This window comes from Melospiza melodia, chromosome 2 (assembly GCF_035770615.1).
Source record: "Melospiza melodia melodia isolate bMelMel2 chromosome 2, bMelMel2.pri, whole genome shotgun sequence".
NCBI classification, from domain to species: Eukaryota; Metazoa; Chordata; class Aves; order Passeriformes; family Passerellidae; genus Melospiza; species Melospiza melodia.
This window is the reverse complement of record NC_086195.1, coordinates 116863498-117104791: the sequence shown is the minus strand read 5'-3', so window position 1 is coordinate 117104791 and position 241294 is coordinate 116863498. Positions and strand designations below refer to the sequence as shown.

The 241294-nt window shown below is 39.4% G+C and overlaps 8 protein-coding genes and 1 long non-coding RNA gene across 21 annotated transcripts; 5 read left to right on the top strand and 4 right to left on the bottom strand.

The window, feature by feature from the left end:
* Window positions 1-24884: 24884 nt before the first annotated feature.
* On the top strand, window positions 24885-57425 carry CD99 (CD99 molecule (Xg blood group)). The gene is made up of 12 exons (XM_063150342.1): window positions 24885-24948; window positions 26451-26855; window positions 43598-43636; window positions 43955-44005; window positions 44475-44507; window positions 47842-47883; window positions 48026-48058; window positions 49444-49518; window positions 50973-51014; window positions 51529-51639; window positions 52436-52489; window positions 55716-57425. The coding sequence occupies exons 1-12, from the start codon at window positions 24885-24887 to the stop codon at window positions 55739-55741; spliced, it is 975 nt and encodes a 324-aa protein (XP_063006412.1). The 3' UTR covers window positions 55742-57425.
* Window positions 57426-61858: 4433 nt separating this feature from the next.
* XG (Xg glycoprotein (Xg blood group)) lies at window positions 61859-81585 on the top strand. The gene is made up of 9 exons (XM_063149667.1): window positions 61859-62203; window positions 72126-72167; window positions 72503-72559; window positions 75067-75102; window positions 77527-77592; window positions 78497-78544; window positions 79158-79196; window positions 79491-79610; window positions 79809-81585. Exons 1-9 carry the CDS (start codon window positions 62143-62145, stop codon window positions 79823-79825), a joined length of 486 nt encoding a protein of 161 aa, XP_063005737.1. The 5' UTR covers window positions 61859-62142; the 3' UTR covers window positions 79826-81585.
* A 1511-nt stretch (window positions 81586-83096) lies between these two features.
* GYG2 (glycogenin 2) lies at window positions 83097-104924 on the top strand. Of its 5 annotated transcripts, XM_063149661.1 has the most exons (10): window positions 83115-83249; window positions 83791-83962; window positions 89609-89750; window positions 91459-91633; window positions 93271-93433; window positions 93933-94059; window positions 94948-95170; window positions 97424-97564; window positions 99285-99395; window positions 101147-104922. In XM_063149661.1, exons 2-10 carry the CDS (start codon window positions 83956-83958, stop codon window positions 101306-101308), a joined length of 1251 nt encoding a protein of 416 aa, XP_063005731.1. In that variant the 5' UTR covers window positions 83115-83249; window positions 83791-83955; the 3' UTR covers window positions 101309-104922. The 5 variants fall into 5 exon arrangements, with proteins under 5 accessions (XP_063005732.1, XP_063005730.1, XP_063005734.1 ...); XM_063149662.1 differs by lacking the exon at window positions 83791-83962 and having other exon boundaries at window positions 83097-83249; window positions 93373-93433; window positions 101147-104923; XM_063149660.1 differs by lacking the exon at window positions 83791-83962 and having other exon boundaries at window positions 83097-83249; window positions 101147-104923.
* A 990-nt stretch (window positions 104925-105914) lies between these two features.
* On the bottom strand, window positions 105915-133248 carry LOC134414695 (arylsulfatase D-like). 3 transcript variants are annotated; one of them, XM_063149656.1, is made up of 12 exons: window positions 126591-126812; window positions 123864-123933; window positions 122815-122955; window positions 121950-122071; window positions 120918-121040; window positions 119692-120115; window positions 118689-118825; window positions 116971-117105; window positions 115388-115550; window positions 114461-114582; window positions 111402-111478; window positions 110369-110675 (listed from the first exon to the last, which is right to left on the bottom strand). In XM_063149656.1, exons 2-12 carry the CDS (start codon window positions 123914-123916, stop codon window positions 110571-110573), a joined length of 1602 nt encoding a protein of 533 aa, XP_063005726.1. In that variant the 5' UTR covers window positions 123917-123933; window positions 126591-126812; the 3' UTR covers window positions 110369-110570. The 3 variants fall into 3 exon arrangements, with proteins under 3 accessions (XP_063005725.1, XP_063005724.1, XP_063005726.1); XM_063149655.1 differs by lacking the exons at window positions 111402-111478; window positions 126591-126812 and adding an exon at window positions 132844-133248 and having other exon boundaries at window positions 105915-110675; XM_063149654.1 differs by lacking the exon at window positions 111402-111478 and having other exon boundaries at window positions 105915-110675; window positions 126591-126811.
* A 4429-nt stretch (window positions 133249-137677) lies between these two features.
* Window positions 137678-152076, bottom strand: LOC134414696 (arylsulfatase D-like). Of its 2 annotated transcripts, none has more exons than XM_063149659.1 (11): window positions 151540-152076; window positions 149642-149761; window positions 148971-149120; window positions 146945-147066; window positions 145413-145535; window positions 141920-142343; window positions 141052-141188; window positions 139701-139835; window positions 139160-139322; window positions 138747-138868; window positions 137678-138049 (listed from the first exon to the last, which is right to left on the bottom strand). In XM_063149659.1, the coding sequence occupies exons 2-11, from the start codon at window positions 149665-149667 to the stop codon at window positions 137679-137681; spliced, it is 1773 nt and encodes a 590-aa protein (XP_063005729.1). In that variant the 5' UTR covers window positions 149668-149761; window positions 151540-152076; the 3' UTR covers window position 137678. The 2 variants fall into 2 exon arrangements, with proteins under 2 accessions (XP_063005729.1, XP_063005728.1); XM_063149658.1 differs by having other exon boundaries at window positions 149642-149691.
* LOC134414700 (uncharacterized) lies at window positions 151784-173635 on the top strand. Its single transcript, XR_010026820.1, has 3 exons — window positions 151784-151910; window positions 154698-154957; window positions 173431-173635. It is a non-coding gene; the product is annotated as an uncharacterized LOC134414700 (long non-coding RNA).
* Window positions 163445-180820, bottom strand: TNFSF13B (TNF superfamily member 13b). 2 transcript variants are annotated; one of them, XM_063149665.1, is made up of 7 exons: window positions 180710-180820; window positions 175189-175601; window positions 175000-175105; window positions 167359-167415; window positions 166895-167007; window positions 166653-166803; window positions 163445-164990 (listed from the first exon to the last, which is right to left on the bottom strand). In XM_063149665.1, exons 2-7 carry the CDS (start codon window positions 175513-175515, stop codon window positions 164878-164880), a joined length of 867 nt encoding a protein of 288 aa, XP_063005735.1. In that variant the 5' UTR covers window positions 175516-175601; window positions 180710-180820; the 3' UTR covers window positions 163445-164877. The 2 variants fall into 2 exon arrangements, with proteins under 2 accessions (XP_063005735.1, XP_063005736.1); XM_063149666.1 differs by having other exon boundaries at window positions 180651-180741.
* A 5024-nt stretch (window positions 180821-185844) lies between these two features.
* Window positions 185845-195096, bottom strand: ABHD13 (abhydrolase domain containing 13). Of its 3 annotated transcripts, none has more exons than XM_063149652.1 (3): window positions 194993-195079; window positions 193305-193340; window positions 185845-189231 (listed from the first exon to the last, which is right to left on the bottom strand). In XM_063149652.1, the coding sequence occupies exon 3, from the start codon at window positions 189194-189196 to the stop codon at window positions 188183-188185; it is 1014 nt and encodes a 337-aa protein (XP_063005722.1). In that variant the 5' UTR covers window positions 189197-189231; window positions 193305-193340; window positions 194993-195079; the 3' UTR covers window positions 185845-188182. The 3 variants fall into 3 exon arrangements, with proteins under 3 accessions (XP_063005722.1, XP_063005721.1, XP_063005723.1); XM_063149651.1 differs by lacking the exon at window positions 194993-195079 and adding an exon at window positions 194202-194326; XM_063149653.1 differs by lacking the exon at window positions 193305-193340 and having other exon boundaries at window positions 194993-195096.
* A 109-nt stretch (window positions 195097-195205) lies between these two features.
* Window positions 195206-199432, top strand: LIG4 (DNA ligase 4). Of its 3 annotated transcripts, none has more exons than XM_063149648.1 (2): window positions 195206-195277; window positions 195805-199432. In XM_063149648.1, the coding sequence occupies exon 2, from the start codon at window positions 195817-195819 to the stop codon at window positions 198553-198555; it is 2739 nt and encodes a 912-aa protein (XP_063005718.1). In that variant the 5' UTR covers window positions 195206-195277; window positions 195805-195816; the 3' UTR covers window positions 198556-199432. The 3 variants fall into 3 exon arrangements, with proteins under 3 accessions (XP_063005718.1, XP_063005719.1, XP_063005720.1); XM_063149649.1 differs by having other exon boundaries at window positions 195218-195293; XM_063149650.1 differs by lacking the exon at window positions 195206-195277 and adding an exon at window positions 195521-195676.
* The last annotated feature ends 41862 nt before the right edge of the window (window positions 199433-241294 follow it).

Here is a 241294-nt window from a genome sequence, read left to right as displayed (position 1 = left end):
AGTGTAGAGAGCTGGGCAGGGTTGTATTTCTGGAAATTTTATTTTAAATCATTATTAAAAAAAACTTGTCAGTTTCTGCAACTTATTGGTAGCCCAAAGGCATGCTCAGGAAAAGGGAGATTTTATTTATATGCAATATAAACTGTGAGGCCAGGGAGAGAGGCATCATAGGGTATTCTTAACAATGACAAAGAAGGGATAAAGAAAGAAAGCACTGCTGATATGACACTTAAGAGTATTAATTTATATTGTTTGCACTGGCCTAGGTATACTTTCTTCTTTCTGCTGTAACTAAAATAATTCTTCAAAATTTACTAGTATTCCTATTGGAAGCAGGGGGAGGTTATAACAGTGGAAAAATTAATTCTGGAAGAAAGAAACTCTGAGTCTTTGGTGTGAAGCCAGTTATAGTTTGGAAAGCAGAGGCTGAATTATGGAGGAAGTGGTTTTTCTGCTGGTTTTGGCTGGTTTTGGGGGCTTTTTTTGTTTGTTTTTATTTGTTTGTTTTTAATTTAATCTCCAATGCATAGAGCTGGATCAGAGCAGCTACCACTCAAAAATCTTCCTTAAAAGATGAACAGGACTGTATATATTCCTTTAGATGTTGACATCAGTTCCCCCTGCTATGTTTCTACTTTGCAGCCTCATCATAAAATTTCACACTGGGGTAAATTCTGGCATGATTCAGAAGAAGATGAGCCAGGAATTAATGAAGAGGAAGATTCAACAGCATGATAACCAGAAGCTAATGCTACTACTGCTTGAAAAACTGGGGTAGGGGAAAAAGAAGAAAGGGAAATGTTATGAGCAGAAGATATTTGCTATTCTTCATTTCTTTATAATCTATTCCTTTTAACTGCAGTTCTCCAAAGAGATATTTTTATCAGTCCTTATTGTTAGCAACATCAGTTGCTTCTGTGATTTTCTTACAGTCTAGTTATGAAAAAAAATTGTGAAGTTGTTGAATATCAACTGCTACCTAGAGCCAAGTTTTGCTTATAAAGCCAGTTAGATGAAAATGCCAGATTCAAAGGCTGAATACAGAAGAATTTGTATAATTGTAAGTTGAGCTCATCCAAAACAAATGTTAGTAGAGCAGATCTTATGTTTCCTCATCCAACATAGGCATTCACCTCTGTTAAGCCGTCTTGCTACATCTCTTCTACCACTGCATAGTATTAAAAAAAAAAAAAAAAAGAAGATCTTATAAAAAATCCAGCAATTATTTCCTTGGGAATATGCATTCATTACAGTGATTGCATAGTACTCTGACTGTGTGTCATTTTGCTCTTTACTTGCTCTCCAAGGAGCTGGGATTAGTGTTAACATGACATCCCAGCTAGCTCAGCAGCTAGTCCTTTATTACAGGTTCTGCTCTGCATCTGAGATGAGACTGCATGTCTTATTAAGCACTGGCCTTGTGATGCATGCTAGTAAAGTCACAATTTTTCTATTTATAAAAGAAAGAACAAATTATCTTGTCCTGGAGTTCTCTCATAACAAGATTTTGCTGTACAAAATCTAACTAGTTTCGTCCCTCTATCACTCTTCTTAAGTCTCACCTAAAAGGCCACTGAAGTGATTTGTTAAAGGCTTGTTAACAGCTGTTCCCTTCCTGTGACTTTCCCCTCATGACTGTTGTATGAAATAACTTTCTGTAAGAGAAAAGGAAGTTAATCATGATTATTTTTCAATGTATCTCGCTCATCATAGGAGCCATCAGTGTTTATCATGTAGGCCCTACAATCATCAGTGATGACAAATGCAAAGACAATGAAGTCATCACCTAATTTTGAGGCTCATTACCTCTTTATCTCTAGGAAAAATTACCTGTCTGGAAATAGAGGGATTTTTCATTTTATACATAAGACAGGCAATTGTAGCTGAAGTACAACAGAGCCTTGGGAAGCATATAAACATGGGTATACTTGCTCCCCCTCATGATGTTCTAACGCTTATACATACTTAATACAAGGTAACAAGTAAACATTTCTGCATACCCAGTGCTGAAGCAAAAGTGTGTGCATAACTAGTGGTTTTCATCAGGATCCTAAATACTCAGTCTCTGCCTGTCCAGGTTGTTACAAACTGCTCTGTGAATGGTTGGGCTATGTGACCTCTGTACCATGGCTGGGTGCTTTTTTCCCCCAACAGATTGTCTTTGTTATCTTCAACATTCTCAAGAGTGTTTTCTGATTAGAGATCTAACATTGCCAGCTGTATCTTCCTGATAACCTCAGCATGCTCTGCAGTCACTGAACAGGTCACATGCACTTTTTACGTGTCCACAGCTTACTAATAAAATTCATGTCTGTACTGCTTTTGGCAGCACCTTTTATTAATACATATTAATATATATGACATATATACATTAATATATTTTTATTAAAAATATGCTAGTAGTGATCTCTTCAAGTTATAGTTCAGAGGTAGCCATAAGAAGATAGTGTGACCACAAAGGTAGGGGCTCTTCAAGACATCCCTTGAGGAGATGTGGGAGAGGAGGAGTGAGAAGCAGTCTCCTACTCTGCCCCTCCACTGCCTGCTCTCTGAGAAATGGTGTTCTGGGAAGGAAACCGAAGCCACCCATCCTGCCAGTGGCTTGCCATGTCCCACCACCATGTCAAAAGTCACCATCTGCATCTTCACCTCTAGCTCAGACACATCACATGGCCCCACAAATGCCAGCCTCTACAGTGACCAGAGACGCCTTCCTTCCTTCCTCCCCTGAGGCCCAGGAGCTGTGCATTCATTTAAAAGGGAGATCAGTGAGTGGTTTGTGTGCAGGTGGCTCTCATGTGAGGGTTACTTTGCTTGGGACAGGGTGTTGTGCCATAGCCAGCTGTCTTCCCATTGCTACGGCAGAGATCTGGAGTGCTGGTGGTTCAGCTCCTGAACAGCTGCAATTTGCAGCATGGATTTTTCTGGTTTATAACCAAGATCTGTCGCAGTTTTCAGGTTTGGAAAGGACAAGATGGGTTCAATGCACCAACTATATCCAACTTCAAGCTGTCTGATGAGAGAAAAGACACAAGCAGCTCACTAGTCCTTCTCTCAGGCTTCTGCATCCATTATGTTCCTTCCAGTCAGATGGAAACAAGATGAAACTTTGGAAGACTCAAGTGGTATTGAAAAGAAAAGCAGTGCAGGAGCACTGCCCAGAGGAAAAAAGATGGAAGCACCCCTAAAACAGGGAGATGACAAAAAGGAACTTTGCTTAGCTTCCTTTCTCCTTTCTGAGAGGCCTCAAGAACCTTCCTCAAGATTCACATCTATTGGACAAGCTATTCTTAACAGGAAAATTGAAGGACCTGCTCCAGGAATTAGGTATACATTCCAGCTTCCTGGCAATAAATAATGGAAAAGGATCTGAGTGAAGGTATCAGTCAACACATAGGGGTGATTTCTTCCTTAAAGCCAGGAAGCCCAGTCTATATTTTCTGCTGCACTGCAGTAATGGTGTAACCACAGTCACTAAAAATTACCACACAGCCACTGGCTCTGTTCCCACCCCCAGTGGGATGGGGAGAAGGATCAGAAAAAGATGAAACCCATCAGTTTAAACAAGAACAGTTTAATAATTTCATTAAAATATAATTAATAATAATCATCATCACCGGAGTGGTAATGGAGAGAAAAGGAGAGAGAGAGAGAGAGGAATAAAGCTACAGAAAGACAAATGATGCACAATACAATTGTCAGCACTTTCTGACTGATGCCCAGCCCATCCCCAAGAAGCTATCAGCCCCTCTTGCCCAACTCCCCCAGTTTATATATTGATATTCTGTGGTATGGAATGTCCCTTTGGCCAGTTTGGATCAGTTGTCCTCGTCATGCTCCCTCTTTGTTGGTTCTGTACCTGCAAGCTGGCAGAGAGGATGGGAGCCTGAAAAGTCCTTCACTTAGTCTAAGCACTACTGAGCAACAAAAATCCAAAACACAGCACTGTAATTTAAATTAATTTTGTCCCAGCCAAACCCAGGATGTCCACTCTCGTGATTTGAAGTATCGTTACTCCTTCAGAAATATTGGGAGGCTGTCTTTTAATTTCACTTGGCAGATCACAAACTTTATTATAAAATTTGTCTATTAAAATTGATGATTTCTTTATTTTTTTAGTAAGTGTTTATTGATTATAATTTCTAATTTTCTCCTGTTCATTCAACTCTGTCACAGCTGTGTTTTTTGGTCAATATCCACTTTCTAGTAGCTAATCAACTTCTACTTGCAAAGTTCAGATTTTATTGATTGGCTTTTTAATAGCAGTTTTCAAGGAAAAAGAAAAGACTGTAAACATTTCAACAAATATTTTTAATACAAAACTAAACACTCCAAAACCAAATCCAAATTAACCTCAGTAATCCTGATCACCATGTAATATTAATTATTTGGTGGCCATTATCCTTATTTTTATCTGAACTCTGCCCCCCTGCCCCTTGTGCTCTTGCCCAGCCTAGAAGCCTCTTGAGGTTGTGCAGTTCTACAGTTCAGGTATGGATGGGAGGGCTGCCAGTACCACTGCAAAGACAACACTCAGCAGTGCAGTAGTTCTGTAACAGACTATAGAGAAAATAAGAATATTAGCAGATCTCTCACAACTCTCTCCTTTCGGTATTGTGGGGTTATGCATTAGAGCAGTGTTCATCTGCAGGGGATCTATTTGAAAAAAACTGAAGTCAGAAGAAAAAAACACAGAAAATCAGATTTTAAAAGAAGCAGCTTTTAGAAGATGTATTTCCCTAAACAAAGCCCAAGATAAGATGCCCTGTATCTGAAAATAAATAGGAATAGAAAATAACCTACCAGAAGTAGACCCATTTTTGGTAAAAAAACCTCCTCTAGGTCATCTTGTAAAGTCAGATCAGGTTTACTTCAATAAGAGATAAAAAGCCATTTTCAAGGTCAATAGCATCTTGTTGAATAGAACCCTTGATTGATGCCTACTGGTAGCTGGCAATGTGATGTGAGATGAAGGAATTCATAGTACCCATGGGAAATTTTAAAACAGTGTCAGCTTTCTCAGAAATGACATAGTATGCTTGTAGAAAAGTTAGAGGAGCAAAAAATTCAATTACCACTACTGACTCCTGCAGCCAAACCAAGCCCATCAGAGGATCTTTTAAAAAAACCAACCACCAACCAGCCAAAGAATCTTCTGGCTCTACCTGTTCATTAATTTTAATAAACCAACCTGGTTGGATCCTTTGAAAATCCTAGATACATCATGCCTGTGACATTACTCACATGAGTAGGAAAAAATCTCCTGTCTCCAGGACCTTTATGGAGTACTTAAATGAGTAAGAACACGTTATTTTATAAACAAACAACCTCAGTGTGGGGTAGATGTAAACAAAGAGGGTGAGAGTTATGACAAACAGGAGATGGGGATGAATCACTGAAAGTCATGTGATGGAAATGCAAATGACATAAGAAAGAATTTGAAGCTTCCAGAAGAAGAAAGCAAAGAATGCTTATGACTATTTGCAGATTTCAAAGTAATTTGTCAACATTTCCCTCTCCTCTTCTGTTTTTGAAGCAATCAGTCCTTGCCAAGAACAAGTGGAGTGGCCCTTTCGTTAAAAAGTCATGAAGGAAGCTGAGATCAGCTGTGGTTTGCTGAAAAATTTGCTAGTTTTCACCCCTGAGATGAGCAAAGCCTTAGGGAAAAAAAGCAAGTTCTTGATTATAAAATACATTATTTTCACAGTACAGGGACTTAATTCATATCAACTGCTCTGCTCAAGGGCTGGATGTTAGATCTAGATTCTATACAGCTTTGTGTGGAGTCTAGAATAATGGTGACATGCTGTTTGCATAATTAAAAAATCTCTGCTATTTTTTTGTCCTAAAATTTCAGCTCTTGAAATAATGGGATTAAGAACAGACCTTTTTGTTTTCTCAACAAAACAACTCTTCACTGTCCGGTTTCAGAGAAATAGTTACAAACAGGAACCATGAATGTTAAGTACAGAATCTGGTAAGACAAAGTACACGATTTTAATAAACTACTGTAGTTTTTTTAATAATCTTGTATAATTTGATGATCAGTATGAGGTTTGTCCAGAGCAGCTTGCTCTGGCTGACCTTGCTTCAGATGGGGTGTTGACTAGAGGATTTCAAGAGATGCCTTCTGATTTTAATGATTCCGTGATTCTGTGTTTGCAATGTCAGTCTTCATTATGATTGTAGAAGGGTTCATCTTATAAATAGCAAAAAAGTCTTATTGTTTTCTGTTGCTATGTGCCAGTCATTTCCCAAATGTTTCTCCCTGTAGTAATGAGTGTGTGAATGGAATACCCTCACATACAAACACAAAAACAGACAGTCCTTGCTCTTATCTACTCTGTATGAATAATGACTTAGGTATGATAAAAAGTAGAATTGGAATTTATTTTAAATACCTGTGTCAGAATGATAATTTGAGCCAATATGAAGATGACATTACATTAATTAAGTCAGGGACAAGTTGAAAAGTATGCAGGTGCCCATCTCATAATTCTCTCAAAAGAATGCACCTCTGATGTGTCACATCTCCACCCAGGAGGTAGGAAAATCTGAGAAATGAGCCTTCATATGCAGCCCCCATCTCCCACTGTGACCATGCCAGTGTGGGGATGTGTGAGAGTCGTGGTATTTCAGAGGACTCTTAGGATGCTGGCACCATTCCTAAGCAGCCATGTGTGAACATGCCTTGAGTACATCACCTACAGAGCCTGAGCATTGTAAACCTGAAACACAGTAAGAGATCAGTAGAATCAATTGTACTTTCATTCTACAGAAAATAAAAATCATAGAGTATTACTTGCATTGAGACAAGCAATCACACGTTGCCATTTTTTTCAAAAGATATATTTCATGGTGTCTCTTAAGTTGCTGAAGCCAGTGCCTTCCAGAGCTATAGTGAAACTGTAAACAATAGTCCAACATGTACCAGTAGTTTTAGAGCAGCTCTTTCCAGCATTTACTTTCTGCTCTGAGCACTGCAGGACTAAGGAGAGTAGTCTACTTGCCTTTTATTAGTCAGTATTTTACCAGGAAGACTCAAAATATTTTTTTTTAAGATAAAAGCATGGAGAATTGTTTTGAATGCAAACCCCTCTACGAAGGACACTTGAGACTGTAATGTACTTTTGGAGGACAGTGGAAAGAAATCTTATTAATACACTTTTTTTTTTTAAGTTTTCCTTCATTAGAAGCGATTACAATATGTTCAATATACTGACTGTACAGCAAAGAAATCCTGCAGGAGAGAGAACAATAAATCCAGTTACCAAAGACTTGGAGTTCAGAACCCATAGGTATCATACTAAAACTCAAGTTCCTACACAATACTGTGAGAGAATAGAATACATTAATTGAAGTTGCTTCCACCCTCTTTTTTATGGAAATCTAGGCTATTACAAAACTAGTCCTATTTGTAAAACAACTGAGTGTCAAGGGCACACCAATGAATCATCACTCTGCCAGAACTGATGCCAAGAGAGGCTGATCTGGAACAGAGACTAGATACAGTTAAAGGAATAAAGTAGGTATTTATTAAAAGCATCAGAACCACAAACCTCAGGAATGGATGGCTTGCAGGGAGGGGGAAGCAGTATTCACAAAGCTGTGAAGATTATTTTGCACTTGCTGATCACCTTTAATGGATGCATTTTACCCCTTCTCTCATTCAAAATGAAGGATGTTATTTCAAATTCTCAAGTTCAACTAAATAACATCACAGAAGGAAAGGTCACAAGCTGAGAACAAATGTCAGTCTCTATCAGCATTCTCACTAGCAGTTCTTAACTGAAAAGCTACCCAAACTGTTTCACACAACTGCTTGCACTAATAATTACTTATGTCCTTGCTGTGTTAGTTTAAATGCTTATTGAAGTTGGCCACAAAAACCTTATATCTAAACAAAACAGTCCTTAGCTTATGGACTGTTTACAAATGAATGTGTGTCTGGGACATCAAGACTAACATTTCCTTCATGTAGTACCCTGTGCATTGCTGAGCTTCAACATGGAGATTATACAAAACTGACTTAGCTGGTACCTCAGTAGCAAGTCTGTGGCTGGAAATGCTACTTGTCTGAGCCTTCCAATAAAATTTTCATATTCAGCATGTGGAACAGCATCAACTTCATCTGGCTCTTCCAATACAAATCCAGCAAGGTGAATGCAATGATCTCTTTGAAAACCATTGTCTATCAAACAATAGGTTGTTTTTCTTGACACATTCAAGCTATCTGTATGGAAAGTTTTGCACAATGACATCTTCCTTATTTTCCACTCATCTAGTGGGAATGTTCATGCATTATCATTTTACTGAAAAACAGAGCAGTTATTCTAGCTGCAAGGATAACCTTGTTCTCTAAACTGCTTAAACTCTTTTTGCATGTCCTTTTGCCTTCAGAAAACAAAGTAGTGTAAATGAACAAGGACCACAACATTTAACAGAACGTTTGTCTCTTGTTCTGTCATATTAATCAAGTGCTAATAATGCACTCGTAGTAAATATTTACAAAATGCTTTCTCTTGTACTTTGGGAACACATTCTAATTGCTGATGCAAGCCAGGAAGGATGTCACTGGGCTTCTTACCCATCCAGGCACACTGCTGGCTCATGTCCAGCCAGCGGTGAACACAAACACACAGCTCCTTTTCTGCTGGACAGCTTTCCAGCCACTCTGCCCCCAGCCTGTAGCTCTGCCTGTGCTTGTTGTGACCCAAGTGAAGGATCCAGCACTCTGCCTTGTTGAACCTCACACCACACATCAACCCAGATCCCTCTCAGAGCCTTCATACGCTCCTGCAGATTCAACACTCCAGCCCAACTTGGTGTCATCTGCAAACTGGCTGAGGGCACACTCGATCCCCTCATTCAGATCCCTGGTGAAGACATGAAACAGGACTGGCCCCAGCACCGAGCTCTGGGGAGCACCACTGGTGACCATCTGCCAGCTGGATGGAACTCCAGCCACCACCACTCTCTGGGCCCAGCCATCCAGCCAGGTTTTATGGAGTGAACAGTGCACATGTCCAAGACATGGACTACTAGTTTTTCCAGAAGAATCATGTGGGAAATGATGAGAAAAGTTTTGCTAAATTCCAAGCAGACAACATCTACAGTGTTTCCTTCATCCACTAAATGAGTCACTCTGTCATAGAAGGAGATCAGGTTGGTCAAATGGGACATGCCTTTCCTAAACCCATTCCAGCTGGGCCTGATCCCTCAATGTCCTGTGTGTGCTCACAATGACACTAAAAATTATCTGATCCATGCTCACAATGACACTCAAAATTATCTGCTCCAGCATCCAGGTCTGGCTGATAGGTCTGATAGGTTCCTGAATCCTCCTTCTGACCCTTCTCGTGTAAATGGGGGTCACATAAGGCCCGGTCAACTGGGACCTCCCTAGTGTGTCAGGACTGCTGGTAAATGATGGAAAGTTGCTCTGTGAGCTCTTTCACCAGCTCCCTCACCTGTATCCTGGTGGTGACCACAGAGACAATGAGGAACAGCAGATATATCATGTCTTACTACTCCAGAATGATTTTGAAAGCATCACAGAGGCGACGTACAGAAAAAGATAAAAGATAAGAAAGTAAGTATATTTTAGTTAGCAAATTACCTCCATTTTATTTTCTCCAGCATGAATTTTCTGCACAGGAATCAAAATTAACTCTAAAAGAAGGTAGCTACACTCTAATTGTAAAAATTTCTTTTTCAGGGCAAGCAGGAAGCGGGATGATTTCTGGGCATCTGTGAGTCATAACATGCAAACAGAAGACAGATGGGCATGCTTACTCAGCAGAACTTTTTTATAATTCAGTGTAACTATTATTTTAGTTTTTTTCCTTAATTACATTTACATGAGGTGAAAAGAATAACAGGTCCTAGGATGTTTGACTTGGATTTGCCTGATTTGCACAACTATAACAGACAAATATTTCAGGATTCCAGAGGCTAGGACCAGATAAAGCCAGAGATTTAAATAGGCCCATGCTTAGTACTCCATTTCTATGAATCACATTTACAAAACATTACATTAAAAAGAGGACTAGAAAAGCTTGGACTTAGTGCTGTTTGTACTAAAAATCTGCTAAAACCCTGTCTGTCACTGTAGTTTTAAAATATATTTTTAGTACTGTGTTTCACTAGTCTCAACAGTATCAACACACCAGAAAGCCATGCATGCACGGAAGAGCTGGAGGCCCAGGAATAAGGTTTAAATGTTATGATTTTCCATGAGCTGAAAGGATCTGACCAGTTCAACTGCAGTGGAACTAGGTTGCTACTGCCTAGCCCTGCCCCAAGCACCAAGTTTTTGGCTTGCAAATGCTTCCAAGAACCTAGGCTATTACTTAATATCCTATTATCTAAGAGCAGTATTTTTGTATTCTGCTCAGTGTGCTGCATGCTCCTCCCAGAAACACAAAACTAGCTTAGCTCCAGTTTGAGGGAAGAAAGGTTGCAACATGCAATAAAAAGTCCACTGGGCAACAGATCCCCTTTCTCTCTTTGCAAGTCCACACCTAGACACAGACATTTTGATTTTCTTCTAAACCCAATACCTAAGATGGAAAAAAAACCCAAACAAACAACAAAGCCAAACTACCTATGATTTTTCCATGCTACAGGTGGTAATAAATTAATTTTGTTATCTGGATGATGTCTGGGAACAATGAAAATAGGAAGCCTCTGGACTGCAGCTGTGCTGATCTTCAGCTCTCTTCAGAGACCATCTATGGCAGCAGGGCTAGAGACTTAAATTGTAAAGATTCTTCACAAACCACAGGTGCTGTAGCAGTTAGAGTTTTGACATACATAAATACTGCAGAAAAGAAAGAAACAGTACCTACAACTTGGCAAACTTTCTGGGCTAGGCTTATTTGGAGTTTGTTGAGTATGCAGTCTTAAATGGATGGCCCATGAATTCCTGTTATCTGTTTTTTTAGCCTCTATGAATAAATAAACCACAAACCATGAAAAGATTAGCAGCGTTTTCTCACTGTTGATAAGTCAGAATCCAGTCAACCAGTGTAGTACTCCAGGTTTCTGCTGATTAAAAGGCTCTCAAAGACTTAACTGATAGAAATTTAAAGTCCCTTCGTTTCACAATGGACCAAATCTCCTTCTGAGGGGATGATAAGATAAACTGTAGTGCTTGGCATAGTGCCATTCAGCAGACATTTAGTCAGTACCAGCTAGGACTCAGCAAACAGTCAGTCTTGACTGAGGTTTTGAGGTCTTGCTCTGTATTTTACCAAATCCAGAGTGTGCGGAACTCCTGTGAGAAGTCAGATCCTCCGCCTTGTCAGCAGAACGTATACTCCACAGTTGCTCTATTGCTGAGTGAAGCTCTCGGGAGGAAGGGAAGAAAGTTCAATCTTTGTTCAGGCAGAAAGTTTGGACCCCTCCACAGATGCAGCTGGGGCTGTACACTGCCCTGCACAGCTGCATCTGGCCTAAGCAGGCAGCTGGGATCTGCCAGTGTAGGAGCACAGAAAATACCGATGACTAATACTTGCCACTCACACCCTTGCATTACTTCCAGCTTGACTTAGACAAGGCTGCCCTTTTCTGATATTTTGTCTTGCCATATTTTCAGTCACTTCCAGAGGGAAACGTATCTGACATTAATTTTTGTTATTTAGCATTTGATCTTTTGACAAAAGCCAGCATTTGGTCCCCAGCAGGCAGTTTGAGGACAGCTGAACTGCTGTCTAAGCAGTCACAGAGGAGCTGGTTATATCACATAAAAGCCTTTTTGTGTCATGACTAATTTCAGATCCTCCCTGTTTCTTATGCAGATTCCAGCCTTGTTTCCTCATGCACAGAGAATTAAATTCTATGCCTGCATCTCCTTCTGGCTTCTCCTCTGGGACACAAACTTATTCAGACAAGCTCAGGAGGCAATAGAAAGACATCACCAACAGCACTGGCTACCCACCCTGCAGGACTCCTTTGCATTTCAGTGCATGACTGCCCATGGCACTGTAGGGCTCCAGGAGCCAACCTTCTTCCTCTAACTGTACTCTAGGTCAGTGGCCCTCTTTTTCCTTACCATTTCCCAAGAAAACTGTCCTGCTAGGTCAAACTCTAGATTGCACTCTCCTGCTCACTGAGATTTTAGCTTTCCTGACTTGGGTAGGACAAGAGACACCTATGTCAGGTGAGTGAGTATCTCTGAAGTTCTGTTAACTACAGCACTCCTGACTAACATCTGCTGAAGATATTCCTCTTCACAAGTGTAGCAGGGCTTGTTACATAATTTTATCTGGCCTTTGCACCTCTGTAGCCTCATACATGCAAATGCCTGATACTGGTAAGAAAAATCTGAGATGAGGTAAAGGGAAAGTATGATTGCCTGCCCTATTTTAGGTTAATTTATTCCCTAAATGAAATGAATGCACACAAAGGTGTTCTGTCCTCAGAAACCATACTCATTATGAAACAAAATTCAAATATGAATAATTAACTTACTTTATTGTGTCAAATTTGGGGCAAAACAAGGCTACAGAGAGGAAACAAAAGACAAACAAGCACATAGACTCTACTGAAACAAAGACTTCACTTCTATTTTAATTCTGATGAGACAGCTGTCTTGCAGCTTCTGCTGCTCTGAGTAAATCTGGCAATTTTCTTCACTCACAGACTACTGCTTTCGGAAGCAAAACTTATTTTGGTTACAGCTCATTACTCACATGTTTCTGTAAATATTTTATGAAAGTGACATCAGGTGTGTCAAAAGGCACTCCTTATGACTGCTTCTGCAATTACAAAGCAAGTCTCCTAGATGCTATTTTCTCTTTATCTGGGTAGATGAACTCCTTATGTAATAAACATGCCTTCAATTTCTGAGCATCTGTACTGTATTTACCTCAAAGGACAGACATACTCACCAGAAGGAGCATAACATATTGTGATTCCCAGTCACCCTGATTATGGGATCTCCTGAAAAATCCTGCAACTTTATCCCATGCTTAACTTTTCAGGAGATATGTATATCCAGGTCTTCACCTTACTCAATACAGAAAGGGTGAAGAGAGATACATCTGAAGCCAAGGGGTGGGAATCACTCCCAGGTTGCCCTGGTAGAAATGCAGCTTGTGCAACTGTTGATGGAATTTTCCCATCTATTTGAGAAGAAAGCGCATGTTTCCAAGACAATTTAGGTATCTTTCTGTTGTGTATATCTCTCTATCTGCCCGCTTTCCCAAAGATAGACAGCAAGAATAACAACATATAGCCTTGGAGTTTGAAGAAATTAGTACTGCTTTTTTAGGAACACTGGAATAAAATCTTTTGCACTCCATCCATTACATATTTAATAGTAAGGGGGAAAAATGCTGAAGAACCCAAATGTTCTCTGCCAGTGTTTTCCCTGAACTATTTTCCTTTGCATCCTGTTGCTTTTGCTCTAAGTTTTCTCAGATTGCAGCTCCATAACACAGCACCACTGCCTGTGATCTCTTCAGGTTCCCCATTTCTGAAGAAGAACAAAAGGTCTTGGCTTTGCAGGTGACATGTCAGCTTTTCTTCTCAATACAACACAAGGTTCTGGTTCCTTCCCCAGAACCTTGAGGACCAAGCACCAAGCCCAAATCTCTCTGAGCCTTCTTGTAGAGCTCTGAAATCCAAATCAAAGCTGAGGTTGAATTCTTCATCCTGATTTTCCCCTAGACAGCAGAAGCTAACTTCACTCAGCCAAGAGCAGAAACACTCCCTCAGCCCTATCCTCATCTGAAATACATTTGAGCAACCAGTCAGCTGCTTTGAGCAAAACAATGTTAAAAGCAAAGAAAATATTTTAAATTATATGCAAAGCCTATAGAAATAATTAGTAAAGTATAATCAACATAAAAAATCACACTGAATATGACTGTTTGAGTATGCACCAGAGAAAACAAAATCAAAATTATAGATATTCTAGCACAGAATTTATAAGAGAGATACATAAATAATCTAGCCAAGCACTTGCACTGTGGGAGTTGCCTTCGAGCTAAAGATCTGAAAATGCTTGGTCTTTAAACTAAATATTTTGTGACCAACTGTTATTTGGGACCAGCTTTGTTAGTAAGATTCACAACAATTTAAGAAGAAAGGTGCAATAGCCTGAGGCTAGAATTCAGTAATTTTCCCCTGCAGTTCCTTTTTCATACTGCATTTAGTCAAAATATTACAAGTCCAGTGCAGGGAAAAAAAAAAAAAAAAAAAAAAGAAGCACAGAAATTTTCAGCTTCAGCTGCTCACAGCACAAACTATGCTGACCTTTTCCAGACAATTACATAAACCAGCAATGATAAGCAGTAGGGATCCCTATTAAAATACAACCCACGGCTTTTGTGTGTGTGCATGCCTTCTTTTTGACCCACTGTTGCTGGCTACACAAAAGAAGATCTTATGAAGAAAAACAACAGATATGACAAATTCCAACAGAAATCAACTTCCAAATATGAGCAGCAAGTATAATCACAGCTGAATCCAGCATTTGCTTAATTCACCAGGGATGGTCTGAGGCGGTTTTTATCCTTCATATTCAACTCAAACTAGGCATGCCAGTAAAACCCCATTCATCTGTTTCATGAGTCATAAGCATCTTTGTTCTGTACGCTTTGCTGACTGCTTCCTCTGTCTGAGGGTGGAGAATGTGCTTTGTGAAAAATTTCAAATTGCATGTAAGTTCTCTCTGGCAGAGTGCATATGCCCTACCCAAACAACCACCTTCCTTTACCACATATTTCTGCAGCTGAAATTAGCTGAAAACTCTCAGGCAGGAAATCCCTCAACGCGAACTACAGAGTTGTGCTTCCTATAGCTCCTATTGCTCATTCATTGTGTCTGCTGGAACTCCCAGCTCCTCTTTGCCCAGACATGGTAAAAAAAATGGAAATAACTGAGAAGGTCATTGGTTGCTTTGGTTTGGTTATTTTAACAAAAGGTTAAATAAGAGAGTAACATCTAACAAAGAGAGTAACTCAATCTAGCATCGAGCATTAATGTTGCCTTGTTGGATCACCAATACAGTGATTGCGGCTGGGAAATAAGGTATGGTGGGTTTTTGTTTGGAGAAAGCACCTTTCCATAGAAAAAGAACAGCAACCTTTCCTGCACAGTTTGGAGGAGATCAGGTATCAGCTCATGGCTACTCCTCTTAACTTTTCCAGCAAGAGTGGGCATTTCTCAGACATTCCCCAAACAGTGTTTGAGGATGACAGCATAAATGAATGATATTTTCTTCTTGAAAACAAGCTCAAAACCACAATCAGTAAAGCACTCATGGCAACATAAAACTGCATCCTCGTCTCAGCAAAAAGAAAAAAAAAAAGTTCAACTTAAGCTTCTGAAAAAGTATACTTCTGAGGATGTGTAGTTAAGTTTTTTCTTCCACTCTTCCCTTCTCTACTAAGGAATGTTTCTGAGCTCTAAAATAGCTCCACACAAAATTAATATTGTTGAAATAATGAAGGGTCTGCAAGCCAGATGCCTGAGAATTTGATCAAGTGATCAAGTGTTGATTTTCACCTTCCTATATGATAGACTAGAACACTTGAAAGAGGATGTAAAAACTTAAGTGATGTAAACTTAATCTAGTTAAACAACATTATATTTTGTTTATATAGCAAATTAGTTGTGTCTATCAACCTCATCTTTTATGCTTTAAAATCCTTTATATCACTATAAAAATGCTTCACTGAAGACATGCTGAGCACAGAGCAGAAGGCAATATATATTTTATTGTAAATTACACTGGTAATTAAACATACTTGTAAATTCACAGAAAACTTAAAGAGTAGTATAAAAAGATTAAAGTTGTATAAATTATTATTTGTAAATAAAGACTAACAGGCATGTGCAAGAACAGCATAAACTTGACATTCAACTGTTGCCAAAACTGATGTGCTGAGCTGATGTTTTTCTGAAATCCCATTGTGTTGAGTTTAAAAAGTTCACTGCAAAAGGGCTGGGTGAGAACAGAACTTGTCGCGTCAGATGCATGATTGTCCATTGCTTCACCCTCTTAATGCATCCTCTCCTGCCCAGCATTACTTTTGAAGCAGAAAATTCACTACTCTAAGACAAAAAAGCAAATCTTGATTTTCCTTCTCATTAGCCAATCTTAAGATGTGAAGACTAAGGCCAATGAGTAGAGGTAATGCAGCAGAGAAAAATGCTGTGAAACCTGAAGGCGTTTCAAAATATTCTCAGCAGTGCATAAGACAGTAAAGAAGAGATTCTTCTACCTCCATCTCAGTGCTGTCTTCAGAAAGTGGGCTGGGAAGGTAAAGTAGAAAATAGCTGGCAGAGCAGGGAGGAGGCCTTGTACTAAGTTAAGCCTCTGGAAATCAATGGGTTGTTGCTGCTATGTCAGAGATTGTAGACATCTGCTTTTTCTGGCGGTATCGGTTTCGTGATGCCAAGTTCCCCCAGCACCAGAACGTAACACAGCTGAGGCTCAGTGTGCTGCATGCTCCTGCTCACACAGCCTCTGCAGGAATGTTGCAATAAAGCTTTGGTCAGTTTTTCAGCTGTGCTAATTTCAGCTGTGCAGCCTGAAACATATCCTTCCTGGTTCTGTATCCAGGAAGACATAAATTATGTTTATGCTACCTGTGGTTTGTTCAAGTCATCCAATGAATCTGCATTAGCTGTATCCAAGGTCAGCACCAGGCACATTTTATCTTGTTAAAAAAATCTGAGCTAAATTTTGGATGTTTTAAGGGTGTCAGTCCACAATTAGAGATATGGAAAGAAATTAGAAACAGAGATTCTGGTGTTTCAAGATCACAAACCAGGAATAGAAACCTCAGTTTGTAACCTCCCTATTTGCATCACTAAACAATCACTGCCTTTGCTCAAAGTATGGAAAGTCCTCTTTGAACCTTTACACAAACCAAAAATAATTTTGTACATTCTCTACCCTAATGTAGCAGTGGAGGTCTGTAGGACTGGGCTACTTTAATTATAAAAGACAATTCATTTCCCATAATCACAGAATATTCACAGAAAGAGGCTAAGGGCACCTTTCTCTACCTTCCTGCAATGTTCATCTAAACCACAGGCTGCAGCTGTCCCCAGTGTGCCATCACATGGCAGTCTCCTACAGGAACCCATGCTAACAGGATGCATATGGAGGGAAAGGCAAAATATATATATTTAGCATACAAAGCACAGATGTGAACACACAATTAGTTCTTACTAATAAGCAGGAGGAAAGTAATTACAGACTTCTGTAATGTTTTTTACCTTTAAAAAGATTCTCAGTAGCACATACATCAGCAAATGCTAAGTAGAACTGGGGACCACCTATAATAAAATATATAATTAAGGAAGAAATGCCCTTTGCAGATCTATAAACATTACTGCCCTTCTGAGATGTAAGATATGATCAACTGATGTGTTCCACTTTCTTATCTGGTTTTGAAGTACTGAAGTCTGTCACTGCATTTAACACAGTACAGGCTGAAGCACAACAAACCATCCCAGTCATTAGGGCTTGGCAACAAATGAGATGCAACGTAGTCAGTAGCAATGCAAGAACTCATCAATACACATTTGTGTCCTGATCCCTACTCGACATCTGATATCACTGTGTAGTTTTAGCTTCTTTTAAATCTTGGCAAGCAGATTTTACATTAGAAGGCTGCAGGGGAAGGGTCTGCAGTTAATCTCTCTCTCAACATGTTCTCCTCTCTGACTTCATGGCACCAGGCATAGCTGGGGGTGCTTAACATTAAAGCTGCGGTGAATTCCTTTGCTGGCTCCTGTCTAGTGCTTTCTGCTGACAGCAAGGGCAAGTCTAATTGACTTTTCCTATTACCCAGATGCAGAAGAAGGAGACAAGGCAACAAAATGAAACAGCATCTGAGGAAAATAAGGCAAAGCAATGATAAGAATAGCAAAGAATAATAACTGAGATTTTTAAACCTGGCAATAACAAGCCCCATAAGTGAAAATCCCGCTCTATAAGGACAAATAAGACGTCACTCCAATTCCCCACTCCACTCCTGACAAAAAAAGGCAAGAGGATTTGTTGTAATTTGTTTAAGCTTTCTGATAGCACTCCAGGCACTTAGGAAAACAGCAGCATAAAAATAAATGAGTCACAAAAATGGATGTGGGAATGACAAATGCAAGAGCTATTTTTCTCAAGTGACGCTTGCTTTCCACATTTCCTACATTCTGTGGAGAAGTTATTCACAGCTAGTGTTCCCAAGGCAGGAAGAGTTATGCTAGCTTGTTTTATGAACCCAAATTTTATGAGTTCAAATGGAAAATGCTGTATTGTTTGACTGAATGGCTTTTCTTAAATTACACAGGCAGGAAAAGGGGGTGTTCTAGCTGTGTGGTTTGTGTTTCACATACATGCCAGTTTGCCATTTTGCCTTGTATTTATCATTTGTTTTGGTTTTTTTTTTTTTTTAATTTTGCAATGTATTAAAATTTAGACAATCAAGAACATTATAATTTTACTTTAGAAAGCTGCACTTTCTTTTTTGCTTTAGATAATAAGAGGAAAATATTCTAAAAATACAGTTGTGAATGTTCTTGATAAGAATTAAATTGCAGATCTGCCTCCCCAGATCCCAGCATTAGCAACAAAACCACATATAAATATGTATATTTTTATTCATAAGATATCCTTTAAGGGAAAAAATAAAAGAGAACTTGAATTATTTAGTCATACTAAGTCCCCTTCTGTTGTATATGCTTTTATTTTGCATGCAAAGGGAGAAAGGCAAAAGTGAAAAGGAAGCAAATAATTAGTAGAGAATAGGAGGAAAAACTATTGTCGTCTGTATATGGAGAAAACTCCCAACCTGCAGTTTTACTCTTGACCTTCAACTAAATTTAAATCACTAGTTTAAAAAAAAATTAGAAAGAAAGTCCAAATATGAATGAACTGATTAATTTGTGAAACAAATTATCACTCCTTGCAAGTTGAATCATGTAATAATTTTAACTGCTTTTGTTTTCTTTTCAGCTGGACCACAATGTCAAAATCAGCAACTCCTCAACTCTTTGTTTTCTCCGCCCAGAGAAATATCTAGACTTTCCTATCATTGCACTGTTCTTTCCACCACTGTAGTACACACTGCAAGGGAAACGATACTAACAGCCCTCCTCTGGGAGCCAAACTCAGGAAACCAACTTCTTTTCACCAATGAAATGCACAAGAACAGCCATGTATTTCTGTGTCATGATCTGAAAAAAAGCTCTCTGGGCTGGGGAGGGAACCTCGTGAGCTGGCTCATCAGTATCATGGAGCACAAAGATACAGAGTGTCATGTGCTCCTAAACAGATGAAGTGATGAACCACGAGAAAGATGCTAAAGCAGAAAATACAGTGCAATGCTGAAAACGATTTTTTTAAAGGAGAATGTTAAAGTTTTCAAAGGGAAATAAGAACTATGGTTTCCTAGACATCTTTTCAAACACCACCCCCACTGAGGGGACATTTGACTGTTTGGATTCTTTTGTTCCTCAGACCATCCATGACTAGCAATGTGTTCAGTTCTCTTGTGCATGACAACAGATCTATTCTGGGTATTCCAGTATTTAAAGCGCTGCAAGTTTCTCACAGCCATGATTTTGCATTCATGTTTATAACTATGTTTTTTCTAGATCAATGTCTTCCTGTCTTCATGAACAGGCACCAAATGGAGCATCTTTCCCAACACATACATGACTTGAGTTTCTTTTGGTCTCTTAGTCCATAGCCAGGCTATGCTTTGACAAAGACCACTTTCTTTCAAACTGTGCTAGGGCTTGCAGCATTAATTTAAAAGCTTTAATCACAAAATGGTTTAGATGGGAAGGAATCTTAAAGATCATCCAGTGCTAACCTCTTGCCATGGTCGGGGACACCTCCTGCTACTTTGCGTTCTCCTAGGCTACCCCTTGTCATCTCACTACACTCCCTGACAAAGAGTTCCTCCCCCTCTTTCCCATAGCCCCTTTAAGGCCAAGGGCAACAACAGTGCACTTCATAACATACTGGAGCAGCTGCAACACAGGACTAAAATAGTTTATTCCTGTCAGACTGTAGATGGCTGAAGTTGCCAACAGCATTTGCCACAGCATCTTAATGAAGGAGATCTAAGCAAGGAATACAGAGATGGTTTTGTTTTATCCGTGGAGCTCAAAAGATTTTGCCCTGATGTGATGCATCTCGCGTGCACATACAAAAGTCATTATGAATAAAATGCCTTCACAGATGGCTGCTAAATTCTTGCCATGTTTGTCAGATCTGCTGGCCTCTTTCAAGAATCCAGCTACACCCTCACCGTGTTTACGAAACGGAGCAGTCACATAACTCATCCTACATAACAGAGGTGGAGATACAGAAGAACAAACCATAGAAGAATAATTAGCATTCATTAAACTTTAGTTTTCTTCCTTGTTCTAAATCAGTTTTTTTTTAACCCAAGCCATCAACACAGCACATAACCTGGGATTATCACAATGGAAATTCCTAAATCCTGGTTATCTTAGAGTTCATGCAGTTGGTATCCAACTAAAAGCCCCTCAAAGGCCACTGATGCAGCTCATGTCCCTGGGCCAGGTGGCCTTGTGGCCCACTGCAGGAGGCTTTAGGTGCTTGGATCAGAGGCCATGCAGGAAAGAAAGCCCTAACAAGCCCTGGTTACACAGAGCTGCATCCCATGCAGTGACATGTATGACTGCTTCCTTCCATTCTTATGGGAAAGATGTTTTAGGCAGCTTGATTCTGAAACAATGAGACATGCAGACTTGAGCTTGAAAGGAAGATTTTCAAGAATAAGGGAACTTTTTTTACTGTCTAGACAATGTCAGTACTGGGAATACCACAAACATTGCTCTGTTACTTAATATGAAGGCATTCCAGCTCTGTTTTACTTATTGTGAATATAACAGTTTATGACAATGAGCTATTTTTCCTTTGAGGAGAAAATGCAAATGGGAACAAAAGCCTTAAATAGGAAATGTTTAGATAATTTGGCAAATGGCAGCAGTACTTGAACAACTAAAACATAAACTCACATGCTCCTGTTTTATTTGATAAAAGACCTCTAATATATGTCAGGAGTGCCAAAATCACATTCACTTAGACTTGGAAGGATGCAGCTCAATCAAACTGTATAAACTGAGTGTGACACCTGTTTAAGAACAGCTTCAGTCAGTTTTCTCTTTCCTTTCTCTCTGAAGAGCAGAGACAAACAGAACTTAGTATCAGGAGAGACAACATACAAAACCTGCATTAAGTTACAATTTTAAAATTTAATTATTTTCCCCTTGAAACAAAGAGAAAGAAAAAATTGGACATCAGATGTTTTGCAAAAGGAACAAACATTTCATTACTAAAAACCTCATTTTGCCAAAAAGAGAGGAAAGGTATTCCAGATTTTTTTTTCAGCAAGTCAAACATTTATATTAAACAAAAAATTACTTTAAATACTTAAAACAAAATTTTTATGGTAAAATGAAGAAATAGAAGAAACAGGTTTGAAAAAATATGTAGTAAGCCACTAAACCTGAATGTCAGCAGTTAAATACAAAGACAAGTTTATACAATTAGCATAAATTTGAAACATTATTAGAAGAATCAAGAGCTCCTATCAGCAAAAGGAAAAATTTCTCCTTGGAAAAATTTATACTACAGCCTACTTTAAAAGGCTTTATCTTAAAAAAAAAAACAAAAAAAAAAAAAACAAAAAAAAAAACCCCCCAAAAAAAAAAAAAACCCAAAAAAAACCAAAAAACCAAAAAGCCCAAAAAACCCCACAAAAAAAAAAAAAAAAACAACAAAACAAAACAAAAAACAAAACAAAAAAAAATAACAAAACTCAAACCAATCTTTTCATTATAATTTATAGGCCTGTGTAGAGGTCTATACCATCTACTGCTACAACCAGACTACTTACAGCATTTATACTAAACTAGATATTTCTAGCTCACATGTTATGAAGAAAAACTGCCATAAATGTCTCTCTAGACACCAAAAAGCTTAATTTTCTAGAATTCAGTGACGATACTGTAGTCAAGAGTTAAAGAGAAAATATGTTAAGGGTTGTTTTTGAAAGGAGTGCATAAAAAACAGTATCTGATTTAGATAAAATGCAACATTACTAAGAAAATTATTTTAAGAGATACAAATTATTTCATTAATCAATAAATTGCATATTCTCTTATGGAACTAATCTTTGATGGCATCCATGTCATAAAATAACAGTTACTTTATAAACAACTTTTTGCCTGATATCTCTTCCAATTCAGATCAGTATGCAGAAAACTGATCTAAAAATCATATTTCCTTTTATGAACTGTTATGAAAAAAAAGGTGTAATAGATTTTGGACATAGAAAAGTATTTGGACAATTACTGAAAGATAAAAACCAACAAAACAAAGTACAAAAATGCCTGTGGAAAAATCTGAAAAGGAAATAATAGCCAGCTGGTATTTATAGTGGGCTGAGCTTTAAAGGAGATGGGCTTTCAGTTGCCATAGATCTTGGTACCAAAGCACAAAAGCCAGTGCTGAAAGCCATGTAAGCACACTGCAATTACTGCTGCTACGGGAGGGAACAAGAGGTACCAACAGAAAGAGGACATTTACTGCAGGAAAAGCTCAGGGTGGCAAAGATCAGGTAATTTGCAGAAGTTGTTCAGAACCACCTGCAGAAACTCCTTTCTGAAGCACTATTTGTTATCAACCAGCTGGTTTTAGAGGAATATAGTTTGCTTCCTTGGGAAGAAACACTTAGGCTACAACTCCCTGAAGGTGGCTGTAGTCAGGTGGGGTTGGTCTCTTTCTCCAGGCAGCAGCTGACAGAGCCAGAGGACACAGTCTTAAGCTGCACCAAGGGAAATACAGGCTGGTTATTAGGAAAACATTTTTTTATGGTAAGAGTGATAAAGTACTGAATGGTCTGCCCAGGGAGGTAGTGCAGTCACGTTCCCTGGATGTGTTTAAATGAAGACTGGAAGTGGCACTTGGGTGCCATGGTTTAGTTGAGGTGTTAGGGCACTGGTTGGACTCGATGATCTTGAAGGTCTCTTCCAACCAAGTCATTCTGTGTCTTAATGTCTGCTCTCTTGCAAAACAAAGAGCATCAGAAAATAGCACCCAAGGGGGAGTCAGCAGAGATTCTGGAGCCTCTTTGGACTCTTGCTTATTCTGAATATATCTTTAGAATTGGGAATACTACTGTCACTTTAAAAAAACAAAACAAAAACCAACCAAAACCTAACCAAACAAAACCCAAAGAGAACTGATAATGTTTTTATAATTTCTGACCAAAGATTAAATAGGGCTTAACAAATTCTTTAAAAAAAGAGTCATTATTGTATTGACTGACTACCCAATTGCTTGTGGCCCTAAAACTTCCCTTACTGATAAAATATTACAGGAAACTTAGCTGGTGGAACTACCCTCTTGTCACAGCTCAAGATGAAAACACTGGGAGAAAATAAGGTGCTACATGTTTGAGTTTAAGTTAAAAATACATACAAATGTAAACATTTATATCCTCACAGTGAGAAGAAACCTAAAGACCAGAGCATATACTTCAGTAGATGCCATGACAGAAACCAGAGATGAAACTCTGCCCTTCAGTTTGATCTCCAAATGAGTAAAAAACATGAGATACTTATGGCAAATATTCTTCTAATACATGCTGTTAGATGGAGCCACAGCATCAACACACCCAAATCCACTCAAATGTGTGTTTTTAGCCTCAGAAGAATTGTATCTGAAATATAGTCAGTACAGAGTATTGCCAGATTCTGGTGAATTGTAAAAGCAAAAAAGACAACATAATTCCTAGGGTTATTTTCATGCTCATACAAATTTTATAGCATGTAACAGAACACAAGGGTGAATCAAAACTTAGTTTGCCAATCCTGCCCATCTCCTTTATTTTTTCCTTAGCGCTGTATTTGTCCATCTGCTTCACCATCCACAGACAGTGGCCTATTGCAGCAACCTGTTAAGGTCTCCAGTGTGAGAGAAGGATGAGAATCTTGTTTCTTGATCAGAAGACTGGATTTATCGATATATGATATATAATACATTATAACTATACTAAAAAGATTAAGGAGAAAAGTTGCAGAGGCTTGCTAAGCTAAGAATAGAATAGAAAAGAATGAATAACAAAGTTCTGTATCCAGGGTCTCTATCCCCGAGCTTGGTCCTGTGATTGGCCCCCAACTGTAAACACGGAACACGATCCAATCACAGGAGCACCTGCTACATTTCACAGCAGCCCATAACAATTGTTTACATTCTTCTCCTGGGGCCCTTGCTTGCCAGAAGATGCACAAATCCCAAAGAAAGGATTTCTATGAAAAAATGTCTGTGACAGTGGCCCTCTGATTGCAAAGGGTGTCCCTGGGGGACTGAGCAGTAAGGTTTTAACTGCACCATGAAGATCTGGTTTTTAGCAAATAAAAACCTATTTGTCTTTCCTTTGCTTCTTTGGACACCTGGAGAGCTATGATGTTTCGACCTGGCAAGGTTGAAAACTCATAAGTAAAAGGGGAAAAAAATTAGAGTGAGACAGTAAAAGAGCTATAAGGATCTTATTTCAGAAGAGGAACTGGGGAATCTGAGAAGAAAGAACATTTACCTTCATAGCTCAGAGATAGCTCTTCAGTTGTGCACACCACAGATTTTATTCAAATTTGAACAGCTCAAGCTAGGTTTACAACTTCCAGCCTTCATTGTGATGCTGTGTAAGTCACATTTTTATTCAGGTCAAACCACAGACCACACATGCCTTTTTAAATTCCATTAGAAATAAGCCATTCCTATTTCATTAGAAATAAGCCATAAGGCAACCTCTTCTCCTACTACAGCATCTTCAGAACAGGACAATGCCCACACTTTCTGCAGAGACTTCCTGGCAGAGGCTATGGACAGTACAGAGAGAGTAAAAGACCTGCTAGGACAACCATTGCAGGCTGGGCAAGACAGAGGTGGGTGCTATTAGAAGAAGTGGGTCTCAGATTGTAACTATTACTCTCACAATAGGAAAAACAGCCTTATTACTAAATGATTTTGATCTTTTACAGATAAGTTTGCTTTACGTGTGAAACAACAAAGCCTGGATTTTTTTAAAATCAAGTCCACACATAGAAGACCTGGTAACAACAAATCAGGAACCTCATTTTCACAAAATATCAGTGAAAATTTCAGATCATGAGATTATCATATATCATTATATATCATAGGATTGAAAAAAATTACCAGATACCTATAAATTTGGAAAATTTATTAGCCATAAAGTGGCTAGTGCCAGCTAGCTGTGCTCCTGCCTCAAGGACTGAATTAAGTGGAAAACACAAGCTGTAGTACAAAGTCTAGTTATCTCATGTCTGTTCAACAGGAAGTTGCTTTTACCTCATCTGAAGAAGGTAGCTTAGATGAAGAGTAATTTTGGCTACAGGAAGCTACAGAGCCCCGTTCTGACACAGTAATATCCGAGAGATAACTAGGTTTTCTCTGTTAGCTCTGCAGCTCTTAGGCAGGTAGCATGTTTTGGTATGATGTGATTAAAGAAGTGTGCAGTAGTCTAAGGAGTCAGGTTCTTTTTGGCAAGGCACCAACTTCTTAGGCAATTCTTAACAACCACCATAAACACTCTGTTAAAGGATATCCATTGAGCAACATTAATAATTTCCTGTACATAAGCACATAGCATTAATGGCAAGATACACACTGATGGATTACACAATGCACATATTCAATCTTACCTTCTAGGCTTGGAGTTTGGCAAAAATGGGAGCTGCTAACCACTACACAATGTTGACTTCAATACTACTCCTGCAAAACTCAGATATTTTAATGAAAAAGCTTATCCTTAAATTAAAACAGCATAATTTTAAGTGTTTTTATTAGTACACTTAAACTCTTTTCTGCCTTAGAGTAAATCTAAAAATAACCTGATTAGGCACTGTCAAAAAAGAAAAAATAAACATTCATCAATTTATGAACTGGAAACAATGATTTGACATTCCACCTTTCCAGCTGGCAAGGTCCTACAAATGTTAAATAACAGATATGGACCACTCTGAGGAAAGTATAGGGCTATGACTATGAATCCAAGTCAGCTACCTTCTAAATCACACTGTGTCACTATATTGTTTATTATCCAGTGCATACCTGGGAATTGAAGAACCACATTTGGTGGCAGAGTATTTCTTGATACATAGCCCTCAACACAGCTCAGCACAAGTGCCAAGTATAAAACTCAAAACTATTTTCTTCTAACTAAAGAAAAAGCAAGCCTGCCATGGGCAGCATTATTAGGTGCCCTGGTGTGTTTTGCGATGGGTGACTTTTCCTGAGGAAAAGCAATGAACGGGAGCGCCTGGTTTAAGAGAGGGCAGCGGTACTTGAGCACCTGAGCATTCATCTCTGCTATTAAAACCTGGGACCAGAATTAAGCCCCGTAGCCTCCTTTCGGAGCTCCCTTCAGTTCGTAGGCAGGCTGCACGGCAGCGGTCAGGGCTGAGCAGCACGGCGAAATTCCACTCCTTTATCTCTGCCGGCAGTGAAAACCCGAAGTTCCACTCCTTTATCTCTGCCGGCAGTGAACACCCAGGTCCCGGCCCCAGCCGCCGGCTCCCGGAGCTATCCCGCCTCCCAGCTGGAAGGAGGGCCCTGGGGCGCGGCGGCCCGAGCGCGCTGGGGCGGTGCCCCGGCCCCGGGGCGGTGCCGCCCTCGCCGCCACAGGAGCAGCTGAGGCGGTGCGGGGAGCGGCTGTGGGCAGCGCGTGGTGTGTGTCTGTCTGTCTGCGAGTTTGTGAGGCGGCCAGCCATGTGGCGCTGGAGGTTCCTTCTCTTGCCGGTGCTTCTCGCCGTCTTGGTGGTCTCCGTCAGAGGTGAGGAGGGGTGGGAGGTGCGGAGCGGCCCTGCCGCGGCTCGGGGAGGCAGCGCTGCCCTGCCCTGAGCCCCTGGGGCGGGGGCCGGGCGCTGCCGCTCGCAGCAGTGCGGCTCGGCCAGGCTGTCCCGGGAGCGAGCCGGGCGGGTCCCTGGCTGGCCATGTTTCATAGACCGGGGAAACAGCGCTCTCCCCCTCCAGGCTTTTATTTTTCCTTCTTTTTTCCCATTTTACTGGCTGGAAAAGTATTCCTGAGCTTTCTGCCCGCCTTCCGCACTGGGAGCTGACTAGTTGATCATCCGCGGTGAATTGCATGGTCCTCGCCCCAGTAGGGCCCTTGGGTGCAGGGTGGTCCTGAAGGGGGTTCGGCTCCTGGGGAGCTCGGCCGGAGCGCAGCTTCCATTTTAGGAGAGAAAGCGGAGTCACGGCAGTCCCAGGGCATCGCATGGTTACTCACCAGAAAGTCTGCCGTCACGCGACCGCCTTTAAAAAATAATTATGGCAAAACCGCGCGGTGAAACACACTGGTATGTTTTCTGAGGAGCTTCTTGTTGCTTCAGTTTGTATCAGGAACAATTTTCCTGAACCCTGATCAAAAAAGTCTGCATGTAATAGCACGTTGGTATTTGGTAAAAAGAAACATTTGGGGGTGGAGAAAGTAGTAAAGTCCCGAGCAGGAAGGTGTTTTTTCCAGGCAGAGGACTGCTGAACTGGAATATGCAGTCCAAACTGTCATTTCCCATTCATATGACTTGTTTTTAAGACATTTCTTTCTTCTTTTTACTATAATAAGCCTACTTGTTGCTATGTCTGAGTTGTTGGGGTTTTTTTTTTCAGGTACTTCATAAAAGCAACACCTAAAATCTTAAATATCTACCTCTTCACTGTGAAAGAGAAGGAGAAATGCATGCTCTTAACGTTGATTGGAAGCCGTAGGTAGTGCACACGTGATGCCAGATAAGCAGTTTGACAGCAAGGCTGCTTGAATTCAGTGCTCCTGGGGCCCTGTTGTGGTCTCGATTTGCAGGTTGAAAAAGATGAACTCTTGGAAAAAAACAGTACAATTTTATAGAAGCCAGCTTTAAAACTGACAGATGACTCAGGCTGCTTACATTTATCATCTTACTACTTGTGTGGAACATTTCCTCCTCTACTTCTGCAAGCAGTCCTTGTGGTTGTAAACAGCAAGATCTTTGCTGTGATGCTCTTAACAGGTGGAAGTACTTGGGGACACTAAGAAACAGTGTCTTCCTATACTTTTTGCCAAGAAGTGTGGAGATGAAAAGAGATGTCAGGATTGTGTTTTACTGGAGGGAAGGTGCACAACAACTGCCTCTAAGGTTTTTGTTTTGAATTCTGAGGAAAATTATAGTACTACTAAAAGCAATCTAAAAGATTGCTTTTAGAAAGCTAGTTAATTTATACGAGTGCTGGTTAATGCCAATAATGCAAACTGAGTAGGTAGGTTATAATTAGTTTGGACACTTTTTCTTTAAACAAAATGTGTAAGAATTTGAGAACTGCAGAGAATGTCAGCCTGGAGAGGGTGGGGCTCTCCAGGGGAATTTCAGATTTGTGCTCATGCCATCTTAAATGACAAGAGCAAAACCTGAATTACATGCATTTGAAAAACTCAATTTCACTGTTGGTGGACTGTCTGTAGTCTGAATTTACAGAACTACTATGGAAAGTTAAGCATCCTGCTTTATCAGCAGTTCAGCTGTTTTGAAACTGTGTGGAGTTGACTATTTTCACTGGGGGACTGCCTGCTTTCACGATTCAAGCAGAAGAATCTGTGCTCTGGACTGATAACTTCTTACAGGATCATTCATTTTAGGCATAGCAAAGTTGCTAGTGTTAAATCAATGTTCAACATATCAACAAGGGTTTGAATGTATTATTAAGCAAGGTTTTACTGTGTTATTTGAGCTTGCCTAGAGAAAGAGCTCACAGTTTTAACCTTAAAGCTGCAATTTAAGTGTTGTCTCATCTGCAAGTATGAACTCTGCCAGTCTGGCAGAGCTGGAATTTAGATACCGTTGGGGCTGTATCCATAGGAAGGTAAAATACGAGTTTTTGTATCACGTTTCTATAGGCAGTCTGACAACTTGCCCCTCCTGAGAAGCGGGATCTCTGCTTCTCTTCTTTCTTTTTTTTGGTCTGGTGCCCAGAGGCGTGCACTGAGATGATTCAGCAGATGACTAATGTGCACTGAGTTAGCTCTGCGGAGTGTTTGATGGGTGTTCCTGCCGGCACAAGGGAGTGGCAGGGCCGTGCATGGGAGAGTGGAAATGAGCTGGGGACAGGGAAGAAAGGGCAAGAGGTTTCCTGCTGTGGCTGGCTGTGAGGTGTGAGACCAACTCAGCCACCTTATGCCTGCAAAATCATCAGGTTAGATCTGTATCTAATTTGAGGCATGTGGTTTTCAAAATACAATGCAAAAAAAAAAAAAAAAAAGGATTAGGCAGCATGACTTCTGTACAATGTGTATGAAGACCACAGCAGATGAAGAGTGAAACAAAAACAAAGCCTTGCATGATACTCTACATGTGAACTTGATGATCTTAGAGGTCCAAACCAAGCTCAGTGATTCTCTGATGAGCAGCAAGAAACTGCTGTATTCAGACACAAGGCTCAAAAGTCTCCCTTATCTACTGCAGAATGATCAAAGCATGAAAAGCTGTCTGCTTACTGTGGGCCTGGAGTTTGGACTGGGATATATGGTTTAAGTATCTGTTGCAAGTCCTGGGGAGAGCTTGTTGATTGAAACACAGCTGCCAAAAGGAGGTGAGCAAAATACAAGCTGGAAAATGAGGTACCCATGTTGTAAGATCAGTAGCCTGGGGTGAAGTGTGGGTAGAGGTCCCTTCTTTCTAAGACCTCTGTCATACAGGGCCCTGAGGAAGGGAAGGAAGCACTTGAGCTCCTGAATTCTTGCTGAGGCAATTCAGTGTTGAGAGAGATGACTAGTTGGGTGGAAGATGGTGAAATGATGCTGTCTGTAATCCAGTAGATGGAGCTTTCAGCTGGTACAGGGAGGTGCTGTAGGGACTCCTGGAGACTGAGCTCTGCTTTCTGGGCTCTGGAGCTGTTTGCCTTTTAAATCTGATTTTAAAAACCTCAACAAAACCGATAATTAGCCAACAAGCCACCCCGTAGTTTTTCATTGGAAAAATTTCAGTAGCAGTGCTAGAATGCATACATGGCAGCATGAACATGAAAAACAAAGTGCTTGTTTCTCCATCTTTCTATTTTCTCTAATGTGAAACAGCTAATAATTTTTCATGTGGTGTTATATAAAATGGCCACTGCACTGTTATATCAAAGTGATGTCACTGCAACAATCCATAAGCTTTCCTTAAGCCATAACTGTTAGTTACCGTGATTTAACTTGGCAAGAGCTCAGTGTGACTCAGCCTACTGCCGTCTAGCCAAGACCGATTTCAATATTTTCCTGACGTTTCTCTGGTTCATGTGATTGGTTTGCCTGTGCTTGAGACTCTTGCCTACTTTGACTCTTGCTGTCTTGAATTTCCCACTGAAACGACTGTATTTCATCAGGTGTCAGCTGTGTCAGAAAATGCAACGATAGTAGTATTCATTGGTTAAGATCATTTTGACAGGAGCATTCCACTTTCTTCTAGCCTTCTGCAAACTGCTTTTGGCACAGGAACCTGCTCTTTGGAGCCTAGTAAAAATGTTTTGAGAGAATATTATGAGCAAAACAGTCTCAACTCATAGGACTTTTACTTAACTTACTGTCAGTTAATGCAAACTTCTAATCATGGGTTTGAGAATTAAGAGAAAAAAGTTGATCCATCAAACCCTAAAGGTTTTAATTTTAAGCCCAAACAGTCCTATCTACTCTATATCAGCTTCCCTGGTTTTTACTGCAGGTTGTGCTCAGCCCATCTTCTGTTCCTTTGCTGGGGTAACATGCAGAGCAAGGAGGTTGTAATGGGCTTAGTGCTGTCTTTCTGCTTCTCCTTCATGCTGATCTTCTTTTGCGCCTCTTCACTTTTTAGTGTTCCAGCCACTATGAGGGTCACTTATGGTCCCTCAGGGCTGTCACTGTTCTGTTGTGGGTGGTCCTGGTGTGAGTGGCCACACTCCCTCAGGGGTGTCTTTGCCATGGTACCTCCAGCAGGTCTCCTGTTGGCATGGACCCTCTACTATCCAGAGCACATTTACAGCCACACGTTCCCTCTCCAGTCCCCCTCTGAGTCTCTCAAACCATGTCTGCCTGTGTCTCCTGTCCCTGCTGGCTGACTCTGTGTGTGCTCCAGCAGGAATACTCTGTGCTTCTGAGACCAGTAGAGGGTTTGGTGTTATAGGAGATTAAGATCTTTCCTATTGCTTCTTTCTCTCATGGAATTTTGTCCCATCTGTCACTAAGAAACCATGACTAATACTTAGGAAAAAAGTTTCCACAGGAAGGATGTAGCTGGCCACTCTCTTAGCTGGGGGATTTCTCTTGGAGGGGCAGAGATACCACACAACTGGGCTGGGGAAAAATGGGGCTAGGTCAGGTCCTAGCTTTCTTGCTCTCTTGACTTTGGAGAAGGATGGTTGAGCTGCTGCTTGGTGGGGGAATTTGCTGCCAGAGCCTCAGCCCTGCTCTATTTGCTCCTGCCATTGCTCATGAGAGCAGCCATTGAACTGGGACCTTATTGGCACCCTGCCTCACTGGAATGGACCCTTGCCATCTGCTCGGGTGCCTCAGGGGAAAAAAACCGATACCCCAGCCATGTCCCCTTTCCTGGAGGGTGTGTTTGTCTGCCTGGCTGCATGTGGCAGCTGCTGAGGAGGAGCCCGGCATCTGCCCAGCCCTGCTGCTTTCTGCTGCTGCCTCAGGCTTTTTCACTGCACTCTAACCCACGCCCCTGCCTGCTGGGACACCCCATGGCCCCTGCAGCAGCCGTGGAGTTTCTGCTGCCCGAGCTGAGCCCACCCTGGTGTCCCAGCCGCCTCTCCGAGGTTCCTGCTGCAGCCCGTTTTTGCCGTCCCCTCCATCCACCATTACTGAGGGTGACATGGCTGAGCTGTCCCACAGCGCCCCCGCTGGCTGCGACCGGAACTGCAGCGAAGGGGAAAGTGCCTGTGGCCAAGATGGCCGCGATTGGATTCCTCCCGGTTCTGTCTGCTGTGGCTGCCGCTGTGCTGGCGTGCTTGTCTTCTTATCCACACACATATGGGAAAAGGCAGAAGAGTCCTTTACTATCTTTGCCTGAAATCCCTGCAATTTCCAAGTTGTAATAATTCAGCGGGAAGGGGGTCATGGTCTCTTTTCCAAGGGAGGTTTCCTCCTTTTCAAACCAAGGCAGTTGTGCACTAGCAGTGTCAGTGCCACTGTGACATAACTGTAAGTGGCACTGGGCAGTTCATGGCCTCTTACCATACAGGGCAACCTGCTGCTGAAGCCCTGCCAAATTCATGTCCTGTACTTTCATTGACCAATGGAAAAGAATCATAGGATGGTTTGGGTTGGAAGAGACTTAAAGATCATGTAGTTCAAATTCACTGCTGTGGGCCTGGACACCTTCCATAAGACCTTCAAAGCCCCATGCAACCTGAACACTTCCAGGAATGGATCATCCGTGCAACACATTCTTGAGCAGCCTGTACCCAGGAACTGTTTGGATATAAATCTTCAGATACCTACATCTTCTGTCTCCAAAACACATGGTATGCTTTTGAAGTAAATTAAGACTATTTATGGTACGTAACAGCACATATCTAATTTCTTTATAATTTTTCCAAAGGCCTCCTAGTAGGTAATTCCTGGTCCTCAGGTGATGAAGACTTCTTCCTTAGGGATTTCAATGGCTGTTGGAGGATAAGTTGTGTTCTAATTCTGGCACCCCAGGGGCTGGCTGGTACTTTGTCACCCAGTTGAAATTGAGATAAATGGCTATTGGTGAGACTGCCATGATGTATTCCTGCATTTGTGTTCACTGGCTCCCCCAGCTTCATAGAGCTGAGGTATGCTCTTCCTGGAGTGCAGACATTGTAGAGTTCTACCTTTCTAGATGCCGGGGGATTAGAAGGAATATGATACACCATGTCTGCTCCACGATCTTTCCCTCATTCTTCGATAGCTGTGGTTTTGATTACTGCTAAGCCTAGCCAAGGCTGCATTCTGTCATGCCAACACACGTGTTTGTTGTATCTAGGGTGCCACCTATGTTATCTTGCCATGTAGAAAATCTTCTGGCAACTCCTGTCTGACTTTGCTGCTGCATGGATTGGTGTTGTGAACATAAAGGGGCTGCTCTACTTGCCAGGCTTCTTCAAACTTTCCTCTCTCCCATCACATTTACTGTTTCAACAACCTTCCATGCATGTCCTATTATTCCACTGATTTCACACCTCCTGATGCTTGCACTGTGGCTTCTGAGACGAGTCTAAGCTGTGTTTTCTCCCTCAGTACATAAGCAGAAATTTCATGGACCTACTTGGCTAAAAATAGCTTTCTTTTGTGCCCACACCATAATCCTGTACTGGCAAGTCTGGTTAATTGATCAGCCTGGTCACTATGTTTCTTAAATTGCCTCTGAATTTCAGATGTTCTTATTTACAACATATGTTCAAGTTATTTCTCTGAATAGCTGTTGTATTACTTTGCATTCTTGTGATGTTGGAAATGGTTTTCCTCATTGCTGATGATTAACATGATTCCAGTCTTTGAGCCATTTCTGGACTGCATTAGTGATCACTCAGGAGGCTGTGTATCTGTATTCTCAGGGCCACTGGGGCTCCCAAGTGTGTTCTAAGGCTAACAGAGGCCATTGCTTCTGCAAACTCATGGCAGCCTCTTCAGCAAATAACTTGTCATATTTTACAGCCTTCGTGTTGATGTGCTGGCTTCAGATTAACCAGTTCAGGCTGGGGAAAGGCAAAGATTACGCGGTGCCCATTCCTTAGTACTGTTTTGGAGGTTTTTCCTTCAATCAGTATAGCATCAGTACCATGGAAAAATTCTCCAGAGATGTTGAACCTTTGTGGATGGTGCCATGGAAGATGGCAGGGTTGCATTCCTACCCCTTGTAACAGCCAGTTCCAGATATATTGCACACCATTCCAGGTGAAGGCAGACCCAAAGCTAGTGTTTGGAAGGTTGCTTGGTATCATACAAGGTAGTTTTGTTTTTCATTTAAAAAGAATAATTTATCTATATGTTTGTAAATTCCAGTCTGGAAAGATTTCCCAGCTTGCTGCAGAAAATTGGTTGCTCCTTCCACAGGTACAGTTTTCACCCGTTGAAAATAAATGCAGTGGTACTCATCACAAATTCCTTTAAAACTGGTTTAGCCTCTGCATTTGATGTGACTGTGAAGCCCAGAATAATAAGATCCAGAAGATATTTTTACAAAGAATTCCAGAAAGTCATAAGGCAAATTCCTGTGAAAGTACACAAACTTACATCTTTGTGGTGTAAAGCTGATTTACAATAGTGTTTCTAAATCCTAAGTGGGTTTTTAAAATGTAGAACAGTGCCTTTAAAATATATAGTTGACATGTCAAATGCAGGAGTAATTCAAACATGTTTTGGGAAAAAGATTATTTCGACTGGAAGCATTTACATTTTAAGTCAGCTCTGATCACACGGCATCATTGGTTGAGTAACAAATGTATTTGTTTTACTCCATGCACGTTTCAGCCACTTGTGAAGTGTCCACATGCTATAAACACCTAAAATTGGCATCCTTAACAGTACTTGTAAAAGAAAAGGAAGGCCTCTTGACTGGAGCAATGGTTAGTTAAATGCAGATGTTAATTCTGCTCTACTTTTCTCATAGCTTGCATCCTGTAAAACTCCCATTGGATTTCTTCTTGGTCCCAAATTTTTCACAAGTAATGGTATCCATTTCTTGATGTGAGTAAAGTATCCACAAAGCTCATTTCACTCTGAGCCCAAGAGTTTTAATGATGGTAAAATCAAACTTTTTTTTTTTTTAGGATAACAGTCGTTCTTTCATTGGTTAAAAGTTAAACTCAGTGTACATGTTAATATTTCCATGAAATAGAAGTTCTTTTCAATTAAACACCCATCAATTTAATTGGTAAAAATCTGATTTTAATTATCAAACTGTCTTTGTATGCTTTTTTGCTTAACCACAGAAAAATATTTCTTGTATATTTTCTGTGTGTGAAGAAATCTAACATTCTGAGGCTAGCATAAAGTGAAAATTTTTGAAACTCCACTATTTCCAGGAAAGCAAATTAAAGTGATATTGGTAGGATTACTGTTTTTATGACTGGTGCAAAAATATTACACTCTAAACCTTCTCTTTCTGGAAAAAGTGCAGTTAGAGTGTTTAAACATATGTTTTACCACCAATTTTTTTGTTCCCTGTGATTTGGAAGAGAAGAGTAAACTATGTGAAGATGAAAGGAACTAGTAGTGATAGTAGCAGTGGTAGAAGTGAGGCTGTTGTGTTGGGTAGTATACAGTGTTTATTAGAGCCGATGCTATTGTTGGACAAACCAGGCAGCTCTAGAGTCACACAAGTCCTTGTTAATTTTAGAAATGAGATTTTGGGATACGCTTTGGGGGAAGGGCTTGGGGAATTCTTTGCAGAAAGCTTTTAGATAAGTCTGTCTTTTTCTGCATTTTATATCATTATCTTTCAATCTACGGATTCTTCCCTCACCTCCAGCTACCCATACCTGTCTGTGATTTTTCAACACCAGAAATGCCTTCCTGCCTACTCTGTGGTTGTCAGTCCACCCTGGATGCCAGGTCTCTTGCAATTTGATCCCAAATTCAGTGGTTACTTCACCATCTATTCCCTGCTCTCTCCCTCCCCAAATGTTGCAAATGGTTATTGAGACATCTCTTCTTCACCTCAGAGCTGTCCCTGCTTGTCTTAGCCAACGAGTTTGCAATCTGATGTACAATATTCTTCTCCACTGTTCTCACAAAAACTTTCAACTTTCCTTTTTTCTAATTTGGCCTTCTGCTAAGGTCAAGGTCTGTTAAGGTTAAAGCAGAGATGTGGACCTTTTTTCCCCAAACTCAGGCAAGACTTGTGATTCTGAAGCTTGTGGCTGTAGTGGCAACTCCTCTGCATCCATATTTCTCCTCTCTCTCCCTTCCCTGTCACTGTTGCTTCTACTCCTATCCCTTGGGCATTGCCATTGTATCTTTGTCACTGGCTTCATTGCAGTTCTGTGTCCTGGCACAGCTTCTTCAGCCTGCAGTTCTTACCTCTCCTGCATCCATTCTTATTGCTTTCCTGTGATGTTCTATTAAATTATTACATTTTTTAAAAATAAGTAAATTTATAGTGCAAACTAAGTCTGGCATGTGAAATGGCAGGCTGCAAGTGATTAGCATTGGAACATAAAATCTAATTTGATTTTAGGAGGTGATACAGAATCAAAGTGAAGATGATCCAGATAATTCTTAGAGTGGACATGCAGAATTCTTGTTAAAGGTTTTGTCTAAATATAGCAGTAGTACTTTCACAAGATGCAGTTGAACTGGAAATGCTTACAGTTCCACTGTGAACACATTCCAGCTGTTTTTCTGGGCTCATGAACACCCTGAAGCTACTAAGAACATAGCCTTGGTACAAAAGGGAAAACTTGCCTTTTTCCTCAAGTACTAAAGGATAGGAAGTGGAAAGGAAAACCTCTCAACCTTATTTTAAATGAGAAACAAAACTTAAACCATGTTTCTGGCTTGCCATGTATTTGTGCAGACTCCTGTGATTCAAATCATTGTAAACACTGTGCTGAGTCTGGTTTCCTCAACCCACACCTTCCCCACAGGAAACCCTCATCATAAAACCCAAAGTCTTTCTCTTTCTGTTAGCACAGGAGGTTGTAGCTCATTTCAAGTACACAGCTTAAAAAGCCTGAAGAGTCTTTTTAGCCATAACTGAACAAGCCACAGTTAAAATGAAGAGCCTGGAAAACCAAAGTCAGTTTTACTGTTCAGTTAATGTTTCTGGTTAGATTACAGATTTTGTTTGGACTTTACTATTAGCACACAAACTGTATTGAATTGTTAAGAATTGTGGTGAGGAAGGTAAAAGAAACAAGCTGTGAAATTGTCATCTTAGAAGTGTCAGCAGACATAGGAGTTCTGCTTTCTGTGAATCTTCATTTCAGTGTGCTGCTATAAAAATAACAGTGTTGATCTGGCTCTGTAAGCATTGCAAGTGTATATTTCAAATACATTTTATTTTAAAGAAGGAATTTGTAAATGAAGATCCAAGTTCCATTAATTTGTTCAACATAAATTATAATTTGACTTATTCTCCTTGATCAGAGTGAGGATTATTTACCAGTCCAACAGTTGAGGTTTTGGGACTGGTGCCTATGCCAATTATTATGTCTGCCAAATCACAAATTTTGGGTTTTTAGTACTTCATCATTTCTTATGCCAGAACTTCACCATACTTCATCCAATGCAGATTGCCCCAATCTTTTGCTCCCTGAACCTTGCTGCTAGACTTTCTTTTTTTCCTCTGAGCCCCCCATCACACTGGGATTCCTCTTCCATTCTTTCCTGCCCCAATCCAAGAGGCCACCTGAGATGCAGAGTATGAGGATGCAGATCAAACAAAATGCTGATTGATTGCAAACAAATTCCTGACTGTTAGTTGTGGAGTGAAACCTTTAATTATCATCTTACACACTTTATTGCTGTATGAAGTGTTTTACTGATTTGGGATGAACAGAAAAAGCACACAGCCCTTGAAGTCGTGCCCCAGACATCACACAGTTGCCCCGAAGACACTTCTCCCTTTCTCTGCCCTGGACTGGGCAGGGTACTGAGCTCTAGAAATGCATGAAGAGGTTTGGCTGCTTGTGATGTGGCCGCTGTTTTGGGGTACACACTTCAAGTCAAGAGGCTGCCTGGAAGTCAGTCAGAATGGTTCTTATCAGGAACTGCTGAAGCTATTGCTAGATGTAAGTGCAGAAAACCTCGAGGAGTAACAAGAGTCCTCAACACTGGAAGAGGGAGTGGTGCTGACACCATAATGGCTTTGAACTTTGGAGGATATTACGAAAATTTGCAAGGATTGCACTCCTCAGTCCTTGAGGACTGAGATGCTTTCAAATGTTGAATATAACACAATTTGACTAGTCACTGACACCCACAGTACTGAATATTAATAATGGTAGAACTTTGGAAAGCACCTGTATTTCTTACTGCTTTTCAATTAATCCAGACATTCTTGGAATCAGATTCACTTTAATTATCTGTGATGCCAGCCAATACTGGGAAGGTTTCTTAAAGGTGTTAGAGGGGTTAGGATGCTGCCATTATGTTGGTTGCCCAGGCATACATTTTATTACCTCTAAGCTTCTAAGAAATAAATTCATTATTTACAGGGCCAAGCTGTCCTTTGGTTTCTTTTTACTTTAGCATGATCAGTACCAAAGTGTCCTGTAAAATTCCACTACCACAGTACAATGCAATGTAAAATGTGAACTAATATACATTAACAAAGTTAATATATTTTTATGCTACAAAAACTGATTGGTATAATAGTTAGGGAAAGAATATTACATAACAAGAGTAAATGTGAGCCTTGTGGTCAGAATGCACCCGGTTATGGAAATTCAGGGTGAGTAGTAGCTGCAAGGCTTGTCAGCTTTGTGAAAGCTTAAAATCCTGTCTGTTGAACAGCTTCAACTTTGAAGCTGTAGACTGTGAGCAACATGTAATTAAAGAATTTTGGTGTCTTAGGCTTATAAAAAATGAACTACTGACATTTCTTATGCCAAGACAGAACTTCAAAAGTGTCTGAATGCAAAGCAGGTGCACAGTCCTTATTGATCTTGGTGAGATTTGGGAACAGGTTTTCTTAAGACTGCTGCAGAGCTCCTGATCCAGCCCCATGATCACAGAGGCAGTGGTGGAGATCAGAGAGGTCTTGGCCCACTGTGAGCCTCTCTAGAGGGACGGTGATTACCCTGAGACCTGGGAGGAGGGGCAGGGGTCCTCCTTGCCTGCTCCAGGGGGTAAAGGACAGGGCTGGCTTTGCCCTGTTGGTGCAAGAGAAGGCAGTGGCAGCAGCGGCTCTGGGGCTGGCCTTGATGACATCAAGGAACTTCATGCTTAATGCACAGAGTGACCTCAGCCTGGTTTGGGGTTGCTGTGAGGAAGGTGCCGTGAACTGCTGCACACAGATGCTGACAAGCCCATGTTTCTGTCTGCCAGTTGTGTGTTGCTTTAGTCCCTGAATTGACACAAAAGGTAACTTAGTAATAACTGAAATGCTCACTAATTTTAGTAATGCATTTATGTTTGGTAAGGGAAAGTACATAGGTGAAATAGCATTAAGCATAGTATATGATACTTGCAGTCTTCAATTGCAGTCAGGCCCTCCTGAAATTACCGGTAAGAAGAATGGAACAAAAAATTCAAATAAATACATCCAATGACTTTTGATTGCTTGCCGTGTGGATTCAGTACCTTTGCTACATTTTGCAAAACACTTTTCCTCTCCTTCTACTTCACATCCCAGTGTTCCCAGAACTTGTCATTTCTTGGTGGAAGTTTCATGCTTCCATCACCCAGATGTTCTTCTAGCAGCTCTTGTTAGTGTAGCTTGGGTTTCTGCTTACAAACTTCAGGAAGCAGAGCAATGTATTTCAGTTTTCATTTATAAAAAGAATTGCAGACAGAGTGACTTACTTTATTTTTAGTTCTGTGACTTTGCAGCACAAGGAGTATAGTCCAGTGGCTAGGATTGGCCCATGTCACAGAACCATAGGCTGCTGAAGCTGGTGCCCTTTCAGTCCCACCCTCTGCTTCAGAAGGGTCACCCTCTGTAGGTTGCCCAGGACTGTGGTCAGCTGGGTTTTACTTATTTTGAGTTTGTGTAGGTGGTGCTTTTCTGCTTTCTGCAGTGGAATATGAATATGACCAATCTGTAGCAGAAATATCTGAGAGCAGTGACAGGTCTTTGCAAAGGTCTTGGCACTATTATTTGCTTACTTGGATCTCTTGGATACCCTCTAGTTCATCAACTATTCAAAGCCTGTGTTTGCTCTTTTTCTTCTACCTACTGTTTTCCCCCCAGTTCACACAAACTGTGTTGGTTACTAGCAATGGCCTGGGGGAAATTCAGGACCCCTAGACAGCTAATCAATATGATTAAGCAGAAGCTGTCCATTGTTTACATTGTGCATTTATTTATACATTCTAGTTCTACTGCCCATGCTGCTCATGCATTTCTTATTGGTGCCTTTGCTTGTCCTTGCATTTTGCATGCACTTCTCAGAATATGTGATTGGTTACAGTCCAAGTGACTCACAGCTCTCTGGTATCTCCTTCTTGTGGTCTTGGAATTCTGTTTCTTAGCCTCTTTCTTATTTTAGCACAGTTTATGTCTTAGTAACCTTGATGAATTCCAGAGAGCCCTGAGAAGATTCTGATAAGAACAGTTACAAGTGAAATGGCTGGTGCACACTGTAGTCTGAGTGGTTCAGGTACTTTGCTACAGATCTGTCTCTTGAGATCCAGGTATTTGAGATACAGAGGTGAAAGGAAAATAGTGTAGACACTTCTAAAGTATTCTTGAGTCTGCTCATGCTCCTAGGAGCTAGAAATACCTGCTGTATTGTTCTTCATATGCAATACAATATCTGCTTTATTTGTAAGTATTCTTGTTTAGACTAAGAAAATGCTCATAAGCCCAACTGCTCTGGGTGTTCCATAAATCTGTAGGGAGTGCAGCAAATTCTTGCTGACTTTTCCTTCTTGGGCCCTGATAGTACCTTTTGTTCTTTAGCTTTATCTCTTGTTTTATAATTACTTTTTTTCCTGGAACCAGCTGAATCATACTGAGCTTTTCTCCTTTAGACTAAGTTAGTGAACTTCTACTTTAGTTGGACCCACCCTTACCAAAAGTGGAGTGAGTACATTTATAAAAGAAACTGCTTTAAAGACATAGGAAGGTTTGTCATGAACAGTGGAGAAATAATTTTGTTTGATGGGAAAGCTCACATCCAGCACATTAGAGGGCAGATTTTTATTGTAATGAGTTCCATAACCTAAGTTTTGACATTTTTTGCTACCTTACCTCAAAAAAGTAGTGTATATGAAAAGCCTGATACGCTTGCTGCATGCTTGGAAAGCAGAATTTTGGTTTCAGAACAGTAATTCCAGTCAATAAAACCTGATTATATTTTTCTTTTATTGACTCTCAATTTTATTTATTCCTCTGTCAGAGCATTTTTTTATGTGGGCTTGGCAGTGAGCAATCTCATCCTAAATTATTTCTCTGTGAAGTTCATTTGCAAAAATCCCTTAAAATAACAATGTCACTGAGCACATTCTTTTACAAAGGTTTCCTCCTCTTGAGGGAAACCACTGCAGCTGAAGCCATTCTGAGTTCCTGGTCTGAGTTTTATGCTGGCAGTGGGAACTCTTCATGTAGCGTCTTTTCTGCTCCAGGTAAAATTTCAGCTGCACCAGCTTTCTGTAAAGTTGAGTGTATGTGCTTGTTTTTCCATCTGCCTGGAAAGAAACAGGGTTCTTGAAGTATACACAAACCAGTGTGATGTTCATTGTGTTAGTGCTATACCTTTGACTTTGAGACAGATGGTGTTGTCAGTTCCTGATGGTCCCTCCTCTGGGTGCTGCTCTGGTGGAGTGTTTTGAGGAGTGTGTTTTCAACAGATTCTTCTGCCTGCCCTCTTGGAGTTAGACTACCAAATTCTGAGCAGGTGCTGTCTTAGGCATGCCTCCCAAGGACTGTAGCCTGAGAGATGTATGTGCTTGAGAACACAAGCAAACTAGAACTCAGGTTTGAGGAACAGCTATGCCTGTTAAAATTTCTTATGAGTGCTTTGACTTTTTTTTATCTGTCGATACAGAGGTTTCTTGGTGTAGTCTAACCAAAGGAGTAACTTCAGAAGTAACTGGCATTTGTGTCGTAGCACCTTCTAACTTCACAGAGGTTTGTAAAATTGTATTGCAAGTTGATGTAGACTTCAGATAAATGACCTGCTAATATATGGCATTCTCGTGATCTAACAGAGCTTATGGTCTCCATCTGAAATAAGAGATACCAAGTAAAATACCTTCTTGCTTTCTATTCAAGATCTATGCCTACTTATTTTATCCAGGAGATTTTAAGTGTGCTTTGCTTGTGCACCACAATAAAGCCATCAATCACCTCTGTTTCCATGAAAGGGCTTTTCAGAGACCAGGTAGGCCTGTCTCCTTACTTTCTCCTTACTTGGCTGTGAGCAAGGTGGTTTTAGTTCAAATGTTACAGTATAGGAATCACTTCTTAGACTTCAGATTTCAGTCTCCGCTGTAGCAGTTCAGTTGGCACATTTTTTAAATTCTGTTCCAGTTGCTTCCCTATTCCAAAGGGAAAAAAAGAAAGTATCTTACTCTCCTGTCTTTTCTTTAAAAAAAAAAGCATTATTGATGCAGTTACCTGAGAAGGAAAAGGCATTTCAATTTTGACCTTAGTTACATCAAAAGATATCACCAGGTATATAAGCATCTATCATTCCTGATATTAGACTCATGACTTAACTTGGTCTGTCATGTAAGTGAAAGGTGCATTTTGCTTCTAGTTTGATTTTGACGTTTGTTTTTATTCCTCTCTTCAGACTTTGCAGTAGCTGCTTCTGATGCCTCTTTGGTGGTTACACTCTTAGAGGAAAAGCCAGACACATAATGCTTTATGCAGGTATCTTCTGAACTAAGGTAGTTTCTGTTTGGACATAACTTTTGCTCTGACTGGCTTGATCCTCAGTAGGTAGAAGTCTTCCGGCTTCTGTGGGCTGAAGCAGTATACTTAGTTGTCTTTTTCTTGAATGGCTGATAGCTACTTTCAGGCCTTTTTCTTTTTCCATGCTTCAGTGAAGGTAGGGATGGTGAAAAATCAGAAACACCCCAAACAGTTGCTTTAGCTATGCACTTATCTTACAAGGCTCTGCTGTTGATCACACCACCACATTTGTGCTGTGAAATCAGTTTGTGTCATCTATGTCTTGAGTTGGTGTGTTTGCAGTTGGCTGGGTAAGCAGCAGTAACTCTAGCACCTGATTTAATACAATAAGAGACAGTGTTCTTTTCCTAAGGACTGAAAATAGAATCTGATCTCCCTGTAGTGGAGACCCCATGGTGGTGCCAGCTGCCTTTAGCTGTGTTTTAGGAAGTTGAAAAGGTGCTCAAGATCATACATGCTAATATCTTAACCACCTTCATACTGCTAATCCTAGTTAGGAGGAAAGGTAAGTCATACAAACCCATAAAAATTAATTTTTAATGCCAAGGTATTAACTCCATTACATAACTTCCATAATGGCCTTTGTGCTCCGAAGCTTTTCTTCACACTTGAATCTTGTATGCTCTCATGCATTGGAGCTGTCCCCCAACTTATTTTGTGGTTCAGTGGAAAGAAGGGTGGGAAAGAATATGCTGTGGGTGGCACTAAGGAAACATGCAGTAGCAGTGGCAAGAATAAAGTGCATTATTGGCTGCAGGAATGCATGTTCCAACCCTTCAGGTCATCTCTATAGAGCCAGTTTTTAGTGTGGTTCCTTTTTTTTTTTCTGAAAAGACATATGGATAGTGACCTGGAGAAATGGAGAAGAATGTCTGTCTTCAACCCTGACTCAGAATATTCTTCTAGATTGACTCAGGAAGCAGAAAGCATACTTCAAGATTGATCACAGACATGTTTATGACTTTATTAAATGTTGGGTTTGAGTAAGAAAAAGCAGCGTCCTTACTGTTTCTTTTATCGTCTACAGGCCAAGATGACTTTTCCTTAGAAGATGCAGTTTTAGGAGGTAAAAAAGTTTCTTTCACCTGTTGATTTCTTAGTATTACTGCATGACCAAGCATGACAACTTTGCCACGTATGGTTTGTTTAAACCTCAGTGGAACAATTCAGCCATGTGTTTGTCAAGGTGTTGACCACACAGCACTCAAATTTGTCTTTTGAAGACTTAAAGATTTCTCTTTGAAGTGAAATTGTCTTGCTGTATAGATTTGATCTTGTGCATTTTGATGTATAGGCATGTACTTAGATTTGTCCTTTGTCCTTCATGTAGCTTCTGAACTGTGTGTTAAATAGTATTTATTTTTTCCCTAACCATACCTGACAGAAAGTACAAAGAAGCCTCTTGTAACTCAGAAGACACCATCATCAAATAAAGGTGAGATCTAATTGGCTTGTAATGCCTTTTACTGTAAATCAAGTGTAGTATATGTTCCGGTTTGAGATCCTGAATTTTTCAATTTAGTGGCACACAGGGTTGTGATATTTCTATAAAAGACAGCAGTCCCCTAACAGCAAAAGGGTTTCTTCATTTTGGAATCTGCTCTCAGAAATATGTTTTGTGATTTCTCAAAAAAAACTGTGAAAATTACTTCTGTGGGCTTTCAGTCTACATGTTTGGAGCTTGCTCACCTTGAGCTGGCCCTTGACAGGTCCCATCATCTCCAAAAGCAGCAAGTTGCTTGGCAGGTAATGCTGGTAACTTTGTAGGGCTTTTCTGTGACTCTCTGATGAGTAAGCACATCTTTCATTTGTGGAGAAAAGGTTGTGAGGTCCATTTTGTTTATAAAGTAGTCTAAGAGTATATATTTTATATAACATTTAAAACTTCCTTTCTTTCTTTGTAGATGATTTCGACTTGTCTGATGCTTTTGATTTTGGTAAGTATTCTGTTTTCCTGGATACTGCTCAAATGTACCTGGTGCAATGTCTACCTATCCTTTATGACCTAAGTATAATAAGGCACTGAGTTTATTAGGGTAGCAGACTGTTGATAAGAGTAACTGCAGCCTAGTTTTGTTTGTTAATCTTAAGGTTCTGGATCACCAAAACTGTCGGAATTTCAATAATTTCTTAGCCTGCTTCTACTTGTTTCATTGCTGTTTTTTCACTAGATGGCACTGACTCCATAAACTATTACTTATGGAAGTAACTGTTAATTCCAAAGTAATCGCTCCCATTTCAGGAAGTATTTTTAGTAGCACAAGAAACATTAATCTGTTATAAATAATTTGAAGGAAAGTACTTTTTCTAATGTGAAGGTTGTGACAGAACTGTACAGAGATAATTTCTAAGACCTCTTATTTCCTATTTTGTGGCAAGCCAAATGAAATGTCATTGTGGGGACCTATATTCCCTGACCTTTTTCTATTTTACAAGTGAGATACTAGACTTTATATTTTATTAAAACCTGGTAATTTTAAAAAAGAAAGCAGCCAAGTGTTGCATTTACATTGCTGTACAATTATATTTCCTGAGCCTCGTACCTTCTCTCGATGGTTTTCCCATGGCAGATCTTCCCAGCAGTGGTGTTGCTGCTTCTCGGTCAGGGCTCCTCTCCCAGGCTCCTCTCCCCTGGCTCTCCCTGACCACCCCACCCCCTTTTATCTCGGTTACCTGCATGGGCTACAGCTGCTGCCCAATCAAGGACATCACAGCTGCAGCCCATTTACAATGACTAGAACCAGGGCGGGGTCACTAATACAATAGAGAGATCTTCAACTGCCATACACACAATACATAAGTTAACTCAGGCCCCCAGATACACATTCACTCAGCCCCCTACATTTCCCCCTTTACTTTTACTTACTTTACAATTACAATATGTATATCTGTCCCAGCTCCCAGGCTGCCACAGCTCGCAGCTGTCTTTTCTTCTGTTCCAGCTCTCAGGCTGCCACAGCTCATACATAGAATATATACATATCCTCCTTTTTTTTCCTTTTTTTTTTTTCTCTTTTTTCTCTTTTTTTTTTCTTTTTTTTTCTTTTTTTTTTTCCTTTTTTTTTCTCTTTTTTCTTTTTTTTTCTTTGTTTTTTCCTTTTTTTTTTCTTTTTTTTTTCTTTTTTTTTTTCTTTTTTCCTTTTACTTCAGCTGTCCTGAATACATACTTTACAGTCCCAGCTCTCGGCTGTCCTTTCTTCTGGAGTCTCAGCTCTCGGCTGTCCTTTCTTCTGTCCCAGCTCTCTGGCTGCCACAGCTCGCAGCTGTCTTTACTTCTCGAGTCCCAGCTCTCTGCTGTCCTTTCTTCTGTCCCAGCTCTCTGGCTGCCACAGCTCGCAGCTGTCCTATCTTCTGGAGTCCCAGCTCTCTGGCTGCCCTTTCTTCTGTCCCAGCTCTCTGGCTGCCACAGCTCGCAGCTGTCCTATCTTCTGGAGTCCCAGCTCTCTGGCTGCCACAGCTTGCAGCTGTCCGGGGGATTCCATACCTTCTTTCCTTGGCTGCATGTTCGAATCACGTCGGGGTCACCAGATGTTGCATTTACATTGCTGTACAATTATATTTCCTGAGCCTCGTACCTTCTCTCGATGGTTTTCCCATGGCAGATCTTCCCAGCAGTGGTGTTGCTGCTTCTCGGTCAGGGCTCCTCTCCCAGGCTCCTCTCCCCTGGCTCTCCCTGACCACCCCACCCCCTTTTATCTCGGTTACCTGCATGGGCTACAGCTGCTGCCCAATCAAGGACATCACAGCTGCAGCCCATTTACAATGACTAGAACCAGGGCGGGGTCACTAATACAATAGAGAGATCTTCAACTGCCATACACACAATACATAAGTTAACTCAGGCCCCCAGATACACATTCACTCAGCCCCCTACATTTCCCCCTTTACTTTTACTTACTTTACAATTACAATATGTATATCTGTCCCAGCTCCCAGGCTGCCACAGCTCGCAGCTGTCTTTTCTTCTGTTCCAGCTCTCAGGCTGCCACAGCTCATACATAGAATATATACATATCCTCCTTTTTTTTCCTTTTTTTTTTTTTCTCTTTTTTCTCTTTTTTTTTTCTTTTTTTTTCTTTTTTTTTTTTTCCTTTTTTTTTTCTCTTTTTTCTTTTTTTTTCTTTGTTTTTTCCTTTTTTTTTTCTTTTTTTTTTCTTTTTTTTTTTCTTTTTTCCTTTTACTTCAGCTGTCCTGAATACATACTTTACAGTCCCAGCTCTCGGCTGTCCTTTCTTCTGGAGTCTCAGCTCTCGGCTGTCCTTTCTTCTGTCCCAGCTCTCTGGCTGCCACAGCTCGCAGCTGTCTTTACTTCTCGAGTCCCAGCTCTCTGCTGTCCTTTCTTCTGTCCCAGCTCTCTGGCTGCCACAGCTCGCAGCTGTCCTATCTTCTGGAGTCCCAGCTCTCTGGCTGCCCTTTCTTCTGTCCCAGCTCTCTGGCTGCCACAGCTCGCAGCTGTCCTATCTTCTGGAGTCCCAGCTCTCTGGCTGCCACAGCTTGCAGCTGTCCGGGGGATTCCATACCTTCTTTCCTTGGCTGCATGTTCGAATCACGTCGGGGTCACCAGATGTTGCATTTACATTGCTGTACAATTATATTTCCTGAGCCTCGTACCTTCTCTCGATGGTTTTCCCATGGCAGATCTTCCCAGCAGTGGTGTTGCTGCTTCTCGGTCAGGGCTCCTCTCCCAGGCTCCTCTCCCCTGGCTCTCCCTGACCACCCCACCCCCTTTTATCTCGGTTACCTGCATGGGCTACAGCTGCTGCCCAATCAAGGACATCACAGCTGCAGCCCATTTACAATGACTAGAACCAGGGCGGGGTCACTAATACAATAGAGAGATCTTCAACTGCCATACACACAATACATAAGTTAACTCAGGCCCCCAGATACACATTCACTCAGCCCCCTACAGCCAAGTAACCTGTACCTGCTAGAATAATTAAAAGAAACTCAGCCTTTGAAATCAGATGTGCAAACTAAAATGCTGCATAAGACTTAATGAGTTTTTCTGTGTATGTTCCATCCTATCAAGGATCTGACATGCTGGTTAATGTAGCAAGAAAACCCTTATTGGCATTAAAACATAGTTTCTTTAGCTAAAATAGCCAAAGAAATACAGCATTGGCTAATGAAAAGAAAATTACATGGGGAAGTTTTGATATAATATTTTAGGTCAGATCATCTTTCAATTTCACTCCATGCTCTGCTTTTGGTTTCTTCACACTAGTAATTTTGCTCAATTTATTCTAACTCTTACTTGTCTACATACAGGTGATCCCAAGCCACAACCTCCTGCAAATCCTAGAGAGACTGGTAAGACTGATCTAACAGGAATTTCTGAACAGTAAAAGAGTATTTGTTAATCTCTCCTAGTCCCTTTGAACATAACTGTGTTATAGTCTGGTTTTGTTATCTTAACATTTTTTTTTCTCCTAAATCTCTCTTCTGTTTTTAGATAACCCCAAGAAAGATCCACCTAAAGAATCTGGTAAGGCTTCTAGCACAAACTCTTGGTTTTACTGTCTCAGTTACACTTCCAGTAATTGATCCTTGTTAATTGCCTGCTGTGGATGTCAGGTGTGGCATACATCAAACACTGAAGACTGAGAAAAAGTTGTCTTGCAAATAAGCTTTGCACCAGTCTTGAAATTCCATAACAAACCTGTTGAGTCACTTTCACTTAAAAATAGGATGATGTGGGGAAGAGGCAGGATAAGACTCTGTGTGCATCTGCTTGGGGCAATGCTGTACTTGGCTGCCTGTGGTTAAGCATCCATGTATTGCATTGAGTTCTTTCTTCTCTACAAACTGAATCCCTTCTAGTCATGCTCAAAATTAAGTAGCAGCTGCCTGTGATCTTTATTCTTAAAGGATCTAAATTAAAGGGAAAGCTCTAAGTTAAAGGGTTGCCTTTTTTTTTTTTTTTTTGTTTTATTTAAAGACTCCATTAAGAAATACAGCTCTTTGTGTTTGAAAGATAGGTTTTAAATACATGTCCTTTCCTGCATGTTCTGCTTTAGAGGTCCTCCCTATCTTTGCCTAACCTAGAAAAAAAAAACAGATTCAGAAGGATGCAGGTGTGATGATGCCATTATTCACACACATGGTGGTAAAGAGCCCTGGAATGCAAGTCTCAGTTCTTGTTCTTTCACCTGATGTGCAGTAGATAACTTGGATTTGATTCTTGCATGCCTCAATACAGTGCTTTTGGCACCCAACTAAAACATCCTCTGATGCAATACTTTTAGTTTTTCTGCCTGAAAAAACTGATTTGCATTGTGTAAACTAAATATTCATTGGGCAGCATTGGGAAGGAGGAGAAGGTGCCATGAGGGAGACAGGAAGGCTCCATGAGGTAGGGTTCATACGGAAATGAAGAGGGACTACTCCAATGTCCTGCAGTAAATCAGAGAATGGAATTACACTTGGACTGTTTGAGACTTAAGAGACTCAACTCTGAAGAATCATTCACAGTTGCAGCCTTGAAAGTTAATGGTCCTTTTCTGTCCACATTGTTTCTTTGCTTTCACAGGACAGTGAATTTGGGCTTTTAGAGTTAAGCAGCTTATGAGGCTCCATGCTTGCTTACCCTGATTTATGCAGTGCTGCCTGCTCTTGGACAATGACTTCTCTCAGTTGTTGGAAGTCCAGAGAGAGGAGTGCTGCTGTCAGACTCTGTAGTGCTGGGCTGAAGGGACTTGACATTGTGAGGTCTTTTTCAAAGGTTAAATGCTCTGACTCTAGTGCTGAGCCTAAAGCCACCACAATTTCAGTTGAATGGTCTTGAGAAAATTTCCATGTTATTATATATGCCTTGATGTATCTTATTCACCAAACTTAAAACTTGGTAATGTTATTTGTATTATTTTATAGACAAATTTGATGATTTAGATCTATTGGATGGCGGTTTACCAAGAGAAGGAGGAAGTGATGGCAGTGGCAGCAATGGTAAGATAGCAGCTTGTGCTTCCTATTGTTTCTGTGCCTACCTGAGCTTTTGATTAAAGCCGGCTCACAAGCTGGTTAGACAATTAGAGACCTGGTTAGAGCTGGTTAGCTCTAATTTGTAATGCATTTGGTTCTGGTATCTGAAACTGAAGAGCATATTTTTGAGTTCAAAAGTAATGTGTTCTGTCTCTGCCAGAAAAAAAGCCCCAAATACTTCAGGGGTAAAACTTATCTAGAGCAAACATTTTCAGTGATTTTTTACTGTTATGCTAAGAAATATGGCTTCTAAAACTGAAATGTGAATGCACTGCTTACTTCAAAATTGACCATTAATGTAGTTTTTAAGGTCATCCAAGTGCTATTTTTGATCTTCTATGACATACTCTTAGTTTTTTTAGTTATTGTGGGTAGGAAGCCTAGGAGTGGGCCAGAAGAGGGTCCACCTTATGTTCTCAAAGATTTCCTTTGTTCCACAGGAAGAACTGTCATTTACACTTCCAAGTGATGCTTAGCCTTCACTTCTTTACTGTGGTGGTAGTGAGGCAGGTGAGGAAGTGAGAAGTGGTAGATGTTCCATCTCTGGAAGTGTTCAAGACTAGACTGGATGGAGCTCTGAAGCTCTGAGCAGAAGGTGTGCTTAGTGGAAGGTGTCCCTGCCCATGGCAGAGGAGTTGAAGCTTGGTGATCACTAAGGTCCCTTCACCACCGTATGATTCTATACTCTGAACAGTATAAAACCATTTCATAGCTTGCCACACTTTTTTGGTAATTTGCTATGCCTAAAATTACTGCTTTACTGCAATTTTAGTATTTCCAAGTCAGAATTAGTTTTAAGTATCTTGATGGGGTTTGGGATATGCTAGTGTTTACTCGACTTCTCTGAAGAGCTGTCCTAGGTGGAGACTATTGATGCCACTGTTTTGGGTAGCTTCCTCCTTCCAAGGTGCCTTTGGGGCAGTACTTGAAGATTGGAAGGGCGAAGAAACATCTGTGGAGACTTGTGTAGTGGTTTCATCTGCACAGGTTCCTGCCTCAGTGGTACGAGCTGCACAGTGACAAATTTAGAGTTAGCATTTATAGAACTTCTGGCTTGCTTGTGAAGAGAATTGCAAAGGTTGATGAGGCTGGGATTTTAGGAAAAGATGGGTCTGTGGAAATACAGCTGAATGTTACTCTGAAATTATATGAGTTCTCTGTGGTGGTGCACAGGTTTATTAAACTAGATTTCACAAATGTTATTAGCTCATTTTGTAGAAGTGCTGAGCACTCAGGGCTGGAGTTGGCACTGCTCTGAGCCATGCTTTGAAAACAGAAAGTTTCAGCACCAATTTAACACTGTATGGATATAATAGATGGCTTGTATTTTTGGATAATTAATTGACAAAATGTTTGTCAATTATGATGTAAGTGTTCTTTAGACATATAAAATGTAAACTCTCCATTTATTTTTACAGAACGGAAAGGTCCAGCTCCAAATAGTGACCAAGAAAGCGAAGGTAAGTGCCTGAGTGTGTGTGTATGATGTGTTTAGATGTATGAAGCTTGTTTTCTTGGGGTTTCTGATTGCTAATCTTCTGCTAGAATGGTCACTACTGGGAGTGGGTTACAATTAAAAAGCTTTTGTGCAATCTGGAATTCTTTTAAGCTCTGCTTCCATAGCCCTTTAACATTTCTATGTTAAAAATGATTCCCAAGTGTTAAGGTCTCAGAGATGCTGGTGCAGTGACTGCATGCATACAAAGTAGATATGGCAATGAAGGATTTGCTTTTTTAATTAGTGAAACTTAAAACAGGCATGCTTAAGTTCTTCAACAATGGGCACTGCTAAGAAATCAGTGGTTGTAAAATGAGAGGATTCATTTTTCATTGTGCACAGCGTTGATTATTACAATTTCATGTAATTTCAGTTTAATGTTTTTTTGGAAGTGTTCACAGTATTTACTTTGAGACAATATTTTGATGTGGCTTTCAGCTCTGAAAAATGTTTATAAACATCTCTGTTTTTTTCAGGTTCTCAGGGAGTATTAGCTGGAATTTTAAGTGCTGTGGGTGCTACTGTAGTTGCATCAGTAGGTAGTTTCATTGCTTACCAGAAGAAGAAACTCTGTTTCAAGCAAAGTGGTAAGAGTTCCAAATTAGTTTTGGTTCTTACTGTCAGGAGAGAGGCATTTTTGTATTTATATATGAACTATGAATTGATCCTATGCATAAAGTAGTTGTAATACCCCAGTGAATTTATGTTCACAGGGGGTAACCTTTCCTACTAGTCATCTAAGACTGAAAATTTCTTGCCCAAAAACTAGGAAGACTCAAAGCTTTACATTTCCTAAAATAAAAGCACTTCTGGCTAAAATTAAGTAGGAGAGACTGCAAAGAATACTTTTTAAGGAGAATCAAGTGAACGTTAGGATTAGAGATTTTTCATGTTGAAAAATACTTGGTAGTTTCTAATTTTGTAAATTTTGGCTTTGTGTCTTCACAAGATGCTTGCCTACTTATTAGTTTTATGACAGCTTACCCCAGTATTCATCCCCATATTAATCTGCAGTGATATACTGCTTGCTTCCTTTCCACCTAAATAAGATACAATTTGGATAAGAAAACTTTGGGAGTACTGTGGGTGATAGGATGGGCAGAAGCTTTGGTTTTGTCTGTTTCAGTCTTTCTGACTGTTTAGTGAAGGGATAGAGCAGTCATTCAGCCAGGCACTGCTGTTTTGTAACTTGGTAAATTTGGAAACCAAAAAAGATCTCTACCATGTATGTTAAAATTAATGTGTAGACGAAACAGGGCAACTCAACTACTGTCAGTAGCCCACTTTTTCATTCCTGTTTCTTCTCTCAAATTATCTCTATTTATCAAGAACCTCAAATATAAGGGAATTTGAATGCTAAATATCTGTTTTTTTTCCCAGCAGATGAAGAGAATGTGAATATGGATAGCCACAGGGGAGCACAATCTGAGCCACCTGGTAAGACAAGAATCTAGATGGAAGATCAGCTCTTTGCTGGGGATCCTATAAAATGTACTTTATTGACCATACTAGAGAAGATGAATTGTGCTGTTTTGTTAAAAAAGAAACAATTAACAATTTTGGGAGAATATGAGCTGACAGTGTGCCTAGGTAGCCAGGAAGGCCAGTGCCATCCTGGGCTGTATCAGCAATAGTGTGGCCACCAGGACCAGGGCTGTGATTGTCCCCTCGTACTTGGCTCTGGTGAGGCCACAGCTTGAGTGCTGTGTCCAGTTCTGAGCCCTTCACTTCAAGAAGGACACTGAGGTGCTGCAGCATGTCCAGAGAAGGGCAGTGGATCTGGGGAAGGGCTGTGAGGAGTGACTGGGGGAGTTAGAGATATTTAGCCTGGAGAAAAGAAGGCTCAGGGGTCACCTTTTCACTCTCTACAGCCACCTGAAAGGAGGTTGTAGCCGGGTGTGTGTCAGTCACTTCTCCCAGGTAACAAGTGATAGGACAAGAGGAAATGGCCTCAAACTTTGCCAGAGGAGGCTTAGATTGGATATTTGGAAAAATTTCTTCATGAAGAGGTTTGTCAAGCATTGGAACAGGCTGCTCAGAAACTCTTCAGGAAAGCACAAGAGTTGTCATCCATGGAGGTATTTAAAAGATATATAGATATGGCACATAGGGACAAGGTTTAGTGGCGGACTTGGCAGTCTTGGGGTAGGAGTTAAAATGGATGATCTAAAAGGTCTTTTCCAACATAAATGGTTCTCTGATTCTATGGTTTTACCATGATGACAAACTTAGAACTGAATCAAGCATTCATTGCCACTTTTCTTGAGCTTTTTATTGAACAGATTTGTTTATTGCCTTGAGAGTGCATTGAAATGCAGCAGCTTAGAGAAAGTGAAGAATTGAATTTTCTTTGCAAAAGCATCATTAGAGGCAATTGTGAAAACACAAGCCTGCTCCATCGGTGTGATGTATAACTGCAGTTGGAAGCTTATCAGTACATATTTTTTCTGATTAGAATCTGAAATGTTTTCCAACTATAAACTGATACATAACACTGGAAGAACGTATAGTAAAAAAATTGTGATATTTGGACAGTGATGAAACTACACTGGAAACAAAGAGGACTGAACTCACTAGCATGTTGTAATTAAAGCATTCTCTGTTGTGAACGTAGAGTGATTCTTGTATGGAAGAACCATCACATGATTAGTCTTTCTACAAAGGTGAGTGAAGCAGTCCAGCTGGAGAAGGACAGTCCTTCTCGGACGGCCTGGCTGGCTGTCCAGCACCGCTGGCGGTAGGGGAGCACTATCCTGATCTCTGTGGTTCAGGACAGAACCTGAGGCAAACGCTCTGTGCTATGACAGCAGCGTTACCTTGTGGTAGGACGTGGCTGGGCTTATGGCTACAGTCTGCAGAAATAAGAGAGCGCTCTCCAGCTGGGGGGAATGCAGTTTTATTGGGTCCCGGGGAACCGACAGCCAAAGAGGCAGAACCGGAAGTTAAAATAGCTTATACAGAGGGAAGGACACAGGGGAGGAGTCAGTCCTTGGACAAATAGGGTTTCAGAGGGGAGTGGGATACAAAAGATTGACTTAGGGAGAACACCAATGGGGATAACTTGAGGGTGGGGCCTGGCCCCTGAGCCAATCAGTTGACACTCTAGCTGGAAGTTTCTAGAGAGTTCTAGAGAGAAGGGTGGGGGCGCTGAGTGACGACAGGGCACCAGGGAGGGATTTGAGAAAGGGTACATTAATCTCCAAGGCAACTAGGGAGGAGTTGGGATAACTGGCAGCACAAGGGAGGGAAGGGGGAACTAGGGCAGAACCATTACATGATAGGGGGGAACAGAACAGTTCAACTTACACAGACACAACACAACAGGTTAGAGCTGTGGAAGGATCTCATTTAAAGCAGCAAACACTGAGAACCTCACCCTTCCACCTATGGTTGTGTAGGGGATTTGGATGATGGAGCAGGTGATAAGCTCCAGGAATCCATGGACAGAGCTGGAGGAAATGGTGTAGGGGAAAACTTGGCCTTGTGCCTGGTCAATAAAGGAAGAAGCACCATAACCTCATGCTGAAGTTCATTGGTTTTGAAGTACTGAGTATTAAAATCTCAAAGCAAGATATATATTTGCAGTATATTCTTCTGTGAGTTTAAACTTAAGCCTGCAGAACTATTTCTGGGTTTTTTTATAATTGAAAAATAATTATGCCTTAATTCTCTTGGGTATTTCATCAGTTTGTTATAAACTTCCACCTGATTCATTATCTTCTTTATAAACACTTTAAGCTGTTAAATGTATAAAACTCTCAAGTACAAAACATTTTCTTGTGACTGGCTGTAAGCACTGAAGGGACTCAGGTATCCTCAATTCAGCTGTGCATTAGGGAAGCAAGTAGCATCATTCAAACTCCTCTACCAAAGGCAGTTAAAATATGAGCTGTAGTTGGGTTATGCTAAATTTGTGGCCAAGATTCACCAGAACTCAAAAGGGAAATGCATCAGATGATGCATCTCTTATTTTAACCAGCAAAGTCACACTTGGGATGTTGTCAAATATGGTTACTTCTGCCTATTGATCTAATCTAATATTGATGTCATATTATGTCCCAGATTTCATACCTCTGTTATATTTTGCAGACAAGCATGGTCATGTGTTGAACTAAGGGACTGGGCAGCCATGGTCATCATGGTGCTGCTCCTGATCTGAGTTCTGGGAGTCAGCACATGTTAGGTCTGCTTCTGGTAATAGATGTGCCTCCATGGCTTCCAGTTAGAAGCAGTCTCTCATTAAGCCAGGTCAAATGGCATAGCAGAATAGATCTGCTATCTGTGTTTTTAAAATCTTGTGTAAACCTATCTTTGACTTCCTGAACCTAGGAGCTTACTTTGAGTAGCTTGCTTTTTGTATGAGCAGCCTGTTTGCATCTGCAGGACCTGCCAGCCTGAACTGAGTGCTGGGTTACAGTGCAAGTGTAGATAGCTTCCCTGTATGCAGTAGGATGTGGTTATTTGTATGAGAAATCTGGGTGTAATATTCCTTCTGTGCAGCCTGTTGGCTTCATAGAATCAAGGCTCTGCATTCCTAAATTTATCACAGGGTATCAAACATCTGCTGAGTGTTGTTGACTGCACAAACTGTTACATAGTAATGTATAACTTACATTGTATGCTAACTCGGTGCGCTAATCTTGAATTGGTTTTCACTTTTCAGTTCAGCGCACACTTCTGGAGAACTAAATAAAAAGAAGAGTGGTGAAGAACAGACCTTTGGAACTGGATAAACAACCTGCATTCTGTCAAAAAAAAAAAGAAAAAAGGAAACAAAAAAAGCATAGCAAACAGCAGAGCCTGAAGTTTCATGAGAAAACATGAAACTTGTGTGAAACACCTCTGGGACTGTGACTTAGACCTGAGTACTTCTGTATGGTTAGCCCTGTGAAGCATTGTTGCACACCAACACATGGCCTTAATGACAGGAGTGTAGAAGTATGTTGTGCCTTTACATTCTTTCCTTGACTCCTCTGACAAATAGGTGTGTCTTAAGTGCATTCAGTGTATTTAACTTTTCCTTACCTCTCCAAAACCAATATGCAATTAAGGTTTCTGTTATGTTATTGCTCTCAGGCAATAGAAACATTTTTTTAAATAACCTGAACTCAGTGAGTGGACCAACAAACCAGCTTGGTGTATGTTGTGGGCACCTGAAAGCAAACAGCTCACTGTGTATGGATGGTGGATCTGGGTGTGGGTGCTGCTGGTCCAGTCTGTGTGGCTGCCTGGGCCAGCTGTCAGGGAAGAGCTGCTTGTGCTTGAGCATACAGGAGACAAGCATTCTGTTTTGTTTTTAGATTTTTTTTCATTGCATCTGTCTGGTACAGATTGAGAAAACCCAAAGTTAATGCACACCAAGCCTTCATCCTTTCTGGCTCTTCCTGCTTGGCAAGTACTGAGCTGGTCAGTTGTGGAAAAGCCTGTTTTGCAGATTAGAAGCATAATTGGACTTTGTATTTCTGGTGACATTGATGTTTAGCATCATCTAAAAAGTTGTGGATGAAGAACTTGGGAGTGGGGATTAACATTTTCAGATTTCCATAGCCAAAAGCTTAAGTAAAGATAGTGCTGAATTCAGAAGGCTTATCATACATGTATAAGGGACAGAAACAGTGCCACAGTTCCAAACTACAAACAGCAAGAATGACCAGAACAAGCCAGTCTCACTCCACAGGCATCCACTGAACAGTAGAAATAGCAAACACGTGAGAAGTGCTTTTGGACTCAGGAAGGATTCCCCTAGGGTTATCACCTATGGTTGCATCCTCCTCTGAAAGCACTTGTGACCAGTGCTGTGGCTCTTGAAAGCAACAGGAAGGTTTCAAGGATCTGTGGAAACACAGAAAACTACAACTCATAGCAGATAAAGGACTAAATTTGGAATAATAACTAGTTCTGTCAGGAAGGAATGGTCTGACCAGTTGTGTTGGCTTTCATTCTAGTTGCTTTAAATTTTCATGCAGTTTTACCATTTGTGTCTTATTATTGGGCTTCGGCCACCTGACAAAGTTCTACAGGAAGATGGCATTTCTTGGAATATTTTAGAACTTAGAAATTAATGAATTTGGATATTAAACCTGTAAATATATCTGTACATTCAGACGTGAATGTATGCCAAGGATAATTCATTTGAGAATTTCTTGTACATGTTTCTTAGCTTGCAACAAAGCTTTACACAAATTTTAGTATTTTCTTATGGAATTAATTTGTAAGTCTCTTTTTGCCCTATGTCTGCTTTTAGTATAAAAGTGCTAAAGCTTTTAAGTGTGTTTGAGTGTGCAAAAGTGATTCCTACATTAGCATTTGATTTATGTAAATACAAAGAAATGTACTGCTTGCCTACATGAATAAACAGATATATCCATGCCAAGTGTTGAATAAACAAAAATAACTGTTTGTTAGGGATAAAATGACAGGAGGAGCTCAAACTAGCTTTTAGCTAACCAAGACTGTTGAATCCGTTTTCAGCTTTTGTGAACCCAAAAGTTACTTACTAAGTCCTATCAACATTGTGGTTTTTCTAAAAATAAATTTAAAAAAAAAAGGTTTGTGTGTTCTTCTCCTCAGTACTTCTGAAAATAAAAAAACTTGGTGCTCACTCTCCTAGGGAAGGACCCTTTAAATAGTTTCACTACCATCAGCAGCTCAGGTTTATTTCCTAGAGATGTTTTAATTATTTTGGAATGAAGTTGGCCAGAAGCAGCAAAGCTTTATGCTGCTTACCTGTGTGAAGTGTAGAGAAGACATCTGTCTGTGAAGGACAGGCATGGCTTTTGAAGAAAAAGATTTGGAAACCCTGAAGAGATGCACTTAGATGTCTTAGTATGGGCAAACTTAACAGCATTCAATTTTCCTCATCCAATTATCATCAGATCCTGGAGCAGTAGACACTTTTGCAGGTCCATGTGTTTTCTCACCTGTTGATGTGAGAGGACCATAAGAGAATGAAAAGGCAAAGCAGGGGTTGCCAAGTGCCTAAATAGTAACAAATTTACTGATTTTTCCAACTTACTGATTTGTCCAGTTGTGGTTCCACAGCCTGGAGCTGTGGAAGAAAGAAGAAAGGCTGGCTGCTGCCACCTGGATATAAAAGGTTACACAGAAGACTTGAAATTTCAGTCTGTTGTTCTTGTGAGAATGTGCCAGTTTATGGGTTTCTGTTACTTACCTGTGGATAAAACAGCAGTTCACTTGCAGTTACTGGGGTATTAATTGTTGCATTGCTATTTGCCTCACTACCCACAGAAAATTTGATCTTGTTTCTTTCTCGCTCAACTTCCATTATGTTACAGAGCTAAATATTCCAATTCATTATTTCTCCCACACATTGGGACAGGAAATATAATCAGTTAACCATTATTGACCACTCTGCTGAAGTGGTTTTGCAGTCACATCCCACAGATCAGCTGCTGCCCATCATGGTCTAATGAGCTGCCATTGACTTTCAGATGTGGGAATTAATGTAGTTTCTATACAGGTTTCAATCAGACTGTACAAAGGAATGAAAAAAATACTGCCCTTTCTGAGTCCAACTTGATCCCTGTGAGGTACCTTCATGATCAAGCTGAGTTAAAATGGCTGGCAACAAAGAGCCCTGTCCCAGTCCTGTGGTACACCCTCTTCCCTTCCATTTCTTACTCTAGTCTACCTCCTTTGAGGATGAGGAGGGGTTACCATCAGTAGTAGGAGGAAAAATAATCAAAGCAGGATCTTATTGTAGAATAATATATCACTTTAGCTTCTACAAGGTAGCTGCAGTGGCAGATTATTCATCCTATTGGTGGAAAAGACTGATTGAAAAGTGGTTTTCAAATGCAATGTTCATTTCAAATACTTATTCAAAGTTATCCAAATTAATTCATTGGATTGTGCAAATGAAAGCAAGCACATCTTAATCATAACATTTGGCAGCTTTTTGCTGTAGCTCTTATTTGTGCATATTTCAGTATCTGTGCCAAATTTTGAATGCCAAGGAAAACATTTTAGAGCACTCAGTTTTCAGTATATCTTGGGCTGAATTACACTTTCAGTGCTGCTTTTCTGTGTTGGCTTTTTTTTTTTTTCACTTTAGGCCACAATCTCAACCACATGTTCTAGGTGTGTTTTTCACTTGAGAGGCAAGTTGAAAATGTTACTTCCTTTTTGCTCTTTTCTGTTACACAGATACAAAGACACCTTTAAAAGGAAGTGAACAGATTATTAGAAATGGGAAAAGGACTTAAATGGAGAAAACCCACAGTTTCCCCAAATCTCTGTATTTGGAGTAAATTTAATAACCACAAGAATAAAATACATGTTCCTCCATCTGCTTGTGAAGTCATCGAACCTTTAGCTAGTACGTAGTAATTTTAATCTTGTGTTGCCAAGAAATTGTATCACCAATTCACTTGTGTGTTTGGCTTACATTTACATTAATGGCTTATATTACTGGATGCTTCAATATTTTAATTAAAGCACTTCTGTTTTTATTAAAAAAGATGAGTGGTGTAGGATATTAGTGGCATTCCCAAGTAGTTCTAGTGTATAATTCAGTTGTTTCATGTCCAATAGACACATGCAGCAGGTTCCCCACACCAAAGAGCAATGTCTGACCTCTCTCCATGGGAAGATGGGGCTGCCACTGCGATGAGTTGTGACTGAACTTTTGTTTCCTTTTAGCTTGTCTCATCTGAAAAAGGCGTCGTGGGGTAAAAGTATGTGGTGTAAAGAACAGACAGGCACACTCTCTCCTTTTCTGCCTCCATTTAAGTTTCTGAAATATTGGAGTTTTCCTTAAAAGACAAGTAAAAAAGTAAAAAAATGTAGGCAATTCATCCACCTTGTCAGGTGAATAATAGACAGAACTTTGTTTTCCTTTATGCAGAAAAAGATGGGTCAATGATTTTTCAAGTGATAAAACTGCTATTTATCATCAGGTATTAGCTCATATATTTCTTTTTAATATACAGTATTTTTTACTTGCTATCTTGGGCAAGCTGTTGTATGCTTTTGACAGCACCGGGATTAGGAAGTTCCTGTAATGCTCCCAAGAACAGGAGAGGGATAAGCATTCAAGACATCCTGACTCCTACACTAGATCCACTCCTTCCAGTGCTGCCCACTTTCATATTGTTATTTAGCTAGACAGGGCAATAGAAGAACTGAACAAGATGTGCATCATCTTCAAACTTCATTTGAGAATGTTCCATATCACATTGAAGTTGTATCAGCAGGCAGGTGAGACAGTGCATTTTGGGAAGACTTCACTTGCAAGAACAACTGTTCTGAAGTAAAGCTACTGGACACGTGTAAGCTGTTCAGACCTGCCTGGGACTATTCCCTAACCTTGCCAACATTCCTGTTCCCTTCAGGCAAATTCATCACTTGGATGAAGATCAGCACGTGTGGCCCTGCTTTTAGCATTCTGAAAAAAACAAAACAAAACAAAAAAAAAAAAAAACCAAAAAAAACAAAAAAAAAAAACAAAAAAAAAAAAAACCAGTGGATTTATGGGATTGCTCATTTCATGGTATAGTTCTTGTTTTCAACTGACTGAAAAAGTCACCTCTTCAGCCTAAGTGTCCTTAGCTGTTCTGAGACTGACCAATTGACCCTGACATGGAGAATGATGATACTCAAATCAAACTGTAGAGCTTCTATTCGTAGCTTTAAGCCAGACATTTATAAACCATTGCTGCTTCAAATTTGGGCAGGGCAGAGGGAGGCAGTTGACTTACTTGAACATCAAGCTTCTTGAGGACCCAGAACCACCAAGTTCTATCAGTCCATCTTATGCTGCTGCACCTGGTTTTTGTAGTTTCCATAAAAGCATGAGAGCTGTTGTATGTTCTGGGTAACTCAACAGAAATGCAGCTGGGGGCAGCCTGTGCCCCACACCAGACTGAATCACCCTGCAACACCACAAGTGCTCAGACTGGCCACTCAGGGTAGCAGAGTCCGGAGCTATTTGCTGCCCTAGATACAAAACAGCTCCGACAAAACCCCCTGCAGCTCGTCCCCCAGCACAAGGGAGGATGCACAGCAGCCACCCTGCTGGTGCTGGGCACCAGGGTGATGGCTGCAATCCAGTTCAAAGGACAAGGCTGGGTTTGCTAGAGAGATGCATGAGATAGCTATGATGCTATGACAAAACTGGATTTAAACCACATCGGTAATTTTAAATTAAGTCCATGTACAGACAGATGCATGATTTTTTTGGTTTTTCATTTTCCAAAGCTTTGTATCATCACAGTCAGCACTATCTGACATCTCTCCCCATGAAGGATATGCATGGATATTTGTATTGAAAAAAAAGCAAAAACAACAAAAACCAAACTAGATCAATAGAAAGAGTCATGATGGGCAATGTTTACCTCTGAAGATAAGCATCTACCGGGGAGCAGAGCATGCTTCAGTTCAGTAATCCAACATCACATTCTAAATTTATGAAACTAGTTTTATTTGCCATCCCTCTGTAGCCAATTCCAAGCTGCTGCAAAGTGGATTCCTAATCTCCATCCACTTCCTTTATTTGGTGGCCTGAGTGAGGGGTTAAGTCTGACATGATTTTATCAGCTATTATTGCTGAGCCAAGAAACAAGCAGGAAAGTGCTGCTTTGAGGACAGAGTATGTCTGAGTGATCCTTTCAAGCATGCTTCACAGAAAGACAGTCTCCTCTTACAAGCTACCTGAGCTCCCACAGCACCACACCCTACTTGGAAGGCGAGGATGTCAAACAGGTTGGCTTTCCCCTCTGGGAAGGAGGTGGATCCACAGTGTTCAGGCACCCTCCTCATTGGGTGCTGCCGCTGCTTCCCCAGCTCTCTGTGCTTCCTGCCTGGACGATAAATAACTTTCTTGGAGCACAGGTGGCACCTAATGTGCTGCTCACGGCTTGGCTCTAGCAGGGTTGCTTGTTTTCATTACTTGCCCTGTAAGCAAGAAGGTTTTTCTCTCTCTTGCAGAGCTTGGGTGTAGGGGTAGGAAACTTTTTTGAACAGAGGTGAATCCAAGTGCCTCCCTCAAACCTTGGCACTGCAGTTGCAATATCTACCATCACTGCTTGGAAAAAACCAACTGGTGCAATCAAGGCACTGCACAGAAGAGCATGGAGAAATTCAGAAGTATTTTTCTTTTGTGCCTTGGCTTCCTCCTAGTCCATGTGAGAGGTAAGTGACCTTCACCTTGGCTTATTTCAAAGGCTAGATCATTAAAAAAGAAAAAAAAACAAACTTCAAACCAAAAAAACCCAAGCTCCCAACCCTTAAAAGAGATGTTTGTTTATTTAGAAATGCTTGCTAGCTTTTTTTTTTTGGTCTTTTTTTGAGCTACTCTTTCATGAGAAGCATTCAAAAGTGTTTATATGTGCTTCACCAGTTTCTAAAGAGATACATGTCTCCTGACTGATTGTTCATAATAGCTGTGCTAGTTGAAGTTTGCTTATTACAATTTCTTCTTTTCTTGCTAGTGCTGCTTCCCTAAAATAATTCACAAGCTTAGGCTTGAGTATAAACTTTTTTAAATGGAAGCTGTAAAATGAGAGCTTCCAGGGAAACTTAAGTTTCCACAGAGATCTGTGGTCAAACAATGATTTAATGTCTTAAAGCTTTTCTTGGTTATTGGTATTTTGAAATCTATGAGTTTTATTGTAAAAACAAATTCTGATGCAGTCTAAAGGTGTTCATGCTTTTATATTGGTGCATATGCTTTAATAATTATAAACTAATATTTCAGTTACCTTAGTAAATGTATTCCACAAGCATACTTTTTCATGCAGGACTAATTAAGAATTTAATAAATTTTGCACATATTTTTGATGAATGAATAGCAACAGAGAAAATGTAGCCTTTTCATACTGAGTCACTTTATTATATTCAAACATAATTTCTTTCAGCACAATATTCTTTAAAACTTTTGTTGAGGTAAAACCAAATAGAATTATTTTTGTGTGCATCTGCCATGTGGTGTAACCTTTTCTTTTTTGTATATTAGCAATACTGCAGAAACTTTTTGTACAGTGTTGGCTGCAGGAATCATTCATTAATCACTAGATCATTAATCACAAATACATTAATCACTAGTTCCAAAATAGCAGCTGCTGCTGATCCTCCCACCACCCCTGATTTAAATGAAGTCCCTAGGAGATCTTGCAGTGATGGGCAGTGAAAAACACCTTGTCTTAATTTAGCTTAATAGTTTGACTTTAAGAAATGAGGAATTATTCAGAGGTCTTCAACAATTAGCGTGGCATAGAAAGAGCAGAGCAGAGACCGTGCTGGCCTGCATGTTGTGTTGTGAGCAGTGATTATTCATGCAGTTTCTCACCTCTTGGCATGCAGACTTTCTTGTTCTGTAGCTGTCATACGTTGAATAGTTCTGTTCAGACAACCTGAGCATGAGCAAGCCAATTTGCATATACTCTGCTATTTTAATTAAAAGGGTAGTTAGCCTAATCATTCTTCATTATACATGCATTAATTTAGAGCTAGTTCAGGCTCTGCTTTGGGGGAGAAGTCACTGCTGAAAGTTGCTGTGGGCTTTGGGCACAGTCTTATGACTCTGGAAACTATTTAATCCACTTTAATTAAGCAAACTTAATTATTTTAAGTCTGTGGTAACAGCCACTGAATTTTATCATCAAAGTATTCACCATGTTTCTGGGATATTTACAAGAACTTCCTCTCAGACCTAATCAAGACGCGATATGAGAAATGCTTGGCCACATTGGTAAAAAGCTGGTCTAAGTACTTATGAAGGGAATGTCTATGGCATGATTCACCCTTTTATAGGCAGCTTAATTCTCTTCTAAATTGTAATCCTCTGTGATAGCATCTATAAACTACCGGACAACCACAGCCAGACCACATGACATCATTACCCTCTTACCATCCAGCATTTCCTTTATGTTCAATTAGCTTGAGTTAGTTAGCTAGACTACCTTGATGGACACATCTTGACAGAAGCATAACAGAGCCAAGAACCATATTGCACAAGGAAAGTGAAATCTGATACAGTTCAGAAACATATATGCTCATTGCAGTCTTCGATTTTTAGCTACACTCTAGATTTTGGAATTTCCAGACTTAGGTAGGTTACATGAAGACTCCTATGTATTTGAGCTTCAACAACTAATTGTGAGGCTTTTAGCCCAATCTAAATGAAATAAACTTCATAGAAACTTCTTTCACTGAATTTCATGGGAATATCCCTCGTGAGTTCCTACAGCTTGGCTGATCTCTGGTAATTCAGGTTTGGCTGTGTGTACACTGCCCATTAAGGGCTCAGACACAACTGAGGCTGCTCCCCTGTAACTGAGATCATGAAACTTTGAAACATGGGTCCCACCTGGGCCACAAACCTGCATGCACTCCTGCAGTGGGGAAGCTGTGCAACCTGGGGGCTCTCCCCTTTATGGACCTGGAAGGCAGCTGAGACTCCCACTCAAACCTGACTGCTCAGAAGGCTCCTCAGGCTCCCAGAGTAGATATAATCCATATATCCATGGTCTTTAAGGTTGACTGATGGATCACATGTTTAGCCAGTAACAAAGAGTGCAAAGACTGATATGTCTGACATGGTTTACATTTACTCCATCAGGTATTGAATGGTACACAGGTAAAGGGAACAACATTTGCTAGTCAGTAAACCAAGGACCTCTGTTCAGCTAAGGCTTACAAAGCTTTTGACTCAGTTGTAGTCTCAGTTAATCAGTTGTAGTCTCACTTAATCAACTGTGCCCTTTATGGGGAGAAAATTGTAGACCAGTTTGAATTAGAGAGCCTGTGTGACTTAGTGCTGTGAATAATGTAGTTTTCACTGGAGTTAAAAGACAGAACAGGAGAGATGACAAACACAGTCCTGTTTTTTCTTATACAGCTCCATGTATCAGCAGCCCTCACTGTTCTGTGTGAGGTCCCTGTGGACGTGCTGAAGCACTTACAGATTCAGCAGGCAACAAATTGTCTTCTGCTGGCTGCCAAAACTATTTCACTCCCAAGACCTGAACTGCAATTATCCTCAAGCACATCAGTGCTATCAGCTAAGGGTGGAATTGCACCACATACCTGAGCTGGTTGAAACACTAACAACCACAGAACTGTTGCAACACCAGAGCTTGGGAAGAGAAAACAACTGGTGCAGTTACTCAGCTTCTCAGGTTCACTTTTCAAACATTGCTGCCATGCTGCAAGCCTGGCAGCAGTGACCAACCTGCCTGAGTATGTATTATTAACTTAGTTGCACCATCAATTGTCAAACCCTTTCCATCTCATTGCGGGTAATAAAAAACAAATAAATGTCAGAATTCTTTCAAGATTAGAAATCAATATAAATAGACCTTTCTATGGCATTTTTGCCTCATAGTAGGAGGAGATAGATTCAATTTGTTTTGATTAAAGTCTCCCTTTCCACAGGCTGATATCTATAAACATTATGGGAAAATATAAAAATACTTAAATCTGACCTACATTATGGGAAAATACTAAAAATACTTAAATCTTACCTGTAGCCAGATTTACCTGAAGGCAAACACACCATCTCAGCTGAAAGAATGGGCTTGGATGAATTATGAAAATATAACAGTCCCACTTCCACTGAATAAGCATTGCCTGTTATCAATAGATTTTTCATTTGTTAAGAATTCATGCAAAAGTTAAATCACAGCAATATATTTTCAAAGGGCAACAACGCTACAGAAAAAAGTGAATGCAAAGGCATTAAGTAGGCACTAAGAGTAGCAGACAAGTTGAAGTCCTTCCTTACATCCCTGGTCTAATTACACCAGTGGTGAAGGAACCAGGAGCTACTGAAGGTCAAGAGCTCTTTTGCATGCATTTTACCAGTGTACCTGGTAAAAATGGTGTGAAAGTGGGAAGGGGAACATTAAAACACATTCTGAGAGCAAGAGAAACAGCAAAGCCTGGCATCCCTCCAACTACCTATATTCCATTCAGTTCTCTCTCTTGTCTCCAAACTACTCACTGGAGAAAGTGGGGATTGGCCAGCTGGTACTTAGGCAGCAAGTGGCCACTCTGAAAGCGCAACCCAGCTGTTGTCTGTGCCACACTAAGGATTTCAGTAGGAATGCTCATACAGGTCTCTTGCTTGAGTACAGCTCTCATGTAATGCGACCATCATTAAGCCTGAGACTCTCAGACCAAATGGCTGGTGGCTTCATGAACCTGTAGTGACAGAGAGAAGCTTTGGATGAAGAGCCCACACCATGGGCTAAGCTCTTCTGCCTCAGGACACAAAGCTGAAAATCTGAGTAAGGTGCACAGGAATATGTATGTTGTTCCTTCCTGGGAGACCTCAATTCTTTTGCTCTGCCTGCAATTTTGCAGCACACACCATCTCTTCTACTCTTACTCTCTAGCAAAATACAGAAAATCATATCTGTTTTATTTTATGTATGCAGGGCATAACAGATCATAAAAAACATCAGTTATCTTTGAACAGAAAGGCAAATGTAATAGAGCTAAAAGATTTTTGTTTGTGTTTGGTGAGACGATGTTGCACAGAGCTAAAGCAATACTGCCACTCCTACTTTATTAGTGCATCTTAGTTGCTGGTAATTATTTAAATGTGTTCCTGTATGAATAAGCAAAAGAGTCCTTTTCATTTCCCCTGCATTTAAACTAAAACCAGAAATGGCCTAGCAAAAAATAAGAAGCCAATAATCAGGTCCATATGTTGTGGTGTATATGCTGGGCCTTGGATCTTAATTATAGATTTTAAGGCATACTCATTTTCCACCCCAGCATCAAGAAGTTGTAATGGCAATCGTTGTTTATGAAACTAAAGGTCCTTGAAGGAAAAACAAGCTACAGTAACATCATCAGGAAATATGGATCATGCGGCTATGACATGAAAGAAATAGTACCTGGTCATCGAGATTTTGTCCAGAGTGCCCACTCTGGGGCGTAAACCTGTGTGTTCTCCCAGAAATGAGTAATTTCCTTTAAACAAACGTAATTGCTTCCTGAACAAAGTTGGACCAGTACATGGGTATGTTCCCAGTCCCATGCATGGGAAAATACATACTATTTTCTCATTATAAAGTAAATAGGTTTCTTGATTTCATTATAATCAGAAATGGTATGTGCAAAGAATTACTTACGTTTCAGCTAGAAAAAATCATAAAATGAGTTTCATGAGTGATTTTGGTAACATTTTGTTCCCTTTTATAAAATTTTTGTTCTCATTTTCAAGTCACAGACTTCTTTCTCTGTCTCTTTCAGCTTCATAATGTTTTAAGCACATTGTATTCACAGAACAATTCCTTTTTAATTACACTGAAGAAATAATACTTGTTCAAGTCTTTAAATACTGTAAAATCAACTTATTCTCCCTATCTTTCTCAAAATTAGAAATTAGTTGCTTCTAATTTATTTGTCACACACATAAACTCATCCCAAACCCATGACTACTAGCAATGCACCAAAAACCAATTAATTTAATCATCTAAATGAAAAAATTATTAATCTAACACAATGCACATAAATGCATTTTAGTTGTGTGTCCAGAAACATGTACAAACACATTCAAACACATTTTCTCATGGATTTTAGCTTCCTTTTTAATACTAGACTATGCACATTAAAAATCTGAGAAGTTCATTTCATTTGTCGCATAACCTGATCCTCACTTAGAATTATTCATTTCTGCCTTATTTAAATCTGCATCATTTTAAGAGCCACAAGCTGTGTTCAACTGGAGATTGAAAATTGCAGAGAGATGTCGTGGTTGCCTTTTGTCAGAAAACTCGACTGTGTTGTCATGACAAACTGGTAACACTCACCTGCAGAATCCAGCCTTGCTCCTCATGAATTCAACTCAAAAGCTGTGGGACCTCAGACCCTTGTGATCAAACAGATACGTGGTTAAAGGGTGGTGAATCCACTCAACATTTAAATAACAAATTAAACCATGGACAAAAGACGCTACTGTCTGCATTTTAGTGACTGGATATTTGGGTCACATTTTCAGAAAACTAATATTCAAAATTTGTGAACACTAAATGCAGATGTGCCTGAGGACATGAGTTTGCAAGCATTTTCTGAAATTCTCTGTTATAAGTCATTGAGGACCACCCACAAAAAACATTATTACAGTAATTTTATTTCTTTGTCAAAACACGGATACTCCCAGAAAAAAGGTTAGAAGTAATGCCAAGAAATAGCATACTAGCTAAAAAAGCAGCGATAGCAGAGGTTACTCTGAGATAACACCACCTGCACAGCTAAATCTCTTCACAACTTTATCCAGATTAAAATAAACAACAAAGACAACAGCAACAAACACAAAACTCCCAACCAAATAAAAAAACACAGTAGAACAAAGCTCTTTCTGCCTCACTAAAATTTCTTTCATTCTTGTTATCATCAGTATATTTCCAAGTCTTTCTATTATGGAAGCTGATAAAAAAAATATACGGAAAATTAATTTATTTCGGTCTGTTTTTTCTGTGGAGAGCTTCACTAATTTATTTCTTTTGTCATTTATCTTCAGAGTTCTCTGAAGTGACTGCAGCTCCTATTGAGCTAAATATTTTCTGAGACTCTAATGTGGTTTTGTTTTTAGACTGACCATGGTATGTATAAAGTGTGAGCTATTCAGCTATTTAACCAACTATCCTCTTAAATTAGGCTCTTAAAAATGTCTAGGTACAGTCTCAGAAATGGTAATTAGCATTTAAAATTCTGTTTCACAGAATCTTACTCCTTGTGGTCATTTTTTGATGTTATTATCAGAGGAAGCTGGCATTGAAATCCAAGCAGTCTTTAGGTTTATTGCAGTATAATTTACCATGCTGCACAGATGTCCTCATCCAAACTGCCCATCTGCCAAGGTTTATGTTTACATAGTCAAAGAGATTTCACTGTGGACTCCTGTCTTACTCTCAGGCAGTCATTCTGTGCTGATGTCCTTTTCTTTTTATTGTTTGGTTAATAATTAGAAATATTTTTTTTAAATCAATCTGAATTATTTTTGAAGATTTTTCAGTCCTCTTTTTTCTCTTAGAATTTCTATAGCTTTCTTCTGTTTCTCACTTGAAGCCTCAAAACAGCACCTTTTGTCTTTTCCCACCTTTTCCATAAGAGAACAGACATAACAATAGGAGAGGGAAGTGTTGGAATTGTCCAGAAGGGCAGGTGTCAGTAAATGTTTCAGTCTGTTGCTTTAGTTCTCATGCAATTGAAAGCATCTGGTTCATCGTGCTTGAATTTCATAATCTGATTAGATGCCACCTTCTATTTTTGTTTTTCCCTAACTTCAAAGAAATATTCTACCTGAAAGTTTTCCACAGTTTTCCTTCACAAAATGATTTTGTCACATTCTCTTTGCAGCATTAGGACCTCAGTAGTTTCTTTCCATATTGTTAGTTCCTGCTTGTCATGACCTGTAAAAAGAAGCTGGTTTGGCCAGCTTTGTTATTACAAAATTATTTTTCCTGACTCTTATTCTGATTATGGTTACAAAATTATTCCTGATAACTCACTCTAACAAGAAAAGGTTTAACCATTGATTGTGGTACCCTGAGGCAATGGGGTTTGGGTCAGGCAGCCTCCTCCAATACTCAGGATGCTGATAAAAAATGAGGATTTTGCCAGAGGTCAAAATCAAAGGACTGTCAAGCTTATGTTGCTTGTACTGCTGGTACCAAAGAAATGCTTCAGAAAAATATAATTTGACCATAAAAGTTAAGGCAATGCCAGGATGTCTGCCTGTGCATAGCGTGTCTGCATCAAGATCAAAGGGTCCCATGGCTGGGGTGACAGCCCTTGGCAAGAAGCTCAGGGCCAGTAAGGGCTGGTGGTACTCAGGGCTCAAACAGAAAATATCTTCTGATGAAGCAGCTTGTTTATTTCATAGATTTATGTATTTAATGGATTCGTATTTAAAAACCTGTCAGAGTCTTAGATTATGGCTTTAATAATGGCTTTGAATTTAAAGAGTAGTTTTAAATTAGATATGAGGAAGACTTGTTTTTTACTGTGAGTGTGGTGAGGCACAGGAACATGTTGTCCAGAGAAGTTGTGCATACCCCACCTTCAGAAGTGTTCAGGGTTGAATATGTCAGTGAACAATCTGGTCTGGTGGAAGGTGTCCCTGCCCATGGCAGTGAGAGTGGGAAATAGATGGTCTTTAAGGTTCTTTCCAACACAAACCACTCTATGGTTCTATGGTTCCATGAATATTATCCACCTGAAGACCCAATCCAAAAGTTATTCAACTTGGCAATGTTGTCTGAGGGGCCAAGGCAGAGGAGGGAGAGGTGGCCAGATGAGGCAGCACTCCAAGAACAAATCAAATAGTAAAGAGATAACCTACCACTCTGCTGGCATTACTGGGAAAGTCTTATGCTGTTACATGTTTTTACTTACCAAACATATTCTTCTTAATATTTTATTGGGACAGTTTTGCTTCAGAAGCCATTCCTACTTTGCATTCCAGCCTTGTTTTATCTCTTCCATCAGACCCCGTCTATAATTAAGTCCAAAGACGTACATTGAAATCCTCGTGGGAATCAAAACATTTCCACTTTATATTCCAGCACTGACTATTATTTGAGGATCACACAGTGTTTCACCACTGATAATTAATCTTTCTGGAAGCTCTTTGACACAGACAAGAGCTATTATTCAGGAACAGTGATTAATGAGAAGAAAGCCATGAAGATGTACAGGACCTGTCAAGATGAAGGAGCTGAGCTGAACCCTGAGCACTGCTGTGCTGACAAACCTCTGGCAGCCTTTTTCTTCCTCAGTTTCTTCACTTGAACAGTGATGCCTTTCTTGCTGTGAAGTGTTCAAGACTTGCCAAGAAAAACTCCTTAATGAACAGTTAGGTATTAAGCCTTTTAGAAGGGATAATAAACATATGCAGATCAAGAGCAGCTTGAGGCTTACTCGATAGAGCTCAGTAATGCATTTCTGTTTAGGGAAGTCATAGCATGTCATGACTTTTTGTGGGTTTGTGTAGGCTGGTCTTATGTTTGGAATGCAAACACAAGGATGATGCACCACCCTGGATGAAAACCAGTGGATACATGTTCACCAAGTATGTGCTTCATGAAGCCTGTATATTACAAGGAAAGTGGCAGATTGCAGAGTTAAAAGCAAAACTCGCATGAATAATTGTGTGTTTTCAGTTCAAAGTCATCTATTTCAGTTTATACATTTAAAATATTTCCCAGTTTTCTTTGCTTGCTAGCTTCAAAAGTACAGATGCTAATTACTCTGCTGTGGCATTCAAAGATATTGTGTTCAACTAACAGAGAACAAGAAGAAATTGTTTTTCACTTTTCAGCTTTTTTCATTTACAGAGGAAAATAAGTTAGATAAACACATCTTAAAATATTTTACTTATGGCCCATGTTAGAGTAAGAATTAAAAAAACAAAGTTGATTTGTGTTGCAAGTGATCACAAGGCAGGCTTGACATTAAAACTGCTTGCTAAGCTGAGCCAATAAAATAATAATTAAGATATTAAAAAATATTAATATATATGTTATATATTAATGAAGATATATATAATATATATTATATATTATATGTATATTATATATACATATAAAAATGCATATATACATACAAATATATTATATATTTATATATTATATATGTAATATATCTCATATAATTATATATATATAACATATAAAGTTATATATATTATATATTAATGAAGATATTAAAACTTCTCACCTAATGATTTTGGTTCACAAGTACTATGCTGAATGCTACTTTCAGCTGTCTCCTGGCAATAGTCTTGTGCCCTCTAGCTGGCAACTTGTGTTCTTCAAAGGACTGTTTGTACAGCAGCTGAATATGATAACAGAGGAGAGCAGCTTCTCTTTGGCCTACCTGAACAAATAACTTCCCTGGATTAAATGAGCCCATCTCTCACAGTCATTCAGGACTGTGCTGTGCAGAGATAACAGCTGACAACTTGTTCTGTGCCTGCTGCTGTCTGGATGGGTCTTTCTTTTGCCTCTTACTGGTGTTCTGCTTCTGTACTGAGCCCTCAAGTCTGGAGGTGATGGAAACCTGCCTGCTGACTTAGTGTCTTCTGTCACATTCCTTCTAGGTCAAGATGATTTTGATTTAGCTGATGCCCTTGATCACCCTGGTATGTAAATTTTATATCCTTATTTTACTATGGTATTTACATCTAATAGTAAATCTTAAATCTTTTTCGTTGAGGAATGGAATATGAAGTGGCTACTACTTCTGTTAAAGATACACAGAACTGAAGCACGCTAGGTTTCAATGTTTCTATCATGAAATGAAAATCTTCTTTAAAAAAAACAAACAAAAAACTAGATTTGAAAACATATTCCTTCATTTTTGGCTTCTGTTGTGATACATAAAGTTTTATGGAAAGCAGCTCTCTACATTTGCTCATACCTGCTTTGGTTAAGTTGAAGCTGTTAATGTCTATTGGCATGTCATTTTGTCCAACAGATGACATCATCACCAGGAAACCCACAGTGATCAGAAGACCGACAAGACCTGTGTACAGTGAGTAATAAATAATGGGTCATAAAACTGATTTTGTGCATGTAGGAAACTTTCACATGAGGCTCTTTATCATATTTGCTGCTGTGCTTTAGCTGAGATAATGTGTGATTAACAGCTGTCTTCTTAAAGTAAAAGAAGTGCTCTTTTTACAATTACCAGTTACATGTCTTTACTGCTTCCAGTGAGGCAATCAAGCATGGCTGGCCAGTGAGAGTATTTTATTTCCTAAAGTCCTTCTTCACCCTTTTCTAGATGGTTCTGAACTCCCTGGGGAGTATAACAATGGGTAGTTGTTGCTAAAATTGGCTGTTTCTCTACTTTTTTTCTTTATTATCTTTATTTGTTGTATATTTATTCATGATGCTTGATAACAGAGTTGGAAAAGAATCAGAACAAAGACAGGGCTCAACCAGCCACCCCACTCTTTTATAGCACTCTTCTTCTCATTGGTTACAGCTGTGGCCTGTTAAAGTCAGGCCTGTTCCTAATCCTTAATAATTGGCCCAGCTGCAACTCCTTAGGGGTAAGATTACTTTCTACACTATCTTTATTTTCTTATAGTCTCTCCCCCTACACAGCTGGGGCCAATTACAGCCAGTGTCCTCTGGCATTCCATGCACCTCTGCCTGAGTTAAAGCTCTGCTGTAGGCACCTTCCTTGTGTAGCAAAATTCATCACAACAGTTAGTGGAAGGTAATGTTTATTTACAAAATCTCAATGTGTAAGTTGATATTTACCCACTGACATTGTTCCTGCATTCTGTTTAATTCAGCCATGCCCTCACATCCACCTGCTCATGAGCACCAAGATGTGTGTGCTTAGGTGGCCTGGTGAGCATTGTGGGCAACATGAGACAAAGCCTGCCAGCTTCTGAGCTCTTATCCTGTCTCTGTGCTTCTTCTTGATCAGAAATGACAAGCAGAATCCACAGATCTTTTATATCCTTTAGCAGTAATCAGGTATTATAGAGAGGTCCTTTGCCTCATAATATTTCTCACTCTGGTGCCTCTGAACCCTTGGTCAGGTTGCTGCCCACTATATTTTTTTTCACTTGTTTGGAGTTCACAGGCTGTGTGCACAGACTTATTTTCTGGGTGGATGATCAGAAAAGTAGTGATATGCTGCAACCTTTGGTGTTAGAATGCCTTTCTGCTTTTCCTCTGCTGAGAAGTCATCTGTGCTGTCATCAGAGCACAGGCCTGTGACAGGTAATGGCATTTTTGAAATGCAACTCTCTGCCGAGCAGACACAGGGAGGACCTACACCTAACAAGTACAAACCAAGTCATGTATTATGAATTTGTTTATTTTCCTGCCAGATTTCCTGGTGACATCAAAGCATTTCTGAGTTGTTACTCAAATGAGACTAGATATTGTGCTAAAGCAGCTTCCCAGTCCTCCTAGGTATAAAGAACAGAAGAAAACAGATTTCTGCATGGTGATTTTCCTGTGTTTCAGGAATTCTGACACGTCTATAATGAAAAAAAACTTGTTTAATTGAGGATCTATCTAACTGTCTGTGGCAACAAACACTGTTACAAAAATTTAGTTAGGTTTTGCTATCCTCTTTGTTCTGATTCACTCTACCACTCTACGCATATAAGCATCAAGAAAGGGATTCTTGGAGTGAAAACATCCATCCAATGTATTTCTTTCAGAGCTCACCATCATTCCATACACACCTTAAAATACCACCCACTCACTCATATCCACACCTGCATGTTAGAAACAGAGTTCCTCTTTATGCATCTACAGCTCATGGACAAATTGTTTATTGCATGGGAAGATTCCATCCCAGGTACAGCGAGACACGTGTGTGGTGCTGGGCAATGGTCACAGCCTGGTCATTTACTGGGAAACTTTTGCATACAGACATTTAATTCTATCTAAAAACCTTCATGGCTCAGGCAAATAAAAACAGACTGTCTCTCAACCTCAGACAGATGCATATGATTGCCTGAAGCAAGGGGTCATCCTGACCTTTACATAGATATTTGATTCAATATCTCCCCAAGAAGGTTTATTGCTCCCTAGTATTTGCTCTCAAAATGGATATTCAGTTTTCCTAGTTCAATAAATAACATTTAAGCCAAACATACATATACAAATTTTAACCACAGACATAAATGCTAATTATTAAGTATGTTTTAAAAATTAGTACAGTTACATATCATAACATAGCTAATTTTATTTTTGTATTTGCAGGTATATTAAAGAGGTATTGATCTTGATTCAACTGTAAGATTTATTTTGACATAATTTAAAACTGGAAAAAAACTTTGTATTTTGAATAGAAAATACTGTGCTATTTGTCAATTAGTGTGTGGGAAAATGTTACTATAAGACTTTTCAAGAAAAATGTTATAAGTTATTTCAATTTGTGGCACTGACTTGAAAAAGGTGCTTGTCAAACATGCAGTTGTACACGTTCTAATGAGAAAGCATTTTATTTCCCTCAAGTATTGTGTGTAACTCACTTTTCTATATCTTCCTCCTATTCATTTTTAGACAATGATCTACATTTAGGAGATGCTCTTGGTGGGGGTGAGTACTCCCTTGTTTCCTTGAATACAAGGGGATTTTTTTCTTCCATAGCCTTTTCCTGAACTCTGCCTAATTTCTAAAAAGATATTTCAGTACTGCAGGAGGTGCAATGGCCATGAGAGTTATTAGAGCTCATGTACATGCAGCCCTTCTGCCTGAGGCCGTCACACAGAGTGGGGACAGCACCTGGTCACCAGTGACCTTTGAGAGCCTCCAGCTGCCCTGCCTTGCATGAACTGGAGTTGGCTGGGCTTGCTGTACCATGGCAGAGGCTGGGGAGAGCAAACGTCACCCATTCAGCTGGGATGGCTCAGGGTGGAGTCCTCTGACTCAAGCTGGAAGAAGGTGATGGCTGTAGTTTCTTCAGCCACCAAAAATGAGCCTGTTTCAGAGATCAGCACTGGTGAACACAGCTTAAGCTTGAAGCAGTCAAGCTGTTGTAACATGCTGTTAACATCCAGATATTCCCATAACACCCAGACCTGACCTCAGAAGTATTCTGAGTACAGTACTGTACAGAGCTGTGCAGACATATGAATCCTTGAGGCTGGGAATTTGTACACCAAATTTCATTTAGTGTGTTTAGAGATATACCAAGCATGTGAAGAACACTAGAAAGGTTCTTGAATACTGCAGTTACCCAAAATGCAATTAGTATTCAATTAAAGCCTAAAATTCCCCTTTAATCACAGCCACACAAAAGAAAAATTGCACAGAACCTCTGAATCAGCTGCAGTGGTCTGGTTTGCATGTGTTTCAGTCTTAGAAAATGACACTTTTGACATTGTTTCTTTTTTTTCCATTTCTAACTTCCCCTGTGGCACTTCATGCCTTTGTATGAATGATATATTAGTCCAGATTCAACAAAACTGGATCTAATTTTGTTAATAATTCCCATGTTTATAATTTCATTTATTCTTCTCCGTAATAATTCTTCCATTCTTGCAAGCTTTTATTGAGTACTGTTATTGAGTACTGTTATGAGAGGATAGGTTAAATATGTTGGCTAAATTATTAATTAATAGCTTAAGTATCTTAACGAAACCACATCTATTCATTCCAAGGATGGAAAATTGTATTTCCATTGTTTTTGATTTCTTTGTTCCATTTTCTGTTCAGGTTCTTAACTGACCTTCATACATGGTATAATAAGGTTAAAGTTATGTTTCTCATTATCAGTATTTCTGAAGACATTATGTTTTCACCAGCTGTGCCACACAGTATGTCTTCTTATGCTTATAGAGAAGACTAAGTGCAGCATCATGATAGAAATTAAATGTGGAATTGGTGGTTTTCTGCTTTTGTGCCACAGTGAGTCTTAGTTCATTACACAGAGTCAGAACAGAGCAAGTCCTTCCTCTGCTGAATATAATTTATTGGGAAAAGTCAGATTCAGCAAAGCTTTATGACTCTACCTAAAATCTGTAGGCTAAACTCACTTGAAGTTAAGCATATACCTAAATAATTTTCTGGATCAGAACCTAAATGGTGTTCAGAAACAGAAGAATTGTATTTAGCAGCTAGGCAAGAAGAAAACATAAAAAAGGGCATCTGGCATGGTTGGAAGGTGAAAGATTTAAAGAGGGTTGGGGAAATTGCTGTTTATTTCTGTGACCTAATTTTGATTTATGCAGAGCAAAATGCACTGTCTGGCATTTTTAAGAACAGTTGAATACCTCGTTGAATTGGTTGACTAAAGGGTAGCAAGAGAAAACTGACTCTATACACACAGAGCAGCAAGCCTAGATATTAAATTTGGCAGGCTTTGATCTGGGTGAGCTCTTCAGCATTGTATATGCAGTTTGGAAACTGCCTTTAGTGATCAGATCTCCTGCTCTGCCCAATGCATCTCTTTCTAATCCTTTGGCAAAAAATTAAGGTTAAATGCTAGCACAAAGTTCTGAACAACAGCAAAGCTGAAGTCTGAGATAATTTTGCACTGTTCAAGAGCAGAAAATTCATTATGCATTAGATAAATTCAGCATCTGTTAAATGAAACTAATCTGCAGGCCTTATTAAAACCTGCTGATGGCAATGAGATAACCTGCTGCTTCCTGCCCAGCCTAGAACACAGCTTCTCTGTTGGCTCTGAATAACTGCACCACTGACACCCAGAGTGACTGACACATTTTGCCCCCCAGCTGCCAGCTTTAATCAATGTTAGCACTTGCCAGATATATGTAAAATATTTTCCCTCAATGTTTTTTGTGAATTCTTCTCTTCTTTCGAAAATATTCCCTATTCACTTCCAAGTCAGTTTTTATAGCTAGCTATTTGTTGATATAGAGCTTAAATCTTCTTAACTACTGAAAAAGCCCTTTTATTAATTCATGGGACGGCAAATTAGAAATAGGTATAAAATGCTTTTATTTAAAGTTCCCAGTTTTGCCTGTTCAATCATCTAACAATATTAATTATCGATAGGTGACATCTCAAGAAAACCTTTATACCCGCCTCTTCCACCACGCCCAGGAAGCTATGGCAATTCTGGTAAGACTACTTGCTCACAAGAAAATGTAGTGCTATCAGCTGTTCAGAGCAGACATTTTGAATACTTTAATCTCTTATTTCTCTAGTAATAGCATTTATCATCCTTTTCCCACGTCTTCCTTTTGTAATCATTGTTTGTGAGCCAGGGGTGAGAAAGCTTTTTTCTGAATGTTAGTGTTGATACCATAAAGTTTTTCTGTTTGTTCAAAATGTGGACACTGCATATTAAGTGGCATGAGACTGACATTTAATCTTGTTTGTGTTTTCATTTTGGGCGTGTATACACTGAACTATGCAAAGGCTCAAATTTGACATCTAGCCACAGGGCAGGGATAAACCTGTGCTCAAATCAATTTGAGATGTGCATCTGAGATGGCCCTGGGGCATACACCAGATGGGGCTGGGCAGCCTGTATTGCTTTTGAGTTTGGTTCCAGACACTTCCTTAAATAAAGTAAATGTGGTATATCTATTCTGGCTGTCACCCTGCACCTGTACTTACTTTGGGTATGGCTGTAGTGGTGAGCCATGGACAGGTCCTTCTGGAGTCCTTCCTGGAAAAGACCCACTGACTCTGCTTCAGGGGTCACTGGCACTCAAGATGCCCATATTGTACAAGGATTTGTGTTACTGGGAGCTCAAGCCCACATATCCCACAAGTGCCCAAAACAGACACAGAATACATGGACACCAATGTGTCTATGTATTCTGTGTCAGTACTTCAGCTTTCAGGTGAATTTTGGTAGGTGACTGTTCAGTGTAAGACATGTGACCCATCCACCATGACGAGGCTGGGATTTCAAAGGTCCCTCACTTTTCCCTAGAACGCTACAAAAGGAGTGGACAAGGGAGCTGAAGGGGTTACCATTGTATATCATTTTGAAACTGGAATCTTTATCTTGCAGGAGGTTTTGATGACTCAGATCTGATTGGTGGAAAGCCTTTACCACCAGGTAACATTTGCCTATTTCCCTTCCAACGAGATCCTAACACCTGTAAATTGGAGCTGCTTGGTTTTGTTTTTTGTGGTAATCTGTCTCAGGAGGTATAGGACCACACTGCACTTTTTTATTTAGGTTAGTTATCCTTCATGAAAAAAACATGGGTTTAAGCCTGAAGCTAGAACTTGAAACATATTCCAAAACATTTTTTAGATGTCAGAAGCCTGCAGGTTTTATCCCTTTGAATTCAGCAAGGAAAGTCCAAAAACAAGGGATATACTGAAATAGATGGACCAAGACAAAGATCTTGATATAAACTACTGATAAATGAGCTGATTGTCTGGGAGTAGAGAAGAGATAGAATATTCTGTCCTCCCAGTGAAATCAGCTTGATGTAGCCTATTACAGATGGTCCTTCTTCCCCAAAAAGGAAGTTTCAAGAGGATGAGCAATTATTCCTCTGGCCAGCACAGCCATCAGTGGGGAGTGGAAGGGGAGCTCCTCTCTTGTAGTGTTGTTGGGCCACGCTTTTTGCCCTTTGTACATCACGCTTTGCTGAGTAAAGACTTAGTTCTCAAAACAGGATGACAAACATTCTTTGATGAAGCTTCACCCTCTATTCCAGGAGATCAGGAGCACCATTTCAATCATGGAGCGAACACAGGTATAGTAAATAATTTACATTATTCTGCAATTGATTTCTGATCTTTATGAAACACTAAAACAATTACAGCCTTACAAAGTAGCAGATATAATAAATTAGGCTTTAACACATAATTTTCACATCAGCTGTAATATAATACAATTTTTTATTCATCTGCCTAATTCTATAGTTTCCCCAAACTATTTTCATAATTTGGTAAAGGCACTCTTTAGTGGACTATATACTTCAGACAAAGCATTTAAGTGCCTCTGAAAAAAAAAAAAACAACCACACCTTCTGTTTCTTTTTCCACAGATTCAGGTCTAATTGCTGGAGTTACATCTCCTGTAATTTCTGCTTTTGTGATACTGATTGTTGGATCCATAGCAGCCTACACCGCTTACAAGAATAAGAAACTCTGTTTCAAACCACGTGGTAAGGCCCAAACAGTTTTCCACTGATTTAGTGGTGAAGTTGGTGGGAACTTGACAAACAATTGTCTCTGCCAGCACAGAGATGCCTGGCAGTTATGGCTCTGTGTGAAATCAGCCAGGGTGGCCTAGATCAGCCTCAGAAAAGCTGGCAAAGAACACTCACAGTGGAAATACTCAATGTTCAATTTTCATTTTTCAGGTGGGGCTGCAGTGTAAAGAAGAGTTGCTGTCTGATCACAGGCTCCTTTGGTTGGTGACACTCTACACTGCCATTCTGACAGAAGAAAATCTTCCCCTAACGAATGTTTTCTTGAGACATTGCAATCCTGCTCTCTCTAACCTGATGTCACTTTTGCACCTAAAGCTTTATGTCATCAAAAATATGCTTAAGACATCCAGGGATTGTATTGCACTCTCTGACCTGCATTCATAAAGGCTGGATACAGATTTTGACTCAGAAGTTATCATAAACAACAAAGAAATCAAGTTTGATATAAGCTAAAAATCAAAGGATTCAGGTTTGTGAGGATTCGAGTCACCAAATATTTTTTTTTGTTTTCAAAATTAGCCAAAAAAACTCAGTCCTTCTGACAGAATAGGAATAAGGAGTTTGCCATTTCCTTTCACACCTATTGGGTTTCTCCAGTATATTTCCGTAATGTTTATATGTTTAAAGAAAATTTGTCGTTGTCTAAAGAATTAAAAATTTGAATGCCTTTACTTTGTGTTTATGTCTGAATTTTAGCAAAGTGAAAGGAAGTCTAGCTAGAAAATTCATTCTTAATTTTACAATATACTGAAAAGATTATGTACATTGATAAACCACTGTTTAAAATGAAACAGAGAGGAATACATGCTAATTTTATTTATTTATTTATTTTATTGATTAATTACTGAACTGGTGTTTAGCTCTTCTCAGGAACTAGAATTTTACATGAGTTTCATTTCTGTTCTTGAAAACTTAGGCCTGACTCTAGCAACTTTGAAGGTACTAATCTAGAAAGATTTTTTTAAAAATATTATTTATAACTTCTGAAAAGGGAAAATGGGTACAAGGATTTTTCTGATTCATTTAGAATGAGTTTGGGATGCTTCAATCTCTAAAATCTAAGTCACAATGACTTCTGAGCTTCATATTATGTGGAGGTGTGGTTGACATAGTTTTTCTAGTTAGACAGTTCCACTTCTTTCCTTCATTCCTGAACGCCCTTGCTGTGCTAACAATATCCTCATGTAGACAAACCTATAATGAAAATCGACACCTTTCCTGTCTCTCTGCCCTCATTTAGCTAACTGGATCAAAAAAAAAAAAAAATAGCAAGTGAATGAAATACAGATGAGAGCTGGCAAAACTAGCAGTTTACTGACATAATTCTGCAATAGAGACATTTTAACTGACATTTAAAGCATAAGGAAATTGGTGTGGTTTTGTCCTCATTTTATATCCAAAGCACGGTTTTTGTTACTGCAATTCCACATATATGGAGGTGAATATGATTTTGTGCTTATTACATCGAGAGGAAGGCATATACTAAAAAAGTAATTTTTCATATAATAAAATGCTATTTAACTGAATTATATTTTCAATGGATATATATCAGTTGCTTGCTTAGACTACCACTTTTTTTTGATCCTGAAAAAAATTATAATGTACATCAGTTTAAACATAGAAACATCTCAACAATATACAAATAAATCAACACTTTTGTGGCTATCACTTTCAACTTATAAATGAGAAAATATTTTGACCATGGCTTTCAAGGACATTTAGTATTTATTTTTAAATATTAATTTCCATGTTAAGAGTTAAAACAGATTGTTGCATATTTTGTCAGACAGACATAAAGATTTGATTAATGAAATGACAAGTATTTTGGTGTTACAGCTTCAGTTGTTTGTCCCACCATGAAAATATATATTTCACTTCTTTCTCTTCAAAATTTTCAATAAATAAAACTGTGTTTTATCGAAGATGACCCAGGTTTTGTTTGTTTTGTTTGCTACTTTCTGGGACATATGAGAATTGATACATTCTGTATACAAGTTCAAATATGTCCCACTAGAGAAAAGGAAATGCTTCAAACTAAGGAAAAATTATAGGAAAAAAATGAAAACAACTATCTATTATTTTTCTCTCTCTCCCTTTTTTTATTTTACTAAGGGTCTAGAGAAGTATCTATGTGCAACATTTTTAGTTTAGCTATACTATGACAATTTATTTTAAATTGTTCATAATATTTTCAAAATAATTTGTTACTTGTGTTGATATTAATAGCCCAAAATCAGATTTATTATGGAGAATTTGAGCAAAACCCATGAATCTGAATGGATAAACCCTGACTACCCAAGTGTTTGACCCTCTGAAGCTCTTTGGTCTAATTTGTCAATATATACCAATATGTCAATATACCAGTGTGCAGATGCACTTTTAGGTGTCAATTTCCCTTTTCATGAGAATGATGATGATAGTAAAAAAAAAATATAATTTTTGCATTAACTATTTCTAGTATTATTGTTTCCAGTAATTGAGGGGAAGGGAAGGGAAGGGAAGGGAAGGGAAGGGAAGGGAAGGGAAGGGAAGGGAAGGGAAGGGAAGGGAAGGGAAGGGAAGGGAAGGGAAGGGAAGGGAAGGGAAGGGAAGGGAAGGGAAGGGAAGGGAAGGGAAGGGAAGGTTGGTTAACTGGCTGTTAGAACATTGAACTCTAGCTTGTGATACTGGCTCTGATACTTAAAATTTATTCCATACTTAAAAAATAATTGCTGGCACACAAGTAATACAGATTATCTAAATATAGACATCACTTTTATTACCAAAGAGAAACTTTTTCTTAGTCTTCAAGTCCCCCAACTGAAATAGATCTGCTAGTAAAATTATCTTAAAGAGTAATTAGGGTACTGATAACTATGTTGTCTAGTTGATATGTCTACGTAAATCAATGGTGAACACAGATCCGTGAGAATTTTATTTCTGTGGGATAAATAAAACTCAATTTCCTATGTGTTTGTGTTTATGTCCATCCTTCTTCACCATTACTACAGAGCAATGACACCCTCTTCTCCAGTGGACCTTTAGGATTATTATTATCCAGGGTGTAAGAGAACAAATGCTGCAGCTTGGAGTGGCAGCAGAGATCTCTTGCAAATGGTTGGAAATGAAGTTTATATAGCTGAGTCGTACCACTAGGCAGTTTTTTCAGTGGCACATTCCCTGAAAGTTGTTTACCTCTGCTGCATAGATATTGATGTTCACAGCAGATTTTGAAACAGAAATGCCTTGGCTAAACCACATCAGCCTAAAATTACTTTGCAGAGACATTGTATGGCTGAATTACATCACAATTACATGACGTCTAGGCTAGTGAAAAAAGCATGCTGTGTGAGAAAATGTGCATTTATTTATGCACTTGTGAAAATATTTACAGCCCTCTGAATAGCATGAGCTTCCTGACACTGGAAACACCTCCTTGCTTATCCGGGTGACAAATGATCAGACCGATTCTGTAGGGGATACGACGGCCCCAGGGAGTTAGGGGCAGACCCCCTTCATTCGCGGTGAATCCCGGGTATGTGTGTGACCACATGCCGCGCTGGAATCACCCTACTCATGCTCTGAGACCCTTTTCCACGCTCCTTCATAGAGGTTGGTGTTTTCCTCTGGGCGCTGCGCGGCGGAGTCTCCCCGGCCTGTGTCCCTTCCTCTCGGGAAGCGTGTGCGTGACAGGGAGGCTCTGTCGCAGCGCCTGAGACCCGGGGGACACCCGGGACATCGGGGCAGGGACGGGAGGGAACAGGAGGAAGGGGAGCGAGGGTCTCTCCCATCCCGGGGTGGGATCTCTCCCATCGCGCGGCGGCCAATGGAGCGGGAGAGCCACTCCCGGAGCGGGGCCCGTGTCGGGCTGCGGTGCCGGGCCGAGCTCCGGCTGTGCCCGTGTCGGGCTGCGGAGCCGGGTCGAGCTCCGGCTGTGCCCGTGTCGGGCTGGCCTCTGGGGTGTGCCTGTCCAGGGAGAGGTGCCGGGCCGAGCTCCGGGCCGTGCCCGCCCGGGAGCGGAGCGCTGAGGGGCAGGGAGCGGGCCCCCCTCACAGCAAAGCCGGCGCCCGGGGCGCAGCGGGGGCGGGGTGGGTCGTGCCAACCCCCCCGCCGTGCTCTCCGCCGCTAATGCCTTTTCTCTGCCGCTGCGCAGGAGTCCCTGCGAATGTAATTCACCTGCCGGTGCCTCCAGCAGAAGGAGGCTAATCCCATTGTGCGGTTTAGCGGCCCCCCCGCCCGCAGGTGAGGCGGCAGGAGCGGTGGGCGCCGCGGACCGAGCCCTGCCCTGCCCTGCCCGGCCGGCCCCCGCCTGCCCAGCATGTCCGGTGAGTACCCCCGGCCCGCAGAGCCCCGCCCGGCTCGCCCCGAGCAGCGATCGGGAACGATCGGGAGCGCAGCCTGGAGCCCCCCGGGGCTTTGCCCTTCTCACATCCCGGTGCGGGAGAGGGTCCCTGCTGCTTTCTTATCCGCAGAGTGCTGTGCTGTAATGAGCAGCTCCAGAGGAGGGTTTTAACTGTCTGGGTGATGGGGTGAAATAGGTGAGCTCATTTATGTATTCTGCTTGTATGTACAGCTTGGCCTGCTTAGGTCTGTGTGTGCTTTCCTGGTGGATCCCCAGGGTGACAGGCTGGGGCTGGCTGTCTCAGTCCAAACCTTTCTCATGTCCCTTCTACATAGCAGCGGTATTGGTCTGAGTCAGTTATCCTTAAAGCCATGAGGTGCTGCTGCTTTTAGGGTAATCACAGGGGTTAAGTGCAGGTGCTACTCTGGTTCCTGAACATAATCAACTTTTTTTCCTTTTTTCTCAGTTTTGAGAGCAGTAGCTCTCACAAATCTTGGTTTCTTGAGCCATTTGAAGGGTGTCAGTCATGTGGACTGAATGGTGCCAATTTTGAATTCATTCAAAGTATGTAGCACTTCAACACTGGAAAAATGCAGAAATCTGCAAATTAAAGGATTAGAGCACTGGGATTTTGTTTGGTTGAGGTTTTTTGTTGTTTGTTTTTTGTTTGTTTCAGTTTTTTGGGGTTTTTTTTGTTTTTATTTTATTTTATTTTATTTTTTTTTCTTTTGGTTGACAGGAAGGTGTGGAAAGACTGGAAACATCTAACTTGATATGTACCATAAACTTCCTTGTGCTACCTCTGGATTGCTTAAGCAATTATTTCTAATAATTATTACTAATTATTACTAATTTTCAAACTGGTATATTACTATTTTGGGACTAGTTTTGGGTGTTATGTGTTGTACTTGTTTGCATCTTATGATATTGTTGTATTTGAGTTTTCATGAGGATCATTTACCATCTGTTGAATAACAATACTGCAGAGTCTTGAAGCAGAATGCAACAGTTTTCAGCCGAAAGACACATAATAAAAGCTACAAAACCTTGGAATCAAGTGCTCTTCCCACACAAGAGCAGTAATCCTGCCTACTAAAATTCAGCACTGTTTTAATAAAAGATAAGACTGAATCTGTTTTTGGATGAGGCAGAACTTCATTAGGCCAAGAGAATTATTTTATACCATTGAATATCATTAAATTTTGTTATAAAAAGGTTTTTGTAAAGTGTTGTTGTTTGTATTCATTAGTAACATCAATGTTTCAACTATTAGATCTAAGAAAGCATGGAAATTAAAACTGCCAGCTGTCATTTGTGTACTAGGGCAAGAACTGCCTCTCTGCTGGAAACTTGCATAATAATTTTTGATAGGGCTCTGACTCAGGTTATTGTCTGACACTATTGTTCATGTTATCTACTTATAACAAAATACTTCTTGATGGCTTATAAGATTGTGGGTGTCAGGAGGAGCAGAGATTTCTGTTCCAGGACATGGCTGTGCCAGGCCAGAGTGAGATGCCTACAGCTTGTGTTCTCTTTTTTGGCAGTCTAACACACCTTCATGGGTACTTCTGGGGGAAGATCCACAGCGTCCTTGTGCAGGAGAGGGAGTAACAGAATTGGAGTCAAGAACTGTGCTGTGATTTGGAGCTGTGCCACTGTCGCCCGGGGTCTCAGAGAGGTGCTTGGCTCAGTGGGTGCGGGTGGAGGCTGCAGCCTGCTCATCCTGCAGATTGTCTCTGGAGTAGGAGGGGGGAGGTGACAAGAGAGCAACAGATGGCATCAGGGAGGAATTTAGGAAAGCAGTTGTGCTGTGTTGGTGAGTGTGAATGGCAGGAGGCACTGGGGACATAACCAGCCTGTTGGAAGCTTTTAGCTGTTGATTTATCTGCTCTTATTTTTATGCATAAAATGACAATGTGTAACTTAGAATGTTCTTACAGAAAAATCATAACATAGGAGTGTCTGGTCTCCTGTTGCCATTTTGCAGTGGGCAGCTTGGCAAATTTGAATTGTTACGTTAGGAGTTACAGCTGGACTAAATTTATGCTTCCTCTGTCTATCAGAAGAAATAGAAAACTATTATTTAAAAGCTATGTCTAATGGATTATGAAAAAAAACCCTCCCTACCCTACTTAAACTTGTCTTGAAGTTGGAACTTGGGTGACTCAGAGCTTGCTATTATCAGTCACTCCTGAGTCTCAAAAGGGGTATCTGGTGTTTTTTAATCCTCTTTTTCTCTTTGAACATGAAAGTGAGCACCACCCTGTCTGCTTGCTCTGTTGGTATTCTAAATAAAGCTTTTAGGTGCCCTAGAATTATTTTCCACACCTGTCAAGGAATTTTGCCTCTGGCAGTGTCAGAGGTACTACTTCTGTGAGTAAGTAGCATAAAAAGTCAGTGATCTTGGCTAAAAAAGCTGTTACAAGTTCCACCTAAGATCACCCTGACTGTAGTGGTTCACATGACTTTTGCTGTCTCTTTTGTGTAGCTGCACAGCTGGTTCTAGGATAACTCAGCAAGTCAATTCCTTGAAGATCCTTGTTTTGTTCTCAGAAAGTATTCTTAGGTAGTAAAACTGAAGAGCCACTACTGATGATAATTTCTTAATTTGCATCATCATGTGCTTTGTGGTAATCCAGACAAGAGAAATGAGCAGATTTATAAATTCATATGACAGGATTTTAATAGGACTCTAAAAATTTGCTTTCTTTTCTCATAGCTCACTTATAGCCAGTGGTATTGTATTAGCCATAAGGGTCCTCAACTTGAAAACAATTTGCTTGAAAACTTAATACCCTAATCAGTAGGTGCTGTCCATAAAAAAAGTGTTGTCATTCAGCACAAAGAATTAAAGTTAGGCTTTATGGTCTCCTTGACAATTCAAAAAAAGAAAAAAACCCCCAAAACTGAAAAAAACACCAAACCAAAAAACAGTTGCAATGAATTTAAATATCTGCACCTCTGGCTTTCAAACTTAAAGAAGATTTGGTCTTTTAAAGTCAGTGAGTGAAACTCTGTATGTATTAGATTTAATGTGTCAGCTAAATGGAAGCTTTCAGGAAAACCATTTACTTCCAAACGTGTATGAAAACCTGACCCTTACTTGAGTTATAAAAATAAAATATTTATTTATTAGGCTATATTCCAAAGAATTTTATAAACAAGGCAAGACAAATAACACTCCTTTCTTGAAAGCAAGGGTTAGATGAAAGGTAGTGATAAAATATTTTTATTTTTAACCCTCAAAGGATCCTTAATGAATTAGTGATGCCTCTGTATGATTTTAAAATTATTAGGATTTACTTCTCTCTTAGCACAAGAAATATTTTAATGTTAAATATTTTCAGTCAATAGTTTGATTATCTATTCAATTATCTCTATGATGGTTCACTGTATTTAGAAGGCTGTAACAGGTATCTCACATCTGATTCTCAAATAGCTTCTGTTCTTTGTGAGGTATCAGAAGAGTTTCTTAGAAGCAGCAGTTGTTTGGCAGTTTGCTTCCTTGGGGTTATGACCACAGGGGTACAGGGCACAAAAGCATTTGGAGGACGTGGTAATTTTCCATACCAATTTGCTGAACCATTTAATGAGTAGTTTGTGTATTTTTCTATGTATTACTTAAGTAAAGATTCAGCTTCTGTAGCCAAAAGAGTTTGCAAAAGCTATGTGAATATTGTGTTCAGTTTTGTGGTTGTTTTTTAAAATAGTATTTTAAGATAGGAACTCCCACTCATTTCACAATTTTTTTTTTCATATTAACCTAACTCCCACATTCCTCTCAGTAGTTGTTTTATTACCTTTCTTTGGCTGAAGATGCTTGTTGCCTAACATAGAACTGCTTTGCTTTCCTGATCTTTTGCATCTTTTCTGAGTAATTTTCTTGCTGAATTAGCCTTCAGTGGTTTTCTGGTTTACATTGGTTTTTAGGGATGCTTATATTTATGCCTTTAACCCTCTGGGAAACTGCAGTAGGAGCAGTTTACTTCACATCTGTTGTTTTAAAGCAACTCCTTATTCACTGATTTCTGGAACACCTGTAACATGCTTGAGCTGTTATTATAATGGGACATTTGAAAGTTCAATTCTTCATTTGCTTTGTCTGGAAATTGTAATTGGAAATGTTACTGGAGTTTGCTCAGCTGTGGGCTATGCAAACTATTTTAAGTTGATGATTTGGGTTTTTTTAGCCAAGTCTGTCACTTACTAGGATTCTCCTGAGGTGCAGGGATGTGTGGCAATGTCAGTGAATGTAAAGTATTGTGCTTGAGATCAAGCTGGCTGGCTGGAGATGAGTGAAAAAGGGGCAAAAAGTCGGGGGGAAAGGCAGCACACCAGTGGGCCTGTGTTTCATTCTGGATTTGGAGGATGTGAAAAATAAAAATGCTTAATATCTGTTAGCTTATTGTGGGCATCAGCCATGCTTTACTGCAAACCTTGATGATGGTTAGGGGCTAGAACTCACTCATTTTGTCAGCCTCTGGCTGAGGCAGCCATGAGGTCATTTGTTGAGTTCTCTGCCTGTAGCTCTGTGAGATTCTTTCCTGGTGTTTCTCACAGGCCCTGGAAACTGTATGACAGGTTGTTTATGTTGGTATTGTTTGGTTGTTTTAATTTATTTAATGCAATTGCCTGTCCCTTAAGATGATGGTGGTTCTAAACAAGTATTTCAACACAAGTGTTTATTGAAGTTTCAGTCGAGCTCAGTGGAATTCCCTTCATGTGTGTGACCTGCTCATCTTGTTCTGGTCAATTTTGCAGCCTAGAGTGTATCACCCTTCTGCTCCAAGGAGGCTGTTCACCTTGCTGAGGTATAGGTCCTCCCCAGAAGAGCTCTGACAGTGGTGGTCATATCACAGGGCAGAGCTGAAGAAGCAGCGCCTTATGATCCTGCTATGGGAATGGTGTCTTTACAAAATCAATTTTCTCCTGCTATGCAGGAGCGTAGGTTGCTTTCTTTTTTATTGTAACTTGTTTCCTCATATATTTCCTGACAATAAGGAACCCTTCTAAATTTCCTGGAGTTACCTGAGGTAGGGATTCTCAGCTTCTGGGAGATGTACTGATCTTGGTAAGAATTTCTCCGCACTTGTTCAGCCAGCCCCAGGTACCCCCGCACAAAGAAGGCAGAGCAAAAATAATGTTGGGTTGATTCAGTGGCATTATGGAAAGAACATTTCTGGCTAATTCTCAGCATCTTGTTCTTTTCCTTAGCTGTTGGCACTGTATAAGCAAAAACATTTTCCTTCTTGGTTGTATTATACTATGTTTGTTAAATATAAAATCTAAATTTTTACAGATCACCTTTTTTGATTGACATTGTGTTTCGGCAATAAGACCTAGGGAATTATCTGTTTAAAGCTAGTGCAAAAATTTTATACCTGCTATTGTGTAAATGAGGCAAACAAAAATAATAAAAATCAGAATCATACATTCTGCCCTCACATTCACTGGGTTTTCTATTCAATTGAGACTTCTGGGGGGAGTCTCATCACAGGAATAGTTTTTATAATCCCAATGTAGTTGTTAAAAGCCACATACTGTTGTTTATCTGGAAGAGGAGGGAGCAAGCTAAAAGGGCTTACCTTAAAGTTGTAAAGTGACTCTTCTGAATACTTTTTTGCAGTAACAGATCAAGCCTTTGTGACCCTTGCTACTGATGATGTGTACTGTCAAGGTGCTCTCGTTCTTGGACAGTCATTGAGGAATCATAGGACATCCAGAAAATTGGCAGTTCTAATTACTCCAGAGGTTTCCAGTGGGATGAGGTAAGTAGTAATGAGCATTTGGAGATTTAAATAGTGGAAGAGTAAGAAACAGCATGAAAGGTTTTAATAGGTTTCTGTGGATTTCACGGCATTATGCCTAGAACTTCCCTCTTGGCTAGTGATTTCTAAGAGGAGTCTCAAATAAATTCCATTATAAGCTCCTTAGCCTACTAAGAATTCACTTGCAGAAGTAGAGCTTGTGGCTTGAATTTGTATTATAATTGAGAAGCTGAAAATTTGGAACTAAAGTTTTAGTTTCTTGCACTACTGTTGTTTTTCTCCCAATTTTTTCTCTCTTAGGATGAGATACATAACCACCTGTGGCATCAGAACTCTCCATAAACCTAAGGGCTCAGTTTAACATGACTAATGTTCTTAAAATCATGATAAGAAATTAATTTCTTTTTGCTTTTTTGTATAAATCACTTTGTAATTTGTGTTGTGATTCTACAGGCACTGCAGAATAGCCTTTACAGAAATCTTAAGTCAGAACTCAAGCCCTGTTATTTGGAGGACTGTGACACTTCTTAAAAGATGTGTCATACTATAGCAACTTAAACTCTTAGTTCTGCTATATCTTAGGAAGTGTGAAAGCTCCTGTTATCTGTAGTCTGTTTGAATGTGTTTGTAATGCATCTGGCTCAAGATATATATTTGCACGTTTTTGCTATGACTGGATGCACAAAAATCTATTTTTACAGACTTTGGAAGTATGGACATTATCAGAGCGCTGTAACCTTCCTAAGGGAATACTGTATCCATGTGATGCATGGGTGGATACTAAATCTGTAATTCTTTTCACGTCCATTGAGTAGGAAGAAAAGAATTTATATTATGTATTTTAAATCAAGGATAACATTAAAAAAAAAAAAAAAAAGAAGAAGAAAGCAGATCACTGAAATAAACTTCTAATAATCTCTTCATTTAGTTCTTTGCCAGTTAGTTCCTGTTCCTTGAAGATCAATCAGGCGAAAGCTAATGATCCTGAAATCTAGATTTTGAACAGAACAGGTTTTCTTTTTCTGTGTTTGTGAGACATTGAGGACTTTGATTATAATAGCATAGTGTAAGAAAATTAGCTGTGTTTTAAATACTTTTTTTCTTGCTCCTTGAAGGAAAATTATCTGCTTTGGTGTTACCAATAGAATTCCCATAAAATATATGCATAGAAAAATAAAATATTTAGCTTAAAGTCTCATTTGAGATGCTACATAGTAGTGAGGAACTATATGTGGTGAGCAAGTACACCTTATAAAAGGTGCAGTTTTGAAGCAGTGTTTACTTGTGCACAGTAGGTACAAATGAGAGTGCTGGCATGTCTCATCCTGTAAAATGCAGAGGGAACACAGTATGGTGCTGTTCTTTGGAATCAGTTGTGCAGGATGAAAGCTGCTTTAATTTCTGTTGGTGTTTCCATAAGAGATAAGTGAGTAGAATGAGGATTGTTTTTTCCTTCAAACAGCAGCTCTCACTTTTGAGATGTGCTGGCCCCCATAGTGGAGAAGACAGTATTTTATGGCTTGATAGCTACCTCTTCAGCAGGCTGTGTCCAAAGACTTTTCACTTCTGACTTCTTATATAAGCAATCAATCTAGCTTTGGTTATTGTCATAATTAATGTTATGCTGTGTGTCACTGTTGTCACGCCTGGAGTGAACTCTGATGAACTTGTCTAAATCCCTTTCTTTCTCTCCACTGCTCTCTGGCAGGTCAGTCCTCAGCAGTGTATTTGATGAGGTGATCGAGGTGGGTGTGCTTGACAGCGCTGACTCAGTCCATTTGGCTCTGATGCAGAGGCCAGAACTGGGTGTAACCTTCACTAAGCTTCATTGTTGGACTCTTACTCATTACAGCAAATGTGTCTTCATGGATGCAGACACTTTGGTGAGTGGAGAGGGAGCCATGGAAACATTTGTGTCTGTCTCTGTCTGTGGGATGCTTCCTTGCCAGGCAGCCTTCAGGCCTCTGAAGTGACCAGATTTGCTGGCGGTCACAAGGTCGCAGGAGCTCCATCCTGGCACATTTTAGCAATTCTCAGAGTTGTGCTGGCTGCATAAAAATAAATTCAGTTTGGAGAGCAGCCTCAGGACTGTCCTCAAAGGAGATCACAAACTCTATGTACTGCCTCTCCTGACAGAAGTTTTAAATAGATCTTTCTCACATGTCACAGACATCTTTTGTGAAAAATCCTTTCTTTAGGATTTTTCCTTCTTCTGGGAAGCTGAGGCCCCAGAAAGAGAATGTAAACAATTGTTATCTGCTGCTGTGGAATGTAGCAGGTGCACCTGTGATTGGCCCATGTTCCATGTTTACAATTAAGGGCCAGTCAGGGGCCAAACTCTCTGGGACAGATTCACATAGAGCTCCCTTGTTTATTCATTCCTATTCTATTCTTAGCTTAGCAGCTTCTGAACTTTTCTCTCTATTCATTTTAGTATAGTCTTGATGTAACTTATATCATAAAATAATAAATCCAGCCTTCTGATCATGGAGTCAAGATTCTCGTCTATCTCTCTCACCCTGAGGAACCCTTGCAAGCCTTGCAACACTCACATACTTTTTTTTTTTTTTTATTATTCTGTCAGGAAGGCAGGATGGTTTTAAAATAGAAAAAAAAAAAAGAAATTCCTGATGTTCCCTTTTTTTTTTTTTTTTGAGTTTTTAGATGTATAGAGATAATTTTGGTGAGGACAATCATGTCAGCCTTCCCTTGTGCTTTCATGGCTCACTCTGAAAGACTGGGATGCATTTTAATTTAATAAGATTGTATTTGAATTAGAAAACAAATTAAGTTATTCTTCTTGACGAGGAAGACTTATGATTTCTTGCTTTACATTAATGCTAAAGGAGGAAGGCAAAATTTGTCTTTTTTAAAAACTCAATTAATTTTATTTGTAAAAAAAATTCTCCTGTTTTTCACAGTGGCTATGAAAGGTAGGCGTCCTGACTTTCAATGACTGCACAGCTGTCTTTCCACAAACTTTATCTCTGCTTTAACCTGATTGATTTTCCCACTTCCTTGTGAAGCTGAAAAGAAAGCAGAAAAGCAAATATCTTATGTTACATCAGAAAACTGGCAGCAAGAGGCAGTTTTTCTATTACCCTTAGTCTATTGCTTACTAAAATGAATTAGATTCCCAATTTTCATTCAGTTCTGTTGTAGTTATTAAAAATAATTGCCTATGGAAAGGTGAGTTAAGAAAGAAGGAAATTGTGTGTTTTATTTATATGTGTATAATATTTAAAGGGACCTTGGATGGTCTCCCAAGCCTCATGAAATAATTTCATAGGCTTTTCATTTTATCAGAGAAACCATGGAGAATCACAATTAATGTTGCCTTATTATATCAAAAAGAGAGGTTCTGACCTCTAGCATATTTTACAATGGCACTGCTTTTATGCTCTGCAAGCCATGTACTAAGCCAAATCATCAATTTACTCCATTGGTACTAATATGGCAATTCTTGCTCTATACAAACATTTACTCTAGCATCTTTTTCTCTTTTCCTACTCTCCATAAGGTACTTTGCAATGTTGATGAGTTGTTTGATCGAGAAGAGTTTTCTGCAGCTCCTGATTCTGGCTGGCCTGACTGCTTCAATAGTGGTGTGTTTGTGTTCCAGCCCTCCCTGAAGACTTACAACCTGCTGCTCCAGTTTGCTGCTGAGCACGGCAGCTTTGATGGTAAGGGGCAAGGCATAAGGAATTAAATGCTAGACAGTTTCCATGCTATCAGGCAGAATGGAGGAGTTCTCTGGGCTCTGTGTAAGAATTCAAGGTGCAGAACTTTGCCTCTTAGACTGTATTTAAGACCTGCTGACTTGCTCTGGACTGTGCTCCTCAGAAAAGGGCAGTGAAGGGACATTGTGTCTGAGTCTTGCTAGGTTAATTTTGCTGTCTGGCTTAGGAGAGAGAAACACACCTGATCTTCAGTCTTTTGCTCTGAGTGACCAAACACTACTCCTTCCTTCTTGTAGTACAATAGGACTTCATTTACACTGAGGCTGCATTGGAATGAATCAGGTGTTACTCACTTGTACATACTCACATGGCCATATTATCAAGTCCAAGTTGTAGTCCCATGAACACACCAATCTCAGGCTCCAATCTCACTCCCATCCAAATTTTGATACAAATTCGAGTGTACACATGTTATGGTAATACTGTTTTGTGTATTCTTTAGGAGGTGATCAAGGCTTGTTGAACAGCTTCTTCAGCAACTGGGCAACAGGAGATATTGGCAAACACTTGCCTTTCCTCTATAACCTGAGCAGCAGCTCTGTATACACCTATGTTCCTGCTTTCAATCAGTAAGTAATAACACTTCTGTAAACCTCTGTAGTTTGTTAAACAACATCCTTTTGTAAGAGAGACTAATAGTGGCATATTCTCTTAATTATAAATTACAGTATCACAAATGATCTTATGTAGAAACCATGCAATGGAAGCTTAAATTTAATGTGAATGTCTGGACACAGGGAGAGTCCCAGAGTTGGCTGCACTGTCTTTTATGTTCTTTCAAAGAAGCTTCTTTCATTTTTGACAAAATGGAATTACTTTGGCATTAGGTTCTGGCAGGTTTACTTTTAGGCTTGTTCCTTTGTCCTCAAGTAATTTCTTAGAGAAACAATTGGCATTGCTTAAACTTTTTGAGACATTCCTTCTATGAAATGAAATTTGTGCTACTAATTATATGATTCCAGACAATGCAGTTGAGAATCTTATCTGGTAAAAGGCAAGTTGGATTTAGGGTGTCATGAATTTCCATTCTAGTTGCACAATACACTCTTATTGGAAGATGAACTTAGGCCAGTGTATTTATTAGTAATTTTTAATATGGGATCAGTAATACCAAGTTTTGGTGATTAAATATTTCAAGTGGTATGTATTTTTTTTGTGAATAGAGCCTGAAAGAGGACTGGAAATAGTACTGCATGAGACTGTCAGTTTCCTTCATGAACTTTTCCACTAGAATTAGCAGCTGGAAGCAAATGGCAACGTAACTTTTTGTTTTCTGTATGTGAAACAAGGTGAATTAAACCAGGAAGATAGAAACAAAATATTAATAAATATAATCTCAAATGTGTTGCTCTTGCAAAATGCTAAATTTTGCAAGAGTGAGTAAGCATGTTTCTTCTAGGAGTTTATATAAGCTAAGAAATATTTTATGTATAGACCTCTATGTTTGATCTCTACAGTTTTGGTAGAGATGCCAAAGTTGTTCACTTCTTGGGAGCAACAAAGCCCTGGAATTACAAATACAACCTTCAAACAAAGAGAGTTATGCAGGATGGCACCACATCTGGATCTTCTCATCAGCTGTCATTTCTTGCCCTCTGGTGGAATATATACAGTGCCAGTATATTGCCTTTGTTGGAAAAACTTCAAAAGATGGAAGAATCAGAATCTGAGGAATGCAAGGTAACTGATGAGGAGTTAGTGGGAATGTGTTGGAATCAAAACCAAAAATTCTGGAAATTGGTAGAGGAAGAAATTATATAATGTGGTGGGCTGAGTCTGGCTGTATTCCAAGTGCCCACCAAAGCCACTCTATCACTCTGCTCCTAAGATGGACAGGGAAGAGAAAATCTAAGGAAAGGCTCATGAGTCTGGATAAGGACAGGGAGAGATCTCTCACCAGGTACCATCCAAGGTGAAACAGGCTGAACTTCAGGAAATTAATTAAATTTATTACCAATCAAATCAGAGTAGAGTAACGAGAAATAACCCCAAATTTGGAGCACCTACTGCCATCCCTCACTTCTTCCTGGATTCAACTTTACTCCCTCTTTTCTCTGACTCCCCCCCACCAATGGCACACAGGGATGGGAGGTGAGGACTGTGGTCAGTTTTCTCTGTGGTCATGTTGTCTCTGCTGCTCCTTCCTGCTCAGGGATTGGATTCCTCACACTCCTTCCCTGCTCCAGGTGTGGAGTCCCTCCCAGAGGACACAGTTCTCCATGGATTTTTCCAACCTGAGTCCTTCCTATGAGCTGTGGGATGCAGTCCCTCAGGGACTCCTGCCCCAGTGTGGGTCCCCCATGGAGTCACAAGTCCTGCCAGCAAACCTGCTCCACTGCAGGCTCCTGTCTTCATAGGTCCAGTGTTGCTGCCAGGAGCCTGCTCCATCCCAGGCTTTCCATGGGGCCACAGCCTCCTTCATACATCCACCTGGCTGTGGTGTGGAGTCCATCATGGGGAGCCCCTGTGCTCCACCAGGGGCCTCCATGGGCTACAGAAGGACACCCTGATGCACCATGGGATGCAGGGTTATCTCTGCTCTGGCATCTGGAGCACCTCCTGCCTTTAGTTCTTTAGTGACCCTTGTGCATGCAGGGTTGTAGCTCACACATATTCTCACTCCTCTGCCTGCAGTTGTCCAGTTGCAAGGAAACTCCTTCCTCCTCACTTTAAGAAGGAGGGTTTTCCTCCTTCTTAAATCTTATCCCAAAGGTGCCACCACCATCACTGATGGGCTTGGCCTTGGCCAGTGACAGGTCCATTTTGGAGCCACCTGGCATTGGCTCCATCGGGTTTGGGGGAAGCTTCTAGCAGCTTCTTACAGAAGCTACTCCTGGAATCACCCTGCTACCAAAACCTTGCTGTGTAATGCCAAAATGTGTGGGAAAACTTACTATCTGTTGGTTGGTAGGAGAAGTGACAAAAGTGGCAGTTTAAGAAGGATTTCTTGTATTATCTGCTTTCCCAAGATATCCTGCAGCCATCTTCTTAATTGATAGAGTTTTTATGGTAATGTACGTGCAGAATATGATACAAATTAGCCAGAGAAGAGATAACCTGGCCCATGAAACAAACAGACTTTTGTTTTTCTTGTAGCTAGATTGATATAGACCATATAACTAGGTCTTGAACTGTAATAAAATTTACCTTTTCAGTACTACATTTTAACTTGTTTCATGAGGTCATAACAAATAAATGAGGTTTGCAAAAGCAGTGTTAATTGTATTTAAGATGTTATGTACAGTACTTCCATGTCAAACATTTTTTGATCTCTTTATGGGTTTTTTTTTCCAAAGGATATGCAGCAGTGTGCTTTTCATGAATAGAATAAAAAAAAATCTGTTTATAAATAGATGATTTCTTAGAAACCAGTAGCATAAAAAAATGTGTAGAAGTACAATTTTTAATTTTGTATCCAGACATTACAAATTAAGATCCCATTTATGCATATGTAAATATTTTCTTAATGCCTTATAATATTAAATTATTAACATAATTGAACTAATTGCATAATCCCCTTAAGATCAGTTGAATATTTACCATCAAAGCCCCAGAGAATAGTTTGGCTTATTAACCTCATGACAAATTGGAAAGCAGAGAAAGGAGTGGGTAGTTTTTGATCTTATACTTTAGCATGCTTTCATTTTTAAGGCACTGCGTATTAAAGAAATATTTCAACTATGGTAAATGAAGGTGGAAATACCTGTTAGATTTACCTCATGATGCTGGTGTACTCATGAGTGAAAAAAAAAAAAAAAAAAAACAAACCTAAACTGCAGCATGCTCTGAATCTAGGAACATATACTTTTTTTGCATTTATTATGTTATTGCTTTAATGGTGAGAGTCCTCTAAGGAAGTGCAACTGTTATAAATAAGTTATCCCCGTCCTGAAAAGTTGTATTTCAGTGGTGAGATGTTCTTGTTTTCATTAGCACTCTTTCAATGGAGTGGAAGTTACCCTGAAGAAGGTCAGTCCTTACGTGGACAGTTCTCTACAAAAGCCTGAGCTCCCAGAGCAGACAAGTGAAGTAAATCCCACAGCCTGCTCACCCGAGGAACTCGCCTTCAAAGCTGTGAGTGCGTTGTTTATTATTATTATATGCAGAAACAAAGTCTAATTATATGCTAAAAGGAGATTCTTTCTGATTTGCAAGATCATGTCTTCAATTTGGCTGTAGCCATTGAATTTTCTCACTAGCATTAAAAATAATCTTAAGCCTATGTATTTTCTTTAAACTTTAGTTATGCATGTATTGTGTGTCTGGAAGTTGAAAGAGTTTGCTTTGCATTTAAGGAAGAGGTTATTTATTCAAAGTTGTTAAGTACTTAATCAAATGTAATATAAAAAAATCTGCTACCAAAGCAATATTTTGAATATTAATACTTTTGCAAATTAATATATTTAAAGCTACAATCCTTTCTGTCATTCCTCTGTAGAAAGCTTTTTCCCACAAGTGTTGACTCGGAAAACTGTTCCTCAAATTTCTGTGACTTGAGCAACAAGGAGAGCCTTGAAAAAATCCAGTAATGAATATTGCAGTCTTCTAAAGTACTTCTTTTGTCACTTTTCTTTTATTTGTGTTTCTGTTGCACTGAATCTCCTTATTTTATTCAGGAATTAAGTTGGACATAATAGCACAATCTCTGCAGGTGTAAGTCACTACATATTGCGTGATAAACCACATTACCCCATGGTACAACTGGGAGAAAATGAAACTAGTGTTCTAATGTCATCTGCATTGTAATTTGTGAATTACTCTCTACAATGATGAAGACAACTTTCAAGATGTTCTTCCCTTCATTTCTTTAGCCTGTAGTTACTCCATAAAGTTAAACTGTAATTTTCCTTTCCCATTTGCCCTCTTCCTCCCCTTCTTCCCTTTCCCCTCTTGGTGTCAAGGAGCTGAAGGAAAATTGCAAAACTCACAATTCCATAATTTAAGAATAATTTATTTGCAAAGGATGTATTTTCTTGTGTGCCTTATGCATCTGACTTCATTGGAAAGGCTCAAACTAAATAGGGACACATTATCAGGATGTTTGTTTAGGGTAAAAAAATAATAATTTTTATCTAAAGCAGATTCATTAAAATTTAAATTTCTATTAGTATTTTGATTAGTAGGATTGGCTTATCAGAAGACCATATTAATTGGAAAGTAATAGCTTGGTTCCTTTCTTACTTAGGAATACCATCATTCCACTTTTTGTTGCCCAGCTTCAGTATACTCGTGGAATTGTTTTGGGGGAAAAGACTTAAGAATGAGATCTGTCCCTTATGTTTTGCTATCTGTCAAAAGCAAATATTTGGGACAATATTTTTTGGGCAATCTATTTTACCTCTGTTTTGAAATACTTTGTTCTGTTCTTATTTCATACATATAAAAAGCTTATGTGAGAGCAAGCTATAATCCTGAAATGAGATTTTTCTTGTTGAAATTTGGCCTCATGAATGGTCGGAATCATGAATGGTAAGCTTGTTTCCCAGGCTGTATGTGTACTCACTGAAAAATGACAGCCATTTTGAACCTATTTTAGGATGAGATGAGCTGCCCTCTGGAGGTACTTATCCTAGATGGATTGTAGTAGGAGCTTTGATTCAATGCCATTTTTGATACTAAAACTAGGTGACATGAATTTTCTCCTTGTTGATAATGTGCTTCCTTGCTTTCCTCCCATCCATTGCTTTACCCTCCCCCAAGACTGAAAGTGATTGTACTGTATTTTATGAATTCTCATGAAAAGGCAATTGTGAGAAAATATTCCCCTAATAAAACCTCAGTGGCTGTATTTTAGCAAACTGTCCATGAAGTCAAACCAAGAGATTCTAACGTCCATCCCTCTGAGCCTGACAGCCCTTCAGAACAACCTGCATTGCAACCTGCACTTCAGGAAACCTCAGAAATGGTACATGTAGCTTTGTGCATTCAACATCTATAGATAACTGCATGTGCATCTTTGCTGCCAACATAATTTCAGGAAAGCTCAACTAATTATAATGCAATGTGCAAATGAATTCCTTAATCTTTTAGCCATGTAATTCCTTAATTTTTTCTAATACTGTGTTGTGATCCCTTTGTAGTTGTCTTTTCAAAACTTTGGGGTTTTAAATATGTATTTTCCTGTGCTAATCCCCGAATAATCAGTGCATGGTGTTAATTTTAGTTCTCCAATACTAACACAAGCAAAGCTGTTTGGGTATTTTGTTTTTCTTAGTTCTATTTTGTTTTGTTGTGGGTTTTTTTTACCTGCTGAAGTGATGTTTCCAAGCAAGTGGAAAAGGAATGTGCAGGAGCCTGAGTGACCACGCTTTCCTTTGTGGTCTTGCACTGCATTTATGGACACTTGTACATGTGGGCAGTGTGAGAACAGAGGCAGACTTGGTGTGGATGGGGTTGACAGGGTGTCAAGGATTTGTAAGGTTCACCACACAGCCATTTTCCTAATGAGGGGTTTTGTATGATTGTGATGCACTGTAGTGAAATACTTAAAGACTGAGAAACAAAACCGTAGCTCCTGTGCAGCCAGAGTTGTTTGGGCCCTAGCTAAAATTCTTAATTTCTAAAAACATTATGATTCTGGTCATCTTGTTAATGGCTTCCAAAGATGTTGATAAAACTTGCCAATGATAAAGAAATCTTGACATCTTACTGCATGTTGGTTGTATGAAATACCTGACCTTGTCTTCCACAAGTCCTATTCCTTATCTCCCCCAAACTGGCAGATGTAATGGATATTCCAGGGCATTTAGGCAGTTTAAGACATTGATTCCTGCCCATTAAATTCTATTCTGAAACATTTTTACCTTGAATTTGTGAAGACTTCACTAGAAAGCCATTCTTGTTGATTTCAGCTTTGTTTGCAACATGAGATGGGTTGTTTTCCTATGAGCCTCTTTGAGTACTAGTGAAAGAAGGTTTTAGAGGCTGCTTTGATTAGTCCTTGTTATATTTTATCTTTATTACAGGTTATAATTGTGGGGATGTTCCATTTTTTGCTGGCATTGGTCAACTGGAGACGCAGTTTTGCTTTTACATGGTAGAAATTATCACTAATAAATTGTCTCACATTTGTACACCTATGATGACTTCACTCTGAATCAGCATTTATAATTTTGGAGTATCATTCAAAATGAACTAGCTGTTGGTATAATGAATAGTGTCCATATTTTGAATTAATTTATTTAAAAAATGTGTCTCACATCTGCTAAATATTTATCTCACTGGATTTCAAACAAAACTAATTACCAAAAATTCTAGAAATGTATGTTCACAATGTATGTTCACGAATGTATGTTCACAGCTTGTTGGAGACAAGATTTGAACAGATAAATGATAAATTCTTCCTTGTAGCAGATATTCTACTCTAACCAGGCAGTATTTGTAATATTTTCATTGTATTGTTGTTGAGTATGCCAAGATCTGAGTTAAGATCAGTAAAATAAATGTTTTGTATGTTCAAAGATGCCATGGAAAGTAGTAAAACCATAGGAAAATGAGGTCACATTATCAAAACAGGAGTGAACATTTGAATATTGTTTATTTCATTGTTTTAACTGGGAGTCTACAGTGCAGAAGTTTACCACATAAGGTTTAGCATCACAGTATTGAAATAAGAAAAATCAAATAACAGTTTTCCTACTCTTCTTCTCTCCACAGAATGAGGTTGCACATTTTGCTTCAGAGCTGTCTATTCACTTCAAACCAGCAAAACCAACTCCAGAAGATGAACGGAGGAAATGGGAGGAAGGGCGCATGGACTATATGGGGAAAGATGCTTTTGAACATATCAAAAAGAAGTTGGATGCATTTTTACACTAAGACAGGGTGTACTGTTATGCCCATCATGATAGATTTCTTTATAAATGCAATTCTTGAATACTTGGCTGTCTTAACCAGTTTAGGTGACACCAGTTAGAGGTGATTATGGATCCTCATACATTTTTGGGGGACCTTAACAGATGCAGAATCTTGGTTTTTAACTGATAAATGTGCCTCGACTTCATTTTTCCATGTGTGTCATCTTCATTGTTCTTACACAGTGCCTTCTAAAGAATAATGAACGGTACCTTCTGAGTATAAACTCTCATGTATTTATCACTCTTCCCTGATGCACCCCATCTGCAGAAACATTCATGTGTAGGAAACATGTTGGAAGTTGAGACTGTTTTGGAAATTGAATTTCTCCCAAACTGAGATTATTCCCAAAGTACATTCAGAAGTTGCTATAAAGTATTTAAATAAAAAGAACTTATTCTTGAAACCAAATTAACACCTTCAAGGGTAACCATGATGTAGATTTCAATATGAGAAAGAAGTGATGAAATCCTGACCTCATCGGAATCTGCGACAAAACTTTTTAATTTAAACACATTTAGGATCAGAGGAACTTCAGACTTCATCTGAGATCACTAGTGGATGCTCTACCCAGTTATAGGCAGCTGCTCAGGTCCATAACTAGTGTGAGGAAGCATGGTTTAAAACTCTTTAGACAGATTGATAATGTATGTTAACCTTTTATAGTGTTGCCATAGGATACTGATGCTTTTTAAAATATTGTAAGCTTTAGTTGCATATTCTGAATTGTGTGGTCAGAAGAAGAAACACTGACTGTGTTCTGTAAACCTGGTGCTTTTTATAAATTTGTTTACAGTACTTCAAACTGCAGCTGATAAAGGCTGTCTTTGGCTTAGCATTGTTGCCCCTTACTGCAGGCAATTTGAGTGCAACTGAAAACAAAATTGGCACTCATTTTAGTAAACAGGCCCTTTGAAGATCTTTTAACAATAGCTGTGTGTGGGAACTAATAAATCTCTGAATTCAAAATTCCAGAAAAAAAATCTACTGATGAGACTGCATTATATTAAGGACACTTACGGGAGAGTGTTTTGTGCATTTGTGTACTTAAGTTTGACTTATCTCAGTCAGTTTACTTTAACAAAGAAGTAAAATACTTTTTTTAAAAAAGAAAAAAAAACTTTAAAAGAGTCTTGACATTTATGCTAGTATAGATTTGACAGTTGTTTGTGACCTCGTTCAATATTGGAATAAGAGTTCTGCAGTGATGTTGCAGGACTTGAGAAGTTTTGATCTAAATACATCACAAATTTTGGCAGAGAGATACCTAATGAAATTTCTTGGGAGTTCTTTCTAAAAGCAATGATGTACCATTATGCATAGATGCTAGCAGGAAAAACAGATAGCAGGATAGGAAGGACAAAGAAAATTTTATTTCTTTTTCCTCCCATCAAAAACGATGAGAGAGTAGGGCAAGGAACAAATGCACAAATCAGGAAAGGAATGAAAGAGTCAAAAGGTCCCTTAAAAGAAGAAAAAAATCTTTGAGTATCTTAGAATTACTTCCTAATATTCACATTAGTGAATTTCCTTTCACTTTTTATGATATTTCTGATTTTATCTAGTTCTCATTTATCCTTAAACTCTTAAATGGGGAATCCCACTGGTGTGTCTGTTGAACACAAGCTTCTAGGTCCAGTTAGGTGTTTAGGGGCAGCAGAGAAATTGAGAACAGGTCTCCCTCTGCCTGACCCTGGCACCCTGTCTATCCTGTGTTCCTGGGGAGGTGACCCTTACACTTTAACACAGGTAGGTGTGTTCTACCTCTTGGTGCTGTGGCCCAGTGCAGCAGCTGCAGTGTGCCCTTACTCTCGTGGCATTTGGTTATCCCTGTTTCTTAGTCATCCTTATGCACTTCTGAGAAAGTCCTCTGTTTTATGAGCATTGCTGCTAATATACTCCTAACAGCTTTTGAAGACTAGGTAAAGCTGTGGCCAGCAATGTGAACTCATGCTTCATGCAGCTGTACATTTTATGTTAACTACTAGATCTTACTTGGTACATTGATTAGATCCTGGAAGAAAAATTACTGATGTGAAATTAGTAACTTAAAGGTTTTAAAAATAGCATATGAATTTACTCAAATGTGTCATTGAGTACATTTCAAACTGTTAATATGTACAATGGTACTCTGTGTGGCTTATACAGTGTTTTGCAAAGAATTGTAGTACAATAATGTAATGGAAATAAAGAAATGGAGAAGACATATGAAGTCATGTCCTTAACAAACAATGAAGAGCTACAGGTTGTTCACATGATGCCAGGGAATATTACTTGTGAATAACTATTTACTTTAATTTATTTTTTAATTTTATTGAATTGCTTTCGAGACATTAGCATTATCTGCTGAGCAGAATTAGAAGTTGAGAGTAATAATTATTTCTACAGACATACATAATTATAATGTTTAGAATCTCTTGTATTACCAAACAGTAGTTGGTTTATTGTATTTCATGGAAAAGTATAGCTGTTAAGAGCCCTGCCCTAATTTTTTTGTCCTGTCTTCACACATGAAAAATTTAACTAGTTACTGGTAATGTAGTGTTGCAGTGGCTTCTAGCACACAACTCTTGCCACCAGGGTGTGAAAAGTGAGAATTTTGTATGTGAATCCAGTGCTGTGCTTCAAGGAGCATTCTGGGCTTTTATGACCATCAGTTCTGAGCTCCTGGGTCTGAGGGGTGTTATGGGCTGCATGAGCCCATGAACCACAGTGCTGAGCTTTGCTAAGTCAAAATGTGTCTTTAGAAATAAAAACCTACCAAGCTTCACCTGGAATTTTTTTCCCACATTAAAGTGTGGTATAGCCTCGAGTATTTTTAGGGTAAAGAAAGTTAAGATGTGTAGATTTTTTGGTGGCACTATTCATCTTTGAACAAGGCTAGACTATGACTTAGAGTTGTGGGGTAGACTTTGTGTTTAGAGAGGACAACTTGTGTTTAAAACAAAACATGCTAATTTTTCTGTCATGTGCCTGTAGGTATTCACAGCTTTTATTTGCCATACAACAATTCTATTGGGTGCTCTTCATGTATAAGGAGATAGTGTGGGTGTGCCACAAGGAAAATTCTTGAAAATTTTAGACATGTGTGTTAATGAACTTTGCTAGCCTACAGGAAAAGGAGATTGGTGTTCTTGAAATATCATTTTATTTACTGTCTAGCGTTTTGTGAGGACATTTCCATCTGGGTTGTTCTTGGGAAATAAGTTTTCTTTGTCCCTCTATATCAGTCAGCTCACAGAAATGTTTTTTTTTAAAGCTGGTACTCAAAAAATTGCTTTGTTTTGTTTGGTTTTGTTCACCTTGATTTTTCTATCCATGAATGGGAGGCTGGGTTAGTAACAGGTGCTTGGGACTTTTGTGTGCTCCCATAAACAGCTTGGTTCTCACCAGTAAGTCTGCAGTATGTCTATTTATTTCTTAATGGATCTGATTCTTTGCTTTCCTAATCTAAACTGTTTTGATTCCTATGACTTTGAACATAACATTAAATGGACATGTTTTCTTAATTCATATCTCATTAATTCAAATCTCACATTCCAGTTCCCCCCAGTTTTCTTTTTATTGTTTTGAGATTTTATTTCTGTGGTATGAACTTTTGTTGGTTTGGGGTTATTTTGTTTGTTTGGTTGGTTTTTTTATCAACCCAATAGATGAGATTAAATGCATGGTAGTAAATTTTTAAATAGCCTCCAAAAATACATGTCAGTTAAGACTGCTCACTGAAGTAGTCTGCATTTTCAGCATATTGGTTGCAAAATCTTTCAGCTAAAATTCTGTTCATCCTAAAACGGGTGGCTCATAAATAGTTTATTTTGTGCTAAAAATTAAAAGCTGTGACACTCAAGTTATATTTTGCATTCTTGTATAAACTTTCATTTTGTAATAACATTATACCATAATTATAGTAAAGGTAACTAAAAAAAAAATACAGTGATAGTAATTGACTTAAACTTATAGATAATAACTGCTACAAAAATGAGAATTATATTAATAAAGGGGAAAGAAATACAGTTGCAAGATTTTTTTTTCTTGAATTTTACTCTCTTGTGAGAAGCCTTTCAACTTCAACAAACTGGAGGTATAAAAACCCTAAAATTCCAAGACAGCCAGTCTCTTAGTTGTGATTATTTTAATACTTTTCAGAGCGGCATAACATTTAACTGCCTTGGAAAAGTGTTTGTTCAGTTTTATGGCACTGTGTATCATTCTGAACAATGACAAATACATAAACTAGATAATTTATTTATTTTAGAGCAATAAGATTTTCAGAGCCTTCTCACAGGATTAAGTACTTGGAACAGAATTAATAGCATGTCATGGATGGGTACCTGTTTTGTTTAGTTTAGTTTAGAGGCTTTTTTTTTCTTTCCAAACCTCCATAAATTCTTTCTGTTTACAAACCTTTTACTTACAGCTTTTAGAGAAATGGCAGAGCAGAAGCCAAGGTTGTTTGGATCCTCTAGTAATCCCATTTATCTCAACATGGAGAGTTGCCATTTCTATTCTGGCATTCAAAAAATCTTAGTAATGCAGTAGTAGGGTAATTAAGTGAGAAACAAGGTTTTGAATAAATCTGAGTCTTTTTAGTGGAGTTGATTAGATGTAACATTACAATCAAAACATCCTACAAAAATCTTCCAGGGTCGTATTGAGTTCAACACTATATATATATGCCTGTATTTGTGTATATTAACCTAAAATCTGTAATGAGCAAAAGGTTTTTTGTTACTCCTTGGTCATTTATGTAAATGCCTCTCAAATATACTCAGAGGGAATTTCAAGCTGGACAAATTTTGAGCTCAAATTGCTTTTCTCAGTTTATTTGTTACACAACTATTTTGCATCCTTAGAAGATGAGATCTTGTGATCTGTGTGCTGGCACTCCCTTGAGTCCCAGCAGGGAGCAAAGCAATGTGTCTAATATTTAAACATGGTGAAGTGAGGCTTCTGAGGAGCTTATTGTCTCACTCCTGTGAGACTTGACAATTACTCTGTTGAGTCAGTCTAATGCAACAATTCCAAATGTCATTTAATAATGATCAAAGGAGTAAAGTGGAAGTCAGCTTCATACAACATGAATGTCAAACATTTACACAGTACAACCACAGCTCTTTCAGTAAAACAAACTTCATTTGTTACAGTGTAATACTTCCCTCTCTATGGTGTCTATATTAAGCCATGTGTAGGCACATTCTTGTATGGCTTGGAGATTGCCCAGTGGTTTCCGGTTTTCCTAACAGGCCATTTTATGTAGTCCTTGTGCCTTGCTACAAAGGGAGAAAACATACAATTTAGGGTTTATTCTTATATTTATATATTTTGAAAAATATCATTATAGATGATTTTCCAGGGAAACCTATGGAACTGAATTAAGAATTTCTTCCTTCCAGTCTTATTCAAGAAGGTTTTGTGACAGAATTTGTGCCTGTAAGTGCATTTTATGTGAAAGGGCTCATGAGGACAGCTTGAGTGTGATGTTGGGTTCATCTGCTTTATGGGCAATATACATTTGCCAGAAGATCAGAAGAACAGCTTCTGCAGAGCTTACATGTCCTTTTTAAAGTGTATACAGACAGAAAGATTTGCAACCAATCCACGGCTAGGATCTTCATGAAACACATTAAATAATTAACTTCCTTTTCCTGCTTACCACTGTCCCCTCAAAATTTGTACATTTTAAGATACATTTAGCTTTAGACAGTGAAAAGAACTTAGGGGTGAAAATAGTTTTCTCTCCTGTCCTCTGTTTTTTGAAGTGACATGCTTCCAATTCAGGAATTTCCTGTTGCTTTGCTCTCCTTCTTGCCTGCAGATCCTCTGTGTGCATTGTCTGCCCTCTCCCTCTCTGTGTGGGAAAAGCACTTTTCCTTGTGCCTGGCTGAGGTCTCCTAACAGTTGACAAAAGCTGGTTCTCTATGCTGCCAGCCCTAATTTCTCCTCCTCCTGCCTGAAAGTGCCTCTGGTTTTCCACGATGCCAGCTGAGATAAAATTATCTGTTTGGATGTCAGAAATTCAACATGGGTATCTACGTGACTCCTTAGCATCTGACTCTATACAGCAGTTCAGCATATTTAATTTGCAGAGGAAAGAGGAGTTAGACCAATGTTTAATGTTTAAATTTATACAGGGTGATTTTTTTCACAGTGTGTTTAGAGGTTGAGTTCTGGGTCTTGCTGATGTACTGGCCTGCCTAGTCTGGCTTCCTGAAGTTTGGGTCTATGCTTGCATGTTGAGTGGGTGCATGATCACCATCCCACCTCCTGGTAAGTGCTCTCATCATGGCCTAGTGTGGGACTGGGCATGTTCTTGTGTGAACATGCTGAGCTGGAAAGGACCCAGCATGATCACTGGCCCTGTGCAGGACATCCCAAGAGTCACACCATGGGCCCGAGAGCATTGTTCCAGTGCTGTTTGAACTCACAGGCTTTGTGCTGTGACCACTTGCGTGGGGAACCTGTTCCAGTGCTCAACCAACTTATGTATGAAAAACTTTTTCCTGATATTTAACCTAATGATTGGAGTGGGTGAGTGGGGAAGCCAGTGAAGCGACCTGAGAAAAGACTTATCCTTGTACTTGAATGATAATGTAGATGTTACTGAGCAGGCTGGCTTGAGAGCTTTTGGCTTTGTTCCCCACTGAGTGGTAGGATTTGTCCTCCATCTCTGAATCAGCCAAACTGGCTTTAAAACATGTGGTCTTTTATGCTCTTTTCTCACTGCATGAATCCAGTGAAATGCAGCTGCTCTGGTTTCAGTCCCTGTCAGCCACAGAGAAGTGTCAAAACTGACAAGTGTGTAGCAATGCTGGTGCAAATTTAAACACTGTCAGGAAGTGAGAACAAGCATTGTTTTGGATGCTTCTATTAAGTGTGACATTGAGGCATCCAATCAGTTCATTTTCATGCGTGCTCTATGATTTATGTGGAATGTTTTCCACATAACTTTCTTGCTGACCTTTTAGAGAAAAGGTGAAATGGCAAATAACCTGGAGAACTGCCTGGTCAGCTATTTAGAGACTTACATTTGGTGTTGCATCATGGTCACAACCTATGCTGTTTAAACAGCAGTGACTCACCCCACCACAAACTAGCACACTAAGGTGCCAGTCAGGGGGTTCCCTGAAACACTGCACAGGGTGTATAATCCAGACATGCATCCTCTTTTGTCCCAAATCTGGTGAAAGGGATCTGCTGGGGCAGCTCAGGAGCTGAGAGAGAGACTTGCTATGGGCCTTCTTGTCTCTTCTGTTTCTAAAACAGAAAATTACACACAGGCAAGCTTGGTCCTTAATAGAGCTGCACAGGTGTGGTGCCTTAAGACAGCAAGCTTTAAGGAAACATGTCACCTGCAGTACCTGCTCTGCAGCTCTTACCATCCCTTGAAACTATTTAAAGCCTGAGTGACCATTACCTGTATAGCAGGAGCTGAATATAGAGCGTTCAGGAAGACTTTGAAGTTTGAATCTGAGTCTCTTGCCCACAGTCTACTTTTTGGGGGGAGGAAAAAATACAGGAAACTCCATTTGAAAATCTCATTTGACACAAAATCCCTGCAAGAGCATGGTTAGGATTATATCTTGAGAGATGAATTTATTTAACCTAAGGGCAGCAAGAGAGGATTAGGTATTTTAATACCCTCCTTTCCCCTAATGACTGTACAGAGTGCTGACGCTTCTTTGGCTTGGGGAAGATGACCTGTATACAGAAGTGATGAGACTGTGAGGTGAATTTTTTTTCAACACCTTCTACTGAAAACATAGTGTTATTTCACTAAACAAAGAATATTTTTCGGAGGTATAATGGCATTCCTATGAAATCAGGAATGAATTTCCTACTCAAGTAGGGCATGCAGGCTTATGAAGTGGTCTCACAGATAGGTCTCAAATTTTGCAATCTTCTCAAGGCAGCGGGGTGATGATTTTCAATGCTCTCACAAGTGAGATGACCTAACTACATGGAAAACACATATCAGTAAGAATTGCTGTGGTTTAACATTTCAGAGTAGCTAGGTACTGTAAGGGGACAGTATGTAAGAAAATAAAGATAGTGCAGAAGGCAGTCTCACCCCTGAGGAGTTGCAGCTGTACCAATCACCAAAGATTAGGAACAGGCCTGCCCTTAACAGGCCACAGCTGTGTCCAATAAGAAGACAAATGCTACAAAACAGTGGGTTAGCTGGTTGAGGAGAGTTGGAGTTTGTTGGTTTTGCTGTGAAGAAGAAGGAGTCGGTGCTGTGAGAAGCTGCACATGAGAAATCACTGAGAAGGTAGGGGAGCTGTGCAATAGGATGACAACAAGGTATTTTGCTACTGCTCTTGAGATGCTAACTTTAGCTATCTAATTTTTAAAACATCCTTGTCAGTTGAGTTTTCCCTGGGAAATCTTGCATGACAGACAAATAAATGCACAGATAATGAGGCAAAAAAATGCTGTAATTTAACAGGTGCTTATTTCTGAGAGACCAATACGTTTTGGTATATTTCCAAATTAAATGTGCAATTTTATTTTTATTTTTTTTTCATTGTCATAATCCTTTCATTTTTGTGCAAAAGGTTAATTTTCATTAAAAACATAAGGCCTGAACAGGGATACCCTCTTGGGCTCAGTCCTGTTCTCTCAACAAGCATATTTCCTATAGACAATTGCTATTGAAAATTTGCTTTTCTATCTGTCATCATTTGCTTGAGTTGTAAGTCAGTAAGAAAATAAATTTTGATTCATTTATTTGGTATTTAATCCTGAATTATTCACTTGACAGATTATACAGATGACCCCTAATTCTTTTAAACCACAGCCTTACTTAATTTCCATGGATAAGCGAAAAGGTTGAAAAAAACCATTAGTGATTACTAATGTCCCTTTTAGTTATCCCAGTATAATTTAATCTTTATTCTCTTTATGACTGTAGTCATGTGAATGTGAAAAATTACCAATTTCTTTAAAGCTAGCTGTACTTTGACTTTAACATTAGACTATGTTTTGTTATTTTCATTACACCAACAGAACGGGAATGTGCCACAGCATGGCTGCAGCCACGGCTTCCATATATTATTGTAAGGAGAGAGCTGTTGTGGGACTGGAGTCAGAGTCTTGCAATGCTCTTCCACAGCTCTTCTCATTCTCCTCACCACAGTGTCAAACAAGGGCTCAGTGTCAGCTGAAAGAGGATTTGCCTCAGACGGATCTTGTGAGAGATTGAACAGTAGTGGAGGGTCATGATGGATTACCCCATCCCCGAAACATGGACAAATTCCTCTTCTGAAACAGGCCCCAGAGGCTTCTGGCTGAAATACTGGAGTGGCATAATGAGCTTTCCATACAGTGCCACCTGTCACAGGAGAAGCACATTTGAACAGCTTAATGTCATTAGGAGCTGGGGGGTGGTCCCTGAAAGGCTGGTTCATGTTTAAATGATCTCATTTGTTGTTCCAAGGAGAGTTTTATGTCATGGTTATTACATACAGGGAAAAGGTGTTGTGGAAGCTGGCAGGGATTCAAGTGGTTTTTGTGGTTCACAGGTACACCTTGGCTCTGGGTACCGTGTGCAGCATGTGGGTGGTTAGCCCAACAGCTGCAGTACAGACGGAGTCTGCCACTTTCTTGTTCCCCTTTAAAACTTTTCATGCCTCTTAGAGGTGGGAAAATGGAGAATGTAGTCCCCAGTTTCTGGGTGTATATATTGATAGATTGTTCTTCTTCTGGCTCTGTACATCTGAGTGAAGAAGTATATTTAGGCAGAAACTGACCACAGTTTATTTCTCTGCTCATGTTCCAGCACACTTCCAAAAAGGGTGGTAAGTGCAGGCTGTAAATCTGAAGTCTGGTTTTTAAGTTAACATGAAGAAGGCAAATAGCTCGCAGCTTTAGAGCTTGTACTTCATCAAGCTCTTCTACTGACCGTGGGATAAGCACAGGTTTCTAACTTGTGGTGAAGAAGTGGTAAATTACTAGGGCTACAGCTGAATGTAGTCCTAGTACATTACTGGGACTTACTTTACTTTACATCAGGATATTTTACTTCTCCTTCCCTTCTCCTTTTTCTCCTATTCCTTACCTCACATTTAGAAAGCACTACACTGAACTCAGAGGCAAGGATGTGCCCAGCAAGAAGACAGAAATTAGACACTATGTCTGAAAAAGGAGACAAGAAGAAAGAGGACATTCACCACTTGGAGTCACTTCTGTGCTCAAAGCATTAAAGAGCTGACAACTGCATTGTCCCTACGTGGAATTTTCTTTTTGGTTCAATGGACTCAACTGAACTTTTCTTCCTTTCTTCTCTTGTGTCCAGAGCTGTTCTTTATATCTGGACCCTGCAGCTTTATTCTTCAGTCTCTCTCTTGTCACTACCCTAGAACAATTATCTTGTGAATAAATAGAATTTTAAAACTTCTTAAAAAGTGAAAGGGAACAAATAAGACATATTAAGGTTTAGGTAGTATCTTAGATTAAAATATCCAGTTGCTGGCTAGCTGGCAGGTACTGTATTTCTTTATTTTCACCACACAGTTTCCACATCCTGCTTCTGCACTTTCATGGAGGGATGCTCTCTCAATGGTTCTGAAATGTTTACATGTAAGGAAATGAAAATAAATTTTAGATATCCCCATTTCTGAAATTGTGAAAGGAAAAAAATAAAGTTTTCTGAAAGAAAAAGGGTTAGAATGTGGTGGTGATATTGCTAAGGTTGTGGGTTCAGTCCCCAGATGGGTCATTTCCTTAAGAGTTGGACTTGATGATTCTTATGGGCCCTTTCCAGCTCAGACTATCATAGATCTGGAAATAAGGATGAAGTCTTTCAACTTTCTGACAGCTTATGAGGGCAGACAGATACCCCTTATGTCTGTTTGAGTATTTGCTTTGTTGCTGGCTGGATGTCCACTGCATCCTCAAGCGTATCCCTGTCTTGTTACCAAAATAATGTTTGTTTTGTGACAGAAGTGCAAGCATCCTCTGTGATATCAAGGTGCCCAGGGCATGGGATTTGCTTCTTCTGTCTGTTGGTCAGGCAGCATAGATATTTCTTACAAGGTGTTAAACAAGCACTCCCTGGGACATGCATTTTTTTTCTGATTATCTAGCTCTAGTTGGAGTGCTGTTATGATATTACTAAAATAACCCTTTATTACATGAGATGGACACATGGACTTCCCTAGATGTACATAGAATTAGTGATCAGTGCTCAGAAAAACTGAACTAAGTATTCATTCTTTTCAATAAATAATTATTAAGCTGAATTCTTTATAATCTATACACTATATGGCAATTTGGAGTAGTGAGTGTAGGGTGTCTGGAGAGAACTGTTCTGATTTTGCTAAATTTTAACATTCAATTTTCACAGCTGCAAATTACTGGAGTTGCAGAGTGGGAGACAGACAAGTCCTTGTTAGTTCACTTAGAAGGACAGAGAGAGGCTGATTCTAATTAACCTGTTTTGGTGAGCTGAGTAGACAGCTGGGTTACAGAAGGATAAAAGAAAAGAAAAAAGATAGTAGAAATCAGTGCTGATAAAAGCAGTGGGGGTTTCACATATCTCCAAGAGGCAAAGAGGGATATACAATTTTCCACTGACAGAATCTGAAGGGTGCATGTGCATGTTGGGGCAGTGTGTTGATTTAATATATCCAAGGGAAAGGAAACCTGCTGCTTCAATCCAAACATGTCTCAAACCCATCTCGTAAAAATCAATCAGTTTAATGAGCAGAAAGAAATGGACTGTCACTAATAAGACTTATGGTGCAGAAGTAAAAGAAAGGACTCTTTTTAACATAGACACAAAGGATTCTTCTGGCTTCAGGGAAGGCCTTAAATGGTGGGTCCTGCCTGGGTGACATCAAGACACAATGGCTTGATATCTAGGCATCTAGGCTGCTAAAGAGACAGATGTTAATGAATAAGTGATGATAATAAAAGATGATAATAAATAAGTAATGTGAGTGTGACATACTTGTAAAATGAACTAAAACAGCCTGGTCTGTCAGCCCAATCAGAAGAAACTGCAGTTGCAGCAAAAAATCAAAATTTTTGGCCTGGCTGAAAGCTGAGCTACATATTTGATTAGCTGGTGTTTTATATGCAGAACATGGTATTGTTTTTAGGCCCCTCAACATAAACTGCTCAATGAGAAAAAATGTAGAAAGGCAGGCATAAGAAATCTAAATGTGCACATGGCTTCATTGGAACATGAAATGCCACAAAATTCACCTTGCATCTGCATGTTGTATGCATAGCTACTTAAGTAGAACTCATATAGTTTAGAAGAAGAAGCAATGTATTTTAGGCAAGGAAAACATCAGGAGAACCTGAAAAGCAATTCTTCAAACACCCCATCTGATTGGAGTATGAATTTGGTCTCTCACTAAGGAAGTGAGGCATAATATTCCTCTTCCAGCAGGAATATTATCCAGGAATTAGGGCAGTCAGACAGATTTCTCTGCCAAGAAACATTCCATGTTCTCAAAAATGGTGTGCAATACAGAGAAATAAAGAGAGATCTCTAAGAATAGTAAGAGATTCTTGAGGCTCTACTTAGGAAGCAAATCCCTTCATCTCAGGTGAGGCAAGACAACAATCAATGAGGCTTTGCAGAAGAACTGAGAGTTTGAGACAATGAATGAATTCCATACATATATATGTGTATATGTACATTTTAACATTATATTCCATTGGAAGCTAGAGGATGTTGCATCATTTCTGGCCTGCAGGAGGGGGATGTTGTCATGGACGTATTTTATGAAAAATCCTTTTGGTAGGATTTTTCTCCTGAGAGGCCTCAGAAATGAAATGTAAAGAATAATTATCTGCTGCTGTGGAATGCAACAGGTGCATCTTTAATTGGTCCCATGTGGTTGTTTTTAATTAATGACCAATCACAGTCCAGCTCTCTCAGACTCTCTGGTCAGTCTCAAGATTTTATTATTCCTTTCCTTTCCTTGCTAGCCTTCTGAAATATTTTCTTCTATTCTTTAGTGTAGCTTTAGTATATAATTTTCTTTTAATATAATATAAATAATAAAATAATAAATCGGCCTTCTGAAACATGGAGTCAAGATTTTCATCTCTTCCCTGGTCCTGGGCCCGCTGTGAACCCCAGCACGGGATGTTTGTACTCACTGTGCTTCTGGTGCCAGCGCACGGCGTGCAGGAACAGCCCGCAGTAGTGGAACAGGAACTCGTGCCTGGAGCGCTGCTCTGTGCCCTGCAGCAGGGGCAGCAAGCTGTGCCCGTCCACGGCCCTGATGGAGAGCACCAGAGTCACCCAACAGCTTCAGGATTTTAACTCTGCAGCTGAAGCATGAGCTGTACTCCCTCTCTGTGTGCAGCATTAAGATTTCCAGTGTCATCACTAAACCAAGGTGCTGTTCAGCTAATGAGCCCTGAGATTTTTAATTGGATGAATGTGTGGAGCCCAGTAATTAGCAGCTACTAGAAGTTTTTGCATTTACAGCTGGTTCACATATCCTGCCTGGGGAGATCAGACACCATTACTGTAATTTTCCTGGAAGTGATAACAATAGTGAAGGCATGGTTCACAGGTTTTAATTTTGCCACCTGAAATAGAAAGCGCTGACAGCTTTGTGAGCTCCAGGTTTTGTAAAAATAATTTTAAAAAAAGAAGACACTTACTGAACTACCTAGCCATTCAATTACAATCTGGGTTGTCACTGGGTTTAGTTGCAGTCTACTAGTACTTCTATGCTTTTTGCTGAAATGGCTTAGCCACCCATGTTTTCACGTGTCCTTTAGAGAAGCCTGTTTTTTTTAGTCATCCTTGTGTCTCAAACCAACCAAGTTGCTTTTCAGTGATAGGAGAACTGAGTTATCTAAATGACCCTTGATAAAACATATGGGTTTTTTTCTTTGCCTTTTTCACTTAAGCAGACAAGATGGGGAAAGCTGTGCAGAAGTAAAAAAAACTAGAGAATTGCCTGGTTTAGAAACAAAGAAAATTTAAGTTGTGGCTGTTAGATACATGACACAGTCAGCTTCTGTCTGAACAAAGGAAGAGAAGCAATATGATTTATGAAGCCACCTCTGTACCTGTCCTGGGGCACTGTCCCTCCAGCCAGTTGAACTACTGTAGGATAAATGTCCATGAGGCTCGTGGGTTCATCGATGACTGTCCCCGCAGGCAACACTCCTGGCCACCTAACTATGCCTGGAACACGGATTCCTCCTTCCCAGCCTCCCATTCCTTTTCCACCTGTTACAGAAGGGGGAGAGGTATCAAAAAGATAAAAGAATAGAAGATAACAGATGTTTATTGTGCATGTATAGGAAAATGTTTTAAAACTTTTAGGGTATTTCATGCACTTTTAATGAAAACACACTAAATCCTGGAAAACAGTAGACTGTCATTCAGCAGTGGCTCTTCTCATTATTTGTATGTGTGTCTTATTTATCTGCTTGTTTTTAATATGCAGTTCCCAACAGCAAGAGTGAGTTTTAAAGACATTTATTAACTAAACTGTATTTTTAAATTTTGTCAGTTTGTCTTACTGGGATATCCCCTGTTCTGCTGTATGTGGACATAAATAGTAATGTCTTTCTATTTTTGATATCTAAATTGATATTGTATCCCCTCTCGCCTTCTCTCTAAGCAGGCATGATTTCAGCATTGTCCTCTCATCCTGAACTCCCCAGGCACATTTCTCTTTCCCTCTGGACTCTCTTGTTACTAATACACTTATGTTCAACTAGTGGAAGTGAATTCCTTAGATTAGTTTGTAAGCTATTCAAGTGAGCCTCTTTTGCATCTGTTACTGGCATGGAATCTTCAAATCAAGAACTGAAGGCTAATTTTACATTTAGGACTGTGTGTGGGAGGATCCCAGCTGTATCAAACACTGCTTGTGTGGCTCATCAAGTAACTTAGCACTAGACAATGTGCATTGTGATGCTGAGCAAGGTCAACATGCATATGACTCTTCTTCTGTAGGGGAACTTGTGATGGATGCAGCTTTCAGTCTTCATTATACAGTAAGTGCCAAGCTGCCCAAGATGTCACAGTGGCTTTTCAAGGTTTAGTAAATCTGGAGGAAGCACATACAAGAGATTCTAGAGAGCTTTTTGTCACTGTGTTGCAAGCCAGTCATAGAGAGCCTAGAAGAAACTTATATAGGATGGGTGGGAAACTGGAGAACTACAGTAAGAAAAATAGGCATCATGATATCTGCCAGTGTTGACACAAATAAGCAGTAGAGAGGAACCTTCTGAAATTCAACACAGGTAAATGCAGGAACCTGCATCTTGAGAAGAACAACTCCATGCCCCATTACAGGCCGGGGCTGACCTGCTGGAAAGCAGCTCTGCAGAGAAGGATCTGAGTGTCCTGGTGAAGAGCAAGTGCTCCCTGAGCCAGCAGTGTGCCCTTGGGGCCAAAAAGAGCAAAGGGTGTCCTGTTGTGCACTAGGAAAAGCATTGCCAGCAGATTGAGGGAGATCCTGCCCCTCTACTCAGCCCAAGTCCTATGAATAGCAGATGTTATTCTTTTTTTCAGCCCTACAATCCAAGATTGTAATCCCATCGTATAATTTATTAAATGTAGTATTTTTGAATATATTTTTTCTACTACTCTTTTTTTAATAGGAAGTCTTATGCATGTATAAACTACTAAAATTTACCTTTATATATCCCATTCCATCCACCCAACTGAGAATTTCCTCTGTGAGCCTCTAAGAAACCTCCATGATCAGATGCAAAATAAATGAAGGTGGTATTCTTCAAGTTTTCTTTGTCAATAACATCCAGAAGCCTGCCTATAAACAAAGCAAAACATCAGCAGATGCAGTCAGATTTTTTAGGTCTTGACTCTACATTCAGTGAAGACTGCATCTTTCCATTTGCCAAGACAAAGCTGATGAATGTTTGTAACATTTGTATCTGGTGTCTATAAAAACAGGAAAATAAAAAAAAAAATTGGAAAATAAATGAGTGATACTTTTATTCAAGCTACTCAAAATACTCTGTCAGCTTTGTTCTGTAGATTCTGCACCAAGAATTGTCTTCACTATGCAGCCTCCAACATCTTGAAAATCATAAATAATAGTGCTGCTCTGATTACTAACCATAGAAAACTGCTGTGTCTCACCAGGAACTGAACAAGGGCTCTGAGACCAGGCTGCATACTGTCGACCCAAATAATTTCCTGATGTCAACAATAAAAACTTCATAGACTGTAATTCAAACCTAACTTCACAAGGAATGTTTTCTGTACCGATGCCATCAAATGTTTATATAGAATGTGATTTATCTTCAATTAATTGTTTTCATCATCTTTTGCATCAAATATATTTGCCAAGGACAGCTTCCATACCTACAGGAGCAGCAGCAAAAGCTGAACTGCACAAGAAAAAAGCACAAGCCAGTGATCACCACTTTTGCTCAATCTCTTTTCCTTTCCTGTCTGTCCTTGGTGAAACTAGTTGTTGACCTTAACAAACACAAAAAAATGTTTCGATTGAGACTAGGCATATTGGTTCTGAATTAGATCCCAAATCAAGAGCTATCCAACTCTTTCCAATGAGGAAAGTTTTGTCCTCATTAGCTGCTGTCATGTTTCAATTATATGTTATTTATATCTTGACTTCTGCTATCCATCTCTGCTTACAGAGCCTATGTTTGAAGGTGGCTGGTGCCAAAAGGGGAAAGAGAAGCATGGCTGAGTACTCTAGTTCAACTGGATCTTGCAGGAGTTTTCAGCCTGTCCATTGAAAGCAATCAGGTTCCTCTCAAATTACGATTTTGTAGACATGGTTTTGGGGAAAAAAAGGTTCAGGGACTGAATTGTGGCCTTGACAGGAGGCAATTACTTTGCTAATAGAGCCTTCATTTTTGACAAAACAGAAATAGCAGCTATCTCTCTCTCTCTCTCATTGAAAAGAACAAAAACTAAGTAAAGGTTAGGTTTTTAAACCAAATTACCCAAATAGAAATTTAACCTGCTTGGTACTCAAGAGCCCAGATTATTAGCTGAGTTAATACAATTTATTAAATGAAACTCCATATCTTTCAAACTTTTGGCTAGGAGAGGGTTCATATATTTTGATTAACAACATGATCAGAGACACATTTGGTTATTTGACTGCATTTAATGCTTCAATGTAGAAGAATGTCATTAAAAAAAGATAATGAAGAAATCCTTACAAGAAAAGTTTAGGCTTTCATCTTAATAAAATAAGAAAGATGTATTGTATGGTTGTGGTATGGCAATCTCTGAAATCAACTAAGTAACCAAGGTGAGTTCACTGATTTTTACATATGCCAAAAGGGAGTTTGGTGATCACCCCTTTAATGCCTTTTCCACATCCAATGAATAATTTTCTTCAAGACCAGCACTTACCCACCATCCAGTCCATCTCCTCTACATTATCTCCATACAGGCCATGCCTGCTTCTTCCCTGAAACTTCTCTGTGGTAATGAGAGGGGTGTGAACATGTAAAAGGGAAACAAAGAGAAGAAATGGTCTATGCTTGTTTCTGAAATAAAAGAAAACAACAGTCATTTCTCTTCAAACTGTCACTCAACCCAAAATATAACAGTGGTATTGCAGTTACTCTCTCAATTTATATTTATATTGTTGAAATCTAAACAATTTTTATTTTTACATCTTTTTCACTTTGAGGTTTTGAGAAGCAGAGGGGATTAAAACATACCCCTCATAGATGTTTTTTTTTCTATGTTAAGACCAAAAGAGTAATGGGTCATTTCTTTTTTCCCGTTCCAAATTAGACAGGCAAAACATTAAATAAAAAGCTAGAAGAGGTCATAGCCAAAAGACTGACACATTCCTAGAAGCAAGAACAGGACTCACTTGCCTAAACTTAAACATGGATGAGCATCATGAGCACCTGAGGTGCCCTCATGGAAGAGGTAGATATCACCCACAGTGAAACTGTATTGCTTCAACATCAAGCCAGGTAGGACATCCTAGGAACCTGAGATGACCTATGCTCAAAGTTTAAGAGAATGAATTTATATTACCTCACATGTCCTTTAAAAAACAAACACACAACCCCTAAATCCTGACAGAAATATGGATATACTCAGATTTAACACACAAATACTTTTAAAGACTTAGCATTTTTTTTTCAATTCCAGTTGAGGTTACTGATAATAAATGAAGGACACCTTTGGGGAAAAGAAAAACCCAACCCAAACCACAAAACTCACTATCACTCTCCTGTTTGTAAAACATTAACTTCATATGCCACTTTGTATGACAGTCCATTCATCACCCTAGGATAATTTTTCTGTTCCTCCTGGCAGAAGGAACAGTATTTGGCCAGGACCCCTTTGTATTGCTTGTTCCCCCCCCAGCATGCTCCTCACCTCTGCTGATTACCTTTCAATGAATGTAATTGCCTCCTTCAGCATATTAGAAGTAGTTTTTTGTAGGTTCATTGGTTGTTCAGTGATATCATGGTTTCTCATCAGGATGCAGTTCCAGTGCTTGGTGAAACCATAGCTGGAGAACCAGGAGATGAAATGAAGGAGACCACAGAGGGCCAGAAAGATGATTATTTTCCATTTTACTGGGAATAAATTGGCAAGTTTTCCAATCACAAGAGTAAATACTGCAAGGATGATCATCTGAGTGTAAAACCAATATGTATCTTGCAAAGACTTGGCCAATTCAGGGTCATCTGAGCCTTGACACTCATTGAGAAGGGTAAAAGGCATGCCATAAAAATAATCAAAACCATGATTTAAAGGATGGTGGCAGTGATCATGGCGAGTTTTGCAGTTCACACCCATATGCCACTTCCCTGGAAATAAAAAGCAAAGATCTTAAATCCTGTATTTCTCTGTTAAGGTGCAGCCAAAGGAGGAGCTGGTGTGGAATGGGGACAGACTGAGGGAGCAGTAGTGCAGTGACAGACATTAATGAGGTCCTCTCTCTTCTCAAGGCTGAGCAGCCCATCTCCCTCAGCCTTTCTCATAAGAGATACTCCAGTCCCCTAATTATCTTCATTACTGATGAATAAGTTAAACAATACTGGGCTCAGTGCTTAGGGACACCACTGGTGACAACTTTTCGCTGTGCCACTGATTACAACACTCTGGGATCAGCTGTTCAGCCAGCTCTCAACCCACTTCCCTGTCCACTCATCCAGCCCACACTTCTAGAGTTTGCCCATGAGGATGTTGTGAGAGACAGTTTTAAAAACCTTGCTGAAGTCAGCAGTATCATTAAGACCACTGTGCTGAAATTGATAAAAATAAGATCACTGTGGTGTCTTGTTGCCAAATGGCAGATGACATTTTTCTGCTCTAATGCATCAGTAAATATCTCTGCTGGTTCATCCTAAAGCAATCTGTACTGGGCAAACAAGATTCTTTCCTTTGAATTTACTTCCCTTTGCAGTGTGTATTTATGTATTACATACACCTCATTTTGGATTTACCAGATATGCTGTACTCACATTGGACTTGTGGAAATGTTCTAAAAACCCTGCTGATGTTGAAAGTTATGCATACAAGAAAATCTAGTTTAACTGTTCCTGGCAATTTAACTGTTCCTGTCCAGCAGCAACCTAATTAGAATTAGGCAACAACTTTGTTTCATACCTACAAGTGCTGTAGAATAACCTTGCTGGTGGAGTATTCTGGCAAAAGTGGTTTCATTTGGTGGGAGCCCCCCTGAACCACCGTTCCAGAAGAGAACCTGATGCTCAGTGCTGGATGCCATGCCTAGAGAGGAATAATAGTCTTTAGAATTAAATAAGACAGACTTCAGATCTCCAGTCTTCTGAGATTGTGCTTTCTAATGAATGGGACTCGGCTGCCTAAGCCCAGTGCCTTTTTATAAGCTATTTCCTCTGCCCCAGGATATCTTGCTTGACCTCCAAAATTATGTCTTTTCCAAGTTCCACATCATCGCATGTTAGTCCAATACAGATGCCTCAGCTATGCTGGAGTGTCTACAAATGACAGGAAGACACCTACATCTGGACATTATTTCTTAGAATCAAAATTCTGTCAAAATATGATGTTAACAACAAGAACAACAAAAAAGCAGATCAGTTTTATCCAGAACAAAGGTTTACAGGGTTAGGGGAACACACTTCTGAAATGTACAGTTCATAATTGAATTTCTCTTTCAGCAAATCAGAGTCACATCAGAAATTCAGAAACTACACTGATTATTACTGCCATATGCAGTGCCTGAAGTCTTCTGTCATAAATTAACATGGCTGAAGTAAATCTGTTTTAAGACAAAATTGCTGAGAACTATTCTACAGCCTGGCACATTTCACTGGGAAAACGTTTGCCAGGATATTAAAAATACTACATTTAATATTATCCTAGCGCCACTGAACACAACATCACACAATTTTCTTCCTTCTTTTTCTGCCTCTGGGTGCTATACAGTGTTTGGATTTTTGCCTATTTCTGTGTTGTCATTTAGCCGGACATAATGTGTTTTATATGGGGATTTTGCCATAGAAATCAATCATTAGTCATGTCTAACTTTTGCCCATTTTACTGAGACTCCAAATCCCAAGATTAATGGTTCTTTAACGGGGTTTATTTAAGGGGGATTTTTAATATCAACACTGACTAGACTAACTACCCCAAACCATTGGAGAGAGGCCCAACCTGATCTGATGGGGTATCTGCCAGTCAGGAAAGCAGCTCTGCTTGGAGTACAGACAGCTGCTGCAGCAATGTGCTGAGTGAGTCTCACTCCATCCTTTGCCAGGCCATCAATGTTAGGGGTCCTAAAGAGAAAAACCCCATCTTTTTATTACACAGAAATTCATGGCATGCTGCTCATCCTGATTTTGTTGAGCATATCATCATCAAATTTACAAAAATGTCAGCTAGAAAGGTTCTGTGTTATATATATATTTTAGAGATGTCTTGACTACTTAGAAATGAGACTTCCATGGGCATATGTGCTTTTATTAATAACTAAAAAAAAATATGTGTGGGTGGAGAAACAAGGTATCTCATGTATGTCCCACACCAAAATCCCATGCAGCAGAGGGAACAAGAGTCTGTTCACAACACAACATCCAAGAAAATAATAGGCTAGAACAAGGACACATCATTCTCTCAATAAATCAATATACAGGTTGAAAACTGCACTAGGGATAAATATATTGCATAGACTGACGTGTCATTTCATAATGAATCTACTGGAGTTATTAACTGATAATAAATTCTAATCTCATTCCTCCATATTTCAACCCTGGAATTAAGGGAATTTATATATTATACTCATGCCTGACAAGTACAGTGCACAGACAAATTTGGAAAGTTCAAAGTCCCAGAAAGTTTCTCAAGCATGCCTGGATAATTATGACTCCAGTAGGAATTACTGTAGAACATGCATTTTGAACATAGTTTGAAAAGAAGTGTATCTAGATAAATGAATAAATTAATAATTAATTTAAATGCTAAGTATCATCAGTAGGTTTTTTCAATGAAGTTCACCAGGAAGGGAGAATTTATTTCATACCTTATTGTATCATTGCCATAGCAACCCACATCTCCAATACCAAGGTCATCAGCCAGTATCAGCAAAAAGTTAGGTTTGGAAGGATTCGATACACAGGTTCTTGGAAACAGGCACAAAATTAGCCAAATTTTTAAGTATCTCCTAAAAGCAAAAGTAAAGAAGGTAACATTACAAAAAAGCAGTTGTAAATTTTAATGGACTTTAAACTACTATTCTTAAAGTTTTATGGAGACTCAGTATAGGTGCAAACAGCAACCAAAGAATGCCAGCAGATGGAGCTCCTGAATATGCACAGAAGTCCTTGAGTTTTATAATATTAGTATAATTTTCTGGGGTTATTATTATTATTACTATTGTTATTTCACACAAGAATTTTGTCTCTGACTTTTTTTTTATTGACATTTGCACTGATCTCTGCAGATGTTCCCAGCAGAATGAGTGGTTGGTTAATTACAATTGTCCTGAGGCATCCCTGCATGGGGGTGTAGGATGCTCCTGTTAAGGCTCCTGGAATGAGTGGGACAGGAGCACAAAGGTGATTGGATTGCTCATTATGGCAATGGCTTGATTGTGGCATTTACTGCAGCCCCTGCTACACACAGTGTCTGGAAAGTGCTCCTTAAGCCATGGACCACCTGCAAATTTAAGGTGCAGCAACAGGCTTTAACTTGATTGTCTTCCTAAAAACATCTCTGCACATTTTAGTTTCTCAAAGTGTTGGAAGCTTACAGATCCTCACCTGAGGTAAAATAAATGTGCCAGAACACATCTCCTGACTGCTAGTTCATCAGCAGATACTACATTAGTTCATTAGCAGATACTACAGTATGATCAATTATAGTGAGTGTATATACCATACACTATATACTCCTAAACTTCCATGTCTTATAAAAAGTAGACTAATATGTTTTGGAATACCAATAGAGCCAAATCTGTATTAGCTGCTGTTGGGGTGGTGGTAGCAGGAAAATGTAAGATTATCTGCTTATATTTTCTTGAGCAAAACACCTAAAAATCCAAGGAAGGTCCTCAGTAAATTTCTTTCTTACCGTTGTTTTTCCTGGTAAACTTCATTGTTTTCCATTTTATGAAACAGGTACATAGTCAGTCATATAAATTCTGATGGAAAAGGAAAAGAAAGAAATCCAAACTCAGAAGTTCTGTTGATTTTGCATGCAAAGTCTGGTCTGTTTACAGCTGCTGCTAACTCCAGGGGGACTTGTGAGAATTTGGAAAGAAGGCAAAATGTTAATGGCTTTTAAAAAGTGCTAGACATGCCTATTACTCAATACATGCACAGAACTGTTGGCATTCACTGAAAGGAATGTTTTCATCATTTTACAAATGAGGCAAAACTATTATCTTACTTTTTACTTAACCTCAGATCAACTTTAAGAAAAAGAATCTAACCTTTACTGTGAGCTTATGAACTTCAAAAAATATATCAAATTAAAGTAATCCTGGAAACTAATGTTGTCACTGTCATTCTTAGGAGAGGGGCTGTATTGGTCTTTGGTTTAGATGCCATCTACTACATTCAAGAAGGGGTTTATATCTGAATTGTTACTAAAAACTTCTAGAAACCAGAAGTTACTAGAAACATAAATACCTTTACGATTATTTCCTTAAAGGACTCCAAACCTTAATGTAAATTTAACAGGCCAGTTTTTCCACCTGCCGACTCTATGAAGTCAACCTGGACTTTAAAAATCTGGAAATAATCTTTTTATTTGTTAAATATTTATTTTTGTCAGGCGAAGCAAATTTTATGAGTGGAAGTGATTTTCTCTGCTTGCTGAAATAGAGTCACTTTGGAAAAAAAAAAGGCTTGGGAAAATACTTCTTTTCCTTGTGAATGACCTAAGTGATCTACAGATAATGTAGAATTGCACACTGGAATTGTGCAGTCCTGCAGAAGTACATGGTACTTTTCCACACTTCTTGCTATTTCTAAAGAGCACAAGAACAAAGATGTTGGCTGTACCAAGGAACAGATTGAAAGTAATAGGAACATTTCCTTTCTATAACAACTCAAGACATATTTGTAAACACAGAGTGAATTCTAAACACAGAGAACTGAAAAGTTCTATCTTGCCTAATGAAAGACTTGGGTTATTTCCTCCAAAAATAAAATATAGCATTTTCTGAGAGCTTTTTTTCTGCTTTTTAGTACAAAAGAGTTTGCCTGGAATGTCTGAGGAATACTAAGCTGCTCAGAGCAGAGTAAATCCTGCCTTATGCATTTCAGAGGATGAGCCAGATGACAAAAAAAAATTGCAGATATTGTTATTCTGATCAGGAAAACAGTATTTAAAGAGTCAGAACTTGGGGTGCCTTGATGATTTTTCCAAGCAACATCTAGAATCTTGTTTGGCTCTGGCTGAGACAATAAGGGAAATAACAAACCTGAAAAGGCCCCAAGACCCACCACCACCAAAACAAACAAACAAATCCTCCAGCAAAACAAAAATAAGCCCCTCAATCAAACAACAAAACCCCCAAGAACAACAACAAAGCAACAACAAACCCAACAAACTTGATCATTGTAAGTTATGGCATTTTCTACAGTGTTGATGTTTCCCTTTGCTGTTGGAAAGATCCCACAAGGCAGGACTGGAAGCTCATCCTCCCTGCCCAGTGCATGGGTCAGAGATTAATGGGAAGGCAGCAAAGCCTCTGTGAGTCAGTGCAGCGGCTGTTGGAAGAAAGACCTTACTGTGAATGCAGATTCCAGGACCCCACTATCCAAAAAGGCAGGCTGTACCAATATGAAGCAAAGGACTTGCTGCTGGGATCTCAAATCTTTTTGAGGTGGCAGTGTAGTGGTGCTTCACTGCCACAGCCTGGATGCAGCTCCCCTGGGGCCCCAGTGGGCCGGGGCAAGGATGAGGCAAGTGCTGAAGCCACTAATCTGTGACAGCAAAGGATGACTGATGGCTCTGGTCATCCCCTGTAATGGCAATATCTTCATGGTGCACCAACAACAGGCAGAGCTCTGCCCTCCCAGACACTGTTAGGCAACAATACATTTAAGGAGCTTGTGGTTCAGGATTAAGCCAAAACTATTAAAGTGAAAATCTTCAGTCTACACCAAGTAGCTGAGGATCATCCCCTGTGAGCTCCTTTTAGTGGAGAAAAAGAACCAGACAGATCTGAACATCTAAGAAACCCCTTGACTTCACTAAGGGTGTTGTTCAGCTTTCCCTTACAACAAGCTCTTACGACAGCTCTGCTATCTTCCACTTTCTCCCCAGAGGTTCTTGCATCACAGCCAGCTGGTCACAGCAGGCACATCAGTGTTTGGACAGAAACTTATGAAGAGTCTCTCAGAAAAACCATAAACTTGAACTGAGTACTGCTGGTATTCTAAAGATCTAAGTACCATTGGATGTGGCACCATCTGATTTACTGCAAAGCCATTTTAGGAGCACTTCTCTTACTGAAGGACTACAAGAATGACCACACTTACTAAAAAAACCCACAATTTAAATATTCATATTCACATTTCTTTTAGGGTTTGATTTCTTCTGAAAGCAGAACTCTCTCTGATTCTGTCTGTGATGAACCCACTACTGGACCCTAGGGCTTGTCCAGTTTCCTTAGCTATTAAATGAGAAAACCCAACCTAACAGCAGCCTATAAAAATCAGCAATCTCTTACAGAAATCAAATAATTCATCAGACAGCAATCCCCTCTGTAAGCCAGTAAGCCACAATAAAATGATCATCAGGACTAATAAAAAAGGCCAGCCCCTTTTAACAACGTGGAAAACAAACCCTCTTCTGAGTTATTCTTGCTCCAAAATCCCTCTTGCTCCTGGATGTGCTGAGCAGTCCTGATTCTCTAAAAGGTGTGGGGGTGAAAGTGGGCAGGAATTGGCTCCTGATCTTCCTGCTCTCCCTTCCCCTCTCTCCAGCGTGGACACACTGGGATCCCTGTCAGCAACAGCCAGTAAACTGAAACAGCCATCAGACGGGAACAGCTATGCAGGTTTTCATGAATTCCAGGCAAAGTACAAAGTCCTCACTGTTCAAATATTAGCACAGCATGGCTACTGCCTCTTCTCCATTTCCTATCTGGTTAATTCTGAGAAATTCTGTATAAAGTCTGTCGCTGCTCTATTTCAGTGCTTCAGAAGAGATGATATAGTAACAAAATACACTACAAATGGCTTTGTTTCTCCCACACAGCTTTTCCAGCCTTCCAAATGAGATAAAAGGACTAGCTTGTCCTCCTTTTCTTCTGGGATGTTGTTTTTTCTGTTTTCATTGCATTTTCTAAAAAGGTAGGCATACCTGTGCTGAAGATGTGTTAATTTCTAGTGTTTACTATCCATCCCCTTCTTTCAGATCTTAGCTCTGCTGTAATACATTCTACAATTCAGAAGGTCTTGAGCAATTACTTGAAGTAGCCTTATTTATTTGCTGACATTTTGATTCTCTGTGCTACTTGAATACAGCAATTGCTGAATTTAAGACTGTGTTCTAGAGAAATCAGTAGGAATTGGTGAGATGGAAAGATGAAGCAGTTAAAACTATCAGATTCATATCATCTACTAGCAGGGATAACCAGGGATGGAGACAGTTTTTTATTTTTTTACCTACTTGCACTTATGACTATGCACAGTTATTTTTATGTTGTGACATTGGGCTACTGTTATTCACATCTATTTGACTGTAATACTTATTTTCTATGACTGCTTAACAGCTTGTGATGCTTCTGGTGCAGACTTGAAAAAGTAATATTTCTCAAAAATTACATCATGCTTTGGGAATGGCAGCTCTTTAAAAACTGCCAATAGTACAAGTATGAACTTTCACTGGCTTTCATCCAAATTATGACTAAACTTTTCTTTGACTATTTACATCTTTCACACCATGTGTTCACTACTGAAGATGGGCCCATACTGCTGCTGACATGACTTAAAAACGCAAAGTGAAACAAACTGCACTGCCCCTGCCACCTCCACCCCCCCGTTCAAAAAAAAAAAAAAAAAAAAAAAAAAAAAAAAAAAAAATATATATATATATATATATATATATATATATATATATATATCCCACACCTTCACATTTTTCCCTGCTAGCAAAACTCTATCGGGAAGCAAAGACCTCACTTTCTGTTTCTTACCACTAGGTTACTGACCTAACACAGAGTTACCAGCCCTGATTACTTATTGTATTCCACAGAATTAAATGTTAAACAAACACTTTTTCTAACAAAAAAAAAGTAAAGTAAATAAGTAACACCAAAGGAGAAAGGGGGATGATTTTTATCTCTGCAGCTTGAGCCAAGCAGTATTTCCTTCCCTTCAGCTAATCAATTTTTCACTGCACCTGAGCACAGAATGCTGCTGTTTACTCCCTGCTGTAAACAGGCAACAAATTCTCTGGCAGGAAAATTTTTTTTTTTGAGTCACTGTGTGTTTTACATTGTTGTTTCTTTTCTGGATTTTTACACATGTCTGAGCACTAAAATCAAACACTAGCATTCATTCAGCTCCTTCTCCCTTTGACAAGCTTTCTGAGTGAATGTAGAGTGGTGAACATAAATACTGATATGACACACACAAAATTTCATAAGATCACTTCTATCTCAGATGTTGGGGAAAAAAAAAAATCTGTTTGCCAGTCTTGTATCTCTTAAGAGTGGCAGGGAATTACAGTGGCACAATGAATCCTTTCAGAGCACTAATACATTTAGGTAGAGTGGCAGGGGGAAGGTCTCTAAAAGGACCTTGGAAATAAGCAGTCCCTGAAAGCCCCTTTGAGTCACTCAGGCATTCTTCCCTCCAAGATGGGGACAAGAGGAATGCTCTCCATCCCTGCCTGTCTCATATTTAAAAGAAAAAAAGATGCAAACCATGAAATCTGCTTTTACCTATGTCTTCAGCCTCATCCCAGCACTTTATTTTCTCATGGTATTAAATGCTGTGTATCCTGTGGTGATCCTGCTTGTGGATTAAGATAGGGTCAAGGACAAATTTCACCTGAGGTAACATACTGCTTACTGTTCCAAGTCCATATTCTAAGCTGTTATGTAGCACTATTATGCACTATAAAATAACCATGCTTAGAGCTCCAACTGATTATTTTTCAGCAATCCATGGAGAAAGACTGGTGAGTATATTCTGTTACTAAACACCAATAAACTTTGAAAGCAACAAGGAAAGAAAGAGTATAAAACATACATATGATACATACACATGTAAAGCTTTTCAAAATTCCCTAGAATGCTATTTCCGGAAATTATGATAGAGGCACAGCCAGAGACTTCCACTCAAGAAACAGATCTCACTGCTTAAAAACATGAAAACACTCAAAGAAAAAAAATCTTGGCAGCTAGTATTACTGAGGGATTGTACAACATCTGCTTAATGAATCAGATAAGTGCCAAACATCAGAAAAATACAGGCAACTATTATATAACTTCTGTTTACAAGACTCATTATGGACTTGCAGAGTAACTGAGCTCACAGAGCCTTATTAACAATGATCTGGAGCTCAGATCAGAAGCCACTGGCACAGGCAATCAGACATTGAAGAAACCCTACTAAACTATAAAAATTGATGCTTATGCTTTCCTTACAACAACACTCTAAGTTGACACTGCTGTGTTCAGTGTGCATCTAGAGAGTGACAGCATTATAAATTATAGCATTCTTCTATTCAAGAAATCTGCTCCTTCAAGATTTCACAGGGAAGCTGTACCTGTGCAAGAGCCTTACACCTCAGACTAGCTCTGTGAGCACTTGTACAAAGGAAAAGACAATTTTAGTTCTCTGGCGCTCACAGCCAGGGTATGATCAAAAAAAAGGTGGGGGGAAATATTTTAATACAGTTTCATTTCCTAAATGGTGATAAAGAAAGGAACCACAAAAACTTAAAGCAAATGAAGCATCAGGAAAACTGATTCATTTGAATCCAGGGTTCTTAGGAAAAAAAATCCAGGTGGGCCAATTCAAACAACACAATTTTAATTTGTCTAAGTACAAACAAATGCATTCAGGAAGGAGCCAGAAACTTGCCAACATGAAGAGAATGGCAGCAATGGCTTTGCAATGCAGCAATGCAATCCTGAAAATAATTAAACTTATAGAAAGCAACAGATTGGGCACTGTCACCAGCATGATGTCAGAGGTAAAAACGAAATTCAATCAATCCTTCTAACTTTTTACAAAGGAGATCTTATTGCTTTCTACAGCTAACTGAAAGGAGGTTGGAGTGAAGGAGTAGTCAGTCTCTTTTCCCAAATAATAAGTGACAGAACAAGGGGAAATGACTTCAAGTTGTGCCAGTGGAGGTTTAGACAGGATATTAGGAAAAATTTCTTCAGAGCAAGGGTTCTACAGCATTGAAACAGGCTGTCCAGGAAAGTATTTTAAAGATACAGCCAGAAGTGCAGAGCATCAGTTATTAAATCTGGCACCTCCACATAAGAGATCAGAGGACTCCAACAATCCAGCCTAAACATTTCTGCAAAATGAGACCAAATCCCAGAAAGGCCCAAACAGCAAAAATTGGCCAGCAAATTTTGTGTGGACACACTGGCTTTAAATAATTTTGATTATCTGCAAACCTTATCCAAAACTTATCCTTTTCAGCAGCTGTTACTACTTATGACTGCTCTACCATTTCTTTCTCCAAACTTTTCAACCATAAATGAATCAACTTCCAATAACATTCATTCTACTTGCCAGTAATGCCACAAAGCCTGCAGCTGCCTCAACAGTCACTTGAAGAGATTTAGCCAAAAATGTTTTGCTTAGTTTATTAGGGGGCCGAAGCAAGGGGACCTAACTCAACATGGATTGATGACAACTTTCTCCAGCCAGCAGCCTCATCTAGGCTCTGGTTTGGGCTTCTTTTCTCAGCTTTGCTTTACAGAAAGCAAGCTTCAAGCCTGAAACTGCTAGAAAAATAGTCCCTTCTCCAAAATTAGCTTAGTAATTCTCCCATCCTCTATTTCACTTCTTGAATGCATTCCTTGATTAGAATAAATCATTCTTGATGCGTTGAAGTGAAGAAAAAAATAGAGATAAACTTACAGAGAATAAAAAAACCTCTACTTTAAAAATATCTCCTTGTTAGCAAAATATTTATTGAAGCCAGGCATGTCCCATGTTTCACCATCGTCCCCAAAAGCCTGGCACTGCCACCGCTCACTGAGAATCCACCAGAGTGAAAGGAACTTCTCATTCTTAAAAATGCTGAGAGAGCTCCAACTCCAGCAGAAAAATTAGAAATTAATCCTTGTTAATTAAGCTAAATTAAGCTAAATTAAGCTGTATTTACACACAGCAAAAGAATTTGCCTTCTAGTTTTCTTTGTCTAACTTCAGATAACAAAAGAAATAATTAGCACACTGCTGCAAAACTCAAGAGTAAAACTCCAAATTGTTTAACACTTATTTAAATATTAAAAAAGTGAATTGCAATTATTACATATATAGAAATATTTACTGGTGATGCACAAAAGTCTCTCTCTGCTTAGCTGTTGGCTGAAAATAAATGCTTGCTTTGCACCTTGTACAAAAGCATGCTACAGAACAGCTTCAGCTCAGTAAATAGTATATTAAAATGTAACTACAAATGTTAATTTCATATTATATTATGGCTCTGTAGGAAGCACATTCAGCATACCATATGCCACATACTGTTCCACCCGGTTGACCCCTTTTCTTCCATAGCTTTTAGGTATACAGATGTTCAGAAGAGAAGAGGCAACAAGTGGGGAAAGACAGAGAGAAGACATTAAAAGCTCCCAGCTGGTGTGAGCACAGCCAGTTTCTCAGTGCTTGCAGCTGGTGAGCCAGAAACAGGTGCTGCTCATCAACCAAAATACAAGGGATGCCCTTGCAAGGATGCCAAAAGCAGGAGATCATCAGTAGCTTCTGTTTTTTTCCCCTTTCTATTCTGCCCTCTCAGGGAACCTGCTTCAATGGTGCTGACTAGGGGGATACAGTTTTTAGTGGCCTGGAAAATACCAATCCTTGCTCTCTTGTATTGATTTTATTACCACTTAGCTTTGTGCATTTTCAGTTAGTAACACTCTCATGGCAAGTTACCCAAATTTTTAAATTTCTTATGGCAGCACCCTGCCTTCAGAGCAACAGCAGTAAGGGATGGTCTGGCCTTAGGCTGCAAATTACGTCGAGCTTTTTCACATTATGATTAGCAGTCCCTGGTTCTAAATTACCTAATTGGGCCTTTTGGCTTCAAGCTACTCACCCAGGAACACAGAACATTCCTTGCATCCAGGACAAGAGCAGGGCACAGCTGGAAAATCAGAGAAGGAAAGAGGGCAGAGGAATGAAATTAAAAGAGCAGCAACTAGGGGCAGGGCTGCTAGAGGAAGAGTGAAGAACACAGGGAAGCAAACCAGAGGTAAATCATGCTTTGTGTCTATCCCTATGAAATTATGATGATGATGATAATAATAATAACCTCCAAAAACTGGAGTTTGGTTTGAAACACTTATAAGGGAAAGAAAGCGCAGCTTGTTAATTATTATACTAGGCTGATTCTCCCTATCACTCACTGCTGCAACCCTGATCACACATTTTTTTCACTTTTTTCGACCTTCTGGACCAGCTCCACCGGCAGGTGGAGGCTGAGAGCTTGGCAGAGGAGGATGGCATTAAGAGGCTGAGGCCATCCCCCAAAAAGAGCACAGCTCTGCTGGCAGAGCTCGCTGTTCCAGCTCAACTTCCCAGCACTGTCCCATGGGAAGTGCAATGGAATTTGCCTCGGGAAGCTTTGGTTCACTCCCACCCCAAGCCCCAGGGGCCCAGGGCTCGGCAGCAATTGATGGCAAATTCCCCTTTTGCCAAAGATGGCTCAGCTCTGTTGAAAGAAGGAAAAAAAGAAGTTGTCTCCAAAAACATAGGCGAGGGTGGGGTTTTAGGGGGAGGGGGTATTTTTTTGGGTTTGGTTTGGGTTTTTTTTTTTAACAGAATAAAACCATCCAACCAAAAAGAGGAGGGGGAAAACAAAAAGAAACCCAAACAACCCCCCAGTCTTTTACTTACTCTGTGCTCACTCCCTGCAGGAGCTTTGTTCTCACTTCTCACCTCAGACTTTCTGATCTTTGCTTCCAAGGAAGGGTTATCAAAATCACGCCTCATTTCATCAGAGTAATTGGCAGGTGTCAGTCTTGTTTAAAAAAGTGGGCAAAGGCATTTACTTCATCCTGCCTGCTGCAGGGAGGGCTTCCCTGCCTTCCCCTGGAACGTGTTGAATAGGGAAGAATTGTTCTGAAGCAGATGCTGGACATCCAGCTGCTGTTACTGCCAAGGCAAACAAGAGCTTGAGCAGCAGCTGAGGGAAAGCTCTTGTATCTCAGGCAGGGAGACTGTCAGCCACAGCACACCGTGGGGAGAACCACCCTGTGGATGGAAATGGGAGAGCCCAGCCCGATGCAGAATGAGCCAACCAGCTCCCTTGGGATCAAAGGAAATCCATCACTGCGTTGTCACGTTGGTGTGCGCACACCAGTCCTGGCAGCCGCGCTAATTCCCTCTGATGTTATTATAGCTCCTCTCTCTGGGAGCTCTCTCCTGTGCCAGCACTAACACACATGTGGCTGCACAGGCTGCCTTGCCGTGCATCTTCTCAGTCCCACAGGGGTGCTGGACCCCTCTTTTTCCTGGCTGTGTGTGCTTATACTGGTTTAAGAAGAGAGTATAAAGGTGTTATGCTGTAATACACTGAATAAGGGCTTTATTCAAAGAAAGGCAGAAAACAGGAGAGAGATTCTTGTTGCAGACATATTCTTGCTCAAAGGCCAATTTTACTATTAATAAAAACCACTATGGCAAGAAGGCGAAAACAGACTTTACTAACTAGCCCTTGATATTTACAATGATGTTCACAGCATCATTGGTGGCTGTGGTGTACAGAAATCAAGGGGAGCATTAGGGTCCTAAATAGTATCAGGATATAGCAGTAGTTACTGCAATATTTTCACTAAAAACTTCTGCCCAAAAACATAATTGGTAGCTAGGAAAAGGGGCAAAAAAATGAGGATGCAAGGAATGAGGTTCAAGCTCTTCTGTTGAGAGTAGGATGCTTGCATGCATTAAGGAGAAGATATTAAAGGAAAGCTTCAGATATATGAAGACAATTTTTGTTTTTTTTGAGGGACTTGGAAAAACTAGGTAGAAATGGTACAATTCAGGAGGCAGCAGAAAATTCCTGGATTACAAACCACGACTCAAGGGAAGGATCCACTGTGCAAAGACCTGGCAAAGAAAGTAGGGGTTTGGGTTTGGCCCTTTTACTCCAGGGCAGATCTGATCACACCATTTCCAACTCTCACATCTGTGGAAATTCACCCTGTCCTGCTAGAAAGGCTCCTCCATCTTGTGTCTCTGACCATCTACCACAATCAGAAGCATAGTAAGGTGATGTGATGCTTTTAAATCACACTTTGTTACCTGCATCTTTAGTTTGGCCTCCAGAGAAAGAATGAAAAAGAGTGAAATAAATCAATTTATGTATCGTCTCCTGGTTATTAACAGTTTTTCTTGATTTCTGAACTTCTTTCATATAGATTGAACATCTATTTTAAAAACTACTTGCAAATTTGTGTTACAAATAATTCACTAATTGTAGCAGTAAGAAATAAATGAACTGCCTAATAGTAGAAAGTCAACTCTATAACAGGCTCATGTTTGAATTTTGCAAGTATGCCAGTCTTCTGCTGAGATTAGTAAATTCCCTTATAACAAAAACTATCAACAAACTCTGAAGGATGCTAAAGTGTGCAAGAACAAAATAGTGAAGCTCCAGTGACAAAACAATGCAAACTGAAGTGAAATCCTGAAAAACAGGACAAGTTAAGTGCTTGTTCTTTATAAATTACTAGTAATTTACAATAATAACTTTAATTGCTTCTTTGTAAAACACATGTGATGTTATGACACGCTGTGGAAATTATGAGGCAACGTTTTGTCCCTTCAGTTTTATGGTACTGACAGATGCTGTGTGAGTTTTGAAATTTATAATCCTGATTTTGACATTTCCAGGTACTGCCATTGATTACTGATATTTTGGTTTGCCCCTGCAATGCTATTTAGCAGCACAGACAGTCTTGTTTGAGACAGTGTTCAAGTGTAGACATCACTGATATCAACCTGCATGTCCAAGGACAAAACTATTAATTAAGCCTGACAAATTATCAGAATATTCTATCATGGTGTCCACAGAGGCTTAGCTTGAAATACTGAAAACTGTGATCTTTTTGATGATTAAGTGCTGAAGTCAAGCTGAAGCACTTGGCCAGTGTGGGTCCAGGAAAGTTCAAAACCAGCTTAAAAATATTGTACTTATGTAAAAACAAACTATAAAAGATCAAATACGACAATACTACTTACAGAATGAATTATTTTTTTTCCTTGTTCTTCACAGATCTCCTTTCAGTAAAACAGACAAATATTTCATGTCCAATTTTCAAATGAAAGGAGATAATTATGTTTTTAACAGCTTGATTTTCATGCTCAAATATTGCTTTCTACTGTGTTTGAAAACATTTTCAGTATCCAAATTTAGATCTTACGAGTTTTGTAAGATGGTCTTGCAGTCCTGTCTTGAACACTATCTACGTCATTTTAGGCTATGATCAGCATAAATCAATGAGATGAAAACCCTGCTGTGACTAAGCAGAAAAAGTCAGTCTTACCGAATTATTTGCACTGAAATAGTAGCCCATGAGTCTTGTAGGAAAAAGAAATGTGAGCAAATATATGAGCAAGCTGATTAGTATTTGCCAGAGAGTTTCCAAGTATGTTATTGTCAAGGGAGCCTTTATCATGGCCTGACATCACTCCAAGTGTAATGTGCTTTCTCCCCTGAATGGTTGTTGATCCCGTGGCACTCTGGAGGCCAGCAGGGGATGATCACTGTGCTTTCATGTGCTGGCACCTGTGTCCAGGACAAATCCTAGCTCAGATGTTTTCCAGTACTCCCTGATCCTAATGGATATACGTATCCTACAGTGCTGTGAAGTATTTCAGCAGAAAAAAACCTAGTTTGCTCATATTCACAGATAATGCACCTGTACATTCCTAAAGATGTTGAAGAATTGAGAGGACACAAAATCCCACATACTAAACTGGTTTGAGAATGGAAGTGATATCCTGGAAAATGACTGAGAAAATTGAAAAATTCCAGTATGATTGCAGTAATTTCAGCTAAAGAAAACAATTAATTTTGAATACGAAAAGACCTTTAAATCTCGCCAAGAAAGAACCAGTTAAACAGAATGCACTCAAATGAGGAAAAAACCCAGACATTTCTAACAATGGAGGAAGTAGCAGCAATCAGAACATGTGAAAGTGATGGATTTAGCAAATGTCTTGAATTTTTCACAGTAAGACTAAGCAAGTTTCTCATCAATAGCACTGATGGAGCATCTGATTGAATTATAACATGTGAACTGCATGAAGTCACAGCATAAAAAAAATATTTTGCTTTTAAGCTCTAGGGCTTTGTTTACCTGCAGATTTCCTGGGGACTGAATTGTGGGAAGCAAGAGAGGAAATAAAACCAAAATAAACCAAATGTTTACCAAGTAAGATGAATAACAGAAATTGGTCCTAGCACAGAAGTTAAAGAATAATTAAAAACAGTGAAGTAAAACAAATGGGCAAATTATGTTCTCAGATGTGTAACTACTCTGATATAGCAGTGTAAACATGTCTATGTGAGCAGATGTATTTACAGCCCTACAAAGAAAAGCATTACCTGCAAGGCCGCTTAATTAGAAACAACTATTCTAGCACCAAGAAGAAAAGAACTGCAGCAAAAAAAAAAGCACAAAAGCAAAGAGATTGACCCAAGTAATTCTAGCTCTTTGGAGTGAAAATGTAACTTGTGAAGCAAAAAAAATACCTTAATTCTCCATTTTTTTTCCATAGAAAATTATTGCTTGTTTTCATAATTACTGTTTGCTATCTTTCAAAGGATCTTTTCTGAACATATTACTTGTCAGCAGGAAACACTTACGACTTAGGGTATCTTGTGCAATCCTGTCACAGAACTGGTGGTTATCAGTGTGGCACTGCTGTGGCCTTCAATGTCAAAAGGCCCTTGCCAGTGCTGTTTAGGGAGCTGGAGGCAAAGGGAAAAGAACAATCCTTTCCTTTATTTCCTTTCCATGAAAAGAGGCTGACTCCAACCAGAAGAGTCCCACCCTTCTCACAGAGCTCAGACAGCCACTGCCCAGGTTGTCACATTTCCAAGCTCTACACCTTGCCCAGGACAATCGGCTGTCATCATCACTGCTGCTGGAGTCACTAGCTACCAGGGAAGAAGAAAGCCTCTCCTAAGAAAGATTTTCTGAGGAACTGCAGGCAAGACTATTTTCTAATGATTTTGGAAGCAGTAGTCTGCAAAAATCTATTATAGGGTCACCTTATGCATTGCCAGGATAACAAAAGGGAGATAAGGATAACAAAATGCATTGCCAGGATAACAAAAGGGAGATAAAGATAACAAAATTAAGGGAGAACTCAGTCCAGGAATCACTTAGAAACTGAGTGCAAAAACCCAAAGGAAATCTTCTGAATATACATTCAGCATCATTACTTGTACAGCTCTAATCTTGGCCTGCTTCAGTGCATTTGAACTATTCATTCACTTGTCAGCAGATGCTCATTAAAACATGGTCTTTGGGTCATCTGTCTTGAGCCCTCTCTGAGAGTGTCCAGCTTAAAGCTACCTCTACTAAATGCTGTGCCATTGACTGGAACAATTATTTTATAAAGGCTCAATTTAGGGAAAAAAATTATCCATGGGCTCAACACCCCCAAAGGAAACACTCTTAATCTAAATACATTTTTGAGAAAGTATCAGGTTCTCTCCTTTATAGGTCAGCAAGTTTATTATCACCTTCCTTATCACACCAACAGAACGGGAACGTCCCACAGCAAGGCTGCAGCCACGGTTTCCACACCACGTTGGACACAGAGAGCTGCTCTGGCACTGGAGTCAGGGTCCTGCGATGCTCCTCTACGGCTCTGCCAATCTTCCTTATGACGGTGTCAAAGAGGGGCTCCGTGTCAGCCGAGAGAGGTTTGGCTTCAGAAGGGTCTTGTGAGAGCTCAAACAGCAGTGGAGGCTCATGATGGGCCACTCCTTCCCCAGAGCATTGGCAAAATCCTCTGTCATAACAAGCCCCAGCTCCAGGAGGACTGAAAATGGGAGTCATGTAATGAGCCTTCCAAACTGCTCCAGCTGGCAGGAAAGAAAGGATCACAGAAGGCTGGTTATAACAATGTCAGTTACAACAAGGAAGAGTGAATGTTTTTCTAGAGTTCATTTCTGGATGCACTTCAGCTCTACACTTATTAGCTAATGCAGTAATTTCTCCTGTTGCTGTACAATACCGGCAATGCCAGTAAGTTCTTTGCCAAGTTACACCCGAAGTACTTGGGAAGATGGAATCCCAGAACAATATTGTGTTAGAAAAATGTGCCCTCCTGTAGAGTGAACATTATTCTTTGAGAGAAGCTGTGTGGTGGTGTTTGCAGGGGTCCCAGGACGAGGGAAGAGAGGAGAATCTTGACTCCATGTTTCAGAAGGCTGAGTTATTATTTTATGATATATATTATATTAAAAGAAAATTATATATTAAAATTATTATAAAAGAATAGAAAAAAAGATGTCATCAGAAGGCTAGCAAGGAAAGGAATGGAATGATAATAAGATCTTGTGACTGACCAGCAAGTCTGAGACAGTTGGACTGTGGTTGGCCAGTAATTAAAAACTATCACATGAGACCAATCAAAGATGCACCTGTTGCATTCCACAGCAGCAGATAATCATTGTTTACATTTTGTTTCTGAGGCCTCTCAGCTTCTCAGAAGAAAAAGATCCTATCAAAAGGATTTTTCATAAAAGATGTGTGTCTGTGACGAAGCAGTGTACTCACTGTGCTTCTGGTGCCAGCGCACGGCGTGCAAGTGCACGCCGCAGTAATGGAACAGGAACTCGTGCTCCGAGTGCGCCGCCGCTCCACGCAGCAAGGGCAGCAGGTCCCGGCCGTCCATCACCCTGGCATGAGAAACACACCACAGGGCCGAGGTGAGCTGCACAGGGCTCTGCTCCCTCTGCACACCTCTCCCTGCAGCTGGCAGCTCCGGACAAGAAAGGGGATTGCAGGTGATGGCAGGTAGGGGCTGAATCTCTGCGGTAGAGAAGAGGTGACTGAACTCATAGATATTGATCTGTCTGAAAAATGAACAGGACTCAAAAAGAAAGCATCAAGCTCTTAGAATGTGCTCCCAAGCTAGATTTTCCACACTTTTGGGAAAGCAGGAGGAATAAAGATGCATTTGTTTGTACCTGTCCTGAGGAACTTCCCCTCCAGCCAAATGAACTACTGTAGGATAAATATCCATAAGGCTTGTAGGTTCATCAATAACTGTGCCTGCAGGTAACACTCCTGGCCATCTAAATATCCCTGGGACACGGATTCCTCCTTCCCAGCCTCCCATAGCTTTTCCACCTTTCATTAAATAAAAAGAAAAATCAAAAAAATAAGTTTGATTTAAAGTAATTTTTGCACAAATTTTATTGTATTATCATGTTACCTTGATGAGCCTTCTTTACTCTCTTGTTTTTGCTGCTAAGCTCCTACTGAGCAGTAGTGAAAATATGTTCAGTAGACTAGAACCCGGCAATCTCAGAATTCATGCTTACAAAGGACACCTGCCCAGGTTAGAATTTACTCCATTCTTACATGCCTAATTAGAACGAGACATATTTGCTTCTTGGTAATAAACCAGTGTTACCCCTTGAGTGTATAATCTTACTGAAGCCTTAGGGGTGCCATAATTTCTTTACTAGTTGTTGCTGGGTTGTCACTGTCCCTAACAGCTCTTACCTTTGTATATTCCATTCCAGCCACCCAGCTGCCTTCCACCTTCTTGTCTTTCCAGCCATCCACCATGGTCAGAGGCAAAATAAACTAGTGTAGTTTCTCTCAATCCCTCCTTGTCAATAGCATCAAGAACCTGGCCTGTAAATGCAAGAATATGTGTATATTAAAAAGCAAAAATATCCCTCATACTACTTAAATTTTAACCTCTGACTTGCAAACATTTACCAGTGTAATTTCTTGCCTACATAAGGTTGCTTATTGTTTAAGATTTTTAAGATCGATATTTTTTGTTATGATTTCATTGTCTCTAAAACCACAGAAAATTTGTGCTGCGTTGTCACCACTACTTTATTTTTGTTATTTTAACAGGGCGTGCAAGAACCACAGTCACAGACAAAAAGCCTGTATTGTCAAGGGCAAAAAAAATACCATGTACTGTAAAAATACAGAAAGAAATGGTGATCTAAAAGTTAGTGTCTGCATCAGTAGTGGCCATCATGAAAAATATGGAAAAACATAATGTTACCCTTCTTTTATGTTTCTAGACCACAGTTAAGATTTGCATTACATTACTGCAGGAATATAATATGCATTAATAATGAAGTGCCTTTAAATTTAAAATTCTTGAGCTGTTTTTGACATTCTTAATTATATTTGCAGTATGTAAATGTTTGACAGGTTTGAAACCAAATTCTTCCTGTATGTGTTCCTGACTTTTCTCTCTTTTGCAAATGTGGATACTTTTTGTCCATCATGGCTGAATGATAAATATTTCTCCTTCCCCTCCAGAAAAGCAGCCTGAAAAATAACACGAATCTTATTGTGGGGGGCATACTGGAGAACACTGATGAACATTTCTGAATTTATGATGATGGCTGAAAAATATCCAGTATTCTGCCTAATGCAGCAGTCACAAATAAATAACCTGCTGTTTTTCATCTGAAATTAATTTGCTTATTGATTTTATCACCTTCTATCATGTCCTGCTTAGAAATTACCACAAGAGGCTGAATTGACCTGGGCCTTACTTATCATAGAAAATGAAATAATTATCACATATTTAGTAAGAAGAGCAGGAGAGCTCCTTGACAGGAGCTAAGGGAACATGGTTAAAAGTGGTAAACACTTGACCAAAAAAAAAAAAGAGTGAACATTTAGCCCAAGACTAAAGAAAGTAAAAAACCAACTCTGTAAGTCAACAGCACTTACACAAGATTGCCAGATGTTCATTAAATGCTAATGATTTCTTTTTTACATGCTTTTAATAATCTTCCTTGCTTTTTTAATAAAAACTTTTTGTTTAGACCTATGTATTTGATAGTTGGAGACATTGTTATATGTCTTGTTGACTTACCCACCATCCAGTCCATCTCCTCTACATTGTCTCCATATAAACCGTGTCTGCTCCTCCCAAGAAACTTCTCTGTGGTGAGGAGAGGGGTGTGGGAATGCAAAAAGGAAAGAAAGAGGAGGAATGGCTTGTGCCTATTTCTACAAAACAGAAATCAACACTGTGTTATCAGGGAGGAAGGCCCTCAATGCAGATCAGTTGTAGTGAAAATGGTATTATTTTTGTATAGATATTTCAACAGTCCCTTCAGAAACACCTTACTTTGTAAGATACTCTAACCCAGTGATTAGGATCCCTTAGAATAGTTTTGGGTCTGTATAAAATATCCTTTTTCTACCCTGAATCATAGATAGAAAATTTCCAGATTGAAGTTCCACTTCCTGCTACTTCAAAGCACCACTGTGCTATTGAAGTGAAGGCAGCAGGTTCATCTCCTGACAATTATCAGTCCAAATGATAAGGCTACATCACAGCTCTGCTTCTCCTTCCCTGGCCCACAGACATTTCTGACATCACCTGCTATTCCTTCTTAAAGCTGCAATGCTGCTCTCATTGATAGGTATACATATTTCTTAGATGTAGCCTAGAAATATTCAATACAACCCATGGAAGTTGGCAAGTATTAATCAGCTTTAGTGAAGTTAGGAATAAGGGGTGTCCTTAAGCAGCAGCTTTTTTTTTAAATTACATGATATGTCTATTTATGTTATTTAAATTTAATAAAAATAACAGTAGTTATAATCCTACATAATACTGTAAAAATTATAAAAACTTATAAAGACATGAAAGAGGAAAGTGATGTTTACAGGTTGCAAAATATCCAGAAAGTTGCAAAAGAACCAGAAAATTAGTGGACAAAGGAAGTCTTCACCTTTCAATAAATGAAATGGACTCTCTCAAGATAAGGGACGTAGTTCTGTCTGTCACCATTGGCTGCTCAGTAATTCCATGGTTTCTCATCATAATGCAGTTCCAGTAGCGCACAAATCCATAGCTTGAGAACCAGGATATGAAGAACAGGAGACTGAACGCAGCAAGGCAGGTCAGTGTTCTCCGGGGGACTGAAACCAGGCCAGTCAGTCTCCCAAGGACAGCAGTGAGTGTAATCAGCCCAATCATCTGAGTGGACAGCCAGAGTTTCCTCCTGAAGGCTCTGTCCATCTCTGGTGTTTCTGTTGGCTGACAGTCACTTATTAGTGTAAAAGGCATCCCATAGAAGTAGTCAAATCCATGTTTTAGAGGGTGATGGCAGTGGTCATTGCGGGATTCACAGTTAACACCTTGATGCCACTTCCCTGACAACAGAGGTTATTAAAATATAAAAAGATAATATTTTAATAGAATGGACTTTTCCTTACACAAAACATTTCGCAAAATGTGGTTGGTTGTTTTCTGCTTGTGATAACTGCTTTATCCTACACAGAAATATACCAAGTATGCAGTTATACAATGGGATTGACTAAAGTAAACCTCTACAATTTATAAATTTTCAACACATTTTTTTGTGCTCTGTATATATATTCACGCCCTGTAGCTTCAATCAAGCATTAAAAAAAAAAAAATCCCAAACATATAAAGACAACTAGGAATTGAGAAAAATTTCAAACTGAGCAAAAATGTATGGCCTTCCCGGAGACCTGTCAAGTATCAAACAGAAGAAAGCTGTCCTTTTGTAAGCATAGGGGAAAATAACTTTCTTTTGTTGTCCCTTTACCTTCCAGGTGCTATGCAGACCTGTTCCTGGGAGGTTTTGAAGCGCTTGGTGTCAGGACTATGGCAAGACTGTGTTGGTGCCAGATTGTTAAGGGGAGATATGGATAGAGTAGGTAACTAGCAGCTCATCTAACTGCTTGCCAGACAAACCACTGGATCCAGAAAAACTTGAGCTCAAGAGATCAGGACTTCTCATGAAGCTGTATATTTGTAAGTAACTTTGATGATCATTATATCTCTACCTACTGGCTGAGAATAACAGACTTTGTTTTATAAATATTTTGCCATTTATTTGGATTTAATCAAAATTTAAAGAGTGAAAGCCTACTTCTTTTAAATACTGAACTCCTCATTCATTAGGAGGAACATCTCTTGTCCTTTTACAACACAATTTTTTCTTCATTATGAACATACCAACTACTTTCATGAATGGCACATCAAAACCTTCCTTTGCTTCCCCTCCAGCTTATTCAAACAGCCTGGTTAGGCACTTATGTAGTGACATAGTAAATTGGCTCTTTTTGTGCAAACACTGAGGTTTGAGAATGCCTGAATTGAGTGAACAAAATCTACCACTCATCAGAGGCTTAATGGCATTTTTTGCAGATCTTGGATGTCAGATCAAAATGGACATTAAGAACTTTACTCAAGAACTAATTCTTACTGTAGAGAGAGGAACTGTGCACTTTCAGGATGAAGTTATCCTCAATAAATGGTTCAGTATGTTATCAGTACATGTAATAGCAGCCAGCTCTGAGTGGGTTTCAATAGAATTGCAGTGCATTACAATAGGAGCAGAAAAACTGCCCCTGGGGAGAAAAATTACTGTTTCTTGGCTGTAAATAGAAAGAAAGAATGAAAGTTCTAGAGTAGGTGGATGAATTGCTTTGAGCTAAAATCTCTACTCAGTTTGCCTCCTGACATATTTAGAGCCAGCTGTAGAATGAAACAGGTTTGCAATCAATACATAAATGCATAGGTCATAAATACAGGTGCAGCTAAAGTATTGTTGGAATTCAGATGCACTTCAACACCTAAATCTCCAGCTGAGGTCAATAAAGGTTTCTGACATGCTAGAAAAGAATCAAATCTGCAGCAGCTAAACTAAGTGTATAATTAAGATAAATTAATCTCTGAGGGCATTACTTATACAGCATTAGTTTTCTGACTGCAAAGAACCTTCAAAGCATTTCCCAACAAAAAATCTCATTATCACCTCAGGCTGCAGGTTATTAATAGGATTTAACTTTGCAATTAAACTGGTTGTGCTCAGGGCAAAACAATCACAAACAATTCAGGTGAGACTACTTAGTGCTCATTCAGCTGTGGTGACATGAGTAGATGTTGTGTTAAGATTTTTTTGCTTCCTGACTTGAATGTAAAATTCTTGTGGTATTCTGTGTGTCACCTATCACTGGTGCTTTCCATCATCCCCCATGGTGCAATTAATCAGGATCTGTCAATCTAGTTAATCTAAGTGATGCTTTAGGCACCTGTGGTGAGATTTTTAGCTGAGATGCCCACAGGGAAAATGCCTCCCCGTTTTGCTTCTGGGAGGCGAGCTGCAGGACTCCTGCCTCAGGGCAATTCCCTGGGGAGAGTGGAGACAAATCTGATTGCTCTGCTAGTGATAGCATGCTGAAACCAAGATGCACAGTCTGCTCTGTGAGCTGATTTAAACTAAAGTAATATCACTACAAAACCAACAGGAGATGAAACTTCAGTAATGCAGAGTTTGAATTGCTCAGAGGGCTTCTTTTAGCTTTGTCTGGCGTGGTTGAGATTTATTCTGTTGAATTAATATAAATCTATTTCTGCAGGAAGTTTCATTAATAAATTCAGTTGGTTTGTGCAGCTAATATTTTTATGTGCCAGATACAGATTTGGGATTTTGACATTTTACATGCTCAGTTGAAGTAGGGCAAATAGCTGATAAATCAGCCAGGAACGTTTGTACTTTATCAGTCTGTGGAACTATGTGACACATCTAAGACATATAATTATTTGGAACAAGATCATGACCAAAAGTTACAACTGTACTAAAAAAAAAAATAGAGCTATAAAATATAAAGTAAAATCAAATTCACATTGATGCTGAAGAAGGCAGTGGTTTTGGGCTGTACTGAAATCTTGGTGAGCTACAGTGACATGCTGTGACTGAAGAAAAAAAAATAATTGCTTTGTTTGTTTCTGAAAGGCCCAATCTTGTGACACTATTAACTGTCTCTGATGTTTTAAGTAGCAGCTGTTCCCTTTTGTGTGAATCTGCTCTGAAGTGCATAAAACATTATCATGCATATTTAAATGACACTCATATTTTTACTTTTAAAAATGAAATAGTATTGGAATAAGTATTTTATACCTGGCATAATAATATTCATGAATTAATACAATTTTCTGTTATGTATTTTAACAACCACAGCTGTGTTTGAAAGTGGGTCAAGGGTAAAATTGCCCTCTTTATCATATGCTTGTTCTTTTAGGAGAGGTACTTTTTGGTCAGAGTTTCTACTTACATATTATTCTTAATCAGAAAATAAAAATATGACAACTGAAGTATGAGCAGTATGAGCAGTTACTAACTAAAAGAAATGGTTTGAGTGAGATGAAACACATGCAAGAGGATCTTTAGGAGAGGAGTGCCCCCATACCTATCAGTCCTGTGCTGTAGCCTTGGTGCTGCAGTATTTTGGCAAAAGTGGTTTCATTTGGAGGAAGCCCTCCTGAGCCGGCATTCCAAAAAATAACACGGTAATCATTTACAGCATCCATCCCTAAAAATGCAATAAAAACAATCTGAGTCAGTTTAAAGGGTTGAGTGCTTTTATCCAACATACATTTTTGTTTCCTGATTTCATTGAAATGGTAGTGTTAACATTTTTCCTAATGCTGTTTGTTTGGGAAAATGAATCTAGGACCCTAGATGATATTAAGACAGAGCTAAGACCCACCATAGTGCCTATTCTTTCATCTTTGTATCTTATATTGAGACTTTAACTTCATTTCATTTGAAATTACATGATTGTATAGGAGATTTTCTATGTCACAGTGGCACCTGGGCTGTATGCAATGCCCTTCCTTAGTGTGAATGTGAGGGCAGGGAGGAGCACAAGGAGACTTCAGCCCCCTGTCAGCCTCAGACTCCAGCTCACTGAGGGCTGCCAGGGAGCTCAGGCTTTCCTTGCACAGTGGCAATGCTGGTGTCTGAGCCCCACAGAGTGGCTATCTCCTCTTCACCTGCAGGTTTACACCCTACCATTTAGTATTTTATCCTGGCATAACCCCATCATACGGTGCTATATAAAGTTCAGTCTGTCATTGTAGCCCTGAACATCTCTGGCGCTGCTGTTACAATGGGAAAGGGTCTGTACAAGCCCTTTCAAACTACTACTGTTTTCAAACTCCCAGTCTCAGTGGAGCTGTCATGATAAAAGCAGGATGACATATCAGCTTCAAAATGCCTCAGGAATGAAGGCTCCGAAGATAATTTGCAATAGAACAAGCATTTGAGGGTTGCTGTTAGAAACATGTAGAGCTATTTGTTTTTCATACCTCTTCATCTCAGGGATGCAGTTTGACAGGGTAGTGTTTTTTCTTCAAAAACACAATTGGGAAAAATAATATTGCTGTCAAACTGTTATCTCCTAGGACAGATTAATTTTGACAGATACATAAAGAAGCTTTCCCATGAATGACTCATTCTGCACCCTGACTGGAGGGAATGGGCACACATCTGCACAGGTCTACTCTGCTCCCTGCAGGGCTGAGCTGCTTCTGACATCTGATGATGAGTCACCTCTGACAGAAATTAATTTAACTAGTGCTTTCTAAGTGTGTTGTTACTATTCTTCCTGCTTTACATAATGACATTTTTGAATGTAACAGTTTGCTCTAACTCCATTCTCACTGCAATCTGTACCACAGAGCATCAAAAGGCAGCCAAAATTGTGCTTTGGGGGAGACCAAGATGCTCTGCAGAGCTTCTCTGCTCTGCTTCCCCCCAGAGCAGTTCACAAATACCCTACAAATACCCTCAAAGCCTGTTTGACACCTCATGTGTCTCAGTGAGGATGGAGCAAAACCTCTGTTTGCAGGCCCTCATTTCTTCTGTGCCCCTTGTATGAGACTGTTCTCTCCATCAATGGAGCAATGTTTGCAGGGTGTGAGGCTTTGCAAGGCAAACCTGATCGGAGGGGGTATCTGCCAGTGAGGAAAGCTGCTCTGCTGGGCGTGCAGAGCGGGGCTGCAGCGATGTGCTGGGTCAGCTTCACTCCTTCCTTGGCCAGGCCATCAATGTTCGGGGTCCTGAAAATGCAACCAGTGCCACCAGATATCAACCAGAGAGTCTTTCAAGGGAATAAGGAATTATATACTTATCTTTATTTTCAGAAGTTTGTTCTATTTGAAGATGGCCAGGAAATATTTTGTAATTTATTTAAATTTTCTCAAGTGATGGGAAAATATTTCTCTTTTTCTTTCTTCATTAAAAATCAGTATCTGGATTAATTTTGAGATAACCTTTTTCTTTTTTTTCTTTTTTTTTTTTTTTCCTTGTCCTATGAAGAGTCTTGCAGAAATCATAGAATTGTAGAATAGTTTGGGCTGGAAGGGACCTTAAAAATCACAAAATTCCAACCCCCCCCCCCCCGCCATGGGCAGGAACACTTTCCACTAGATGAGGTTGCTCAGAGCCCCATCCAACCTGGCCTGGAACACTTCCAAGGATGGGGTATCCACAGAGCTTCTCCGGACAGCATGTTCCGATGCCTCACCACCCTGACAGCAAAGACCTTTCATTTCCCCAGAGCTGCCTTTCCTACACTATCTTCTTACAGAGCTGTGTATCAGCCTCAGTGTATCAGTGTCATGGTAACTGGGTTGCCACAGGGTGACAGTGCTTGACTAGACAAGATGCTCCATGACTTACAGTACTGATAAGGAAGCTAACAGGGTGCTTCTCATGACATTTGTATCGAGGGAGAAGGAGAAAAAGGGAAAGGAATCCTGCATGTTTTCACACTGTGTGGCAGTCTCTCAGGGCAGCATGAATTAAGCCACACATCAGTAAGTAGGTGTGAGGAGGGTATTTTGAAAACAACTGGCAACCAACATAAACCAGCTTGCCTAGCATGCTAGTTACAGACAAGGCAATATCTTACATTTCAGAATACAATATCCCCCTCTTCCAAGTCAAGGTGTGCCTACTTGTATTTTAGACTAGACTGAGCTTCAGTTTTACAATTTTGTTTTTGCGATTATCAGTTCAATAGTGTTCATAAGAAGGCAAAACCTTCATTAGAATTTTGAAAGATCCTGGATGTTTTGTTGCTTTGTACTTGTTATGGATTTCTCCCCCAAAGACAGCTGCCAGGAAACAACATCTGCAGCATTTCTTATTCTCTACAGCCTTTCACCAGAGGTGCAGTCCAGGATAACTGGGCAAAGCAGTTGGTGAAGTTCCACCCTTCAGCACAACTGCCATCCCAGTTAGCTGATACATATTCTTCCTCAAAGGAGCACTGGGTGCTCCCAAACTGCTGTTTCAAAATGCTGCCATTTTTTGCATTTCAGAGAACCTGTTGCTAAGAGAGCCCAGATGCTTGTCACCCTGCTAGTACACCCTGAATGTAAAAAGAAAATCCATGCCTTGGGGATGATGCTGTGGAGGCCTGGCTTTGCTCCCTGTGATCACCAGCTGCCTGTCAGGAACTTGCTGACTGGAGCCTTTCAGGGTAAGAGTCCAAGAACTTTGCTGGATGAGGGGAGGGGTTGTAGCAAATTTCATTTTGTTCATACATGTTACAAGCCATCAGGCAGTACTGTGACACGAATTTCAAAGAGAAGGCAAATTTTATGTCCTTGAAGCTGAAAAGAGAAATATTTCCTGGTAACATTGCTCATTGCAGTCATTAAACTAATTTTGAGGTGAGACTGGGAAAAAAATTGTAACATAGAATTAAAATGAGGTAATGAGGCCTGTGTATTGGAAGAGGGGACAATTTCTACCTTTGGGTACAGCTGTTTCTAAAGTGTTAGGCAGTCAAGAATACACAAGAATGATTGTCATATTCCCACAGTAAAGCAGCTCCACACAGCAGAGCTGGCCCTGGGAATGCCCTCCAGGCTGTGAGACAATGCTGGGCAGAGGGTTTCAGGCTTACAATAAATATCACACCAGCTCTGTTCACCCTTAGGGTCAGTTTCCTTACCTGATAGTGTCATTCCCATAGCAGCCTACATCCCCTATGCCGAGATCATCAGCCAGCAGCAGGACAAAGTTTGGCTGTGTGATGGTGGAAGGATGGGTGAACGGTGCTTGCAGAAGCAGACCAAAAATCAGGGGTGCAACCAGGGGTGACCTGAAACACAGAAGAGTGAAAGAAGCCAGTGACCTGGCCATTCAGCACTCCCCTGCACAGGTTCAGAGACCCTCCATCGTGAGCTTGGCTGCAGACCAGACCCCTCTGTCCAGACACTAAGTGTTCATCATTTACCCAAATTGAGGTAATGAAGAGGAAAATGTCAGAACTATAACTTCAAAAAATCTCCTTTCCTGATTGTTTCCAAGTTTCCTGTGAGCAGTCTCACATGGGAATTTACATGCAGCAGATGGAATACAAGTGATTTTGCTTCATGGCTTTTGATGTTTATAAAGGGTTGTTTTGGGAAGCTGAGAATGGGATCAACTTCCTCTGACATGGTTTTTGCCTGGACTGGGATCTTTGGGTAGTGAAAAAGTAAATAACAAGAAAAAAACCTAAAAATCACATTGTGAGAGAAACAATGCTACTCTTTTATAACACAGTATTGCATCATTATTAACCTTCACTCACTTTAGATCTAAGTATGATACAACAGTAACTCAACTCAACTTTCTTACCAATGAGATGTTAGTTGCCAAATCATTTCTGCATTTGGAGTGTTCAAATCCTGCAAAACCAAGAGTACTCTGTCATAGTTACGTCTTCCTAGTAGCAATAGCTTGCATATATTTCATATTCTGCAATAAAAATGTATTAAAAACTTACTCAAAGCCTGTTAACATTCAGTTTTATTTACTCCGGTGCACCTCAGATCAGACCCCAAATGAAGAAGAGTAAAGGCATTAATGTTATTTTTATTGCTAGGCCAATAGCAAAATATTTCAAAATAGCGAAATAATTCAATTTTCTTACATGAATCATCCATATAAAAATATTTAGTGTTCAGAAAGGAAAAAAATAGTGCTTTAAAATCCAGTCTTCAATATAATTTACATTTCTATAACCACAGACAATTGCAGCATTGTGCTTTTTCACATAATATGCTAAGTTTCTTTTCAGGCTTGTAAGAGGAATTTTTAGTTGTAGAAATTCTAGTCATCATTTTCCAACAATTGTAATTTCTTGGAAGAATTCATGACCTCTTGTTACTTAACTCTGAGAATGAAGAGGTTTCTCTAGGGGATTTCTTTCACTGTCAGGACAGTGAGATTAAACTATTTGAAGACTTTGAAGTAGGGGTTGAGTGAGCTTCATTCTAAAGCTTTAAAATAGACTGCTTTGAAATTTATCCCACTCCTGGCTCAACTGTCCCAAGCACCTCAGTTTTATGAATTGTGTTTTTTTCATATTTATTTTTGTTTTCCAGAAATGATGTATTAAGCAGTTTAGTCAATATTCATAGTTCTTGCATTTTATCTATCAATACTACAAGCTTCAGTGGGAAAAATTATATTTCTGTGCTTAGAAAACTGGCATCCAAAATATTACAAGCAGCAGAGCTGAGGCAGCATTGCTATCTAGAGACACTCAGTTTCCTGCATGTGAGTTTGTGCCTTTGCTGCATCCTAAGCAGTTATAGGAAAAGTACAAGAGAACACCTCAGTCATCTCTAACATTTATATCCTATAAGCCTCTAAAACAGTTGAAGTAAAAGGGAGTTGGACATAATCAGATTTAATTGTGCAGTTGGTTGCCACACAGTAGAGAAGCTCAGATTTAAAGCACAGCTGGAGCTCAAGGCTGAACCTCCCCAGAAGCTCCTGTAAAACAGCAGGCAATGTACAGAAAACAGCTATTGATTTGTTTTACTGACTGGTGTTATCCCTGTCAAGCCATTTCCCCAGTGAAAGGTGATGGGAGCCCAGGCAGAGAAATCACAAGTAAACATTCCCCTCTGCTCTCTGAACTGAATTTGGCTTAAAGCAAAACTCCTTCCTCCCTCTCCCGTTGTTAATCCCTCCCCTAAAGTAATTTAGTTTTTGTCCCTTTCTTCATCTGTTTTAATAATCCTGGGGGAAATAGCTTGCATATCTTTCATATTTTATCAATTTTTTTCCTTTATTGATTCAAAGTTTATAATCAGTCTTTACCTTTCTAACAAAATACTTACAAGATACTAAAATCTCTTAAGAGGAAATACTTGTTTTAGACATACTCATATGCAGTTTTCTTGAAAACAGTACATATTTGTGACGTCAGCTTAGCAACACTCAGTGAAAAGTCACACAGTTAATACCACTTAATTCCGTGCTATTCAGTCTGTGAAAATTTCTTTTAAAGATTCCTAGTTTGTAGACTTGATACAGATAAAAGCAAACCCAGACTCGTAAACACATAGCCTGCAGCTCTGACTTTGTACATAGCCTTGTATGAGAAAAATGTTGTTCTAAAGGGAAAAGTATTTTAAAAACTCCCTTGAGATATTTTTATCTACAGAAGGAAAAAAAAAAAATTCCAAATAGCCATTAACATTTTGCTGTGTATTTCCCAACATAGAAAGGGAGGGATACAGTACCTGGTCGAGTTGTGTTCAAAGCAGGCAGCTGATGGACTGGTGACTTAAAATGATCCCGAATTTTTTCAGCCCGAGGAGAGCTGCTACTGCGCGGCGTTTCTGAAGGCAGTCCCGAAATGTGCCCTGGCCGCACGTCCCACAGCTCACCGCAGGGAAAGCACGCTGTGCCAGAGCTTCCAAGCAGCTGCATGCTCTGCCTTCTCATGGAGTCCCCAGCTGCACCTCCCCCTGCTGTTTGCACAACTCTGACATTCACTCAGCGAGTGAGGGTCTGCCTGGGGAGCGCCACAGAGGCAGCTAAAATCCTTTCTGCCTAACCACCAGTCTCTCAGGGAATAATCGCCTTCAAGTCCGAGACATTCCTGTGAAAGGTGCTATAAATAATAGTTCCCAATAAACATTTCCTCACTTCCACCAAGGAAAAGAGAAAATCGCTGTAGTTACGGAGCAGCACTTCTTTGTTGTAGAAATAGAATTTGAGCTAATTTCTTCTCTTTATGGCCACGCTGAGTGCATGCTGCAGTGTGGTGGTTGTCTCTGCACATGCTGGGACAAATAGTTCTAGGGTGGGGAGGAAATGTTGTTAAGAGGCTTGAAATTTCTTTTTCAGAAAATGAGTCATTCAGCTTCACTTGTGAGGGCTGCCTGTTTCCTAGCCATTGCTCAAAGGGATAAATTAAGGTTACATGCTGGCTAGTGCTTATTTTCTTGGTTTTGTTTATGAGTCCTCTTGTACTGAGTGTTTTGGGACAGCATGAGGCATTACCCAAGAGCAATCCTGCTTTACTAACAGTTTCCTGCATTTTTGTGTCTTATGAGAGAAGGGAGATGTGTTGGTGAGTTGGTGGTATAAATTGCAGTGCTCAGGCTGGATTGCTAGGGGAGCACCTCTGAGGCAAGTTAGAGCACCAAAGCTGTTCCCTTCCCTGTTCCCTCCCACCACAGCATTAACATGCTGGAGTAGTTACAGCCAACATGCACAGAAGTAGTGATGTGTCTGGTTTGACTTCTCTCAGAGTCTGCTTTCTGATCCCCACCTGCATTGCAGAATCCCAATCTGCACCTCTCTAGTTCCCATTCCCCCCTTTGTGCCTTTAGCACTTCAAGGATACATTAAGGTCTACAGGATTTCTTGTTGTCTGATGCCCTCTACTGCTGCGTGTTTTCTAAAAAGAAACACCTTCTGAGCTGTTCTGGGTTTTTCTGCCCAGGTTACAATCAATCCCTCCTGACTGAAAGAGCTTCTTTTTGCAGCTGGGGCCATCTCCACAGCTCTCATATCCTTGTGTTTTTTCCAGGACTTCTTTCAAATTCTACAGAGTTTGTAACAGGGAACCACAAACTGTAACTGCTATGTTATTTACTAAATTTAGAATACAGCAGAAAATGGAATGCATGCCTGCAGTTACACAACAGGAAAGTGCCTTTGCTGTCTTTTACATAGCCCTCTTCAAGCATAGAGAGAGCCAGACCAGTTTGCTGCTCTAAGCAGCGCTTGTTGAAGTCTGGTGCTTGGAATGGCCACTGGGCACACCTATGGTGTTTTATGAAGTTAAAGGAAGGAGGGCTGTGCTTGTGGTCTAAAGATTTTCAGAGTGACCACTTGTGCCCATTTTGGTGTTTGATCTCTGAAGGAGGAAAAGGTGAATGCTCTCTCACTGGTGCTACTTGAAGATGGCATTTTTAAAAGATCTAGGCAAAGTTAATTCTGTTCCCAACCAATGCACTGAATTTGCAATAGCTGGTTTTCTGTAGGGAGATCTTTAAAAAGCCTGTATTTTTTCAGAAGGTGGAATGAATGTCGAATTTTGTAGAAGCCTTGCATACTCCTGTCTTTTTCCCTAGTTTTCTTTACTGAGTACTGGAGGCAGTAACAATGTGTGACGCTATTAAAGTGCTTCAACATCCTGGAGCTGAAGTGGGGTTTGGTGTAGGATATGATGATTTAGGGGCTCCCTCTAGCGACTACTGCCTTCTGTTTGTTTCAGAGCACAGCGGATCCACACTCACCTTTCTAAAAGTCATTACGCAGCCATGATGCGATGTTATTTCTTGGAACTCTGATTTACACTAGGTCTTCAAGGCCTGGGTGCCCAGGAACAATTGCAGAGCAATTACCTGTCGTCCTGGAGCACGCAATATGGGTTTGTAACCTTGGGAAGAAGCCTGGCTCATGTATTCCAGGACTGCTCTGACACATGGGCCAAACTGCAGGAGGTGGGGGTGAGTGGGACAGATGCTTCAAAAGTGCTCTCCTGGTCTGGGGTAAAGCAGTAATTCAGATAGCCCAACTCCTGTCCAAGGGTTGACTTATCTCATAGCTAGGGAGTAATGCAACTAATATACTTAGAAGGCTGTATGGCAATTCATTGTCCACATGGTTTCCAATAGGAGACATCATCCAGTGCTGTTTCCCCCTGCACCACAGAATGGGTTCAGATCACCTGGGTTTCACTACAAAAAATTAACTGTTCACATCCAAGCCTGCCCTCCAGACTCTATGATCAATGGTGAGACAGTCACATTGAGGGCAGCCCAGCTGTCCTACAATGCTGTTCTGGGATTAGATGAAACATCCTCTGAAGGTTCCAGTCTATCTTTAATGCCTGTACAGAGAGAATTTGTATGGCTCTGTATTCAAGCTAGATTGGAATTGTTTAAAGTGATAACAAACCATACTTTAGTCATTCTAGTAAGAGATCAAACAAATGAATGCTACGATATAAAAAAAAAAAAATGATGAAAGCTATTTTTATTACGTTTTCAATAATGTTCTGAAAGGTGAGTTTTTATTTTTTAAGTTTAAGGAAAAACATCTGATATGAATTAAACAGTCCTACTATTTGAACAATGGAGATGCCTTTAATTTAATTTCTAAAACCTATATACTTCTTTTTCTCTTGGGACTGAAGCTGTTAGAAGTGAAGTATTTAGTTATATTTTGAGCTGTAATGGAAAAAGCATAATCTAAAATTCCAGAAGACTAAAAAGTTAATATTTGGAGTAAGATATATTTTTTATTGCATTCTTGGTGTGTATTTCTCAAAACATCCAACTTCAAGGCATAAAAAGGCAGTGACACAAACCTGTGAGCGTACATGAGATCAAGGAAGCCCCGTGTGAGTACTCTGAGAACCCTCACTGTTTTTTTTCTGCAGCACTGATGAGGCCTCACCTCGAGTCCTGTGTTCAGTTTTGGGCCCCTCATGGCAAGAAGGACACGGAGGTGTTGGACCATGACCAAAGGAGGGCAGCAATGCTGGTGGTGGATCTGGAGCAAAGCCTGATGAGGAGCAGTTCAGGAACTCAGGGTGTTTATCTAGCCTGAAGAAAAGGAGGCTCAGGGAAGACCTCATTGCTCTCTACAACCACCTGACTGGAGGCTGCAGCAGGGCAAGAGGACTTGGTCTTCTCCCAGGTAGCAAGCTAAATAATCAGAGAAAATGTTGAAAATGCTTCAAGTTGTGCCAGGGGAGGTTTAAATTAAATATTAGGAAAAATTTCTCCTTTGCAGGAGTTGTCAAGCATTGGAGCAGGCTGCCCAGGGAAAAGGTTGGGTCACCACACCTGGAGGTATTTAAAAGACATGTGGATGTGGCACTCAGGGACATGGATTAGTGGTGGACTTGGCAGGCTGGGTTAATGGTTACACTCAGATGGTCTTAGAGGTCTTTTCCAGCCTAAACAATCATGTGATTCTCTGTCTGAGTGAGAATGTGTGGGTTCCAATATAAACAAAATAATGAACATAGTTACAGTGCAAAGGGTTTCTGGAATCTACGTGAGACAGATTTTGCTGGGAAATACTCTTCCTCTGATGTTTTACTATCTAAGGACAAGAAGATCAGTTTTGGGAGAAACAAAGCCCAACACAAATGCAACCTACTTCAGAAATCATGATTCCCAATGAAAAAAAAAAATGTCTCTACTACTAGATATGAGTTGTTTCTCATCTATATAGTGTAAACATTCTCTCCTAATTTCCTTCTCTTAGCCACTGGTATCTGATTGAGAGATCTGTGAATTTCCTTGAAATAAACATTTTTTTTATTTTACTTTGGTTGAATGAATAAATTGTAGGAAAAGTTTTTATTATAATATTTAAAGATAAAACAACTCATACCAAAAGTATCTTAACCCCTCACCATCTGCTGCTGAGAGAGGCTCAGAATCACCGCAGCAAAGGGCTAGGACAGACGCAGGTAGGCAGAGCAGGGTGAGGCTCACAGCACTCTGCAGTAAACACTCAGCTTTCTCATTGCCATTACCATGAGTGTGGGAACTCTCAGACAGGATTTTGACACTTAGCTGTATCATTGCTTTTGGAATTCAAAAAAGGCCAAGTTTCACCATTGCATCCTCTGTCCTCACATGCACAGCTAAATCTTTCCTTCAGCTGTGAGGAACTGTCTTGGGCTTGCTCTGCAGAGCTGCAGTGATGAGAGAGGAGACCTGAGGGTCACATTTGATTCCCCTGCCAGGCTCAGGACAGTGCCCTACTTCTTCAGCAAGCGCACTAACCACCAGCTATTATCTGAAATCAGGTCAGGACACCACTTCCTCCTCTTGTGGGCCAGGTTTTGGAATGAAACTGTGTCATGCTCTGGGCTTTCATCAGCAGGAGTGACTAGGCTGTGAATGTCAAAGAGGTGTCAGCTTGAGATAAGCATTGACTCCCTTCTGAGGGGAACGGAGGGCCCCACATGTGGACTGGTTCCGTCCCACAGTGATGGGTCAAGTCCAGCCTCTCACCCACCACCACTCCCAAGTCCTTTTCAGCCAGGCTCTTCTTGATCTGTTTATCCCCTTAAATGCCAAGTTACAAAGCATGCCATGAAGACTGTCCTCTTTCATTTGTTTTTGTATGCCATTATCTGCTTTTTCTAAATTTGGGAAGCTACATTGTGTGAGGTGTTAACTTGAGTGTCTTTTAGTCACGGTGAAAAAAAAAAAAAAAGGTAATTTTCAGTATGATTCACCTCAGCCATGAATCATTTACATAAGTAAAAGCCAAACTGACACAGAAGTGCCTGTTTCTCCCCATGGGCTAAGGTCAGGTACCAGAGAGTTACCTCAAAACATGGAGGCCTCCTCGTGGCAGATGCTGATGTCTTCATGAAGTCAGAAGCACCTTTTCCTGAGTGTTTAAAGAAAGTCAATCTGATCTCCTATATTCATGACCATTAGGGTAAGAAAATTGAGCAATGAGGCACTGTTTAGCCACAATGGTGTGTAATGTTGCCATTCTACCTGGCTCTTCTCCACAGACCAGGAGTTTGTGCATCCCAAGGGATCAGTTTTAGTACAATTCCTTCGTGAAGAGAACTAATGAATATATATAAGCAATCACCATCTCCAAAGAAGCAAGTATTTGAGCAGACTAAAACAACATATAAGCTCTAAAGTTGTGAATTAGAGAGTAGGATCAGAGGGATGGGGTTTGCATTATTCTCAGTTTACCAGAAAAGAGGTTTTCAGCTAAAATGAAAGGTTTATTAGAAACCAATGAAAATGTGAAGATAGCTACAGGCACTTAAGTAATGCCTCCAAAGAGGTAGGATACTTATGGCAATACAAGGACTCCTTTTTCTTTTTGCCTCTATGATATTAAATCAAGGTGAGGGAAAAGATTTATAGAAAATTTCTCAAAGCATTAGCTTCTAAATTAGAGAAGAAATATTCTTCTTTCCACCCTTGTTTTTCAACGTGGTTAGCAAGAAAAAACAAAACAAAGCATTTGGCTGCTCAGTGGTTGGAGAAGGATCCATTCATGGTGGGAAATTGTGGATGAATAAATTATAATTTCTCATACCAGGCTGATCTTACATATACATTGAGAGTGTGTAGATTCAGGTATGTCAATAGAAGGAAGAGAGAATTAATAACAAGGTGGGCCTAATCCAATTAGAAGAGTGACCAAAATTCTTAAAATGTTTTTGTGTGTTGGTGTAATTCTTGGGGCTGTCCTGAGCAGGATCAGGAGCTGGATTTTGATGATCCTTGTAAATCCCTTCAAACTCAGGATATTCTATGATTATTCATAGAACTAACTCATAACTAATCATAGAATCTGGCAGAAAAGCTTGCTTCACTGGCACTGGTGCTCCAGAAGCTTTTTTTGTTTCTTTTTCTCTTTTCCTTTCTGCTTTTCTCGTTTTGCTTTTCTCGTTTCCCGGTTGCAGTGTCAGCAGTGATACACCGTGTTTAAAAGGCAGGGGAGTTTTCCCGAGCGCTCCGTTCTGTGCCGGGATGGGAAGCGCGGTGGCCGCGGCACTGCTGCCCGCCGGTAGGGACGGAGCGGCCGCGCCGACCGCCTACACACCTGCACATCACCCCAGCTCCCTCCTGTGCTGATGGTGATGGCTGGGCAAGGTTATCCAGCAAAAACCAACGATGGACACTGTGAAATTACCTGCTTCCCCCCACACACTTTTTTTTTTTTTTTTTTTGGCATGTTCTGAATTTCTAAGTATAGTAGTGATGAATGCGAGAGAGTACAGACTTAAATAAAGCTGGACAAAGGGATTTTGGAAAGAACAAGTAAAGAAAGAAATAAAATAAGTGATGGAAAAAGTAGCAGAATACATGCTTCTCCTGCTCCCACTACTCATTGCACACACTGAGGGTGGAAGGTGTATTTCTGGCAGCCTGAGAGGCAGGGAAGTGTACCATCATCCTTTTAAAGACAAAGATTGTCAGACTCAGCCTCATTTCTCATCAGCCTGCTCTGCTTGTTTGCATCAGCCCTGACTCACTTCCAGCATAGCAGCCCAACAGAGCATCACCATTATTTTGCAGGTTGAGCACTGGTAAATTTGGTTGGTATTTGCAACTGATAATTGGATAGAGACCCATCATGAACTTCCTCTCAAAAAAATTATCACTTGTGATTAAATGCCAGACTAACACAGGACTGAAAGTTTGCATGGAGCAATGGAGTCACTGGGGGAAGGTGGCAGCCGCAGCAGCAGCAGCAGCATGACAGTTTTCGTGCTGTTGTCTCATCTTCACTCACTCCTTCCACACAACTACATCTCTGTTACCTCTCCCACTTACCATTGCATCAGACGTGCACTTCACCCCATCCACTTACTTTGCTCTTATTGTCCCCTTCTTGGGCTGATGGGGAGATGGAAAATCTGCTCTTTGAATGAAAGAAAAAAATCAACAGTGTCTATTGCAAAACAGACTCATTTAGCTTTCCAAATCCCTGCCATCCTCTTGACTTTCCTGATCCGAAGACAAAGCTAGGTAAGAAATCCTGAGACAGCAGTTTGCCACCAAACAGTGCTTATGTGCTGTCCTCTGGAAAATCTTTCCCCCTTACTCTTCTCCCTTTAAAAATGTCTGCTCTCCAGTGGTGTTAGGAATTATGAAGTGGCTGTTTCCAAGTTCCCTTAATGTCAAGGCAAACACTTTCTCAGCACAGGTAGAACTGTCACTAACTCTTCCGCAGCTACATGAAGTAGTTTCTATTAGGTTTGTGGGGAGTGGAGCTTCCCTTTTCAGTGGAGTAAATAGAAACAGACCCCTGGATAGTCTGTCTCCAACTTCCACCAAATGTTCCAATGCAAAGTTAAATGCTCATAGTGAATATGGGACAAAGTTTTTGTAGTAGCAGAAGTTACTTGCAATGCTCTCACATTGCCCTTCCCATTGAGATCCCCATCACGTTCAAAGCACACAATGTCCAGTACCCAAGCAATAATTTAAGAACTGTTCCTCACACTTTTCCCAAAACATGCCTCTTGGCTGACTGCACACTTCTAACTGTGTTTGTCTCCAGATCAGAATTTATTTCCCCTGGGGCTTTTTCATAATATTTGTTGCTGTAGTATTTCCACAGGAGGATTCTGGAGAAATACACAGCCCTCCATGTATTCAAAGCATGCTCCTGCTTATTTCAATTGCAGCTGTGTGTTTCAACACTTCTGCAAATGAGACCACAAGGGCATCAGTCAGACAGACAGAGAATGAGGAACATTCACTCAGTGACCACCTGTGAAAAATCTTGTTTAAGGAACTCTACAGCAAAGGCTAGGGCAGTCTGGAAATTTTTAGACCAAACAGAGCTTTGTCAAAACCACAGTTTGTAGAGCCCAGCATGCTCTCCTTAAAATATTTCGGACTGAACAAACTGTTATGAAACTGAAAATTATGCCCAGGGGGAACTGAGCTTTGACTTCCAAAAGGGCTGTTGGCTTCTGAGCAGGGAAATTGAAAGTGGAAGTCTCTTGATTAAAAGGAGCTCATCAAGACCCCTCCCTAGGCTGAGCAGCTTTGGGAAGCAAATAGCCTAAGCACAGTTGGGGGAATTCACATACATGTTGTGATACAGGACTTCCCACAGCCATTGGAATGACTGACATTCATCAGGACTAGAGATAGGATTTGTAGATTGGCCAAAATGTTTTAGTAGAAGTGGTTTTAAGTCAAAACTGAAACAACTCTTGCCGTAAAAGAAGAAAAAAAATCAGCATCTGTGGAAAGTAAATATGACTTTTCAGCCAGCTCTCACTGACAGAAAGAGAATGCAATTCTGATTTAAACAGGACACTGTAATATCTCTTCTTGCATGTTCTACCTCATTTACTACTTCCTTTCAACATTTCTGAGATATATTTCTGGCCTTCAGCTTAAAACACTTTCCATCAATATCCTATTTTCCACAGGATGAAGTATCTTCCTTCCATCCACTTAGTGAACTGGGGAGGGAGGCAGGAAAAAAAGTCAAAGCAAACTTGCAAGAGAGTGAATGAAGATTATTACTTGGCCACATGGTTTGATCCAATTTACACTCTTAGGTTTGAGGTCATGCAGTACCTGATGACTACTAGCAGCTTGCTGTGCTGAACTGGAACCTGCCCTGCTCAGCACATAAATGTTTGCTGATCCTGTTGAAGCACACACTGAGGACCCTGTGTTTCATTAGCACTCAGGAAATGAACACCTTCCTTCCCCAGCAGGATCTTTTCTGACCCAACACTCAGTCCTTTCTCTGCCTCTCACATCTCCTGCTTTCTTATCAGACAATCAGGCAGGGCAAAGGGATCATTTAGGAGGCCTGGACTTCATCCTGCTCAAAGAAGGATCAACACTGAATTCAGAATATGTTGCTCAGGGATTTATCCAAAAAAGTGCTGGAAATCTGGGAGCAACCTGCATCAGTGGCTGACTGCACTCCCCGTGGTGTGCCTCTTCACTAACTTCTTGCTCAGATTTTGGCTAACATCATGCTCTGAGTTATTCCCTGGTGTGTGCTGGGGTCATTGCTGTTCAGCCAAAGCAAAGGCAACACTTGTGCTGGACACAGTGGCCAGAAAGGACTAAAGGTCCTTATACAGCCATTGCCACCTGCAGCCTGCTGTCTCCTGCAGCCATCATCTCTGCCTGCAGCCATCAACTCTGCCTGTTGCTTGTCTGGCAAAACCTGCTGGCTCCTGGAGATGGTGTAGACCAAATGTCCAAGCTGGCAAGTGTCAGCTTACCCAAACAGTGTTTGAAGTGGCTGCAGCAGCAGCTGGATTGCTGAGGCTTTCATGCCTCACAGTGTGGCACCTGTGCCATGGCAGAGGAGGAAGAACCAGAGCTCTTCCCTATGTTTTGCTCATAGGTGCATGAGTTATGAGTTGTGAGCTGTGAATAAGAGAGCTTGTGAATTAGAAATCAATAAATTAAATCCTAGCTAAGGTCTCTCCTGTTCCTGCCATCCAGCTCCAATTCTATTTTGTTTCCCCCATCACTGCTGGGATCTATGTAACCTGCAAACTCCATGAGAGTCTTTTTACATCAAATATTTAGCTTCCCTCTTCCCTGTATTTGCATGAGCTTCCTTCTCACTCCTGTTTGGACTGACCTTGAAGAACAAACTTAGACCTTACTGATGTAATCCAGACACAGAACTGCTGGGAACATTTTCCTCTTCTTTTTGAAAGTTCCATAGAGATAGAATATGCTTAACATGAGAGAGCATAAAATATTGTTCAAAAGCATATACCCTGTGAGAGTCCAGAAGAAAGGGAGGAAGGAAGAAAGAAAACTCTTTTGAAAACAAAGAAAAACCCACATTATACACATTTCTTCTTTCAAAGCAAAATCTCTAGTCCTTTCCAAAGAAAAAGTAGCCAAAATTTTAAAATAAATTCCAAAGAATGCATTTTTCCTAACCTCATCCCTAGAAGAGTAGAACTTTGAGGGCTAAAGACAACCCAAGATAATTCAACCAAGACACAAACCAGAGTTACAGAAACTGTCAGCTCCAGCACTATAAGCTTGGCAAAATTGTGGGACCTCTGAAATGAGTCTTAAATTGGCAAATGCTGAGCAATTTGAGAAACAGTCAGGTATAGAAAGGTCACATAATGAATATGCTCTGTGTGTTGGCAGGGTGTGTGACTGTACATCATATAAAAGAGATGAGATGCACATTACATTAAATACATTACATTCAAAGCAGCTATACATCTGTCAACTGCACATTATTAAAAAGGAAAGAATGATATAACTTCACACTTTCTGTTAAAATGTACTGGAAAGAAAAAGTCCCTCATTGTGCTACTTAACACCATGTGAAAAAGAACCAGAATATGCACAAAGTTTGTTGCATTTGCAGAAACCTCTCTTAAATGCAAGATATCCTTGATAAAAATGTAGAATATTGTATGAACCAACTAGATACTAATTATTGCCTATCACATTTATTTAAATCTCTCCCAAATGCAGGATGCTTCACTAACTCCCACTCACTGAAGCATATGTGTGATGGGGGTCTGGAAGCACTTTGCTTCCTTCTGCACCAGCTTGTTAGCAGAATGATCAGGGATGAACTATTATCCTTTTCTTTCTTTATGCTTTGATCAGAAAATGCTGATCTGTTAAAACTCAACTTTGTACAGAAGCAGGTTAATTTTGAAAACACAAGTTTTCTCATGAAGCCAGTGAAGAGCTAATTTGACAGCAACAAAATTGCTGGATTTGTCAGTAGAAATATCTGAACAGTCTGTCAGCTTGCACTCTGCACACGTGGGAGTTCTCATGGTTCACAGAAACATGAAGTTCAGTTTCAACCTTCTAAGAAAGGGAACACCTTTGAAAGCTTTTCTTTCAGAAGACAGAAGTTTTCCTCCAAGCCAAATCATGCGCCAGACCCTTTCCAAATGTCTGCACTTTGCACATTTGTCAGCAGCAGAAGGAAGAAATACAGCCTGGGAAATGGCTTAAGCCAAGCACACACAAGCCCACCAAAACCACTGGGGAAGCTTACACAATAAAATAAAAGTTAGATTTGCAAGTTTAGCTACCAAGTCTCTGGGAAAGCAACAGTAGAACATCATTTTTCCTATAATCGGACAATGTTAAAATCAACAAACTTTTGATGAGAGATTCTGGGCATAATTAATGCACTTCAGTAATAACAAACAACTCACTGCATGCTAACAGTTTTTTTACCTATATGCAGGATTGTACAGACTTGGTTAAATGGAGGGCTCCTGTATAAGGACTTAAAATGCCTTTTTGGCAAATTCAGCTCATCAAAGTTTAATAATAATAATAATAATCATATAGACAAAAAAAAAACAAAAAGAGAAAAAAGCAGCTGCAGCTGCGCAACACATAAACACATTTAAAAAAAGGAGGACTTGCAGGTATTTTCAAACTGTGGTTAAGCCTCATAAATATCCCAGTGTAAAAATCCAATGCACATATTGCTTATGCTGAAATGTCTTCCCAAAGCCCAGAGAAGAGGAAATAATTGCTTCATTAATTTACCATGCTTTATAATTCTGAGCTCCAAATCACTTTTATTTATTATCTATCACCATGAGAAATCAATCAAAACACAATTCATAAAAACAGACAAGGAAACTGCAATATGCAGAGCATCTTTTCTTTACTAAGTGAGCTTATATAACACAATTCTCAGGTCCTAAAAATATGTTTCAAATAAAGTACAATTCATTATTTGGGGTTTTACTTTTTTTCTATTCCTATAGCACTTCAATGCTTCTTTAAGAGCAGGGCAAAAAGTAGAATAGCTCCTTTGACCATAAAATATTTGGGATTAAAAAAAGGCATAAATACTACCTACTGAACAAATCAGCCAGACAAAAGAAAAGGAAAAAGGACATCTGTTTATTCTTTCTACAGATCTGATTTTTTTTTTAAACAGAGTTAAGCATTATATTCAAAACCACAGAAAAAGCCTCTGAGATACAAGTTTATTTTCTTAGTTGAATGGCTGGTTCCAGATCTATTGGATTTTTCTTTTTACTGTATTCCATAGAATGGATCATGGCAAGAAGCAAGGGAAATATAAAAAATATGCATGAAGTAGTATTTCCATTGGATAAACTACTCAAAAGAAGATAAAATTCTATTCCTAAATGCCCAAGACCAATGTGTGTATACCTACTCTCAGATATATACAGATACGTCTACATACTGTATATATCTACACACATATCTATATATGACTGCAGAAATTATGGAGCCAGAAATCCAATTCCAGCCATGGTGTTGTGTCTAATCTCACTGTGTTTCTTCCTGTGCCAGCCTTGTTTACATGGAAGTGTACACGTATCCCTTGGCAAATAGCAGTGCTTTGAAGATTGAGCTGTTGAAGTGTTTTACATGTCCTTTCTCCAGTAAAATAATTCTAATTAGTAAATGCTAATAGATTGTAGTAATTTATTCACTTTTTGTTCACAGGGAAGAAGCAAGACAGTGGCTGCAATTCTGTATATTTTTTTAATTATCCCAGACATTTAGAATTTTTCCTTCCCCAGTATCTCTGGGAAAAAAAAAAAAAACAAAAACAAACCCAAAACTCAGAACACAACAACTAGCAATTTCATTTTGTGGTGAGGAATCTACTGTTCAATGTTTTTCCTCCACATTTTATATATTAAATACTTTACTGATGAAATAATGCAAATCTAGGATACACTTTAATTTTAGATTTCCTTTTCAATTGATAACACTTTGATAGTCTGGGGTCCTGGTCATGCTGTTATTTTTGGGCAACTCCTCCTTTGGTTTGCCACATGGATAACAAATTGTTTCAAAGCCAAAACCTCATTGTTTTAGAGTTGTTATCTAGCGTGTCTCATTGTCTAAAATAAATTGGCTTTCTGGTAATCACATGGTGGTTATTTCACAAGTATGTCTGGTATGTTTCCTGTTTTGGGTTTGCATATCAAAGTGAAGAAAATTCTTAGAAGCCTGTGGTGGACTGGGAGAGGTTGAATTGGCAGTTTTATTACAATTCAATATTTTTTCTGACAAAGGCATAGGTAGAGAAGAAAATGGCATTAAGCATAAAAACAGAAATAAAGAGCTTCAGAGGAGTCTTACTGCACCAAAAAAAGTACCATCTCCATCCAAGGATATTTTAGCCCTTCTCCGTGGTATTGTAAGTTGAAGTTCATCTCCTTCTTCTAATTTTGCAATGCCTGGAAAAAGATTTGGAATATCTCAAATACACTCCTTTATAAATGGTACTCAAAAGTCTTTATGTGTCATCTTCCAAATATAAGCAAGGCTTGTTACTTGTGATGAATGTTTTTATCTTTAGGTACAATCTTAGAGTTTACAGCCTATCCAAAGCTGACACTTAACATCCTCTGTGAAGATGAACGATTTCAACCCTGCACTCGGCATAGCAGAGTTCACTTCAGCAAACACAGCAAGAATGTCTACCAGTGGTGTAGCCAGGTTCCTCATGTTATGGTGATGAGGCAGTCACAGTCAGCATTGACTACTACTGGCCCCAGACTACTCTGTTCCCACACTTCTGGAGGAGGTCTTATGAGCTTTACCAACCTAATGAAGTGACCACACATCAGCTGATCCACTGCAACAGTTTGCCTCCAGCCAGACACACATCAGCTGATATGATAACCACGAGCATGCTGCCTTCGAGCTGCAGCTGCTGAGCTGAGAACACATCTAATGCCTGCTGTGACACAGCCCAACAGCATGAGAGAGAGCAGTCAGAACTCTTTTTTCCAGGTGAAAACAGAACAGTGGGAATTTGGGAAGCAGGAATCATGAAGTGGCAAGACAGAGATCCTAGTTAGGAAAGGAGAGCAGTAATACAGGGGTAAAATCAGAATATAGATGAATGTGTGACTAGCAACATAAGCACCTTCAAAAAAGGGGCAAAAAATCAAAGGAAGTGTTTGGACATCCTCAATTGCCAGGACAAAGTATTTAGTTAGTTAGTCAGTTAGTTGGAATTTTTTTTATTGGGGAAAAAAAAAGTAGCTGCCTGCCACATCCCATTTGTGTAATGTCATTACTTGCTGACAGTCAACTCCATCCCTCAGTGTCATCCACTTTTTCATAAGGCACTGAAAAAAAAAGTCTTGCTCAAAAATAATCAAAGAGAAAACCCCACCATTAAGGTGGAAAGACAGACAGATAAGAAATTATATATGGGGTTTTATAGGCCTTGACACTAATTCCTTAAATGCTACTGCAGGAATATACACATATATTGACCATTGAGCCTGCTGGACTTACATTAAATATTTTAATTTGTCTTTCTTGTGGTGCTTCTAATTTGTGCAGTCATAAAGACCACCTTATAGGAATTAACTGTTTTTCATCAAACCAGACTAAAAATCCAGCATCCTTTATAAGGAGTAGAAATGTCACAGTAAGGTACGAAGGTATTGGATGGCTAACATCCATACATGACATTTCAAAGGAGAATATAGCAATTTAATATTTTATTGGGATGACTAAATGTGGAATTCAACTCCTAAGTTAAACTGAGTTCTTCAGTGAGGATGGTAGGAATTCCTCTTGCCTGCCTCAGGCATCTAACTGAAAGCTCCAAAATGTCTAACCACATTACAGAGGCAATGGAAGGAGCAAAATTGTTCAGATCACTGAGCTAGATGCATAATCTCAAGTTGCTGATATTTCATATAAAAATCTATTTTCTGAAAGTGTTCTGTGTTTTTTCAGTTAGCCAGATCCATGAATGCAGACCCTGTTCTTTATGTGTTGTGTTGTGTTGTGCTACAACACAATTGCCCCTCACTACAGATTCTATTTGATGTAGCTTATTATTTGCAAACAAAGAAAAGGAAAATGCAGATATTTACCAGCAGTGTAGCAAGAATTATTTGGATAAGACTGTGGCATATTTTGGATGCAGCGAAACAATGTCACCAGGCTGAGATCATCACCAAACACATGAGCCTTCTTCCTCTGTATTAGGTGTCCCATAGCAAATGTTGTATCTGTATATAAAACCTACAGAAAGAAGAAACTTGAAACTTATTGTATGGAAGCATTAAAAAAACCTGACAAAAGTCAGGTGCTGAAGTGAACTGAGCTTTCTCACCTGGCCATATATGAAAAAATAACCTGTTTCTTTGATGACTATTTTATTTCCTTGTTCTTCTAGGGCTGTTCCACGTTTAAAGCTCAGGAGCCAAGGGACAATGCTTGAATCATCTAAAAGACAAAATAATTTTGGGTGATTGGAAATGTTATTTTCTTCATTTTCACCTGCCAAAAAATAACAAAGGCTGACTTCTAGAAAGAAATTTCAGTCTCCCTAGGTGGATTTCCCCACTGGAAAGATGATATTTGCAAGACCCACCCAGATACAGGGATCTTCCAGATGCAGGGACCTCCTTGTTGTTTTTTGAAATTTTTTTGTTTGTTGTTGTTGGGTTTTTAAAAAAATTATTTATTATTTATTTTTTAAATTTGCTGTTAAAACTCAGTTACTGCTTTGAAGTTTGGTAAAATTTGTTGAAAGAGTTATCCCATTTAACTATAAATCATGGCACATATTCTTACCTTTCTGTTGGATATCACTTTTGCTGTCAGCAATCAGTTGCAAGCAGGCCTGCAGCACTGCAAAGTGAAAGCATTTTGAAATCAAAGAAACATAAGTCAGTAACAGAATAAACTTATGAAACTACTTTAAGAAAAAAAAAAGGTCATGGAAGAAATCTCTCAGTCTCACAACTTATTTTAAACCAGAACAGTTTGAACACAGATTTTACTCACATGTACAAAATGAAAATTCCTGTCACAACATATTCTAGATGACTTTCAGAGAGTCAAGTGGGAGGCATCAGGTAGCAGCACAAGTAACACTTGCTTATTTCCATATCTGCTCCTTGTATAACTATGTACAGTAAGTCAAATGAGCTAGAAATCACTAGGTCAATTAGGCTTACTAATTTTCTAAACAAAAGCTTGAAAAAAGCCCCAACCCCACTAATAGACAGCAGATTTTCTCTGTTTGACATATTATTTAGAGAAATTACTTCCTCTTTATAGTTGCTGTAAAATATAAGTCATACATACTTTCATAATAAATTCTCAAAGTCCATATATACATACTTTCAATACGTCATCAGATACCTACACTAGATCAACCTATACTAAGAGGGAAAATAGAGAGAGTTAGCAAATTAATGCACCCTTTGCAAATTCAGGCACACATAACAAATAATGTGGTATCTGTCAAAATGTATTGCTCAAAACTGTAAAGATTGGTGACATTAATGAGAAATTAGGTATTTGTTCAGAAAAAAATACTGCAGAATGTTAAAATCTAAATTTGTAAGTGAAACAAAGATCTTGTAAAAAAAAACCTGCTAAGCATAAGTGTCAGGCAACAGGATAAAAGGAAAAAAAATAGCTGCATTTGCTTGGAGCAGATTTTAATCAAAACATCTGGTTGTTATGTTACTTTGAAGGATGGAAAACCGAGTAGTAATACTTACTGCACTTGACAGAGACCAAATGAATTTATTAGGAGTCAAGAGAAGAAAATTCTGCCATGGATTGCTCTGTTTTGTTGCCACTTTTCAGACAAGAAGGCTGTGGGTTAGATTTGGCCACACAGATTTGGCTATAATGGGGAATGCCATGGATATGTGGGATCCTGTTTCTGCATCTGTCAGTGGCACCCACATGGGCAGCCAAGTGTCCAGTGGCACAAACCTCTTTGTGCACAGCAGGTAGCCAGAGGATTTGGGTGGAAAGAAGTCTCTTTATGTTTCTAAATCTCCTTTTTAAGGAGTCCTTCTTGAAAACAGCAGAGGAGGGCTGGATGCTCACCAGCACTCAGCAGTGCCAACTGGCAGCACAGAAGGATTCAAGTGCACATCTGGGAATGCATCAATTCCAGAACAATCACACAACCTGCAAGCCCTCATGGTAATAGGAATTCTATCATCCAAACTCCTGTCTCCTACACTGAAATGTGTCCTCGAGTCTTTTCTATACACATCAATAATGTAATACAATTTATAGATTTTTCAAACCAAGAATTTAAGGGCATCTGAATTATCTACTTTCAGGCAAAAAATAAAAAACCTCAAGCCAACACAAAATTAATAAAGGTATTATACTTCATTCATTTTTTCTATCACACTTGTGAGCAAAATAGTTTTCTGAAAAATAAACTTCTAAATAAAATGAAAATGCAATTTTATGGAAACACACAACATCAGGCAAATAATTTCCCAAGTTATTAATTCATTTTGGAACAAAATGTCTTCCTAGTGAATGGAATTTGGTGGTCACCTAGTATTTCAGTAAGCCAAAACAAAATTTCAATTTTTACTTTTAAATGAACTCACTATTGTGGGCACCAAATTTTTCACTAACCAAACAAGAAGAGTTGTGATGATTCCCACTAACCAGCTGCTATCCAGCTGCCTGTCAGTGAGCAGTGTCTACAAGGAGTGAAAGCTGTGGCTGCTTTAGCAACTCATTAAACTTGCCTGCAAACTTGGTGGGCATTCTTCAAACTATCCTGATTCTCAGTTTGCAAGTGTGGATTTCTGTTTCAGCTGGTTGCAGCACTGAAATTCTAGTCAGCATTGCTGAGAACTGCTCTTAGTAATTAAAATCTGCAAGATCAGTACAGTTTGAGATCATCTCCGTCTTTTTAAAAAAACATTGCAAGTCTGCTTCATTCTAAAGACATCAGATCTGCACTTAATCTCCTAAAAAATCTTTCTTTTTTCTTTTAATATATGCAGATATATATAGGAACAAGCCTCCACAGAATATAGTAAGCTTGTTTTTGGAGAAAATGCATGCAATTGTGTCCTTCATGACAAGAGGAACTAGCACAGTGGCCATTTTCCCTAAAGCTACAAGAGACAATATCTAAAAAAGTGCTTGAAGGATTGACCAACAACGTGCTTCAAAAATCTGTTCAGAAGCCAAACTGACACATAACTATTTCCCGTATATACAAGTACTTTGACTTCAGTGGAACTATTTACATGCCTAAAATTGAGTAATTTATTGAAAAAAATCCAAGTAAACACTACTACTAAGAAGGAGAAGATATGGAAATACAAAGTACATTTTCTGGGTAAATTATCAGAAATTTTCAGTAAAAAGTAAATGTTGCTAAAAAACACCAGCAATTGTACTCCAAGAAGTACCCTCATCTTAAGTGCAATATGAAGAATACATGTATTATAGAATACACATTGAATAGTTGCTATTTAATGTCTTTTAGCCCAGTGTAAGTCAAACCTGAGCAACACCTTTGTAGTCTAGAGGATTTTTGATTAATAATGAAAGCAAAATGCAGGATTAATGCAATACAACTTGAAAATGTGTAAAAATACCTGGACTGAATGTTACCATGAGATCTATCTGTATAAAAGTGTCTTGAAGATGTTAGACAGTCCAGATGCCTTTATAAACCACAGCCAGCACATGCAATGATGTGTTCTCTACTGGCTGAGAAATGCAGTCACAATTTAAAAAAATCTCTACTATCTTTTGCTGAAGGACAGCATATCTCCATGATTTAAGAACTTACATTGATAAAATAAAATTTCCCTTGCATGTAAACTTTGTTATTTTTAAAATTGCATAATAATTTTAGTATTTTGCAATCTCACTTAATGATCCATCCAAACAAAATTTCAAGTTTAATATTTGTGAGCTCATGCATAAAATGTTAAGTTTTGATATCTGAGGTCTGAGACATTTGTGCTCATTTTTGCTGAAATATAACCTAGGAAAAACCCTGATGTTGAAAAAAAAAAAGAAACAAACCCAGACCTCCTTATATAGGTTCCTTTTTTGTCTAGATCTGTTCTCTGTAGGCTTCCCAAAGCACATTTAAACATCAGACAATTTAATTTATAATGACAAGCATTTTCTTGAAGCATTTGCAGTTTTTCTTCCCTTAACTTCTTGATTTCTCATTACAAGAAGTCTTCTAGTTTTTGCTTGTGCATTTTTATAAACTGGTTTTCATGAACTCTGTCACAATAGAAACCTGGACAACTGGTTAATCTGATATTATTTAATAGAGATGCCTTTATATGGCATTAATTATGGATTCAGTCCATCCCTGTATTAAAATGCCCTGATCATAGTTGCATGGATGACTAAGAGCTAACAAACATCTTCAAAGAATTAATAGCATTATTTTGGCTTCACAGAATTGCCAATAACATGTTACCTTTAGAAAAATAAGGGAAGTGTTTACTATGGATTAAGACTTCTATTATACAGTATACAGCAGAATGTTGGGTTTAAAACTTAGAGCCTATTTGGTGTATTTTTGACTATGCAGTGTTCTGCATAATACACAGCACAGATTTATTCACTCATTCATTCAGTGAAATTCTTCATGTAAAATTGCAGGAATTGCATCAAGTAATTTTCTCTCCCTTTTCATAGAAGGGTCTATTTCCTTTTGAGTTAGACTTTTGCCAGCAGAAACAAATAAGGATAACATATATTTTCAAGAGGTAGGCCTTTCTGTTTCCTTTTTACTTTGATTTTAATTTTTATTTCATATTTGACCTCTTCAAATTGAGATGTAAGCTTTTTTTACTAGCTTAAACAAATGCCACATATAAAATTCCCTTATTCATATTGTGAATATTAGGTAAGGGAATTTTATATGTGGCATTCGTTTAAGCTAGTAAAAAAAGCTTACATCTCAATTCAAAGATCACTAAAGTCAAGTACCACTTGTAAAACCTCTTGCCATCCCTCTGTCACAGATATCTAAAGTAACAACATACACAGTCAAAACACTTCCAACCAACAAATGTACCAATATTGCAGTACAGCAATTTTATCAAGAGCAATGGCAAAATTCTAACACAATGCTTGGAAGGTAAGAGTTACTTCCCACAGACATGACTGCTATTGGAGTAGAACCTGAAAATTGCTAGTAAAAAAATGAATTGCCAAATCACATGCCAGGTGACGCAGCCTCATTGAATTGTGGAATTACATAGAATAGCTCCTCAGCTCCTTCATGCATGCAAGGAGTTGGGCAACCTCTGTACACCAAAGTAAATATAGTCCATGGGGGCTCCACTCTGATCCCAGCATTTGTGCTTACAGAAGGCCTGATTCTCACCTCCCTCAGCCATGGGGATCAGAATCCCACAATAATGATCAGAGTGAACCACTGAAGGAGTGTGAAAATGAAACCTGATGTTCGTACTTTGGCTTAGGCAATGGGACCTAAATCTTGTTCCTAGGCTCAAGTGCACATGCAGCTTTTAGGAACACACAGGCAATGCAATCAATAACTGTGAATGAAATATAAAATTCAGGAGAGGTCTTTTCTTGTGCACAAATTTTCCTCCACGGATGAAATTTGCAAAGAGAAAGACAAAAAGAAAAAGTACATCTGTTGAAACGTGTCCTGATATGACATTTGCCAGGAGTGTATGTTTCAAAATCACCCATTACCTCCTACTCACTGCATCAAGAACTCTGGTTCTGACTGCTGACTGTGCAGCTTTATTTTGAATTGATGCTTGAAACACTTCTCTTCAACCTACCCGAGCTGGAAATTTTTTCAAGACACAAAATGTGCAGCTACTGATGACTAATAGTTTTATGCATTAGCACAGACAAATGTAAACTCCGTAAAAAAAGAAACAACATTGTGTTAAAGGCACTTTCATTCATTTGTCCTTTTAATTAAAATGCTTCACTTGTATGCATTAAAATGAAAATTCAGTATGCTTAAGAAAGGCTGTAGTAGGTCTAAAAAAAAATGATGGGGCATCCATTCCTGGAATTTGATGATTAAAGTCTAATAATCCCAGAACTGAATGATAACTGTATTTATAAACAAGATATTAGTTCTATATTTTACTTCTGCTCTCTGTTGAAGCACAAGAGAAGGAATTAGATACCAGTGACGTTTCCAAATGTTAACTTTCTAAGGAATTCATCCATATAAAAGTAAAATGATGAGTCAACAATTAATTATGAAATCAGACTTTGAGACCATGCTGAAGCAAAGAGAAGTAGAGCAAGAACAGGCACCTCGCTCAGTAGCCTGATTTATTTGTCATTAATACAGAATGAGTGCCACAAATCTGCAGGACAATTTGGAGACTGATGGGATTCTGGAACCCAGATATGAATGTCAAAAGGTCAAAATGAAGGGCCTGTAATTCTGTGTACATGACCAAGTACTAGACTGGATTCAGCACCATGAACAACACCATGTTCTTCTATTTAACTCACTCTGCTAAAACAAAATTTAACATTGACTAGTAGGTTCATGGTCATCAGTGAAATCTGATCTGAGAAAATACAATGTTACTGAATTCTAAAAAGCTGAATTGTTTGTAATTAGAGTGGGTGGAAAGCTAATTCTAACAGACAACCTTTGATATAAATGCAAGATTTGCAATTTAATTTTTTCTTTTTTATATATAAAATATGAGGTTCATGTTCGAAAACATTATTGCAATAGGTCAACTTATGTAGTTTTTCCCTTTAAAATGAATGCTCATATTCTGTGTTTTCTTTCATCCATCCTAAATGACTTTAAAGCCAGCTGTACCTTAAAAAAGTTTACCAAAATAAGTAGCCTAATTGAAATTTTATGTGTTACAGGTATGATCAGAGGTGGCTACATGATGAGGAGAATCAAAAGTCTACTCAGAAGCACACCTGAGGAGCCCCAAACCTGCTCATCTCAAACTGCAATAAGACAAAAGATGAAAGTTATTGTGAAGGAAACTGGATTACTTGCAGAGTATTGATGCTCTAACATTCATTTTAAAAAGTCATCTCCTTATTTTTTATGATATTTTTACTTCAGATCACTTTTTTTTATTTGGGAGTTCCTAGGGTGGGGAGGGCAGGGGAGTTCTGTGGTTCCTGTGGTAGGAAACAGGCTACAAGAAATACAATTTAAGCAATCATGACCTCAGTCCTGTTTGCGAAATCTTTCTTAGCCAAGATCTTGAATCAAAGACTGAAATAGAAATAGAAGAAATCTCATATAAACCTATGGATTTTAAGAGATGTCCTAAATTAATGGAGTTTTTTTGAATATTGGAAGTAAGTGGAGTGATTATACTCTAGAACTTTAATTTCATTTAGCTTACTGAAGCTCAAGTGAAATACATTTCATGTTAGTTGCTCACCGAGAAACACATTTTTACGCAAAGCTTCATTTAGTCTTTACCTATCATTTACTCCATTTCAACTTCTCTAAATAGCTTAAGGTATCAGTTAAAATAATATAAAAGTATACATAAGAAGAGTGAACTGATTTAGCAACTCAGGAATATTTTAGTTACTCAGTGCAATTAGTGTATGTGTGCAAACTGTATAATAAAATTCTTTATTTCATCTTATAAGACCTCATTGTGTTTGGAAAAGTAATGAAGTATTTTATACCCAGAGGAAAAAAATATATCCCATTAATATGTCAACTCTATAATACACATCAGAGGTCTTTTATGGAGCACAGTCTTCAATGTTCTTTGCAGAACCTTTTGAAAAAGCGAACCATGACCAAAATAATCTTACTGGGTAGGCATTCCTTTCTTAATTGTACTATTTATTGATAGGTTGTTTTAATGTAGAAATTATGCTAAACCTCTGAATTCTTTGTAGTCTGCCTCTTTTGTCAGGTATGAACCAGCCTTTCTTCTTAAAAGCTCCTATTTCCTTAAAATTCTCATTACTTCTCTTTTTTTTTTTTTTTATGAGTATGCTTCCCAGAAAAGTGAATTGGCATTTTTATTAATAGATTTCCCTCCCTAATTTGATCAGAGAGAATTGAACAGTTAAAAATCTGAATGATTTGAAGTTGCCTTTCTCAACTCTAACACATCATGCAGATTTGGGATCTAACATTCAAAGTTTAACCTGCAGATAGCATAAATATCTGGTACCTTAAACAGCATGTCCCTACTCATGGCAGGGTGGTTGGACTACATGCCTTTAAAGATCCCTTCAAAACCAAAACATTCTGTGATTTAATATTCTGTCCTTTAAGAGAAATGCCTATGGTTAACACCATTCATTCACCAATAATTTTGAAAACCCAAATGGGCTCTGGGAGCACAGATCAACTGACAAGAGAAAGAAAAAACAAATCAAACACTCCTGCTTTTCTCTATAGAGTATCCAACAGCAGCACCCCAATCCAATTCATCATCTGGTATTTACCTTTTTCCTCTGTCTTGTCAGCAGACCGCCTGCCCCTGTTTCTACTCCCGTTCCAGATTTCCTTTTGGAAGCTCTCAGCTGCGCCAGCACCAGCAAGCCTGCTCTCCTAGCAAGGAGAAGCAGCAGTCAGTGAGAGCAGCCCCACACTGGTCCATGCCCTGCAAGTCCAAACCCAGCCCTCCAGCTTACCTGCCTGGAGCCAGCTGCAGACACTTGCAGGAAGGAAGAAACAGGGCTACCTGCTTTGTTTGCTTCGGGGGACACGAGTGGTTGGTCTAGCGGAGACCTTGCCTGGATGCTGTAGATCAGCTCGCTGCGCAGAGCTTCTAGTTCTGTTTTCAGGATGATAACATGGTAAAGAGACACTGCTGCAAGACAAGAGGACAGGAGCATTGCAAGCCACAGGAATGTGACAGGAAAAAGTCCCGTGGTGCCTGAAACAGCACCAGGGGGGGCAGAGGGAGGGGAGGCGGTATCCTTCTGTTGGATGACGTGCACACAGTCCACGGATTTCATCGCTGCTCTTTCCTTACTAAAGCCAGAGGGAGAGTTCAGCTGTCCCCTTCCGAGGTGCAATCCATGTTAGCAGTTGCTCTCTGAAACTAAGGGCATCCAGAATAAGTGAACAAAACGCCCAGATCATTTCCTGTCATATGAAGCTCTTGATAGCACCATTAGACTTAATGTACACAGTGAACATCTAAGATTCTGTCTTCCCTCTGTTTCCACCTCTCTGTGCTGCATTTTGGAAACAAATACTTTCTCACAAGCTACCTTCCTCCTTTCACTTTCCACCAGTTATTTACGTGGCAGCTTGCTATAGCCATTTCCCATAATCTTTAAATTCAGGCACAGTCAGTACCACTGGTGATTTTAAGCCTTATCTAAAAGTGCAGAAACCATGTAAAGTTTCCTGGCAGAAATAATGTGAAGTTTCCTGGCAGAATTTCATCCAGTGGTACTTAAAAGACATACACATATGACAGGCATGTACCTCTGTGTATGTGAAGGCATATAGATGTACTCTGTATATATACTATATCTATGTTTATATTCATATCTAAAGTGCCAATATGCCTACAGAGGAGACAAATTATTAAAATTAATTTTTTTCCTTTTCTAAAAAACAATAATGAAAAACATTCCCAGGTATGAGTCACAAATTACAGGTTTCTCAGTTGTATGAAGATGCTAATTCTGCAGATCAGTTCATCAAACTAACTTTAAAAGGGATGACATTTTATTAAACTTTTCTAATAAATACAGCCTCTCTAAAGAACTCAAGAATCTGCATTAATGCAAAAGGGAACGTGAAGAAGCACAGAGAGGAAATTTGGTGGGGTGGAACTAGAAGTGGTTAAAACTAGGGGATGGAAAAGAATGAGAGAGGGGGAAATAAGAACAAGGTACAAGGGCAAATATTTATTTAGAGAATTTAAAATTAAACACAACCCCATACTTTAAACATGCATGCTGGCAACACTCAGGTGAATCCTGAGTTTCTGGTATAAGTTACTCTTTCAAAATTTTATAAGGCTTTTCATCTTAAAACTCTACATTAGGAATTTCTTTCTTCTCTGTAACAGCAAGGATACCTAGACATCTCACATATGTTCATGTGATTTTTTTGCTGTCTTCTCATACAAAAATTCAACTTTTACCCCTTTGTTAAAAGTTCCTGTGGTCTGGGGCAGAAGAAAAATGATAAACAGTATCAGAATTATGGCCAAAATCAATGGATCAACCCCTCTTACCATGTAAGTAAACTTTATCTTCGCAAAAGAGAAAACTTTTACCGGTCAGTCCAAACACTGTGTAATAAATCCTTATGACAACACCTACCAGAGTAGCTCAGATCAAATTAATTCTGTTGAGAAGGAGAAGGAAGAAGGAACAATAATAGAGTGACAGCTTCCGTAGCCTCTCCCTCTTCTGTTTCCTAAGGCCACGAGAAATTTAGTGTGATTATAAGCTTTATCATCTTCCGTTGTGATGCAAGGCACTCTTTTCTTTATTTTGCCACCTCCAGCAACCACACACATCCTGCACAGATAAGTAAATCTGTCCCTAAATGCAAAGGAAAAAATATATATCCTGTATCTTGCACCTAGAAGCTACATAAATACAGTGAGAAATTATATAGAAATCAGTGTGGAGTGAAAAAAATAGAACAACATACCATTTCTGTTCTCATTTTAAAGAGTAAATTAGGCTGTGAATGAGGCTGCATTTTGACGTAAATTTAATATGAAGTAATGTAGGGTTTTTTTAACAGAATAAGCAATTATTGGTACAAAGCAGACATGCCTTCAAGTATGCCTAGACATCAGAACATTACCAGCCTAGTACTGACTGTTCCAAAAATAAAAAATAATGTGACAGTTGGAAAAGAAGGGCTACTTTAGAAAATAAAACTGAGTGAGAACATGAAAGTTATAACTAGCTATCCAGGAATACCAAGAAGCTATTGGCCAGTGAGGTCTCTGCAGTCATTAATGTATCAGAAAATATCAGACTGGTATATAAATAGCAGTGCTCTACCCACTTCTAGAAAAAATAGGCTTTTCCCAGCCTCCACAGCCTTTTTAAATGGGGTCACTTTTTGGGCTGACAAAGTAATTGTGGTGACATAGAGGACTTCTGTAAGACATCCGGCTCCATCTTGCTTATAATTCTGATCAATGACAATTTCAAAGGGGAGATGAGGAAAATCTCAACAGCCCACACAGGGGAAATTGTTAAATTCAATAGGCATTTGGAGCTAAGAATCAAAGGGATTCCTCTGTTGGCCACCTTGTGTTCTGTAGATTTATAAGCAGTTATATGGTTTGAAAGAAAGTGTAAGTTCAGACAACTTTGGTGATGACAAAAACAGTGGAACAATAGCTAGTGACAATAAGAGGTCAATCATGAAAACCAGTATGAATTACCTAGAAATATACTTAGTTAAGCAACTTCTAATATAATCAAATGGAGCTTTAGTTAATTGCAGATTGCTAATTGCATCAAAGTGAATCACAAAAATTACTTTAAAAAAAAATCCCAAAAATCACCAAACCCAAAAAAGCCCTCAACCAAATAACAACCCCATGCCAGCTGCAGAGCCTGGAACCTGGAGTCAGTGTCTCAATGTTTGCCACTATGTCTTGTCATAACATACTCTCCTTATGATTCCCCTTGTTGGCAGAGCTGCAAAGCAAAGTCGGTAAGATCAGCACATGCTGCCTCTGCTGTGTTTAGAACTAAGGTGTGACTAAAGAGGAATAAGGGGTGCTCAGATCAGCCTCCCACCAGCAGACATGGGAAGCTGATGATTTCAGCTGAGCACAAGCTCACAGTGGAATATCCCTGTTGAAATAGAATATACTATTTGGATATATATGCTGCAGGGAAAGAGCACTGTGCTTTTATATTGGCAAAACCTATTTGCATATAGCTAAGACTGACAAAACTGGACTGTGAAAAAGGTCAAAAGCACAGAATTAATATAATAGACCTAAAGAACTAATCTCAGAAATGATGTTCAGGTTTTGGCTAGCAGCTTGCTTCTACTGGACAGCTTTCCTGAAAATCCTTTTGCAAACTTTTGTACCACATCAACAGTTTTGGGCCCAAGAAATAACATGCAGCCAGCAAACCTTAGGGGCTGCCTCAAACCAGTTCCAAGCAGTATTTTCAAAACTATCGCTACAAAAGAAAATTTCATTGGATTAAATTGCAGAAAAGTAGCCCTGGCCATCTAACTCTGCAAACAAATAAGAATAAACCCTTATAATAAAGGTACTCTGAAAATATGGTCTCAATTTGCATACACAGTACATGATCTGTGCATATACCAATATCTCCTTAACCCAAAGTATGAGCTATGTTGAACACTCAGATTAACTGACTAAAAAAACCTCTGTAGTTTAGGAAAACTATTAAGGAACTATTAAGAAATGCCTTGGCTTATCTAACAATTTTAGTTAACCAAGTCCTTTACTTCCAGGAAAAAGATTAAAAATTTAGGTAAAATTCAAAATAATAAATAAATGAAAACCAAACCCCAACACATTACCACTGAAGATGCTTAAAGGTGAGAGTGTTTCACTACAAGACAGGAAAATGGCATCCTGAACCCATTATTAAGGATTCCTGAACCCAAATTTAAGGCAGTTTAAAACTTCCAAGAGGTTACAGGAGAAACAAACCCTGTAATTTTATGCAGGTAGTTAACTTTTTCTATTTTTTTCATTTCCATTTTGCAGAGGTTCAGATTAAATTATAAAAATGGGTCCTGCTAATCTGAAAATTTATAAAAGATCAACATTTCATCTGGTGGGGAACCAAGGCAGAGATAGCAACCAATCATACAGGAAATTTGTGGTTTGACCAGAAACTGAATTCTTGATTTCCTGAAATCCAGTTATGTACTTTAACCACAATAGCATCTTCTTTGTCGGAGAGGAAAAACCCATAATGAAGTTCAATGCACAAAAGAGAAGCAGTTGATATGACTGTGAAGTCTTGCGTAAAAACCCAATTTACTGAAGAAACATCAAAGTTGACTTCAAAACAAATGTTCTGTTTTTAAAAAGGAGGTTGAGCAGATGCTGCAGCCCAGAGATCCAGGCGAGTGTGTTGAAGGCTGCACTAAAAGTACGCCTCCAGTGGCAAGGGTCCAGCTTCACATACTTCTGAAGCAGCCGCAAAATGGTCCCTGCGGCTGTTCCAAGAAAGAGACCATGATATCTCGCCTTACCACACAAGACAGTGCACGGCACAGAAAAGGCTAAGGCTCCATTCTGAAATTTTCCATTTAATTTCGAGTCCTTTCTGAAGATGGACAAAACAGGAGGACTATTTTGGGGGAGATCAGAATAAATCTTGTATTATAGTTTTCTGCTAATAAAGAGATCCGTATGTAAGTATTCACAGATATCCCACTGAAATAGTACAAATTCCCTTCAAGAACACTCAATTAGTTCTTTCAGCCATTAACTACAGCTTACACAGTAGCAAATCCAGGCAGGTTCTGCCTCACAAATGAATCCCAAAAGCACTCTATTTCTCCATATGCCACTCCTGTGGCTGTATATCTTACATCTTATTATTTTAACTTCTAAGAAGCTGTTGAATACCTTTCAAGCAAAGGATGTGTTACACAAACAGTTTAAGCCTTATTTGATAAATTATCTTGTTAAAAGGAAAACAAAAAATTCCATGAGATTTTTCTGAGGCGAAAAGGGTAATATTTTCTCTTTCCGTCAACATTTCAAAATTGCCGAGGATAACATAAATGTGTCGGCATATTTTAGGTATGCCATCTTTGTTTCATTCCTTGCTATATATGACTTCTCTAGATATCCAGACAATTTGGGTCCAAATGCATACTACACAAAGTAAACCTACATCTGACTTGCAGCCACTGTCACTTTTTACATCATTATTACAGTGCTTTCAAAGAGAAGAGGAACTGACACAGAAAGGAAAAACAATTATTATAGGTGTCTTTCAAAGTATGCAGCAGAACCAGCTAGAAAATAATTTTCAAAACATGAAAAATATAAAAAGACAACCCAGGATTTATATACTACGGCAGCTTAATGCCAGCCTCCTCCCCTTCACCCCCCCCTTCCCCCCTCCATGATGTTACAGCAATTGCTTCTTACTGCCCAGGGAAAAAGGAGCTCTCTCATACAGCTGAAGCCCACTCCTCTTACAGTCTCACCGGCTTTGCTATCCAGCAACATGGAGAACTGCATTTCTCCACCTCTTTGACACTATGCAACTTAACAGATTTTGCACAGATGGGCTGAAAATGCTTTTGTATCATAACAAGATAAACACGGAGTTATGGCCCTTCATGTGGGAGTGGCCGCTTTGCTGCTGCTACAGCCTGGAGACCTTCAATAGGGGGCACAGGACAAGGATTCAAGTATTTTCAAAATTTCCTCGTAGCTGTATTTGCTACACTGTCCCTGAGTCCCAGAGGACAGACAGGAAAGGGTTCTCTGCCTGACCTTTCCCTTTGAATTTTTGTAAATAGTTAGCCTACACTAGACATTAAGTGTAATTCAAACCAGCTGTAGAACTTCCTTTCTTTCTGCCTTCAAGCAGCACAATCAGTTCCTTAGTTACTTGTCAAATAGCAGCAACATCTCTCTGAACTTGGTATGTGAACATACATTTCTGTCAGCCACCTTGCAGCTTTGCATTATTCAGCTCATTGCTTCACATTATTAAATATGCATCTCCAGCTGGGAGTGAAACCACGTTCTTTAATACAGTGAAACCAAGTCTGCTCTTAAGCTGCATTGCCTTTCAGAGAAAGAAAAATTGCTGTTTTTCGCAGACATACAAGAGTTATTCTGCCCCCATCCAAGCTGAAGCACAACAAATTAATCACATCAATGTTTTCAAAATAAATCCAGAAAATAATCAGTGTATCTTCCTATCTACTTACAGAGGCAGAACTCGGTACAAAATCTAAAAGACCCTTTATAGGGTCAAACAAGACATTTAAAGCCCAAGCATGTTCAATATCTTTGGAGCAAATAATTTTTGCTAAGTCAATGGTTCAGCATTTTCTCAAAACCTTATCTGTCTGTACTTGATCTTTTTAACAGACAGCAAGCCTTTGGCCTGGATTTCATTTCATAGAGTCGGGTTGGAAGGGACCTTGAAGATTGTCTTGTTCCAAAAACTCTGTCATGGCCAGGGACATCCTCCACTAGATCAAGTTGCTGAGACCTTCATCCAGCCTGGCCTGGAATACTTCCAGGGATGGAGCATCCACAACTTCTCTGGGCAACCTGTTACAGTGCCTCACCACCTTCACAGCAAAGAATTCCCTCCAAATATCTAATCTATACCTACTCTCTTTCAATTGTAAGCCTTTTCCTCTTGTCCTGTCACTTCATGACCTTGTAAAAGCCTCTCCATCCATCTTGTAGCCTCCCTAAGGTAGTGTAAAACTCCAATTAGGTCACCCCAAAACCTTTTGTTTTCCAGGCTGGACAGGCCCAATTCTCTTAGCTTTTTCTCATAGAAGAGGTGCTCTATCCCTCTAATAAGGTTGGTGGCCCTCCTCTAAACTCCCTCTAACAGCTCCATGTCCTTCCTGTGCTGAAGGATCAAGAGCTGGATGCAGCACTGCAGGTGGGCTCTCACCAGAGCAAAGCAGAGCAATCCCTTCCCTGGCCCTGCTGCCCACGCTGCTTTGGGTGCAGCCCAGGACACGTTTGGCTCTCTGGGCTGTGAGTGCTCATGGCTGGGTCATGTCCAGCCTCTCACCCACCAACACCCCCAAGTCCTTCTCAGCAGGGCTGCTCCAGTTTTAGTTTAGATGTTCATGTGCCCTCATAGAACATTTGCTATGATTTAAACAGTACTTGCAAATTCAGAGAAAAATTAAAATATGGTGTTTTGCCTGATTTGAAGGCCTATACCCATCTACTAAGCAAATGAATATAACATCATGAGATATTCCAAGCCAGCTAGGCACTTGGTAGCCTAGCTGCTTATCAATTTTCAAGTAAGAGAAAGGAAATGCAAGACCTTGTGTTCTCCAGAACACTACCGAGCAAGAAAAGTTTTAGTGACATAGTTCACAAGACAGAAACCTGCTTCTCATTCAGGGCAATATTCACATAAAGTACCCAAATCTGGAGTTGTTCCTGTACTTTCATTTCTTCCTTTACAATAATTAGAATTTTTTTTTCATTCCACATTAATAGGTATCATGAACGGAGTGTCCAAATGTACCACACCTACACCCTCCACCCACAGCCCTGTTTCCTAGGTACTGTGTTAAAATTTAACTATAAGCCTTGCAGTAATTCGGGAGAGGACATAAATTTTGCAGCTTCATAAAAGACAGCAGTAGGCCCTTATTTTCTGGGCTTATTTTCATGGTTAATTGATATTAACCATGCCGAATGGGAGTAGAGGTGATATAAGCTTAGTAATTCATTTCTCTGTAAGAAAGTAGAAATTGCTTCAGACTGAGTATCCCACTCAAACTGTATGAATTAACTATAAATCTGAGTAGCATTATAGGATTTAAAATTGATATTTAAAATATTGCCAGCATACGTGGCAAAACAAGTCAGAAACACTTCAAAATGCTTTCTAATGGACATAATACTTAGACCATCTCTCAGATCCCCAGACAGAGAAATTTTGAAATGCAAAATGTGTTAGAAAGTGATGGAGAGCCACCACATACCAGTTTAACTTACTAAAACTTCCCTAAAGTGAGGATACATGGCAAAGCTTAGAAACATATTTGTTAATATGCTTTTTCCCCTGATGTAATAGCTTTCCACAAAGGCCACATCTAACAATGCAGATGCCTAGTCCATGTGCTCTGGCTTTACTAAGTGACTGAAAATGACACCGTGGGGTTGGTCTGTTACCATGCAAACACACTGAACACAGGCCACAAACTAGAATAAGACATTACCAGCACTTTTAATGTATCAATTTATTGCATATGTCAGTACATAAAAATAGAAAAGTGTTTTTTGTAAAATTAACTTTATTGTAAAAACCAACTAGAATGATAATGTAAAACTTTGCCACAATTAGCACATATACAATAACATTTATGCTTTGTCTACAAAACTTAAGAATACTTCATAAGATAGTTTTGGCTTAACTATATATTAAAGAAAAATCAAATAAAAAGCTTGCATCTCATAATCAGTGACTGTTTCTGAATTCAAAACATAAGTGTTATTTATAACTTCAATATGCTATCTCTATTTACACTTTTGTGGTGTTCTACTCTAAATTATACAAGCAGGATGGCATTGCAAATTATACCTCATGGGGTACATTAGGCTGATCCCACTACATGCAAGAGGCACTGGTTTTATATTTGGCAGAAGTGCCCCTAGCAAAATTGCCTGTCATTAACAAAAATAAAAATGTATTTTTCAAGAATTGATGAAATACAAATGGAGGTACATCTGAATCTTTTTGCTAAGAGAAAAGACCATACCTTGGACTCTCAATTCTGCCTTGTATTCTTCACTGTGAACATCCAACATGACCCAATTATTAGCTTAGAGATGCTGATATGCATATTTTGTATAAATAGTTAATCCTTCTGCCCTTCAGCTGACAGATTGTCCACAGCCTACCAAATGCATTTGTGCTCTATTTCTAATTTTACCTGAGAAATGGACATGAGGGCAGCTAAACCAGTTAATGTTTCTCCAGAAGAAAGCACAGCTTATCTCTCTGCATTTCACAGTTCAGAAACAAATTCTGGGAATGTAAACTTGGGTTAATAGGAAGTCTCAAGTATTTCCACGAATTAAAATGTGTGCACCCACAAGGTTTTATGCTTTCTTACAAGGAACTCTACTGCTACAGCTGTTGAACTCCTGACCCCTCCCTGGGAACTTTGTTTTCACATTAATTTTTTTTTTAACTTAAATTTCTTCCTATAAAACAGAAAATTCCTTTAATGAACATATTTAAACTAAGGCTTTCTTACAAACCTGTGAAAAGAACTCAACTTCTTCCCAAACTAGAAATTTATATCTACAGGACAAATATTTGGGAAACATCTATACACAAATGGATAACTGTTATGGGAAAACATATAACGGCATTAAATAAAATAAATTTTAACAGTATCATAACACACCATTTGGCAATTTAAAGTTATTATTACTATGTTGCTTGTAGTTCAGTTTTTAGCAGCAGATAACTGTGGTTTCCATCACACAGTCCATGAAACAAGTAAACAAGTTTCCTCCCCTTACTTTTCTCCCTCCCTCCCTTAAAGAATTGTATGCAGAGCAGTGGAATACTTGCATAAAAACATCACTTCCCTCCTATTTTCCTTCAGTGGACTTCATAATCAATGCAATGAAAAATAGCATAATAACATTAATTCACAAGTGTATGTGGCTAACTAATTAAGTGAGAAACAAAACTGTGCATATATGGAAGGTGGAAGAAACCACACAAGTGTAAAGGATGCATATATGACAATTGTGTCAACTCACACACAATACCTGCAAAATTAAAGTTTCATACTTATGTCCTGCAGAAAATATAGTGAAAACATATATGGCTTGATAATAAAAAGTAATGTTTAGATACAGCCCACTTTGAAGAGTTTCAGATTGCCATAATCTAACACTACATATTTGACTTTGTCTTAGCAACTGTGTGCTCAAACAGGAATACTTCATTTGCATACAAGTACCACACAATACTAGGGGTATTCTGGGGTTGAGAGTTTTGTTTTGATTGGTGCCAAGTGGGTTAAATGCCATGTTACTTTAGAAATTGATGCTTTGTGAACACCACCTCCCCCCAGCCCCAATGGTATTTAATGTCAAGATATGACAACTTCTGACACAATTACTTTCTCTTCATTCTGTCTCCAACAATTAATCTACTCTTTTGGCTTCATCAACTGAATTTTAGAAAAGCAGTATTTGACTGCTAATTTTCCTTCTCTCCCTCCACCTCTATTCTAAAGCAATGTGAAGTAGGTGAAACAATCTATGCAAGCAGCTTACATCTCACTGTAGAATACATCAGGGAAGGGCAATGTGACATCTATCAACTCCTTTCTACCATACAAATACAGCCTCATCTCCCAGCCTCCAGTCAAACTTCTCCAATATACCGTGCCCAAGCACCCCTCTCTCCAAAACGAAAAAAAATGTCACCACTGTAAGGCTGAAAAGATAGTTTTGGTTTCACTCAGATCAGATTGAAAAGTATGCTCTATGTTTTTATGTCTATAGATCCACAAAGATGTATAGTTTTTCAATCAACTCTATGAAAACCTTAATAATAGTATCACAAAAGATACTTACTAGAGAAAGCAGCAACTTCTGGTATGTGAATGTTTATTTAAAAAAAAAGAAATCACGTTTATGAAAAGACGTATCATCCTGTCTACAAACTGCTGACAGCTATTACCCACATGTACATAAGAACTATAATTCCATTAGGAGGCATAACCATTAAGGCACCAGTTCAGGAAAGCAGTTTTATTCAACCAAAGAACTTAAGCACAAGCTTAAAATGTGACTATCCCTCAGGAAACAGATTTTAAGTGTGTGCTGAGATGCTTTTCTGAATCAGGACAACATGGCAGAAAAGTTTACTTAAAATTTTGAATCCAAAGGGCAGCTTTAAAGATCGTGTGGAAGATTTTCCAATTTGTTCTTTCTATTAAAAAAATATTTTGAAGAGGCAAACTCAGCTGCAGCAGATGAGTAATTAAACCTGCAGAAGAAATCTAAACAGTTCCCACATTCCATTAGAGACTAAGTTAACAGCATGTCTTTGATCACAGAATTATTAAGGTTGGAAGAGACCTTCAAGGTCATCTAGTACAATCATCAACCTAACAAAAACATAATCACTCCTAAACCATATCCCCAAATGCCACATCCAGATGACTTGAATGATTCCAGAGCAGCTGGTGATTCCACTACCTGCCTAGGCAACTTAGTCCAATGGCTAACCACTCTTTCAGTGAAATTTGTTTTATAATATCTAATTTGAACCTTCTTTGATGCAAGGCCATTTCCTCTCATCCTTGTACTTGAAACATGGCAGAAGAGGCTGACCCTCGCTTTCCTACAGCCTCCTTTCAAGTGTTGTAGAGCAATGAGGTCTCCCCTGAGCCACCTTTTCATTCAACACACACCACTATATCCCTCAGCTGCTCCTCACAGAACTTGTGCTCCAGACCCTTCCCAGCTCTGTTACCCATCTCTGGGCTTGCTCCAGCCCCCTAATGTCTTGTAGTGAAGGGCCCAGAACTGAGCACAGGACTTGAGGTGTGGCCTCACCAGTGGCAAGTACGGGGATCACTGCCCTGATCCTTCTGGCCATGCTATTTTTGATACAGGCCAAGATGCCATTGGCCTTTTTACCCACTTGGACACACTGCAGGCTCACATCCAGGCAGCTGTTGACCAGCATCTCCAAGTCTCTTTTCTGCTGAGCAGCTCTCAAGCCACTATTTCCCCAGCCTGTAGTGCCGCCTGGGGTTGTGACTCAAGTGCAGGACCCAACTTTTCATCTTGCTGAAGCTCATGCCCTTGGCCTTGGCTTGTTGCTCCAGTCAATCAGTGTCTGCAGAGCCCTCCTTCCCTCAATGACAGGACCATCTAGGACTACCTGCTCACTTGTATTATCCTTACTGTAGCAACTGTACACATTTATCTCTAATCATGTGATCACTAGTAATGATTTGAATTTGTTTCTTTAGGAGGTATAAATAAAGGGCACAAACATTTAACTACACCAGTGTAAAAGTCTGAACACAAAAACCTACTTTTACCTTGTACGACCACCCATTTTGCCTTAAGAATTATCACCTCAAATGGACAAGCAGACTAGTACTACCAAATAGTTTGCCTGTACATTAGTGAGGAGAGCTTGAGGCAGAAAGGAGCTTAATTGCACTGATCTCTTTCAGAAAAAGTTACTTCTATTTCCTATACAGAAATTGCCTGGGTAAAATCCTGAAGTCACAATGTCAGGCACATACAACCTTCTGTGCACTATTATAATACAAACAGCAAATGAAAATAAGGAAAGTATCTTTTCATCTTCAACTGCAGTTTGACATATATAAGTTTGCATAACCAGAGAAACCAGTAACAACCCAGGATAGTATACCTGCAAGTATACTTTACCATTTATGTTATTTTATATTATTTAGCGCAATAAAGTCTTCCCACTTTGCATAATATAAAATTTCAAGAAATAAAACACTAATCTCATGCATGGCACACTTTAAATGAACTCTAAGAGAAGCAAGTAATCATTGTGCTAACCATGGCTGTCCAAAAAGCTCACACATACAGCAGTGAATACTGAAGAGCCTCCCATTGTTCTAAATACATTCTGTACTACTTTTGTAGCAATTTTCTTTAATAGCATCTGTTGTACATATCAAACAAGTGGTATATATGGACAGAGATACCAAAAAAGTATGAGAAAGACATAAAATGGTTCATTTACAATGCTGCAAATGTAAAAGTTATCTGGAACACCTTAATAAAATATCAGACCTTTCCAAGTTTAATTTCACTCTTTAGGCAAGTACAGACATGACATACATTTAAAAACAAACATTCTTTTACCACTTATCACAAATCAAGGTACAGTGCAGGTACTTGCCCCACTCCACCCCAAAGAAGAATATCAATTATATTATTGTTACATTAGATGACGTTTTCGCCATTTCTTCAGGGGAGTGACTCTTTATTACTTCTTTGATGAACTGTTCAAGTGCAGTGAAATAACCCTGGCACTGCCAAGTGTCATTGTGAGTTCCATCAGGAAATATCGCCAATCTCTTAGTCCGAGCTGGGGATAATTCATAAAGTTGCTTCATCATAACTGGTGGAATTAACTGGTCAGACAACCCAGAGATGAAGAGTGAAGGCATTCTGCACTGAGAGATTTTTCTGTAGGACAGAAATTTATTTTTGTAGCACCACAGCGGAAGATACCTCATCGGAAAGAAAGAGAACAAAGTGCTGGCCATGTATGGGATGCTAAGAAAGGTGTTCTCCACCACGATGGCAGAAATCCTATGGGAATTTTCAGAAGCTAAGTGAATAGCTACTGCTCCCCCCAAGGAACGGCCAAAAAGAAAAATTTTTGTTTTATCAAGATCAGACCGAGTCATCACATAGTCTAAGACAGCCTCAGAATCTAAGTACAAGCCTTCTTCGCTTGCTTCTCCTTCGCTTTTGCCATACCCTCTATAATCGACCAGAATTAAGTTTACTTTCAGGTTTACCAGCATCAACAGAGCATTTGGCAACCTGTGGCCAATGTTGCCTGCGTTCCCGTGAAAGTAAATGATGGTTGGAGAATACGCTGCATTGTCCCCTGTGTATCTCAGCAGAATAAGATTGAGAAGAACTCCATCTTTGGTCTTGATGAAGATGTTTTCGTGTGGTATACCAGTAGGCATAGGAACATAAAGGCGAGATGAAGAGGGCTGTTCAGGAAAGTAAAGCAGGACATCCTGGAATTTATATAATATACCTGCTATTGATACAAATATTAATATAAGGAGTATAATGCCTCCGTACAAGTGAAAAGTCACTATCAAGGGCAAAAGACAAATACGGCAGAGACTCCAAGACCAGGAAGCCAAAGCTAGTAGCCATCTTTTGACAAAGGTCCAAAGCATCCATGATTTTTCCATTGTAGAAGTCAGTGATCTTTTACTCCAAGTAAATCCTGCAAAAGAACCCAAATGTATACATATAAATATAGGAAAAAGAAAAAGGTAGCAATTTAAGCATTTGTACTTGCAGAAAATTAATGGCAAGCCAATGTATTGGAACATTAACATAAAATTTGGTGGCAAACTCGCTTTGAACTTTTGGAAATCATCTGACTCTGTAAAAGAAGCAGAAATGCAATCATAAGGAAAGGCTTTAGAACTCTTCAAAATCCCATTTACAGTATTCCTGCAGGCAGTCCATTAACAGTACTACAAGACTGGTTGAGTAAGACCACAGTAACTTCTGCTTTCCCTCAGACTTTGCTACTACGCAAGAGAACAACCACACAGACTGTTTCACCAGTTTGTCAAAGCTGCTCATGTAAGAAACTCTAGAATTCAGAGAACACAAACAAAAATAGCCTTTATTTCTAAGTTGCTAAGTAGCATGCAGTAAGCCTGTGCACGTCACTCTGCAGCCAGTGGAGGCTCACCACACATGCCAGCACTGCTGTGGGTTAGTGGCTGCCTTTCAGCATCTCAGTCAACTCTGGCTACAGAGCAACTCCTGAAGGGCTCAGAAGAGAGAGACTCCTCCATACTAAGATACCACATTGTAGTTACATTTATGACAGTTTTTTTGCTATATTTTGATTGTTTCTGATTTATAACAATAATTTTCCACTATCAGATCAGTAATCTGCATTAAGTCTTTACCTGAATGGAAAATTTTATCATCATGCAAGACCACTGAAAATAGTCCATTAACTACATTATTGTCTGGTGAATGAAAAGCACTGCTGAAAATACCAAACATGAAAACAGACTCATGACAAAAACACACATACAGCATAAAATGAGGAGAGTTATGTTAACAACAATGGAATAAACCTTCTTTCCAAGCAAAAGTTATGTCTCCCATCATCCATACAAGCTCTGGCAGTATTCATTCCTGGTTCATATGGAAACATATGCCAAACCTGCACAAAAACTACAGTGACCATTTAGTCACCACTGAAGTGAATAATCACACTACCTGGAAGGGACAACACAAACTCACTTGTCTGAGGACACTAAGATTACTGCTCTCAGTGTGAACACTAAGAGGATTATATGCTCTAAGCTATAAAGCATATAATAGGTACACTTTTGACACTAAGTTATAATCTCCCAAAATGATATAGCACAGCAATAATCTGAATTCAGACTCCTTTGGAGTTTGACATGCAGAGATGCATCCAAGCATTTTATACCAGCCCTCTTGTTAGGCTTGAGTGGTAAAAGGTGACCTCTGCAGCTACAGCCTTGGCATTCCACAGATATAAGCACCCAATCTGACCAGGAAAACCTGCCATCTCTATTTAATGCAAAAATTAGAAATAAATCAGAAATAAAAATAAATGTGTCACATCTTAAAATTCACATATTAAGCAAACCCAATGTGATATTAAGCTTTTATACAGCATATCTACTCTCAGTACATAAAACTGGTGAAATATAAAGTAGTCTAAAAGAGCAGTTACCTCAACTTTGTTCTCTTGTATTATTTAGAAGTTCATGTTTACTATCCATATGCAAGTATGCACAAATACTGTCTATAGGAAAATTAAATTCTTGTGATCCATTTTCCTCGAAAAAACCTCACAACTATTAGAAGACATATAAAGTAGCTACTTCAATTTCTAAGATAACTTCCTAAAGAAGTTAACAAACATTTCCTGCATTACATTTCAAGACTATAAGAATATTGATAATGAGATAGTAAAACCATTTCCTTACCTACACTATTCAACATTTTGCTGACTTTCTTACAAAATGAAAGAAACTCCAAAAATGTTCTCTCAACAAGATATTCACACTGTTAAACAAAACTACTAAGAGACAAAGAATTAATAAAAGTGATGAAGTTTTGCAATGGCTATCCCACGTACACTAAGGATGATTATTTGGAGACTGATGCTCCCAATCAACTAACATAGATTTTATAAGCTATGCTAGTTTCATGAGAAGGGCACCACTTCTAATTTTATTTGAGCAGGATAATATTACCAAAATATGATACTACTGAGATAGTGCTGCTGTGTGATTACTTCTGATATATATATACATATATATATGTAGGTATACACAAATATTTAGCTACTGGAATTGCAAAGCTAGTACATCTTACAACTAAAGCTTAACATTCACTAAGTACTTAAGAAGAAGAGCAAACTACATAGCCACAAATGTTTCATGGTCACTACATATTTAAATAAAGCTGACCACTCTGCCTTATTGAACAATTGACATTACTACTGAAGTTTTTTTCCCAGCTGTGTGAAACTTCACTGGTTCCATTCATTTCCAGGCCTTCACACCTTGTTGCAAGATTTGTCAGTTAGGAAACTAAGACAAAAATTTTTCCTAGGTTCCTTCCCACCTTTCAATACCAATTAAAAGATCACTAGAGCAAAAAAGGATGGTTTCTCAAACAAGCCTAGAAGAGACTCTAAGCCAAATCAATATAACCTCATTTTCAATAAAGCTACAACCCACACTTTCTACAGAGCTCAAAGCAACAGAACTTCCCAACACTATCTTGGAAAGCAGAAGATGAAACAGATAGAACAAAATTTCCACTTCAAGGACAGAAATAAAATGGGCAAGCTAATATAGTAATATTCAGTGAGCAGTAAGGTCAAGACTTTTTGAAGTGCTGAGATTTGAGACTGTTCAACCAACACACACAAAATTCTCTCCTTGGTCTTTAGTTCCCACTCCTGGTGTGCTGGATGGGAAGTTATAAACCTTCCAAGCAGTTTACAGTATAACATCTTTTGATGTAAATGCTCTGTCATGAATTACCAAGAGCATGTGTTGCATTTCTCTTGCATCTGTAATTTTATGACTAATAGGGGGCCAGAATAATCTGGAAAAGGCGTGAGAGTGGGAGAACAGTGTATTAGACTGATGTAAAAGTTTATTGATGTCTGACGTGGTCAATTTGAGAAACAGAGCAGACCCACCAACCCACCCAACCTGGACTAACCTGATCCCCCCTGTAGACAAGACTGCTTCTGCTCCTAGACTACAGCAACGAGTCATGGACTTGCCCCATAACTGTCTGATGTCCCAGTTATATCAAGAATCATTCACCCCTCTAAGTTATTGGAGGGCACTCTTACTTCACTAAAAAAAAATATTGGTTTTGGAAGAAATATTGAATTACAGCACTGTATTTCATGTAATTGCTGTAACTTAGAAAACAAGATTTTCCTATAACAAGGAGTCACATCCCATTTTACAGCATTCACAGTATTTCATAATCACTGATTATTTAAACTAAGTAAAAGGCTAAGTAAATAAGCATAAGATCATTTAAAATAAATTTTTCCTCTTGTCCCTCTGATAAGGTGCATTGGAAAGGCGAGCCTTTGGGAATCCTGATAATTCCTACAACTATTTATTTGGTGATGCTTGTAAGCTTAAAAGACAAGCAGAAGACAGTACTGAAATACAAAGCTTTCCTGAGGAAACCATGGCCACATAGGAACAGCACTGCCATGGAACTGTATTGTCTCTCAAAACAGAATGGAAATTTGGAAGTGGTGAGCTTCAGCTTTGACTTGGGATATACACACATGTTAATATACAGACACACACACCCCTGTATCTGTACATCTCCACAGCTGAATCCACAGCCTAGGAACTACTGCAGACCTCTGTTCTATCAGATGAACTACAAGTCCCAAAATTAGGTAGCTACTGAAAATACAAATCGCTCAAACTAAAAGTTTAGAGAAAAAAACCCTCTTAATGATAAAGGCATTTTAACAATATTCTATTTTGCCCTAATACTACTTTTAAATGGTTAACACCATTATCAACTGAAAAAACCCACAAAAATTCAAGAATATATTTAAAACACTTAAAGGGATAATACTTTATATTTAAAGTATTTAAAGGGAACAATTTTTCATTCATTTTGAATGGCAGCTGAAATTACTCTTATATCTGCCACAGGATGTGTTGTTTTGCCTTTGTCTATATTTTTAATATTAAACAGTATTATTTTCATACACTAATCATATCATAAAACATTTACCTTTAGATGTGATGATTTCCCAGGCTTCATCTCTGCCTGAAAGACAATTCCATTTATGAATTTTGAGTAAAATTGTTTTGAATTACACATGTAATTACTGTTTATCTTGTTATTTGAAAGAAGATTAAGAAGTGGTAAGAGCCAAACCCCCTAAAAATTACAACTTGTTCACTAATGAAACTGTGCATCTCATACTCCTCCTATCAAGCTGAATGTTTGTTTGAAATATTTGATGAATTTGCAAACATCTTATAATGAAGTTCAAGAATCACAATGAAATGTCCTGGACTATATACACAACACACAGTATATGACAATACTGTAATATTATAATAATATACGTATATAATTATAACAATAACGTAGCATTAATACATAGTCCTTAAAAATAAACATTACAGTCTCTCCTTAAAACTAACTTTTAGTGCATAAGTAGCTTTAAACTTAGTGCTAAGAAGCACAATCAGGTGTTTAATGGCTGCTTCCTCGTTAAAGAGCTTTAAAAAAAAAAAGTCACTGCAATCCTTTGATTTCAACACAAACAAACAAAATCAAATATATTTCTTAAGAACAACATCTGTTTGTCTCCACTTCATTTTCCTAGACTCTGCCTCCTCCAGATACAGACAACGTTTGCACAAGTGTTACATTTACTTATATTTATTCAGAAGACCTCTAGAAGTAGAAATATTAGGTCCTCGACTATAAAATGTTAGTTTCAACTGATCTGGAAGAAAACCTACAAGCTTACTAAGGACCAGAAAAACAGACTTTCTTAGTACTAAAATCCTACAGAAACACTCATTAAAAAAGAAAGAAAAAAAAGAGGAAAACAACAGCAAAGTAGCGACTCCTAACAAAGGAAAAAGTACAGTAAGAATAACTTAAGCATCACACATTTCATGGCTCTGGCTTTAAAATCAACGAGTCACTCGTCTTGCTTATTTCAAACAGCCGACATCCACAGCTCTGCATCAAGCTGCACGTCTTGATAACTGATAAAGTTTTCCGGGTAACTCGCGTGATACTTCTCCTCCCAAATGACAAACGGTACAAAGTATCATCGTGGTGCAATGTCCCGAATTTCGATGATACTGTGTAAAAAAAAAAAAAAAAAAAAAAAGCCAAACGGCAACAAACCAACATTGGCTATGCCTTAACTTGGAACTTTAACTTTCTAGAGACTTAGGCTGCTAAAATATAGCAATTTCGAAGCTTGTTGAATTGCTTCCTTTTTGACTGACGACAAACACCCAGTTCAGCCTTTTCAAAAACATTCCCTTGGCCCATTTAGAACACTACTGTCACCATCAGCCACACCTTCACCAAGCACCCATTTGCAGGAATTGTTCCACCGGGCAGTGGAGACAAACCAAACCCTGCTGCGAGACCTTGCTGCCAAGAAGCTGAAGGTCTGCGGGGCTTCACAAGGAGGCACCTGAAGGAACTTTGATCGGCACGGTCACGGGAGCAGCGCCCCGGCAGCCACGTCCCGCCGTGCGGGCAGAGGAGCCGCGCACTGCCCGAGGCAATGTCCCGCCTGCCGCCGCCTCAGGGAAGAGCCGCGTTTAGTCCCGGGTAGACCCAAAACCGGACCCCAAACCCTCGGCCGCCCCGGCTGCCCCCGGCCCAGCGCAGCCTGAGGGGCCGGGACCGCCCCGCTCCCGTGCCGCGGCCCGCAGACCCACCCGCCGCATCCTCCCGGGCGGCCGCCGCCGGTGCCTCGGGCCAGCGCAGACCCCGACGCGCAACTTCAACCACCGCTCCTTCCTCCCGAGGCAGGAAGTCACCGCAGCCGCGGTTCCGCTTCCAGGGCACAGCTCGGCCCTTCTCCGTCGTCTCCCCGCCTTTCCCCGCCCCGGGCTACGCCGCCGTTCCCCGCCCCGGCCCGGCCCGGGGGAGGAGCGCGGCCTCACCGGGCTGGCCCTCCTCTTCCGGGCGCTGGGCAGCCGGTTGTCAGCCCGGCTCCGCAGGTAGCCGCGGCTCCCCGTGAGTCTGCCCGGGGTGGCCGTTCCTCCGTGCCCCGGCTGTGTGGGCCCGTGCGGAGCGGGCGGTGCCCGTTCCCCCCGCGCCGTGGCCATGGCAGCGCTGTGCCGGGCCGTGTGGGGCCTGTCCGGACACCGCTCCCTCCGCCCGCACGGAGCGGCCGGGACACAGAGGCCGAGGCGGGTGGTGTCGGGGGCAGGCTGCGTTCTCGGGGAAGGTGGAGGAGGAAATCACCAGGCACTGAGAGGTCCCGCCTGGGCAGCAGCGGGAGGGGAGCGCGGTGCCTTCTCCTGCCGTGCAGACCAAAGTCTTGGTGATGCCGGTGTTTCAGTGTCGCAGCCTCGCCGCTGAGTTTGACCCTTAAATGAGGAATCAGCTGGCGACTTGTAAGATAGTGGTTAGATCTTAGGTAGAAAAATTAGAAAAAACATAAATCCTAATTAGATATGGGGGTTTTTTTAGACAGAATAACCTGCTGTTTTGTTATAAATACATAATTTTGTTTTGTTCCCAGAAAAACAGACTGATGGCTTCCGCACCTGTTACACAGCCTCCTCCTAAAAAAACGGTGGCCTCTCACGTGCCTTTTGCAGATCTCTGTTCTACTCTGGAGCGAATACAGAAGTCCAAAACTCGTCCAGAGAAAACCAAGTATTTCAAGGATTTTCTGGATTCCTGGAGGAAATTCCATGATGCACTCCATCAAAAAGAGAAAGATGTCACAGATTCCTTTTACCCAGCTATGCGGCTTATTCTCCCACAGTTGGAAAGAGAAAGGATGGCATATGGAATTAAAGAAACTATGCTTGCAAAGCTCTATATTGAACTGCTGAGTTTACCAAAAGATGGAAAAGATGCTGCAAAGCTTTTAAATTACAGAACGCCTACGGGCTCACGTGGAGATGCTGGAGATTTTGCAATGATCGCCTACTTTGTGCTAAAACCTAGGAGCCCGAAACAAGGCAGACTGACAATAGAACAAGTCAATGAACATTTAGATGCAATTGCTAATAATAATGCTGCTAAAAACAAGGGTCAGTTAAAGAAAAGTCTTCTGCAGTTAATTACCCAGAGCACAGCACTAGAACAAAAATGGCTTATCCGAATGATTATAAAGGATCTAAAGCTTGGTGTTAGTCAACAAACTATATTTTCAATTTTTCATCCTGATGCTGCTGAATTGCACAATGTTACTACTGATTTGGAAAAAGTTTGCAGACAACTGCATGATCCCTCTGTCTCACTTAGTGATGTTTCTATCATGTTGTTTTCTGCCTTTAAACCAATGCTTGCTGCTATTGCAGATGTCCAACAAATTGAGAAACAAATGAGTAACCAGACATTCTACATAGAAACTAAGCTGGATGGTGAACGTATGCAGATGCACAAAGATGGGGATGTGTACAAGTATTTTTCCCGAAATGGGTTTGACTATACCCAGCAATTTGGTGCTTCACCCCTTGAAGGGTCATTAACGCCATTTATTCATAATGTATTTAAGAGCAATATACAAAATTGCATTCTTGATGGTGAAATGATGGCTTACAATCCCGAGGCACAAACTTTTATGCAAAAAGGAAACAAATTTGACATAAAAAGAATGGTGGAGGACTCTGATCTGCAGACCTGCTTCTGTGTATTTGATGTATTGATGGTTAATGATCAGAAGTTGGGGCATGAAGTACTCAGCAAAAGATATGAAATCTTAAGTAGTGTATTTACCCCGGTGAAGGGCAGGATACATGTTGTCCTTAAGAGAAGTGCCAGAACAAGAAAAGAAGTAATTGATGCTTTAAATGAAGCCATAGATAACAGAGAGGAAGGAATTATGGTGAAAGATCCCATGTCCACGTACAAGCCTGACAAACGTGGGGAAGGCTGGTTAAAAATCAAGCCAGAATATGTCAATGGACTGATGGATGAGCTGGACCTTTTAATTGTTGGTGGTTACTGGGGGAAGGGGTCTCGAGGTGGAATGATGTCTCATTTCCTATGTGCTGTTGCAGAGACGCCGCCTCCGAATGAAAAGCCGACCATTTTCCACTCCATTTGTCGTGTTGGCTCTGGCTATACCATGAAAGAGTTGTATGATCTAGGCTTGAAACTGGCTAAACACTGGAAGCCCTACCATAGGAAGGACCCTCCTGGTAACATTTTGTGTGGAGCTGAAAAACCTGAAATGTACATTGAACCTTGCAACTCTGTCATAGTTCAGATCAAGGCAGCTGAGATTGTTGACAGTGATATGTATAAAACCGACTGTACTTTGAGATTCCCCCGAATTGAGAAGATAAGGGAAGACAAAGAATGGTATGAGTGCATGACTTCAGACATGCTAGAAGACCTCAGAAGCAAAGCACAAGGAAAGCTGGCATCTAAGCACCTTCATATAGATGAGTATGATGAGCCACATGAGAAAAAAAGGAAAACTGTTTCAAAGGTGAGGAAAGTAATTGGAATAGCTGAGCAATTTAAAGCTCCTGATCTTTCTAGTGTAAGCAAGGTTTCAAATGTATTTGAAGATGTTGAGTTTTGTGTTATGACAGGAATGGGAAAATACTCAAAGTCTGAGCTGGAAAGCAGAATAGCCCAATGTGGTGGCAGTGTGGTACAGAATCCGGGGCCGGAGACTTACTGTGTCATTGTAGGAGCTGAGAATGTCAGAGTGAAAAACATCATTGCTTCCAACAAATACGATGTGGTGAGGGCAGAGTGGCTCCTTCAGTGTTTTCAAACCAAAATGCTGGTGCCTTGGCAACCAGCCTTTATGATTCACATGTCTCCTGACACAAAAGAACATTTTGCTCGTGAGTATGATTGTTATGGAGACAGCTACACAGCAAACACAGATGTTGTGCAGCTCAAGGAAGTGTTCTCGAGAATAAAAGACAATAAGGCAATGCCTCTGGACTTGATTGCAGAGCTAGAAGAACGTTATTGGTGTAGCAGTTGTCAGCTTGGTATATTCAGAGGAAGCACTATTTATGTGGACTGTTATGCTGTTGTTAATGAGCCCCAAAGCAAAATCCCTGGAACTACACTTTCAATTACAGCTTTGGAGCTCCGTTTTTATGGTGCAAAAGTAGTTTCTCACCTTGAAGAGGGTGTCTCCCATGTTGTTGTGGGAGAAGATTGTTCACGGGTAGAAGAGATGAAAGCACTCAGGAGAACATTTGGGAAAAAATTTAAAATTGTATCCGAGCTGTGGGTAACACACTCAGTGGAGGAAGGAGTCGCAAAGAATGAAAATCAGTACGTAATTTAAAGCAGTTTTTAAGATTGGAGCAAAGGCACAATTGGACTCAGATTTTGTGAGGTTGTACTAAAATTTTTGTGTGTTTTTGTGTATATTTAAAGCTGGCTCTGGCTAAAGAATAACACTGAATTGCTGAAATCAGAGGAAGGCTTTTAATTTTACTGTTGCGGAAGCAAGAGGATGCTAAACGGTATGTTGGAGGGAAAAAAACCACCACAAGATAAATAATTTAAGCCTTTTAATCCACAAACAGGTCTCAGGAGAGATCTAAAATTTTACATAAATAAAATATGTTTGAAACTGGCTAGTTTGTTTTAGCTTTAATAATGCTTGCCTCCATTGTTCAAAATGGAGACAATAATTTCTAATAATTTATAATTATTATTTTATGGAGATTCTGCTGTTTATTGTTTGCTATCGATTTGCAATCACATTCATGTTTTCTGGACTGGTTTTGTATGTATTCCCTATGCTAGAGAATTCAGTAATTTTTAAACTTCATCTGGACTATTTTAATTTGCTTACATTGGTTTTAGCATTAAGCGCCACACAGCCTCAGAAGCACTTTGATTTTAGGATATTGTGTAGATTCCATGTTTCTTTGTGTAAATAGCCTTTGTACAAAAGAACTGAAACTTTTCATTGAGCTGATAATGAATTAATAATGACCTATATATGTATGAAATGCAAATCAATTACTTAAAAATTGTAATAACCTCCTGTGCTTGTTACAGTTTAAGTGTGAATTGTGACAGGACTAGGCTTTTACAATTAACCATCAGATTATCTTTTAAAAATGCTTCTTAAGTTATTGTAGGATTAATTTCCAAATATCCAGTTCAATGTATATTTTTCCAACTACTAAATAAAATTTATTTTTAAAGTCTGCCTGGTATTTATTGTTAGTAAGCAGTCACTTTTGAAAAGCACAAAACTTGATTTCTTATTTTACTGTTAGATAATTAATGCATTATGTTTGAGGGGAGAAAGGTTGAGGCCTTGTTTCTTGTTATGTCAGCATTGGTATCAAACAGAAATTAAGTTAGGCAGACCACACAGAGTCAGTTTTTGCTGACCACTTTCTTCTGTGCTTTCTGTGGTTCATGCAAAGTTCCTGTAATGGGAACTGTTCAATGCGAAAGTTCCTGTAATGGGAATTGTTATATAAAATGTTTAATGGAAGTATTGAAATATTGGTTAATTGGAATTGTATTGATATCCCTTATTATCTGAAATACACTTAATTGTTAAAATGTATTAGTCACTGTCCACAAATTTCCCATCACCAGGCCTGCTTTGCTCTTTTTCTGAGTGGGGCTGGTGTGGTGGGACATGGTTTTTGTTGGCGAGGATGCTGCCTTGTGCCTGCCTTGCTGTTCCCTCAGCATGCTTTCCCTCGTGGAGCAGCCCAGTTGCACGCCTTGACCCAACAGGGATTTGAATGAATGAAGGAAAGCCTGGCCTCTCTCTGTTACAGAAGTCCTCACCTTTCTTTTGTTACCCTATGTTCATCTGGGCCTGAAGTTTGGATGTGACCTCCTTTCCAGAAGCAAATTAAAAAATTGTGGAAAGCTTGTCACCTTTCTCCTGTAGTGCATCTGTATGGTGAAACACTTAAAAACTATGTGGTTCCCGTTGCTCAATTTCCAGTTACTCATTTCTGAAAGAGTACATCTATATGTTTTAAGAGTCTGTATTAATATCCTTGAAAAGCAGAAGATCCACTTTACAGGTGAAATCAGTCAAAATCTGTCGGCTCTAGTAAATAACAGGTAAGATATGTACTATTCTGTTTATGGCATCGCAATGATCTGGTGAGAGATTTTAAAAAGCTCTGTAGCTTGCTTGTGTTTTTGCAATATTTTGTGTCACTCTGTTAAAATACAATCAAAGGCCATTTAATCTTTTCAATCTATATATAATTGCAACTTGAATTCTTTCAAAAGAAGGACTTGGAGTTATAAAACATCATGAAAAGATTAAAAAAGGTTTGTTTGAAGGTGACTAGGGAAATGCCTTTTAACATAGTTCAACTGAGCATAAAGCATCTCCAGCTGGTAACAGCTGTTGGACCACAAAGCAGTATATGGGCCTGTAAAATTTTATGGAACTATTTTTTTTGCTGTAAGGGGATAGGAATGAGAGAACTCTGTATGTTTGACTTATACAAACCTAACAGTGAAGGAGCTTGTAGGTATAATGTTTCTCCATGTTCCTTTCTGGAAGCAAGGAAATTAAAAGGCATCAACCTTAAAATTATTTTCTTTTAGAAAAAATATATTTAGTATTGTATTTGGATGTTTTTAACAGATGTAGATTTTCTTTCTATGTAATTTTGGGGATGATTATCTTGAGAGAACATATAAGGGAGTTGAATTTAAGCTCAAACTGCTCAACTATGTAAAGCTATGAAACCACAGTTCATTTTCTCCCTGTTGTACATAAAGTAAAATACATTTTCCAAGACTAAAGTTGCCAGAAATAAAATATCAGGGGTAAAAAAAAAAAAGGATTGATTGTTACACACAAAAAAAGCGGGTATGGTGTGAGGGGTTGCATATTCCATTATTTTATCCTCAATCTTTCCCAGAATAAAATGAATTCACATAGTTTGGTTCTGTATAGTGTTGTACTTGTTAAAATAACTACGGTATTTCTAAAGCTTTTATGAAGTTCAAATTAACCTTTTGAAATAGATTCAGGTAGAAGGTTGTTTTGTTTCATTTTTTATAGAAGTCCTTGTGGTTCTAATTGAAATTTTTATAATTTCTCTGGTGTTTTGTGTTTTGTTATAGTACAAGACCAGCTTGATGGAGAAAAGTAGAGCTCTAGATGGTTTTTCAGCCTTTGGAAGCCTTCTGACACTTTTCTGTAGTATTTTCATAGACAGCTAATATGGGATAGATGAATGGACCGGGAAGTGGACTGAAAGCTGGTTGAAATGCTTGAAGAGTTGTCATCAGCAGCTGAGGTACAAGACAAGAATCAATGAGCACAAAATGGAACAGGAACTTTTTCTTAAAACCAGGAAAATTCTTACTGTAAGGGTGGTGAAACACAGGAACAGGTTACTCAGAGGGGTTGTGGAATCTCCATTCTTGGTGATATTCAATGTACAATCAACTACAAGTTGCTCTACCTGACCCTTCAGCTGGACAGTGTTTGACTAGATGATCTCAAGAGGTGCCATCCAGCCTCCATTGTTCTGTGAATCAGCTCTGAACTAAGTTTCTCATTCTGATTTTAGGTGTCTTGTCGATGGTCAAAGTGTCAAGTGCAATATACATTGCAAATTTAATGTTTGTTTTTTTTTTTAATTTGCAGGACAACAGATATTAGTGTAGCCAACTCTCTTTATCAGCATGACTTTTAAAGCTGCACATTAAACTGGAGGAAAAAACAAAGCAAACCAAGAAAACCCAAAGCATAAACCAAACTGAGTTACGATGAACATCAAGGTTGTTCAGTCTCCTGAGCAGTGGAAAGAACTCTCCAAGTGCTGTGTATAAATGTTTAAATACTAGCCATATCTTAAAGGACAGAAAAGCTGGTGTTCAATTTGAGGTGATATATAAACGTACCAATTGTGAAAGTGAAAACAGGCTCCAGTAATTTAACCACTTTCATCTGATTGCCCAGTCTTGATTAGGGAGTGCTAAAGTAACAGCTACTTTCTTGTGATGGTAGACTTTACAAACATAAACACTGCAGATCCAAGGAGGAGGGAGGATTTCTCCACGTTCTTGCAGATGGAAGCTTCCTCCTGCAGCTAATATGCTTCAGCCTCAGCAGACTTTGCTTTGGCAGCAACAGCAACAAGCAGAGGCAACATGTTCTCTGAAATCTGTGTTTTTAGCCAGCACATCTTACACCTGCAGTCAATGCAATAACTGTCTGGTCAAAGGCAGTTGGATAGGAGTTCCTGTTGGTGCATAAATACATGTATTCAAGTAAAAGACAGCAAATAGATGTGTAACACAGCTAGTCTCACTAAGTTTTTGTGGTTGCATTTTTTCCTTCTTGGTTTCCCACAGCTTCTCTCTTGATTTTGCCTCTTTTGACTAGTGTATTACAGATTTTATATGTCAGACCTGTGTGCTGCCAAAGTGGAATGAATTTGTACATACAGTTTAAAGTTAGTTCTCATACCTCTCTGTTATGCTACACTCTGCCCTGTAAACATGTTCACATATAATTATAGCAAACATAGTCACATACATCTGGATTTGGGTTTTTGTTGGGTTGGTTTTTGTTTGTTTGGGTTTTTGTTTTGTTGTTGTTTTTGTTTGTTTGTTGGTTTTTATGGTTATTTTGTGTTTTGTTTTGTTTAAAAAATATTTTACTTAAGATCTCTGAGTGCTGTTACAGTAATAAAAAAAGATTATTCAAGGCAGAAGTAAATATGAACCTGATAGGTATCACATTGTTCAGGTGTCTGAACATGGTTGTATGAAGAAAAGAGAAATAAACAGGATAGCCAGTTTTGCTGATTACATCTCTCTGTAACTGAAACGCAGCAGGTGCTGGGAGTAGACTGCCTGACACTGCTATAGCAGCAACCAATGCAGAGCTGTGAGGTCACATGCATTAAGAACATTAACAAAGTTAATAAATAAAAGACAGTAAACCCCCCACAATTTTACTCTTTTCCCCCCTCTGAATTGTGTGGTAACTTGAGAATAATTTTTTTCTAGATCAATTATTTAAATTGTTATACTTGGTGATGAAGAGCTGTATGAACAGAACAACTGCTGCATACAGATCTCATACAGATTCCTGGCAGACACTCAGTAAAGGCATCTAAGGTGGAGCACAGATAATATTTAAATTTTTAAGACTGAAATATTTAACTTTTTTTAGTGACTGGGAGATATAAATAAACATTTTACCACTAGGAAGAGACCTGGGCCTTAATATGTAATGGTGCAGGAGAAATATTCTGCTGTATTTGTTTTGGATAACCTGCCTTCCTGACCTGTGTTTTTGGAAGACATGGCTGATTCAACCTTTCCAAAATGCTTTCCAATTTGGTCTTAGTGCAAAATGCTTTTAGAATTACATGCTTTGCCCTGGGTTGTCTTTGTTTATGAATTCTGGTCAGTCTTACACAATTCTGTGGTTTATTCGGGGTGCTGAACCTTTGGCCCATATTTTGGCTGCTGCCCAGGCATGGACTGTGGCTCAGTCGTGACCCTACTCTGGACTTCTGCAACTGCATGTTTGTCTGTCCAGCATGTGAGCTCCAGGAATTGCATGGAGAGAAGGGGGATTTCTAAATCAGAGTAACCAAAACCTGCCAGAACATGTGTAAATGTGCACACATATATATATATATATACACGCTCTATATGCGTGCAACTTTTATTATGCCTTCATCTTTTGCAATGCTGAGGAATATTTTTAGAGATTCCAGAAGTGGCTGGGAAGGCTAGACAACAAGAGTTTGTGATGGTGTTGCAGAAGTCATACCTATAGAATGCCCAAGGCTAACACACCTGCATAGAGTTGCTGGCACGACTGCTCCTTACACACAGACCTCTTCCTCCCCATCCAGAAAATGGACTGTGGAAGTTTTTCTTGGTCAGTAGAAACAAGAAATTCCCAGGATTCAGCACAGACCATTTCTTGCATTCTGCTGCCTCCACTAAACAGAAATGGTTCCCAGTTCCAGTTCTTCAAACTCTACTGTCAACCACCACCAGCTATTTCTCATTCATACACTAAAATTCTCATTTCTTAAAATAGTCTGGCCATAAAAAGCTGTGCCCTTAGCACTGGTCAGACCATCCTATCTGTTGCTTGCATCACTATTTTGGAGAATATTATTTGGCCCAGACCAAGCTGGACAACGTTACGGACACGGCAGGCCTGTGCCAGTGATCTGTCTAGTCAGGATGAGGAATTGAGTCTGAGTTGAGCATCTGGCATGAAGGAGTGCCTTGAGACCATGGAAAATACATTATATACCCTGGATTATGTTCAGGAGCAGACAAGAAACATGGGAAGGTGGCTGGGTTTTGTGGTCCCTGAGTACAAGCACAGCTCTGCTGTGGGAATTTGAGCTTGTGGGAGGACAAGTGTTCACGATTGGCCAAGCAGTTATAGGTAACTTCAAAACAGAATGAGTGCACGGAGGCCAAGAGAACAGACCACAGCTGCCTGTTACACAGGCTGAGGAGAGATAAAGAGTGCTATGTCCATGTAACCAAAGTGTTCTGTCTCCTGCAAGGGCAGTGGCAAGACTTTCCTGCTGTTTACTTAAGCCTTCACCCACACTTATCTGCCCTTTGGCTATATTCCAGAATTTCCATAGGGAATTTTAATATTCATTTATTATTGCACAAAGATTTTAGCAATCAGACAACACACAAATCACATATTATCTTTTACAATTATATTAAAAGCTTACAGGAATTAAAATAAAGATTAAAATAATTTAGCAGCATTCACACAATAACAGTTCCCCAAAGATCAGCACAGGCAATCAAACACTGGCAGGAAATAAATAGTTAGGCAGGTGGCCAGCATAGATAACTTGAAGCAGGAACAGCCTTTGCATTATTAGTCAGCCTAATTTCCCCCTCCACACCAAACCACCTCCAACCCCAGCCTCCCTTCTATCCTTTACTTCTTTTAGGTGGGGTTACACCCTGCAGAATCCTGTGCTAAGTCTTGTTTTAAATGCTGTTGAAAGAGAGAGAGAAGCTATATCAATTAATACATTTATCAGGATGACTTGGAACTTAGTTAAATGCAAATAAAGAAGTTTATGCACCAGCATTAAGCAGTATGTGCTGTGCAGAAAATGGTATCAAATAATTTCTCTGTACAAGACAAATAGGCTGGACTGCCTGTTTTACAGACATCAATGTACTGTGAGCAGGTTCAAGACGATCAAAGAGAAGAAATAAGTTTTGCAAATATATCCTTCTAACTTAAATGTTGACCCATCAACACATCTAGCTTCAAAGCAGAACTGCTTGGATTTGCTAAACAGCCTCTGGAGATCTGCAGAGAGAAATCAGGTCTGCCTGTCTCCAGTTAGTTGCACAAAAACTTCCGTCACTTCCATGCTATCATGCAGATCAATGATTTTTGTGTCCCAGCCTGCTCACTGCAGCTGTAAGCCTCGTGCCCTGTGAAGATTTTCTAAGATAAACTGGGTCCTCTTCTCAGGAGTTCTTCTTTGTAAAATGGTCAGCATATACCCCAGAAATTCAAAGGTAGAAATCCTGTCTTGATCTGTCCCACAGACATCTGTAAAAGTGAAATCTGATTCCCTTTGACTCTTCATACCTCTTTTTCCCCTTGATGTTATTAATCACGCATGATCCATGTTTTGGGAGAACAGTTAAAAGAGCTTTCACCCTTCTGTATATTCCACCTAGTTTATTTACAGTCTGTGATTTGAGTGTTTTCCAGAAATGGGAGGACCATGCTACTGCTGCATTGTACAGAAACATCTGGCTGCCTGATTCTCTGACTAATGGACCATTATACAAAGGGACCTCTAGAAGCCCCACAAACTAGGTGAAACACTGTGTGAGAGACTGGGTTGGTTAATGACTCAAAAATCAACCTCTTAACTTCCCAGGTGCAGAGAGCAGTGCACACTCATCACAGGAGGCTAAAGCTGGGCCTTGAACAAGATGAAGAAAAGGCTGCTAAGAGGCAAATCCCATGAGGCAGGACAGTGCTTTGTATCATGCCAGTATCCTCCTTTACATAATGGCTCTGGTGTGAAAACTCCCCTCTGGGAAAGTATCTGGAGATTCATGAGTACTCTGAAGGTATTTTCCCCTTCTGATGGTTTATTGTTGACACAGCTGTGATGACCTGAGAGGCAGCTGTAAGGTCTTAAACCACCAAAAACTCCTGAAGTGTGCCATGATTCCTTCTGTGCATTATACCCTTCAGTGTGAAACTGCAGAAATCCTACCTTCATGCCCCAGGGAAGATACCCCAGGGCACTCCCACCTGAATGGGGCACATTTAAACCCAGTGGATGCTACTTTGTGGATTTCCCCCACCCCTGATGGATCTAGACAGTGACCATTGGTTTGACTGACAGACGTTGAAGTTGCAACAATCAAGTCTTGTGGCAGGACCCAACACGGTGTGACTATACACCTTTCTACTCTTATTCTTTCTCTTTCTTTTTCCTATTTCTTTCTATCTATATGTCTATCTATCTCTCTATCTCACAATTACTGTTAAATAAAAATCTGTACTATTGACTTCAGCATATGGTCTTATTTGCACCTTACTTCAGGCAGTGGCATCTCTCTAATAATTTTAATAATTAGATCTTAACACAATGTTAAGGGCAAAGAAAAATCTCATTAACAGAAATAAACTTACTTCATTCTTTTTTTCCTACAAATTTAGATATTTAAAGCCAGGCTGGCACAGAGCCCGAATTCTTCCTAAAGCTGGGTGAACATAAACTATTCTTTGAAAAGGACTGATAAACATCCAGATTTTTGAATGGCTTTTTAACCTGGATTGATGAATGAAGTATTTGTCATGGGAAGTTTCAGCCCCTGCTCTCAAAGCTGTTTATTTGTTTGACATCATAGAGAAATCATGATAGGAACTGATACAGTAATCCATATAAATGCCCCAGCCACTGGCCCACAGGATGCAATGTGAAGTCTTGGGCTGATGTGAATACTGTGTTTCCAGTAGTCTCCAATTAAAAGAGAGAGACTTCATATACCACAGTTCTTCTGCTGATTAAAAACACATATAGATTTCCATAGTGTCAGGTCACAGTTTCCATTTTGGGGAAATAGCTTACCGATCAGCTACCATATTGATTAGGAAATGTTAAAAGGTACAAGGCTGCAGTCTGAAAATGGGATATGTACGGTGTTGAGGAAATTTGATGGTACCTCTAAAGTTCAATTAAACGCATAGGTGTGCTTAAATATAAAAGAGTTAATGAATAATGCATTGGCCAGAGTTCCACCAGTATAGGCAGTTCTACATGGAGTCTCCATAGATGTGTCATAAGCAGATTCCTTATGAAATCTTTCATCAGCACTAGTCCTGATAGTGGTTGCCTGTAGCACCTCAGCCCAGCTGTGGGTCTGTCCCCCAGCCCAGCTCTGCTGTCCAAAGGTTGTCCCTAAGCTTGCGCCCCTGAATATTCCCATTCCAGGATAGTTTATAAGGCAATGCTGAGGTTGTTTCTCAACTCATCACTCAGAGAACCTTTATTCTGTTGCAAGAATTCCCTGGCATTCCTGCCTCCAGATGGGTTAACCCTTTCTTGCAGTTACGCCTTCTAGCCCTGCATTCCAGGTCATTAGTAAGCCACATATTACCATATGGAGCAATTACAATTAGACCTTCCCCTTCAATAGCCAGATTTCAAAGTCCGGACCATGCAGTGAAGAGCGCAGATCATTTAACTCCTTTCCTCTTAGAAGTTATACCTCAAAATTCTCTCCCTGTCCAAGCTCTGCCACCAAGTGCTTTTGGTCTGTTTGGGTTTTGGTGGCATCCAGAGATATTGTATTTGTGAGGTCCCTCATGGCAGGAAGGAATGATGAATCTGACTCCATGTTCTCAGAAGGCTAATTTATTATTTTAAGATAGTATATTATATTAAAGAATACAAAAAGGATACAGACAGAAGGCTGAAAAGATAATAATGAAAACTTGTGACTCTTTCCAGAGCCTTGACACAGCTTGACCTTGATTGGCCAATAAGTCAAAACAATTCACATGAAACCAATGAGACAACCTCTTGTTGGATAAACAACCTCCAAACACATTCCACATGTGAGCACCACACAGGAGAAGCAAATGAGATAAGAATTTGTTTTCATTTTTCTCTGAGGCTTCTCAGCTTTCCAGGAGAAAATCCTGCGCGAAGGGTTTTTTCAGAAAGTATGACAGTGACACAGAGAAACTCAGCATGGCTGGGTTTGATGTACCCAGTTGATGTAACTGTAACACTTTGGACACCTTTAGCTATTTGCAAAGAGACTATGACAGCATAATACATACAGATATAAAGTACATAGCAATTATTCATTGCTTGGCACATGCAGATGTTAGCTACCTAATAAAGAGCTAGGCTAAGTGTCAGTGTGCTTAGTCTTCACCCTTTCCTATTTGACACTCAGAGACTCCAGGCAAAGATAGCCAGGGATCAATAATGAGGTCAGGTCAGGAAGACCCTGAGTCAGGTAAAGGCACCAAGGTTGGCCCTTGATGCTCTCTTGCTTTCATCTCTTTGTGGGTTCTCTTTCACCTCCTTCTTCCTTCAGAGTTCTTTCTTTTCCACCTTGACATTTTTTCCTTTAGAATCTTTGAACCACTCACAGACCGAGTTTCAATGATTCTACCTCCACTGTCAACTTTACCTTTCTTATCTCACATGGTTCCACTCTGTAGATGTTGTCATAGCTTTTTCTTTCCTCAGAAGTCTGAGCCAGGTTTCTCTACCAGAGGTAAGCCTTGGATTCTTGAAACACAGTCAGCTGAAATCCTGTGTGTGAGGGAGAAAAGGTTGTATAAAGGAGATACATATATACATATATATATGTGTGTGTGTATGTATATATATATATGTGTATATATATATATATATATGAATGTAATGGAACTTGCAAGGCACTTATTTTGAATTCAGAGAGAAGCTGCATGCATTTAGTGCTGTGTTTAGTAAAATTGTCTTTCCAGAGATTTGCTTTTTTTCTTTTCTTTCCTCCCCATGAGAATTTTGTTAACCATAAAGTGAGAAATCAGAGACAAAATGAAGGGAATTGCAGCTTGTTAGGAGTCAGACCTCTTTACATAGAAAGCAGATTATTTTCTTGTTCTCTCTTCCCCCCTTCACATTTTCAATCAAGGTGCCTGAAAAGAATGAACACTGAGCAATCAAAGTGTGAATGCCTGTGTCTGTGTCTATTCACATATAGTAACTTCTGAACCAATGGGCCAGTTCTATCCACATTTCACAAAGAAATAGCATTATCCCTCTCTCTGCCCACTCCTCAGCCCAAGCTCCAGTATGGGAGATGCCTGAGAAGAGAGGGTGGTAATGGCCTCTATGAGGGAAAGAGTCCGTGTACCTATCTGGGAAAGAAAATATTTCAGGTGCCAAAAGAACTTGTCCCAGTTTTCTCATTTTCTTATGAAGTCAATGCACCGAATGCACAGAAATAGGAACACAAGCTTCTTTGGTGGTGACACTGCCTCTCCTGCTCCAGTCTGCTGCTTAGTGCTCACCTGAAGAGGGAACAGGGAATGCCCAATTACATGAAAATCTCATACTTCATTAGGCATCAAAGTATCTAATCACTGATCTGAAAATCTCTTTGAAACCGCTGTCACCTGGTTCTGTTGCTCAGAGAACTCTGTATGTTCAGCACTGCTGCAGAGTGTGATGCATATCCTGATGCACACCACTCTTGCAAATGCCATATTTTTTATTTGCATTGTTTATTCAGACTCTTAGAACCTAGCACACTCCTGCTATGTTACTGTCTGTTGTAATATGATGCTGATTGTAATTTTTATTTAGTGAGAAAGATACTAAAAATGCAATGCTATCACATCATTTTTATGAATATTCAATGCATCTAAATCAAATGGATATAAAATGACAGTACTCAATAGAAGAAGGCAATTTCTACCTGAACAGAAGAGCCAAATACAAGGAAAAGAGACCAATAGAGAAAACATTCCACAGATTGTTCCTTTTAGTTCAATAAACTACATAATTGCCAAGCTCACAGCATAGAGATAGTGATTTTATAACCAATAGACAATCCCAACAAAACCATGTGATTAGTTTATTGTTTGGTTTAGGTGGTATCCCAGTGCTTCACTAGAGTTACTGGATAGCATGTGGGATGAATGGTTGCTGCACTGTCCAACCCTACAGGAAAACTATTAATTTTGTAATTAATTGTTGGTAATGCAGTTTCAGAGTATTCATTTTTCTCAGGACAGTGAACTTTCTTCCTTAGAAATTTTAGAGCTATGGTTCAGTACAAGTCTATGGCAGTGCTGTGCTTTTCCTGAAATGGCCACAATAATATGACATCAAAAAGTATTTTTTAAAGAAAGCTTTGTTCTTCAGGATCCAAAATATAAGATCCAAATATAAAAAGCAGGTATGATTATACAATTTCTTCTTTAACTCGTTCCCATATTATTTGATAATGTCATTGTGCAATATTGTCAGTTTTAATAGTTCTGTGCTCAAGAGGTATATCTGTTTCCTTCATGGTTCATAGTGAAAGTTATTGACACTAAAATAATATCAGCTTTCATTTAGGGAATAGTTAACAGAGCTGTAAGTTATAGATTTAAGAATTAAAAAAAAAAAATTAAATAAAAATGTGTATTTCTATGGAAGGGCAGGGGGTGGGTCTAAAAATTCTTCTCCTCAATAAAAAATTCTACCTTCACAGTGAAAAACTTAGTGTTGTAATACAAAGAATAAGCTAAAATTAATGGATGGCATTGGAAACAGATGTAGTAGCTAATAAAAAAATTAATTGTCCCAGGAATAGCAAACTCAAGAGGGAAAGAAACACCCTTGTGCTGTGAATGATTTAGACATTAATGAGTCTGTGTTCATTAGCAGTGATGATTGTTAGCACTTAAGACAGCATAAAACATCAATGTCTCCTTTTAAAGACACTCATAAAGCAGACAAATTCTACAGCAATCAGAGTTGAATGAAAATACTTAAAAGTGAATAACAATCAAATCAAGCAATGACTTTGGATTTCTTAATTTTTCTTTTCTTTTTGGCTGGCCATTCTGGTGCTCTGTAACCCAATATCACTGACAGCAGCTGGCTCTTAATGCAGACAAAAGATTCCTTATGAATACTGGGTTGACATTTAAAGTCTCACAATCACTCCTCTTAGGGAATACATTTGTACATGAAAATTTAGCTGACATATAACTGAAAAAAATCTGCTGAAGTAACATAATTTTAACTTCCTGAGCACAAAAACAAAGAAAAGGTATTACTCTATGTTTTTGAAATTACCTAGGCTCTGTAAAGGTTAAATAAATGGAGAATTCAATCCAGAGTTCTTGAATCATCAGTTGGCATTCCCAAGTGCAGAAATGAACAAGACCAGAGTATGAACTATGGCACCACTGGAGTGAAGCAACTAATGAGAAAATGCATGTTTGAAAGATACCAATCAGCTTGCATAGGCTGGCCTTTACCTCCTAATTTGTAGTAGCTTCAATTATGTGAGAATTTTCACCTTGTATCATTCTTTTCTAAGTCCTTTGTCATAAAAGCCCTTAGTTATCTTCATTTTGCAAAAATAGGATTTAGCTGTTACAAACACACCTTAGGCAGGATTTAGACTTCTAATTAGCATCTACGAGGCCTCTCTAATTACTACCAAAAGCTACTAAAGCTTTATAAGTTATCCCTGGTAACATTCAAGGTCAGGTTGGGCTGTGCTCTGAGCAACCCGATCTATTTGAAAACATCCATGTTCATTGCAGGGGGGTTGGACTAGATAGCTTCCAACCAAAACCGTTCTGTGATTCTATGATTCTAAGCTCCTTGGTATCTTATCTTAAAAAAAAATATTTTGTCTCCCACTTCTGAATATGAAGAGCAGCATGTCAGTTTTCACAGCACTGAGCATTGCTATGATGAAGGCTGATAATATTCCATCCAGAGCTCCACAGGGACTCAGCTCAGTTATCACTTCCCAGCAAACCTGTTGCTGTGGCTCAGCCTGCTATGCAATGAAATTTGCCGTTTAAAGAAACGGCATGATTGTTGTTATAACAAATGTTAACATGCAGGATGTGGGCGACCTGTTTTAAATATCCTGTGGCTGAGAGGCTACAGGGTCACCTGTGCCTGCTTTCCAGAGGTAAGCAGGCTGGAGGCCTTGGTATACTATGGGCATTCTTTAACTTATGTGTGGAAGTTGTGCAGGAGCACAGCATTGCCAGCTCTGCTTCAAGAGCTGGTTAAATACTTCATCCAGTGACAGGTTAATGCAGAATTCAAAAACCATGCTTCACAAGTAGATTCAAGTTTAGAGCTTCTGCATCCTGAAACAACACAAAGCTAATGGATTAATTTGTCACTGTATATATATATTTATATATACACTCACACATATATACCTTGTATATACATATTAGCTCTGTACATATATATATATGTATATACACATATAGGTACACATGTATTAAACTGGTGTCCTTCTCCAGAAGACATTTCCCCTGTGCATTTTAACTAGATGGAAATACTTCTGGGTAGCCTAGAGCTCTGTGTCTAAGCCCTGGAGGTAGGTGACCTCTCAGGCACACCCACATCCTTGCTTACTGTGTGTGTCATGCCTCCTTCACAGCCAAAATAGAAAAAGCAACCCTTTTTCTACATGCACCTGTGTATAGTTTTGTTTCCTTATGCCTGTATGAGTACTAAGAGAGGGATTACAGATAGTCAGAGCTTTCAAGATGTATTCAGTGAGAAGCCTCATCTGATTATTACCAATGAGTCGAAAGAGTTGCAGAATATTTGAAATATAAATCAAGAGTTAAAAATTTACCTTTACCTACAGAAAGCCACATGAATGTGTTTATAGAAACGACATTTTAAGAAAAGGAAAATCACAAGATAAGAGAAATATATCATGTTCTTTATGGTTTTGTATGTTTGTATAAATGTGTCTTTGAAATGAGAAGGTTGTTGGTTTGTATCAAAGTGCTGACATGACAAGAGCATCGCTTGTATTCTGATGATATCATCAGTGAAGAAGCAGTGCGTCTGCAGTAGTAACTGACCTTTTCTGTTTTCCTCTTTTTAAAAAACTGAAGTTATATTGCTCTTTTATTGCTGAAAATGCATTTGCTCTTTGTGCTAAGTCAAGTCAACACAGGCAAAAAAACCCTGTATCAGTTAGAGCATCAAGAGCAAACAATTTTGTTCGTGTGTCGTCCTCATAGTAGGTGAAAGATCAAAGGCCATCAAAAATGCCAAAGTTCAGTGCTTTGTCTTGTGGCATTTTTGGGGCTCTTATCCTGCCAACTGCTTAAAAATATGGTTAAGTCTGGAAGTGGTTTTACTGACTCATGTATTTTTCAATTCATTTTTAGAAGGCTTGTATTTAAGCATGCGTAGGTCTGGATTAAAATTTAAATTTTATTTTTCACATCTCATATGCACAGATTATTCTGGACATCTTTAAACACAAGTGACATTTTGAGCCAGCCCTTTAACTTACAAAAGCCAACCTGGTACACTTTGACTTTGATCGAATGGTACTATTTTACACTAGCTGTGATCGAACTGTTTTGTTTAGTTTACAGCAGATTCAATATTTGGCGGATTTGGTTGAGAGATTCTGTGGGTGAAAGCACAAAACAGAGTGGAAACAATTTCCTTGTCAGACAGTATTTTAGGAGACAACCCGCAGAGTTCAGCAGAACAGAGAAAGCAGCAATAAAACTGAAATGCAGTCTATTTGTCACTGTGTTTTGACTAAACCAAAGCAAAATGCAAGGTAAAATAAAAATATTTGGATGGAAAGAATGTCATTAAGAGAGATTCTCTTGACTAATCTTCAATATGTATTTGACTGAAAATGAAAGAAGGCATCCTTGCTTTAGAAGTATATACACTGCCACTGACATGTTATCAAACACATGTACCCATAAATATGAAAATATAGAATTTATGAGGCACCTACATAAACATGCCTCTGAATTATAAGACGCATGTAAAAAGAGCAGAAAGAGGTGGAAAATACTTCAAGGCATTTCTCCAGAAAAATCATAGTTCTAAGTGACTCCAAGATGACAAGAAGTGGCCTATATAGTTAAAGAGGTATGGCATCTCTTCAGAGCAGTGGGGATTCTTTTAGAGAAAGACAGAGACAATCACTAAGGAAGAAAGAAGTGTGGTTTTCTTATTTTCATCTCCCAAATTACATGCTGGGATTTCTGGGCCACTGTTTTACAGTAACTCTTTTAAAATTCTTTTTTTTAAATTTTAAAGAATCTTACACCAAAATTTTTCAATCTTTATTTTTCATACTCAAAACCCCTGAATAATTAATTGTTGCATCTGTTACTAGTACAGCACAGTTTCCTGGAACAATATTTGGTTTATTCCCAGATTAAGTTAGTAAAAATATAGGACAGGTCTTAAGGGAGCAAGTAGTTTTAGGCTTCATGTTTAAGACAAGAAAAAACATTGAAAAACATGTTTTAAAAATGGAGGGGAGAGTGGAAAAAAGGAAGGAAATTAATTTAAGGACAGAATCATCCAGAATCAATTAGGTTGGAAAAGACCTCTGAGACCATTGAGTCCAATTTACGACCCAACACCACCCTGTAAACTAGACCATGGCATTGAGTGCCACGTCCAGTCTTTCCAGAAATATCTCCAGGGAGGATGACTCCCCACCTCCCAGGGCAGCCCATTCCAGTATCTAATTGCCTGGTCTTGAACTTCGTGCTATTGGTCTCAGCCAATCTATCCAGCCTGCCCAAAGGGACTGGTCAGTAATGAAATGGGGAAAGACTACATCAAAAAGAGATCAGAAAGTTAAGAATTACTGTTATTAATGGCTAGGAAAGGGAGGCATGGCCAGCAACTCCATTATATCTTATCCTACAAAGGAAGTCCCTCAGCTAAATTTGCTATCCTAAAATTTTCAGCCATAATTTCTTCTCTCACAAAAAAGTCTTATTGACAGAACTGTCTCAGAGTGCAACAAGAAGCACAAATCGCCAGAGGTCCCCCAGCAGACCCTTAGCTTGTAGTCTTTCTTGAATCTTTCTTTACTTAAAATTATTAAGCTAATTCTGACTGAAGGATGGTTCACAGCATGACACTGAAGGAAGGAAATATGCAAGTAAAGCAAACCAAAGTAGCCTTGTGTCTTCCCATTCTCCAACAGATGGAAGGAGACACCTTTATATTTCCTGGCACAATAGATCCCAGGCAGCATGTACAGGTTTCCACAATGTTCAGGATAGATAAGTCCCAGGTGAGGTGTGTTGCAATGTTGTTCCAGGGATGACATATGCTGGCACTGCTGCTGGAAGTGGTATTCATACAAAGAGGCTCTGCTCTAAGGAGGAAGGCAATGGGGCTTTTAAAAGCGATGCAAGAACATATGGCAAAATGTTTTGACATTGTAACAGTTAGAGAAAGGGAGCTTTGAGAGTTACTAAACCGAGAGGAAATCAATCAAGTCTAGCAAGATAATGGTTTTGACTGAAAGATTTGAAGTCTATAAATATAATGGGGGGAAAAAAAGAAGAAAAACAGAGCAGTTTTATATTAGGGGAGAAAAAGAAGACATTCCATTTTGGAGAGACTGTGCCTGAAGTGGTGCCTGAAATTGCCAAGAAAATGTATCCAGGGGCTACCCAACCTGGACAAAGGGAGAAAAGAGCAAGAGGAGCAATTTTGCTGGGGTTAAATGGTAAAAGAATGGCAAGGAAAAGAAAAAGTAAAGTGACTAACCAGTGATCATAAAACCAAAATAAATAAAAGGAAAAGGAATAATTAATTACTTTAATTGTTGTTATTAATATTAGCATTTAGAATTAAACAAATTGTTCCTGTCATTGGCATGGGTATGCAGTGAAAAAGCACACAGTGGCCTAAGCACCAGGTTGCACTGGGGTGGAAAATCCTTTCCATGTTTTTGGCCAGATGCTGGTTGTGCTTTGGTTACGTTCTAACCACTGTAAAACCTCAGAGAATACAGGTGCAGGTGCATGGGCTGGTGAGGGAAGTGGTGCTCTAGCCCTGCGGTGTGGGGCTGCCGAGGTCATGAGACCAGCAGGTAGAAAAGTATCCAGCTCTAGAACTACTCTTAACCCTAAATTTCCCTGTGTGTATGCTCATGCTACACTTGGAGCGGGGAGCCATTTCCCATGGCCTGACCTACACCAGCCTCCGTGCAAGACGTGTTGCAAGTGCAGTAACTGGATGTGCATCGCACAGACTCCTCTTCCCTCCAGTCTGCTGGTGTGGCTGTGTCACCAGATGTGCCAGCTGTTAGGGAAGTGTATTCATTGCTGGGCTTCCCTGTTGGAAAGCGGCTGCTGCCATGGACAGGAAGAGGAGGGAATATAAAGGGAGCTGCCATTGCCCCCTGCTGTCCTTATGGCTCTGGTGGCTCCTGCTGCATTCCAGGCAAAACCTTCCTACACCATGGGAGCACCAGAGGGGGTTCCTCAGCTCCAGAGAGCAGCGCAGCACAAGTGTCCAGCCAAGGTCATCTCAGCATGGGGCTGATCTGCTCTGCATCACCACCTGGCAGCCCACAGCTGGTGTGGATTGGGCTCCCTGTGTGGACTGAGAAGAGAGAAAATCCTACAGGCTGCAAGACAGCCATGTGCTGGAATGACTGGCAGCAGGGACAAGATGATTAGGATTTTTTTTTTACAAAAAGCAAGCTGTAGAAGCTAGAACAAAAAACCGAATTTGCTGCAGTGTGTGGCTTCTCGTATTATCCCTTTATTATCCCCTTCTGCACTTGTACTTTCTAATGTAGCATAAGCACTACATATAGACATGCAAATTATTGCTACAACATAAACCTCTTTTTGCCTTCTTTCTCCTCTACCCTAGACTCAATCTTTTTTTGTTCCTCCTCCAAAATCTTGAGTGCACATAATAAACATTTTTCCAGATTGGGAAAGCAGCCTAAGCCAATGCCTTGATAGTACTTACATGGATTTATACCTGCTGAGGATTTGGCAAAAGAGCTGTTTACTCATAATTAGCTTTTTGTTTTGTGTTGGACAAATATAGCAGGGAAAAAACCCCAGAGAAATACATATTAAAAGAGCCATATAGAATGTATCACTGTTCCCTAAAATGTTCTGATTCTAACAAGTAATAAAGAAACATCTTGATATCCTGCACATTTCTTAGCCTTTCTTTGAGTAAAATGGGCAACTGGGTAAAAAAGGTAAATATTTTAATAATTAATATTCTGAATGTGTGATCCCTCATGGCTTGATTCATTAAAAAAAGATCTGCTCACCTTGAATCAATTGCTAATTTCTGAACTAATTTTTCTGTATTCGGAAATGGTTAATCATTATAATTATTACTTAAATAATTTATTATCAGTTTAATACCTACAAGTGAACTGTTTCCTAAATTTCCATGCTTCTTAGAGACTGCTGAACCCCAGATATTACAAATCATATATAACTAAGAAAATTTCAGGGTTAGAAAATATTTGGATGAATAGCTAATTAAATTAGCATCAGAAAGAGATGCCAACTATCTAGCTGTATTTTAAATCTAAGGCTGGCTGCCTAATGCAGCTTTGAAAGCTCTGAAATTGCAAAGGCAATTTCAGTTGCTTACAGCAGGTGGTAGCATGTGCTATTAAAATAAAATATTTACTTCCAAGAAGGACTGCAGCTTAGTTAATAAGAACATGAGTAGAATGGGCAAGAAATCGACTGCTGTAAATGTGTTAAAAGCTTGCAGATTAGAAAATTGAGTATTTATTGCTTCTTTTTCTTCAATGTTTCCTCTTTCTATGCTACAAGACTACAGTCCTGACTTCTTGTGGGACGTTTATGGACAAGTTAAAGACATATCACCAAAAATAAATCAAATCACATAACTCTTACAGGGTCATCTTCATCCATGAATCCCACTGTCTTTTTAATTCCACAGCCTTTTATATGAAGTACTTTAAAACATGATGTAAATGGAATTTAAGAAGGTAAAAACAAACTGGTAATTCTGATAATCCATCTAAGACTGGGGTGAGTGGAAGTTCAGAGTCTCTACTGCAGAGTCCACTGGGGCCCAAACTGCTCCTTCTGTACGTGTGCCCTAAGATCATTTGGGTTTAATCCCAAAATCACTGGGACTCAGAGTTTGATGTTCCTACAGCAGTACCCCTGACTCAATATGTATGTATACATGATGCATACAGCCAATAAGATGAGGTGATTTACAAAGGCGACTGCACAGATACCATGTAGAAAAACACCTTTTTGTGGTGTTTCAGGATCGACTCACTCATCTTCATTTTCCCTTTGCATCCAGAATACACCAACTTCAGACAGATTTGCAGATTTCTGTCCTTGTGTCCTTGGGAGAGAACCTCCACAAGGCCATGAATTCCTTCCATGGGGACAACATATGAAAAACAGGGGGTGAGATGCCTGTTTCTCTTGTCAGAGGTGGTTTTTTATGAGTGTGAACATGGGCTTCCCACATAGGGTGTGAGATGCTGCGATCAGCTGCACCTCCCCCTGCACAGCTACTTTCTATTTTCCTTTGGGCAGGTGAATTTTGATGTCATCGTTCAGACTGGATTCTAGAGGTAAAATGAGAGGCAATGTAATTAATTAATGGGTCATAAGAATCAGCAAGATTTCTTGCTTCTGGGCTGCAGTTGATTCTGGGTGAATTCTAGCAGCAGATATTTAGGGCAAGTTTATCCATAAAATTATAGTTACCATGGCATTTCAAATGCCTACAAGAGTGATAAAGCAGTAAACATATTGTCAAGCTGCTCATAGGCACAGCTGCAAACATGAGTTCTTTTGTGAATTTTTATAGGTTATTTTTCAGTCTCTAAAGGCCCTTTTGCCCTCATTTACTGCATTAATACAATACGTCTAAAGGTTGTTCCCCTTGTGATATTAGTTTAGCACAGCATGGTCTTTAACTGAGCCATCTTCTTGGAGTCTGTGCAGTTATTTGCAAGTACATAAAACCAGCAGTTACTTTAGAAAAGTAATTTTTCTTCTTACAGAAACTTTTAAGTAAGGTTTTGATATTTGTCAAAATAATTTGTTGGCTATCAGTTCTGTTCAAACATTGCAAAGAGAGGACCCATAGGATGTTTGTTTGAGTTAACATCAGGGGACGAAATAATAAAAAGCTGCAAGGGTATCTGAGACCACAGGTTCTTTATAAGCCATGTCCATCCTTTCGTGCCATTGATTTTGCATAACTGAAATATTTTTCAGACAATATGTTTCCATTGCAAAGTGGAGATTTTTTTTTTTGTCTTTTACCACCTTGGAAACTCATTTTTAAAATAAACAAGTCCATACCTCTGCAAATTGCAATCTCCAAAAGAGCAAGATTTCCCTTCAATGAACAGGTTCTTTAAAATTTCAGTGTTGGATTTGGCTGAAGCTAGGCTGTTACTCTGACATCCTTTCATTTTATACTGACCTACAATAACCTCATCATTTCCATACTCCCTTGAGCAAAAGTTGACATTTATACCAAGCTGTGTTAAGGGATCTTGATTGCAAATATCCTCTATGAATTTAGCAGAAACACTCTTGGATTGTGCATAACATAAAATTTCAATCCAGGAGCAGAGGCAGATAAAAGAAACTATAATCAACTGTGAATTATCTGCGGGTCGTTTATCCGGTTCCTGATTAATCACTCCATTAATCCTTGCAAAGACAGTGAGCTAACTCAGTGCAGAGCCAATTTCTGTGAGCTGGGCTTCTAAACTCAAGTGCAGTGCCATATGAATCTGGCTGTGTGTGTTTGGAAGTATTCACTTTGCACAGTTTGGAGCTCAAGTCAGTAACTGTGCTGTTCAGAAACTCCTGAGCTGCAGCATGCAAACCAGGCCCTCGTCTCCCTACACTCATTCCCATTACTCAGAGCTCTGAGAAGAGTGACACAGAGTGATGCTGCATAATGCTACTGCAGATCCAGCATGGGCTGGCACAGAGGGAAGGTGAATGAGGTCATGGATATCTGAGAGAAATTCTGCAGAAACACTTCCATCAGTCTTGCTAACAGAAATTTCAATTTCTGATGCAGAATGAGGAAAATTAAACCAACACACAAGCAGTGCTGTATCAGAAGTAGTAAACCCATGTGAGGCCAGAAGCTTGATGCAAGGAAGCCACCGTGCGAGTAGGTTCAGGTCCAGCCGGTGATTCAGTGATTATTGTGAACTGGAGTCTACACAGAGGTGTTTGGAAGCCTGTACAGTTTTGCCGAGGATCCCTATGATCTAGGTGGTTCACCTGCTTGCTTACCCCTCTCTCCTAATCCAGTCCATTATTCTGGATAGAAGAGAGCTAGCAGTTCTCAGATACATCATCTATTTGTCCAAACACACTATGAGTTTCAGCTACAGCTGATAAAAACTCTGCTGAAGAGCTGCAAAGACCGCAAATTAAAACTAGGAAACTGAAGCAAAATTATTACAAAAACTAAACAGTAAAACTTACACTTCAGTTATACTCTGGCTTTCTAAGCTTTTTTAAGCTTTGAATTACTGAAAGATGTTTCTGGATCTAGATGAAGGCACAGGCCTGCAGTAAATAGTAAAAGATTAAGGCTAAGCTAGATGACTGTATTTGTTGTTTTCAGTTTAAAAAGTCAACATAGTGATGCCTGCAATAGAGATAAAGCATGAGGTAGGTTCTGCAATAAAATCTATTGACGAGTCTCAGGTTTAAACTTCTGATTTCTGTGTCTAGCTTCCACACAGATATTTTTATGAAGAAATAATTGTAAGGAAGATGAGAGGCTTTCCAATCCCTCCCTTCCCAGTGGAAACACTAGTATGAGAGAGGCAGGTAGATGGCAGTAACAAGTGACTAATACACTGCTGGATAATTACATCTGCCACAGGCTTATCTCTTAGCACAAGTGCCTCAAAATTAAAAGTAGGGAGTATAAGACAAATGTGAGAGATATTGAATTAAGCAGAAGGCAGAAAATAGCCTTTAGAGAGTCAAAGAAACTGTCGGAGTTCAGTTGGGAAATGAAGATTTTAATGTAGCAGAGAGAGAAGCGTGGAAGCTGTCTTAGGGAAAAACTTCCAAGACCAGAATCTGCATAGAGACAGATACATTTTGGGCCTGTGACACAGATGTGGCAATGTTCTGAATGCAAAGCCTTTTGCCATAATTTGCTAAATCAAGGTGAGGTACCTCTGCTTTCAAAGCAGGAGGAGAGAAGTGCTTTCAGATGTCTGAGCAAGGCACACTTGTTCTCTATAAATGAAGATGAGGATTTCTGTAAAAGAGTTCAGTACTTCTTCTACAAAAGCCTATGTCCCTCATTCAGAACTTCACAGAAGCTTTCCCCATTTCATAAACCTGAACCTTTGTTTAATGTAGACAGAAGGAAAGGAAGTCTTTTTAGTACAATTTGTGTAGCTGCATGTGAATTCACAAGTGAGTAACTTGAGCTACAGGCTCTCCATAGCGTGACACATATTAAAATACTTGCTGTCATGTTTTTAAACTGTTAGAACTGCAAGACTGTAGTGATGCAGGAGGAAGGTCACAGCACATATGTGCTCTTGAAGGAAGACCATTTTGCTGTGCTGAATGTAAAATTTAGGGCCTTTTTTGTAACCATGGCTATTCTCTCAAAATAGATACCCACTTTCAAAAGGGCATTCCCCACAGTAGATATCAAGTGGGTGAAGATATAGCACTGTAACCCAAGAAAAACATGCTGGGGGTGGGCTTGATCTCCAAAAGTTTTAGCACATTTTTTGATCTTTAGTCCTCTAAACATGAATAACAAATGCATCTCATTAGAAATGTAAAACAGCTTCTCCTCATCTTGGGTAGAAAAAAAAAAAAGATGGAAGGGTATACCAAATTCCCTGTTAAATTCCCAAATGCCTGTTCTTATCAGTTCTTTCTGTCCCAATAAGAAGTGCCAAGTACAGCCTGTTCTGGCCACCACTGATCTAAACATGTTTCTAAATAAAAATATCCTGGAAAGTTCTAAAACTGAAGGAAAGTAACTTGCTGGAATCTGAATATTACTTTTTATTCATCAGAATGCTTTCATATTAAGACATGTCTTGTAAAAATAAAAATTAAAAAAAAACCCCAAAACAACGCAAAACAACAAAAACCCACAATCACTGATAATTTAAAAAATGTTATGGTTGGCACTACTTGATACAATTAATTAGGACAGAGTGGCTGATGAACCATGGCTGGGTGAGTGCAGTCTGGAACCCACTGTGGAACATAGTTGAACTGTAGCAAGCAGCTTTACAAAAAATAAGCCACAGAAATACCACAATTCTGAGAGGAATTTCAGCTATGGATTTAAACTGAGAAGCTTTTCAGGGTCAGAAGTAGATGGAGAATGAGGGCAAACTTGAGTGATGGCAATGGTGATTATACAGATATCTTGGAGGCTTCTCTCCTCTACCAGAGCAGCATACAAATGTTGTCCCTGAGGAAATGGTGTTTGTGCATGCTTACTTCCATACTCTGGCTAAACTCCTTGAGATTCTGTACTGGAGTAGCCTTGTCCCTTCATGTAATACTTTATTGGGCTTGCATGGCTTGGTTTTGGTAGTGGGGGCACTACAGGGGTGGATTCTGGGAGAAGTTGCTGGAAGCTTCCATCATGTTTGGCAGAGCCAATCCCTGATGGCTCCAAAGATGGATGTGCTGCTGGCCAATATGGTTCAATATTAGAAATGGTGGTAACACCTCTGTGATGACATGTTTAAGAAGAAAGAAAAACAAAAAGTTGTTGCCCAGTATTAATTGTGGCCAGAGAGGAGCCCAGTGAGAACATGTGAGGAGAACAACTCTGCAGACACCCAGGTCAGTGAAGGACGAGGAGGAGGTGCTCCAGGCACTGGAGCCAGGATTCCTCTGCAGGCTGTGGTGAAGACCACGGTGCAGCCCATGGTGCAGCAGCTGAGCCCCTGCAGCCCATGGAGGTCCATGGGGATGCAGAGATCATCTGCAGCTCATGGAGGAGCCCCACAGTGGAGCAGGAGGATGCCTGAGAGGAGGCTGTAAACCCGTGGGAGACCCAAGGAGAGGGCCCTGCTGCCGTGCTGGAGCAGCCTGTCCTTGCAGGACGGCACCCTGTGGAAGCGGGACCCACGTGCAGCAGTTTTGGGGGCACTGTTTGCCCGTGGGATGGACTCACACTGCAGCAGTTCACCGGGAGCTGCTGCTCCTGAGGCTGGAGCCGCGTTGGAGAGGTCACAGAGAGCTGTGTCCTGTGGGAGGGACCCCACGGTGCAGCAGGGGAACAGCTCCTGTCCCTGAGCAGAGGGAGAAGCCGCAGGTGATGAACTGACCATAACCCCCTTCCCTCCCTCCTTGCACTGCTGGTGTAGAGCTGGAAGGAGGGAAGGGTAGGGGGAATGTCTTTTAAAGGGTTTATTTTACTGCTCATTATCCTGCTCTGATTTTGTTAGTAATAACTTCAATGCATATTTCTAAGCAGAGCCTGTTTTGCCTGTGATGGTATTTGATGAGTGATCTCTTCTGGTCCTTGACTCATGAATCTTTGCTAAATTTTCTCTCCTCTGTCCAGTTCATGGAGGTGAGTGAGTGAGGGGCCTTGCTGGATGCCAGCATTAACCTACTACAAATTCACATAGCAATGATGCTGTTCATCTACTTTTGATAGGTTGTGGACAGTTTACATAGGTCAAAGGGCAAGTCGCGGATGGAATTAAAAAAAAATAAATATAGGGAATTAGTACAGCTGTTGTAAAGAAAACTGCATTTATCTCAACACAAAGGAGATGGAGAATGACCATTGTTTTCGATGAGCATCAATGTCAATCAAATGGATCAACTGGCTGTGTAAATTACCTTCCCTGAAGGTAATCAAAAGGTGTGAATTTCTTCCCAAGCCACCCAGACCAGTAGTGCCTGCACTTTGATTCAAACATATGAAATAATGTAAAGAAACATAGTTTTCACCAGGGTATTATGTTCATGCTTGCATGCAATACTTTTCTTTCAGGTTCATCTTGAAATTCTCAAAAGTTGTAATTTAATACTCCGCCATCAGTGTATTTTTTTTTTACTTCTCTCCAGCTTGGTACTAGTTTTTTTATATGTGTACTATAGTGTGGGAGGTAGATTAGACACTAACCATATCTAGTAAAAATGTATTCTTCCAGGAAATAAAAGTTTATTGATCACAACTTAACTGTGCATTGTTGTACTTATATTGAAATGTCTGCAGTTGTTATTCTGTCAGCATTGTCCTGCTGCAGTCACAGAACTATCCATCTAATAAAATTCAACACAAGAAGTCGCTTTGAATCAGCCAATCTCTCAATCATTCCCAATCAACTGAAGGATGTTCATAACATCATCTCAAAAAGTCTTCCTACCATTCCTGCCCTGGTAGAAATAATAATTTATCTTTCACCTCTGGGTGCAATGACAATTGTGAAGAATTGTTTATGGGTTATCAAGGGTGCTTGAAAGACTGATCTGGCTCTAATCCTATGTGACAGGGAAGGAGGCTGAGTTGTTGTCCTTGTACCATTAATGTTTATGTAATATTAGTTAGTAGTATTCAATGTAAGTAAAAATGTCAAATTTAGTTTAACTTGTACAGGTCTATGCTGGTTTGCTAGCTTTATTTCAGAGGTAGTTAATCAAGCATATCAATTCAACATCATCTAAAGGAGTGCCTTATCTTAGTGGGTATCTTATTTGCTAGAATAATAATTGATAATTTTCAACACAATTGAAGAACAGGAGCCAAGAAGACACACACACACACACACACACACACACACACACGTTTTTACAAGTTTCTGAACCTGTTTCCTCTCCTTTAAAACAGCTGTTTTTCAACTTAACGAAATAAACTGCTTTCAAGATTAACATGCCCTTCAGATGATTGCTGAAGATAAAGGAAATGTTTCAATTGACAAGCAGATGAGATATAGATGATGCAATTACTTGCACATCTAGCTATTATAATATGTAGTGTTTTAGTATTAGTAATATCTCTATTTATGTAAATATAAGTGAAAATAATGAGAACACTTTATTAAATCAAATCCACCTTCAGCTTAGGTTAGTATTATGTGGCTATTAATCATCATTACAATTTGCCCTAACTGTGAGAAAAAATAATAAGCTATATTAAAACAAATAAAAAAGGAATTAAAAAATACTAAATTAAAATTTAGACAGATATTTAATTGTGTAATGTCATAGCATTTAAGATAACAATACAGCCAGACCATGCATGTTCAGCACTGTAAATTTTATTCCTTGCTCATTATTATTATTATTATTATTAGTAGTAGTAGTAGTAGTAGTAGCAGTAGTAGTAGTAGTAGTAGTAGTAGTAGTAGTACTGCTACAGTTGTAGTGAATAATCTGATACTTTCTCTTTCCTTTCAATCCACTTTTAAAGGTAATTTTTATAATTTGTTTTTCAATTTCTGTCTTGAGAGGGTCAAGTTTTGCTTTATGGGTTTTGGAGGGGGATTTTTTCGGTGGTTTTTCATTTGTTTGTGGGTTTTTTGATGCTGTCCCTTTAGTTCTGTAGATGATATTTCTGAAGGACATGAGCATGTTTTTGTTTATTCTATTAATTCAATGGAATTTATTTGATCCCAGCTTCATCTACATAGGGTTATCCTACCTAAAAGAAATAGAAATGCCTTAAGTATGCTACATTTAATATTTCTCTTATATGTTCAGTTCAAGATGGTTTAATTAAACTAGTCACTCCAAATGGATGAATTAAAACAACAAGTTAAAGTTTGTGTTTAACTATATTGTTTCTAAGATTTGGGAGGATGGATTCACCCTCCTCATGGGTTCCAATATGGTCTTAATGTCCTCACAATACTTTTTTTTTCTCATATATTTGTCTGCAACCATCCTTTTCACTTTAGTCTTTTGCTTTATTAAAAAGGGTGACAGAAAGTGGACTCTTCTTTCATGGTTTAGAGTTTTTCAGGAGATATTTGTGATGCTTTCTAGAGCTTTGGCAGTTTCTTATAGTCATTCTGAAATCTCACTATTGAAGAGGTTCCTCCTTCATTAGGTGCTCACTACCATGAATAAAAACCTTGGCAAGGAAAAGTGGAAGGGGAGAGACCCCACCTCAGCAAAATAATCTGAAGTGCCAGCCTAAGGTCCCTTCATATTTTAAACTGAGATAGATCTTTGAGTTCCTTTCGTACCTGCCTCTGGCAGACAAACAGCTGAATGCTCAGACACTTTTTCAATTCAAAATCAAGGTAATAATCCTAAATTTTAAATGGTAATTAGATGAAAATGCACATTTTTCACATGTTTAATAGGAAATGCAGATGACAACAACATTTGCCTAGATGGTTATGTCCTGATTTTCCAAAATACTATTGCAGTGCACAGGTTTTACTGTGGCTGAAAATTGTGGTGAACTGCAATTCATTTCTATTTGGATTTTGCTCTGAAGAGCTCCTTTTTGATGATCTTGTCAAAACTTTATTTTCAAAAGGATTTTTATGTCATAAAATGAATATACCTCAAAACCAAAGCAAGTTTTCCTGTAATGTTTTATTTTTTCACAAGATAAAAATCTAATTTAGAGGCAATCTTATTAACCAGAAAGTTAAACATTTCATAGTTGTGGAGCACCTTTAGGGATCAGTCCCAAGACTTTTTTATTTGAAACTGTTGGGCTATTGGGTATTTTAAGGTCAGTTACAGGGTTTTTTTGTCTGCTTTATACTGTAAGAATTTCTCAAAATTTAGGGTTTTTGTCATTGTAGAATGGGAAAGATTTTTGGAAAGCTGTGTCAAAATATATCCCAGGCAAGGAAAGTAATTTTCTGCTTTATTATCTAGTGATTCAAGAGTAAATAATTGGGATTCCCCTTGGCGTGCATCACACTTCATGTGTAAGCATGGGTTCTAGGACAAGTAACACCAATATAAATCAAAAATACATTTGCTGACAAAGTCTTTATTGAAATTCGTTGGTTTTTAGAGAGGTGCAAGAGGGTTTGTGATGGCCCTTCTCTTCATGACCCAAAGATCATCTCTCCGTTCACACACACAGAGGAGGCTGCAGATTTGTTGCGCAGTTTAGCTGCGTGACATATTGCCAAGAGATTTGGACCAGACACTTCTCATAAAAGGGTTATAAAGTCATTTATTTTATTCCTTCTACGAGTCAATTCCTCACATTAAATAAAAGCATGTTCTTGTTATGGAGGGCAGAATGAAAGACAGCATTTTTGGTCACTTTTTGTTATATTAAATCCTATGAGGGTCCGTGAGCAGAAAATTTATGTACATTAATAGATAAAGCTCTCAAAGGTGCCCTTCAGCCTCCTGCCAGAAAGAGGAAGTGAGTGGTTATTCACATGCTGTTGTTTGGTAGAGGAACAAGCTTTGATCAACAGGCAGAACCTCTGAGGATCTGTCTTTGCAAGAGATTACTTAGGAACTGCACTGAATCAGTTCATTTGCTGCATGCCATATGCCCTTATGCTTTCATACATATTTTTCCTGATAGCTATCACTTTCCTCTTCTGGGGAATGTGCTTTGGGCTCTCTGGCTGAGTGAAGAAAGCAGTAATGGAGTGGCACAGTATGGATGCAGGTCTCTGCCTGACATTTGCCAGCATTATGCAGCTGAGGAGTGGGCCACAGGTGACACAGCTCCACATCAGCCTGGCAGCTCTGCCCAGGGGTGAGGGGAATGAACCTTCATGACGAGCTCAGCCCTAGATAATGCTTTCCTTTTCTGTCAAGGTTTGATGTGAATGCATAACACATATTGTCTTTCACCTATTATTTCTCTGAGGCTGAGTGCTGCTGCTAACAGTAAAATTTCACAGGCTTACTTTAGCAGAATATTAATGGGAACTTCCTAAATCTTTGCACATATACATGCAAGGGAGAAGCTGCCTTTGGTGCTCAGAGAGATTTCAAACATTTACTTTCTGTCGAGCTTTATGCGTATACGTGCATGTGAAAGGTCAGAGATGGTCGTTCCATCATTTGGGATGAACACAGCTGAATTGAAATGTCACAGCAGTCCTACCTAGCAATTTAAAAGCTTTGGAGTGTTGCAAGCCTCCTGCCAAGCAAATAAAAATCAACTCTCTGACTGTACAAATTTACATGATTACAGATAATATATTTTACATCATGCTTGTGGAGTTTCTGAGCACCAGTAGGCACAGGCAGCTTTTGGAGTTGATTGGAGTTGAGAAGCTTGCTGTGCAGCCCTGGAGCAGAGAAGCAGGCTGCTCATAGCAGACCATGGAAGACATCAGTCATCCTGATATGTGGCTGATAGATGTTAGCCTTTTTAGACCTCTCAGACATTACAAAGGAATTCTGTAGAGGAAGTCAGGGGATCTTACAGTGTAATAAAAGAACATGAAGAAAAATAATTTTAAATAATTGAAGGAAAGGCAGTGTCTCTGTAGGAAGGGCTATACTAAAAAGAGACATAATCCCTTTGTAAAATGTTTATATCTAATTATTTCAGCATTTCCCTTGCTGAGAATGAATGCTGTGCAGGAACTTTCTGACTCAGGGGAAGGGGATCTACTGGAACATGTATAGGTGCTCCTTCCCTCAGAGAACGCCTTGTTGAAGAACATGATGTCTAGTTCAGATGGGATGAGGAAGGTGGAGGTGGACACCTTATCCATGGAAATGGAAAATGCCTGTTAATGAAAATAAATCCAAATATATGAAGATTCCACAAGATAATTTTTAATTTTAATTTTGTGTTTGTGGAAGGAAAATTAAATCAAAAGGGTAAGAACAAACAACTTGGATTCCATCTTTTCACCTGAGATTCTCCTGAGAAGAAAAGAAGTTGAGGTTAATTTATTTAGTGTATGGAGTGAATACAAACTATAATGAAACTCATATCCATGCAGGCTTGTGAAGTGTTTTCCTGACTACTTCTATAGTCATTAGGAATTTTTTCTCAAACAATCCCCCAGAAGTGATAATAGCCATAAGGGTCTGTTTAAGCTCTGTAGAAATTTTTTTTGAAACCTACAGAATTTGATATTGTGGGATAATTAATACTACTTAATATTAAGTTAAATGAAGCTACAGGTTTATGAGGCAGAAAAATTTTTCTATGTCATTTAATATAGTTAAGATAGTGTATTATTGTCTAGTTAAATTCTACAATTTAAAATCTACAAATTATTTTTAAAAGTTTGCATATTTTGCTTCCTTAATGAAGGCGCAGATATTATTTGTTAAGGAAAAAACAACTACTATTAAAAAAATGCTGTTTTCAACCTGCCCACTCTTAACATACATTCTGTTTATCAAATATAAAATTAGTTTGTATCTTGTACATCATCCCCTAAGTGGGTGCTTCATAGCATCAGTGCATCTGAACATATGTTGTTTAATGACCTGTAGCTGTCCTGATTTCCAGCATAACTGTGTTTTATATTTATATTTGAAAACTGTATCTGGTTGACAACAGGCACAAAATATCCATAAAAACTCAGAAGAAGTGATGGTCAGACTCTTAAGAGTCTAATAAGCCTTTCCTCTACCTTTCCTTTGTTTTATTTGTTTGTGCAGCTATTTGGGACAATACCTAGCTCTTCCTCTTCTCCTGGCACAGTGAAGCTCTGACTTCAGCTGTTGACACTGCAGTGATAGCTTTTTCTAGCAAATAGATAAGACTTTGGAAGAAGACAGTTTTATTCTCTGTGTCTGCCTTCAGAGGCATAAGACATAACCTCCCAGCAGCTAGATTAAAGGTCCTGTGAGAAAAGAAGAGATCAAGAAATTCGCCCACTCTAAGCAACCCTCTCGGGCAAAGAAAGGACATTTCAGAGCTCTCAGCTGTTGCCAAAATCCCAGTAACCTGAATGCTGCTTTTATCATTAGCACTCATCAAAGCTTCAGAGAAGATGGAAAGGATTTTGAAGTTCCTAATTTCATGAGGGAATGAAGGTAATAAATTCATAGATCACTTGAGTGACTGAATAAAGAGAGCTGTCTGGGGAAAGCTGGGGATAAAAATGACATGAGTTTCATATGTTGTTTGTCCCTTAATAATAGTCAGGGAATAGCAGAAAAATGCCTTGCTGGTGGACCCCACTTAGAGACCAGAGACCTCCTGGGGAAAGGATTTGGAAAATCTAAGAAAAGTTCCTCTTGCTGAAGAACCAGCTGCAGTGTTAGTGTTACTGTGGCTGTGGATAACAGCAGAGGGGGAAAAATAGGAAGAAAAACTTCTGTGGAGTAGACCACTGAATGCAGTCTGGTTTACAGACAGGAGCTGAGATATGGTCCATCTCTGCCGAGTAATCTGCTCTGGGTGTGTTTGGTACTAGTGATGGCACAAGTGTCCAGGTTACAGATAATACCTGTACAGATCAGAGAATGGAGGTAAAGCAAAGCATGTCAGTATTTAAACAATTATTGTTATATATGTGCACCACTTTCCCCCACCAAAAAAGCCAGTCACCCCTTTTACTTGTCCCAGCAAACCTAAAATAAACATGGAGACAGAAAACCACAAACCATTATTCTTGAGCATTTTTGTTTTGGAAACATAAAAGCAGAAAGGTAAATGATACTCTGGGGCAGCAGACCTCACCCTTACAGCAAAATGAGAAGCTTAGATGCTCTGAGGTTGAAAAAGGAGCTGTGTACATACCAACTGCAAGGCAGATATATTTATGTGTTTAATTGTAAAGAACTGAGAGATAAGAAGATAATTACCCTCTAAATTTGGTAAGGAAAATTAAGAGATTTTTTTGCTGCTCTGAGTGCTCTGAAAAGAGAAAGTGTAAACTTAGATTTGGATTTAATTTTTACAAAGTCTGCTTTGGGTCCCAGAATTAATCAGGACAACTGGTTGTCCTATTAAGCTTCAGAAAGCAGGAAAACACAGGGCTGCTGACAGACAGTCAGGCACCTGCCGGTTCGTGTGGAGGAACTGAACCAGTGGGTGCTTTCTTGTCTCCTCCACTTTGAGTGTACTGTGACAGATGGCATTTGGAATTGATTGGCGTATCTTGGAGGGTTTGCACTAATTTAAATTATCCTTCAGATTTATCGTGTAAAAAATTGAAGTAAATGCTGTGACTCAGTGAATCAAGTCACTGAGAAAGAGAGAAGAAAACTCACTTTGAAAAATTCTGAAAATGTAACTGCACAGAGTCTAAAGGGGTGAGTTAGAGTGTCATCTAAAGATCCATGCAGTACAGCTTCGGACAAGTTCTGTAACATTGTCAGTTTGCAGATTTGCAAGGTGACTGTATCAGAAGTCCTTCAGATGACTCTCAAAGACAAATGGTTTATTGAAGCAAAGCTATATTCTGAAAAAAAAAAAGGTAGTATACAGTATATAAAGATATTTCTTCTTGATCAAAATTTCCCTGAAATGATTAATTGAAATAAACCACAGATGAGGGAGAGGATTGCATAGCATTCCCATCATCTATTTGTATTAAATCCTAATTTCTCTGGGGTGAACATTTTGCACAACGTTCTAAATTTGTATTTTACCATAAGCCAGTGTGGTTCATATTCAAACAGGTGCTGTAGATTTGCTCTTGCTGCTGGCTTATCAGAAAGGAAAGCCCACTGCTCCAGGAGGTCACAAGAACATTTTAGAAGTCAAGGAGAAGGAATCAGGATGAAGCCTTATTACAGCTAGTAATTAGAAGCAGTGACAGCAGCAGAGAGCTGCTTCATCGGCTCCTAAACTCAAGGACTACACTTGGGAGGATGAAATGTAAGTGCTTGTCGGGGAGATGAGCGAAGTTGCTCTATTCCTGCAGAGGTATCACAATGGAGACCCAGCGCTGTCCCAGCAAGGGTCCTGGCAGCATCCCAGCCCTGCCACTGGCAGCCCTCCCCTGCTGTCAGCGCTGCCAGGCAGGTCACCGCCTCCTCTCCTCCTGCGCTCGGCTGCCAGCAGCAAGGGGACAATATTGCTCGGCCCAGCGCCAGTTGCCTGGTGTGACGGCGTTGGATCGGCTCCTCACCTGACATAAGCCAGGCAGAAGGAAAGTAGACAATGTTCTGAAAGGTGAGAAGAATCAAGAAGAAGGTGACAGCAACCTGGCGAAGTGTCCAAACTGGGAGAGGAGGGGGAGGGAGTTAAATCTGGGAGGGTCACCTTGAGGCAGAGCGCCCACTTCTCACAGCACAGAGAGAGGTGGTTATTTGTCTTTTGTGAGGACTGTACTTGGCCCAGAGAAAGGAAGAGAGAGATTGATTTTTAAAATATACAATTTTTTGGCAATTAAGCATTTTATAAAGCAAATATTACCCCTTTAAAGTAGATTTCATGTTCACAGGAAAACAAAGTTGATGATTTTATAAGCATTCTGCTATAATATCTCTGCTGCAAACATTCTCCTAAAGCCATGGAGATGATCCTGAACTGAACTTTCTACTCAACACTTTCATCTTTTAGGATCTTCTTGACAGACAGACTGCCAGTTGTCAGAGTGTCTGTCAACTGTGAAAGCTAGCAGCATATGCTGAGACAAGCTGGTAAGGGCAGGGTAAGAGAGATGACTTCTCTGTTTACAAAACAGGAGCTCAGTAAAGTGACTACAGCAACTCTCAGGAGGAGCAGATGCAGCTGAAGGTATGAAAACAAAGCAGTCTGAAGTACTGCAGGGAAATTCATTTAATGCACAAAGCAAATCGTCCTAATTCATCTTTAGAACTAAATAGTGCTCTGTTTTCTGTCTGATGATTCACTGTTATTACGCACATTATTGTTTACAACTAATGATTGCATAGCCTATCACTCTGTCAGGTTTCTGCAGTGCAGATCGTATTATCAATGCTTAATGGGTGTTACTGCTCAGAAGAGGGATTTACACTTTTAGTGTTTGCAGCCTGGTATGTCAGAAAGAAAAGCAAAGCAGCCTCGATATTACGAAAGAGACCGGTACATCTAATGAGCCACCTAATGCTCTTCAGAACAGGAAATTTCAAGATATGAAACACTGTCAGAACCCTTCAAGACTTTCTCTATGGTAGTTTCTATGCACCCTTTTTCCACCCATGGATCTCTTCAACAGATGGTTTTATTTAAATTGTCTTTTTGAAACTGGGGAAGATCAAAAGAAGTAAGACACATGGCCTGCTGTCTCTACTGATCTCCTTTGGCTAACGGGTTATCATCTCCATTTTTTTGCAATATTTGGAATGTCTTGTGCTCCAGGATTAATTTAGGCAACATCCAGATGGACCTATAGCCTTGAGCCATTCAGGACACAGAGTCCTAATACCCCGTCCTTGTAGTCACTCACCAGTTTTGTTTGCCCTTTGGACTGAAGCATTCAGACCTGCCTGTGAAAAGTGGAAAAATGTAGAAGTGATCGCAGCAGTGATACAGAATCACAAAATGATTTGGGTTGGAAGGGACCTGAAGCTCAATGTCCCCTGCCTTGGGCAGGAGCACTTTCCACAAGACCATCCATACTAAAAGCCCCATCCAACCTGGCCTTGAACTCCTTCAGGGGTGGGGCACCCATGGCTTCTCTGGGCAAGCTGTTCCAGTGCCTTGCCACCCTCATAGTGAAGAATTTCTGCCTTATATCTAATTTAGATCTACTGTCTTTCATTTTAAACCAGTTCTCCCTTGCCTTATCTCTACCTGCCCTTCTAAAAGTGCATCCCCAGCTCTCTTGTAGCCTTTTTAGATATTGAAAGGCTGCTATAAGTACTCCTTGGAGCTTTTTGCTCTCCAGGATGAGCAACTTCAGCTCTCCTAGCTTGTCTTGAGAGGAGAGGTTCTCCAGAGGGCTGGAGCACCTCTAATACAAATACAAAGGTTATGTGAAGCCAATCTGTGACAACATCTGCAGGCCATGAAGGGCATTGCTGCTGCAAAGAACATTAATATCTTGACCTAATAAGTAAATAAATGCCAGGTGTCTCCATTTGTGCATTCGGATTAGAACAAAAAGTTTATCATGCAGCGCTAAAGTATGGCCCCAAACTCGTCTATCAGGCAGCTTGTACATCTTTGTGACAAAGCTGTCATGGAGACTTTGAAACAGTGAAATGAGGCAGTGCCTGCTTGGGTTATCGAAATTCCGCCAAGAAAAGGAAAATCCTGCCTCCTTTCCTGGAGCAGAAGCTCAGTAATCACTGTAACTCCTTATTAGCTGGAAGCATATAACCAGCAAAGGGTTGCAGATCCAACAACACCAAAAGATAGTTTACAGATACATGCTTGAAGAGGCTTATCAAGGCATGCTTAACAGAAAGTTTTCAAATCCACTGCATTTGGGAATTTATCATTAGACAGCAGTGTCAAATTTTAATGAGTGAAATTAGTTAATGCATGTGCAGTGCTTTGAAGATATGAAATGTTATTTAAATTATGGGAAGTCAAATCAAGGTAAGCAATGCACGCTGAGAAATGGGGAAAGAAATATCTTTATATAATGATACATTGGCTTCATGTCCAGTGAAATTCTATATACTCCTTGATCAGTGGAGAGTCCTCTATCACCTTTTGGTAGGAATAGTTTCATATTGCTGTTGTTAACCTTGGACTGAAAACCAAAGCATCAGCTTTTTTTGTAGATTGCATAATTCCTGATCCATTTTATCAAAAGAAAAAAGCTTCTTCTGCTTTTCTTTTGTAATTCATGTTTCACTAAGGGAACTTTGGAAAAATGATGTGACATTATGAAAAAGTTAGCTAGGATTTGACGTGATTATTATCTCAGTTATAATACTGATTTCTGCAGCTTTTTTTTTTAATTAGTCTGTTTAGGGAAACACATATTTGGGGATTAAATGATGCTTGGAATAAAAAATTGAATTTGCAATTAAAGACCACTTATAAATCTTAAGAACAAAGTCGATAAAAATAGATTTTAAAATAAAAAATGTATAAAAAATACATATTTTTGATTGAATTTTAATTTTTTGTGAAGTTTGGCAACACAAAAATCTGGTGAAAATTCTGGAAAATATGTTTTAATTTTATTCAATAACTTTAGCTTTTATAAAAGCATATGTATTTTACCTATATAAAACTGATTGGGTCATAAATCTTCTTTTTCAGTATTTGTAATAGAAACTCTTAGTCATCATGGCTGTCCTAGTGTAGAACTCATGAAAATTCTTCTTCACATGGGAAGCTAAATTACAGAACTGCCAGAGCTCTTCCAGTCAACATTTCTGATTTTAAGATACTCAGTCTTTGACTTAAAATCCTAAATAAACACAAATGCATGCCAGATGTCAAGGCATCTGCACAGACATCCAAGAATGTTTCTTGGTGCTGCAGATAAGGTACTTTATCTATTGGTCTTGCTAAAAGTGCAATGCATAAATGCCCTCAAAGATAGAGGGAGATTTGTGCTCTGCCTCATGGAAAAAGCATATATATGTTTTTTTTTAATATATTTTTGACCTCTCAAGCACTTTCCTATAGACACAAGCATGAGGTTCACTAAAGGAAACAGAGGCCTTTTGGCAGGTGGTTGTTTATTCTTCAATTATCTTCCTTTGACCTTTTGTTGTTTCTAGATTTTGAAGCCAGAGGAGATCATGGTTACTTAGTGCTGTTATTAGTATCTAAGCAAAGGAGAATGCATCGTGCACAAACCATAGCAACTAATGTACATTCATTGTAAGTCTGTAAATCTTTCAGCAGTGTGCTGCTATTGTGCTAGTGGAAGTTTCTATGTCTAAATTAAAGCTGGGAACATCCCCTTTATGTTTGTTTAGGTAAGATTAGAACCAGAAGATGTTACTTTTACCAGTCCCAGCAATTCTTTGTGGTGCTATGATCCTGGCTGGGTGCCAAATGCCCACCAAAGCAACTACCAATCACCTCCTCAGCTGGACAGGGGAAAGAAAATATAATGAAAGTCTCATTGGTTGAGATAAGGACAGGGAGAGATGGAAGGATTCTTCCACTGCTCCAGTGTGGGAGCAGTGAAAGAATCCTTCCACAGGAGACAGTCCTCCGCAAAAGTTTCCAACATTAGTCCTTCCCATGTGCTGCAGTTCTTCATCATCTGCTTTAGTGTGGGCTCCTCCCATGGGATGCAGTCCTTCAGGAACAGGCTGCTCCAGTTGTGGATCCACCGGGGGCTCGCAAGCCCTGCTAGCACACCTGCTCCCACACGGTCTCCTCTCTCCATGGGCCACATATCCTGCAAGGAGCCCTCTTTACTGTGGACTTCCCATGGCATCACAGCCTCCTCTGGGCTTCCACCAGCTCCAGCGTGGGGTCCTCCACGGGCTACAGATGAATCTCTGTTCCACAGTGGACTTCCAGAGGCAACAGGGGCACAGCTGCCTCACCATGATCTTGAACATGGGCTGCAGGGGAGTGTCTGCCACAACACCTGGAGGAATTCCTTCCCTGCCTTCACTGACCCCGATGTCTGCGGACTTTTGTCTCTCACATGTTCTCACTCCTCTCTCTACTGCAGTTGCTGATGGTTTTCAGCACTTCTCAAGTACATTATTCCAGAGATACTACTACCATCACTGATGGGCTCAGCCCGGGCCAGTGGCAGGTTTGTCTTGGAACCAGCTGGTATTGGCTCCATCCGGCATGGGGGAACCTTCCAGTAGCTTCTTACAGAAGCCACCCTTTTAGCCCCCTCACTATCAAAACCTGGGAACAGAAATCCAACACAGTACTCTGTAATGCTGGGAAAACTACAAACACAAACTATGCAGGGACTACACGGGCCACAACTGTGCTGGAGAATGTATTGAGACAGTGGAGAATACTGCAAAAAAAAGCTATGCTCAAAGAGACTAGCAGGTGCTACTGTGCTGTGGCTTATACTCTATGATTTACAGAAGTGCAGATCCTGCAGGGCAGTTTGGAGTCCCACTCAGGGCATCTGTAGGGAACAGAGAGAGTTTGGCAGTGGAAAATGCTCACTTACTAATGCCATTCAGAGTTTTGATGCCATTCAGTGCCTTAATGCCTAGTCAATGTTGCAGGGCAATGACTATTTTCTCTTTGACTTCACCCCAGATCGTATGCTGATAACAGCAGAAATCAGTCCTTTTCACAGTGTTAGTCCTGGAAAGACTATGGTTGCCACTTTTTTTTATTGTTGCCTAACAGACAAACCACTGATCCAGCAGGCTGCCCATATGTTGCTTTTAAAATCCTCCTATAGCTTTACACACTGCCAGGCTAGGAGGGAAGAGATGGGAGGCATATTCCACATATTTAGTTGAAACGATTCCACTCAGCAGTAACATGGGGACACAGAAAAGCAGTCACAATGAGCCTATGGATTTACAACCAACACAGCCACCTCCCACCTGAAGGGAGAGAAGCCCTGGAAGCTCTTGTCATCAAGATTTATAATGTACTTTATGTTGAAACACATATTAAATACAGTGCATATATAGCTCTTCAGTCATGCTGAAGGGGTCCAGAATAGAGCTTGTTACACGATTTTAAAGATATTGGCAAAGTTGTCAAGGGAAGCCACTTTAATATCTCGCTGCAGTAGATCTGCTTATGCTGTGCTCAAAAGCCACAGACATTATTTTTTTTCTTATGTGAGCCTCAAACCCATTCTTTTCAATATAGCAATATTGATCCTACCTTTGGGAATGGCTGGGCAAGCTACATTAAGGGAGCTGTACTGCTTGGAAAAACTGATAACTTGTCTCTTAGGCTCATGCTGTTAAATGAGATGAAGTAAAGCCTATTGTGGGATGCTAAAGAGGAGCTTACCAGCAAAAAGTTGACAGAAGCAGCACTATTTCCTGTCTGATTTTTATGTAAAAAGTCAGAAAAACTAAAATATAACAGAATGAGACAGGTGTGGGTGTAACATACACAGCAACATTTGAAAAGCACTAAAACCCTACTGAATACTAAAAAATATCAAGCTGCTCTTTCAGCAAGTGACAGTGGCTGATCCTTTCTGAACTGCTTCAGTTGCTGCATATGTTGTCCACCCTGTGCTTTGCATGGTATGTGGGTTTGATGGAGGATGAAGAAAACTAGAGTGTCGCTAAATCCTCCAACCAGTTCCGTTCTTATGAAGGTGGAAAATAGGTTTGGTTCTTGAATGAATTGCATCTTCTGGATCAAAACCCCTTTGTCCCTCCAAATAAAACCAATAACAAGACATTCAGTTGTTAGATGCAAAATCCACTATTGCATGTATCATCCAGGTTTGCAAGGAGCAGAGCACTGGGGCTAGAGCTCAGCAGAGAGTTATCTTCCAGTAAGAGAGTGGCTCTAGTATTGTGAACCAGCAACTTCGCCACTGAAATGCAGAAGACCCAATTCCCCATGTGTGATAACATTAAGGAGTCCTTTTGGGAAGGTGATGAGCAGGAAAGCTCTGAGCGAGATGGCAGGAAAAAATATTTATCTCTCAACTCTACAAATAACCTGGTCCTCATGAAGCAAACCTGTTAAGCTAAGAACAAAAGTAGATGAGTAGGACATATGACTTTCAGTGAACTTATTATTCTTTTTACAACTAGCTGATCACTCAGTCTCTTCCCACTTGGAACATTACAATTAAATATTACACTATAAATTTGACTGGGTAAAAAAAAAAAAGATGAGTATAAAATACTACAGCCCATGAAATCTTAAAAACCTGTGTGAGATAAAGATTTGCTTTTGTAAGAAAGCACCCAAACTGTCTGCAAAACTTAAAGAGAAAAAAAAAATACTATCAATCCATTACACCCTCAGATATTGGGTCATAATATAGTATAGAAATCTCTTGTCTATTATCCCTAGAAATGAATTTGGTCCAGAGTGGCAAGCTTTAATCCTGAATTTTTTTGACACTGAGATTAACACAGTTGGTTAGAGCAAGCCAAGGTCATGGATTCCATTCCTGCATGGGCCATTCACTTAAGAGTTGGACCTGATTATCCTTGTGTGTCCGTTCCTCAGAATATTCTGTGACCATAATGGATTTTATTGAAAGTAGTGAAAAAAATCTCTGTCCACCCTCAAGGACAGTTGGAGTGGGGTGCTACTACCAATATCTGCTGCATCAAGCTGGGTCATGCCAGCAGGTATTCTATAAATTTAATTTGGATCCCTGGTTTACAGCAAAGAACTGGTTCAAATATATTCTGATCACCTACTGCTTCCCTAAATTAATCCATCAGAAAAGTATACAAAATGAAACTGCTGTGAAATTCAGAGATTTTCTTTTTAAAAAAAAAGGTTTTGTGATAGTAAAGCTTGTAAGTTAAGTATCTGCATTAAAGATTTGAATAAATTATTCATGTAATTAACAGCATATTCAAATGCACATTCTAGCTTCTACAGAATGAAAGAAGAGAGGGAAAATGGATATATACTAATATTAATTAATTAGCGAAGCAATGTTAATTAGGCAACTATATAATTAGGTTTGGGACAATGAGATTTCTTTTGCAATATTTGTGCGTATATTCTTCCTTCAAACCCAAATCTATGTCAAGTACAAGACCTCAGCTTACCTGATGTATGTGTTTTAGGAAACCTGATAGGAAATTGTCAGAATTTCCAGTGTGACAGAAAAGCATATTCTCTGAGAATATGCTATGTAAATACCATAATACAATTTTGTTAACCTGTTGGCTTTTTGTAAAAAAAAAGTCCTCTATTTCCCTAGAGAACTGTAGAATATCTGAAAGAACATGAGTGCTTGAATAATTAATTATATGTTTGACATAAAAGCATGAAGATTATTGCTTTCAATTTTGAATATAGTAATATAAGTTTTTGTCAATTATATTCAGAAGCTACGAAGAGTTTCCAAAGCATGAACAGTAATAATCAAATAAAGCTGGTGATGACTCCTTAACTGTTATACTATGTCCCCATTCCCATGAAATTAGTTTTATAAGATAACTGCATAAAGACGTTCAGAAATGTCAACAAGCCAGGGATTCAAATTGTTGAAATTAGTTTGCATTATTAAGTTGATAACCTTTCTCTGCCTTGTTGTGATTCTGTCTTTATCTTTGTACTTCATCAGTTCCTTTTATCTTCTCCTTTGTATTCACCATCTCTCGTTAGTAAATCTAACTGTAGAGAATAATAGATGCTTACATCCAAGGCTGATAGTATTATTGCTGTAATGATCTTTAAAAGACAAAGGGAAGACAATAAAGAATTTAACAATTAGTTCACTTAGCTCTTCAGAAGGATAGCACCTCTCTCCTGTTCTCATTTTGTTACCTATTCATCTCTACCTATAGTAAATTTTTCATGCTGTTGTCATGCCTAGAGAACTGGCAGAAACTATTTATCTGGCATGCCTATTTTCTCAGTTGGGTTTTACTCTAAAATCAATGCATTTCTACTCTTTGCAGAGCTTTACTTTGTCTGAATCTTGCTTCTGTGTAGGAGCCAGGAAGCCTATTACTATTTCATGACTCAGGGAACAAATGACATTCAGCATTCTTCCTCAAAAGCCATTTTACTTTTAAAACTCTCTTCTTTCTTGTACTTGGAAAAGTGAAAACTTCTCATCATGTTTTATTATCATTTAAGGGAAATCCTCTGAACTAGCCCAAAGTGCATGTAACCAGGAGCATCAAGGAAAGAGAGCAGGTCAGGAGTCACTTGCAATTAGAATCATAAAAACAGAATACCCTGAGTTGGAACTCATAAGGTCCTGCACACAACAGTCCCAAGAATCACACATCATTGTGCCTGAGAGTGTTGTCGAAATGCTTCTTGAGCTCTGCCAGGCATGGTGCCATGATAATTTCTCTGGGGAGCCTCCTCCAGAGCCCAGACCCTGTGGGTGAAAAACTATTCCCTAATATGCAACCAAAACCCTCCCTGATGCAACTTCAGGTCATTCCCTCAGGTCCTGTCATTGGTTACCAGAGAGAAGAGATCACTGCCTGCCCTTTCTGTGCCCCCCTAGAAGAGGCTGCAGACTGCAATGAGATCTCCCCTCAGTCTCCTCTTCTCCAGGGTGAACAGACCAAGTGACTTCAGCCACTCCTCATGAAGCTACTCCTCAAGGTCCCTCATGATCTTTGT

Coding starts and splice junctions, on each gene's coding strand:
- LOC134414695 (XM_063149655.1), bottom strand. CDS start 123,916: ATGTACCTGTTTCATAAAATGGAAAACAATGAAGTTTACCAGGAAAAA. Junction 122,072..122,814: donor TATGGCAATGATACAATAAG/GTATGAAATAAA, acceptor TTTTCTCTTTAG/GACCCCTAACATTGATGGCC. Junction 117,106..118,688: donor GGAGATGGACTGGATGGTGG/GTAAGTGCTGGT, acceptor CTTTGTTTATAG/GCAGGCTTCTGGATGTTATT.
- LIG4 (XM_063149648.1), top strand. CDS start 195,817: ATGGCTTCCGCACCTGTTACACAGCCTCCTCCTAAAAAAACGGTGGCC.
- TNFSF13B (XM_063149665.1), bottom strand. CDS start 175,515: ATGAAATCCGTGGACTGTGTGCACGTCATCCAACAGAAGGATACCGCC. Junction 167,416..174,999: donor TGACAAGACAGAGGAAAAAG/GTAAATACCAGA, acceptor TTCACTTTGCAG/TGCTGCAGGCCTGCTTGCAA. Junction 164,991..166,652: donor TAATTCTTGCTACACTGCTG/GTAAATATCTGC, acceptor ATCTTTTTCCAG/GCATTGCAAAATTAGAAGAA.
- GYG2 (XM_063149660.1), top strand. CDS start 83,189: ATGCCGCGCTGGAATCACCCTACTCATGCTCTGAGACCCTTTTCCACG. Junction 97,565..99,284: donor AGGAACTCGCCTTCAAAGCT/GTGAGTGCGTTG, acceptor GCTGTATTTTAG/CAAACTGTCCATGAAGTCAA. Junction 99,396..101,146: donor TTCAGGAAACCTCAGAAATG/GTACATGTAGCT, acceptor TTCTCTCCACAG/AATGAGGTTGCACATTTTGC.
- CD99 (XM_063150342.1), top strand. CDS start 24,885: ATGGACAGTACAGAGAGAGTAAAAGACCTGCTAGGACAACCATTGCAG. Junction 24,949..26,450: donor GCAGGCTGGGCAAGACAGAG/GTGGGTGCTATT, acceptor AGCTCCCTTCAG/TTCGTAGGCAGGCTGCACGG. Junction 43,637..43,954: donor AGAAGATGCAGTTTTAGGAG/GTAAAAAAGTTT, acceptor CATACCTGACAG/AAAGTACAAAGAAGCCTCTT.
- ABHD13 (XM_063149651.1), bottom strand. Junction 189,232..193,304: donor GGAAATCATCACATCTAAAG/GTAAATGTTTTA, acceptor GTTCTTTTGCAG/GATTTACTTGGAGTAAAAGA.
- XG (XM_063149667.1), top strand. CDS start 62,143: ATGGAGAAATTCAGAAGTATTTTTCTTTTGTGCCTTGGCTTCCTCCTA. Junction 77,593..78,496: donor AGGAAGCTATGGCAATTCTG/GTAAGACTACTT, acceptor TTTATCTTGCAG/GAGGTTTTGATGACTCAGAT. Junction 79,197..79,490: donor CAATCATGGAGCGAACACAG/GTATAGTAAATA, acceptor CTTTTTCCACAG/ATTCAGGTCTAATTGCTGGA.
- LOC134414696 (XM_063149659.1), bottom strand. CDS start 149,667: ATGATTTGGCAACTAACATCTCATTG. Junction 138,869..139,159: donor GGGGAAGTTCCTCAGGACAG/GTACAAACAAAT, acceptor TTCTCATGCCAG/GGTGATGGACGGCCGGGACC. Junction 138,050..138,746: donor GCGCTGGCACCAGAAGCACA/GTGAGTACACTG, acceptor CTTTCCTGCCAG/CTGGAGCAGTTTGGAAGGCT.